The following is a 246644-nucleotide window of genomic DNA, read 5'->3' as shown; positions in this document are numbered from 1 at the left end:
GTGCTTGCATTCAGCTGCAATTAAGTCATAATGAATGTCCCAATAGTTTTCGTGAATGCACTACCTAAATCTATTGGCAGCCTATATCGCTCAAGTCTGGATCCGTGTATCTACCTTTCAGCTGCACTCAGGTATCTTACTGGCCCCTCAGCACTCCAAAATTAACTCACCATCTCACCTGACAACAATTAAAACCTGCTCTGGCGAGCCAGAGAGAGAAAAAATTGCCCAAAACTAAAAAGAAATGGGCAAACAAATGAAGGAGCTCAGGAAATTTCACCCCAAAATATGACTCCGTGGTATAAAGAGTATTTTGGATTACAGGCCCTTCCGCATTCAAAAAGCACTGTAGGGGGCTTTCCCTCTATCTGCGTAACCCTGGACTGACTGATCAAAAGATCAAAGGGGACAACTGACTTCTCTTCCTCTCCCAGTAACCTCTCCTGTATTGCAGGAAAGAGGATCAAGAATGCAACCAGACCTGGCTGAAATCATTTAAATATAATACCTATGCCTCAGGTTAATTTAATTTGCAAAGAGAATCATTTACAAGTCAATCTGTTTCCCCCATCTATTTGTCCTCCCTAGCACCATTTGTCACCTCTAAACAAAATTATCTGTATTCCTCATTTTCCCCCCTCCCCTAAAAGGCAGGTATAAAAATATCTGGGTCCCACTTGGATATTGAGGAAGCACTCTGTGATTCTCCTCATGCGCATGGTAAATAGAATGCACTGGCAGCTGCCTGTTCAAAATCAGAATCTGTCACTTGGGTTCTCTGATCCTTCCATGGGTTTAACAGGTTTCTGGCTTTCCATGTGTGGATGGAAAAACCCAAACTCCGAAATAATTTAAAGAGATTTATTCTGAGCCAAATTTGAGGACCATGCCCAAAGCCACACCCAAGAAGCCTTGAGCAAGTGGACTCGCTGTGGGCTGTGGTTGGGTTACAGTTTTGTTATATACATTTCAGGGAGACAGGGGTTACAGGTAAAGTCATAAATCAATACATGGAAGGCATACATAGGTTTGGCCCAAAAAGGCTGGACATCTTGAAGAAGGGGGCGGGTGGCTGGGGGGAGGCTTACAAGTCATAGGTGGGTTTAGGGATTCTTTAGTTTACAGTTGGCTGGAAGACTTAGGCTTTGTCTAAAAGACCAGGAGTCAGGGGAAAGGAATTAAGATAAGGGTCTTCTATCTTTCATGATGTTTCATGTGATGCTATACTGGAATCAGGTTGGGAAATAAACCACATTATATTGGGTTAACAAAACCTGTTTAATGAGATTTTATCATTTATAGGCATAAGTCACCACCAGTCCCCCTTAGAATTTTTTTGGGCAAAAGAAAAGATCAGAGTTCAGAACCCAAGGTCTTGGCTTAATAAACCACAACTGAGTGACTCTCATTTTGCAGCCACTTATTATTTAAGTTAACAACGTATTGGGAAGATTTAATGAGATACACATGCTTAGCGCAGTTCCTGTCATATAATGAGTGCTGGTAAGTGTGCTATCATAGTGATAATCATTCTGGCAACACAGGTAGTGTTGATAAGGAGCAGGACTGGAGGCTAAAGATCAAGTTTTCAGCTAAGGTTGAGAGCATCAGATTCAAGTTTTAGAAAAATGTTTTAAGCTGCAGGTAGCAAATAGTTTAGAGGGAGGCAGGACTGAAGACAGGATGACCGCACAGTGGAAGATATTATGGGAATCCAAGCAAGCCATAATGGAGGCAGAGCTAAGGTGATTGCAGCAGGGACGAAAAGAATTGTTAACATCTGAAAATGCTCAAGGACAGGCTATTAGCAGGGCTTGGAGACTTATTAAATAAACTTGCTAAGGTAATAGGTTAGTTGATGTGTCAGGCAATAGGGTAGTATTATGCTGATGCGGGTCTTCCGTGAGGGGTGGGGGTCTCAGGTGACTGCTGTGCCAAGTAATAGATGGGGGTTTTCCTTATCATAACTACAGGGATAGCCAACCTAAGGGCAAGATGATGGCTTTTCTTCCTCAACTCGACCTGCTTCTACTCTTAACCACCATGCTATCTGGTAGTATCTGCCATCTAGTGGTATTGCAGTATGGTTTTAATTTGCATTTCCCCATGACTAACAATGTTAGAGCATCTTTTCATGTATTTATTTGCCACCCACATATCTTTTTTGATAAAGTGTCTATTCAAATTGAGTCTCGTTTTATTTTATTTTTTTGAGACAAGGTCCCCTGATCTACAGTGCAGTGGTGCAATCAGAGCTCACTGCAACCTGCTTAAAACCCCCTCCAGCTGCCCAGGCCTTCAATGATAGAGCCAAATTCCTGCTCACAGCTTTCCAGGCCCTTAGTGATCAGTCTGTACTTATCTTTCCTGACTCCTTTCAGAACCCTCCTCTTCTCCCCTCAGCTACCCTTGTTCTCCTCCCATGGGACCTTGTTCTCTCACCCTAGGCCTTTTTTAAGACAGAAAGCTGCCACCACCAGGACCGCCCATACACACCCCTGCTTCCTGTCCCCAACCACCTCCTTCTCCCTCAGAACTCAGCTCCGGGTTAAGGTCCTTCGAAAAGCTTTCCCCAGCGCTCTGACACACACCAATCCTCATATTTTCATAGCTTCCTACGGGCCTGTCCCACAAGACTATTAAGCAGAACTGTCATTGCCTGGCTCCCCTGCTGACTTGGAGGAAGACCGTCTCATTCCTCTTCTCCTCTAGCACAGTAGCCACTCGATACATCCTGTTAAACGGAAAAAAAAAAAAAAAAAAAGCAAATAAATGAGTAGAGTAACAAACATTGCATATCAGTCTCTTCTTTTTTTTTTTTTGAGACAGAGTCTCACTCTGTTGCCCAGGCTAGAGTGAGTGCCGTGGCGTCAGCCTAGCTCACAGCAACCTCAAACTCCTGGGCTTAAGCGATCCTCCTGCCTCAGCCTCCCGAGTAGCTGGGACTACAGGCATGCACCACCATGCCCAGCTAATTTTTTTGTATATATATTTTTAGCTGTCCATATAATTTCTTTCTACTTTAAGTAGAGACGGGGTCTCGCTCTTGCTCAGGCTGGTCTCGAACTCCTGAGCTCAAACGATCCGCCCGCCTCGGCCTCCCAGAGTGCTAGGATTACACAGCACTTTTTTTTTTTTTAATTTTTTAAATTTTATTTTATAAAATAAAATTCTTTCTTAAATTTTATTTTTAACAGCTTGATTGAGGCATAATTGTACAATAAACTTCACATGTTTAAAGTATACAATTTGATGTTCTGACATATATAGATTCTGTGAAACCAAAGTCAAGACAGTGAACACATTCGGTGCCCTCGTGTGATCCCTTCTCCGGTCCTTCCCCACTCGGCCCATCGCCAGGCAGCCACCCATCTGCTTTCTGTCACTACAGTTTGTATTTTCTACATGTTTATATACATGCAATTATTCAGTTTGTGTTTTTTCGTCTCATTTCTTTCACTTGCCTTTCACTCTCAATTATTTTGAGATTCATCCATGTTGTTTTCTGCATCAATAGTTCACTCCTTTATATTGCTAAGTAGTGTTTCATTGTGTGTGTGTATATATATATATATATATATAAAACTGGTTTATCCATTTATCTGTTAATGGACATTTGTGTTCTTTCTTTTACTATTACAAATAAAGCTGTTATAAATATTTGAGTGCAAATCTTTGTATGGATATATGCTTTCTTTTCCTTTGGATAAATATAACACTTAGGAGTGGAATGGCTAGATCATGTGGTAGGTGTATGGTTAAGTACAAGTTTTTCCCCAAATGGTTGTATCATTTGACATTCCCACCATTATTAGTGTGTTAGAATTCCGTTGCTCCACATCCTTGCCAACACTTGTCTATCTTTCTCATTACAGCCATCCTAGTAGGCCTGACGTGGTTTTAATTCACATTTCTCCAATGACTAACAATGTTTGATCATTTTCTTATGTATTTATTTGCCATCCACACATATTTTTAGATAAAGTATCTATTCAAATTGTGTCTCATTTTATTTTACTTTTGTTAGGTTTAAAGAATTCACGCTCGCCAAACTTCCAACCAAACCTCCTATAGAACCCATCCGTCTCCCTTTCCTAGGGGTGTATTAGGCACACGGCCTTTGCCAGACCCCTAGGGAGATACAGGAATGAAATGCAAAAGGAGCGCTTACTTTCCTTACCCCTCCTGATTAGGACTAAGCTTATCCCTTCTGGCTGTTCCCTAGCGAGACAAAAGAATGGAATGCAACAGGGGAACTTACTTTCCTTATCCCTCAGAGTTGTTTGAAAAGTATTTACTCCTCCCAGAAAAACACTCTATAAAAACCCAAGGCTCCCCGCTTTTCTCTCCTGGATGCCTTTTTCAGCCTCCAACGTTCTGTACCCAGATGCTCAAAATAAACATTTTGCTAAACATGAGGCTTCATGTGTCTCTCTCCCTGCTCCCGACTTAACAATTTTATTTTTTGAGACAAGGTCTCACTCTGTCCCCCAGGCTAGAATGCAGTGTCTCAATCATAGCTCACAGCAACCTCAAACTCTTGGGCTCAAGCAATTTCCCTAGCTCAGCCTCCCCGAGTAGCTAGGACTCCAGGTGCTCAGGCAATTTTTAAACTTTTTATAGACACAGGGTCTGGCTATATTGTCCAGGCTGGTCTCAAACTCCTGGGGTTAAGCAATCCTCCCACCTCAGCCTCCCAAAGTGGTAGGATTACAGGTATGAGCCACCACACCCAACCCTTGTCTCATTTTAAATCCAAATTGTTGCATTTTTTTTTCATCTTTGTCCCAGCAAGGCTCTCCTGTCCACACGGCGAAGCCAGCGGGCCAAGCAGGGAGCTTGGGAGCCCCTCACATACACCCAGTGCCAGGCCACCAGCCAATGCTTCCCTTCCCTCACCCTAGACAGCCCCACCTGAGCTCCTCAGACACAGCAGGGGTCCACTTTTTTTTTCTTTTTTCTTTTCTTAGAGTATATAATGGTTAATTCTGTGTGTCAGCTGGACCAGGTTGTGAGGGACCCAGATATTTGGTGTAACATTCCTCTGGGTGCTTCCGTGAGGGCATTTCTGGATGAATTTAACATTTGAACCAAGCAGAGTGCCTTCCCTCCTGTGGGTAAACCTCATTCAATCGGCTGAAAGCTTGAATAGAAGAAAAAGGCTGCCTTTCCCGTGAGTAAGAGAGAATTCCTCCTGCCTGACTGACTTTGAACTTGCACACAGCTTTTTTCCTGCCTTGGAACTCGAAAAGAAACCCGGGCTCTTCCTGGGTCTGCAGTCTGTGGGCCTTCAAACTGGAACCACCCCACGGGCTGCCCTGGTTTCCCGTGTGCTGACTCACCCTGCAGATACCGGCACTTGCCAGCTTCCGGAATGTCGTGAGCCAATTTCTCATAGTAAATCTCTCCCCCCACCCCCCCATGCATACATACATGCTATAGATACCGTTTCTCTGAAGAACCCTGACTAACACAGGCCACTTCAACAAGGATTTGCAACATGCACGGTGCCCCTGCCCCCACCACGTTTTGCAGCGCGGGTAGCTAGAACCCCAGGTTTTAGAACAGACATGAAGGCTGCTGGTGAATGGGTGGGACCAGAACACAGAAGCTGTCTCAGGTATGAGGTGCTCCTTGACCTGGCCAAGTACTGCTACACGCTGCAGGGGCTGTTTCCCTCCCAGCCAGCCCTGCGGCTAATGGGGCATCACCTACGCCAGTGATCCAAGCCACCCTCCGGCGCTCTTGATGGAACCAATATTTATGGCTTGGACTTTTTTTTTTTTTTTAAGCCAGGCAAATTTAGCAGTGGGGGGTTGTATACCAATTTTAGTGACTCTAATGTGAATAAGTTCTGATAACCCACTACCATCAGACCAGCCAACTTGGACATGTTTTATATTTGCTAAAGCGTGTCCCATGGGGGTATATTGGGAACATGGAAACCTTGGCTATAATGTATAATAATGGCCATCAGAGAAAAGTATCCCCAACTAGCTCAGTTGTCAACAACTCTCTGTTGAGAATCTGTTAAGGGCAGACATTGTAGGAGAAACAAAAATGAGTAAGACTTGGTGCTTACCTTCATGGAGCTTTAATATGAATCTCAATAGTTTCAGAATATGCCTTATGCTACAAAATAAGTTCTGTCAAAGAGCAGAGCACGGTGGCTCTAAAGTCAAACTGTCCCACCACTTAATAGCTCTGTGAGCTTGATTAAGTGACTTAACCTCTCTGTGCTTCAGTGCCATTGGCTGTAAAACGAGATAACAAGAAGTACCGACTTCATAGGGGTGTGGTGAGGATTAAATGAATCAATGCACATAAACTTCTTAAAGCAAGGCCTGCAACATAGAAAACATTCAATCAATAGTAATAATAGTTATTATTTAAACTATCCACAAATATTATATCCCTGTATGGTCAAATTTTTATAAATTTAGCACAGGAAGTCCTCATCTCTTGGTTATTTCAGGAGTTGGAGTGTATCTTTACACAGAAACATTGTGATAGATGATGCTTCATTCCCAGGCCCTAAAACAAAAGGCTCCTTTAAGCCACGTTATCACTTAAGGCTTGCAGTTTACAGTTTAAAGACACATTTAAAGCCGTTCTGTGGTAATAGCAGAAAATAAAAGGGAACATTTCTGATAAAACCAGAACCAGTAGCTTTGTGTTTATCTTGAAAGTTGGCATTTGAAGAAAAATAGGGCAGATTCTAAAAGGATGAAGAGGAATATGGCAATTTGTGACAAGATGGAAAGAAACGTGAGTACTTGAAAGGTTTTAGAATTTGACACTCTAGTTTTTTTAGAAAGTCTGATTTCACTTTGGGACTTATCTGGCTCCCCCCACCCCCCGCCGCCCCCCGCCAGCCATTATTAGAAGTGGTTTTGCACCTGTACATGGAATTAAAAGACAGAGACAGAAGAGGACAAAAGGACATTATATATTTCTTAAAATGATGTGTATACATGTGGGAGAAAAAACTGTCCAGAATGGAATTAACTCCAAAGTCAGCAGTCCTGGACTTTCATACTTTCAACTATTGAATTTTTATTTATTTATTTATTTGTTTGTTTATTTATTTATTTAGAGACAGGGTCTCATTCTGTTGCCCAGTCTGGAGTACAGTGGCATGATCACAGCTCACTGCAAACTCCAACTCCTACTCCTGGGCTCAAGTGATCCTCCTGCCTCAGCCTCCCGAGTAGCTGGGACTACAGGTGTGCAACACCACACCTGGCTAATTTTTTCTTTTTTGTTGATATGGGGTTTCACTGTGTTGCTTAAGCTGGTCTTGAACTCCTGGGCTCAAGCCATCCTCCCACTTCGGCCTCCCAAAGTGCTGGGATTACAGGTGTGAGCTGCCACTCCCAGCCGGCAATTGCACTTTTATAACCTGTATATAGCAAACACTGGTACCCAGCAATACAGTATACAGTACAATGTCATTGTTTGGCATTGTTTGCCATTAATACTTTAGTCTGTTTTCCCTTATTTTAATTAAAAGAGGGGAGAAAATTTAAAAAATAAAAATAATATGTGACCACAGAAATAAAATACAATTGAGACAGAGATTACTCTCAGAGGAGCACATCCTAAGTCTCAGTCCAGTATCCACTGATCAACTGTGAAAGAAAAGAAGAAAATTAAAGAACAGGCCAGCTATTAGAAATATATATTTGAAAATTGCTAAATAAAATTAAGAATTTGATTATCCATTTTAGTTCTCTGGAAATGAAAATCCCCATAACATGTAAATTCATGTGTAGTATACAAATCCAGCCTTTTCACTTGATTTTCAGAAATGCCGTGCGTTTATTTGCACAAGAGTAAAGGCATGCTAGGTACAAAGCAAGAACTCACGCTGAGCCGAGTGGCTCCCCATATTGGCCACCAGGGGGCACTATTGGGCCATAACTGCCTGGCTATGGGGCCCTGCCAATGGGGGAGGGGCGTTTTCAATGTGGTTTGAGAAGGAAAAAGCAACCTGCTGTCTAATGCATTCAATTGGGTCTTTTACAAATTAGTATTTGTAATCCAAAGACTGCCAGAGATTCAGGGTGTAATTAAGTTTTTGCTGCATCACTAACACACATCGTATAAATGCTTTTCACTGTAGTCTTGGGGTTAATTGACTCTCACTTCTCCATTCTCAAGAGCCTGCAGAACTACTGCAGTTCTGACACAGCCCCAGTAGCTTGCCTCTGATGAAGTAGTTGATCTTATCTCTTTGAAATCGGAAACACCAGATCTAAGGAAGAATCTGACCTTAGGTTTTGATAAGTCTTTAAATTAGATAAACTTTTGCACTTACATTTATCTGAGTAAGTGTTATTTACGTGGAGACAGGGATGAGATTGTGGACTAAACCCAACTCCTCGTCAAGAAAACAGCCACCATCTAGCCCCACTGGGTTCCTAGGACTCTGCTTCCTTGAAGATACAGTGTTGCTGCATCCTGGCCGCAGGGCCCTCTTCTCTGGCGCTAATGCTGTCAAGAGTTTGCTCTTGCTGACAATCTGTCCTCGTGTTAGGATTTGTTTGGGTTTTGGTGGGGCGCAGGGGGTTGTTTTCTGCATTTTTTGTTTTATTATTTTTTTCTTTCTTTTTTCTGGGGACTTTTGTAGAGAGTCTGACACTCTGGTTTTTTGGTTTTTTTTTTTTTTTTTTTTTTGATGGCCTAAGTTACTCTAACCCATGGAAAGGACAGCTTGGGCTGCCGTGAGCAGTTGTGGCTGGCAAGCACAGCTGCTGCTGAAGCGGGTCTTCCCGGGAAGCAGATGCGACTGCAGATCTCACATTCCAGGGCCTGGTACGTCTCTCTCTGGTCCAAAAGCCATCCGTGGCCAACCACAGTGATTAAGTCCTGCACTGCCACACTCCCGAGAGATCGTAGTACAAAGGACAAAATGGCCATTCATTCAGTCATAATAAACAAATAGGGCACAGGGGTAACGATGGAGGCACATAGTTTAATAAAAAGAGTTCTTGGGTCATTGAGGTTATTTCAACAGATGGCAGCAGAATCTATTACACGTGGGCTTTATTGGTTGATTTCTCAGTGTGTACCGTATTTCCGAGTGCGGGGGATACACTTCCTGTAGTATCCCATATTTATTATACTACATTTTGTATCTTTTCTATCTATCTTTCTTTTTTTTTTTTTTTTTTTTGAGACAGAGTCTTGCTCTGTCGTCCAGGTTAGAGTACAGTGGCATCATCATAGCTCACCGCAACCTCAAACTCCCAGGCTCAAGCAATCTCCTGCCTCAGCCTCCCTCGCACCACCTCGCCTGGCTACTTTTTTCTATTTTTGGTAGAGATGGGGTCTTGCTGTTGCCCAGGCTGGTCTCGAACTCCTGAGCTCAAGTGATCCTCCCACCTCGGCCTCCCAGAGTGCGGGGATTACAGGCGTGAGCCACCACGCCTGGCCCCGTATATACTATAGTATGAATGTTCCTTATTTTGTTGTCACTCGTCACACTTTATGTAGGTCTCCCATGGTGTTCTTCTCCAGGTGGGTATGATTTTCCATGCCAGTGAAGAAGAAGGAAGATCACAGCATGGTATTAGGATAGGACAAACTACGCTGGTGTAAGAAACCCTGATATCTCAGTGGCTTAACACGATAAAGGTTTGTTTCTCATTCATGCTGACGTTCTTGGTCAGAGGGTTCACCAGAGCAGCTCTTCTCTAAGCAGCAAATTCAGGGATCAGGGCTTCTTCCACCCTGTGCATCTGCCCTCTTGGACCCTTCACTTCCAGCCACGCAGATGAAGAGAGAGCCTCGGAGACTGTGAGAGGTGTTTTACGCAAGGAGTGCTGGGAAATGTAGTCTTCATCTGTACTCGAAAATGAAATGGTTTGGTGAATACACAAAATTTTCTCTGCCACAATTATTAGTCATTATTTCTAACAAGAAAACTTTCTGTACATATCAATTTCATCTTTCCATTTCAACTCCAGTTTCTTGGATTCTATAAAATTTCTAAACAACAGGGAGAAATGGAATAAAACTTTCACATCCTTGTGACATTATCCAAAACATTTTAACCTACATAAGTACTTTAATCTATGTAAGATTTTCCAGAATATTCCTTCACCCAGAAGAATATTCTAATTATAGACCACTCTCCATAGATGGAACAACACTTAACCCTACTCCCTCTCCCCCCACACTCCCACCTTCCCATTTCAGCCCATGTTACAATTAGGACCTGTAGCCACTGGTAGGGTCGTTCTTCCCCATGGCCTCAAAACCTTAATTCCCCCATACACAGCAGAGAGCATTAAACTAGGGCAATGTTTCCAAACTTTTGGCAGATATCAATCTTTGCGATTCAGGAATGAGAGATCAGAATTTCCAGAAATTCTCTGGAATTCCAGAAACCATCAATTCTTCTTAAAATGCTGCAGAAATTCTTCCTATTCTTTATTATGAATAGGTAAAACAAATTTGCTTAATAATTAACAAATATTAAGTTTACAAGTATATACAAAGAGCTGTAGCCTATAGCAAATATACCAACAGTGAAAAAATATCGGTGACAGTTAGCAGGTAGTATTTGCATAATTTGACATACAGATCTCCTGGCAAAGTTAACAGCGCTACACGTGGAAATTGCCAATTTAAGAATTTATTTCTCGGAGGCCGAGGTGGGCGGATCCTTTGAGCTCAGGAGTTCGAGACCAGCCTGAGCAAGAGCGAGACCCCATCTCTACTAAAAATAGAAAGAAATTATATGGACAGCTAAAAATATATATAGAAAAAATTAGCCGGGCATGGTGGTGCATGCCTGTAGTCCTAGCTACTCGGGAGGCTGAGACAGGAGGATCGCTTGAGCTCAGGAGTTTGAGGTTGCTGTGAGCTAGGCTGACGCCACGGCACTCACTCTAGCCTGGGCAACAGAGTGAGACTCTGTCTCAAAAAAAAAAAAAAAAAAAAAAGAATTTATTTCTCTTTCCCAACTTGTTATTTCTTGAAATGCCACTTATTTGTGTAATATATATGATGCATATAAATGTGTTAATAGTGCTTATATGTGAAAGAAAGACTCACTGACTGCAGCAGATGGGGCCGTGAACACACACCTATAAAACATGGCAACATCTTCAAATGACACCGACTGATTAGATCAGGACGCTTCGCTCCTGAGTGTTCTTGTCCTGGTTTCAAGAATGTTGACATTTACCTTCAGCTCCCCAGCAAAACCTTCCCAGGGCAGCTGGAGAGGAATTCCAGTGTGGACACACTAAGCCACGGCAAGCACGACTAACTCCCTCACTAGGACTAGCAGTGATAACCTGTTTGCTAACTCGCTGTCATTGATTGCCAGGCTCCTGCCGGCTGTGGCTGGCCTTGGAAGAGTCCTTTGCCTTTAACCTTTCCCCAGTATTTACTAGTTCCTGTTTTCTTTGCAAGTCCTCCCAAACTCTGGCCAGGAGCGGTGGCTCACACCTAGAATCCTAGCACTCTGGGAGGCTGGGGTGGGAGGATCACTTGAGCCCAGGAGTTCGATACCAGCCAGAGCAAGCTCCATGTCTCTACTAAAAATAGAAAAATTAGCCAGGGGAAAAAAAAAGAAAAAAGAAAATTTAGCCGGGCTTGGTGGCTAATCGGGAGGCTGAGGCAGGAGGATCACTTGAGCCCAGGAGTTTGAGGTTCCTGTGAGCTGTGATCACGCTACTGCACTCTAGCTGGGGTGAGAGACTAAGAATCTGTCTCAAAAAAAAAAAGCACTACTCATGTTTGAGCACTTTCATTACATTGTTTCTTAATAATTGATGCTGAGAGCTAATTCACCCATCTTCACAGCCCAGAGAGGAATGCGTGGGGCGTAAGTCAGAGATGTGACGCAGAGAGCTTTCCAGTTTACAAAGTGCTTTCATGTACACATCCTCCAATGTAATCCTCATAGTTCTCTAAGAGAATAGGACCAGGTTCATTCTCATTACCTAGATGAAACCAAGATTCACGATAAAATGAGATCCAAGGAAATATCTACCCTTAACTGTTGATGAACTGAAACAGTATCTGGAGAGCCCAGTGTGGGTCAGAGATGTGGAAAGAAAGTGAGTATGATTAAAAAAAAAAACCCTGAATCTAATTTTACCCAAGTGACCAACTAAGTTAAATGAATCTTACAACTTCGTTAGGAAACCCAGCCCACTTTTGGACAACACGTAAAGGCACAGAGTAGCTGCATTTGTAGCTTCAAGTCTAGCAGCACTTTTCACTGTGTCCCTGTTGTGCTTGTTACCACAGTGCAGCTTTGCAACAGCTCAGGTTCAGCCACACAAAGTTGCCCTGTGACCATTATTTCAGCCTCCTGGGCTACCACCGAATTCCTACATAGCAGGTGCGTACAGTCCGGTCAACTCCCGTGGTGAGCAAACCAAAACGCAGCTGGGGTGATATTGGAATTGCCATTGGGAGGCGGTACAGTGTAGTGGTTGAGAGTTTGGGACACTAAACGCAACTTGAGTTCAAAATCTAGCTTCATTTTTAAGAGTGGTACAACCTGAACAATTTAGTTACCTTCTCTGTAATTCTGGCTCTTCAACTATAAGTAGATAAGTACCGGCACCAACTTCAGAGGTTGTTGTAAGGATTAAATCAGGCAAAAAGTTATCTGAAACAGCAATATGGAAGAGATGTTTATTATTACTGTCTACCAAATGTGTACATATGTATAAATGTAAATGCAAAGAAAATAATCTGCAAGGAAGCATACTAAAGTAGTAATCATGAGTATTCTAGGAAAGAAAGGTGAGACTTTGAGAGGAGTGGGTTGGAAATGATGAGAGACTTTTACAGTTTACTGTTATTTCTGAATTTTTATTTTTTACAATGAGTATTTATCAATGAATAATTTTTAAAGTGATGCATAGAAATGAATGGTCATTGCAGTTCTGTTAGAAAACATCACATCATATATTAAAAACACCTTCATTGGCCTGGCATGGTGGCTCACGCCTGTAATCCTAGCACTGTGGGAGGCCGAGGTGGGTGGATCGTTTGAGCTCAGGAGTTCAAGACCAGCCTAAGCAAGAGCGAGACCCCATCTCTACTAAAAATAGAAAGAAATTATATGGACAACTAAAAAAAAAAATATATATATATATATATAAAAATTAGCCGGGCATGGTGGCGCATGCCTGCAGCCCCAGCTACTTGGGAGGCTGAGGCAGGAGGATCACTTGAGCCCAGGAGTTTGAGGTTGCTGTGAGCTAGGCTGACGCCACGGCACTCTAGCCTGGGCAACAGAGTGAGACTCTGTCTCAAAAAAAAAAACCACCTTCATTTCATTGAGTAATACAGGTTTTGTATTTTCTAAAATAACCCTCAAATATCTAGAAAAAAGCATATTTCATAAAACTCATCTTAATTTTACCATAGGAAATTATTGCTCTAGCAAAATAACTAAAGCAATGCCATAGAAACCTGAGTAATGTCCTCCAATTGCATCATCTTAGAAATTTCATGTCATATAATCACAACAGAAGTTAATATACATAACACTGCCATATTTTATGGGCAATAGATAACAGTGCCATCTATTTTCATGACTGTGTTGCTGTAGAGATCAGTTATTGTCTTTAGGCTGCTGCAGTCATGCTACGTATATTTGTTTCCACTCCATAAATTTACATTCATGTGACCAAAGAAGTTCCAGACATGTGCTGTTGTCACTATTTCATCTGGGCCATGGCCATGAGTTGTTATGTAGAGCATGTGTCTATAGATGATAATAGAGCACTACAACAAAAATAAACTTTTTAAATTACAATTAAAAAGGAAGATTAAGGCGAGGTGCAGTGGTTCACACCTGTAATCCAGGTACTTTGGGAGGCCAAGGTAGTAGGATTCATTGAGGCCAGGAGTTCAAGACCAGCCTGGGCAACATAGGGAGACCTCATCTCTACAAAAAAATAAATAAATTAGCCAGGTGTGGTGGTGTGCACCTGTAGTCCCGGCTACTAGGGAGGCCAGGAGGATCGCTTGAGCCCAGGAGTTCAAAGCTACAATGAGCAATGATAATGCCACTGCACTCCAGCCTGGGCAACAGTGAGACCTCCTCTCAAAAAAAAAAAGAGGAAGTAGTTCTGTAAGTTCTGGTGTTTTGCTACATAGTAGGGGGACTATAGACAACTACAAGGTAATGTATAATATATCTCAAAATAGCTAGAAGGGAGAATTTTGTATGTTCCTATTACAAAAAAATGATAAATATTTGAGGTGATGAGTATGCTAATTACCCTGATTTGATCATTACACAATATGCATATATATAGCAAAACATCACATTGTACCCCAAATATTAATATGTATAATTATTATGTGTCAATTGAAAATAAAATTTTTTTTAAAACATACTATACTACTTGCTATGGACTGACTTGTGTCCCACCCCAGTTGAGGCCCTAACCCCCAATGTGATAGTTATTTGGAGCTATTTCTTTGGGAGGTGACTAGCTTTAGGTGAGGTCTTGAGGTTAGGATCCTGGTGAGGCGATTAGTGCCTTTGTAAGAAGAGACCGGAGAGCCTGTACTCTCTCTCCACCGTGCAGGTTCCCGGGAGAAAGACGGGGGACCGCAGCAGGACGGGGTCCTCAACAGGAGCTGCGTCAGTCAGCCCCTCGCTCTTCGCCTTCTAAAGCTCCGAATCTGTGAGAGGTGACATCTTTTGTTTAAGCCAAAAAAACTTTTTAATTTAGAGCCAATGTTCTGCCCACCAATCAAGAATTTGTTGTGACTTTTGTGATTAGTGTTTGGGAACAGTAGTAAGAATAATAACATAAGGGTTAGACACTTTCATCCTTCATCTCAAGAGCCTAAACGACATTAAGAAGCAAACTCTGGGAAGGAGAGGTGTGGCAGAGACGCTTCTGGAACTCCTTTTCCCACACGGACCTAATGACAGGAACGGGGGCCTGTGCCGGCGCATCCCCTGCATTCCCGGGTGCAGAGTGAAGCCACAGGGACCTGTGAAGGCCGGGGCCCCAGCTCTCCCGGCTGGTGAAATTGAGTTGAAGATGACTGAGGTATAGAGAGATCTTTTCAGTATGGTAAACCGTTTACATTCTCCCAAAGGAAATAAAGCCTTCTCCATAGGCTGGGAGTTGCAGCAGGGGGTTGGGAAGGTGGTTAAGAAGAGAGGAGAGCGAGAGTGCTAAGCAGAGAGGGGGACGCAACCCCAGGCGTGGTCTTTCCAGAACCCGCCAGAGGTGGAACATCTGCTATTACACGACATAACCACCAGGTGGCGCACGGAAAACATCAAGTTCAGACCCACGGGTGACAAGCTGGAGTTAAAAACCCATCGGCTCGCTGGGTTCACATCTGCAGCCAAATAGAATCATTAACGGGTTTATGACTCGGGTTTATACACCCTGGGGAACTGTGCAAAGCTTAGATAAGAGGGAATTAGAAGGGGCTTATAACAGGATTTGAGTTTGTGTTAGATGATTTGGGGAAGGAAGTGTTCAACAGAGTGAGGGTGCTCTAGATTGGGTGCTTTCAGAAGGTGGGGGCAATGTGACGATTGAGTATTTTAATAATTTTTTTCCTGGGAAGTGGCAGGAACCAAACTCAGCTAAAACTGTCGTTGATAAGGAAGCGGCAGTTGCTTATGTTAGCCAGGAGAGGGAGCTGTTTGGTCATTTCTGGAGTTCACACCGCGTGTTCTTGTTTTTGTGCTAAAGGCGTGATTACACACTGGTCTCTTTTTTTGTCTCGCTCCATCCCAGTCAAAGTGATCCCATTAGACATCGCTGTTCTGTGAAACGGTTGGTGTTTGGCAGGTGGACACCGTGCTCTGACTTGGTGCCAGGCTAGTTCCTGGCTGAGTTTCTTTTCCACATGATTTCTATCCACAGAGATACCAGCCACCAAAAGGAGCGTTTCCAGGAAGCCATCCTTTAGGAAAGGCGCGGTATAGTAGGTAGAATTCAAGCATGGCCTTAGATTGACCTGACTTTGCATCCCAGCTCTGCCACATTGGCTGTGTGACCTTGAGTAAGTTATTTAACTTCTCTGGACCTTAGTTTTCTCCCCTGTAAGACAGAGCTAAAAATAGCACCTACCTTTTATGGAAATTGGGAAAATGAGATGTGATAACATATATAGAACACTTAAAACAGTGCCTAGCACATGACGAGCATTTAACTTAGACTATCTACCCTTATCATCATTTGTTAGAGGTTGCATTCTCTTGGCAAGCCACAGTGCACTCTGGAAACCCATTCTAGGGGCTGAAAAATCAAACAATATTCAGTGTCTATGAAACTTCTACTGCTAGAAGTTCAGGAAGGGGCTGATGGATTGTTTTCCATTTCTGGTTTGTCAAATAAAAAAAAAAGATTTGGGGCTTACTAGGAGAGACTTATCCAAAAGGATTATTGCAGGCAGTGGGGAACTCTGGCAATAGGAGAATACTGCCACTATAAGGTCTGCAAGCTCTCAAGGGTTGGGTGAAAAGAGTTTTTCTGTGACAGAGGAGTAAACAAGGCTAGGATGAACCAGGCGTGGGAAAGGCGTGGGAAAGTGGGGTGGAAGTAACAAATCAGAGCAGATCAGAGAATGTTTGACCCCGAGGCCAGCCTATTCTCCGCAGGGGCTGCATGCTGTCTCAGGCCGAGGGTGGGCCAAAGTTCAGAAGCCCGGTGAAAGGAGGGAAGCTCTATCAAAGTTTGGTTGACAAGCATTTTGCTCCAATTGATTGGTGGGAACAAGCAGTTCAGCTAATCATTTGTGAGGCAAAGAAAGGGAATTTTAAGGGTCTGAGTCTGGTCTTCTCCTAGGTACACAAGAGGGGCATCTGTGAGTCTTAACCATCGGGAAGGGGGGGGGGTCTTTCCAGAACATGAAGGGGAGGGGGGAGGTTTCTTAAAGTTCATTGTCTACTGGGGTCAAATTTGACTTTATTAGGTTGCAAATTACACATTTCCTACTTCTCAAATTGTGGTATTTCAGATAAAGGATGAAATACAGGCTTTCATATGACCTGAGAGATTTCTGGGTCCTTATGTAGAGGGGCAGGACTGTATGGAAGAAGAGATAGGGAAAGAGACTCATTTATTTGTGGCTCCCTTGGCAAACTGTACCGTTTGGAGTACAGTTGCTTGGTACCATAACTTGTGTGGCTCTCTGACCTGTGAATGATCAATGAGAAATAAAACTTAAAATGAGGCACCATCAGCACAAACGCTGAAACCACACTCAATTCAAGCCATGCTGGTTCCCACAGCCACCGAGGGCCCACAGCTCTCTTTCCTGGAGCTTTGGCGGCGTCCCTGCCTTTGGCTGGCATTGCAATGCCGTGCACTGACACACTTCCGCTGCAGGGCTCTCTCTGCCTCCACGCACGTCTGAATGTTTTCCTGTGTTGCTTACTTGGCCTGTTGTGGAAGAATCCAAACAGCTCGCTGGTGCTGCAGGGCTTTCTATACCAGTCTGCACCTATAACATCGCCCCTCTCATTCTTTCCCCTCGTTTCCCTAGCCCTTTGTTCTGCAGTGACTCAACTTGAGGGCCACTAATTCATTCAGCAATAGAGCCGGGCAGTCTTGTCATTCCTGACACTTGCTGCATTTCCTGGAAGCCAGCCTGAATGTGGAGCAGACCCTGAGCGATGACGGCAAGGTCCTCAAGCCTGGCCCCAGCCCCCATGAACATCTTTGTTAAACAGATGTTCCTGCCAGGGTCTGAGCAGTCAAGCTTTGATTTACTATCCCTTTCGAGAGCCAAGGGAAGAAAGCTATCGAGTACAAGCAGATGATTTGAACTAATTCTGAGGATTTGAGAAAATACTCAAAATCCAGGTGGGGAGTGACGAGCCCCTGCCTGACAACTGCAACTGGGAAATGGGTGACGTTTGTCCCTGGGCCCCATTCACCCTCCCCGTCCTTCCCTTTTCCTCTTTCCCTAAGAGGAAAAGGAGCCTTCCTGCCACTTCAGGAGCCAGTGCCCTCTCCCCTTGTTAAAACCAAAACAAAAACTGCTGTTCTAAAGGAAACGATGTGAATCACAGAATCCTATAATAACTAGAAGGAACCTGAGTCAATTATCCAATCCAACTCCCTCATTTTGTAAAATACGCGTCACTCCGCATTTGGAAATCTAAATCTGGCCCGTTTTCTTTACATCTTGGAAGGTTCTAATTATGTATTTTCCTAGAGGTGGGAGAAACGAAGCTGCTTTTCATCAGTTGGTTTCCTTCCTTCCCCTGGAGGCTGCTTCTCCCAGTAGAGAAGGGTATTTTGTGGCTCCTCCAAGGAGAAGCAAGAAACCATTTAGAAACATCCTTGCGCCCAGTGTGCTGAAAGGCGTCTGAAGCAACGTGAATTGTGCATTTAAAGATAAGACTCTTAGAGAAGAGACTTGATTAAAGATGGGAGTGGGTGTGGACAGAGTATTTGGTCAAATAAGCTGACCTACTACTTTTAACTCATTTATGTCATTTATGTCTGCTGAGAATTCGTGAATAGGAGTAGGAGGGGGATGGCTGGGATGTGTTGATTTGCAACTGCAGCTCGGACAGAGTACTCCCATTTTGTTCGGAGGAGAATTCCCTTTCCCACTTTCAGTCCCTATACTCCAGATGAAGCCGACTCAGCTCCGGGAGTGGACCGTGCGACCTCGCCTGATCAATCACATTTTTATACCGCTGGCCACTGTGACTGGTTCAGACACGGCTCTAGATCCAAGCTGGTCCACTGGTCGAATCCCAAGTCTTGTGCTCCCCGGAACAATCTACCTTTATCCTTAAGAGGCTGTGAGGCTGTGAGGCTGTGAGGCTGGAGCCGCTACTTCAACCAACTACTTGGAGCGTGAGAATGGAACCAGCACACAGAGAAGAACAGACTCAGCCAAGAAACAGAGAAATCCATTTCTCCTTCACATCGTCTGAATCAGGCTTCTCCCACAACCAGTCCTCAATTCCAGGAGCCAATAAATTCCCATTCACCTTAATCCAATTGGAGTTAGTTTCCTGTCCCTGGGCACTCAGAATCCTACCTGAGAGAATCAACATGCTTCACACATAATAGGTGCTCAAAAAGTTTTTCGAATGAATTTCTGAATCTATTAATAGCATGTGTTTATCTTTAATGTACCACACACTTCAGCCTTTCTTGGTTCCTTGCTTCAAGTGAGTTCAAAAAGCTTCCTGTGTTTAATTTCAAAGTAGATAAAGGGTAGGTATTATTTTTTTTCTTTGAAGATGAGCAGAGCTTAAAGTAGGGGAACAAGAAGGAAGAACGAGGGAAACTAGAGTTGGTGAGGATAAGAAAACAAGTGGAAAGCTTCCAGAGTCAGGGGTCACCTACTCAGAAGAGAGGCAAAATTAAATTCCCTCCAAAAGTTTGGATATTATTGCTCTCCCTTACATGAAGAAATTCAGAACAGTACAGAGATAAGTCCTTCCAAGTCTTGCACCTTGAAAAGCAGAGAATCTAAGGGCACTACAAATGGCGTAAACTGGTTCAATCCTGTTGAAACTCTTGCCAGTGTTTGGGAAAAGAAATTTATCTTTTGATTGAGGTTTGAAATACTTATTATACTAGGTCACTATGGAAAAATTTAGTGGCTTACCTCAGGTTGAATATCCCTTATCCAAAATGCTTGAGACCAGAAGTGTTTCAGATTTTGGATTTTGGAATATTTACGTATACATAATGTGATATCTTAGGAATGGAATGGAGCCCCATTGAAACATGAAATTCATTTATATTTCATATACACCTTATACACATAGGCTGAAGGTGATTCTATTAATATATAACATTTTTAATAATTTTGTGCATGAAACAGTTTTTATTTTATTTTTCCTTATGGGCATGCTTGAGTGGGAGAATCTGAGTGTGTGAGGAAAAGATGTATGGCAGCTGAATGGGGCTTGGAGGATCCTTTTCCCCTTGGGGATGCTGAATAAACTGTGTATTGTGTTGCCTGCGTTTTGACTGCGACCTAGCCCATGAAGTCGGGTGTGGAATTTTCCTCTGTGGCATCATGTTGATGCCCAAAAGGTTTCAGAGTTTGAAGCATTTCGTACTTTGGATACTCAGCTATACAACTAATTTATTTTGCGTGCAGTTTTGTGAGCAAAGAATCTGGGAAGGGCTCTGCTAGACAGTTGGTCCGCCTAGCTTTCTTCTGTGGGGAGGTGAAGTCTGCATTGAGGTGGTAAGGTTCTGCCTGCCTTAAATTTTACCATTTATTATTTACTTATTTCCCTTAGAGACAGGGTCTCCCTCTGTCACTCAGGCTGCAGTGCAGTGGCATGATCACAGCTCACTGCAGCCTCCGACTCCTAGGCTCAAGCAATCAGGGATCCTCCCACCTCAGCCTCCTGAGTTGCTGGGATTACAGGCGTGCGCCACCACACCTGGCTTCCCTTTTTTGTTATAGCTTCACAAAAAATGAACATTTGAAGAAGAGAATTAAAGTTTTAATTGTTAGTGCTCAGTACTTGGCAGATACATGTACTCAGTAAGTACAGGGAAGGCAAAGGGGACCCACAATTCTCCCTAGAATTCACTCAGATTCCAAGAAATTTCCAGGTCAGAGGATCCACAAATATTCTTATTTATAATTAATAACCTGCTTTGACCCCTTATCTTTGGAATGCTGATTATATCATGGAAGCAATAATTACTATATTAGTCTTGTGATGTTCCTAAGACTGTTCATGGTATAAGACTGAAAAATGCTTTGAAAGCATTTATGTCACATAAACATAAGGTGATATTTTAATCTTTATGACAATGAATTCATCCTATCCAGGGTTTCTAAAATTGTCAGTGACAATTTGGCCTGGGAATTTATCCTAGAATACTCTGACGAGAACTAGATTAGGCTGGGCATGGTGGCTCACACCTGTAATCCTGGCACTCTGGGAGCTTGAGGTCAGGAGTTTGAGACCAGCCTCAGCAAGAGCAAGACCCAGTCTCTACTAAAAATAGAAAAAATTAGCCAGGCAACTAAAAATAGAAAAAATTAGCAGGCCATGGTGGTGTGCACCTGTAGTCCCAGCTACTCAGGAGACTGAGGCAGGAAGATGGCTTAAGCCCAGAAGTTTGAGGTTGCTGTGAGCTAGGCTGATACCAGAGCACGTTAGCTCAGGCAACAGAGCGAGACTCTGTCTCAAAAGACAAACCAAACCAAAAAACAAACAAACAAACAAAAACTAGATTAATTCTGGTCCCCCTCTTCACAGCCTAATGTTTGCCTTGGGACTCAGTGTTTCATAGGTAAAGAAGTGTGGGCCGGGCGCGGTGGCTCACGCCTGTAATCCTAGCACTCTGGGAGGCCTAGGCGGGTAGATCGTTTGAGTTCAGGAGTTCGAGACCAGCCTGAGCAAGAGTGAGACCCCATCTCTACTAAAAATAGAAATTATATGGACAGCTAAAAATATATATACAGAAAAAATTAGCTGGGCATGGTGGCGCATGCCTGTAGTCCCAGCTACTCGGGAGGCTGAGGCAGGAGGATTGCTTGAGCCCAGGAGTTTGAGGTTGCTGTGAGCTAGGCTGACGCCACGGCACTCTAACCTGGGCAACAGAGTGAGACTTTGTCTCAAAAAAAAAAAAAAAAAAGAAGTGTGGAGTCTCGAATAGCCTATGCTTACCAAACTGCAGGTGGAATTCCTAGAGTGGCACTGAACTTAACCAGCCTTCCTGGGACTATGACACTCAGAGTTGTGAGTGAACCGCCAACTCAATTAAAGCCAACCTTTGAACGGGCATTGCTTTCCAATATTACCCTAACTTGCCAGTCATTGCATTTTTTTTCAAGGGCTCTTTTGAAGAGTTATTAAGGAAGGTAAAAGTGCATAAAGGCCAAAGTCTTAAGAAAGTCTGATTAAATAATTGCAAAAACAAATTTTACAAAAACAGCCTATCTGTTTAGTGGGCATGACCACTAATTGTGTTTATATAGTTAATAATTATAGAAAATCTGAATGAGGGAAGGGTTTAGATTATGTCTTGTTAAATTATTTTTTTTCTTGGTACTCACTGGTTATAGCAAAAACATATATCCATTCCAACTTGTTTGCTTCATTATTTATTTATTTATTTAGAGTTGGGATCTCACTGTGTTGCCCAGGTTGGACTTGAACTCCCACTGCATCTGGCCTTGACCTGATAAATTATTTTGAGCTATTCTGATTTAGGCAATTGTCTTTTGGGAAGTTTAAAAAAATGGGGCATGGCTATCTGCTGATTGATAAATGCAATCATGGATGTTCTTAGAATTGTCAAAAGACAAAATTATAACAGATTTAGTTTAAAGATCTCAGTTGGCTTTATGTGCAATTCTAGAATCTCTAGAATCAGGCAACACATCATTCTATAAAACAGAGCAAGTGTTCCGAGGAGCAGAACAGTAGGGGTTGACTTTATGGAGAGAGAAGGGTAGAGAAAGCAGAAGCAAAGAACAAAGAGTGTATTAGTCGTATCAAAGCTCCTTTTTTTGTAAGTCAGAGATAAGAAGACAGAACAATAGAAAAATAACTGATAAGTTAACATCAAGTTACTTTCTACTACTTTTGTGTGTGTGTGTGTGTGTGTGTGTGTGTGTGTATAAGGATTAAAACAGAGGGAACTTCATTATCATGCTGATTGAGGATGGACACTGGTCCGTTTGGGAAATGGGCTCTCTCTCTCTCTCGCTTTCTGGGAAATTAGATGACCACTTAGTTTAGGTTTGGTGACTTGGAACTTTAGCACAGGTGATCCCATTTGATTTTTAGTCCTGTCTGTTGCAGCTTAGTCCAAACCAATGGGCTCCTATAATTTTTATTTAATAGAATTAACATTTCAGGGTGGTGTTTTATTTAATAAATGCTTACCTAGCAATGACTATGTGGCATTATCCTGTACTTTACAGACATTCACTAACTTAATTCTCAATAATGGTGGTTTTAAGTCACTAAGTTCTGGCATAATTTTTTTTTTTTTTTTTTTTTTTTTGAGACAGAGTCTCGCTCTGTTGCCCGGGCTAAAGTGCCATGGTGTCAGCCTAGCTCACAGCAACCTCAAACTCCTGGCTCAAGCAATACTCCTGCCTCAGCCTCCCGAGTAGCTGGGACTACAGGCATGCACCACCATGCCTGGCTAATTTTTTCTATATATATTTTTAGCTGTCCATATAATTTTTTTCTATTTTTAGTAGAGACAGGGTCTCATTCTTGCTCAGGCTGGTCTCGAAGTCCTGAGCTCAAATGATCCGCCCACCTCAGCCTCCCAGAGTGCTAGGATTACAGGTGTAAGCCACCACACCCAGCCTATTTTATTTTAATTTTCAGACACAGGGTCTGACTATATTGCCCAGGTCGGTCTCAAACTCCTGGTATCAAGCAATCCTCCTGCCTAGGTCTCCCAAAGTGCTGGGATTATAGGTGTAAGTCACCATGCCCAGCCTAGACTTATTATTTTCAATGAATAAATATTTTTAAATTTTTTTCAGTTCTATATCCTTTAATAGTTCATAAATGTGATGATTGGGTTGTCATGAGCCTGTGTGAGATGCGCCTCCCTCAAACCTTGTTATGCTGTCAGCACATTACCTGTCTGATGTGGAAAAAAAACTGCCTCAGCTCTAATTTCTAATACGTATGATAAGTATTACTATAACCCACATAAACAAAGTTCTCTGAAGTTCGCAATTGTTTCCAAGAATGTAAAGGGATTCTGAGACCAAAAAGTGTGAGGATTGCCAAACTAGGGTGACAGCGATGGAGTTGGCACAAAGTGGTCGGATATAACATCTATCTTGAATGTAGACCCCATTTCTGGGGGGTTAGATATTAATGGTTGCATTCATTCTTGGAAGAAAAGACTCATAAGTTTCATTTCTTTGTGAATGCCCCTGGACTTGTGGGTTTTTTTTTTGTTTTTGTTTCAAGGGCCCAGCCAGTGAACCTACCAGGATAGAGGGGGAAAAAACCCTTTTCCTCTCCTACAAAATCAATGAATAAAAATATAAAAATAAAAGATGTAAAAGATGATGATTATAGGTTATAAACTATGAAGTGAGAAAGTTAAAATGTAAGGAGATTTTTTTTTAAAAATGCAAATGAGAATTAAAAAGCTAAAAACATAATGGCAAAAAGTTACAAAAATATATACATGGATGAAGTTAAAGGATCATAGAAACTATTTTTTTTTTTTTTTTTTTGAGACAGAGTCTCACTCTGTTGCCCGGGCTAGAGTGAGTGCCGTGGCTTCAGCCTAGCTCACAGCAACCTCAAACTCCTGGGCTCAAGCGATCCTCCTGCCTCAGCCTCCCGAGTAGCTGGGACTACAGGCATGCACCACCATGCCCGGCTAATTTTTTGTATATATATATTTTAGTTGTCCATATAATTTCTTTCTATTTTTAGTAGAGACGGGGTCTCACTCTTGCTCAGGCTGGTCTCGAACTCCTGACCTCGAGCGATCCACCCGCCTCGGCCTCCCAGAATGCTAGGATTACAGGCGTGAGCCACCGCGCCCGGCCTATTTTTTTTTTTTAAATAAAAATTAAAAAGAAAGAAAAGAAGAATGACTTCTGGTTTGGGATCTAATCAAATGTGAACGGTGGTGCCTCAAGCTGAGATGGAGAGAACTGCATGAGTTGTAGCTTTGGCAGGTTTGGCAGAGAAAATAGAGAGTTCTATAGGGAAATTTAGATGTCTAGGCATTGAAAGATGATCTCATTTAATCCTCCCACCAGTCTCATGAAGTAGATATTATTATCATCGTCTTCATTTGACACATGAAATCACTGGGACTTAGAGTTTGCCTAGAACACAGGACAGACATGAACCTTGATCTGAAGCAGTCTCAGTCTGAAGTCCACGCTTCTCCCAATAGCCCCAATAAAGTCACCTAAACTTCCAAACAAGAGAAAATAATAAAAGGCTTTAGGCAAAAGTGATACTTAAAATATGTAACAACAAGCTTGGTACCCTGTGTGCGCTGTGGTTCTCATGAGTAGTCGCAGAAAGTTGTCTGTGGGATGGCAGCCTGGCAAACTGGGGAGACCAAGTGGGCATTTGCCTGCCAGGGGGCTGGCAGAGCTGCTCACCAGAGCCCAGCCCTGCTCTGGCCACGGGACAGAGAAATCAAGGGTTGAGTATGAGGACGTAGTGGGTAAGTTGAGGTTGGGAGTGCCAGGGTAGTAGCTAGATACCAACATTTTTATTTTTGTATTATCTTTGTATTTTTTGTTTATTTATTTATTTATTTATTTTTTGAGACAGTGTCTTGCTCTGTTGCTCAGGCTAGAGTCCCACGGTGTCAGCCTAGCTCACAGCAACCTCAAACTCCTGGGCTCAAGCAATCCTTCTGCCTCAGCCTCCCGAGCAGCTGGGACTACAGGCGTGCACCACCATGCCCGGCTAAGTTTTTCTATATATTTTTAGTTGTCCAGCTAATTTCTTTCTATTTTTAGTAGAGAAGGGGGTCTCACTCTTGGTCAGGCTGGTCTTGAACTCCTGACCTCGAGTGATCCTCCTGTCTTGGCCTCCCAGAGTGCTAGGATTACAGGCATGAGCCACTGTGCCCGGCCGATACCAACATTTTTAGAAGAATTTTAATAGTTTTACACTGAGTGGAACAGTAGCAGTGCAAACCAGTAGAAAGTCAGCCATGGCTTTTAGTCAAGATATTGCTCCTTCTTTCTGTTCAGAGAAGTTATTTTCCAAAGCAGAGAAGTCAGATTTCAGTTTTCCTCTGTTTCTTGTCCTACAAACAACCAGCTTGCTACGTTAGTCCCTGGGTAAAATCAACCAACCAATCTGCCAAACGTGGGAATGTGATATATAAGATAATTCATTTTAATGGAATTTCAACACAACGAAACAATTCAAGTGTTACATGGAAATAATTAAACTCAAAAATTCAGATTCCAGCTGGGCACAGTGGCTCACGCCTATAATCCTAGCACTCTAGGAGGCCAAGACAGGAGGATCACTCGAGGTCAGGAGTTTGAGACCAGCCTGAGCAAGAGTAAGACCCCGTGTCTACTAAAAATAGAAAGAAATGATCTGGACAGCTAAAAATATATAGAAAAAAATTAGCCAGGCATGGTGGTACATGCCTGTAGTCCCAGGTACTCAGGAGGCTGAGGCAGGAGGATCGCTTAAGCCCAGGAGTTTGAGGTTGCTGTGACCTAGGCTGACGCCACGGCACTCTGGCCCAGGCAACAGAGCAAGACTCTGTCTCAAAAAAAAAAAAATTCAGATTCCTGTAGAGTTCAATCTGAAAAATCTTGTATTACTGTTAAATATTATCTAAACTGTGTGTGCTCGCTTCAGCAGCACATATACTAAAATTGGAATGATACAGAGAAGATTAGCATGGCCCCTGTGCAAGGATGACATGAAAATTTATGAAGCATTCGATAAAAAATAAAAATAAATAAATAAACCATGTGACTATAACCAAAAGACTTTAAATATTACTGAGTATATATTATGTGATATTAAGGTGTTCATTTGTTCATTTTTTGTAGTTGTAACACTGGCATTATGATTATGCCTTGAAAAAAGTCTTAATCTCCTAGATATACATACTGCAGTATTTTCTGGTGAAATGATCTGATATCCAACAGCTGATTTAAATAATCTAGTGAGGAGGTGGGAGCAGTGGGGCTATAAATGAAATAGATTGGCCATATGTTGAAAAATGTTGAATCTGGGTAATAGATACTTAGGGGGTCATTATTCTAGTCTTTCTATTTTGTGTATCTTTGGAAATTTTCATAACAAAAAGTTTAAGAGTTCAATATTTATCCAACGTTTGGAGCCTATGGCGGCTGTTCAAAAACAGACACACAGGATACAAGATTGTAGATTGTTTTCTGTATTTCACTTGCTTTAGGGTTGTTTTTCTTTTCTTTTTCTTGCACAGAGGCCATGCTAATCTTCTCTGTATCATTCCAATTTTAGTATGTGTGCTGCCAATGCTAGCACTAGGGTTGTTTCTCTTGAAAAGATTTTGTGAAATTGTACATTTCAAGATGAATATAAAAAGTAGTGTGTATTTAACCATAGCCTCTTTTATAGTAGCTTCTGGGTGCCTCCTATCCACGTCCAATCACAGCAATGAGAGTAAATAATTCCCTCTAATTTGGCCTCAACACTCAACTAATGTCACATTAATTGCTACCTTTGTGTAGCTACTGCCTGCCTGTAGCTAGTGATAACATTTTAAAATACATTACAAAACAGATAATGTTTTAGTGTCTAAATGTAGATATCAGCTTAGTAAGCTCTCCATTTTTCAGTAACTTTTTTTAAGTTAAAAAATTTAAATTCTGTTGTCAACTTAGTTCTTTGTTATAATCCAGCCATATGCTGCCTTAGAGGGGTCTTCAGAACTCACTGTTTTACCCAAAAATGTTGAAAAGGTAGTCCCACAATATTTTAAAATTTCTAAAATTTCTAGCTATATATTATATAGTATATATCCCTAAGTAAGATATTCTTAAGATAAGATGGATTCCATTTCTTTTTTCTTTTTTTTGAGATAGGTTCTCCCTCTGTTCCTTGGCTGCTAGAGTATAGTTCAGGGATCATAGCTCACTGCAACCTCAAACTCCTGGGCACAAGCCAGCCTCCTGCCTCAGCCTCCTGAGTAGCTGGGACTACAGGCATGCACCACCATGCCTGGTTAATTTTCCTATTTTTTGTAGAGACAGGGTCTCACTGTGTTGCCCAGGCTGGTCTCAAACTCCTGAGCTCAAGTGATCCTCCCACCTCAGCCTCCCAATATGCCTGGATTACAGGCATGAGCCACTGCACCCAGACAAATGTGTTTAACTTCTTCAATCCTCTCAACCTGGTATTTACTGGTGCAAGAAAAAAAATTCGAATGTATAATTTGAACTACAGTTGACTCTTGAACAATGTGAGGGTTAGGGGAACCAAGCCCCTGTGAAGTTAAAAATTTGCATATTACTTTTGACTCCCTCAAAACTTAACTACTAATAGCCTACTGTTGATCACAAGCCTTATGGATAACATAAACTATTAGCACATATTGTGTACGTTATAAGTATTATGTATATAGCATTCTTACAATAAAGTAAGCTAGAGAAAATAAAATGTTATTAAGAAAATCATAAGGAAGAGAAAATATATTTACTCTTCATTAAGTAGAAGCGAATCATCATAAAGGTCTTCATCCTTATCATCTTGGAGATGGGTAGGCTGAGGAGGAAGAGGAAGAGGAGGTGTAGGTTTTGCTGACTCCCAGGGTGACAGAGGCAAAGAAAATCGGCATATGAGCAGAACTGTGCAGTTCAAACCTGTGTTGTTCAAGGGCCAACTGTATAACCTACCTTTGAAAATAAAATTTCACTTCTTTTTTTTTCAGATGGGAATCTTGCTCTGTTGCCCAGGCTGGACTCAAACTCCTGGGCTGAAGCAATCCTCCCACCTCAGCCTCTCGAGTTTCCGTTTCCAGGACTACAGGTTCATGCAAAATTTCACTTTTGAAAAATATGGTGGCCCCAATGTAAATTGAGGTTAAAGGTAATGCATACGTTAGCCAGATTTAGTCATTCTTCCATGTACATATACTTCAAAACATCATGCTGTACATGGTAAATGCATACAATTTTATCTGTCAGTTTAAAAAATAAAAAAAAATTAAATTGAGATTACACTTGTGTGTAGGGTCATTTATTTACAAATTGATCTCTTTGAAGAGCTCGGTGTTTTTTTAAGCCTCGAGTGGCAACAACTTTGTGAAGTGATAAAGAATTTCCTTATGCTTTAAGGACAGAGAAGCTAAATATAGGGAGATGAAGTTATTTTATCCATCTCAAACCTTGAAGAAATGAGAGTATAAATCTAAAAAGGTTGATTCATGTTCCTGGCTCTTCACTAGTAAGTAATGCTCTCTCCTACTCTTAGTTAATAACATGCATAGCCAAAATTAAGCCTCTTATGTTGCCTTGGATTCTGTTACTTTAAATAGGAACCCACCAGATTATAATTTTTACTTGTTTGAAGATTGTTGGAGTCTGGTAATAATTTTTTTTTTCCCTTCCAAAAAATCACAATGGGCAAGCTGGAAGTCAGAAACAATTATCCCCACAGTACAATTAAATTGGCTTTTCTCCCAGCATCTTTCTTGCCACCTTTAATTATTGTTTGAGTCTGAAGTTAAAGGAAATAGTCATAGGAGAAGAATTCTTAAGAGAGACATAGAAAGGAGAGTGAGTCCATAGTTTTTCTAAAACAGAATAGGTGCTTTGCAAATGTTTTCCAAAGACTATTATGTAAGCTCCTATTGCTCCCCAGAAATGATGCTTGGGGAGGGGAGTATAAGCTTGGAGGATGATGGCTGCTTAGGAAGGAGCTAAGGCAAATAAACATCCTCAAATTTCCCTCTAAGATTTCAAGCCTGATTCAATGATGGGATTATGGCTAAATTGCTAAACTTAAAATAATTGCCTCATGAATAGTCATATTGATTATGACTGAAAAGCACAGAGGATCTTTGTTCTATTTTTAGAATAGATGCATGCTCTTTGTTGAGGAAGCTGAGGGATGCATTTAATCCATCAATTTTCTGAAAGCATAAACTGTTGTGTGGTTGTGAGGAAAGAGAAAACAGTTTCTGACTTCTAGAAACTCTCAGCCACACAAATTGGGAAGAAAAGGTTAATGCTATGGTCTGAATATTTGTGTCTCCCCAAAATTCCTATGTTGAAATCCTAACCCCCAAGGCAATGGTATTAGGAAGTGGGGCCTTTAGCAGGTGACTAGGTTATGGAGCTGGCCCCTTTATGAACGAGATTACTGCCCTTCTAAAAGAGACCCCAGAGAGCTAGTTCTTTTCTTTCACCATGTGAGGAGGACACAGTGAGAAGGTGCCATCTATGAACCTGAAACTGGCCTTCACTAGACAGCGAATCTGTTGGTGCCTAGATCTTGGACCTCTCAGCCTCCAGACAATGAGAAATAAATTTCTGTTGTTTATAAGTCACCCAGTTTATGACATTTTGTCATAGCAGACTGAACAGACTAAAACAATGAATACACTTGAAATAATTAATAATGCAATACTAAACTGCGTGGGACCAATCACGAATGCCTCTGAATTCAAAGTGGGAGAGAATAGATGAATGAGAGTTCTCTGATTTAAAAAGGTGTTAGAAATTGTATGTGAAGTCTGGAACAGAGAACTCAGTTTCAAATTCTGGCAAGTGGCCAGGGTCTAAAGATGCCGAAACCAAAATATACCCAGATCATACTCTGGTTTCTCTTCAGAACGAACAAATCTTTTGCCTTTTAGTAAATATTTCCAAGGAGAGGAACAGTTATGAGTTGGTAACCAAATTTTTTGAGATCTTGCTCAGGCAAGGCTAAAAAAAAATATGTATACACACACACACACACACACACGCACACACACGCACACACACATATATATGTATACCCCAGATCAAGACTGGTAGTTTGTTTATTATTCAGCTATCCAATAGAATGTTTTCAACATTAAAGTTTTTAGATGAAATTGAGAAAGATTACAAATTTATAACATGAAATGAAGTTCATCGATGAATAGCCAAGTTAAATTTTTTGATGATTGAAAATTACACATCCTTCACTTCATTTCCATATTCATAGTTATTTATACTCTGGAGACTATTTTGGATGTGTGTGTGTGTGTAGCACTGTATACCTATAGGACTTTTATTCATTGTCATATCCCTAGAATATTACCTGGTGTATAGTAGGCATTAAATGAGAATTGTTGTGTAATGAATGAATTTTCATGCATATATGTATATATATGCACATATGAACATATGTATAGTCATTCAAATTAGTCTCAAGGATAAGTCATTATGATAGTCACAAGTTAGAGTTATTTATGTAAGAAAGAATAACCATGATTCACAATGTTGATCATATTTTCTCATAGAAACACACACATACTTTAAAAAGAAAGGTTTTGTTTTGTTTTGTTTTGTTTTTTCGGAGACAGAGTCTCGCTCTGTTGCCCGGGGTTGGGGTGCTGTGGCATCAGCGTAGCTCACAGCAACCTCAAACTCCTGGGCTTAAGCGATCCTCCTGCCTCAGCCTCCCGAGTAGCTGAGACTACAGGCATGCACCACCATGCCCGGCTAATTTTTTTTTTCGATATACATTTTTAGCTGTCCAGATCATTTCTTTCTATTTTTAGTAGAGATGAGGTCTTGCTCTTGCTCAGACTGATCTTGAACTCCTGACCTCAAGCGATCTTCCCGCCTCAGCCTCCCAGAGTGCTAGGATTACAGGCACAGGCGTGAGCCACCACGCCCTGCCAAAAGAAAGGTTTGAATTACAAAAAGCAATAGATGCCTGTTGTAAATTTTTAACAGTACAGAAATATGAAAAATAAAAGATGGAAGCCTTTCAGATGTTTTTATGCACAAACATATGTATATAGTTTATTTTTAACACAAAATTGGATCATACTATGTATTTTTCTTTTCTTGCTTTTTCCATTCAACCATATATTAGATTTTTTTCCACAAGTGTAATCTCATTCTTAGCATCATATAGATAATAATAGAATTTATTTAACCATTTTCTATTGATAGAAATAAGATTGTCTTCACTTTTTTAATATAATAAACAATATTTCAGGGAACATCACTGTATATATATTCACTTGTGTATTTCTGTAGGAGAAATTCTGAGAAGCAGAATTGATGAATAAGAGGGTAAGAGTATTCTAAATTTTTTTATTTCAGCTTATTATGGGGGAAGAGTATTCTAAATTTTGATAGAGAATCTACATTTTAATTGCTATTCTTACATTCTCAATTTTGATATAGTGAGAAGGAATCCAGCTAACCCAGGAAAATACCTTCTGCAGAAGACTGCTAAGAAGATTTCTTCCTCATCTCATGGGCTGGTTTCCAGGGTAGCCTACCTTAGTTGCCTAAAGCTCTAGTGCATATCATTGTCACATTCTTAAGAAGACATAACTCTGGGACATTTTCCAGAATATGGAATTATATATTTCTTTTTTTTTTAGATTTTTTTTTTTCAGATGGGGTATTGCTGTGTCGCCCAGGCTAGAGTATAATGGCTCATTCATAGCTTGCTGCAGCCTCCAACTCCTGGGCTCAAGTGATCCTCCTGCCTCAGCCTCCCAAGTATTTGGGCCTACAGGGGTGCACTACCACACCCAGCTAATATTTTTAAAACATTTTTTGTAGAAATGGGTCTTGCTATTCCTCTTGTAAGACCATCTTGAATACTACTACTCTCATACTATCTTATAGAATTCCTTGAGATTTAGTGGTCTCTGCCACTAAATAGCATATCATTTTTAAAATTTGTCATGTGGACTATACCACATTTTACTTTTTATTCTCTTTTTGATATTTTGATTATTTCTCAAAAATGTGTTTCTTCATACTAGACTATAAACTTCTGAAGAAGAGTGATCATACCTTAAATAGTTTCATATTCCCAAAGCATTAGCACAATGACTTACATATAGGAGATTCTTGATAATACCAGACTCATTGTGTACGGTAGTAAGAGCTTTATGCAAAATTGTGAGCCAGCTTTTTTGCTACAAAACTCTTATTGGCATTAACTAACCCTTTTTCTGAAACTATGATGATGGAATATAATTATTGATTTTTTCCAAATAACCTTTTGTTATGATAAGATTTTCCCAGAAAGCTAAAACCTTGGCAGAAGAAAATGTCAGTCAAGATTTCCTTTTGTTGGAATTGTGATAGTTTGGCATGTTTGTGCTATTTAGAGATTAAAGTATTAATAAATGGATTAATGCCTCCACTGCAAGGTCTCAATTCAGGCAAAAAATGCATAAGGAATGACAGAAGAATGTAAGGCAATGCTCTAAGTACCTGAGCAATGATCTTCTATCTCCAAAGGACTCTCTGGTAAAGTCTCAAGCGGAAGGCATGGCATGCTTGGGGTAGCTGAGCCCTGCCAGGGTCTGCTTCAAGAAGTGGAGGAGTGAGGGATTGACTGAGCACTGCTAACCTGGTGACACATGGTGACTCTAACTACTAGTAAAATGAAGTCTAATGAACGTTTTGGGTTCTGAATAGTTACATTAGCAACCAATCCCTTCTCCGTTTGTTGTGTGTATGTGTGGATGGCATGGTGGTGGCGAAGAATGGTTGTTGGCAAGCATTGTCTTAGCATGGGAAGAGGGATATGATCTCTCCTCTCAACACAATTTAAATATTTTAGAAGATTTATTTAAATAATTTTTGTTAACCTAGCTAATTTACTCCTGTCATTATTTTAGAGGAGAACATGCATGCCATTAATGATACATAGCTAGTTCTTGAATATCCTTTCAACTTTGTTTCATTACAGCTTAACGCAGAATATACCCACACAGTGCCATTCTGAAGTGACAATTAAAGAATCCAGATATTTTCAAATTAGTGTTTAATCTTGTAATGTGTAACTATTTCCTGCGAAGTTTTAGGAAAGATCTTAGGAATTTTGTCTATTTTGATAAGATTAATATAATTGCATGCATTCTGTTTGTTGGGGCTTCTATTTTTTATCTTAAAAACATTAATGCAGGGCTTACAGTCTCATAAATCAGTTACTGTTCAGATGAAAAAAAGTAACATGTCTTTTGGCTAGTGCAAACAGTAAATTAGTTTTCTATTGTGTTTTGTTCGATTAGCCTAGAACCTGACATTCTTCAAGAAGCTACTACCAAAGACAATCAGGAGAAACATATATACACCCAGCCACTTCTTTCCTTTCTAGTGAAATTGTTTCGTGCATTTCAGCACTCTCTATGTGGGGAAAAGCAATAATTGTATAACAGTAATTAACATGTGTTCATAAATATATTACAGATATTGGAGTTTATGAATTTTCCTAGTACCATCAATACTGTTACTACCTAGATAACCATCCCTCTTTCATTGCTGAATTAATAATTGAGGGGCTAGTTGGGGCCAGGGTTTTGCTAGATACTGGCAATGTGAAGAACCAGAGAGCACAACTCCTGCTCTGTGTTTGTAACCCAGCAAAGACGACGCAGAAAAATCATTAGGAGTGTTTTCAAGAAGTGCAGGGTGCAATAGGAGCTAAAGGTCAATTACCCAGGCTGCGGCTCACCGTGATTTCTTGATTCTTCTTACATTTCAAAATTGAAGAAAGAGAGAAAGTGAGGATATAAACTATATTACATGATGGTTGCATGCATACATATCTTCCAAGAAGTACATTATTCAGTCAAATAGTTGAGGTTCCCTCAGTCCACCTCTTTGGAAGGTTTGCTTGTGTGTCTACCAGTGGTGTTCACGAACGCTCTCCCCTCCAATACTGAAAGGAGAGAGCAGGAAGGGGTGTGGAAGGGATGGCCATATGGAGATGGAAGAGATTCAGTTTTCCATCTTTCAAAGGAAAAGGACCGGCTGGTGAGCTCCTTCTGAAGAGTGAAAGGTCAGAGTTGAGCAGGGTAAGAAAGCCATGCCCTTGTGAGGAGCAGAGTTCAGGGTCTAATTCCTGTTGCCTTATCAGCCTCCGACTGTACTTGTGGGGAGAGCCGATAACATCAAATGAGTACAGAGCTGCGGAACTGGAGCGCCCTGGCTACTTTACACTGACCTGGAAAATGTCAGGATAAATTTCAGAAGGGGCGGAGGGGGCGTTGGATATTACAGTCCTTTTAGAAGTCTCAAGACTTTGTGGATATTGAGTTGTGTTTGTTTCCCCTCACCGTTGACTCGTCACCAATTCACTGAGGAAGGATGGCTTGTGAATGGGAGGGTGAGGGCTGAGGGAAGGTTTCAAGGACTAGGATCTTAAAATGAGATAGGCACCTGCACATGTCACAGTCTAAAAGACGACGGTCCACACCAGTTGTGGGAAATGATCTCAGACATGCCGTTAATCTTCCCCAAAGCTTCATTTTTTGTTTTTCAATTACGATGGGCAACATCCGCTTTAGAAGACGGAATGCTACTCTAAGGCTAGCCCTCTTATCGGTTGGCCGGGGCTAGGAGGGGTGTGGAAGGGGTCGCCCCCAATGCCGCAGCCGGGGCTGGAGGGCACGAACGCGGCCCGCGCCCAGCTCTCCCTCAGAGGCCGCTGGGCGCGCGCGCACGGCCGAAGCGCGCGTCCCCGCCCCTCGCGAGCGCGCTGCCCCCCTTCGCCCCCGCCCCACGCGCGGGTCCCTGGCGCCCCCGCCCGCCCGGCGCTCCCACAGCCCGAGCGCCGCTCAGCTGACCCGCGGGCGCCAGACGCCGCGGCTCCCGGCTCTGGAGCGCAGCTGCGGCGGCGCGAGCCTCTCACGCCGACACTCCCCCTGCGCGCCCCTCCCCCACCGCGGCCGGGATCCGGACCAACTGGGCGCGAGCCCGCGGCCGCTTCCCCGGCGCCGAGCGAGGAGCCAGGCTGCGGTGGCGAGCGGTGGCTGCGCGGCCATGGGCTTGCCGGTGTTGCCGTAGGACGAGCGCGGAGACCGCAGCCGTAGCGGCGGCGGCAGCAGCCTCCGCAGCAGTCACCACAGAAGCCTTCCCGGGCGGCAGCGGCGGCCACAGGAGCAGCGCGGCCGGGATGAGCGGGAGCGGCGCGGCGCCCGGCCCGGGCTCGGGCTCCTCCCCGGCCGCCTGCCGCTTCGCGCACTACTTCGTGCTGTGCGGGATCGACGCGGACAGCGGGCTGGAGCCCGACGAGCTGGCTGGTAAGGCCGGGCTGCAGCGGCGCGGGGGATCCTCAGGGACGCGCGGGAGGCGGGGTGCGGGCTCCAGACAAAGTCAGCCCCTGGCGGTGCCTACCGCTGCCGCTCTTCCGCCGAACGGGCGCTCGGGCGGCGATTTAATGACATTGTTATTTATTCCGCGTGCAGGGCGCGCTGCTGATTCCGCGGGCGCCGAGCTGCCGGGGGCTTTCGCCTCCGGGGCGCTGGGTTATTAATAACGGGCGCGGGGGCAGGGGTGGGGGCGGCCCCGAGGGCACGGTCCTCGCACAGCACGCAGGCCCCTTGGCCCGCAGCTGCGCGCGGAGACGGCCAGTGACTCACTGGGCGCGCTGACTCCCCGGCCTTGCGGCGGTCTCCTGTATCCCACCCCTCTCCCTCTCCGCCCCGGCTGCGAAGTTTCGGCCCCGCGCGTGACGCGGCGCTCAGGCTGCTTCGCGAGAGGGGGTGTCGGAGGCCGCTCGGCTGCTGGCGGGGTTGGCGCCCTCGGAGGCGGTGGTGGCCGTGCGGGGCGAGCGCGGCGGGAGGGTAGCTGGACTTCATCCTTGACTGTTCCCGGTCTGCGATGACGATCGAGTCACCTTTTGGAATCCTGTCGATTTGGCAGTGTCACGGGAGCTGGCGGGGACCTTTGGACGCTCGGGACCCGGCACGACGCTTTGTTGACACTGCTTACACTGTTCCCGAGTTTAAGTAGTGGGATATTTTCACCTCAGTTTGGCGCACCGTGTGTTAGTGCCTGGGTTTTCTTGGAGGGGTATCGGTCCCTCCTCTTGACTCATTTGATGGCGCAGTGCAGGGTTGTGCTGGGGGACCGACGCTGGGAAAAGGGGCTGTTAAAGGGCTATGGTGGGCGGGGGGAAGTGCGCCGTGTGGAGAGGACGCCGGGGAGAAAAGACTGATTTCATTTTTCACGCCTATTTCTTTCTGTTTGCCTCCATGGGATCTGAATCTTGATGATGATGTTAAATGGGTGAGACAAGTGACATCTACCGCCTGAACTTTATCTGTGTCAGTGTTAAAACACTTAGGTTATAGCCTTTCAGAACAGCTTCCTCTGGACATGGGCTTCCTTATCGATTGCACCATTGTGGGTTTTTCTCTTTTCCTTTCAGGGCGGGGGGGGGGGGAGGAGGAGGGAACTGGGAAGAATGTATTAAATAATAAACAGTAGTAGACAAAACTTTCGCCTTAAAATACAGTATCTCTCAATCCACATCTTAGGTTAAGAGAGTATCTTTTTCTTAACTCAGTTTCACAGCAAGACATTTTCAACAAAAACTATAAGTCTAGTTTTAGTTAAAAAATATTTAGAAAGAGAGATAATAAAGTACCAGGTTTTTCTGTATGTATAATTATGTAATCATATTGTTTCTTCAACTGAGATTTCATCTGCATGTTAAGAATGGCTTTGCTAAGGGATGTGAAGTTATAAAAAAATATCTACAGAGATTTGGAGAGATTCTCTTGAGAGATCGGTGAAGGAATTATCTTATTTTTCTAGAATCCTTTCTTCCATAAACATCCTAAACATTTGTGGCACCCAGGGTCACTTGGCGGCCTTCTGTCAGTGGTGACTGATGAAAGGAAGAAGCCTGTATTTTTTTCTTTTCCATTTGCTTACTAAAGCCAAAACACCTTATAGGTGTGACCTGGGACTCTTTAGGGACAGTGCAAATGCCTTTAACAAAACTAAACAGTAAAAAATTATATGTTAATGCATTTTTTAGAAACAAACTATGGTGTCTCTTTTTGCAATACTGTGTGTCATTGTGGGTGATTGGAATTTCTGCTTCTCATAATACTTGATGTATTCAGGTAATGTATTTTGCCTGGTAATATTTTGGTATCATTCATTCATTCAGCAAATAGTTTTGAAAGCCACTATGTGAAGCCTGTGTTCCAGGCACTGGGAACATTCTAGTGTAAACAAATAATGACATACATCATCCCTTGGTATCCTTGGGAGATTGGTCCTAGGATCCTCTCCATACCCAAAATTCGAGATGTTTAAGTCCTTTATAAAATGGTATAGTATTTGCATATAATCTATGCACAGTCTTGTGTATGCTTTAAATCATCTCTGGATTAGTTTTAATAACTAATACATTGTAATGCTATGTAAATCGTAGTTATACTTTTTTTTTTGGAGACTGAGTCTGCTCTGTTGCTTGGGCTAGAGTGCCGTGGCATCAGCCTAGCTCACAGCAACCTCTAGTTCCTGGGCTCACGTGATCCTCCTGCCTCGGCCTCCAGAATAGCTGGGACTATAGGTGCACACCACCACACCTGGCTAATTTTTTCTGTTTTTAGTTGACTGGGTAATTTCTTTCTATTTTTAGTGGAGATGGGGTCTTGCTCTTGCGGAGGCTGGTCCTGAACTCCTAACCTCAAGCGATCCTCCTGCCTCAGCCTCCTAGAGTGGTAGGATTACAGGTGTGAGCCACCATGGCCAGCCAGTTATATTCTTTTGTTTAGAGAATAATGACAAGAAAACTTCTGTATAACTTCAGTACAGATGAAACCATCATAGGCCTAACTACCTTTTCCATCTGCAGTTGATTGAATCTGTGGATTTGAACCCATGGATGCAGAGGGCCAACTGTGTATTGTTTGTCAGATGTTAATAAGTGCTATGAGGAAAAATAAAGAGAGAAATGGGGTTAGGAGAATGCCAACAGGGTATTGGCGTGGTGGGGATGTGATTTAAAATAAGATGGTTAGAGAAGGGCCTGCGATGAAGGTGACATGTGAATAGAGCCCCGAAGGAGGTGACGGAGCAAGCCATATGGATTGGCTGGGGGAATGGCATTGCAGGCAGAGGAAACAGCAAGTGCAGAGACTCTGAGGTGGGAAAGTGCCTAGTTTGTGCAGGTAACAGCAAGGAAGCCAGTGTGGCTGGAGCTGAGGGAAGGGGAGATAGTAGATAAGATCAAAGAGAAAGGGCTGGGGAGATTGTGTAGGGAATCATAGGCCTTTGTTAGGCTTTTACTCTGAGATTGGAAAGCTCTGGGAGGTTTTGAGCAGAGCAATAATAAGATCTCATGTACTTTCTAAAAGGATTTGTGGCTGCCGTGTTGAGTAGACTATCAGGGGCAAAGGTAGAGGCAGGAGACTAATTAGGCTCTTTCATTATTTGAGGTGAGATATGTTGGTGGCTTGGTGAAGTGTCAGGAAGGAGTCAGATATATCTTGACGTTAGAGCCAACAGGACTTGCTGATGAAATGTGTGAATATGTATGAATTCTATGAATGTGGTAGTTATATTCAAAGAAAGTGATCAAAGATGATTCCAATATTTTTGGGCTGAACAAATAAGCTTCTCTGTTTATTAAAATAGGAAGATTGATGGAGAAGCAGGCTGAGAGATTAGTTCAGTTTTGGACATGTTAGTTTTGAAGTGCCCATTAGACATTCAGATGGTGATGACAAGTAGATAAGTCATCTCTCAGGGAGAGATCTGGACTGTAGATATAAGTTTAAAGCCATGAAATTAGTTGAAATCACCTAGGGAGTGAGTATAGATAGAAAAGAGGATTCAGTCCTGGGAGCACTCCAATGTGCAGAGGTAGGGAGAATGAGGAGGAAACAACCAAGAAGATTAAGGAGTATGGATAGTGACAAGGGAGGAACACAGGAGCATGTAATGTCGTGTTCCCAACTAACAATCTTCTGGACTATTTCCATAGAGCTACATTTGGGGATCAGGAAACTGTGTTAGGCAAATTAGTCAGAAGGTTGTTTCTATTTTGCTACATAAATTTCAGAGCTAATGATAGTTAAGTTTCTATTTTGCTTTTCTGGAACTGATCTTTTTTTTTTTTTGTTTTGAGACAGAGTCTCACTTTGTTGCCCAGGCTAGAGTGCCGTGGTGTTAGCCTAGCTCACAGTAACCTCCAACTCCTGGGCTCAAGCGATCTTCCTGCCTCAGCCTCCGAAGTAGCTGGGACTACAGGCACGTGCCACCGTGCCCCGCTAATTTTCTCTATATATTTTTAGTTGTTCAGCTAACTTCTTTCTATTTTTAGTAGAGACAGGGTCTTGCTGTTGCGCAGGCTGGTCTCGAACTCCTGAGCTCAAACGATCCTCCCTCCTCAGCCTCCCAGAGTGCTAGGAATACAGGCGTGAGCCACTGTGCCTGGCCTCGAACTGATCTATTTTATCCCACTTTCTTAACAGGATGTCACCCTGCCTGTAGAAGGTCTTAATTGACTTCTATTAAACAGAAATTTTACCAATTGGCTTTATAGACTTTTTCTTAACATATGCATGTTCCTAGAATTCACCCTCTGCTACTGGTGGGATATTGAAATCAAATTAAAAATACATACCATATGATGAAGTAATAATTAAATAGACAAGACCTTATAAAAGTTATCAAGGCTTCAGATGGTTTTTAGATACTCCTCCCAGTAAAACTCAACTTTAACAACAATGGAAAAGACTACTTTCATCGCAAATAAATAGATCTATTAATAGCTGAAAATAATTTAAATATATAAATAAAAATATATTTTAAAATGGAAGACTTAGAAATTTTATGGGGAATGTTCACATGTATATAATGATATGTTGGTATTATAATACCTATTGTCCTTTCTCTGCCACATCTTAGCTGTTGTGCTGCTTCTCACCGTATATTTTCAGGATGTACTTTGTTCATAAACAAAAATGCCCTTTAAATGTTAAAGCTGGAATGTGTACATTTCCATTAAATGTTAAAGATAAGGAAAAGGTTTCAAAACTATTCTTTTAACCAGGTGTGGTGCTGCCTACGTGTAGTCTCAGCTACCACAGAGGATGGGGTGGGAGATCCCTGGAGCTTAGGAGGTCAAGGCTGCAGTGAGCTATGATATACCATTGCACTCCAGCCTGGGTGACAGAGTGAGACCCTGTCCCTAAAAAACAAACAAAAGAAGAAAGAAGGTATAAATGGAAGTAAATAATGCAATTAGTTAATGTGAAGGAAGAGCAGACATCATTTTGAAATTTTCTTTTTCTTTCTTTTTTTTTTTTGAGACAGTGTCTTACTCTGTTGCCTTGGGTAGAGTGCAGTGGTGTCATCACAGTTCACCGCAACCTCAAACTCCTGAACTCAAGAAATCCTCCTGCCTCAGCCTCCCGAGTAACTGGGACTATAGGTGTGCACCACCACACCTGGCTAATTTTTTCTATTTTTTGTAGAGATAGGGTCTCGTTCTTGCTCGGGCTGGTCTGGAACTCCTTTTTTTTTTTTTTTTTTTTGGAGACAGAGTCTCACTTTGTTGCCTGGGCTAGAGTGCCATGGCATCAGCCTCGCTCACAGCAACCTCCAACTCTTGGGCTCAAGCGATCCTCCTGCCTCAGCCTCCCGAGTAGCTGGGACTACAGGCATGCACCACCATGCCCGGCTAATTTTTTTTTGATATATGTTTTTAGCTGTCCATATAATTTCTTTCTATTTTTAGTAGAGACGGGGTCTCGCTCTTGCTCAGGCTGGTCTCGAACTCCTGAGCTCAAACAATCCACCTGCCTCGGCCTCCCAGAGTGCTAGGATTACAGGCGTGAGCCACTGCGCCCGGCCTGGTCTGGAACTCTTTTTTTTTTTTTTTTTTTTTGAGACAGAGTCTCACTCTGTTGCCCAGGCTAGAGTGAGTGCCGTGGCGTCAGCCTAGCTCACAGCAACCTCAAACTCCTGAGCTCAAGCGATCCTCCTGTCTCAGCCTCCCGAGTAGCTGGGACTACAGGCATGCACCACCATGCCCGGCTAATTTTTTCTATATATATTTTTTAGGTGTCCATATAATTTCTTTCTATTTTTAGTAGAGATGGGGTCTCGCTCTTGCTCAGGCTGGTCTCGAACTCCTGAGCTCAAACGATCCGCCCACCTCGGCCTCCCAGAGTGCTAGGATTACAGGCGTGAGCCACAGCGCCCGGCCATGGTCTGGAACTCTTGACCTCAAGCCATCCTTCTGCCTCAGCCTCCCAGAGTGCTAGGATTACAAGCATGAGCCATCTCGTCCAGCCTGAAATTTTGTTTTATGGTTCTCATTCCTTTAAGACCTAGCAATAGGAATACACATAGCTTGATTTACAGCAGTGAATCTTTTGGGCAGTGGAAAAATGAAAGGCATGATTACGCCTTTATTTAAGTAACATAAGCATACAAGCCCCCCAAGAGGGAAGGGACTTTGCCTCTCTCTCTCAGAGTGTCTTATACACAATACATAGTGTTTAATAAATGAATGAATATAAGTTTACATATGAGTCTCCCAATTTTGTGATGACCAGAATGTCCTCAAAGTGTTCTCATGGTGGCCTGGATTCAGTCCTGCTAATGGTTGTTGAAGTCTGATAGATAAGGTCTCTGCCACAGATCTTTGTTTAGATCTCTTGGTGTCTCTAGCTATTTTTAGCTTTGGTTGTATTGGGTGTGCTTTCTAGAAGAGCTTAGAAGCAGTGGAAGCTATGATCTAAATCTGTGGTCCTCAACCCTCTGGCGCGGACCCCTATGGGAACCAGGCCACACAGCAGGAGGTGAGCAGTGGGGTGAGTGAGTAAAGCTTCGTCTGTATTTACAGCCACTCCGCATCGCTCACATCACCACATAAGTTCTGCCTCCTGTCAGATCAGCAGAGGCATTACATTCTTGTAGTAGCATGAACCCTACTGTAAACTTCGAATGCCAGGGATCTAGGTTGCATACTCCTTATGAGAATCTAACACCTGATGATCTGAGGTGGAGCTGAGGCAGTGATGCTAGTGCTGGGGAGCGGCTGCAAATATAGATTATCATTAGCATAGATTATCATTGTATTGACTGTACAATAAATGTAATGCGCTTGAATCATCCCAAAATGCAGGCCTCCCTTCCCCACCCCCCGTCCATGTAAAATTGTCTTTCATGAAACCCGTCCCTGGTGCCAAAAGGTTTAAGGACCACTGGTCTAAATTCAAATATGTATAAAATTTAGTTGAGACTGAGTGTCATGCCATAATAGTTCTGGAAAGGACCTTAGAGAAGAAACTGAGGCTGAGAGATTCAGGGCCCTCTCAGATCACATTTGACCAGCAGTAGACACACCTGGCTAGTGCATAGTGGTTCTAGTACACTATGCCTCATAGTTATTTAAGTTGAGAAACAGATGAAGTTGACTTAAATTCAGCAAGCATTTCAGGCTTACCCTTATTCCAGACTGAATGCCATAGTCAAGAGTATGCTAAAGTATGTCTTTTAAAAATAATAGCCAGGTGTACAGGCTTGGGTGGGGTAGGAGCTCCCTACCATGACATGACCACCATGGTAGTGTGTCAGTTGGTTAGCTTTGTTGACATCTTTGGCCTGCAGTAGATTATTGGGGTTTTGGAAGGTCTGGCCTGGTACCTGGGGAGCTGAGGAAGGAGTAATAACAAGGATTAGCTTCCATTCTAATAAGGTCAAAGAAGACTCCAGGTCTAGTTGCTATGGTATAGTGATAATTTGATTTTGAAAATCTACTGGAAATAAAACTCTTTATGGTAAAATTGGCCCAATAGTGAGTACAGCTAGATTTCCCTGTGATAGATAACCCCAGGGCTCTGACATATGCTCCATTTTGTTAATGCAGGACACAGCAGCATAGAGAATGAGAAGCCCAAAGAAGGGAGGAGAGAGGGACATAGTGTCTTTGCGGATGGAGAAGACAGTAAGAGAAAGGGGAAGAAATGGGGACAGGGGAAGAGAAAGGAGGCTTAAGGAGTGCAAGTTCTATCTGCTGCTGAGGTGTTAAGACAGACTATTCTATTAATAAAATTCCTGAGCATATCCTTCTGCTTGTATTTCCACTGCTGGTCACAGACGCTCTTGGGGTAATAAAAGTAAATGTCTAGATATCAGACTGAGGTGGGGGGTGGGGGGTGGGATGGGTGTATGCCTACATGATGAGTGCGTTGAGCACCGTCTGGGGAATGGCCACGCTTGAAGGTGCTGACCCAGGGAGATGGGGGGTGGGGAGAGGGGATGGGGGTATAACTACATGATGAGTGCGATGCACAGTGTCTGGGGAATGGGTACGCTTGGAGCTCTGACTTGGGGGGATGGGTGGTACATGGGCAACGTATGTAACCTGAACTTTTGTACCCCCATAATAAGCTGAAATTAAAAAAAAAAAGTAAATGTCTAGAATACAATGCGTTGTTAGTCATAATTTCCATAAAGCTCCATATGGAAGAAAACATTTTCTTCTTCTACAATTTACTGGAGGGCGGAGATAGTTCCTGTGTAAGGTGCTTTAGGAAACATGTGCCATATGCCCAGATCCTTAACATTTTTGTTTTATAATGACCTAAATTTGGTTTTGGTAAGGCCATAACTAGCTATTATATTTTGGACTATTTAATGTTAAATGATTACAGTGTGCCAGGTTGTGGAATATACATATAGGGTACAGCCATTCTGTAAAAATCTACAGTGAGATAGTAATAATAAAATAACATTTATACCATGCTTTCCCCATGCTAGACACTGTGCTAAACGCTTTATAGTCATTACCTCATTCCATGCTGACAACACACCTTAGGAGGTATGCACTGTTTTCCCTCTATTATAGATGAGGAAACTGATGCTAGAGAGTTTAAGTACTTCATTTAGGTTCATACAGTAAGTGAGAAACCTGGATTGAAAGTCTGTCTGACATAAACCATCCATGCTCATAACTACTATATTTGCTGCTTCCTTAATAACATATTCTGTATCATACAGATTGTAAAATCTACCAGTATACAGATCCCAAATGGGTAACCTTATAGTTCAAACAAGATTATATTTTATCTCCTCTATATAGGAAAGATATTAAAGGATATACTACTGGTCAGCCCTTTATGACCTAGCCTAATCTCTTCTGTGGCCAGAACTCTCTTGTATGCATTCCTTTCCTCATTCGTCAAAAAGTTAGAAGAGTATATATCTGATGTTACCTTTGTTTTTATCAATGAATATTTATAAAGATAAGATGATACTATATAAATATAAGGCTTTTACACATAAAAATACCAGTTTCAACTTTTTTTTTTTTTAAAGAGATGAGATTTTGCTCTGTCACCTGGGCTGGAGTGCAATGGCTCAGTTATAGCTCACTGCAGCCTCAAACTCCTGGGCTCAAGCAATCCTCCTGCAACCTCCCAAGTAGCTGGGACTACAGGTGCACACCACCACAGCTAGCTAATTTTTTTCCTATTTTTTGTAGAGACAGGGTCTCACTATGTTACTCAGGCTGGTCTTGACCTCCTGGCCTCAAGTAATCCTACCAGCTCGGCCTCTGAAAGTGCTGGGGTTACAGGTGTGAGCCACCATACCCAGCCTACACTTTCAACTTTTTTTTTTTTTTTTTTGAAACAGGGTCTCTCTCTCTCTGTCTCCCAGGCTAGAGTGCAGTGGTGTTATCATAGCTCACTGCAACCTCGAACTCCTAGGCTCAAGGGATCCTTCTGCTTCAGCCTCCTGAATAGCTAGGACTACTGACGTGTGCCACAATGCCAGGCTAGTTTTTTTCTATTTTTAGTAGAGATGGGGTCTCTGCTCTTGCTCAGGCTGGCACACTTTCAATGCTTTTTTTTTTTAAAGAAATTCTATGCTTTTCTTACTGGGTTTTATCTTTTTTTTTTTTTTTTTAAAGCATGAGTAGTTTCTTGTCCTTCAGTAAGGTTATTGTTTTTAAAAGGAATGTGTGTGATTGCTTGTGAAACTATGGCTGGCAGGGCAGTGAGTATAGTAATTAGAGCTGATGTACAGTCAGAAGCTGAGATTCCAGTCCTGGCCTGTCACTGATGACAACTGTGGGCATCAGTGTTCTCATCTGTCTTGAAAGGGGTTAAGTGAGATAAATGAGTTCTCAACATACCACCTCTGGAGCCTGAAATTATTTTGGAGTAAAAAAAAAAACAACCCCAAATTTATCTGCTTTAAAAATATTAATCCTCAATGCCATAGAACAAAAGACCTGATATATACCACGTATAATTGGCCCTCTGTATCCATGAGTTCTGCATTCAGGGATTCAACCAATGTCAGATTGAAAATACAGTATTCCAGAAAAAAAAAAAAAAAGAGTGGTTGTATATGTACTGAACACATACAGACTTTTTATTCTTGTCATGCCCTAACCAGCGGTCCCCAACCTTCTTGGCACCAGCGACAGGTTTCATAGAAGACAATTTTCCACTGTCAGAGGTTGAGGTGGGAGGGGTGAGGGGGATGCAGGTGGAGCTCAGGCAGTGATGCAAGAAGCCACTTGGCCTTGCGTGCCCTTACCCACCACTGTTCACCTCCTGCTGTGCTGCATTCCCCCTTCCCCCTAGCCCCCTTCTTAAGTTTCATGAAAGACAATTTTTCGGGGGTGGGGTGGGGGCCAGTGGAGTTCTATAGCCCAGTCTTTTTTTTTTTTCTTTTTTTTTTTTTGAGACAGAGTCTCACTCTGTTGCCCAGGCTAGAATGCCGTGGCGTCAGCCTAGGTCACAGCAACCTCAAACACCTGGGCTCAAGCAATCCTACTGTATGCGCCACCATGCCTGGCTAATTTTTTTTTTTCTATATACATTTTTAGTTGTCTGGCTAATTTGTTTCTATTTTTAGTAGGGGGGGGTCTCCCTCTTGCTCAGGCTGGCCTTGAACTCCTGAGCTCAAATGATCCGCCTGCCTCGTCCTTCCAGAGTGCTAGGATTACAGGTGTGAGCCACCGCGCCGGCCCTGCAGCCCAGTCTTAACAGGTGTCTGCGGCCCGGAAGTTGGAGACCACAGCCCTAAACAATATAGCATAACAACTATTTATAATATGTAGCACTTACATTTTATTAGGTATTATCAGTAGTCTAGAGATGATTTAAAGTATACCAGAGAATTAATCATCTTTTTGAAATGCTAATATCAACTCATGGATTCCCAGTTATTATCTACATGGACTTTTAGGGACTCAGGGGCCCTTGTCTGAAATTACCGTACTAGATAATCTTTAGATTGTTATTCTATGTATGATACTGCCAGTTCTCCCCATAATAGCCGGTGAGATCTTAGAATAATTTTTTTCTACTTAAGATTCTCCAGTAGCTTCCTCTGTATTTTGAATAAGATTCAAAGCTCTTCATAATTTGATCTCTGCTTACTTTTCTAACATTTTCTGACTGGATCACTTTTTCCAGCTATGTTGGTTTTCTTGCAGATCCTTAACATAGAAAGCTGTTTTTTGTCTCATGGCCTGTTCATCTTCACACCATCCAATAGAAATATAATGTGAGACACATGTGTAATTTTAAGTTTTCTAGTAGCCGCATTAGAAAAGATAGAAACAGGTGATATTGATTTTAATGATTTTTTTCCTTATTAAATATTCAAAATCCAGTGTGTTTTATACTTATAGCATATCTCAATTTGGACTAGGCTCATTTCAAGTGTTTAATGGCTGCTTAAGGCTAGTGGCTATCCTTTTGGACAGTGCAGCACTAGATCTTTGCAAGGCTGGCTTTTCTCATCATTGAGGTCTCTGCACAAGTATTACCTCCTGAGAGAGGCCTTCCCAGGTCACCCTCCCTTCCCTGCCTCACTGTTGTTGATTACCCTGCTTTATTTTCCTCATAGCACTTGTTAGTACCTGACAATGTGACCCTGGGTAGAGTGCAGTGGTGTCATTGTAGCTCACTGCAACCTCAAACTCCTGGGCTCAAGTGATCCTCCTGCCTCAGACTCCCGAGTAGCTGGGACTACTGCTGTGCACCACCACACCTGGCTAATTTTTTCCTGTTTTTCGTAGAGAGGGGGTATTGTTCTTGCTCAGGCTGGTCTGGAGCTCCTGATCTCAAACAGTTCTCCCGCCTTAGCCTTCCAGAGTGCTAGGATTACAGGCATGGGCTGCTGCTCCCGGCCATTTATTTACTTTTTAGTGTCAGACTTTCCCATTAGATTGTTGGCTTCTAGAAAGCAGGACCTTTGTCTCTCTTGTTTATTATTGTATATCCAGTGACTAAAATAGTGCCTGACTCAGAGTAGGGACTCAAATAGATTGAGTAATTGAATAAGATAATTTGATATGGACAGAAATACCACTTTTCCTTTTGTTACTGACAATAAAAGTTAGTATATTTGGTTTATGTGTGGGTTTAAACCCCAAAATGGAAGCTAGAATTTCTTTAAAAATGAGAAGTTTGAGATTGATGAAAAAGCAAGAGAATGGGTAAATGGTTCGTTTTTTTCAAAAAAGGTATATATCAGCTTTGTGGAGAGCTAATAAAATTTCTTTTGTCCATAAAATTTATTAGCCTATTCCATTCCTCTTGAAATAAGGTATGGCTGGGCATAGTGGCACACACCTGTATACCAGCAACTTGGGCGGCTTCGGTGGGAGGATTGCTTGAGTCCAGGAGTTCGAGACCAGCTTGGGCAACATAATGAGAGCCCATCTCAAAAAAAAAAAAAAAAAAAAAAGAGTGAGAAGGTATAGTAAATAAAATTAACCTTTTTTTTTTTTTTAAATCTCCTGTATGCAAATAAGCATGCAGGTACCAGCAAGGCTTTTTTTTTTTTTTTTGTAGCAAACAGCATGTCTTATTTATTAATAAACTAGTGCCAAGCAATGAGTACACAAATAGTGGGTAGTCCTTACGAAATTTCAGAAAGTGGTTGTATTAAATACTAAACAGAGCTTGTAGCTTCATTTGTGGGTTTAGAGGAATATCTTAGGAAACTGCATTTGCAGATTCCTTCTTCATGGGCACCCACATCAGTTTTGGGCATGGTCCAGCCAGGACAGTTTTCTCTGTTTCTATAAAGCTCTAATCCGTTATATATTTTTTCCATTTACATGTTGTCTTTATTGTGCATTATAATGTTCTGTTCTGCCTAAGGCTTGGCTTTTTAAGATGGCATCATCTAATGTCCTCTTGGCCAGAGATTCCAAAAATTTTCAGTATGAGACTGTCTTTCCCCACTGCCTTTCAGACAAAATGCAGGGATGGCTGGCTGAGCATGAGGAGGTAAGAACTGAGAATTCTAGGAATGGAAGTGTTTTATTTGCTGCTGAGACAGCACATCACAAGGATAGAAGAGCAAGGAGCATTTGCTTTCTCAGACATCCTGCACCTTTCCCAAGAATCCATAACTTTTACTAACTTTAATCTAAATTAAATATTGTAACTATTTAATATTTTTACTAATGTGGACTTATGGAGTACCTTTTATTTTTGTATTGTAAACTTATATATGTCACTGGTACAGAAAGCTGATTTTGAAATAATGCTGTCTTCAAATGACTTTCAGAGATAGGTGCTAGCATTACTGTCAGAAATAATCCTAGGAAATCACCCTTATACTATAAAGCTGTGAAAATAACTAACATTTATCAGGTATGAACTGTGATTTGTGATTTATGAACATTAATTCTCACAATAACTTGAAGGTGTTACTTTCCTCATTTTACAGATGAGGAGGCTGAGGTTTAGTGTATTGTTGCCCAAGTCAGAGAGACAGTAAAGGCCATAGCTGGGATTCTATCCCAGGCTGTCTAGCACCAAAGTAGCCTTTTTCCTTTACGCTCTGCTGCCCCTCCAAGTCCTTCAGACCAGCTGTCCTCAACTGCTGAGTGGTGACACATTAATGGGCCTGCTATTTATGAGCTAGCTCAGAAGAATTATTAACAATAGGAGACATACTGAGGTTGTAAATGATACATACTTTAAAATTTACGTGGTATAGATTCAAGGTCTTCCCTCTAATGATGTCATTTTCACTCAGTTCCATTCCTATGTGCTTTTATTGGATGGGAGAGAAAGAAGTGGCATTATATGCATCATACCAGTAATTACGCATAGCCCAATACATAATGGGAAATGTGGTGGGTTTTTTTTTTTTTTTTTTTTTGATAGTCTTGCTTTGTTGCCCAGGCTGGAGTGCAGTGCTGTGATCATAATTCGTTGCATCCTCAAACTCCTGGGCTCAAGCGATCCTCCTGCCTCCCAGAGTGCTGCTGCCACAGTGCCCAGCCCTATTTTTTTTTTTTTTGGATGCTATGTTTCCACATATTCACAAAGGTTCTTAGGAATATCACTGCAAAAGTAGTCTATTTTCTTTTCTTCCTTCTAGTCTTCTAAAATATTTTGTGCATTATCTGAGGACACCATGGGAGTGTGTTTCTCAACACTTAAGCTGAGCTAGGTTGTTTCTAGATACTTTTCTCAATTACAAAATGTGACAGTGTTTTGGAAAGAGCTTTTAAACTATACAGTGCAATAAAAAAATGAGATGGAATTATAATTTTAGGATTGTAGAATCTTTTAAGTTCTACCCTGCGGTGAGAACTAAAGTGCTGAATCCTTAAATATAGTTATGGACCTCTAGATTTTAAACTGTGAAACCAAGTTTAAAGATATTTTTAGGTAGTGTGTTTAGATCCCAGAGGCCTTCTGGTGAAAATCCACCTGTTCTGCATAATTTTCTCTTGCCCATGTCTCTTATCCAGATTTCTCTGCTTTGCAGATTGTTTTCTTGCTCCTTCCCTGTCTTGCTCTTTTCTAGTACAACACACTCTCATTTATTTAACACAGGGAATTATCCTATAGTTTGAGAAAACATTAGTGTAGAAGTGGTATGTAAATTAAGTAAGTTTCTCATAGTGTTAGTTCCTCAGCACAGCTTGGCACAATTGCTCATAGCCCATGCTTTTGCACTTTTCCCCCCAATCCCTTCTTCAGAGATCACCTTTATTTTCACTTTAGTCCTCACGAAGCTACCTCCTATTGCTCTTTTTTGGCTGTTCATTTTCTATAAAAACCTGTGGAAGAAGAAATATTCTTTTGGCAAAATGTTTCTTTTCCTTCTCTTGTAGTCCTTTAAGAAAACAGGAACAGTCTGTTAGACTAACAATATTCTTTCTATATATTAAATCTATATCAATTTTTTTCTTTTTGTTGTAGATGTGGACTAAAATAGCAAGAAGGAATTGTTTCCTCTGGGCAGATGAGACATGAATTGTTTTGGGGGTGGGTAGTGGATGGGCGTAACATACTCTTGTATAATTCCCTGACGTGGAAGTCCTCCCTTGTCCTAAGAATCAGCACCAACATATGAGTTGAGAATTCTCATGGAATTCCATGAGAGCGAGATGTTGACTTTAATGAGAAGAGTTAGAGCAGTAAGAATTTAGGGGTGGTTATAGGTTTAAAACTTGTCGATGATTCACTTTTAGGACAACCGTATTTTTTATTTTCTAGGTTAATTTGTCTTCACTTTAAGTTTAACCCTAACTTTTAAGGAAATTTAAATGGCTGGGGTAACAAGATAACAGATTGTTTAAAACTGTTTTCCATCTCCTGTCTCAAGTGTATTCTTTTTCTTAATAAATAAACTTTTGTCTGGATTTCAGAATATTCTGGCTAAGCTCCAGGGAAATGAGCTTTTGTACTTCATTTGTTTTGTGCCATTATTCATGAGAAAAATGACTGTGATTTCACAGTTTATTAAAACACAGGCCTTGGTACCACTGAGGTGATTATGCCAAAATAGATTATTTTGTTTGGTTCTCACTCCTGTCTGGCAGTGCTTATTTTTTCACTGGCAGCCGTAGGTACAATCTGATTTTAATTAAATACTTGAAAGCTGTTTGTAAAATTTTGTATATTCTTCACAGTGAAGGACTGACAGGCCTCATTTACTGTGAATTACTTGTAAACCATCTTGTCCCTGGTAGAAAGGCCCCATGGGGGTAGAATTAAAGTATTGGGTGTCTGAAGAGTGGAAGTTAGTAGGAAACAAAAAATTTAAAACCATACCTGTTATTCCAAAATCTACCCTCATCCCCTACCTTTTTTTTAAGATGAGGAATCGCTCTGACACCCAGGCTGGAGTGGAGTGACACGATTATAGTTCACGGCAGCATCCAATTCCTGGGCTCAAGTGATCCTGCCACAGGCTCGAGCCACCATGCCTGGTCATAATTCATTTTTACTGATTTCATTGATGCCTCTCTCACCCGCTCTCCCACTTGGAACACAAAACTTGTGGTTAGAGTACAAGAAATGGTACAGAGATATCTAGACAAATGTCCTGTAAACTCAAAGGTCCCACAGATTTAATTGCTCACTGGAGAAGTCATGGAGTCATTTTAAAGTTTCCTTCACAAATGTTGAGCCTACTTCCTGAAAGTTTAACAAAATTACATTCACTCTTCCCTAGAATGAAATCTCTTCTAAGCAGGAGTAAAAATTTAGCCTTTTCTGAATGTGGATATAAGATCATGAAGTAGAAATTACCTGTTGAATCATTATGGAGCAGAGACCTTAACATGAAATGTCTGTTGACATGTATGCATATTTAGTATTTATTTCTGTACTTTATTGAACTCTATTGAATAGGTCAGGTAACAGCTTTTATCTGAAAGTCAGTCTTTGAGGGACAACGGAAGCACTGGTATATGTGTGTGACAGAGAGATTGTTGTTTTGTTTCTTTTTCCAAATATGAGAGAAAGAAGTAACTTTAACTTCTTAAATTCCTTGCTCTTAAAAATAAATTATTTCATAATATTCAAATTTGCCTTGGGACTTAAAGGAAAGTGTAAATGGTTGCATTATGTTAGTAAATACAACTAAATAGTTTTTGAATGTCTCTGAAATAATGAGATACAGTTTTCTCTCAAGTGTGGGAACTATTTTGCACCCTGTTCCCCTGTTCCCCGACCTCTGCCCTTTCACCCTGCTGCTTTGTGACAAGATTATAGATAGGCCTTTGAGCTTTTCTCTAGTCTACTCAGGTTTCCTTACACAGCACATCAGGCTTTAAGCTTTCTTAAAAGATGTTCTTAGTCCTCATTAGTATAGTGGTAAGATAATAGTGGAATAAATAAATTAATAAACTAATTTAGAAATTTACTTTATTTAAAAAAAACAAAGAACAAACAAAAAAAAGATGTTCTCAGAATTGAACACCCAAATTTTATTGTGGGAATGAATTTTGTATATATTTTTTCTCTAAAAAGTCTTTTTTTTCTTCTTTAATATTTTCCTGTCCAAAATATCTATTTAATTATATTTCCATTAATAGTAACTAACTTTTTTTGTGTGTGTATGACTAAATACGTGTTTTTTTGGAATAAAATGTTTTGGAAATTTTTATAAAGTTGCTTACATAGGGAGAGGCTACCAATTAGAACTTTCTAGGATAAGGAAGCCCAAGAGAGATTCAACTATTCCCTATTCATTGTCTTTTTAAGTACGAGAAGTTAAAATCTGGATTCAGAGGGTGTCTGTCATACAAGAGCAGCAAATTGAATATTTTCAGAGAGAATCAGCACTTTAACCATCCTATAATGAATTAGGTAACACTTTTTAAACACCTTATCAGATCCTGAAATAGAGTAGGAATGAAAACAGGCACAAAGAAAAGGAGATGAATTCATTCAGTTTGACTTCTTGTTAGTAGCTCGTATAAGAGTTTTTTGGGAACGAGAGTAAAATTAGTGACAAAAATAAGGGTTTGAGGATTCTCTATGTACTTTATTGTTTTGCATCCTATCTTCAAGTTTATCCAGAAAACTTGAAGCATTTGCTCTGTTTCAGACATTTTAATGGGACTTTCTGAGGAAGGTCTGTTTTATACACTGTCAGAAAGATTTATAATAATGAAGCTTTAGGACTTTGGTTTACATGACACTTTTTTACTACTCACCAGGAATGAGGATAAATAAAATGATTGGTTTGAAATAATAAGACATTATAAGTGCTTAAAAAAAAAAACAAAACTGTGGCTTTTAAATTATCAAAGTAATATATGCCCAGTTTTTTAAAACTGGAGAATACAGGATTGTGTAAAGAAAATAAGAATCATCTGTTATTCCACAGGGGCAGAATTTAAAAAAAAACCAGAAGTTCTGATTTCTGGTGGTTAAATGAGCTGAGCAATAGTCTGAAAAACCCAGTAAGATTTTCGTTTTGGTTCAAGTCATTGCCACTTATTTAGTATGTGACATATGTAAAGACCTCAGTAGATAGTTGATTGAAACAGTGAATGGACTGGACAAGGTGGCTCAAGCCTGTAATTCCAGCATTTTGAGAGGCTGAGGCAAGAGGATCAATTGAGTCCAGGAGTTCAAAGTTGCAGTGAACTGTGATCACGCCACTGCATTCCAGCCTGGGTGACAGAGCAAGACCTCATTTTAAAAAAAGGTGTGTGTGTGTGGGTGGATTTTGGAATAACAGATGTGGTTTTAAATTTTTTGTTTCCTACTAACTTTTAGAGACCCTGTCTCAAAAAAAAAAAAAAAAAAGTGAATGGATAAATAAAATGGAGTTGTCTATTTCAGGTGTTTACTTTTAGAGATAGAAATTAAATTCTTAATACTTGCAACACTTTTTTTTTTTTTTTTGCCAAAATCCTATATCAGTAATTAAAATGAGATGGGAAAAGATTAGCTTTGAATCTCAGGAGTTTAATGCTAAAATAGTCTATTTAAAAATTTTTTTCTATTATGGAAAAGAAAAGGGAAATCACTAGTGACGTAAGATGGGAGGACAGGGGAAGCTAGTAAGCAGGAGAGGCAATCCTGGAACAAGATAAACTCCTAATCTCTATCTTACTGGGAATCTGATTTATTTGTTGTGCCATAGAAGAATGGAAATATATTTAGATGGTATAAGAAACCTCTGATGTCTTATAGATATCTCCCTGCAGGTTGCTGGGAGAGAATAATATTAATATTTTAGGGAGGCTGAATCTTGAAGTACCAGTAGACTTGACACTTGTCCCTCACAGCTCTCTTCCTGTCTCTCATGGTAAGGGCTATGTAAACATTTCAGGATCAGTGCTGGCAGTAGCTGCCGAGAATTCAGAGAATGCCTGCAGTTTCCCTTTTCATGCAGCAGAATAATAAGGCCAGGGACAATCTTTTGATTGTCTTGCTATGTTTTGGCTGTTGGTGCTTTTAAAATTTCCAGACCATGTTGCTCTGAGGAAGTTAAGATTTCTGACCGCCTCTGTAAATGACTTTCCTCCTGAAACATACTTACCATGAGTTTCAAATGTTTAAACCAAACAAACAAAGGACCTTAAGATACCAAAGAAAAGGAATATTTATCATAGTAATTAGAAAACTGAGGCAAAGACAGATGTGCATTTTTCATTTTCTTTAAACCTATCAATTTACTGAACATGAATGTGATTTTTGTTAGTAAGGGCAGTGCCTTCTAAACTTTTTTTGAGAAAATGAAACAAAACTTTTAGAAAAAAACATTTAGAAAAAAGCCTTATCTAGAGAGGTGGTATTTGCATTTTTTTTTTTTTTGGTGTTTTTAAATTATATTTTAGGGTGAGTAGAACTGAGGTGAATTTTAGTTGTTTCTAAAAAGTGCTGTGACTGACATTGGCTCTGTAAAAATTTTTTGGAGACTACAACACAGTCACAAAAGAATGTCAGGGGCAAACCATGGAGAAGAGGGGTCTATTTATGTCTAGATCTCTACTCCTACTTTTTGTTTCCAGAACCAGATGTATATATTACATATTTAAAAGAGGTATCTAGACTAGCCTGCTTTAAACATTTCACAGAGTGAGAGATGACGTGGGAAGAGGGGTTGAATCAGCTTTTGGACGATTTTTCTATCAGAGTGCTTGTGGTTATAGGTCAAAGAGGACCTAGGAAATTTGGTTGATTCACATAATATAAAAGAGTTTTTTGGGAGAGTGATGTGTTCAGGTGTAATTTGAACAGGGCTCCAGCTCCATTTCACTGCAGCTCTTAGGCTTTACCTTTACCCAGTGTTGACTTCTCCTTAGGGTGGCTTCCCTAATGGTGATGAAATGGCCTCAGGAGTTTAGGCTTCACATGCCTTCCCTGGAAGAGATTTAACTTTCCTCTTCCCCCTACACCTTGTCATGAAGCAAAAGTCTGAATCTCTCCTGTGGCCCATCCTTGAACAAATCAGTGTGGCAAAGTAAGATAGGATTAAACTGATTGCTTAGAGACTAGTTTGGAATAAAAACCACACAGCTGCTTCACAATGGAAGAGGGAGGGAAGTGGCTGCTGGGAAGCAATCCCAATACAGGTTGAGTAATCCCTTATCTGAAGTCATGGGGCCAGAAGTTTTTTGGATTTTAGATTTTTTTCAGATTTTGGAATAGTTGCATATACATATTGAAGTATCATGGGTATGGGGCCCAAGTCTAAAAATGAAATTCATTTGTTTTGTATCTACCTTGTTCATTACCTGGAGGTAATTTTATACAGTATTTTCAATAATTTTTTGCACCTGTCACATGAGATCAGATGTGGAATTTTCTACTTTTTGGGGTCATGTTGGTGCTCAAAAAATTTCAGATTTTGGACCATTTCATATTTTGGATTTTTGGATTAGGTATGCTCAACCTGTGTTCCCTACTCTAATTGAATGCTAGACTATGAAGAGGGCCTTTTCTTTGAAAGGCAGAAAAGAGCCCCTGAAAGGTTTTTAACAGGGGAATGGCACTCTGGATGAAAGGCATAGAATGAAATATTAAACGGGGAAGAGACTTCAAGTGGGAAACCAATTTGGAGTCTGTTCAATAAGACAAATTAGAGGGGAAGGGTCTCAATTAGAATAGTAGCAGTGAGAGTAAAGAAGGTGGGGATGGATAGGAGATAGGATAGACAAGTAAATTGAATTTGGTGACTTTATTGTATGTTGGATGTGTCAGCCTAAATAACAAACAGAGATAGCCTCTCTAAAGGACAATAATTTTTATTTAGGAATAGGGCATTGCAGTGGGAGTACGTGTACTATAGTAAAACTATATGCTCCTTAACATTTTGGAGTTTGTATAGCATATACCTATCAATAACCAGTTTGAATGTCTGCAAGTGCTTGCACTGGGTTCTAGCCATTCTTACGTAGCATGTTGTGGTCATCTCGTACTACTCTAGAATAATGTATTCCAATTAGCTAAATGGAAGAATCTGGTGTTGAACTACCTGCTGTTGATAATGTATGTATAGGGCTTACTGTGGAGCCAGGCAAGATGCAGTTGCACAATACGTATTAGCTTCATTATCATAATTGATTTGGATTAAACCTTAGACACTTTGATAAGGTTTAAGGGATTCCTGGAACTCTCCTTTAGACATTCAAAAACATTCTAGGTGTTCTAGGTGTTATTTCCTTTTCTTTTTTTTTTTTTTACTGACAGCTAATTTTATTCGTTATTTTAAAAACAGATAACACATTCATGTGGTACCAATTCTTGGAAGATACAAAAAGATTATGTTAAAAAACACATCTCGGCCAGGCGCGGTGGCTCATGCCTATAATCCTAGCACTCTGGGAGGCCGAGGCGGAAGGGTCGTTTGAGCTCAGGAGTTTGAGACCAGCCTGAGCAAGAGCGAGACCCCGTCTCTACTAAAAATAGAAAGAAATTATCTGGACAGTTAAAAATATATATAGAAAAAATTAGCCGGGCATGGTGGCTCATGCCTGTAGTCCCAGCTACTGGGGAGGTTGAGGCAGGAGGATTGCTTGAGCCCAGGAGTTTGAGGTTGCTGTGAGCTAGGCTGATGCCACGGCACTCTAGCCCGGGCAACAGAGCGAGACTCTGTCTCAAAAAAAAAAAAAAAAAAAAAAAAAAATATATATATATATATATATATATATATATGATCTCATCCCTCTCCCCAGCCATCTAGTTCTTTTCTCCAGAGACAGTCACTTTCTTATGTATGTTTTCAGAGGTAATCTCTGTGTTCTATGACATGTTTCTTATTAATCTTTGAGTATATACCTAACTTTGAACTTTGATATATTTCTCTTTTACTGTGTTATTACTTTTTAATCTCACGTGATTTAATAACAATAGTAAAGGTATTGTTTGAATTATGTACATATTACTTTATTTTATTTTTTAGAGATGAGGTCTTACTATGTTTAGGCTAGAGTATAATAGCTTTTCACAGGTGTGAGCATAGCCCACTCCAGCCTCAAACCCCTGGGCTCAAGCAATCCTGCTGCTTCAGCCTCCCAAGTAGCTGGGACTGCAGGCTCATGTCACCACATCTGGCTTTGAATTATATTTTTTATTGTTTATAAGTGAGTCAGATACAGTCCCTAGTTTGCAGTTGGCAGTCATGTTCAGAGATGTTAAGTGAATTGCCTAAATTTGCATTGCTAGTGGTAGAATTAGAACCAGAACACAGATTCTTCTGGGTCCAGATCCAGGGTCCTTTCACTACGGAGGACAGTTTCAGAGGAACTTAACCATTCTCATGTGTAAAGAGGTGTAAAAGAGTCCACCTCTTTAATCTGATAGAAAGGGCATTTTTACTTAAAAGGAACAATAATAAACCTAATACACATTAACCTACATTACATTCTAAATGAAAACAGGACTAACTTTGGGCCCTTTTACGCATGAGAATTGCAGATTTTGTTGGTTGCCCATCTGCTTTAGGAATAAATTATCTGCATGTAATTCACCAGAGGCATCCACATAAGCAAGATTGCATAATGGGACTCAACAATAAAAGTGTAAAAGGACTCAACAGATGTAATCCTTTCTTTTAATGGATACAATAGTTGAAAATCATCCACAATTATAACTTGCACATGTTGTATTAATAAAAGTTTTTCTTAGGCTGGGCATAGTGGCTCACACCTATAATCTTAGAACTTTGGTAAGCAAAGATGGGAGGATTACTTGAGGCCAGGAGTTCAAGACCTGTCTCTACAAAAAATAAAAAAATTAGCTGAGTGTGGTGGCTTATACCTGTAGTCCTATCTGCTAGGGAGGCTGAAATAGGAGGATTACTTGAGCCAGGAGTTTGAGGTTGCAGGGAGCTATGATGATGCCACTGCACTCTAGCCTGAGTGACAAAGGGAGACCCTGTCTCAAAAAAAAAAAAAAAAAAAAGTTTTCCTTTAAAGAAATACTTTATTTGCTAAAGCAGAAGACATTTTTTTATTTAATTAACCCCTTTTTTGCGTAAGATATATTTCTACAATGTGGCATCAACTTGACTTTATAGTGTCTCACTATGCTAAGTAGAAGTTTTGATGGATTATGGTAGGACATTATCCAGTATGGAGTATGTTTTTCTTTGTTTAGAAAAAATTTTTAAAATTCATTATTCTAGAAAATTTCAAACATGTACAAAAGAAGAGAGAATAGTATAGTGAATAACCATGTGCCCATCAACTAATTATCAATTCACTGCCAATATTACTTCATTTTCACCCTCCCCCTCCTTAGTCCACTATAGAATTGTATTGGAACAGATTAATATTATTTCATCCGTAATATTTTAGAATGTGTCTCTAAAGATAAGGATTCTTTTATACACACTGTTAAAAAATGTGTTTTGATTTTCTGTTTAATCATCAGACGCCAGTTGCAGTTGTCCCTTGGGATCTGCAGGGGATTGGTTTCAGAACCCTCCCTCAGATACCAAAATCCACAGATGTTCAAGTACCTTATATTAAATAGCATAGGGGCTGGGTACAGTGACTCATGTCTATAATCCTAGCACTTTGGGAGGGGGAGGTGGGAGGATTGCTTGAGACCAGGAGCTCAAGGCTGTAGTGAACTATGATTGGATACTGCATTCCAGCCTGGGCCTGGATGACACAGTGAGACCTTGTCTCTGAAAAAAGAAGAAACAAATCTTATGTATGCTTTAAAAAAAAATTTTTTTTTTTTCTTTGAGACAGAGTCTCATTCTGTTGCCCAGGCTAGAGTGCCATGGCATCAGCCTAGCTCACAGCAACCTCAAACTCCTGGGCTGAAGCAATCCTTCTGCCTCAGCCTCCCAAGTAGCTGGGACTACAGGCATGTGCCACCACGCCGGGCTAATTTTTTCTATATGTATTTTTAGCTGTCCAGATAATTTCTTTCTATTTTTAGTAGAGACGGGGTCTCGCTCTTGCTCAGGCTGGTCTCGGACTCCTGACCTCGAGCGATCCTCCCACCTCGGCCTCCCAGAGTGCTGGGATTACAGGCGTGAGCCACCGCACCTGGCCTAAAAATTTTTTTTTAATTTTTAAGTATTATAGGTACATAATATTTGTATATATTTATAGGGTACATGTGGTGTTTTAACGCAGGCATACAATGTGTATTAATCAAATCAGGGCAATTGGGGTATCCATCACCTCAGGCATTCATCATTACTTTGTGATAGCCACATTCCAATTTCATTCTTTTAGTTATTTTAAAGTATACTCTAACTTATTATTGGTTACAATCACTTTGTTGTGCTATCAAATATTGCTCATTCTATCTAACTATATTTTTGTACACATTAACCATCCCCGCTTTATTTCCCCCCTCCTGCTATCATTACCAGCCTCTGGTAACCATCATTCTACACTGTCTCCAGGAGATCAGTTAGCTCTCTTACATATGAGTGAGAACATGCAAGATTTGTCTTTCTGTGCTTAGTTTATCTCACTTAATATATATATAGTTCTCTAGTTCCATCCATGTTGTTTCAAATGTCAGGATCTCATTCTTTTTTGTGGTTATATAATATTCTGTTGTATATATGTACCACAATTTCTTTATCCATTCATCCATTTACAGACACTTAGGTTGATCCCAAATCTTGGCTATTGTGAATAGTGCTGCAATAAACACAGGAGTGCAGATATCTTTTTGATATAGTGATTTTCCTTCTTTTGGATATATGCCTAGCAGTGGGATTGCTGGGTCATGTGGTAGTTCTATTTTTAGTTTTTTGAGGAACTTCCATACTGTTCTCCATAGTGGTTGTACTAATTTACATTCCCACTAACAGTGTACAAGGGTTTCCCTTTCTCTATATCCTTGCCGGCATTCATTATTGCCTGTTTTTTTGATAAAAGCCATTTTAACTGGGGTGAGATGATATCTCATTGTAGTTTTGATTTGCATTTCTCTGATGACTAATGATGTTGAGCATTTTTTTCGTATACCTGTTGGCTATTTGTATGTCTTCTTTTGATAAATATCTATTCAGATCCTTTGCCCATTTTTTAATCGTATTATTGGCTTTTTTCCTATTGAGTTGTTGGAATGCCTTATATATTCCAGTTACTGATCCCTTGTCACATGGGTAGTTTGCAAATATTTTCTCCCATTCTGTGAGTTGTCTCTTCGCTTTGTTGATTGTTTCCTTTGCTATCCTGAAGGTTTTTAGCTTGATGTGATCCCATTTGTCCAATTTTGCTTTGGTTGCCTGTGCTTTGGGAATATTAAGAAGTCCTTGCACAGACGTTACACATGCTTTTAAGATTTTTAAGGTTGTATTGACATACACTTTTTGAGGAAGCAACCAGTTATTAAAAGTGTCAATGTTATTTCAGCTTTTAATTTAGAAATCCAGGACATTCTTTCTTTTAACACCTTTGTTATAAACAAGCCTGTCAATAAGACTACTTGATTGTATTAGTTAACAATTGCTTCAGAACAAATTACTCCAAAATTTAGCACTAAACAAGCATTATTATCTCACATAGTTTCTGAGGGTAGCTACCCAGAGTAGCTTAGCTGGGTAGTTCTAGCTCAGTGTCTCATGAAATTGCAGTCACTTCCTGCCTGACTTTGGCTGAAGAATCTGCTTCCAAGCTCACTTATGTGGCAGGTCTCAGTTCCTCACCACTTAGGCCTCTCCGTAGGCTGCTTGTATGTCCTAATGACGTGGCTGCTGGCTCACCCCAGAGCAAGTGATCTGAGAGAGAGAGAGAGAAAGGCGGAGAGTGCAGGGGGCTTATGACAGACACTGAAGTTTTTTATAACCTAATTTCAGAAGTAACATTTCATCATTTCTGCTTTATGCTTTTGGTCACCCAGACCAACCCTGGTATATAGTCAGAGGGAACCATGCAAGGTTGTGAATACCAGGAAGCAGGCATCATTGAAATTCATCTCGGAGGCTACCACACTGATTTTGGCAATGTTAAAGCTTTTAAGCCTCTGACTTATAATCTTCAGCAGTGGTTTTAAATATAGTATACCAAAGCTATAGTAGTGGGCAGGATTTTGATGCAATCTCTGTTGAAAGAAATAATGTGGATCTACTATCTTTAGAATTGCAGTATGACAGAGCTTGAGAGTATGGGTTCTGAAGCCAGACTGCCTTGGGAAAGCTACTCAAATTCTCTTTATCTAATAATAGTAGTACCTTACCTCCTCTTGGGATTGTTGTAAGGGTTAAATGCTTGTCAAATACTTAGAACAGTGCCTGGCATATAGTAAATGCTCAAATATTATTTTATTGTTAATAGAACATGAGAATACAAGTGAACTCAGTTGCTTTTGTATCTAAAATATAGGTTATAACTGCGGTCTCCAACCCCCAGACTGTGGCCCAGTACTGGTCTGTGACCTGTTAGGACATGGGCTGCGTATCATCGCCTGAGCTCCACATCTCCGACCCCGCAATACCCCTGTCCGTTGGTTGTCTTCCATGAAACTGGTCCCTGGTGCCAAAAAGGTTGGGGACCGCTGGGTAAGAATGTTGGAAAATGAGGCTAGGGAGGTAGGCAGGGACCAGTGTGTTCTGGGAAGAATGAATTGTCATCTGTCATTGCTAAGCTGAATTGATTTTTATTTATACTGTTGCTAACCCTTGGCAATTAGCATTTATTTTAAGCCACTTTGTTTAAAAAAGAATGGTTAGATTTTTATAGCACTTCCTTTGTCTGTTTTTGCTTCGGTAATAACACCTGTATTCTCATCCTTCCGAATCAGCTCTGCAGGGCACACAGGTGTTCTTTTCTTTTCTTTTAGAACGGTCCCACTTGAAAGAGAAGTAATGGTGGTATTGCTCTTCAAAAAGGAAAAAAGAATGAAAGAGGAGGGTGGTAGTAGAAGGGAACTGAAAAGTGCTTGATAAATTATGTAAGGAAGCATTTGGCTTTGGTCAGAAATTTAGTTGTTAGCCAGCTGCAGGCGAACCCATCTGGCACACTTTTTCATTATTCTTTTGAAATATTCATGGGCTCCAACAGTTCCTGCCTTGTTTCCATTAGATCCTCACATAGTCTCATCTCCCAGTAGCCTGTCTGGAGTTGCAGTGTGTTATTCTTGTTTTGTTTCCTTGTTGCTGAGGATGTAATCAATAAAGAGCAGGCACTCAAGGAAAAGTTTGGACACCCAAATTCTCTTGCAAAATAAGCTGTGGAGCAAATTAAATAATGCAGTTTTTGAGGAGAACAAACAATGGCTAAGGTAATCACTATAGTTTATTACGGTTTAATATACCTATAGTACTTTAAACAGCTCTAGAGGGGAAGGGCATGCCTCTAATCCTTGCTTGGGTGAGGCAAAGACATAGTATGTAACCAAAATGTTTGTACCCTCATAATATCCTGAAATTAAAAAAAGATAATAATATTTAAAAAAAAAGCTCTACATTATGAATCTCTTCTAATCATCAAACAGTACCTTTCATTTTCATTAAAGAAATTTTATTTTTGATTTAGAGAACATATGATTAAAAGTAAATTTACTTTTTTTATTTACAAAAGGCATTTGCATATTTCTTATTAATTTCTAAGAGATCTCTTGAAATCATTTAGGATGTATATCAAGAGAGATCATAAATAAATTCTTTTATTTTTAAAAATTAACTTCAGATCATTGATTCTAGGCTTACTATCTAGCATTGAAAAAAAGTTTCTGAAAATTGGCCTTATAAACTCCTTTCAAAGCTCATGAGACTCTTTTATACAGACTAGTAACTTGGGATTCACTTAGTTATTCCTACTTTTGTTTTAAGAAGAAACTTTGCCACTTTGCCTTCACAGTTAAAGTATGATCTTGCATTACTCCCTGTTTGGCATGGGAAGGGAACCTTCAGATTTTTTTTCAAAGGAGGTTAGCAGCTGGAGTTCATAATAACTGCTGAGATTTTACACAGTTGAGTGATGGATTTTAAAAACAGAGTGGAGTCAGTCTTTTGTTTTTTGTAGGTTAACATTTTGATGGCAGTGTTAAAAAATATGGGCTTTTTGTGTCACAAATTTATATGATATGGATTTTCATGTTTAATTTTCCTTTGGCTTTTCTTCTTTTAGCTTTGACTCTTTTATATGCTCTGGCTTTGCAAGATGAAGACACATTATGGCTTTATGGGGGTCAGTGCTTCCCAGAAACCTGGCTGCTTTTGATGGGTCAGTAGGACCCATTGGCTGCCTTTTAAACAAAGGATTTGTAGGCTTTGCAGGCTGTCCATCTGTCTCACAAAGCTTGGTGCATTTAATGTGCAAAAGGAAGTTTTATTTAGGGGCAGAAGGAAGCCTTTTCTGCATAAGTATTTAGAATTTGTAAAAACAAAAACAGTTTCTAGATAAATATTTAAAATGTTATTTCATTTTATATAAGTCGCCTGATTTTGTTCCCATGTGTTAGGAAGAAATGAGTTGGATAGATTTAGAAGTCTTGTTACTGAAGTAATTAAATTGAAGTTATTACAGAGCAGCTTTTTTATACTAGAAAGGAAGAGGCTGAAAATTAGTAATTAGTTTCTTTTATTATTGTATTCATTTTATTTTTCTTGTAAAACTTCTGTCATTGCACAGATCATATGGAACTACAAACCATTTATTTATTTAAAATTAAATTTGTCCGTTGGAGAGTAATTCTGTAGTATAAAATGTGTGCATCTTTACCTGTGGGTATTTGATTGCCATTTTTATTTGTCAGGTAGACTTTTGGGTAATAATGAGGTAGGGATGGCTAGGTGTATTAATATGATTTCTAAGCTGCCTTCTAGACTTGAAGCTGCTTGAGGGAAATATTAAATAGTTTAGCATACTAGTCAAGAGCTTGGGTCCTAGAGATTAAAGTGCCTGAGATTAAATCCCAGCTCTGCCATTTGGTAGTTTTGTGTCCTAAACTTTTGGAGCCTTAGTTTATCATCTCTAAAACAGGGTTGTATTTAACTCAAAGTTGCTGGGTTGATGAGTGAAATAATGTCCAGTATCTGGGTACATAGGAAGAACTCAATAAATGTAACCTATTGTTCATATGTATAATCCTTATAATCCTTCAGCACCTAGTACAGTAGTGCTGTGAACATAATAGATGCCCACTGCACATTTGTTGAATGCATTATGTGGCTTAAATTTAAGGCACCACACCCGGCTAATTTCTGTATTTTTTGTAGAGATGGGGGTAGGGGTGGGGGGAGGTCTCACTTGTGCTCAGGCTGGTCTCGAACTCCTGAGCTCAAGTGATACTGCCCCCTCAGCCTCCCAGGATGCTAGGATTACAGGCATGAACCGCCATGCCTGTCCTGATTTGCTATGCTTTAACTTGTGGGCTTTCCCCCCTGAGACTCTTAAATGAGTATGCCACAGCTGTTTATCTGTGACTCAGATAGGGCCTCTGAGTCTGTATCCCTTCTAGTGACTGATCTCTTTTCTTCATCCCTAGCATATAGAATTTTCTTTTCAAAGCCCTAAACATAACTGGGGTCTTGACAAATGGTTTCAGCTATTCTCCTGTTCCATTTTCTTGTGGGAATATACCCTCTGATTCTAGTACTTTCTTCCACAGTCTTTGGTAGATGAGATCGGTTCTCTAAGGGTAGGTTATTCTTTTTCAGGGGGAATGGGGCTGGTTGCAATATTAAATAGGGTGGCAGGGTAGCCCTCACTGAGAGGTGATCTTTGAACAAAGACTTAAGGAAGTAAGGGAGTTACCAAGTGGATATTTGGGATGAGTGTGCCAAAGAGAACATCAGAGCAGAGGCCCTCAGGGGGGCCGTGGTAGTTAGCTGGTGAGTTCAAGAAACCCCAAGGAGCCTGGAAAATGAACAAGGGGAAAGATTAATAGGGGAGGTCACAGGAAGCCAGTTCATGAAGGCCTTATATTATTGAAAGGACTTTGGTTTTTGCTCTAAGAGAGATGGGGGAGCAATTGTAGGATTTGAACAGAGTAGAAACCTCTGACTTAGTTTTAAAAGCATCATTCTGGCAGCTATATTAAGACTAAATTGTAGAGATTCAAGGAGATCTGTTAGGAAGCTTACAGTAATTTAGGTAAGAGATAATGGTGGCTCAGACCAGATAGTAGCAGTGGAAGTGGTGAGATGTGGTCAATTTCTGGATACATTTGGAGTTTGAAGCAATAGCATTTCTTTACCAGACAGGTGGAGTATGTGAGAAAGGGAAAAATCAAGGATGACTCCAAAGGTTTTGAACTTTAGCAAGTTGAAAAATAGAGTTGTCAGCCAGGTGTGGTGGCTCATGCCTTTAATACTAGCACTCTGGGAGGCCAAGGCAAGAAGAGCGCTTGAGGTCAGGAATTCAAGACCAGCCTGAGCAAGAGTGAGACCCTGTCTCTATCAAAAATAGAAAAAATTAGCTGTGCGTGGTGGCATGTGCCTATAGCCCCAGCTTCTCAGGAGGCTGAGGCAGAAGGATCACTTGAGCCCGAGAGTTTGAGGTTGCAGTGAGCTATGGTGACATCACTGCACTCTACCTGGGGTGACAGAGTGAGACTCTGTCTCCAAAAAAAAATAAAAGAAAAGAAAAATAGGGTTTCCATTAACTTAAGTGAAGGCTATGAGTTGCATAGGTTGGAGGAGGGGTGGCATAGATCAGGAGTTCATTTTTGGACATCCTGAGTTTGAGATGCCTATAAGGTAGCCTTGTCAAGTAGGCAGTTAGATGTATGGATCTGGAATTAAGAGAAAAGACTGAGCTGGCATTATAAATTATGGATGTGAGAATTTAAATTCTTGAGTCTAGATAAGATCATCAAGGGAGAGAATGTAGGTAAAGAAGAGGAAGAAGGCCAATGATAGTTCATGGATGCTGTAATAATATTAAGACTGTATCAGAAAGCCTGTTTAAAACATTTTAGGGGTGTAGCTAAAGTGAGGTACCAGGAAAAAAAATTTTGGGGGAAAAATTACTAAGTACTTCTTTTTTAAGTAATGGAGACTAGAACAGTAAAGAGGGATGGCCATAGAACTCAGAGTATCTTTTTTCTTCCCTTACAAAATTCTTAAAATTTTCCATTTGGTGATAAACTCAAGGTCAGAGTGAACACACAACTGACCCTTTAGCTAATGGATTAATGCCTGATTTTATTCCTTTCACTAATTCATTGAAGTTCTTAAATCCTTCATTTTTTAAACTTCAAGTATATAATTGCTAAATTGATATTAATAAGTACTGTCAGATTCTTACATTTCTGTTACATTTTCATTAAGTTAAACAGTGAAACAAAATATAGGCAAAATATCCTTACTGCTGATTATATATTAATGCTGTAAATTCTGAAAATGACTAGCTATCAGACATAGTAGAATTTTAAAATTTATCTTGGGTTTTACTCTTTGCCTAGAGATAATTCCAAAATATTTGTGTTTTAGCTACTTTATGTGCTTAAGCAGTACATCATAATGAATGATAGAAGATACTGGTTTAGCTGATGGAAAATCTTTGCTGATACTTCCTACTAGATTAATGGAGCTGATTTTGAACTACAATATGGCTTAGAAGACAAATGCCCTCCTTTCTTCTTCCATTCTGTGTTCCCAGTTCTTAAGCTTGTCTTTGAATTTGATTCGTTGAGGGGAAAATAACTTAGGGAGAGAGTAGCTTAATTTGCCATTAGTTCCTCTACTAATATAGTGAAGACTGATTATTTTTCCTTACTCTCTAATAAGGATTACCCATCAATACTAGGATGGTAGAAAGTTTGCTTTTCACTTTTCATCTGGGATTAAAACTTGTTTCAAAGGACATTCACTAGTGAATTAAGGTGTATTTGATGGAATGACTTCTATTTTGAAGGGACAACTATATTTTCTTTCCTTACAGCTAATTTTCGTATTGTAAAGATAATGCTTCAACAGTACTGAATAAATGTCAGACAGAGGTATCACTCCAAGTGAGGGGATGAAATGGTGATAGTTGGCATTTGTTAATAAAAATCAATATCTGGTTATACTCATGAGTTTTCTAGTTTTAAGAACCACAGGATTTTAAATACTAAAATAAACTTTGAATTGCTAAGTGGATGCATAGTCAGTTCTTAGTCATGAGATTGATTTGTGTTTCGGTTCTACTACTGTGATTAAGCCAATCCTTTAACAGCCGTCCCCAACCTTTTCAGCACCAGGGACTGTTTTTATGGAAGACAGTTTTTCTACAGACCAGGGGTGGTGGGGTGCAGAGCTTAGGTGGTTATGTGAGGCCCGTTTCTTAATAGACCATGGACTGCTAGCTGGCCAAGGTGCTGGGGTTGGAGACTGCAGCTTTAGGAGGAGGGAAGCAAAGGGGAGTTGATTCAGAGTTTTGTACAAAATATGTTTTATTCATCAGTATGAATATTTTGCCTCTTTCATTTATGAAGTAATGGGTTTGGAGAAGTATTAATATTAATAAAATGCTCAATTTTATTTGCATAGGTCAGAATAAACCTTGTATTAAGTTTGTCGTACCTGGATACAAACTAAAAAATTAGAAATAGAGTTATTTTCAATCTCACACCTAAATACTAGGAAAATTTTTCAGTTGAACCCTGGAGGTTTACATATTTCTAAAGATCAAAGAGCTGGGAATCACTTTTCTTATTTTGCTGTTCTTTCAGTTGCACTGCAGTAATCTTTGATGAGAAAACCAAGAACTCGTGTCACAGTGAAAAGTCACCAGTGCAATTGCCTCTGTTCCAGCCCAGGAAAAAGAAAAAAAGGAGGCTTGAGGACTCTGATCTGTATTGGTGCATCACATCCGAGGGCTGTCTGGTAAGTATCTGGCCATTGTTAATATATTTTTCATATTACATGGCTGGGTACTTTCTGGACAGCCCTCATATTTATAAGGAAATTTAGAACAGCCCTTTATAAGGAATTGCTGAAAAGAACAATAAAACTTTGTGGTCTGTGATATACTTCCATATTAATTTAGAATGGACTCAGTGTCAGACACAAGTGAGATTGACAGTATAAAAAAGGAGAAAAAATAGAATGGGCTCAGTGTCTGTATGACTAGAGCTAAGTTACCAGGATAGTGAACTTCTAAGACTAGTCAATGCAGTTGGTATTGTTTGGGGTTGGGAGACTTAAGAGCAGCCTCCCCTCTGCACTGTTTTTGATGTGACTAAGGGAGTTTAGCATTTCTCTGATTTTAACTGGTTGCAGATTGTTCCCACTCTTTCTTTTACTCTCTCCTTTCTCCTACTCTCCAAAAGACCTAAAGTGTAGCAATCAGGTGGGCAGGGTTTTTTTTTTTTTTTTTTTTGAGACAGAGTCTTGCTTTGTTGCCCGGGCTAGAGTGAGTGCCATGGCATCAGCCTAGCTCACAGCAACCTCAAACTCCTGGGCTTAAGCGATCCTACTGCCTCAGCCTCCCGAGTAGCTGGAACTACAGGCATGCGCCACCATGCCTGGCTAATTTTTTTTTTCTATATATATTTTAGTTGTCCAGATAATTTCTTTCTATTTTTAGTAGAGACGGGGTCTCGCTCTTGCTCAGGCAGCTTCGAACTCCTGACTTCGAGCAATCCATCCACCTCAGCCTCCCAGAGTGCTAGGATTACAGGCATGAGCACCTGGCCCCTAGTGGGAAAATCTTAGCATAGATTTTTAATTATTTCTTTAGGTCACATTCCGAAGGAGAATTGCTGGTCAAGAGGCATGCATATTTCATTTTTTAATACATATTGCCAATTTATTCACCTACCAGTATTCTTGAATATTACTGGTTTGACATTTTTTACTGTCTGCCACACCCAGCCAATGGTGTATTTTGTTAAGAAACAGATCTCACTGAAAGACCCAGAATCTCTTTATTCTGTAAACAATAGTTTTCTTAATACTGTTCCGCAGCCAAGAGTGGTGGCTCATGCCTGTAATCCCAGTACTTTGGGAGGCTGAAGTGGGAGGATCATTTGAGGCCAGAAGTTCTAGACCAGCCTGGGCAACATAGTGAGACCCTGTCTCTGCAAAATATAAAAAAATTAGCCAGGTGTGGTGCCATACACCTGTAGTCCTAGCTGCTCAGGAGGCTGATGTGTGGGGATTGATTGAGTCCAGGAGATCAAGGATGCAGTGAGCTGTGATTGTGCCACTGCAGTATATCCTGGGTGGCAAAGGAGACCCTGTCTCAAAAAAAATTTTTTTTGCAAGGCTTCTGGAATTCTGAATGGCTTCTTAGGGAAACCCATAGGACCAAAGAAAGTAATAATCTTCTAAAGAGTACATAGATATCACAATTAAAATAATAACATTTGCCTTTTAAAATAATTTAAAAAATCTTAATCTTAGGTTTTATTCACAATTTTTTTTTTTTAAAAAATCATGATTCCTGTTCTTAGAATTAAGGGGAAAAAGACAGCACCTTTTTGCCATAGCAAAAAGACTTGGTTGCCCATGTAGTGGCATTCACCTCTAGTCCTAGGGACTTGGGAGTCTGAGGCAGGAGGATCCCTTAAGGCCAGGAGGTTGGGAACAGCTTGGACAACATAGTGAGACCCTGTCTCTAAAAAAATGAAAAACAGTAGCCAGGCATGGTGGTGTGCACCTGAAGTCCCTGCAACTTGGAAGGCTGAGACGAGTTAGATGTCATTGCTGATGGGAGCAGATGATACACTTTATCTCTCATTTCTGAACTTACAGAAGTCACAATTAAAAAATAATTTTGGTTTTCAGTACCGTGTTTATTGAGTCTATGCTAAAAGGATCAAGTTTTCAGCTGTACCAAATAATACAGTCACTGCATAAGAAGACTATAGTTCTGATCTTTGAAAAATACATAGCCATTAATTAATTAAATTGGTCCCCTGAATGAACACTTGCTGAAAATGTCTGTTATTTTACCCAAAGAAGGAAGAGGTTTAATTAATTTACAGATTCTGCTCCAGCACATAATACAGTATTTGAGAAAATGTCAGGCTCTCATGAGTTAAAAAAAATTATCATATGGGAAATTCACTTACTTGTTAGTTGAACTGATTTCCGAAAGGATGTGAAAGTCCAAGGTGTTTGGGTGTATGTTTGAAAATTTCTTGTGATGTAGTCAAGTTTTTCAAGAGGCAGTATGTCTTGTGAGGAGAGAAAAAACCTTGGTCTTAGATAACTCTGGGTTTTAGTTTTGGTGGGAGAGTTGCTTAACATGTTTTGGTCTTGAATTTCTCAGCTGAGGGGAGTAGACTCAACCCAGGATTGGCAAACTTTAATGAGCATACCAGTCACCTGGGGATCTTGTGCAACTGTAGAGACTGATTCAGAGGTCTAGGCTGGGCCTGAGTGAGACTCTGCACTTCCGACAAGCTCCTCGGTGATGACAGTGCTGCTGCTCCAAGTATCACAACTTGAATAGCAAGGAATTAGATGACATCTGTGTTTCCTTCTAGCTCTAAAAGTCAGATTCTAATTTCAACTATGTTAGACATTAAGTTTAGTTTCTTAAAATTTTTTAATGTTTAATTTTAAATATTTTTAATATCTTAAATTTTAGTGAAAGACATCAATTGTCTTTACAAATTTTAATTTTGCTAGCCAGAAATTTTCATCTGATCATGTCTAAAGTTTGTTTTAAAATATTTCAGTGCTAGCTCCTAACCTTAAAAAGTCAGAGGGGAATAGATAAAACAAGAATGATAAAATACTGATAATTGTTGAAGCTGGGTAATGGGTACATAGGGGTTCATTTTACTTTTCCCTTATTCTCTGGCTTTAGGTTTATGTTTAAAAATGTACATTAAAAAAACAAAAAAGGAAAATAAATGTGAATCTGCCAGGGTCACACACAGGCATAGGTTCCTCAGTACTATCTCATCTGATAGGAAACGACATGGCAGTGATCTGAGAGAAACTGTCTGGAGGGAAAAAGCATAATGGTAAATGAAGCACATTTGCTGGAAAGAGAGAAGCTCTGAGCTGCCATTCCCCATGTGTGAGTGCCAGGCTCTTTGTTTCTGTTAAACATTGCAAATATGTCTGTGCCAATTAAACTTGAATGTTAGTATGATATTTTTGGAAATTCACTTTGCAGACTGTAAACTCAAAATAGATTTTTGGGGCCAGGCGTGGTGGCTCATGCCTGTAGCCCCAGCACTTTGGGAGGCTGAGGCCAGGAGGATCACTTGAGCCCAGGAGTTTGAGTGTACAGTGAACTATGATCATGCCACTGCACTTAAGGCCTGGGAAACAGAGCAAAACCCTGTTTCTTAGAAATAATTAATTAAGTAAAATTTTGATTGCTATTGTTGAATGTATCAAATATTATCATATTTTTATGGAACAAAGAAACTTAAAATCGTATACAAGAAGTATACATTCAGCAAATATTTTTCACTATTCCATGAGTCCATTTGATGTGGGGTGATAATGTTGCTTTTAAATCCAGAGTAATTTTATACTCTGTGAAATAAAAACTTTATTCTCACTAAAGTATGTCTTATTGAGGGAGCAGTTAAACAAATTTAATGGAGAAAGAATACAACTGAGAGCTTTGTTTTGGTAAGGATTTTGGAAAATGATTAAAAATTGGTAATAGAATGAAACCCTGTTTGGGAAATAATATTTTGATATGAAGAAAATAAATATGCTTTCATATAAAGTTAACTTATCTAGATTAGTTATTATTTGGGTCACATATATAGTTTCTAATTTGAGAATAATTTTTTAAAATCACAAATAATGTCAGGTTATTAAAACTAGAAAACAAAAAATAAAAGTAGTGTGGAAGTGCAAACCCTAGCCATTATTAGTAATGTTAACCATTGTTAATATTTCACTGTGTTGTTTTTCAATTTTTAATGTGCTTTTATATAGTTTTTCTTCTTATATATCCTATTATCCTGATTTTTCACTGAACATTATAAAATACGCATTTTTCATTAGACATCCTATTCATTATTATAAACATTTCAAAGGCTGTATGGTATTATATTCCGGGTATGCCTTAATTTGCTTAGCATTGTTTTGTCACTTAAAATTTTTCATTGTTAAAAAGCATGTTGAAGTGGACATCTTTTTTGCGTATGAGTTTTTTAGTTTATTTGATCCTTTTTCATAGGATAAAATCCCAGGGATAGTAGGCTCTGATAAGGACTTTTTAGTTTATTCTGAATGAAGCCTTTGTGTGTGTTGAGAGGGGGTGTCTAAAAATTGGCTACACAGTTTGCTTGTTTGATAAGGATCCAGACAAGCATCTCCCTTCCCATTGTATTTATGCTTTTGACTTTTTGAAGAAACCAGGTTATTTGCCCTGTAGAATGTCCCATATGTTGGATTTTTTTCTGTTTACCATCTCTTGTTTCTCTATTTCCTTGATTTCTTATCAACTTTCCTCCAAAGACTTAATTAGATTTAGGTTCAATATTGTTTTAGTAAGACTATTTTATTAGTGTTGCTATATAATTCATAGTGCATCCTATCAAGAGGTGCATAATGTCTGGTTGTTTCAAGCTTCAGATATTCTTTGCCTTTTGAGTTTTGGTGGTTTTCTTTTCTGATACTATACTATAGGTGTGAGCCACCATGCCCAGCTGGTGGTTTTCTTTTTGATGCGTGGAAGATTTAAATTTTTTGTAGTTGAATTAATATTTTCATTTTTCTCTTATTGCTGATTTATTTGTTTATTTTTATTATTATTAGAGATAGGGTCTCACTCTGTTGCCCAGGCTGGAGTACGGTGGCATGATTATAGCTCACTGCAGCCTCCAACTCCTGGACTCAAGGGATTCTCCTGCCTCAGCCTCCCGAGTAGCTGGGACTACATGTGGTGCCACCATGCCCGGCTGTTTTTTATTGTTTTTTGTAGAGACAGGATTTTCCGTGCTGGTCTTGAACTCCCAGCCTCAAACCATTCTCCCGTCTTGGCCTCCCAAAGTGCTGGAATTACAAGCATGAACCACCTTGCCTAGCTTCATTGCTGTTTTAGTTTAACTCTGTTCATATTCACAGATTCGATAGTTATTGATAATATCTTCTAAAATATTTTTATGATTTGACTTTTAAAAATGTATTTTTAATTATATGTTAAAGTTACATATGGTTACATATTAAGTGAATATAAATTATTTTTTATATGTTGTTTGTATCTTACGTATAGAGAGTAGATAGAGGTATATCTGGAATTTGTTTTGGTGTAAGGTGAGGCTCTGAGTAGATTATTTTTCAAAAACTAGCCACATGCCCCAGTCCTTACTTATTAAATAAACATTCCCTTTCTTGCTGTTTTCCTATTATCTTTTATTACATGATAAATACTTACACATACTAGTGTCTATGGGCTTTCTCATTTTTTTCCCACCAACTTGTTTATTTCTGATGTTATACTTTCTTTCATTGTCATAACATAACAACACAGTTTCTGATAGGACTAGCTTGTTAACTAATTTCTGACCTTTTTCAAAATTTATAGCACAGTGTGTTTGTTCTTTAACCTCCCTAATAGCCTAGTAATTTTTTTCAGATAAAATTTTATAAGCTATATACCTTATAAAGTAAACTTTGAAACGGTATCTATGCCAAGAAGCAGAAGACATAAGTTACTTTTATAAAAAGTCACTCACACCTTGGTATGAGCTACTGTGAAAGAAGCAAGCTAATGATCTGGAATATAAGGAATAATACCATCCATTACATCACCTTACTCTTAACATTTTCTATTGCAAAATGTGCGGAAACTTTATATAGCAGTTTAGCATCTTTATGAACCACAGTTTGTATTAAATCATTGAAGTATTGTGTACCAAAAGATCTTTTTTGGCCCACAACAAATTTTTTTTCAATATTTTTTAAAAAGGTGATTGTACTCCTCATCTAGAATGAATCTAGCTCTCATATCAGAGAAGAGTACAGTTTTCCCTCAGTGTCTGGTGGTAGCAGTGTGTTGGTTCCGGGACCTCTCTCAGATGCCAAAATCCATGGACACTAAAGTCTCTTATATGAAATGGTGTCATACTTGTATGTAACTAAGCACATCCTCTCATATACTTTAAGTCATCTCTAGATTACTTGTAATACCTAATAACAGTGTAAATGTTGTATAAATAGTTGTTAAAATGTATTTTTTATTTGTGTTATGTTTTATTGTAATGTTATTTTTTATTGGTTTTTTCCTTCGAATTTTTTTTATTTTTTTATTTTTTGAGACAGAGTCTCACTCTGTTGCCCGGGCTAGAGTGCCGTGGCGTCAGCTTCGCTCGCAGCAACCTCAAACTCCTGGGCTCAAGTGATCCTCCTGCCTCGGCCTCCTGAGTAGCTGAGACTAGAAACATGAGCCACCATGCCTGCCTAATTTTTTCTATATATTTTTAGTTGTTCAGATAATTTCTTTCTATTTTTTTAGTAGAGACGGGGTCTCGCTCTCATTCAGGTTGGTCTCAAACTCCTGAGCTCAAACGATCTGCTTGCCTCGGCCTCCCAGAGTGCTAGGATTACAGGCGTGAGCCACCTTGCCCAGATTTCTTCGAATATTTTTGAAGTTTGTCAGATCCAGAGATGTGGAACATGTGGATATGGAGGCCCAACTGTAATAGGAGGGTAAATGTAAGCATTTATATTTTGACAATATTTAATAATTACTGTAAGCTTATTTTACATGTCATTTCTTTTTTTTTTTTTTTTGAGACAGAGTCTCGCTTTGTTGCCCGGGCTAGAGTGAGTGCCGTGGCGTCAGCCTAGCTCACAGCAACCTCAGACTCCTGGGCTTAAGCAATCCTACTGCCTCAGCCTCCCGAGTAGCTGGGACTACAGGCATGTGCCACCATGCCCGGCTAATTTTTTCTATATATATTTTAGTTGGCCAGATAATTTATTTCTATTTTTAGTAGAGACGGGGTCTTGCTCTTGCTCAGGCTGGTCTCGAACTCCTGACCTTGAGCGATCCACCTGCCTCGGCCTCCCAGAGTGTTAGGATTACAGGCGTGAGCCACCGCGCCCGGCCATGTCATTTCTTTAACTAGGTCATAAGGATGATTAGCCAATGATTTGTGGAAACTCTAAGTCTCTGAACTTTAGGAAGGAAAAGTCCAAGTCAGTGAAATAAGCCTCAGAAAACTGGTGCTAAAAATTGTGACTTGTTAAAATCAGAGTCCTGTTTGTAATGGCAGAACCCAGAACATGATCCTAGATCTTCTGGTCCTATAGTAACCTTTTCTCTCATTGTATAAAATAATAATTAGTCAGTGAAATAATTCTCAATGTATCTAAGGTGGAATATGCTGTCTTTCACTTCAGACTTGATCCTCTTCCAGTGTTCCCTTATTTTAAATAAGTTAGTACCACAATCTAACTAGTTGCTAAAGCCAGACACCTAGAAGTCATCCTGAATACTTCATTCTTCCCCATTTCCCATATCTAATTTTATCCTCAAGTACCACCAGTTTTATCTCGTATATAGATCTCAAATCCATCCACTTCTCTTCATCATTCTCCCATCTCCATAGCTCACTACTGCATAACCACTCATTTTCTCCCAGTCCATTCTAACCATCCTCTCATCTGTTCTCCATACTTCTACCAGAATGATCTTTTCAAAATGGGAATTCAACTCCCCCCCACCCACCGTCTCTTCTACCCCACTTAAAACCACTTCAGTGATTTTTCCATTGCCGTTATATTGAAATCTGCTCTAGCCTAAACATGTTAGCAAGCCCTGCCCACCCTTCTAGCCTTGAACTTCACCTTCCTCCCTGTCTTTGCACTCTAAGACACATTGGGCTTATTTAGATTTTTGGAATGCTCCTTACTTACTTCTTCCCCCTAATCTTTGCATAGTTATTCTTTAAATCCTGATTCAAGCATCTCTCACTCAGGGAAGCCTTCTCTGACATCCCAGAGTGGTCCATGCCACTTCTTTATTTTAATTAGCATTAATCGAACTGTATTTCTTTCCTTCAGAGAGTTATGTCACTTTATAGCTATATGTTCATAATTGTAATCCTTTGGTTAATGTCAGCCTTCTCCCCAAACTGGAAATTCATAAGAGCAGGCATCTGTTTCTTATCCTCTGTTGTATTTTTCCCCCCTCTATTGTATTTACAGTACACAGCACAGTGAGTGGCTCCATAAACATTAACCAAATGAGTGAAATAATTCTGTCAAGACTGGGTGAAGACCTTCATGTCTACAAATGAGTATCTTTCTATTCTGCTTTCTTAAGAATAGTTCCAGGTTGTCTATTACAGTGAGTAGCATGGATATATGAGGTCACTTTCTGCTGGGAGAGGTCAAGGCAGTTGCAGGGTCTATCTAATATTTAAGTGAGTTTTGAACTGAATGGGAGTCTTAAATTAATTAATTTTTTAAATTTAATTTAATTTTATTTTTTGAGACAGAGTTTCACTCTGTTGCTCAGGCTAGAGTGCTGTGGCATCAGCCTAGCTCACAGCAACCTCAAACTCCTGGGCTCAAGCAATCCTCCTGCCTCAGCCTCCCGAGTAGCTGGGACTACAGGCATGTGCCACCATGCCCGGCTAATTTTTTCTGTATATATTTTTAGTTGTCCAGATCATTTCTTTCTATTTTTAGTAGAGACGGGGTCTTGCTCTTGCTCAGGCTAGTCTCAAACTCTTAACCTCGAGCTATCCTCCCGCCTTGGCCTCCCAGAGTGCTAGGATTACAGGCATGAGCCACTGCGCCCGGTCTTGAAGTTTATTTTGATGAAGGAATTAAACTTGACAAAGGTAAAAAGCCTAAAAGATTACAAAATGGGGTTCAACCTTGAGGTCAATCGTTTGACATTCATCAGTTAACTAATATTTGGGAGACTACTACTATGTGCCAGGTACTTGCCAGTGTACAATAGTAAACAAAATAAAGGGTCTGTGCTCTCTTGGAGCTCAGGAGTCTAGTAGGATTGATTACTACTTATGTGCTCTGCTGAGCACCTGGTAATGCATTTTAATTACCATTAAAGGTACAATATCATTATTCCTATTTCACGTAAGAGATTAAGAAGCTTACAGTCTTGCAGTTAGAGACAAAGCCAGAGCTTTTGAGTATTATGTTATGTTTCTGCAGTAGAGCCTTAGAAATCTACTGGGACAGATTTAATGCCCTATTACCACTAAGGTCATTTGTTAAAAGCTTTTAAAAACAAAAAACTGTTAACTAGTGGCTCCTCTTTCAGCAGTGGTATTGGGTGGGGGTTAAAAATAGTTTTTGAATAGGTAACACGTATGTGATTAAATTTCAAAACTGTGTCTTTTGTGAGTTTGGTTATATGTGTCTTGAAGATCTCTATCATATATTTGGGGTTCTCTGGGCTTCATGGATCTGCATGTTCATTTCTCTCTTCAGATTTGGGAAAATTTCTTTAAATAAATTTTCTTCCCCTTTCTCTACTCTTTCTGGAATACCTCAGATGCATACATTGGTTCTCTTGACAGTATCTCATAATTCCCATAGGCTTTTTTCTCTCGTTTTTGTTCCTCTGTGTAATTTCAAATGACCCTGTCTTCATGTTCACTGATTTTTTTTCTTTAATATGCTGTTGAAACTCTCTGTGGAATTTTCCAATTTAGTTCTTGTATTCTGTAGCTCCAGAATTTTGTTCCTTTTAATGATTTCTATCTCTTTTTTGGACTTCTTATTTTGCTCATGTATTGTTTTCCTGATTTCATTTAGTTCTCTATATTCTCTTGTAGCTCACTGAGCTTCTTTAATAAGATTATTCTGAATTCTTTGTCAGTCCATAAATCTCCATTTCTTTAGGGTTGGTTATTGGTGCTTTGTTTTGTTCCTTTGGTGGTGTTATGTTTCCCTGATTGTTCATAATTCTGGTGGCCAGGCCTTGGTGTCTGTATGTTTGAATAAGTAGGCACTTACTCTCTAGTCTTTACAGTCTGGCTTCAGCAGAGGAAACCCTTCACCTGTCAGCTCATCCAGAGATTCTGGGCACACCATGTAGTGTGATCCATGGGCAGACTAGCCTGCCACCTGGGTCTGTAGCAGTGGGCCTGGAGCCTGTATGTGGGGGCCAGCCTGAAGCCTAGGTCCACAAGTGCTTGAGCCTGAGTTACAGTATAAGTCCTTAGGCCTGGAGTTTGAAGCTAGGGGGGACTTCCTGCCATGGGTTTCACTGAAGTGGAGTCCAAGGCAAATCTGGTTCTCACTTCACTCTCCTCTCCCCACGCAAAAGGTATCTGAGCTGTGCCAGCTGAGGTTAGTGGAGGGGTGATGTGGGTAATGCGAACCTGTCCTTCCTGCCCTCTTCAGTGCATCTTTTATTCCTTTGCTACACTGAGGTGTTATAATCTCCTCTCACTTGATTTCCTTAGCTCTTGTGAAGGTATTTTTTTGTGTGTGTTGATAGTTGTTCAAATTGATGTCCCTCTGAGGTGCGGAACTCTGGAGCATCCTGTTCCACCACCTGGCTGACCCTGAATAAACTATCTTGGTGTCACACAGGGCAGTCAGACATCTGAGGTCCTGATAGAAGCAGTGTTCTCATTCAGGGGAAGGCATCTGAAAACTGCAGACTGTCCACCTACTACTGTTTCCTCTCTTCAGATAGGTGAAGGATTCCCTGCTTTCAGGTTACACTGAAGTTGCATCTGCTGAAATCCACAGCTGGCCCCTTAGCACATGTTCAGAGCTCCACAGATTGCACCAGCCTGAGCAGAGGCCAAAGGGGAAAGGAGGTTTTATGCATTCTTATTATAATTTAAATGCCTTTTTTAGATCCGTGGAATAAAATAGGAGATGAACCTTGACTGATTACTAGAAACAGGAGGAATTAGCTCATATACTCTGGTTAACTTTGACAGCAGCAACTTAAACTTAAGGTCTTAGGCTTGGGTTCCTCTGAGGCTTAAAGCATTCAGAAGTATAAGGAAATTCTTTGGAGCCTGTTCTTGTTAGAGATTCTCATGATGTCTAAACATGGCTTTAACTTGACAAATTTCCCTTCTTATCTTCATTCAGTGTAATTACTTTTAAAGGGTATGAAAATGTGTATTCTATTTTTAAAATTCAGTATTTTTTTCAATGCTGACATATTCAACTTGTGGTTTATTTTGATTTTCAGGTCTTTAGTAATGTTAATTCAAACCTGAGAGTTTTAAACTATGTTGGGATAATGGGTCCCATTGAGAACATAATAAAATGTTTCAAGCCTTCTTTCTAGAAAAATGTATTCATATTCAAAATATTGTATACAATTTCAAGCTTTTCACAGATATCCTGAAACTTACTCATATATTGTTTTTAAAAAATGTTTCTCCTGTTTAGGTGTGTTACTAGTATATTTCCATTTAGTTAATGTGTCCAATTGTATTCAATTTCATTTAAATTGAACATAGTGCTATGGTGTTTAATTTGCCTAACACAAAGTTTCTAGATCCTCTGTCTGGAAGGATTAATAAAATAGAGGAGGGATCAGTTGTGCAAAGGAGTTTTAGGGGGGATGCAGAATTTAAAGCAATGGCCACTGATATGGCAAATACAGTAGTTTTTATCACTGTCTTTTAAAAACATAAGAGATTCTTAATAAAAATTGACATGATTTTGTATTGGGCATTTTTAAACTCATTGACAGCCACACTAGAAAAAAAAATTTTTTCCCTAGGGCCACGATGTTTTATTAAAACAAAATGATCCTTTCTAATTTGTTATTTTTTTATTATTTTCTGTACGTGAGTTGTATGCAATGCAATCCACATTTTTAGAATTAAATTGTAAATATTAATTGTAACAATAAGACCATCAACAAGATTTTCATGAACCAACTGCAGGGTTTTGCTTCATAAGGCCCCAGGGTCAAAACTAGCCCGAGTTAAATACAACTCACATGGCAGTCAGTATGTTAAAGAGTATTTTCTTGAGTGATAGTTGTTGAATTCTTTTTGTAGGACTTGGAGTGCTTGTGTGTAGAATGCTTAAGTGGAGTCTTGCTTCTAAGTCCCCTATCCCAGGGATTCTGAACCTACCATCTGACTAGCTGTGCATATGTTTTAAAACTGGGGAGAACCAGAAAATCTCCCAAGACATTTCAGTAGTCTGGGCTTCTTTCAGTGGATATCCAGTTTCCTTAAAGAAATGCTAGGTTATCCAACCTTAGGATGACTGAGGTTATAAAATTTTCTCTAGTTCTTTTCTGCCCTGATGTCAGGCATCTTGTAATTTTATAAGTTATTGTCGCCATCTTGTCCAATATCATGTCTTAAATATGATACGATATTAGCATTCTACTGATGAGTCCTGTATGTATATCTCTAGCCCAGATCTTTCTCCTGAAATCCAGACTTAAATATCTAACTGTTGTCTTAGCAACTCCAGTTTGAATTGGCATCTCAAAACCAATATGTTAAAAACTGGATTCCTGGCCAGGCACGGTGGCTCATGTCTGTAATCCTAGCACTCTGAGAGGCTGAGGCAGGAGGATCGCTTGAGACCAGAAATTCGAGACTAGCCTCAGCAAGAGTGAGACCCTGTCTTTACTAAAAATAGAAAAAATTAGCCAGGTGTGGTGGCATGCACCTATAGGCCCAGCTACTTGGGAGAAGGATCACTTGAGCCCAGGAGTTTGAGGTTGCTGTGAGCTAGGCTGACACCATGGCACTCTAGCCCGGGCAACAGAGTGAGACTGTGTCTCAAAACCAACCAACTAACCAACCTGGATTTCTGTTACTTCCTCTAAAAAGTAGTCTTCCTTTTCTCAGTTGTTTATCTCTCAAAAGCCTTGGAGTCATTCTTTATTCCTCTCTTTCTGTCAATACTTCATGTTTAGTCTGTTAGTGTTGTTGCTTCAACCTTTAAAATATGTTTAGAATTCAGCTATATCTCACTATCTCCACTGCTACCACCTTGGTCAGAGCTACTTTCATCTCTTAGCAGATTAAATATTAGGTCCTAATCCTTGAAACCTAAATGTTACCTTATTTGGAAAAAAATGTCTTTGCATATGTGATTCAGGATCTTGAGATGAGGAGAATATCCTGGTTGGCCCTAAATGCTATCACATGCCGCCTTGTAAAAGGGAAGCAGAGGGAGATCTGACACACACGCAGAGGAGGAAGTGATGTGAAAACAGAGGCAGAGGGTGAAGTGATGCAGCTGTAAGCCAAGGCATGCCTGCAGCCACCAGAACCTGGAAGAAGCAAGGAATGACTTTTCCTCTAGAGCCTCTGGAGGGTGTGTGGCCTTGCTGACACATTGATTTCAGCCCAGTGATACTGTTCTCTGACTTTTGGCCTCCAGGACTATGAAAGAATAAACTTCTGTCGTTGTAAGCCACACAGTTTGTGGTAATTTGTTACAGCAGCCATAGAAAACTAATGCTCATCCCTGTTGAGGATTTCAGTCAAGGTTGTTCATCGTGTTTGGTTGTTATGGCTCTTTTAATCTAAAATAGTCCCCCTCACTTTTTTTTTGTTTTTTTATGACATTGACTATTTTTTAAAAGAGTCTAAGACTGTTGTCTAGCAGAATATTCCACATTCTGGAATTACCTGATTGTTTCCTCATGATTAGTTTCAAGTGAAACATTTTTTTGGCAACACTACAGTATAGGTAATATTGCGTAAAGCATATTTTTTAACATAACTGCCAGAGTGATTCTTTTAGAACATTAAGTCAGAACATACTACTCCTCTGCTCAAAAGTCTCCAGTGGCTTCCCATTTTTTTCAGAGGAAAAACCAGAACCCTCATGTGCTCTGACCCTTGTAACCTCAGTGTATCCTACTTTGCCTTGCTTCACAGTAGAGAGTCTGCTTCATAACACAACTTTGGATTTGCAGAAGAATTCCAAAGACAGTACATAGTTCCTGCTTACCCTTCACCCAGTTTCTCCCAATGTTAATATTTCACATAACCATTATACAGTTATCAAAACTAAGAAATGAGGAAGCATATGTTCCTGGCTTGTGGTTGGGACCCCTGTTTCCCAGCCTGCCAGAATAGCCACCACAGGCTGTAAATCCTTTATGAAAAATAAAGTTCTCCTTTTCTAAATTAAAACAAATAAAAAAAAACCCTAAGAAATTAACATTGAAATAATACTATTAACTAAACTATAGGCTTTATTTGTATTTCACTAATTTTTCCACTGATATCCTTTTTCTGTTCCACTGTAGAATCCAGGACATGATATTGCATTTAGTTAGTTGCCCCTAAGCTGTGGAAAGACTCCTTCTCCAAAGATTGCCAACCTTCCCCAGAAATACTACCCTGTGTCAATTATTACAAAATATTGTAACTTGTGCATTATTTGATCAAGTGACTATTTCTAAGGGAAAGAAAGATGGCAAAACTTAGGAGCACTAGAATATGTCACCCACAGGATATTATTGAACTTTAAATAAGAAGATCATAAGATTTGACGTGTTTTCTGGGTCAGATGCAAAGTATCTCTAGTCTGTTCTCTTCTGCCATCAGAGCTTCCCAATCCCATCTCTGTTATTTGAAGAGGTAAATCCTTTAGAATGACTCTTAACCATTGTGACTTTTTCATGGATAAATATATTTAATGGCTAAATGTATTTAATTTCATTCATATTATCTCCTTATATCACTCTTTGAGAGTAATTAATTTTGTAGTACTATAAAAATGGTATTAAGTACCTGCCCTGTATAATACACTGCATTAAGTCTTGTGAAGAGTGATGTAAAGAAGTTTTTTACTAGCTTGCTATATCTAACATAGGTAATGTATAACTAATAGACTGTGATAGCAAGTGATTCGACAGCACAGGGGAGATTATTAATGTTGACTGGGGGAGGTGAAAAATGGAGAAAAGATCACATTTAAACTTACACTTAAAGGATTCATAGAATTTTTTAAAACAGCTTTATTGAGATATAGTTCACATAGACATATCAGATGCACTGTTTAAAGCAAACAATTCAGTGTTTTCTTCTTCTTTTTTATATGCTCTACTCTGACTGGAATTCGTTTTTAGTGTATTCACAGAGGTGTGCAACCATCACCACAGTCACTTTTCGAACATTTTCATCATCCTCAGAAGAAACCCCATACCTGTGTTCACTCTCCATTCTCCCCTCCCCTCAGCCCCTGGCAACAAATCTACTTCATATCTCTATAGATTTGGCTAGTCTGAATGTTTAATATAAATGGAGTTGTAACTATTTGACTTCTTTAACTTAGCATAATATTTTCAGGGTTCATCCATGTTGTAGCACATATCAGTACTACTTCATTCTATTTATTGCTAAATATTATTCCATTTTATGGAGATACCATTTTATTTTTTCATTCATCAATTGATGGACATTTAGGTTGTTTCTACTTTTTGGCTATTATGAATACTGCTATGGACATTCATATACAGATTTTTGTGTGGACATATGTTTTCAATAATCTTGGGTATATACCTAGGAGTGGAATTGCTGGATGATATGATAACTCTATGTTTGACAACTTGAAGAATTATCCAGCTGTTTTTTTTTTTTTTTTTTTTTTTTTTTGAGACAGAGTCTTGTTCTGTTGCCCGGGCTAAAGTGCCATGGTGTCAGCTTAGATTACAACATCATCAAACTCCTGGGCTCAAGCGATCCTCCTGCCGCAGCCTCCTGAGTAGCTGGGACTATAGACGCACACCACAATGCCCAGATAATTTTTCTATTTTTAGTAGAGATGGGGTCTCGTTCTTGCTGAGGCTGGTCTCGAACTCCTGACCTCAAGCGATCCTCCCGCCTCGGGCTCCCAGAGTGCTAGGATTATGGGTGTGATCCTAGTTTGAGTTGAGATCCAAGTTTGAGACCAGCCTGAGCAAGAGTGAGACCCTGTCTCTACCAATAATAGAAAAAATCAGCCAGGCGAGGTGGCGCAAGCCTGTAGTCCCAGATACTTGGGAGGCTGAGGCAGGAGGATCGCTTGAGCCCAGGAGTTTGAAGTTGTGGTGAGCTATGATGACGCTACTGCACTATAGCCCAGGTGACAGAGAGAGACTCTGTCTCAAAAACAAAACAAAACACGACAACAGCAAAAGAATTTTAATAGATGAAGAAAGAAGAAGGGTAGGTAGCAAAAGAATAGGAACAAGGCCTGAGAAATGGTGAGAGAATCAGTAAAACTAGAGAGTAGGGTCCCCACAGGAAAGGAGTAAGAGAGGATGATGGAAAACTGGGTCTCTAAGTTTATTTTTTGATGTGTCAAGTCACACTGTCCTCTGCTTATCTTAAGCTTACATTGCTCAAATTTCAAGACTGTTCCTTCTTTTGTAAATGTCAGTATTGTAGCTAGCTCATTCAATTGATTCATTGAACCTTAAATAAATAATTATTGAGGGCCTATTTCATTTCAGGAGTTCTAGGCCCTGTTAGTGAGAGGGGCAGATCATTGAGCAAAGCCAGACAAAGTCCTTTCTTTTCACAGCACTTATTCTCTAGTGGGGATGATTTTGTACCAATAAAAAACTGTATTACTGAAGGCTTCCTTTATCCCAGCATGTCAGTGTTTGGTAAATAAATCCAGGTCTACTTTGTTCATACTACTGATGATTTTATCGGCTTGTGTCATAGCCCTTTTTTAGCTTTCACCTTTTCAGACTTACACTTTAATCACTTCTCACATAGCAACAGCCTGAAAACCCTCTTTGCATTCTTGTTTCTCTCTTCTGAGACTATTGCAGTTGACATCTTTTTTTCTACTGTAGTCTGTACTAATTAATACAAAGTGTGATAAACTGTAAAGAAAAGGTACATGCATATTTTAAACATATTTTCTTAAAACATACATATGTGGGCTTCATCAATCTTTTGTTTTAGGACCAAGACTTTTTCTTTGAATAAGGATTTGCTGATTAATTTTTTGTGGTCTTTCTTACATAAACCCCATAAATAATGGATCAGCTATGATTTTTTGTTTCAATTTCCTTAAAGTGAAGTGAGAATTTAAAGCCATTTCAAAGAGTGAGTGTAAAATCTTCTAGATTTTTATGATTTCCTATCCTAATCCTTTGTCTTCCTGCATCTAATTGTACAGCAGTTTTATTATTTTAGCAGCTTGCCCATATACATATTCAGCTTCATTTTCATAGAAATTACAGCTCTTTCAATCATATTTCATAGGTTTATTTAAATTTAATTAAATCATGAATTCAACAGTGTGTACAACTGCATAAACTGGTTGAGAATGGCTCTTGGGAAGCAAATTCAAGTAAAAGTGGAAGTGCTATTGGCCATGAGCATATTTGGCCTCCTTTAGACAGTAGCCATTATGTTTTACACGGGAAACAGAGAGCATTAGTTCAATCCACATTGTCAGTTAAGGAGAGATTGGTCAGGGAAGTTTCTATGTATTCCCAGTTAAGTACTTGTCCTCTGTGTTCTCCTAGCACATTGCAGATACCTCTTGGATGACACTTATTTCACTAGTCTAATTGTTTTCCTTGTTTGCCTTCCTTATGGGATTCCATAGTTTTTGAGAGCAGGAGTAAACTCTTTTGTTGTATTCCTAGTTCTTAGTCTATATTTCATATATAATTATGTATTCACTTTAAAAATGAATTGACTATAAGCTCAATATAACTTAGTAATATGACTAATTTGTCAAAAATAAAAATGTTTAGTATGACTCCTAGGCTGCATTAGTTGTATGTTGTGTTCAGAATAATTACACTGCATTGTGTTGAACTAAGGTGACAGATTTTAAGATGCACATTGATTAACTGGATAACATCCCTTAAAACATTAATTCTATGAGATAGAAACTGTGTTTTATTTACTGCTGTATCTCTAGTGCTACAGTGTAGAGTATTAATGCTTGGCCGACAATAGGTGCTCAATGAATTTTTTTAATTACTGAATTTGGGGAATGTAGAATAGGATGGTGAAAGTTCTGTACAGTTTGTTAAGAAATGGTAAAATGGATAGGATGTGCTTCCTTAGAACAGTAAATTAGTGAGTATATCAACCAATTTTGAAAATTTGAGGTCTGGTCGTGCAGAAGAGAATGTGGACCTCAGGAACACAGATTGCATTTTAAGATTTTTTTTCCTAATAATTAAGATTGTTGAAAAAAAAAACCATATTCATAAGGTCACTGGAACAGAAAGAAGTTAAATGATTTATGTTAGGGATAATGAATTTTTGTAATGAGATGTGAAATTGCTCTAGACAAGACTCTAAATTCACCCTAATGTAGTCCCCATGAACAGTAATCTCTTGCTTTAATCTTGCATAGCATTAATATTCTTTATCAGTCATTTGTCATAAAAGTTATAGCTTTAAGGAGAAGTAAAAATGATTTTTACTTCTACTTTCCACCTAGTTTGCAAGTTTGGTAAAAAACAGATACTGTGTCTTATTGCAGTAAAAAAAAATGTTTTTTTAAGTGACATTTTTGTAGTCCAGAAATTCTGTTGGATTGGCATTTGATAAATAAGATATATTCTGAAAAATCTCAATTGTCTGCTTCATTCGCTAGTTGTACAGATTGTTGTGCAAATTAAACTGGCATCAGATTGCTGATAGTACAGTAATTCTGTTGAATTTGCTGAATGTAGTAGTCATTACACTTCTGCATATATTAAATATAATTATTGAATAAATTCTGTGAGATAGTACTATATAAGTTTGGATTTGGGGATCTTCACTGCTTTATATTTCTCATAGCACTTGGCAGAATGTCTTATTCATGTAAGCTATTAAATAAATATTTGTTAAAAGGTTGAAAAATCTGAGTCCCTAAAAAGCCAATCACTCTTAGAGGAATTATTTTTTTGTTTTACAGAAAGTTCATAAACCAAAAGTATTTTGATTCAAATATCAAGGTTATTGAACTACCTTGTTGATTTGTTCTTGTTGTATCTACAGAGCTTAATGTTTTATTCATTTACCCCAGATTTATGATACATAGCCATAAAAATAATTTTTCTCTGTCTTCTAAAAAACTTGCTATGTACATACGCTGCTTTCTTCAGATAGGGTTCTTTTTCTTAATCCTTAAAGACATATCTTACATCATGTTTTAATCTGTAAACCCATTAGAAGTAAAAAACGGTGATATATAAAGGCCTTTTTTTAAAAAACATTGTGGTTATAAATCAGACAGTAAAATGCACACATCTGAAGTATACGGTTCAATGAATTCTGACAAGTATTTATGTACCTGTATAGTCAACATCCAAGAACATTTCTGTCACCCTATAGATTTTCTTCCTTCTCTGTCTACCCAAGCAACCATTGTTCTGATATCTGTTACCATAGATTAGTTCTTGAACTTGCTATGGAATCTTTTGTTTCTTTGGCTCAACGAAGATGAATCTCTAAAATTCATCCATGTTGTATCAGTAGTTCATTCCTTTTTATTGCTGAGTTCTTTTGAATAAACATAGTATAATTTGCGTATCTATTTGCCTGTTGATGAACATTTGAGTTGTTTCCAGTTTTTTGCTGTTGTGAATAAAGCTGCCATTCCTGTACAAATCTTTTTGTATATATATGCTTTCCTAGCAGTAGAATTATAAGTGTATGGGTAGGTACATGTTTAACTTCTATAAAAAACTGCCCAGAATGACAGGGGTGGGGAAAGGAAATAAAATAATAATAAGAAAAAGAAAGAAACTGCCCAGCAGTTTTCTAAAGTGTTTTCACCATTTTATACTCCTACCAACAATATATGAGTTTCAGTTGGTCCACATCCTCACCAGCACTTGATATTGTAAGTCTTCATAATTTTGATCATTCCAGTGGGTATGAGGTGATGTTCCATTTAGTTTTAATTTGTATTTTACCTAATAACTAATGATCTTGAGCACATTTTCATTTATTTATCGGCTGTCTGTATATATCATATATATTCTCTTGTTCAGAGTTTTCATCCATTTTTTAAAAACATAGATTATCTTTTTTATTGATTTATAGGAATTCTATAAATACTATGGTGATAAACCTTTTGTCAGATATAAGGATCTTTGGTGATTTTTTTTTTTTTTTTTTTTTTCTGTTTGAGACAAGAGTCTTACTCTGCTGTCTGGGCTGAAGTGACATGGCGTCAGCTTAACTTATAGCAACCTCAAACTCCTGGGCTCAAGCAATCCTTCTGCCTCAGCTTCCAGAGTAGCTGGGACTACAGGCATGTGCCACCATGCCTGGCTAATTTTTTCCATGTATTTTTAGTTAGGCTACTAATTTCTTTCTATTTTTAGTAGAGATGGGGTCTTGCTCTTGCTCAGGCTGGTCTTGAACTCCTGAGCTCGAATGATCCTCCCGCCTTGGCCTCCCAGAGTGCCAGGATTATAGGCATGAGCCACTGCGCCCGGCTGGACCTTTGGTGTTGAAAGTTATAAAAAAGCTCAATTTAGAAGTGTGAATATTCTTTGGGGATCAAAGTGATTGGTCAGTTTATTACTGGCAGAAATACAATTCCATTTCTAAATCTAGGGTTCTTGAAGAAAATTGGTTAGGGCATGCGGGGGGATATATCAATTATCTATTGCTGTGTAACTGACTACCCCAAACATAGTGGATTAAATCATCAATGAAATGAGAATTTCTTTGAGTCCTCTGGGTGGTCTAGGGAGTTCTGCCTCACATAGTGTCAGCTGAGGTCACTAATGTGGCTGGATGTCCAGAATGGCTTCTCTCACTTGACTTGGTGACTGTAATGACTGGGGGCCAGGTGGGCCTCTACCCACTTCTTCATGTCATCTCATTATTCAGTAGGTTGGCCCAAACTTCTTTATGATAGCTGGATTCTAAGATAGAAACAACAGGAGCTGCCAAGACTCTTAAGGGCTAGACTTAGGACTATTACATTGACATTTCTGCCATATTCTCCTGATTAAAGCAAGACACAGGGCCAGCCCAGTGGGAGGGAAATAGACTCCTCCTGATGGAAGAAGTGGCACATGCATGCAGGGAAGGGAAGAATTGTTGGCAGTCATTTTTTGAGACATTTTACTGCAAGGGAGTAAATTAGTTTCCTAATAAAAGATAATTTCATTAAAATTAGGATAATTTATAAATTTTTTATGTTTACTGCTATGCATTCTTCCAACTTTCTTCTTATTCCATGCACTAGTTTATCCCTTACCACTTGAGTTCTACCAGTATTTCTAAGACATGACTCAAAATTGTTGAGATTAAAAGCAGAGGCTCACTAGTTTTCACTTAGAAGACAAGAAGGCTCACTGAGATATTACAGGTGTTAATTAGGATTCATTTCCTTTAATATGCTAGAAAGAATGCTGTGATACCACTTTACTGATGAACAAAATAAGCTTAATCACATCCTAGAAGCTAAGTATTCTGACATTATAATCTTTTCTCTCAGAGCCCATCACAGCAGTCTTAGGATTCAAGATCTATTCCTGGGCAATGTTATAGAACCAAGTGTGTCATATACACACAAATGAAGGAAAATATAATGACTTTGATAATCCTGCAGTATTTTTCTTGTCATTAACTTTTTTTTTAGTTTTAAAAATTGAAGCAGAATCCATATAACAAAGTTAATAACCATTTTAAAGTGTACAATTTAGTGGCATTTAGTATATTCATAGTGTTGTACAACTCATATAATTTTTAAAGGAAATGTTCATTTTCAGGAAAACAAAGAACAATAAAATTATGGCAAAACAGACTTATAAGATGGCCAAACATTCATTCAGAAATAACATTTTTTTGGTGGAATGGTATAAGAGATATGCTGCCTTACACTGGGGCCACTGCATTCCCACTTAAATGCCAGGGTTGGGTTAGCAGTGGGATGGCCTAAGCAACCCTGGTCTCACCTGTTGGCTCTCTAAATCTTGCAGAATTGCAAAAATAGATCAGATTTATCTTCCCTTCCCTTTCGTTCTAAGGATGGTAAGCATCCTGAGGGAATCTCCCAAATTGGTCCCCTATAACAGGGCTTGGGAGTTTCACGGAACCACTCCAAACCTGAGAACAACACACAAGTTGCTAAGGCCACCCAGAATAAAACTGGAAGTTGCAGCTTGCATGCAAGCCCCATTCCCTCCCTGCTTAAAAAAAGGGAAAGGTATTTAGATGTTTTTTGTCATAGATACTTTACTGGGATCAGGTGAGAACTAAACCAACGCAGTAAGGTGTTGGAGACTTACAGGCTTTTAAAAAAAAAAATTGCTATACCCATCCTCAACACCTTCAATAGTCTCAAGAATGAACTGCCACCTTTCTTGACTTAAAAAGGTGTGGAGGAGGGGGGAGACATCTGTGAGGAAGTAAAAAATAGTCTGTTCACAAGAACCGATCATTGTTCCAACATCTATCTAAATGATTAGAATGGGTATAGAATGAAATAGAAGCAAAGTTAAAGAGAAAAATAACTTCCTTAGTTAGTAGTAGCCCAGTGATTTTTTTTTTTTTTTAAACAAGGTAACAGAAAAGCGGCACTGATGATTACGGCACATACTAAGAATACTAGTTTTTAAATTTTGAACCAGTCACAACCTTTATGTTATTTCCCTCATCTATGAAATTGGGATCTGCCCAGCTCTCAAAGAGAGGTGTATACATTTAAGACTGCATAGTACAGCAAATTTCAGTTTCTAATATGGCCGTGCTTTCCTAAGAAATTTCCAAAGATCTAATTTTAGCCTTACTGCACAATGTGATAAGATGCTCTAAATGGAAGTTTACAGGAATACATCTAACTTTTCCTCATGGGAAATCGGGAACATTTCATTGAGAATGTAACGCTGCACTGGGAGCAGATGTTTGCTAAATGGGCAAGGATTGAGGGGAAGATGTCTTAAACTGAGGGAAAAATATTTGTAAAGGCAGAAGTGGGTGGGAATATGACAGCAAGTAATTTACTATCACTAACATGGGAGAGAAGACTCATGCCTGTAATCCTAGCACTCTGGGAGGCTGAGGTGGGAGGATTGCTTGAGCGCAGGAGTTCGAGATCAGCCTGAGCAAGAGCGAGACCCTGTTTCTACTAAAAATAGAAAAAATTAGCCGGGTGTGGTAGTGTGCACCTGTAATCCAGCTACTCAAGAGGCTGAAGCAGGAGGATCCCTTGAGCCCAGGAGTTTGAGGTTGCTGTGAGCTAGGCTTATGCCACGGCACTGTAGCCTGGGCCACAGAGTGAGACTGTCTAAAAAAAAAAAAAAGGGGTGGGGGGAGAGACGAGGAAGGTTAGTAAATGGAACTGAAGAGGGGCCAAATATAAGTTTTATGTTACAAACTAAGGAATTTGGATTTTTATCCAGCCATAAAGAGCCACTGAAGGATTTTAGGCACAGAATTGTAATGATCAGACTAGCATATAACCACAGTGTGGAGGCTGGTTGATAGGGAGACCAGATAGGAGTCTACTGGAATAATCTGGACAAGAGATGATGAGTACCTAAAGCAGGGCATGAGGATGGAGAGGCAGATAGCATCACAGATGATTATGTAAATGGGCTAAGGGCAGAAGGAGGAAGCAAGAATTATTCACTCGATTAATGGCTTGGATGGTGGTGGTCTTTACTGACACAGGATATACAGGAGTAGAAAAGGCATTGGGAAGAAAAACCCCCACATTTCTTGTTTTACGTAGGCATCTTGTACAGGATAGTGTAATAAAAATGGAACTATTTTTTAAATTTAACTGAAAAATAATAAACTGATTTTCTAATTATCATTTTACTTAACTCTATACAATTCAGTCTCCAAAAATAAGTATTGATAGAGTGTTTAATACTAAAATGAATGTCTGACATCTGCACATCCTGCAGGCTATACAGTGGAGTTCTAATGATTTATCTCTGAATTTACTACACATAATGTTGATATAACCTTCCCTCTTGTTTTTCACACTGAATTTATTCAACTAGTGTTATTTCCCTTGGCATCTTTGTATCCAGGCAATCCCTTATGATGAATTGAAAGAGAAACTAACTTCAGCAATCTAAGGCTATAATGCTCAATATGGGAGTCACTTAGCCACACGTAGCTATTAAGAACTTGAAACTTACTATTTTTTTGTAGTTGGGGTTGGGGGCTCGCTATGTTGGTCAGGCTGCTGGCCTCCAGTGATCCTCCCAAAGTGCTAGAATTACAGGTAAGAGGCCGCTGCACCCAGCTACCCAGCTAAGCACTCAAAACTTGACTAGTTCTAAATGCGGTATGTTAAACTCATTGGATTTCAAAGACTTAATATTCTCACTAAAATTTTTGTATATTAATTACATGTTGAAGCAATATTTTGAATGCATTGGGTTAAATAATTACAATTAAATTTTCCTTTTTTTAACTGTATTTTAAATGTGGCTATGAGATAATTTTAAATCATATATGGCTCACATTATTTTTTTTTCTTTGCTGACTAAGTTTATTTCAGATCAGTAATCTGCCTTTTATGCTAGCTGTTTGATTAGCAGTTATTGCATTTTAATTCATTATAAGTGTCTGGAAACTGCAATAATACTAAATTTTTTTTTAATTTTTTTTTTTTGAGACAGAGTCTCACTCTGTTGCCCAGGCTAGAGTGAGTGCCATGGCATCAGTCTAGCTCACAGCAACCTCAAACTCCTGGGCTTAAGCGATCTTACCGCCTCAGCCTCCCGAGTAGCTGGGACTACAGGCATGCGCCACCATGCCCGGCTAATTTTTTCTATATATATTTTAGTTGACCAGATAATTTCTTTCTATTTTTAGTAGAGACGGGGTCTTGCTCTTGCTCAGGCTGGTCTCGAACTCCTGACCTTGAGCCATTCACCCGCCTCGGCCTCCCAGAGTGCTAGGACTACAGGCGTGAGCCACCGCGCCCGGCCAATAATACAATATTGTTTTTCCTATTTTGGAAACAAGGTTAAAATAGGGCTATAGGACCTTATAGTTGATTTTATTAGGAAGAACCGTAACACAGACTATCTTTAGGAAACTGAATTCTGGAGATGATATCATAATTGATTTTGAAATCTGTAAGTTGGATAATGTTTATTAACTCTTCTGCAAATAAATTATTTCTGCAGTGAAGGTTCCCAAGCTGGATAAGATTGGGCTAGAGGAAAAGTTTATTTGAAAAACATTTTATGAGACTTTTCATGTGTTGTTTAAACACTATAAAAATTTTTTGCCATGTTCCAATTGACAAAGGTCAAGAAATGCCTGCATAGGTAACAAACACACCTAGCAAACAGGGCATGGTCGCTATATCAAAAAGTCTGTCTGCTAATCAGTACAGGGTTTCTTTTTAAGGTTACAAAAATGTTCTAAAATTGAATGGCGGTGATTGCACCAATTCTGTGAATAAATGAAAAACAACTAAATTGTATACTTTAAAAGGGTGAGTCTTAGCATATGTAAAATATATCTCAGTAAAGCTATTATTAAAAAACTCAGTCTGCACATGCACATCTGTTGCAGTTACTGACTTACTGGTCATTTAATGAGAATTATGTGAGCAGATACACAAAAAGCAAACATATGTTCAAGAATTACTGTGATCAGACAAAAATGGACTGTCCTTTTTTGACTTCTGTACCAGCTCCATAGATCTGGTGGTATTTAGGGAACCCCACTAGCCTCCTTTGGTGTGGGTATTTGTGAAGTTTTAAACTAGGTAATGGGATAGAAAGATTGAGTGCATTTTATTCTCATTCAAGTTCTAGTATACAGTGAATGTGATACACTGAAAGGTATAAACGGAATCCAGCAGGTGAGTAGAAAGAAAACACTCCAGTATTGATCACTTGATGTTGAGGAATTTATCCTTTAACAAAGTTTTTAGACAGAGTTATTAATGTCTGCTCAGAGTCTTGTTAGGCAAGTCTTATGTTTCTTGTACCTCAGGTTCATCCTATAGAACATCATGCTCTCTAACTCACAAGATACCCAAAGAAAAGTCATGAAGTGTTTTCAACTTTAGAGAGTAACAAATTCATTTCCTTCCCATTTGCAACCATCTGAAGTTAGTAGCATTTCCTGGCTAGTCACCAAGCACTCAGAGAAAGAAATTCAGCAAGCTTGGTGCATCTCTTTTCTCCCAATATTCCCTTTACAAGTCATTTCTGTGCCAAAGCACAGAAAGGAAGCTGGGTCCCAGTTTTACTCTCATGAACAGAACTCCACATAGATTTTTACACAGCTGCTGCATTTGTCTTAATCCCTTTTCTGAAGAGCCTCCTTACTTTGGCCTTGCTCTAGGGCTGCTTTCAGCAACCTTTCTGACACAGGTTTAATGCTCATTAGTCCCAAAACAATTCTAGGGCAGGACTCCCTGCCAGCATAAAGAATGAACAAAACTGGTGTGCATACAGGCCAGCTGCAGTAGCTGCAGCTAGAGTCTGTCAAAGGAGGACCATTTTATTGTTTACCAAGATGAGGTTAAATTAGCACAGCACAAAGCAAAAAGGATTTGAAAAAACTAGAAAACTAAATATGCTAGTTCAGTATGATGCAGTGAGTGTGGAAATCAGATGATTTTAAGTTAGTTTGAGAAGGGAAGATAATATACGGTACTAAAAAAGCTTGATTAAAAGCCACTTGAAAGATTTGCTTGGTAACAATCCTAGTAAAAAATGACATATTTGAGTAGTGCTTCAAAGCTCACATATTAGATTTGAGAAAAGTCATTTTGCCCATATGTATTGAGTATATGCCTCATGCTTAGCTTTGGGCCTGGACAAGGGTACAGGGGTGCACATTTGACAGTGGAAGACACCATCTTTGAGACTGGGTTTCTAGAGACTTTAATTCAAGTTATAGCTCTGTCTTTAACTCTCAATTTAGGCAAATCATACAACTGAGCATCCATGTCCTCCTAATGTAAAGTAACAGAGGGGAGAGAGATGGACTGCATAATCTCTTGAAGATTATTCAAGTCTAACATTTTATGAATTATTCATTTATGCAATGTTATTTTCTAAGACATTTGAATCAGATTTTATGTGTTCATAGAGCAATCTCTGATAGTGGAACTTCCAGTCTACATGAGGAGGTAAAATGAACTGTGTAATTAAAGAACCTAAATGTAAGAGGTCTCTGACTTCCAAAGCTTCAGTTTACAAGGCTACCTTAACCCTACCTTGCTTTTCTTGGCACTGCTCCCACTGCAGAGCCTGCCCACAGATCCTTTCTTGGGTACTCTGGCTTCTCACCACAACAGTGCCAGGCTTAGTTGAAGGAAAGAAGGCCCCTCTGTAACCTTAACAGGCAGAGTATATAGCTGCGGGTAAGAAGAGTATGGAAGGAACAAGGTTTTCGAAATACAGAGAAGAGCGTATGATTGAGAAAGGCTCAGTGAAGGGTAAACTCTGTAGTGATGATCCCTGAAGTCTCTTTGGACTTCTTAGACTCCCAAGGCCTCTGTGCTTCATCTCCCAGCCATTCATCAGCTCTGGATTGGAACTTCTGAATTTTGATCTCTGTCCTTCTCTCTCCTCTGCCTTTCCCAGATCCCAATCTTGGGTCATTAAAAGCACCCCTACTGGTTTAGGGTTAGGGAAACAAGGAAGAGTTGCTCACCTTACAACATTATTCCTAGGGAAATGAATTCTTTTACAGACCAACCTCCAAATAACAACCATTAGTAAAACTAAGGCTGTTAACCTAAACTGAAGCTTGTGTGGCTCAAGAGAGATCCTTCCTTTTATTAACTCATATTTCTGTGCACCTCTCATTCAGTACTGTGCTATACTTTTCATTGTCATCTAAGATGGTTTTTACCTTATGTTTCAAGACAAAAGCAGCAAAAGCCAATATAGAATTAGGATATAGAGCAGTGTATTTAGGGTGTTAACTACTCATAGTCCACTTTAGGCTCAGGCTGGAGGAATGATAAAATGTTAACATTTGTTGAATTTAGGCAGAAGATATCTACATACCGGTGTTCATTCTGTTCTACTTTTCTGTATGTTTGAAATGCTTTTTAATTACAAAAGGAAAAATAAACTGTCTTAAAGCTGAGCAGCACAAAAAACAAGGGAGAGAAATAATATACAAGTCAGATAGTCAGCTCTTGAATAGGCTGGTGTTAATGGCAATTAGTTACTCTATCAAAGTTTTTTGTGGGGTTTTTTTCTGTGTGTGTATTTGTTTTTGTTTTTGTTTGGAGACGGAGTCTCCCTCTGTTGCCCAGGCTAGAGTGCCATGGCATCAGCCTAGCTCACTGAAACCTCAAACTCCTGGGCTCAAGCGATCTTCCTGCGTAGCTGGAACTACAGGCACACACCACCATGTCTAGCTGGGTTTTCTATTTTTAGTAGAGATGGGGTCTTTCTCAGGCTGGTCTTGAACTCCTGAGCTCAAGCAATCCTCCCACCTCGGCCTCCCAGAGTGCTAGGATTACAGGTGTGAGCCACCGTGCCCTGCCTCTATCAGAGTTTTGAAGCAGCACATTATAATAGTGTATTTTTCCACAACCAAATAAACTGAAAAGAGACTAAGATAATCCATAATGAAAGATCAAATGCAGTGAGAAAGTAGAAAAAATAAATCACAGGCCAAAGCTTCTTCATGGCTTGGGCTTATTTTAGGTGTGATGTGCATGGAATATGCTGTGTATCATTAGAGCAAATAAATGTAAATGAATGACATATTTTAGTCACTATCAAAAGGAGCAAGTTCAGGAATCCTGCACAAGAAACAAGGGTAACCCGTACACCTAGTTTTCACACCCATACATCTTCATGAAAAATAAGTGTAAGCATATTTTTTTGAAAGAGTAGCTTTAATGCTATATTTAAATTCTTTAGAAATATATGGTAAAGCCTCTCCTTTGTGATATAATTGTCTCTGTTCAACAGTTGAGTTTTTGCCATTTCAAGAATTTCTTCTGTAAGCACTGAAGGAAGAACCATTACTGATAATTTTTCTATATTCCTAATATGCTTGGCTAAGCTCATAGCAAGAACTGAATATATTTGTTGGTTCGCAGTACAGAAGTTTGAAGTCTATTCACTGCCAGTAATATTGTGTTGTTAGTGAGTATGTAAGTTTAATCTTTGTGCAAAAAGTATTTCTATGTCACATAGTTTTTCTAAATCACAATCTACTTTTTAATTATTTGTATAATAATTGAACAAAGTTCAGGTTCAGCCGGGCGCTGTGTTTCACGCCTGTAATCCTAGCACTCTGGGAGGCCGAGGCGGAAGGATTGCTTGAGGTCAGGAGTTCCAGACCAGCCTGAGCAAGAGCGAGACCCCGTCTCTACTGAAAATAGAAAGAAATTATTTGGACAGCTAAAAAATATATATATAGAAAAAATTAGCCGGGCATGGTGGCGCATGCCTGTAGTCCCAGCTACTCGGGAGGCTGAGGCAGTAGGATCGCTGGAGCCCAGGAGTTTGAGGTTGCTGTGAGCTACGCAGATGCCATGGCACTCTAGCCCGGGCAACAGAGTGAGACTCTGTCTCAAAAAAAAAAATAAATAAATAAATCTAATTTGGAACCTTAATTTAAAAAAAAAAAGTTGAGGTTCATTGGTTTTTTTATTCATTCATTCATACAAAATGGAAAGTCATTTAGAAATTATACTGAAAGGATTTGACTTACTATATTCTCTCACAGAAGTACAATTTAATAAACATTTATGGCAATAAATTTACCCACCATTTAAGTATAGCTACAAAATTGTAATTATATAAAATAGTCTTGTAGGAGCACATAATTAACAATGTAGCTTCCCTGTTTATTTCTTAGATATTTCTGTATCATATTGTGAAAGAAACAAATATTGCTACAATAATAATAATGATAATCTAAATTTATAATTTTAGTAGAATTATAATTGCAAATCTTAAATTTTTGTTAAATTACCTTTTGTAGTACTATAAAACTATTATTCTAGAACTTGTACAGACAAGATAAAAATCTTTACACAAAGTCAGTGGCAATCCCATGTTCTTTCAACTAGCCCATGTTCAAAATTATTCATTTATAGTCATGTGTCACTTAACAATGGGGATATGTTCTGAGAGATTTGTCATTAGGCAGTTTCATTGTGTGAACATCATAGAATGTACTTACACAAACTTAAATGGTATAGCTTAATATTAATACATGCCCAGGCTATATAGTGTAGCCTACTGCTTCTAGGCTCCAAACTTGTACAGCATGTTACTGTGCTGAATACTATAGGCTGGCCAAGTGTGGTGGCTCACTCCTATAATCCCAGCATTTTTGGAGGCCAAGATGGGAGGATCACTTGAGGCCAGTAGTTCAGGACCAGCATGGGCAACACAGCAAGAAAAATTGTCTCTAAAGAAAAATTTAAAAATTTAGCCAAGTGTGGTGGCACATGCCTGTAGTACCAGCTACTCAAGTGACTGAAGTGGGAGGATTGCTTGAGCCCAGGAATTCAAGGCTGCAGTGAGTTATGATGACACCACTGTATTTAAGCCTGGGTGACAGAGAAAGACCCTGTCTCTAAAAAATAAATAAAAATATAAATGAATGCATGAATGAATATGCTAGGCAGTTGTAACACAATGGTATTTTTGTTTCTAAACATAGGAAAGGTACAGTAAAAATGACAAAAAATGGTACACCTTTGTAGGGAGGGCACTTAGAATGAATGAAGCTTGCATGATTGGAAGTTGCTCCAAGTGAGTCTATGAGTGAATGTGAAGGCCTAGGATATTACTGTATACTACTATAGATTTTATAAATACTGTACATTTATGTGAGACTAAATTTATAAAAAATCTTTTTTCAATAATAAATTAACCTTAGCATATTATAGCTTTTTTTCCTTTTTTAAACTTTTTAATTTTTTTAGTTTTTTTGACTCTTTTGTAATAAGACTTAGCTTAAAACACAAATACAGGCCAGGCCTGGTGACTCATGCCTGTAATACCACCACTTTTGGAGGCCAAGGTGGGAGGATTCCTTGAGGCCAGGAATTCAAGACCAGCCTGGACAATGTAGCGAGACCCCATCTCTACAAAAAAAATAAAATTAGCTGGGCATGGTGGCACCTGCTTATAGTCCTAGGTACTTAGGAAGTTGAGATGGGAGGATCGCTTGAGCTCAGGAGTTGGAGGCTGTAGTAAACTATGATTGCACCACTGTACTCCAGCCTGGGTGACAGAGTAAGACCCTGTCTCTAAAAAATTAATTAAAAATTAAAAACTATTAAGAAACACAAATACACTGTATAGCTGTACAGAAATATTTTCTTTCTTTCTTTTTTTTTTTTTTTTTTTTTTTTGGAGACAGAATCTCACTCTGTTGCCCAGGCTAGAGTGCCATGGCATCAGCCTAGCTTACAGCAACCTCAAACTCCTGGGCTCAAGCGATCCTACTGCCTCAGCCCCCCAAGTAGCTGGAACTACCAGCATGCGCCACCATGCCTGGCTAATTTTTTCTATATATTTTTAGTTGTCCAGCTAATTTTTTTCTATTTTTTTAGTAGAGACGGGGTCTCGCTCTTGCTCAGGCTGGTCTCGAACTCCTGAGCTCAAATGATCCGCCTGCCTCGGCTTCCCAGAGTGCTAGGATTACAGGCATGAGCCACCGGGCCTGGCCAAAATATTTTCTTTATATCCTCATTCTATAAGCTTTTTTCTATTTTTAAAATTTTAATTTTTTTTTTTACTCTTAAAAGCTTTTTGGTTGAAAACTAAGACACATACACACATATTAGCCTAGGCCTATACAGAGTCAGCATCATTAATATCACTGTCTTCTACCTCCACATCTCATCCCACTGAAAGGTCTTGGGGCAGTAACAGGAATTGAGCTGTCATCTCCTATGATTGCAATGCCTTCTTCTGGAATGCCTCCTGAAGGACCTGCCTGAGGCTATTTTACAGTTAACTTTTTTTTTTTGAGTATGTTCTAAAATATTGATAAAAAGTATAGTAGATACATAAGCCAGTAAGTAACATAGTCATTTATTATCAAGTATTGTGTATTATACATAACTGTACTTCCTACACTTTTATGTGCAGTAGGTTTGTTTACACCAACATCACCACAAATACATGAGTAGTGTTTTACACTTTGATGTTAGGACAATTATGAAGTCATCAGGCCATAGGAATTTTTCAGCTCCGTTATAATCTTATGGGTCCACCATTGTGTTTGTGGTCTGTCATTGACCGAAATGTTTTAATGTGGCCCATGACAGTAGTTGTCTTACAAAAGAGGGAGAGGGAATCCTTATCTTTTAGGAAGACATATTGAAATATTTACTTCCTGTCCTCTGGAGCTAGGCCTGTACTTACTAAACTTATCAATGACCTATTTTTTTTTATTGTTAATGACTTTTTAAAATTTTTATATAGAGAACTGTGCACACATACAGAAGTAGAATAGTACAATTCCCTTTTGTCTTAAATGTATTAAATAGTTTACATCCAAATATGATGATTCTGTGAATAAACCAAGTTGCTTAATACCTTTTTTGTTCATAAACAAAAGTGACTTAATATAAAACAAATGCTGCATAAAGTTACTAATTGTGAAAAGCAGGATTGCACAGAGCTTTGTGGAAATTATGAAGTAAGATTACATTTTCCAAGTAGATAAATATCTTTTTATAAAAATATTTCGAGTATAATGGGAAGGCTTTTAAAAAAAAAGATATTAGAGTAGAAACTAAGGCCTCCATAAAGCTGCTTCAGTTTGGACAACTTGAATCATAAAGTTCATGAGAGGGCTGGGCACAGTGGTTCAAGTGGCTCAATCCCAACATTTTGGAAGGCCAAGGCAGGAGGCTCACTTGAACTCAGGAGTTGGAGACCAGCCTGGGTGACATAGTGAGACCCCATCTTTACCAGAAAAAAAAAGTTCATGAGAAATTAAATTATGAGAGTACAGGTTTAGGTAAGAAAATGGGGCAAGGCAAACCCCATTCGTGAGCTGCAGAAGTAACTTATCTTCTGAGTGCTGCTGAAAGAACATAGTGAAAATAGACTGTGACCCTAGGGAAAGGAAATATTTTTCTTCTTTAAAATACCTTCCTAAATAATAAAACTTAAATTATTTAGGATTTGAAAGGTTTCAGACTATTCAAAATTAAAAATTCTGAGAAGTACAAGAATTCTACAAAAGTGTGTGCTCACAGTTCTTGTCTCCTCCATCTGGGATGGATGAGATTCATGAAATATTTAGAAATGTGGCAGTATGGAGTGAAGTTACTTGCATTGAGTTTAACCTACTTTGGAACGATATATGTACACAAAACTTAATCAAACCAGGAGCTAATAATTCTATAAAAATAGACTTGGCATCTTTTCTCCAAAGATTGCAACAGAGATGCTGCAAACCACATCTCCCATTGCCTTTCCAGGTTGAGAACTGAGGAATTTGTAGAAGTAGGCTGCTAGAGCGGAGGGGAAAGGAGTCGTCATAATATGAGGCAAACGCTGAAAATATTTTATTAGAAGGAACCAATACATCACAAACTATTTTTATAAAGGGTTTAAAATTTTTTATTTATAAACTTGTATTATCAACTTTATCTTATTTCTGAATATTTAGTTAAGAAGTAAAAACATGTTATCCTGTGAGGGGCTTAGAAGCAATGACACTCCAGTAGAAATAAGCACACCTGGCACCCAGGCCTTCATTTCTAATACCATCCTCCAGTTAATGGAACAGGGGATCCTTGGAGAAATGACTGATTTCTAGAAATGGGGCAGGAAATATATAAGATGAGCCTGGAACATTTTATACTGCCAGAAATTAAGGAAGTACTAAAAAATATATATATATATAAAACGTACAACACTTAGATGGGGGCGTGTCAAAGGGACCAGGAGCCAAATTAATGGGTTCTCAATGGCTAAAACTGAAACAATTTGAGCAAGAAAATAAACATATATTGAATATACCTTTCAATATACTTTCAAAATATAAAATGAATATCCATGAGTCCATACTGGTATAAATAGATGATCAGATAAATTAATAAATTGGGGAGAAGAGAAAAATCTCCCTTACAGAAGAATGCCATATAATTTATGTAGATTCTCCATCCTCAAGGAGGTGAAGTATAACTCTACACTTCTTAAATGTGGGCCAGGTATAGTCACTTCCATCTAAAGATTACAGTATAGAAAAAGAAAGAAAAAAAGAGGAACTTTACAGTGGAGAACCTGAAAAACACTTTGTCAGCCAGGTAGGTGATCAAGGTTAACATCAACAGTGATAAGTGATGTTGATAGCACATATCCTTGATATGATGCAGTGAAAATGGCCCTTTGCCATTTGGGGGTGGTCTTCCTCCCCTCAAACCCATAAGCCCTGTCTAATCATGAGAAAAACATCAAATAAATCCCAGTTGAGGGACATTCTACAAAATACCTGACCAATATTCCTCAGAACGATCAGTGTCATCTAAAACAAGGAACATCTGAGAAACTGTCACAACCAAGGAGAAGGAGGCATGACTACTAAATGTATTAATAATATGGTATCATGGATGAGATTATGGAACAAAAAAAGGACGTTAGGTAAAAACTCAGAAAATTTGAATGAAGTTTGGACTTCCATTAATAATAATGTGCCAATACTGATTTATTAATTGTAATGAATGTACTATACTAATGTTAGATGTTACTAATAGGAGAAACTGGTTACAGAGCATATGTGAACTCTTTGTTCTATTTTTCAAATTTTTCTGTAACTCTAAAATCATTCTAAAAACTAAATTTACTTAAAAAAAAAGCCATGAAATACAGGATTCAAAACCAAAGATAATAAAATTCTGACCATATGACACCATCATGGACATCAGATGCAATAATTATATCGTTATGTTTTAATAAGGTAGGCATCAGATTTTATTTTACAAGTCAACACTAATTTTTAAAGAAAGAAAATAGGCTATTTTTATCCCTTAAATTTTAGTTTATATAGTCAAGGTTTTGAAATGAATCATTTTCACAGCTACCAGTACTTTAAATAAGTCTTACAAATTCTGGAGTATGTAATTCAGACATAAGAGTATAATTTCCATTCATCTGTCCACTTATTCAACAGACATTATTGAGCATATGTGCCAGGCACAGTATTAAGTAGGTGTAGAGGATATAATGACGAATAATACTTAAAGAGCTCAAAGTCTAAAGGGGGAGAGAGAATTTAACAGTGTTGATGCAATATGGTAACTAGATAGCAATATGCATAGCAATTATGAGAACAGAGTTCCAAGAACTTCACAGTTCTATCTCCTTAAAAAAAAAGACATCATATTCACACATCGTATGCCAACCAAGAAAGGAAGTGAAATGCTTTATCCTGAACCTTGCCGTCATGAAAAATTTTTATGTTAACACATCGGCTAATACATGTTTAGTACAATGTTTGTATGATAGTGTTTCATTTAAAAATTAAGTTTATGGAACTTTTTAAATGTTGAAACATAAAAATGATCTGTTCTAATTTGTAGATTTTATAGTATTATGGAAGAAACCCTCTTCCTGTACAGGTCAAGAAAGGTTTCCCTGAGGAGGTTGCTTCTAAGTAGACTCTTAAAGATGTTTAGGAGCCCAGTAGGCAGACAAGCAGGGAGGGGTATGGTAGGCAGAATTCTAGAAATGTCCCCAAGGATTTGTGTCTCCTGGGTACTTATTCAGAGAGCAGTCTAGGTTCTGCTGTGGAGGAATGTTACAGATGTAATTAAGGTTACTAACTAGCTGACTCTAAAATAGGGAGAGTTGCTTGGATTATCCTGGTGTGCCCAGTGTAATCACATGAGCAGAAAAACTCAGGTGCTAAAGAAGAGAAAGCAGAAGAGAGCCAGGCACAGTGGCTCATGCCTGTATTGCCAGTGACTCAGGAGGCTGAGGCTAGAGGATCACTTGAGCCCAGGAGTTTGAGGCTGCAGTGCACTGATCCCACCACTGGGATCCCAGTCTGGGCAACAGAGTGAGACGCTGTCTCTGGAGGAAAAAAAAAGGAAAGAAAGGAAGAGGAAATAAAAGAGATATGGCAGAAAGGAAGTTGGAGAGATTTCAAGTATGACAAGAGTTTGATCTAAGATGTAGGGGACCACATGCAAGGACCAGAGAGAGGCCTTAGGTGCTAAGGGCAGGGGCAGCTGACTGACAGCTAGCAAGGAGACAGGGACCTTAGCCCTACCACTACAAGGAACTGAATTTTGCCAATAACCTGAATGAGCTTAGGAGTGGATTCTTTCCCAGAGTCTCCAGAAAGGAGTGCAGCCTACCAACAGGATGGTTTCAGTATCGTCAGACCTGGAGCAAAGGAATCAGCTGAACCATGGAAAGTGTGGAATAATGTGGGTATTTTAAGCTGCTCAATTGTGGGGACAATAGAAAGCTAATACATGGAGAAGACACTTCTAACACAAGAAGCCTAACAAGGACATGGTACTTAAAGGGAACTGCAAGTCTTTTGGCATGGCTAAAGAGCCAGGTGTGTGGAGGGCATACGGGAGCCTCAGAAATTGAAGCTGGAAAAGTAGGTCAGAGAACAGTCATTTATTTTGCTCACAGGTCTGCAACTGGGCAGAGTGTGGTGGGGATGTTTTATCTCTGCTTCATGTGGTATCAGCTCAGTGGCTTGACCAGGGGTCCCTAATTAAGGAGACACACTTCTAAGGTGGCTCACTTCCATGGTAGACAAACTGTTGCTCACTTTCAGCTAGGAGCTGTGCGATAGAGGCCTCAGTTCTTTTCCTTATGGGCTTTCTCACAGCATTCTGGCTATGCCACACGAGCATGGGTCCCCAGAAAACAAGGTAGAAATGCAGGACATTTTTTATGACCTAGCCTTGGAAGCCACATAGTATCACTTCTTTTGTGCTCTTTCTTTGAGGCAGTCACAAAGGCCCTTCTAGATTTAAGGGCAGGAGACATGGATTTCAACTCCTGATGGAATTTTGTTTTATTTTTTTTTATTTCAGCATATTATGGGGGTACAAAAGTTTAGGTTATGTATATTGCCCTTGCCCCCCCTCCCCACCCAAATCAAAGCTTCAAGTGTGTCCATCCCCTAGACAGTGCGCATCACACTCATTATGTATGTATATACCCATCCCCTCTCCTGATGGAATTTTAGAAGAGCAGGTGGGACAGGAGATATTGTTTTGACTGTCTTTGGAAGATACAATCTGCTGTTCTGTTATCTCCCAATAGACTAGAATGGTGCATTAGTTCATCAAGCTCTGTAAATACTTGCTGAATGAGTAAATGAATGGATGAAATGAGTGAATTAGAAGGGGAATACAATGTATTGCAGGGAGACTGGTTAGTTAAAAGGCTGTAGCAATATCTGAGGCTGACTTGAGGCTCAGAATTAAGAAAGTACTAGTGAAAATGGAAAGTAAAGGCTGATTTGAAGAGATACTAAGAAGATACAAATTGTAAAATTTAATAACCATTTTCATATGGAAGGAAAAATGAGGGACACCCAGGTGAGGGTGGGGAGAAATCTAGAATATAAATCTGGACATCTAGAATGATTCTCAGTCAGTCAACTATACCAGTTATGTACCAGATAATAATCTAAGTGCTAGAGCAAAAATAGTGAATCTGTATCTTTTTTTTTTTTTTTTTTTAAGAGATAGGGTCTTGCTGTGTCACCCAGGCTAAGTGCAGTGGCATGATCATAGCTCGGTGTAACGTTGACCTCCTGAGCCCAAGTGATCCTCCTGCCTCAGTCTCCTGAGTAACTGAGACTACAGGCTCATGCTACCACATCCGGATTTTTTATTTTATTTTATTTTTTTAGTAGAGATGGGGCATGTTCTATGATGAGGTGTTGAACTCCTGGTCTTAAGTGAGCCTCCTGCCTCGGCCTCCTAAAGTTCTGGGATTACAGGTGTGAGCCACTGTGCCTGGCCTATCTCCCTCTTGATGGAAATATTTTTAGTGTTACATTAACTCCTCTTCAGGGATGAATAAGCAGATAGTAATAACTTAGATGGCTACATGAATTGTGGCACTGTCAACAGAGGAAAAGCTTTGAGGGAAAAGATGAACTCAGCTGTAGAAGTGTTGAAATTGAGGCTGATGGTAGTGGGACAGCAAGTGGAGATTCTTGGTGAGTAGTAAAAATCATGAATTGGAACTCAGGGCTAAAAATCATCTTGAGGATTTTCTTTTATGTTTTTCTGATGGAAGGAGGAAGGAAGACTTTGCTTTTCCCATAGAAAAGAGGAAAATTCTGCTTTCCTCACCCTATTTTTTTCCTTTGTTGTTTTGTTTTATGTTGATTTTGAAAACCTCAGAAAGTGGTTAAAATGGCATTCCCCCACCACCACCAAAGATGACTTCACTTTTTTCTTTCTTAAAAAAAAATATCTATCTATCTATCTATATTAGTAGATTTGGTAGTCACAGTCTCTTGTAGAACTGGGAAGGTCTGTCATCATCTAGGTCACTTTGTCTTCCTGATTTATGTGAATCAGGATTTCAGGACTGCAGAACCACAGTATCATTTTAAAACCTGTATCTTTTAGCTTTCACTGAACATGTTAAGGGAGAGCCTTGAAGGCCTTTGGATAAAATGGCACACTCTGAGATACTGATTCTGCTTAGCAAAGAATTGTATCAACTGAGCGATTCTAGCTACCAACAGCTTCAGGTAATTGTTGGAGTAATGATGCTTCTGTTTTATTCTTACAGGAAGATTCTCTTTCCCAGTGAATCTTACTAACATTTTTTGCCCTGTTTGCTCACATTAGAATAATTTCATAGACCATGAAGTAGGATGTAATGTAATGTTTTATATTCGTAAAACAAATTATATCCCCTTCCTCACCTTGTAATTTATATGTTTTCTTTAGAGAACTTTGTTGATTTCTTAGGTAGGATTTTTTTTAAGTGGGTAAGAGGAAGAAAGTGGTATTGTGTAAGTCAGTTGCTGTCCCTATGTAAGCTAAACTGAGTTATTTGTATTTTTGACTCCTTATAACTTTTGTTTTGGTGAGCGTATTGGCAGCAAAAAGTAATTAATGGAAATGGAGGGAGAGATCTACTGTAGCTCTGAGCAAATGACTGATGAGTGCTTGAGTCATGCAGCTGGAATGTTTCAGTTTGAATCATCTTAGAACTCTTGCTTTGAGGCATTACTTGTCAGCTATAAATATTTTAATAGTAAATGACTTTTCTTTTGTTCCTGAAGGCAAGGGTGGATCTCTTGGTGTTGCTTTAGCAAAGAATATGTTCTGTAGTAATAGGGAAGATTTGGAAGATTTGTGTTATATTGTATAATAAAATATAACATGAGTAATAATAATAACCTACTTTCCCAGAAATATATTGGATAAATAACTCTCGTACAAGGTAGATATTTAATAATAATGTGTTTTTAATTTAGTAATAAAATAATCTGTATTTTGTATATGAGGAAACCTTTGCTAAAAGGAATTATAATTTACCCTAGGCCACTGGACCAGCATAGTTGGCCAGCTAGAACCTTGTTTTCTTGGCTATAATTATTATTTGAAAATCATGTAGATATTCTTCAGAATAATAAAAATCATTTACTAAGCACTGTTGACCACATGGCACTTATTTGATTATTAATCTAAAAATTATGGACCCTTTCCTCTTAGAATTTCATGATATTGGTTATATAATACTTAATGATTTTTAAAAGTTTTTTTCTTATATTTTATTAGAAAAGAGACAGTATGACAAACATGGGTTAGGAGCAAAGACCTTGTTTATTCCTCATTATCAGGGAACTCTAGATCCTGGATTCATTGCTAAAGTTATTTTTGCAAGTAAATAATCTACTGTTGTGGTTCTATGAGTGACTATAGCCTGCACAGTGCCTAACACTGTAGTGTAAAAAAGAATTTGTCTGATCTTTGTCCTGGGTTCCTGAACTTCTAGAACCCTTGGAATTTCTGAGTGATGGGAGTGTTATGTTGATCAGGTGACTAATGATGGGCCCCTGGATAGCTTCAGGGTAGGAGCTGTCTCCAGAAGGACTAACCATGTGGTTGGGACTTTGTACCAGCCTGGCATCTGGAGAGGGGAGGGAGTTGGAGGTAAAGCTCAGTCATGTGGCCAGTAATTTAATCAGCTGTGCCTATGTGATGAAGCCCCAGTAAAAACTCTGGACACTGGAACTTCCAGTGGAAGTTCCTTGTTGGTGAACACATTGATGAATGTGTGGGGGGGGGGGGGAGGTGACACACCTTATTTCCTCAAGAAGAAGGCATGGAAGCTCTACACTTTAGATCTTGTGTGTGTGTCTGTTCATTTGGCTGGTCATTCTGATTTGTGTCCTTTGTAATAAAACTGTAATTTTAAGTATAGCACTTTCCTGAGTTCTATGAGTTTTAGTGAATCAGCAAACCTGAGGGGTTGTGGAAACCCTCATTTATAGCCAGTCTGTCAGAAGTGTGAGTAGCCTGGGGACCCCCAAAGTGTGACTGGTGTCTGAAATAGGGCAGTCTTATTGGAGATCCTGCTCTTTAACTTGTGGGGTGTGTGCTAACTCTGGGTGGTTAGTGAAAGAATAGAATTGCAGTGCACCCCGTTGGAATTGAAACACTGTAACTATTAATATATTGTATACTTATGGTTTTCAGTGAATAAATTCCAGTAATTGAAGTTTATTGTTAGCTAAATACAGCATGGCTCTTTAAATTTGATGTAATCAGGAGGAAAGATGCTGTGAATTTCTTAAAAATTCAAAACTTGCTGAATTGATGTTGATGTAGTCTTACTAAAATATTAATTAAACTTTTAAGATTACCAGGATTTAATTTTCTTTATTGCTGAATATTCCTCAGTAGGATCAATGGGTTTGCAGGGATCCTTTCAGGTTCTTTTGCTTGATTCCTTTCACGACCATCAGCCTAGACCTGCAAGTTGGCTCATTGAATTTGGAAGTTGTGTGTTTAGAAAGATTAACAGGCTCATAGTGAGTTAGAACCTGTGGTCTTGGTAAGTAGCTTAGTGTAGTGGGTACACGGCTTCTTCTATGAAAGGTAGAGAGCATCCATGAAACATGGGTGAATACTGTCCTATATCTGAAGAACTATACCTATTATGTATTTGAACACGTAACAAGCAATGTAGAGTGTTACCAGTACAGCAGTCCCCAACCTTTTTGGCACCAGCAACTGGTTTCATGGAAGACAGTTTTTCCACTGACAGGTGGTGAGTCCGGGGCGAGGTGGTGGTGGGGGGTGGTGTTGGAGAGGGTGCGGAGCTCAGGCAGTGATGCACATGTGACCCGGTTCCTAACAGGCAGAGAACGGGTACTGGGCTGTGGCCTGGGGATTGGGGACTGCAGCAGTAGAAGGCACAATATAGTCAGGGATTAGTATTATTGTCAGAAGGCCAAAACTAACATAAAAACTTGGGCTAATATAGAAACACATAAATAGCTAACTGCTATAATAACAACCCCAAAGTTCAATGGCTTGAGATAATGAGTTTATTTTTCATTCACATTTAGTCCAATGTAGGCCAAGGGGGGAAGGACTGTACTTTACAGAGACATTTAGTGACCCAACTTTCTTCCATTTTGTAACATTCCATCATGTAAGGCCTCATTTGCCTTTTGTTCATAGATAGCAGAGCAAGGATTGTGTGCCTCATCCTGGAAGTGACACACAGCGCTTCTGCTCACGTTTCATTGGCAGGAACTAGTCATTTGAGCCCTACGCAGAAGCAAGCTTAATTTAAAATATGTAGACTTCTGTGGTTATTTGTCAGGGACAGTAGGCTAGGGAAATATTGTGAGACTTGGCCTTGTTTTGTGGAGAAAGACCTTAGTCAGAACAGGCTGTGATGGAAGTGGATAGTGAGGGAGGGAACTAACTTGCTGGGGTCCTTGGAATGGGAAGGTTTGGGGAAGGGAGTGAGTGAAAAAGTATGTAACAGTGCTGCTCAGGCTGAAAAGTAGCTCCAACGTTCACAAATCTCACAAATCTCTCTTTACTTGCAACTCCATGGACAGGCTGTAGAAACCTGTATCAGTGGTGTGGAGCTGGGGGTGGGGTCCCTACTTCCAGTGCCAATTGAGAAGAAGCATGAAGCTACCAAAAGGCCAGATCTCTCTGTTCACATACTGAGAAGAGATGTATTCTTGGCATTCTACCGTCATCTGCAAACATAGTAGCAGACCCTTTATACTATGACATGTTTCAGATATTTTATGAGGGTTGAGAAATTTTTGGAGTTCAGTCTTTCCAGAACTGCCCATGTACGTTCTAGTATGTTAAGTAAAAAACTTAGCCACATTTCTTTTTTATTTATACATTATCTTTTTAAATATATATGCTATAAAGTAGACTATGAAATCCAAATTTTATCTAATGGTGATTCACAGTATAGCTTTGCATAAAGCAGATGTACTTATTTTGCTGGAAATTTTCTGAATTATTTAAACTATAGTTAATTGGGCTTTTAACTTGGAGGCAAAGATAAAATAATTGAACATCTAAATCTATTAAAATTATTTTTGCCTATGTACAATTATCTGTACAACTGGTTGAAGTAAATTGACCTGGAAAGTCTTTTGTGTTTATTTTCATGTCTCAGTTTTCTCTGATAAAACCAGAAACTAGGGCTATATGAAGTAATTGGAACTATTGGTAAATACTTGTGGAGATAACTTGAACATAGCCAAGAGTTTCCATATTAATCAGGGCAGCATATAGGCTTAAGATAGAAGCTGGGCAGAATTGTTAGACCTCTCCTACTACTGTCCTCTAATGGTAGTTGTCATTCCTGTAAACTAGAAAGGAAAAATACCTGTAGTATATGTTTCATGAATGAGATCTACTTCTCGAATTCTTTCATGCTAGTCCCAGTTATCCCAATTGTTTGTCTCCCAGAAGTATGCAGTATTCTGTATGTCTCTGGAGGCATATACTGTGTGCCCACTAAAACACCCTCAGCCAGGGACCTTGCATATTGGACGTTTGTCTGTTTGGAGATCTCTTTTGGGCCATCTATCCATGAGAGTGGACGTCAGTTCACAGCCCTGGCTGTCCCTAGAGATCCAAATAACTACTTTGATGATTTCAGGGTGCCCTTAGATACTTGTGAATTGTTTATGCCTCCAGTTCAGGAATTCTATAAGCAATTTTCCCAACCCTTTGTTTTTGTTGTTGTTTTTGTGGGGTGAGGGCATGAAAAGTTTCTGCAAACCTTGCTTGGGATATAGAACTCTCACAATACCTATATGTAGATAGCCCCCCAAAATAGAAGCTTAGCCATTGTTATTATCCTGGTATCATTCAGACTTGGGGGTCTGCATAGAAGGTTTTCTGACCATTGGTACCTGACATTATCATTATTTGACTTTTTAAAGGAAAAACTCTGCCATCTCTTTAAAGATGTCTAAAAGTTATAGACATCTGGGTAACCAGTAAGAGACATTCAGTAGTTATGGGTTTTTTTTTTAATTTATTTATTTTTTTTAATTTTAAATTTATTTATTTTAGAGACAGGGTCTCACTCTGTTGCCCAGGCTGGAGTGCAGTGGTGCAATCATAGCTCCCTATCGCCTTAAACTCCTGACATCTAGAAGTTTTAACACCCTTCAAAGCTGCTCAGTTACAGAGCTCTATTGTGAATTTATTATCAGCCTGTACCCTTACAGTTGTAAACTTTCCTCCAAGCATTGACACTTCATAGTTAACAGTGCTGAAGATAATTTAATAGGATCTCAGTACAGAGCAAATTTCAGCTTGTATTTTCATAGAGAAACATGATTTACAAAAGGTAGATTACTTATAAGATGGAATATAATATATGTGTATGTATTTACCTTAAATATTAGAATGTAGTTTTTAAGATATACTTGTTTTCTTAGAGCAATTTTAGATTTACAGAAAAATTGAGATTGATAGAGTTCTCATGTACCCTCTTTCTCCCAACACACACAGTTTCCCCTATCATGAACATCTTATAATAGTATGGTACATTTGTTATTATACAATTAATGAATCAGTATTGATACATTATTGTTACCTAAAGTCTGTACTGTATTCAGATTTGCTTGGTCTTGGTGCCCGTTTTCTGTTGAGGGATCCCATCTATGTCAGTTGTCGTGTCTCTGTAGGCTCTTCTTGGCTATGGCAGTTTCTCATACTTTTTTTGTTTCTGATGTCCTTGACAGTTGTGACAAATACTTATTAGGTATATATGATAGATTGCTCCTCTTGGAATTCGATGTTTTTCTCCTGATGATTCTATAATAAGACTATGTTTAACTTTGTAAGAAATTACCAAACTGTCTTCCAAAGTAGATGTACCATTTCGCATTCCCATCAGTGAGAGTTCTTGTCATTTCACATCCTTATCAGCATTTGATATAGTCAGTTTTTTGTACTTCAGCCATTCTAATAGGTACACAGTGGTTGAGATGTAATTTTTAAAGTTGATAATTTAGTCTTACTGTCATACTTTACTGATTGAGCATTCCTAATCCAAAAATCTGAAATCCCAAATGCTACAAAATCCAAAACTTTTTGAGCACCGACATTATGCCCAGTGTTTCAGATTTCAGATTTTCAGATTAGGAATTTTAAGATTTCAGAGTATACCTGTAAGTATAATGCAAATATTTCAAAGTCTGGAAAAATTTGAAATCTGAAACACTCGGGTCACATTTTGGATAAGGGGGATACTCAACCTGTGTTATACCTATCTATAGAAATATTAGCTTTCTGCTGATACTTCTTTTCAAACTAGCATCAAGATAAGAATATGTGTGCCTTTTCCCATGCAAATAACTGTTACAGATGTTTAATATCCTTTATTTCATTAAAATTACCTATTCTCTTTGCTTTCTTATTACTAATGGCTTATAAGCTACATTCCATGGGCATTAAGCTACACTCTATTGGTGTTAATGTCTTCTGTTTAATTGCTTTTGTTTAATTTTTTATTATCATTTTCCATTCTTCAAGGTCATGTTTTGCTTTTTTGTTTGTTTTTGTTTCTTTGTTCATAAAGCTTTTTTGTTTCTGTTACATATGTAGTTTTGTACCAATGGCTAGAAGCAGATCGTCATGGCAAGAGCCAAGATGCTGCAAATACGACTTCAGGTAAAAATAAAAATTTAAAAAAAGGATGGAGTGTTAGAAATCATTATTTTAATTCACCCCACGCCCATTATAAATGTGTCTTTATTCAGTTTTGTTTGGACAAACTTAGCGGTATTATTTTGTATTTCTGTTCTCTTGTCCGTATCTTAACTTTCATAAAGACTTAATTTGCTTCAGGCCTTGAAAAAATGTGTTCACTAGTCTTTAAGCTCTCTTGGCAGATATTTTCTGTTTTCTTAGGAGGAAAGGCTTAATTGCAGCTTAAATTTAGTAGAAGGTTATTTAGCAGTATTACTTGGAGTTAAATTGATATGTAGTTGTAGCAGGAATATTCTAAATAATTGGTTCTTCTCCCATTTTCCTTCAAAATAATATTTGCCAAGACAGCTGTATAAGTAGAAATGATCCTTTTTCTTCTTCTTCTCCTTTTTTTTGGCAGTCTAATAAGAGATGGTGATGGTGGTGATGGTGATGGTAATGGTGATGGTGGTGGTGGTGGTGGTGGTCCTGGTAGTTTTTTCTTTTGTTAGGTTTGTGTTACTATTCTGTAGGCTTTTTTTGATTTTGTAAAATTCTTTCTCTCTGGAGGTGGTTTCCTTTTCTCTCTTGTTGATTCCTTACTCCTCAAGAGAGTATGATATGCCTTAGTTAACAGAACAATTATATTGAGAATGGTACTGTCATGACTTTTCTGATTTATCTGCTGTCCCATTAATAACTTGGTATATGAATAAAGATGTTACTATTTTAACCATAAGCACACAACAATTCACGAAAAGGTAAGTATTGCAAAGAGTTGTATCATGGGTTATGCGCTGTTTCTTCTGCTCCTGCAGTAGTTCATATTTTATTTACATTTATAGATGATAAAAACAAGCATTTCTGGTATTTGAGGGTGGATGAGGGAGGAAGTTTCTTGATGTCTGTCTAGTATCTGAGGATACCCTGCTGCTATGTCAGTAGCACATTCAGCAATATGGACTTTTAGAACCAGGAGGGAATTTTTATTTTGTTTTGTTTTTCCTTGGACCTTAAGTGAAGTGAAATACAAACTTTTGTTAAAAAATGAAAAAGTAAATAATCTAAAATTCTTAATGTTTACATGAAAATCTAGTATCAGCTTAAAGACACCATTTATCCTTCTTGAAGTCAACAGTTCTGAACTTTGGATCTGTTCTTCAGCCATATTGGCTGTCAAGGACAGTTTCACATTTCTCCCTTGACTTTTTGATATTTACATATCCTAGAATCTTGGCGCAAAAATTGATAAACTCTCCTTAGGGACACCTTTGACAGTTTCTCATCTAGAGGTGAAAGGTCTCAACTGTTAATAGATGCAAGTGTGTGGGGTAGAAAGAGAGAGATGGAGTACTTGCCTCAATAAGTCAGAGGAATCTAAAGGAAAATGATCATCAGCCAAGGACTTCAGTTAGAAACAGTAGCTTAGTTGCCTCAGCAAATATGTTTAAATTATGTGTTCTTATTCAAAAAAGTTGTGCATATTTTATACTGCAGTCTCCAGCAAGATTTTAGAGTGTGACTTTTTCCTCCTTCTGTGATCTGTTAACTTTTGCACTCAGAGGGTTTTAGTATCTTATCTTTTCATATTTTCACCCCAAATGGAAACTGAGTCTAATTAGATTTCAAAATATGACTCATAAATCAGATTGCTTTGTGATATTTTAATTGTACAAATATTGGTAAGTGGCATTTATCTTTTGCTGTAACAGCTAGTATTTTGCACTTAATTAGAACTTTAAAAGTAGAAAAACACAGAAGACAATGAAATTGCTAAAAGATCTTCTAATTCCTTGATCCCAGCTTTCTGACATTGGGAATTTAAGATCCATCCACATTAAAATATATTATGAAACTAAAGCATTTGGAGATAACAGGTCTTACGGGAATTAATTTGGTCAAGAAAATAATGAACTGATCTGACAGCTATTGTTGAATTTTCTTATTATTAATATAATAAAGTATAGCCTACTTTTATCTTTCCAAAATTTTGACAGGTAACACATTTGGCTTATAATAGCTCATTTGTTTTAAAAGGTTAGTGTGTTTAATGTGTTCTGCCTACTAAACTAGACAGCTCAGCAATGATGTTTCTAATTCTTTAATTCTGTTACTTAAGAACCTGGATATGCAATCACACTTATCAGAGATTTTTGAGGAAACTCAAGCAAAATTGCCTCCTTTGAGCACTGTAGCATTGAGTCTGTGTATAACATTTCAGAATCATAAAAAGTATGATTTAACTTAATTCAAGATGTTTCTTTGGTTAATTAAATGTTTTCATGTATGTGTGTATATATATATATTTTTTTTTATTTTATTTTATTTATTTTTTTTTTTTGAGACAGAGTCTCACTCTGTTGCCCGGGCTAGAGTGCCATGGCGTCAACCTAGCTCACAGCAACCTCAAACTCCTGGGCTCAAGCGATCCTCCTGCCTCAGCCTCCCGAGTAGCTGGGACTACAGGCATGTGCCACCATGCCCGGCTAATTTTTTCTATATATATTTTTAGCTGTCCATATAATTTCTTTCTATTTTTAGTAGAGACAAGGTCTCGCTCTTGCTCAAGCTGGTCTCGAACTCCTGAGCTCAAACGATGCGCCCACCTTGGCCTCCCAGAGTGCTAGGATTACAGGCCTCAGCCACCGTGCCTGGCCCATATATTTTTTATTATAACATATTGAAATGAGGACAATAATTAGGTTACAGTAACAATTATATTATCATATCTTATTTTTAAGTATCAATTATCTAGCCAAAATTTTAAAATTCAGATTCTGAAGCTTTTTTTTTTTTTTCCGAGACAGAGTCTCACTCTCTTGCCTGGGCTAGAGTGCTGTGGCCTCAGCCTAGCTCACAGCAGCCTCAAACTCCTGGGCTCAAGCAATCCTTCTGCCTCAGCCTCCCGAGTAGCTGGGACTACAGGCATGTGCCACCGTGCCTGGGTAATTTTTTCTATGTATTTTTAGTTGTCCAGCTAATTTCTTTCTATTTTTAGTAGAGACGAGGTCTCACTCTTGCTCAGGCTGGTCTCGAACTCCTGAGCTCAAATGATCCACCTGCCTTGGCCTCGCAGAGTGCTAGGATTACAGGCTGGAGCCACCACGCCTGGCCCAGATTCTGAAGTTTTAACTGCAGATCTCTTATTAAGTTTTTTAGCTGTCCATTGGGAATTTTACAACTTAGACTATTAGAGGTAGAAATTGAATCAGATTTCTTTATTTTTTTTTTATTTTTTATTTTTTTCCCTAATCCATTTCTTTCTCCATTTTTTTAATTTTTATTTTTTTTCAGATTTCTATATTATCAATCAATATATCTATAAAATAAATATAAAACTATGACATGCTTTTGAAAAAGTTCTAGATATTAACTAAGTATTAATTATTTGTTGTAGGTGAAAATTTTGACCAGAGTCCTTTGAGAAGAACATTCAAATCCAAAGTTCTCGCCCACTATCCTCAGAATATAGAATGGAACCCTTTTGATCAAGATGCAGTGAACATGGTATGTGTTTTTCTTTTCCTCTTCATTCTCTCTTTAGCCTTTTATATTAAGAAGATAGTGACTCTATTTTGAATCTCAATATTATTTCATTTATCCTTTAAGCAATTTCATAAGAAATATTAATTTAATATTGTCTTCATTTTACAGATGTGGAAACTGAAGCTCACAGAAATTAAGTTACTTACCCAGGGTTCCCACAGCTAATAAGTGTAGACAGTAGACCTTCCAAACCTGTTTTAGTTTCCTACCATTAAGCTGAGTTGGGGATTTGTGTCAATACATAGAAGCTTTGGTAAACAGGGATTACTTTGTTTGCCTGAGAGGAGCCTGATGGAAAGAGCCTGGTGACAGTTTTCATATTTCAAGGGATCTTGTATTATAGGCTTGTAATTTGTCATTTTCACAAACAATATAAAGATGGAAAGAAACTTAAATATGTTATTTAAACATGAGTAGGAATTTGTTTATAAGGAATCTGAATTAATGTAATGAGTTACCAGTGGTGATTACAAGTCTTTTTTACAGATTCTTAGAAATTAAGTAGGGCCTAGTTTTTAGATTATTTAGGAAGTGTTCTTAGAAGCTTGGATAGTATTTTAGATCTCCATCTACTCTGTGATTACGTAATTCACAAAGGGAACAAATCAGAGATCAGGCATGATAGATACAGAAATGATTAAAGGTGAACTGTGACACTGTGATAGGTGTAGCTCTTTTTGAATATTTTAAAGGTAGTATCAAAAGACAAAAAAGACTCCATTATGACCTGATAATCTAAGGGAAACAAATTAATATTTAGTAGATACCGGCTTGGTACTTTATGTATGTTATTTTACATACATGTTTGCATGTACCCAGTGAGAACTCTTATTCATATTTCCCAGAAGTTGAGTAATTTACCCAAAGTTATCCAATGAGGCTCAGAAGTTAAATCCAGATCATTTTTACTCTCTTGCTCGCTTTGTCCCACCTGCCATACTGTGTCCCCAAAAGAAAAACCATATAACTTAGTTTTGATCTGCACCAGAAATGATATGGGTCACACTGGACCCTTTGTGATATTTCTATATCACAGTAAACCCTTCCCAGTCTGGGCTTGCTCCAGGGAAGGGATAGCATGGTGCTTTTTGTAAGGACAGATGCCTAAAGCACTTGGCACTTTGACTTCGATTCTTTACAGAGCACAATGTGGTTATTTTACTAAACTGTTACTTAATACCAAAATAATCAGAGATGCCACTTTGCTGTAAGTTAATACTGTGGATGTCTAGCATCATCTTTGGTGAAGATGGTACTATAGATATGAAGTAGAACACAACTGTTAGTTATCTTTATGAGACCTGGAAGAGCCTAGAAAAGCATTTGACTAAAATAGTAAACAAACAGCGTACAAAAAATAATTCCTCAGCTGCTTATGTAGCAAATTAGAAAGGTATTAAGGAAAACAGTGTTTAAATGAAGCAATGGAAAAATGGATAAGAATGTGAATAGATTATAATACTTAGTCGTCTTAAATTAGTAAGATATTTCGAAGTATAAATTACTCTGTGAGAAATCAGAATGGTGTCCAAAACTATGTTCTGAATACAATATGAATTCAAAGTCATTTGGAACTAAATGCCACATTTGATGTACTTTCTTTCTTTTAATCATTAGAATGAGTTAATAGTAAGATATCCATGATGGATTTTCCCTGTATCTGTAAAACATTCATCTTTAAAGCAATTATCAGCTTCCTTGATCTGTCTTTGATAATTTCTTTATCCCTTGCCTCTGAGGTTATTTTATGTAAGTGGCAAAAGTTTCCCTCTGAAGAATAAATGCAGAGGCTTGTGTTTTGATGGTTGAATACCACGTAGCATTTTTTATTGCTGCAAATCTAAAAGGATTTGCTTGCACTCTGAAAAGCATCCCATTAAACTAGTCTGCATTTGGGTCATAGATTTACTGCCCTTAATTTCCTCTGTGATTTATTAGTAAGTGCATTTGTATGAAGCTATAATTTATTCCTACCTAAAAGTATAAAGCTTTGCTTTGCCTTTAGCAAAAATCCCACTCCAATGAGTCATCACTTTCTGTAATATCAGTCATTCCTCTAACAAGCAAAAATGGTGCTTTGAATAAAGGTCATTAATTTTATATATAAATTAAGTACCCAAAGAAATTAACTTTGTTAAATAAAAAGTACCATGTATGTGAATGCAGTACAAATAAAATAGAAAATAAATAGAAGAGACAAATGAAATTATTTCTGAATTAATTGCTTGTTATGTCTTGTTTGCTGATTCAGAGATTTTTATGGAAAAATGGAAGTGTAAACAGAAAGAACAATACAATAAACAGTCATATACTAATCACTCAGAACTAACATATGTAAATATTGATATATCTGCTTCCAATCTGTACCTTTTGTTTTAAATGAAACAAAGTATCACAAACAGAGCTGAAGGTTCCCTGCTCCACTTTCAGATCTGTTCAAGGTAATCTACACATTGGCTTCCATGACTGTTTATATAATATTTTAATACATATGCCTTATTCTTTCTCCAACCCCCAGAAATAGGGCCTCATTCTCTCACCCAGGCTGGAGTGCAGTGGCACAATCATAGTTCACTGCAGCCTTTAATTCCTAAGCTTAAGCAATCCTCCTGCCTCAGCCTCCCAAGAAGCTAGGACTACAGTTGTACACACCACACCTGACTAATTTTTCTTATTCTTTGTAGAGATGGGGTCTTCCTGTGTTGCCCAGTCTGGTCTTGAACTCCTAGGCTCAAGCAACCTTTCTACCTTACTTCCCAACGTGCTGGGATTACAGGCATGATATACCATGCCCAGCCAAGATCATCTTCTTAAGAATGTATTGTACTTAGGAATTCTTAGGAAGAAAACATGGTCAATATCTTTTTAAGCAAGTTATATGAATTATAAAGATCCTATCTTGTATATGTGTCCTAAATGAAACATCTGATATATGGTATTTCAGGTAATTAAAAAGTAATAACTAACTATTATAAAGCTCTTAATTTACAATTTACTGTTTACTTTGATCACAAGGAAGGGTAGAGTGGAATGATGAGCAAAGAGTAAAGGGTAAAAGTTTGGCTGAAGAAACTTTCCAGATGCTCATCTTGCAAGATTCAAAGGAAAAAGGGCTATATATACTTTTTGCAGATTTAGCAAGTACTTGAATTTGAAATGGATAACCCCAAATTGCATTCATAGGTTTGACATTAGAATGAAAGTAAGCCCTCATTTTGAGTCAAGTTTAAATTCATGTCTCACAATAGAATCATAGGAATGGTGGCTGGGTGTGGTGGCTTAAATTCATGTCTCACAATAGAATCATGAAATGATAGCTGAGCATGGTGGCGCCTGCCTGTAGTCTTAGCCACTTGGGAGGCTGAGGAGGAGGATCACTTGAAGCCAGAAGTTTGAGGTTGCAGTGAGCTGTGATCACACCAGACAGAGTGAGACCCTATCTCTTAAAAAAGAAAAAGAAAAAGAATCATAGGAATCTAATCCAGCCATTTTGCTGGGAGAGCCTATCTGTTTCCTTAACATTGCAGCTAGAATATTTCATCGGCATCTCAAACTCAACACATCTGAAACTGAATTGGTCAGTGAATGTTACAACTATTCACCTAGTTGTCTGGCCAAAGATCTGTACATCATACTTGAAAGGTTCTCATTTTCTTGCCCTCTCCCATATGCAATCTAGTATCTATCTACTTCTGTCTGTTTCCACACACCCATGCTGCTCCAAGCCATGAAGATCTCTTAACGTGGACTTCTGCAGGTAACTGTCTAACAGGCTTTCTGCTCTTATCCATTCCATTCTTCACACTGTAGCTTCTGCTTATGGTGTTGCTTCTATCTAGAAAGCTCTTCCACTTCTCCTTTACCTAGTGAAATATTACTGATCCTCCAGATTTCACTTTAAACATTAGTTCCTCAGAGAAGCCACCCCTAGCGATTACCTTCCACCACCCTCCCAACGCTCAGTCAGCTCCCCGTAGGTTCTCTTAGCACCTTGTATCTGTTTTGTAGCACCTATCCCATTTGCAATGAAATAATTATGTATTAAAAGCTAGTAGTCAACTATGTATCTCCTGCTATAATGTAAGCACCATGAGGACAGGAACAGTTTCTCTTATTCATTGCTATATCCCTAGGATTTGCACATAGTAGACCCTCAGATTACTGAATAAATGAAGGAATGTTTATTGCTTATAATACTTCTGTTTCTGTCCTTGTCTATTTAGGTGCCACCTCCACTGCAAAACCATCTCTTAAGCACAAGTAGTTAAGCACTCTTTCTTTTCTTTTCCTATGACATCTTGAACATACTCCATAGCAACGCTGATCACATTATCTTGTAACTATTGGTTTACATGTTTGTCTTTCCTACTAGACTGTGAGCTCCCTGAAGGAAGGGATTGTTTTCATATTTGTCTTTTGACTTGCCAAGATCTAATGTAATATGTAGGATAAAATAAATGCTCATAAAAGGAAGGAAGATAGAAAAGAAATGCAAACTGACAAACTCTTTGAGAGTTTTCTGAATAATTTCTCTTTTTCAGTCATGCATTACTTAAGAAAAGGGATACATTCTGAAAATTGCATTGTTAGGTGACTTTATCATTATGCAAACATCACAGAGTGTACCTAACACAAACCTGGATGGTATAGCCTACTGTGCACCTAGGCTACATGGTATAGCCTATTGCTCTGGCCATCATCTTACATGCAGTCCATTATTGGCCGAAACGTGGTTATGTGGCGAATGAATGTATTTGTTCGATAAGAGAAAGGCTATGGGAGTCATAGGCTATAGAATACAGGAAAAGGAATTATTAGAATTTTAGCCAAACTGCCTGAAAGAGTCCAGAGAGATAAGAATATTTGATTACTTAAACTGGAAGAGGTACATAGATGGCACTGTGAGCTTACCTTGGCTAAAGTAATCTGGTTACCAGTGGTAATCTGATCAGCAATGACAACTCAAATTTTTAGTTGTTCTATTGTGGGAAGGTGGGATAGGGAGGGGATATTGTTAGTGGATAGCAATGTTATGGGATAATAAGGATATTTAACACCATGGTAAGCAGATCTTGATTTATATCTCAGTCTGAGAAATAAAGTATAATATCTTGTAGTTCCTGACATAACAACAATTCTGTCTTTTAAATATGGAAAGACAATAGCATTTTGCAATTCATGGTTTCATAATAGATTAGAAATATAATTCTTACTTTTTTTGATTTGTAGGAAGAGGATTTAAGAAAAATTCTTACATCTGTTATCTGTAGCATAAAAAGTCATTCTTCACTTGAGCACAACTTTTGGCAAGCTTTTCCTGTAAATGTTTGAATGTGTGCTCAAGAAAGCTACAAACCTTAGGGGAATATTTGGCAGCTGTTCAAAAACAGTTGAGCTGTGATTTTCGTGGTTTATGATGACAGGAAAGCCTATCAATTAAATTAAATCTTTATGTTGATTTTGGAGGTCACTATGTTTCTGTATTGCATACTTGATGGAAAAAGAGAACTACAGACTGGATCAAGAGAGGAACTAAATCTGTCCGTTTACACCCAGGTGTTATTTTTGTTTGTTTTCTTGATTATTCATTTATTCATTCAGCAAATACTTATGTACCATGTACTATGCTAAACAAATTTGAGCTTAGCCTGGAGCAAGAGTAATTCAAATCATCCCTTCTGCAATCTTTATTGACTACAGTAAATGTGTCAGATAGTTTTCATTGATACTATCAGCAGGGCAACTCATTGACTTTTTGTTATGATGAAATCAACCTTAATTTGAAGGTGGAGTTATGAAAAGATCCTGGCACAGCCTCCTGTTATACAGTTATTCCCAAGACTAGGAATAAGTATTTTTTTCCCCTAGCGAATCCAAGTATTTGTGGGTTTTACCTAGGTTTGTATCTTATTCTATCCAAATATACATAGTAATTTAATTCTTGTCGACATATATAAAAGAATTAAGTAAATCTACTAAGTAAATCTTAGTTCTTTGCAGGTTTCATATTTGGTAATGTGAAATACGAAGACATTTTAGCTGCATACTAATGCTGAGCTTCTTAAGTTTTTTTTAATCCTTGTCACCATCTATTGTGGCCCCAAATGGTATATTGTTCCATGTGTGGAACTCTTGAACGTTTAAGGTTATTGAAGTATGGTACTAGTCCTTGAGTAGCTTGCAATCTAGAGATGAAACAGAATTATGGAATACTAGTAATGTGTATCTGTATATAACGTACATATGTATACAATGGTGCAAGGCTTCAATTGCTTCCCCACACAATAAAGACTATTTAGAGGAGTGAGATTTTAATGGCCAATAAAGGATGAGGAGGACATTATCTTTTATGGAAAGGTAGCAGAAGAGCTCTCTAAGGTAGTATCTATGCAGAGACTTAAGGGAAGTAAGAGAGTGTTTCAGTTATCTGTTGCTGCACGACAGTTTATCCCTGTATCATGTAGTGGCTTAAAACAGGTATTGGCAATTTTTTTCATAAAGAACCAGATAGCAAATAGTTGATGTATTGTGGGGCTTACAGTTTTCTGCCACAGTTCTCAGCTTTGCTATTGTAGTGCAGAAGCATCCACAGACAGTGCATAAATGGATGGGTGTGACTGTGTTCCAGTGAAACTTTATTTACAAATATAAGTGGCAGATTTTATTTAACCTAAGGGCTTATCTTAGTCTGTTCCTGCCTGCTGCTAAAACAAAATACCTGAGACTGGGTAACTTACAAAGTACAGAAATTCTTTCTCCCAGTTCTGGAGGCTGAAAGTACAAGATCAAGGCACTGGGAGGTTCTCTGCCTACCTAGTCTCGGCTTCAGAGTTGGCACCTAGTTGCTGTGTCCTTCAGAGGGGTAGAATGCTGTGTCCTCACATAACAGAAGGAACAGAAGGGGAGAAAAGGTACTAGCGTGCTCCCTTCAACCTCTTTTATAAGAGCACTAGTCCTTTCAGGAGGTGAGCTCTCATGATTTAATCACTCCCCCAAAGACCCCCACCTCTTAATACCATCACCCAGGGGTTTAAGTCCCAACATATGAATTTTGGAGGGACACATACATTTAAACCTTAGGAGGGGTGTAGTTTGCTGACCCTTGATTTAAAGCAACAAAATCATTACTTTGCTTACAAATCTGCAATTTTGGTAGATTTTGGTGGGCAGCCCCTCTGTTCTACTCAGTGTCAGTTTGGGCAGTTGAAAGGCTGAGGACTGGAATCATCCGAAAGTTCACTCATAGGTCTGTCTCCTGGTCTAGGAATATAGCTGGGGCTCCCTCTATATGGTCTGTCCAGCATGGCAACTTCGGGTTAGCCAAACTTTTTTTTTTTTTTTTTTTTTTAGACAGAGTCTCACTCTGTTGCCCAGGCTAGAGTGAGTGCCGTGGCGTCAGCCTAGCTCACAGCAACCTCAAACTCCTGGGCTCAAGCGATCCTCCTGTCTCAGCCTCCCAAGTAGCTGGGACTACAGGCATGCACCACCATGCCCGGCTAATTTTTTCTATATATATTTTTAGCTGTCCATATAATTTCTTTCTATTTTTAGTAGAGATGGGGTCTCGCTCTTGCTCAGGCTGGTCTCGAACTCCTGAGCTCAAACAATCCGCCCACCTCGGCCTCCCAGAGAGCTAGGATTACAGGCGTGAGCCACCGCGCCCGGCCCAAACTTTTTATATTTTCAGGGCTCCTAAGGTGTATGGCCAGAGAGAGAGAGGGAGATAGAAGCCATATTGCCCTTTTTAGCCTAGCCTCAAAAGTCACTCAGTGTTACTTGTCATTGGTATTGCATTTTACTTGACTAGGCCAGGGGTGGGCAAACATGGCCCCCAGGCCAAATCTGTCCAACTGCCTGTTTTTATAAATAAAATTTGATTGGAACAAAGTCCGTATATGTGTTGTCAGTGGCTACTTTCATGCTACTGTAGTAGGCCTGAGTAGTTGTGACAAAGACTGTATGGCCTCCAGAGCCTTATTATCTGGCTCTTTACAGAAAAAGTTTGCCAATCCCTGGTATAGGCGCTCTCAGCAGGCCACCTAGGTGCAAGGATTGGTAGGTAGACTCCACCTCTTAGTGTAGAGAAGTGGCAAAGTTCTGGAAGAGCATGTGAAACTAGAAATATTATTGGAGCCATTTTTAGAAAATACAGTCTGGGCCAGGCATGATGGCTTACACTTGTAATCCTAGCACTTTGGGAGGCCAAGGCGAAAAGATTGCTTGAGGCCAGGAGTTTGAGACCAGCCTGGACAAAATAGTAAGGCCTTGTCTCTACAAAAAATAAAAACATTACCCAGGTGTGGTGATGTGCCTATAGACCTAGCTACTTGGGAGGCTGAGGCAGGAGGATCGCTTGAACCCAGGAGTTTGAGGTTGCAGTGAGCTATGATGATGCCACTGCACTCTAGCTGGGGCAGCGGAGTGAGACTCTGTCTCAAAAAAAAAAAAAAAAAGAAAGAAAGAAAGAAAATACAGTCTGCTGTAGGAAATGTGCAGATGTGACTACCTAGGAGAAGACAATTGCTAGGAGAGCAAATAGCAAATTTTGACAGGTGCATGCTAAGGTGTGTTCACAGAACAGCAATGTGCCATTGTTGCTGGAGAAGAGTAGGTAAGATAAAGAGTAGTGTAAGATGAGGGCAGAGAGGTTGCTGGGGCCAAGTCATGCAAGGCCATGTAGACCATTAAAGGGACTTAGGCTTTTAGTGTGATGGGAGGCCATTAGAGAGTTTTCAGAAGAGTAACAAGATCTCACTTATATTTTTTTAAGGATCATGTTGGCTGCTATGTGGAGAATAGATTACAAGGGGCAAGAGCAAAAGCAGAAAGACTGGTTAGCAGGATGTTACAGTCATCCAGGCAAAAGAAGAGGGTGGCTTAAAGTGGTAAGAGGAAAGATAGAAGCAATTTGTGAAGGAAAATATTTTTGAAGGTAGAACTGATAATATTTGCTGATGGATTGGACAGTGAGAGTGAGAAAAGAGAGAAGTCAAAGATGACTCCAAGGTTTCTGTCCTGGCCAAACTAGATGGATGGAGTTATAGGGAAGACTGAAATAGGGAGAAACAAATTTGGAGGAAGAAATCAGGACTTCAGTTTGGGACATGGTAAATTTACACATCTTTGTGGGAATGTCAAGTAGTTATTCAGTTACAAACAAGTCAAGTTCTTGAGATAGTAAATTTGGTAGTTGACAAGAGTATTTAAAATCACAGAAAAAATTGCTCAGGAAATTAGCTTGGATAGAAAAGAGAGCCAAAATGTGGTGGTATAATCTGATGACATGACTTCAAAGCCATAGATTTTTAGGGTGAAGGGAAGGACCGTGGTCTGAGTGGCTCTGAGGACAGTCAGGACATCCACCCACCTGCATGCTCAATGAGAATTTTGTTGCACTAATCCTGTCTCACCATCAAGAGTTTGTTTTTACACAGTGGGAACCCAGAAATCTTAGAACCATACTCTACAACATAAATGAAAGTGGAATGTGCATCGGGGAAGGAGGGGCACTGGCCCTCTCAGCTTCCTCCTCGGGTCTCTCACTCCTTCCAGGGCCCTGAGCATTCCCATTCCTGCTCTCTCCTTGGAACCTCTTTGAAAACCACTCACCTTCAGTGCTTGAATATAGATGTGCTAAGAGGTACATCTAATTCTGTCCTTCTGCTAAAAACCTTTCAGAGGCTTCTTACTGTCCTTAGACTTCTAACATGGCTCACTAAGGCCCTTCCTGCGCTGCCCCCTAATTACTTCTTGCTTTCTCTCACCCCCTCCCTGCATTCTGTGCCCCACCCACCCTGGCCTTGTTTCAGTTCCCCAAACCCTCACGTTCTTTCTTCCGGGCTTTTGCACATGTTGTCCTGTCTAGGCTCTTCTTTATCTTACTAACACCTGTACTCATCCTCAGGTTTCAGTTTGGACTTCATTTTTTCTTGGTAGTCCCCTTTTCTAATTTACGTCCTCCTGCTCTATGTTTTTTCCACAGCAGCCCTTATGTACCTTATCATAGTCCTTTTCTTTATAGTTTATAGTTTTTTAATCATCTGTCATCCTTATTGGACTGGAAGCGCCATAGGAGCAGGGACCTTGTCTGTCTTTCTCACCGACGTATCACTGTCATAGGGCCTAGCTCATAAGAGTACTTTTAAGCCTTTTTTGATGGTTTAAATGAAAGACATGTAACTTTTAAGGTGAATTGTGTTTTCTTGGTAATGTGGGGATTTGGGAGACTGTCTAAATTTTGCACTAGATCAGTTATTAAATCTGCAAAAAAAATAGAAAAACATAATGTAATAACATGGTTAAATTATTTCTATGCAAAAAGCTTATTGCAATACAAATGTAGAAAGAAATATATAAATATGAATACTGATTATGTTAGGATGGTTGAAATGTATTGTTTTCGTTAATGTTTCAAATTATAATTTGTTTTATTTCTTTTATATAAAATGTTTTAAATAATTAATTTTAATTTCTTGTACATTTTAATCATTTTAAATTTAGCAGCATCTTTAACTTTTCTGGTAATTTTATTCCCAAGCTTGATTCAATCCTGGGTAGTTCCCAAGACCTAAAGCATAATCTCTACTGGAAATAAGCTAAAACATCTTGTTTCTATGCTTCTGTTTTAGTAAATTAAAAGCTTTACATTTTCAAAGTTTATTTAAGATAAAGTATCATATTGTTCAAAATAGCAATACTGTTGTTTTAATAATCTTTGTTTAACTTTTTTTCATATATTACATAAGCCTTCTCCTATTTCCCCGATCCTCGGAAACACTATCATTATTGCTATAAAAGTAGTACTTAAGTATTAAATATTTGTAAAGTGTCTTTGCAAATGACTTGAAATGTCTTCAAGTCATTACTGTAGCAACTTGTAGATAAAGGAACTGAGGCTCAGAGATGTTACATAGCTTGCTGAAGGTCACAGCTTGGTTCAAGGTTTACTCTGGAACTAAATCAAAGATCTTCTTGTTTGTAACTCCCCCTACATGTAATACCACGCAGTAAAGAATTTTTCCTTATGTATATATTTCTTTTAAGAATAATATTATCTACATGTACATGAGGAACTTACAATGTATTTCTAATTTAAGACTATTGCTGATATTAAATCTGGATAAAACCTATCCTTTTGAGTCTGGTTATGTTAAAAAACAAACTTTTTTTCTGGTTTGATGTTATTAGTATACTGTGTTTTCATGCTTTTTTCCCCCTTCCTCCACAGTTGTGCATGCCTAAAGGGCTGTCTTTCAGAACACAAACTGACAATAAAGACCCTCAGTTCCACTCATTTATAATTACCAGGGAAGATGGTTCTCGCACCTACGGTTTTGTTCTCACTTTTTATGAAGAAGTTACAAGTAAGCAAATCTGCACAGCAATGCAGACTCTATACCAGATGCACAACGCTGAGCATTACAGCAGCGTGTATGCTTCATCCTCCTGCAGCATGGACTCACTGGCAAGCAGTATTGATGAGGGAGATACAACTTCCCTTTTGAAACTCCAGCGATACAACTCCTACGATATCAGCAGAGACACCTTGTACGTTTCCAAAAGTATATGCTTGATCACACCGCTACCTTTCATGCAGGCCTGCAAGAAATTCCTCATCCAGCTTTACAAGGCAGTTACCTCACAGCAGCCACCACCCTTGCCACTTGAGAGCTATATCCATAATATTCTTTATGAGGTACCCCTTCCACCTCCAGGGAGATCACTGAAATTTTATGGTGTTTATGAACCTGTCATCTGCCAGAGGCCTGGGCCCAATGAACTCCCACTTTCTGATTATCCCCTTCGAGAGGCATTTGAGCTCCTGGGATTAGAGAACCTGGTACAGGTGTTTACCTGTGTTCTTTTGGAGATGCAGATCCTTCTCTACTCACAAGGTAGGTCTTCCTTGGATTTTAAGTTTTCCAAAAACAAGTACTTATGCTCCCAACTACTGTATTTTCATGGAGTATATTACTAGCACAAAATAAATAATGGTTACGGTCTTTCCTGTTTTGTGCAAAAGGAGCAGGTATGAGTGGGACCAAAGGCTGAAACAATGCTTCTCTTTGAAGTGGTATCGACTGCAGAGAGAAACAAGAAGGAATACAAAAGTGTTAACTTGACTAATTTGAGTATATGTATTTTTTAATGGAAATGGCCCTTTTTTCCTGATAATATATAATCATCATAAGAAATTTTATTTCTTTTCATAATGAGAGTGAAAGAATCCTGTTACTACCAGAAACGTGTAGACTTCCCATTCTTTACAGATTAGTAGAGGTTCACATCAAAACTCAGCTGACATTGTAAAGGATAAATGCGGTTGTTAACTCTGCAGCTTCCTGAGGCAATCACTTTGGGTCTTTGCCTGTGGGAGCGTTTTACATGAGCGAGAGAGAGCAGGTGAGCAGGCATGAGACAGATGTGACTTTCCCAGGTCTAACAGTTCTGCCAGAGTTGTGTGTGTGTGTGTGTGTGTGTGTATGTGTGGTTTTTTGGTTTTTTTGTTTTTTTTTAATCTCAGAAGGAAGTTATCTTTGTGGTATCTTTTATTTAAAGTTCTTCCATCTAACACAAACTTAGGAAACTAAGAAACTAGGGTTTTATTTTACCAGTACATTTACAATGATTAATGTTGAGCCTAGACTAGGATACTGGTTCTCATCTGAATATGAATTTATAGGAGAAATAGAGATGCTGTGTCTTAATGGGTAGTGGATTGAAGGAAATTATAAGATGGTACCTGTGCATTGATGGATTCTTTGAAAAAATGTGGCAAAAATATTTGGGTTAGCATTTTGCTAACTTGTGTTTAGGCTGGCAGAATTGTAGTGCAATCTCCTGATTGCTGCCGTCAAGCTTATTTTACCACTTTCCTTTTTTTATTTTTCTATTTTAAATTATAAGCCAGGCTGAGCCAAGTAGGCTATATTTGTACTTCCCCATCTTGTGTGTATGTTGACACTATTTGTGTGTTGACAGCCCTTCACGAGGTTGTATTTTCTTCAGTTTATCCTACATAATGTTCTCTGATAATACGTTCCAGTGTCTCACTTTTGTTGTCAGGAAGTTATTCTCTAATGGCCAATCTAAATTCTTTCCTTTCCTCTTTCACTCACTTTTTTAGTGCTCATCATTACTTGTAGATCATTTCTGTATCTGAAAAATTTTACTTTAAGTAATTCTCTTCCTTTTTTTTTTTTTTTTTTTTTTGAGATAGGGTCTTGCTCTGTTACCCAGGCTGTAAGTGCAGGAGCTCGCTGCAACCTCAAAATTCTGGGCTCAAGCGATCCTCCTACCTCAGCCTCCCCAGTAGCTGGGACTACAAGCACATGCCACCACATCCATCTAACCTTTCTGTTTTTTGTAGAGATGGGGTCTCATACTATGTTGCTCTGGCTGGTCTTGAACACCTGGGCTCAAGCTATTCTCCTACCTTGGCCTTCCAGAGTGCTAGGGTTACAGCCATGAGCCAGCATGCCCAGCCTTTCTCTTTTGTTTCTTACTTTTTCCTGAAAGCGGTCAGGGTTGGAGATTGTCTAGAAGGGGCAGAGGCTTGGAGTGTAATACTCTCAGGTATTTTGCCCCATCAGAAAAAAAGATTTTTTTTTTTTTTTTGAGACAGAGTCTCACTCTGTTGCCCAGGGTAGAGTGCCGTTGACATCAGCCTAGCTCACAGCAACCTCAAACTCGTGGGCTTAAGCGATCCTCCTGCCTCAGCCTCCTGAGTAGCTGGGACTACAGGCATGCGCCACCATGCCTGGCTAATTTTTTTTTATATATATATTTTTAGTTGTCCAGCTAATTTCTTTCTATTTTTTTAGTAGAGACTGGGTCTCGCTCTTGCTCAAGCTGGTCTCAAACTCCTGAGCTCAAACGATCTGCCTGCCTCGGCCTCCCAGAGTGCTAGGATTACAGGCGTGGGCCACTGCACCTGGCCAGAAAAAGGAATTTTAGATTCTAGACTTAAAAGAGATCTTAAAGGCTATTTAGTTAAATTTCCTAATGTTCTGCCTAGAGAAGCAGTTTGGGTTAGAAAGAATATTGGGGTTTTGTTTTTGTTTTTTTTTAGTTTTTAGAAATGTGGTCTTGCTATATTAACCAAACTGGAGTGTGGTAGCTGTTTACAGGTGTGATCATAGCCTTGAACTCCTGGGCTTAAAGTGATCCTCCTGTCTCAACTTCCCAAGTAGCTGGGACTACAGGCATGCACCGCCTCACCTGGCTTGGAATGTTGGTTTTTGAAGTCATAGCAATCATGATTTCAAATCTTTGCTCTGTCATTTACTAACTGTAACCATGGGCAAGTTACATAAATTTCCTGAGAGTCAGTTTTCTCATCTCTCTAAGGATAACAGTTTCAGAGTCCCCCCTCCGCTGATTCATTGTGAAGGTGAAATAAGAAGACCTGTACAAAATACTTAAGTGTATAATTGGCACTGGCTCAATTATAGCTGATGCCATTGTAGTTACTGTTCATTTTATTAGTTTCATGTAACTCTTTATAAATTATGATTGAGTTGTGAAGGTTCAACAAACACTGCATTTAACCTATAACTTTTTAAAATTAAATAGTCAAGATATTTCTTCCACAGTTGAGAAGCTAATAAATGTTCTTTTATATTGTGTGCCACGCTTTTTTTAGAAGAGAGAAAAAAAACCTTCCATTATCACACTTCCTCTTTTAAATAGCACTTTATGTCTCACTGCTTGTCTGCTCGTGATCTGTTCTGAGCTCTCATCTTTTTTCTCTGTTTGTTGAGAAGTTTTAGTTGATTAATATCTGCTGATTTATTTCAATTTCAAATGAAAAAGAATAAGCATTTATGGACATGAGTATTTTATGGACATCTGAATATTTTTTTGGTAACTTGCTCTTACGCTGAGAAGAACAGTGTAAATCCTGAGATTAAAGAACTTGATTTTAAAAAAAGAAAATTTAAAGCGTCACACACACACACACACACATAGAAGTGCCATACAGTAAGTTTATAACCATTTACTAAAATCACTCTCTGCCAGGAATTGTACTACAAAAATGTATCATACATTTTGAGTCTTTTCCCTACATTTAATCCTCTCAACAGTGAATTAGTATTGTTATATGCTGTATAGGTTTTATCAGGGAGGAAATTGAGGCTCAAGGAAGCTAAGTAATTTGCCCAAGATCATACAGCTAGTAAGTACCACTAAGAATTAGGCTTGGATCAGTCTTTTTCCAGAGTACTTAACCACCATGTCAACTGTATTGGACACTGCATTTAACCTTTCTTTATCTGTCTCAATATTTATTTTTAAATTCTTAACTTGCACAGTAGGTCTGCTGTAAAGGTATCATGCTAAATGATTGTGAAGTATAAAATGAAAGCTCTGTTTAAATGCAGATTTTAACGTTGACAGTGTCTCTCCCATTAGAGAAAGACATTTAAATGAATGAAATGAGTCATTATGTTGATTTGTACTCTGGTGCTCTCCTTCATTCCTCCTGACTCAGTGTTGGCAGGTTTCAATAACATCAGATTCTTCATTTCTTATTCACTGATAAAGCTATGCTATAAATTTAAAAACATTGCAAGTGCTGAACAATTACCGTGAAAACCCAAAGTGAATCAAAGTAGATTCAGTGATGAAAATGTCCTTCTAAACTGATTTGAAATTCTGGTCCACAGCCCATTTAAACAGATTCAGTCTGTTATTTAGAGAATGTGTACATCACAGTCACTTTGCAGTGATAACTGGCTAGAAATTTTAGGTAGAGAATACACCCAGGAGGTAAAGGCTTTTCTAGGACTCCAGATCAGAAAAGAGCACTTTATTCTACAGCCTAGAAATACCTGGAGGAGGACAATGGGAAGATCAGAGTATGACTCTCTTTTCAGAGGAATAGTGGCGGAATAAAAGACAAGGGAATTTAAACACCACTGTCTAACTTTGATACCAATAATTAAAGTCTCAGGAATGTGTTTGGGCACTGCATGACTGTGTGCCTTTGCAGTGCTCCTCTGCCCTCCCTCTTCTGTTCTTTTCCTCCCTCTTGTAAGTTGTGTGTGAATTAACCTAATCAGAAAATGGAAGCTCCTTGAAGTTGGGGGTCTTCTATTCACAAATTGCTAGTCATGCTCAAGCGGACATCATAGTTTATAGGTTATAGAGTTTATAAATCATAAAACCATACCTGATATTTTGATGGCAGAAAGTGGGTTCCCATGACCCAGATCCTAAAAGCAGTAGAATTTGACCAGCTTTGGCCAATATTTTTATAATGTTAGCTTTCCTTTGTGATAAGCAGAATCTTATATTATTTTAAAAATTATTCATGATACTTTTAAAATGGTAAGGTAGACCTTATTTGGGACTGTCGAGATAGTTGTATGGAACCTACCTGACATGAGCATACCTTTAATGGTCCTCATTTCCATTGCCTGTCTACCTGACCATATGGCTAGCCTGTTGGCTTCTGCCCATGAGTCAGTAAAAACCCAAACATAGGAGCTTTTGCCATTGTTCAGTTCTCCCATCACTGCTAGAAAAACAACATGCAAGTCAGCCCACTGAGCTGATCTGTTTTTACCTTCTTCTATTAGAGTGGTGCCTTCCAAACAGGATGTTACCCATTCACCTTGGCACTGCCATCCATAAACCTAACAGTTCTTTGTTGGCCAGTTGAGAGGTTGTTTATAGGGCATTGCCCAAGTGACAATAGAATCTAGTAGCTTCTCACCCAGTTCCAAAGTCAGTCCTAGGGGAAAAGAGGCTCCCTGCTTGTGAGAGTCTCCTCCTTGCATTCCTCTGGTAATAAGACCCAGCATAAGCCATTTCCATTTCATTATGGAATGCTTCTGGCTACTGCCATCTATCTACCATTAGTGTTTTTCTAACATCATCCAAGGGATTAGGGATATTTTGAGTTTCAAGATTATTTTATGTCCTTAAGTCATAGGGACACTTTAAATTAATATCTGATAGCAAGTACTAATTGCCCCTCAAATGGAAATTCTCTAGTCCAGTACCCCAGTAATTGTCACTGGGAGGCACTCACAGGCTTTTGACATAAGCTTAGTCTGTGCTCCACACAGGGCTATTGTACAGAGAATTTGTACCAGCACTCCAGCTTCTGCTCTATACTGTGTAGGCTCCAGCAATCTTACTCATTCCCATTTAGCATGTCCAATTAATTTTGCTAGAAGGGTGGATTTGCATGCTTTCTGTTTTATAGTACTGGGTAGGGGAACTGTTCGCTAGTCAAATATAATAAGATCCATTCCCATAAAACATTTAGATAAAGCCTGTTTAAACATTCCAGGTTCATTCAAACTTCCACCTTAATCGTATCAACCTTAACATTTTTATGTTCTATCATTCCAATTGTAGCCTGTGTGAAGACTTCACCAGCAGATTTTGGTACCACAGTGCATGAGGCTCCTGTGTAAAGGAGTCCCAGAAACTTCTCCACCGTGATCACTGGTGTGTATTGGGTTTTGGGTCCCCAGCAAGGTGTCAAGCCAAGGGACTCTGGCCCTTTTGTCAGCCTTTATCTCTATTAATCTGCCTGACAGTTGTCCCAAGTGATTCCAGGTCATGTTTCTTATTATAATCTTTGCCTTTCTGCAATTTTAAATTTCTCCATATTGGGGAAAATACAGTGGACTTGTTTGGGCCCTTTAATATTAGGAAGCCATCAAGGGGTCCCTGTAAGTCAAACAACCTTTGAGAGTGCTTTATTAAGACCTTTGGGCTGGGCACAGTAACTCGTGCCTATAATCTTAGTAATCCTAGCACTTTGGGAGGATCACTTGAGGCCAGGAATTCAAGACCGGCCTGTACAATATATCAAGACCCCATCTCTAAAAAAAAAAAAAATTTTTTTAATTAGCTGGGCATGGTCACATATGCTTATAGTCCAGCTACTTGGGAGGCTGAGGCAGGATGACGACTTGAGCTCAGGAGTTGGAGGTTAAAGTGAGCTATGATCGCATCACTGCATCCCAGTCTGGGCAACAGAGGGAGGGAGACCCTGTCTCAAAAAAAAATTGTTTTTTGTTCAGTCTCATCAATGTGTGTTTTATTTGCCCCATTTTTTTAATAACCACTAAAAAATTTCCACCCTGCTGAGACAAGTCCCTTGAATCTTCTCTCAGCATCTCCACGTTTTTTTATTAATTAATATAATGTTTTTATTAGCATCTATAAGATGAGAGGAAACAAATTGATAAGGCTTCTCAGACTGTTTGATTTTGCAGCAGTGAAGTTACATTAAGTGCTCATGTAAAAGAAGCCTCTTTAACCACAGCATTTGACCTGGGTAACAGGCATATGCAGTGGGTGAATATCCCAGTTATCATAAAGCCCATCCCACATGGCTTGTGTACAAAGCACATCAGCTGCTTCATCTGGGGTGTTCCATTTGGCATTGATAGGAGGAATCGGGCAGTTTCCCTCTTCGGGGTAAACAGACCTTACAGTAGTTTTTATCTAGTCCTTAAGGCTAGCAGTACCCTTAGAAATAACCTCCTGTGGGCTGGACACAGTGGCTCATGGCTGTAATCCTAGCACTCTGGGAGGATCACTTGAGTTCAGGAGTTCAAGAGCAGCCTGAGCGAGAACAAGACCTCATCTCTACCAAAAATAGGAAAATTAGCCAGGAGTGGTGGCTAGCGCTTGTAGTCCCAGCTACTCGGGAGGCTAAAGTAGGAGGATCCCTTGAACCCAGGTGTTTGAGGTTGCAGTGAGCTGCAATGACGCCACTGCACTCTACCCAGAGTGACAGAGTGGGACTGTCTGGAAAAAAAAAAAAAAAAAGGAAATTGAACCTCCCCTCGCTTCATATTAAGAAAAAAAAGAAAGAAAGAAAAATTTTAAAAAGAAGAAAATACCTCCTGTGTGTCTGGGTCATATACAGCCATCTAGGATTGTTCCATAGTGAGCTGTGGGTCCTGTGTCAACCCAAGCATGTTCTTCCACTCTGCAGCATTTAAAAATAAAGATACTGCCCCTAAATTTGTTATTCTAGTAAAGATTCTTCAGGAAGCTAATGATAGTTATCTACAAAATGAGACAACTTTACACTGCATCCCTGGTTTCTGTAGTTTCTTGGTTTTGCCCTTTCCGTATGTGGACCTACTTTTTGGTGACCAGAGGTCCTAGGAATACTCTTTGTTGTTTCCACATAATTTTTCCCTTTGGAGGTGGCTTTGAGGTTAGTGGTCAAGGTCAGACCAGCTGAAATGTGAGCTTGGTCCAGCATCAAGGGTCTGACCTAGCACTCTCTTTTAATTTCATTTTAGTTCCTACATATAACAATAAGCAAGGGATTTTATATTTTACTTGTTTTTTAATTGGTTTGCATTTCCTTGTGTATCCAGTGAACCAATTCCTAGGGTGTTGGGTCCATCTTTAAATTTCTTTGTAACTTTTACCTTTAGTAACTGATCCCAGCACAGCTGCTGCTCCATACCATGAGTGACCATGTGGCCACCCATGAATCAAAAGTTCCTCATTCCCCACCCTTTTCATCTTTCTTCCCAAACTGTGTTTCCATGAGCCTGAGCCATTATAGCAAATCCCACATTTTCTGGCACCAAGTGAGAAGTGTTTTCTGACTCTTTCCTTCTCAACACCTACCAGTTCTGATACCAACTGGATGCCCAACAGTTCAATTCAATTCTGCCACTACCCAGAGTTAATGTCAGACTCCACAGGTTTAAGAATTAAATCCCACAAAACTTCACTCACTTCTGGTGCCAGCCACAAATGTGATATCCAGACTACCCACATTTCTTCCTGGCTGACTACAAATTCAGGGGTTCCCCAACACACCCCTACCCCTTAGGTTTGTTAAGTTGCTAGAATGTTTCACAGAACTGTTAACTGGTTTACTATTAAGGGTACAACTCAGGAACAGCCAAATGGAAGAGATGTATTATAGAGGCTGTGGGAGTGGGGTGCAGAGCTTCTATGCCTGCTTTGAGTGCACCACTTTCCCAGTACCTCAATGTGTTCAGCAGCCTGGAAGTTCCTCTGTTTATTTCTCTATTTTCTCTAGGAATATTTTTTGTAAGCATTCAATTTATCTGCATACAGTCTCAATAATACTTTTTTTCTTGACCTCTGCTATATCTGTACTTTTGTCCTTCTTTTCATTCCTATTTATTTGTACCTTCTTTCTCTCTTTTTCTTCAATTATTTTTACCCAGAATGTGTCAGTTTTCTTTTTAAAGAACCAGCTTTTACTTTCATTGGTATTATATCTTTGCTTTATTAATGTCTTTTTTTTTTTGTCTTTATTATTCTTTTCTTTCTACTTCCTTTGGGCTCATTAAACCTTTCTCTTTCTCCTCCCACCTTAAGCATTTGAATCCTATGATAGCTGAGCCCACAAGTTTTAATATTTGGTATTTTCATTATCATTCAGATCTAGAAATTTTTAAATGTTGATTTATTTTGGCCATTTGTCTTGCTTTTCTCCCTCTCTTTTTTCCTTTTTCTGCATTTATTGAAAATTTTTTCTCATTGTAGTCTTTTCAGTTAGTTTAGATGTTATATGCTCTGTTTCTCTTTCTTAATGGTAAATTTTGAGATTTTAACATGAACACTTAGTCCTTTTTTTTCTTTTTTTTTGGAGAAGGAAAGAGAAGTTTATTACTTTGCCGGCAAAGGAGGAGGATGGAGACTCCTGTCTGAAATGCTGTCATCCTAATAATAAGCAGAAATACAGAGCTTTTAAAGGGAGGCCATTCAGACAATTGGTGTTCAACTACAGTTGATGATTCTGATCTGTCCCATCTCCAGGAAAGAAAACACTTAGTCTTATGTTAATAAAAATCTTTAAAATACAAACATTATAAAATGCTTTAACTCCAGTCACCCCTGTTATGGCTTACTTGTTATGGTTGTTCAGAATTTTAATAATCTCTCAACTTAGACATTTTTATTTTATATGCTTGGTTTTATTTAAATTTACCCACAGTTACCATTTTTTGAAAGTTCACATTTCATTTCATATCTTAGATATTTCTTCTTGAATCAGTCTCCTTCTTCCTAAAGTGTACCCTTAGAAGTTCCTTTCCTGAGGTGGATTTCTCTATTAGATTTTGTTCATCTGAAAATGTTTTTATTTTGAACAATAGTTTCATTGGATGTTAAATTATAAATTAAAAGTTTTTTTCTCTGTTAGTACTCAAAGGGTAATATCCTTCTATTTTCTGGTGTCCAGTGTGGCTATTGAGAAGTCAGCTATCATGATCACTCTTGTCATTCATTGGCCAGAAATCTGTATTTTGACTCTGGTTATAAGTAAGATTTTCTGTCTGTCTTTGGTGGTCCTTTATTTTGACTGTGTTTTGTCTGAACAAGGCTTTCTTTATTTGTCCTGCTTCTGATTCATTGTGTTTCCTGAAATCTAAGAGTTAATGTACTTTACCAATTTTGGGAAAATCTCGGCTATCTTTCTTAACATTGCTTCCAGTGGTCCCAACTTCTCTGGGACTCTGCTTAGTGTCTCTGGGCCTGCTGGGCTGTCTGCCCAGCCCTCTGGCCCTGAAGGTGTGGTAGCCCACTCCTGGAGGAGCTGTTTGCCCAAGGTGGGCCCTTGTGGACCTTATGCCAGGCCGGGTCTGAAGCCAGTTGTAGTTCAGGAGGCCTGAGCTGGTAATGGTGGCCAAACTACTGAGTGAGAAGAAGCAGGGGCTGCAGGAGACTGAGCAGTTACAGAATGGTGAGAATGAAGATTTAAGGAAATTTGCAGAGAGTGAAATAACTTTGTGTCAAAAAGAAACAACTCAGTTGAAGCATCAGATTATTTTACTTTTGGTTCCCTCAGAAGAAATGGATGAAAACAGTTTGATCCTAGAGGTGGCCTTAGACGTGCATCTGCCAGCATTGGGGGTTCAGAAGGCTATAAGCACATGAAATTGGAAGGAGGTGTGCACAGGGTACAAATAGTGCCAAGGACAGAGAAGCAAGGCAGCATCCATCCTAGAACCATGACTGCAGCAATATTATCCCAGCCTACTGAGATTAATCCAGTGAATAATCCTAGAGATTTGGGAATTGACACTAAGTGAGCCCGTGGAGCCAGGGGACAGCATATAAATACCATGGACAGTGCTGTCTGGATAAATTCATCTTTCAGCAGGAAGAAGAGAAAGGATTAGAAGGAAAAGGAGCATTCCTGATAATAAATAAAGATTTTTCTATTAAAACATTAATTCTCATAACACTCTAAATCAATATTGCTTCCATCCATTTTTTTCTTTTTTTATCCTTCTGAAACTCTAATTAAACATGTTAATCTTTCTTGCTCAATCTTCCATGCCACTTAACCTCTTTTTCTATCTCATTATCTGTGTACTGCATTCTGAGTGATTTTTCCACTTCTGTCTCCCAGTTTATTCTCTTTTTACCTGTGTTTAATCTGTCATTAGCCTTTTCTTTGGCGTTTTTGATCACAATAAAGTTTATTACAAAAACAGACAAGCACATATAGGTTGGCTGACTCTGGTGACATGGTGTGGCAGCTTCACATTGGTGTCATACTCACAGAGGGCAGGGGTCAAGTCCCCCATAATTAGAGTACTTACAGTCTTTGCTCTTGCCTCAGGAGGTGCCAGAGGCTGTGGCCTTCATTTTGTGGTGCTGTGGGGCATTGTTGGCAATATGTCAGATGAATTTCTATGCAGCTAGGGAGATGAGCCAAATTATGCATGGATCTGAGACCTCAAAGCCAGCATGGTTCAGGTAATAACCAGGCACTGCATCCAGGATCATAGGTGTGTAATCATCCTACTGCACCAGGAAGTCCACCAGAGGTCTACCAGACACCACCAGCTTCACATCTCCTTTGGCAGTGTTTGGCAGGGCATAAACCTTGCTAGACACGGTGCCTGTCCTAAGCCACCATGGTTCCCATGCCACCAACCACAGCTCCAGACCTGGACCCCTCTGCTGATAGTATTCTCCCTGGTGGTGCTGGTGGATAATGTGGCAGGGGCTGAAACTTGGTGTCTTTGCCAGAGCCCCTGTTAGGTAAATCTTTGACAGTATAATTCATTGTATGACATAGTCGAGTGTAATTTTTTTAATGTCTGAAAAGTTGTATTTTACATGCCTTAGATGTTAACATATTAATTTCTCAACACATTTATTGGCCACTCACCGTGTGGTAGGCCCTATGTTGAATGTTAAAAATATTGGGTTAAAAATACAGCCATTGCTCTCTAGGAAGTGATGGTTTATTAGGGAAAAGAGACACGCAAACAGATAATTATAATAGAATTGAAATGGTTTTCATGAGATGAATAATTGCTGTAATGGAAATAAAGATAGGATACTATTGAAGCATGTGGATGGGACTCTAGTGATGATAAGTGTTAGGGAAGGCTTTCCAGAGAACAGTTGCCTGAGGAGTAAGTGGAACTTAGCTAGGCAGTGTAAGGGAAAGGGACATGTGAAAACGTATCCCATTCAGTACAAGAACTGCAAGCAGTGATGTGACTGTAGATGGGGTGGTGATAAGGAATGAGGCAGACAAGGGCCGAATTATGAGGAGCCTTGTATGCCCCACTGAAACTTGTCTTAATATTTAAATAATTCTGTGACACATTCATCACTTTGAGTATCAATGGAAAAAAAAAAGAGTTTCCCAAAATACTTAAATTTTTTTTAAAACATACTTACAGAAGAAAACTTTACCTTTTATTTCTTGGTTCAATTAGAAAGAATTGTCTTGTTTCTGCTAAGTAATTTCATTATTAAAAAGTGTGATATTTCAACCAGTCTTGAAGAGAATATATAACTGGAAGAAAAGGTGTGGAACACCCACAACAAATGGGTGGAATTATGGTAAAGGAAAAATAAACCATGTACAGCAAACAGTCTTTCAGTGTCTAGTAGAAGAGGGAAAAATGTGTAATTTTTTTTTTCATTTCCCACAGTGGTGTTTTCCATGACCAAAGCAAGAAAATAGCCCAAGTAGAAAGTTTTGTATTTTCTACGAGATTGAACATTTTCCCCACCCACAGTAAAGAAAGTAGCCAATCTGCTAGGGATTTGATTTGACTGCTTAAAACCCTGTGCCTTTCAGCCTAGGTCCAATCAAGAGGCAGAGAAACCACAGTAATTTAAACAGAGCAATGTAATATGAAATGTTACTAAGCTGTAATAGAAGAGTAACTATAAAGACATAAAGAAAATGCTGAAGGATAGTCAAGAAAGGATGAACTTGGAAGAGGGGATCTATTTCCCAAGGCTGGGATTCACACCTCATTGAAGAAATTGTGGTTGCAAAGTATGGAGATCAGTGAGTTATGTGGGTGAGAGCTGGTCCTCGGTCACCAGCAGCAAGCAGAAAACAAACCTCTGAGGCACAAGTGAGCTTCAGCTAGTGAGTGGGCCCGCAGAAGTCAGGGCACCGCTGTATGAGTCCGAATGCACAGTGTCTGTGTTGAGAGGGCTATGGGAAGGTGGACATTGGGCTACTTTGCTGAGGGACGGTTGACTCTGGGCATGTGGCTGGGGCAGTGTACCACTGGATGTTCTCACATATCCCCGCCACTGATCAACAGTGTAACAGTAGCACAAACAAGCAGAACACCAGGCTGCTGCACACTGGAACCAGGAAGAGAAGCCCTCTCTCCTGCAGTGTCTCTTGATTGCCCTCTCCTGGCAAAGCTTAACATTGTGCTCACTGTAAAAGAAAATACACTGAGTGGATTTGGAGCTGAGTGGCAATACCTAGCACAGGATTTGGCTGCTTAAAACCCTGAGCCTTTCACCTGTGTCTGACTTATAATTGAGAAAGAAAAAAGCAGACCCTGATGTGTAGGAACTGATCTGGCTCTCATAGAATAATGTTACTGTTACTGCAGATTGATCTGATGTTTGCAACTAAGCCATGTTCTCTCATAGGATATAACATCACAAGAACATCAAGCAAGATCACTGTGCAACCCACGAAAATCCAAACCTCCTCTCCTCTCATGAAATTAGTAACTGCTACTTCCTAACCAATTACAGCTTTATTCCCACTTTAGTCTACCCTCCCTATAAATCAGATTTACTGAGATACTCAGTCATAGAATTGCCTTGATTTCTGACAGCTCCCAATCCAAAGCAAGTCTTCATTTACTTAGACTTCCTAAAATTATCCATCCAAAGCCCAAATCCTGTAGTAGTTTCTTTCTTCACTGAAACATGTTACAGTTCCCCAAAGTGTGCTCTCTCCCTCTCTGCAATGAGTAATATACCCAACCAGTTAAGTATAGGTGTGCTCCTAGGGTTTTTTGACTGAAGGGGATTGACAGAATAAATGATTAATATTTATTAACCAAGTGAATCTTCTCCTTTTCCTTAAAAAAAAATTATTCCTAAGTAAGGCATTTCAAAGTTCAAGGTGGGCAAGGGATTAGAGAAAGAATATACCTCTACATTAAATTATTTAAGGGCTATTAAGTAGTTACTGTTGTCTCATTTAATGTTGTAAAAAAGATAATTCTATTTAAAAAACTATATTTTAATTTTAGCATTTTTGTGGGTTTTTTTTTTTTTTTTTTTTTTTTAAGAAGCTAGCTGAATTAGAAATGTTTACTTCTTTTTAGGAAGTGATTGTCTTAGAAAACTAATCTTTAATTAACAGTACCTCTCCCCCAAAACCCTGATAATAGTTTATGGAACTATTTTTGTGACAATAAAACTCCATAAAAACCCATAGTAAAACTAATAACAATTTTCAAAAGTTAGCAAATACAGACAGGAGCAGTCAAGTTATCTTTGTAATAGCTCACCTGCAGAGGACATACTGTACATTTTTAATATGATCAAATCACAAAATATTTAAATGAAGTCAATATGAAGTTATATTTTTTCTTCTCAGTTTTCAGTAGACTCTGTTCTCAAACTTCAGGAGTGACATGTGGAATACATCTTCCTGGTGGAACAACACTGAATTTTTTCATTCTTTGGTCACTTCCAGAAAGCTGTGGAAGCTTCCTGAGCATCTTTTCCTACCCTGAAGGGCCTTGGGACATCTGTAATATATTTTATTGTTAAGATCATTACTTTTTTAGTTGGGTGTACCTGTTGTCCCAGCTACTCAGAAGGCCAAGGCAGGAGGATCACCTAAGCCCAGGAATTCCAGGCTGTAATAGACCATGATTGAACCTGTGAACAGGAACCGCACTCTAACCTGGGCAACATACAGTGGATCCTGTTTCTAAAAAAAAAAAAATTTACATTTTAATATGGAAGGCCTAAAATGTTAAAATGTGATTTTCATTTCTAAGAGTTCTAATCCCTATAAGGTCTACTAATGCATAGTTAGAATGAGTCACTTGGTAACAATTCTCTGCATGATGAATAATAACCATGGCTTAGTGAATGGATATTTGGATTTTTCTTATAATGTGCCTGGGCATGCACATAATTAACTGAATATATTCATATAGGGATTCATATAGACTCTCCCAAGAAATGTAATTTTTCAGTGAACAGTTTCTTGTTTGAGTAGTTACGATTTTCTCCTACTGAAAAATTAGTGGTTCTTTAATCTCATTAGATAAAAATCTAAGCATGTCTATTTAAGTTATGGATATCCAACAAAATTATATATTCTTATCCTACTAATTCATTTATTTATTCAAAAATATTATTTGAGCCTTTATTATATGCCAGATACTATGCCAAATACTGAGGTTACAAAAATAAAAAAGACCTCAATCCTTGGTTGAAATGGAGGGCACAGAGTAGACTCTAAGGACACTTTGGATTTGGTCTTTTTATAGTTAGTTATCAGTCTGTCTTCCTACTCTTGATTTTTTTGTTTGTTTGTTTGTATTTTGTTAGAATTCTGTTGAACATTAGAGGAGAACAATGTAACATTTAGTAACATCAGTAAATTTTAGTCAGCCCTGGCTATTAACTAGGCCCTGTGCTTTATGGGCAAAATCAGAGAAAATGGATACCACTCTGCCCTGAGGGAACCCACAGTGGAGGAGAGACAGTACCATGGGCCGAGTGCCGTGATGGAATCGTGTGATAGTGCAGAACGGCAGTTCTGACAAGAGCCCAGTTACTAGGAGCCATCCAACAGACTCCAGAGGTTTCAGTCAGGTTCCTGTGCCCACCCCAATCCCTGTGATAAAAGACCCTCATATCCTACAGTTCATACATCTCTGCCTGATACTAGGAGAATTGTAGGTAACTGATTATCTGATCTCCTTCGACTGCTACCCACTCTCCGCCACAGAGAGTAACAGTTGTCTCAGCCCAGCTTCTGTGGGTCTCAGCTGAAGCTCTGTGTGTGTGTGTCCCCACCCCAGGCAACCAGGTCAGCTCTTTGTGCTCATATCACTGACCCCCTACCCTTCAGGCCACCTGGTATTTGTTTTAGAAGTTTCCTGTAAACAATTTTTCGCCTAAAATTTGAGCCTTAATAGTGAAATAAGGAAAATTTTAAGTACACTTGGGCTGTGGATAGCTGATGATTCATTACCAGAATCCCATTAGAAAGTATTAAAGGCATTTAAAAATTATAGGCTGGGAGCAGTGGCTCATGCCTGTAATAGCACTCTGGGAGGCTGAGGCAGGAGGATCGTTTGAGTTCAGGAGTTTGAGACCAGCCTGAGCGAGAGTGAGACCCCATCTCTACTAAAAATAGAAAGAAATTAGCTGGGCAACTAAAAATATATAGAAAAAATTAGCCGGGCATGGTGGTGCATGCCTGTAATTCCAGCTACTCAGGAGGCTGAGGCAGGAGGATTGCTTGAGCCCAGTAGTTTGAGGTTGCTGTGAGCTAGGCTGATGCCACGGCACTCTAGGCTGGACAACAGAGTAAGACCCTGTCTCAACAACAAAAAAAAATTATAAAATGAGGCTGGGTGTGGTGGCTCATACCTGTAATCTCAGCACTTTGGGAGGCCAAGGTGGGAGGATCTTGAGCCCAGGAGTTCAAAACCAACCTGGACAACATAGCAAGATCCCATCTCTACAAAAAAAAAAATACAAAAATTAGCTGGACATGGTGGCCTACACCTGTAGTCCCAGCTACTTGGAAGGCTGAGGCAGGAGGATTGTTTGAGCCCAGGAATTTGAGGTTACAGTGAGCTATGACTGGACCACTGTATTCCAGCCTAGGTGACAGAGTGAGACCCTGTCTCAATAAATAAATAAATAACAAAATGACACAAAAAATTTTAAATGGAAAACATTCTTTTTGTGCTTATTCAAGTGTTCTTTCAGTTGATGTAAACCAAGTAACATCTGATCATTTTCCTTAAACTTTTTAAAAATATTCCCCCAAAGTCTTCCTCAGATTTTACTGTATTTGTACACAATGAATTCTGTAAACAGATTATTACAAGCCTATAATCCCTTATCTTCAATTCTCAAATCCAAAAAATACTGAAAATCAAATCTGTTTTTGTAATTCATTCGTCAATGAAACTAGACCTGAACCAAGGTGACCCTATTCATATTCTTTGATTATCTGTCCTACAGAGACACTCAAATGGTTTGCTATAGAAATATTAATGTATTTGATTATAGGGTACTGCTCTAGACAGTTCATACATGTGGTATATGTACCATATTACTTTTCTAAATTAAAAAATCTGAATTCTAAAAGCATGGCTGCCTCCAAAGGTTTAAATAAGGATTGTTAAAAAAAAAAAAAGGATTGTAGACATATGTAAGTATTAACATAAAGCATCCATGGCAGAATTATTTAAAAGACCACTTTAATGTTGTAGATAGTTTTTAGTTTTGATAAATTAGTTCATGTAAATAAAACACAATGAAAAAAACAATCTTTAATTTTCCGGTAACTCACTTTATCCCTAGATGTGATAGTTCTGCAGTTAGGGGTTACATATAGGAAGTATGACTGTGAATGCATATGTTTGATTTCTTGTACCCACAAAATGAGGGCTAAAATAAATATAGTCAGCTAACCAAAGGCTATAGCCATGATCATATATACTGTACAAGAAAAAAAGCCTCTGAATTGGAGATTTTATAAGTGTGCATGTATATAAAACTGATCAATAGCAATACACTGTATCTTGCACATTTTCGATGGGATAAGTGCCAAGAGCAACTTTATTAGTTCTTTATTCCTCCATACTTTAAGGGAATGTAAATTCACGTACCAGTGATTTTAAGAAGTGAAGAGTGTGATGATGTTTCCCACCTACCCACAGCCCCTTAAAACCATTCAAATGAAACTATTTAAGTCTCTAATTATGGTAGAATAGAACTGACCTATTTTCTGCATGATCATAAACATTTATTTTTAACACAAAACTTTTTTTCCTTGAAATTGATATTTTCAAGCTTATTGTAGTGATTGTTTTTACTTGGACTCTTCCCCTCCGTTTTTCCTTGTTCTGTGCAGATTATCAACGCCTGATGACTGTGGCGGAAGGCATCACCACACTTTTGTTCCCATTTCAATGGCAGCATGTTTATGTACCCATCCTCCCTGCTTCTCTGCTACATTTTCTTGATGCTCCTGTCCCTTATCTGATGGGCCTTCAGTCAAAAGAAGGAACTGACCGTTCTAAACTAGAACTTCCTCAAGAGGTAAAACTTAAAACGAATGATGAAGCATTTGCTGTTTGTTGATTTAGGTCAAGGCTACTTTTGTTAGATAGCATTGTCTTTGTCCAACTTGTGTCTCTTTGACTCCCCTCACTCCCCCAAGTAGAGAGCCTGGGCCAAAGAACGCTGAGTGTGACTCCTAATGGTCACTACCACATAGTCATTAATGAAACATTGTTCAAAACAGGACAATGGCAGATTTTCACAACTATACGTTTGTAAAGATGGAATAATAGTAGCATGATCTTTGCTTTATTATTGTAATAACATTTCATTTCTTTTCATCATGTTATAAATTTTGTTTTTAAGTAGTACAGCTCATTTTTTAACATCCTTTAAAATCATTATATTAATTGAGGTGAATTTGATTTTTGACTTCTATCAAATGAAAAGCAACATCTTTCAACAAGCTAGTTATAATGGAAAATATCAAATACTTTAGTATTCTGTGTTTTCAGACATAAGGCCAGTTATCAACCTGTTCTAAATATCAACTTGACTTGGTGGTTGAGATGAAAATTCTAACCCCTTGCTTTTATGACTCCTTAAGGTTACTATACTTTTGGTGTCTTGTATTTTCGAATGTTATTTAGGAAGAAAATAAACAAGAGTTTTTGAAAACATTTTGAATGTAATTTTTATATTTATGTATGTATGTACGAATGAGGTGGGGTCTCATTTGCCTGGGCCAGAGTGCAGTGGCGGGATCATAGCTTACTGCAATCTCTAATACCTGGGCTCAAGCAATCCTCCTGCCTCAGTCTCCTGTGTTGCTGGAACTATAGGCATGTGCCACCATGCCCAGATAATTTTCCTAGTTTTTTTGTAGAGATGAGTCTCACTGTTGTTCAGGCTGATCTTAAACTCCTGGCTTCAAGCAATCCTCCCATCTCGGCCTCCCAAAGTACTAGGATTACAGGTGTGAGTCACCACACCTGGCCTCTAATTTTTAACTATTTTTAATGGTACTCAGAATTAGAATATAAAAGCCTTCGAAATGAAATATTGATGAGAGTGCTACGGCCTATTAAAAAAACCTAAAATGGTTAATTATATTATATTACTAGATATTAGCACTTTTCTTAATAAAATTTCTCATGCTGAGCTTCACTCTTTTTTTTTTTTTTTTTTGTCACCTGGGCTAGAGTGCAGTGGCATCATGATAGTTCACTGCAACCTCAAACTCCTGGGCTCAAGCAATCCTCCTGCAGCCTCCCGAGTAGCTGGGACTACAGCTACTGGCTAACTTTTCTATTATTTTGTAGAGATGGGGTCTCGCCATGTTGCTATGTTGCTGAGTCTGGTCTCAAACTGGCCTCAAGCAGTTGTCCTACCATAGCCTCCCAAAGCGGTAGGATTATAGGTGTAAGCCACGGTGACCAGCCCCTGAGCTTCACTTTTATTTGTTCTTATTTCCCATAGAGATTCTCATTTTAATAAGTGTATTTAAAATAACACACTAAGCCACGGTCATTTTTACCAGGTAATGATTTCTGTCTGTAATCATCTATTGCTTACTTCTAATGACTGTTTCCCCAACAAAATTAACATTTTTGTTTAGGAAAAAATAGCTAGATACAGATCATATAAAATATACATGCAAGCTGATGTGTTCTTTTTGGGCATATGCATGTTTTCTGCATTTTCCTCCCTATTTTACCTCTTTATTCTTTGAATTTTCTTCTTTTCTCTTTTATTAAATTGATCTAGTATTTTATTGGCTCAAAGAAGTAAATCCTTTAACTCTCCAAGGAAAAAGAAGTAGACTAGACAAATCCATTTTGTTTTGAAAGCTTAAACAATGACATGTTTTAGTTTCTTGTTGAATATGTTATCTATTTTTTGTGTTAATCAAGTGATATAAAATAGTTCATTTAGATGTATGACTATTGTCTTTCCATTTTTGCATAAGTATTATAATGTTGAGAAATTCTTAAATGCCACCTTGAAATATATGTATTTAGGAAATTTTTCTGTCTCTGTGTATATCCTCTAATTCTAAAGATAAACTTAAGGATTCTAAAAGCTCTTGCAGTAATGTCTGTGATTTTTCTGATTTTTTTCAGTGATGAGTTCAGCACTGCACTGTTTAATAAATACACATACTCTTCTATTTATAGAGTAGAATATGAACTAACCTGAATCGGCTGTGAAAAAATAGCACTGCCTCTGTGTAAAAACTATAAATTAGTGCATCGTTGTTTTAGAAGAAAAGGGAAACAGTATAACACTTCACTCTGGTATCATTTTATAATGAGATGAAATAATCTGCTTCATGTCATTTTTTGGAGGAAGTGGATATGAAAAGCATTTAAGGCCGGGCGGGTTGCTTATGCCTGTAATCCTAGCACTCTGGAAGGCCGAGGCGGGAGGATCGCTCGAGGTCAGGAGTTCGAGAACAGTCTGAGCAAGAGCGAGACCCCGTCTCTACTAAAAAATAGAAAGAAATTAACCAGACAACTAAAACTATATAGAAAAAATTAGCGGGCATGGTGGCGCATGCCTGTAGTCCCAGCTACTTGGGAGTCTGAGGCAGTAGGATTGCTTGAGCCCAGGAGTTTGAGGTTGCTGTGAGCTAGGCTGACGCCACGGCACTCTAGCCCAGGGAACAGAATGAGACTCTGTCTCAAAAGAAAAAAAAACATTTAAAAAAATGGCTTAGGCCGGGCGCGGTGGCTCACGCCTGTAATCCTAGCACTCTGGGAGGCCGAGGTGGGCGGATCGTTTGAGCTCAGGAGTTCGAGACCAGCCTGAGCAAGAGCGAGACCCCATCTCTACTAAAAATAGAAAGAAATTATATGGACAGCTAAAAATATATATAGAAAAAATTAGCCGGGCATGGTGGCGCATGCCTGTAGTCCCAGCTACTCGGGAGGCTGAGACAGGAGAATCGCTTGAGCTGAGGAGTCTGAGGTTGCTGTGAGCTAGGCTGATGCCACGGCACTCACTCTAGCCTGGGCAACAAAGTGAGACTCTGTCTCAAAAAAAAAAAAAAAAAAAAAAAAAATGGCTTAAATGTACTCACTCGTAATATACTTCCCTTTCTCTTTCCTTGAAAACTGTAAAATAAAATAATGGCTAAAAATAGTGACAAGTCTTCTAAAAATAATTATGAAAATGACAAGTTTGTGAAACGATTATTTTAAGAAGGTATGATTTTGGTTGTTACAGACAGCTAATGTAACTACATAGACTTATAATTAACCACCCACTCACTATCCCCATGATTCCAAAATGATAAAGCCACGAGTAGCCATTTGTAATGCTGCTTTTTAGGGAGTGGATTAGTAAGAATGAGGGTGGCAGGACATGGCACTGAAGAATAATTGCATAGAGTGGTACCTCACTTGCTACGATTCTTACTCATCTGTACAGGAGTGGACAAAAAAGAGAAAAACTGAAACAGAACTGCTTTTGCCACTTTTTGTCATATCTTGCCCTGCAATTCTGAGGGAATAGTTTAAATGTTCTCCTCTGGCTTACCCTCACACTGGCATAACTTAAGACACTAGATCATCACTGAACATGAAGAGAGCTGCCTTAGACTCATATTCCTGGATACTTGCTGCTCCTGCCTACAGTTTTGGGATTTCCCCAAAATGGCTATCTCCTCAGAGCCTATTCTTTCATTACCAATTGTCTTATACACCATTTGTATAGTATGCAATGGGACATACCAAGATAAAAATAAGAGGTGATTTCTGCTTTCCAAAAAAGTCATTTACAAACATCAATAACACAGGTTTAAAAAAATAAAAGTAGTGAATGAACAGAGGGTATACAGGGACTATATAGAGGAGATCAGAATGCCATTTAGGGTAGGGATAAAGGAAGGCTTCATGACAGAAGAGATAATGAAGCCCTTGTTCTCTTGTTTTGATAGAACTTTTGTTTTTTTTAATTGGAAGTAATTACATATTGTGAAGGCTTATGGGCAGTGTTGAATGGTAGAAGTACTTAGTCCTAAAACAATGTCAGATTGAGGTGTTGAGTAAATTTGTTATCATGTATGTAATACTTGAGCTCTTGTGATACAATTTTTAAAATTCAGTGGTGTTAGGCCGGGCGTGGTGGCTCATGCCTGTAATCCTAGCACTCTGGGAGGCCAAGGCAGGAGGATCACTTGAGGGTCAGGAGTTTGAGACCAGCCTAAGCAAGAGCAAGACCCCATTTCTTCAAAAAATAGACAACTTAGTGGGGTGTGGTGGTGCACACCTGTTGTCCCAGCTACCCTAGAGGCTGAGGCAGGAGGATCCCTTGAGCCTAGGAGTTGGAGGTTGCAATAAGCTATGATGACACCATTGCACTCTGGCCCAGTGACAGACAGACTCCGTCTCATAAAAAAGAAAAACAAATTCGATGGTATTAAAAGTGAGGAAGCAACTTATCAGAACGCCCTATCGTACAGAGTTCTTCTTTGTTTTAGAGAAAGGACTTTTTGGTTTTCTTTAGTAAATTTGCATAATACAAGTTTGTATATCCTGTTTCTGCTTTGTGGTAATCAAAGCCCCAACTTGAACCCTTCTAAGCAGGTACAGGAGAGTATGAGAGACTTTTGTGGGATCATAGAGACAGACCAGTAGCTGTGGTTCTGGAACTCCCACCTTGCAATATACTGGCAGCTCAGCAATGATTTCATGAGCATAACAAGCTTTAAAATTTCAGAAAATGTATCATTTTCTTTTTTCATGGGAGGAGGAAAGGGATAGAAAAGGATAACAAAAGTCATTAATGAAGGGGACAGTACAAAATCTAAGTGCTGGGAGATTACTGGTTAGCATTTATATTAGAAAGTTAGTCAATTTTTTTCTTCCATTTTTAAAGATAATGAATTATCCATTTGAATTATGATGTCCTACTTTCTCCCATTAAACCTTGCAATGTATCTTGAGACTGAAGACACATATAAAGGTATGAATTTAAAGAAAGCTGTAGACAGCACTACTGTCTTCAGCAAGAGGTGACTTTTCAGCTCTTAAGTTTATTTAGAGAAAGTTACTGACAACAGAGATGAGGAAAAACGGGGGTGGTGGGGGGGGGGTGGTGGGGGGGGGGGGTATGCCATAGGTTGCCAGACTGAGGATACATGTCAGGAACAGGTGCCAAGAAGTCAGCCAATTTCTTGGGCCTCAATTTCATCATCTGCAGAATTAAAGGGCTGGATTCAAAGATTGTGTCAGGCTGTAGGAATCATGGTTGATTATTTGACTTTGGGAGGAAATCTTGAGTTTTTATTGAGCTTAATTTGTAACTTCACTATACTTCTGGCTCATTGCCATCTGACATGAAGAGTAGGGATCAAAAGAGAGAAAAAACCACCTTTGCTTTCACCTTTCACCTTGCCTTGCCATTCCGGATCAGAGGGACAGTATGACTGCTCTCCTTGGTGACCTGGGAGTGGGGGAGACAGGGAGAGAAACACGGGGTTTCTAGGAGCACAGTCTTCTTTTTCGCTGACAACCTAGTTCTGATTGAGAGAATATGGACGGTAAAGGTAAAGTACCGTTTGGAGTCTACTGGAATCAGATACCTGAGGGAAAATGAGAATTTTATGCAGATGCTTGGCCTCTTGAATTTTCTATATGTACTTGAAAAATATTTAAAAGTCTTTCTCTTCAAAATAAATTTCAAATCTGGAGTGTAAGCAAACTGAAAAAAAAATTTGCTCTGATTTCTGTTACCTCTTTTTCTCAACTCAAAAATATCTTCTGAGACAACTCTTAATTATTCAAGGGTTAATCATTTGTATTTATCGAAGCACTTGCCTTCAGCACCTCTCTCTGCCTCCTGCTTTTTGTCTAGTGACCTCTTAAATGGTTTTGCTGTTCAGGAGGTGTAGCTAATTTGAGGTAAAGTAAAAATTTGTGGATTATCTGTGAATTGGATTAATCTTTGCCGATTTCATCCTATTTTGGGGTACTACAGCTGCTAATTTTTAACAATTATTGTGAATTCCAAATTACATATTTTGTTAGAGCAGTGGAATGGCAAAGAAGGTTCAGGCTCATTGAGTGAGCATTATACCATAAACAGTATCATCTATTATGCGTTCCTAAGTGGGCACCCTTATCCTCTTAGGAATGCCTAATGAATGCCAAGTATTAGAGAATCATGTTCAGATGATAATAAATTGCTGAGACCCAGAGAAAATTATTTATATATATTAAATATGGTATAAAATATTCACATAAGGTAAAATGCTGGCAAAAGAAATTATTTTTAAAGAGTAAAAAATTCTGAACTTTGAGAAGGTCAACATAAAAGGCAGTGAAATCTATGATTTTGTTTGTAATAGTTGGCAGGAATATTTTAGAACATAAAATTCCTTTATTTTAAGCCTTTGTATTTCTTTTTTCTTTCAGGCTAATTTGTGTTTCGTGGATATTGACAACCATTTTATTGAGTTGCCTGAAGAATTTCCACAGTTCCCCAATAAAGTAGATTTTATCCAGGAGCTGTCTGAAGTTCTTCTTCAATTTGGGATCCCTCCTGAGGGCAACCTACATTGCAGTGAGAGTGCCACCAAACTGAAGAATCTAGTCCTGAAAGACTTGGTTAATGACAAAAAGAATGGCAATGTCTCTACTAATAGCATCAGCATGTATGAGTTACTGAAGGGCAATGAAACCATAGCACGTCTGCAGGCTCTGGCCAAACGGACGGGTGTGGCTGTGGAAAAAATGGATCTCCCTGCTTCTCTGGGTGAAAAAGACAAGGATTTAAAACTGCAATGTGAAGAGGCAGAACTAAGGGACTACCAGCTCAATGTGCAGCTCCGAGAGGTCTTTGCTAACCGCTTTACACAGATGTTTGCAGATTATGAAGCATTTGTGATTCAAACTGCCCAGGACATGGAATCCTGGCTGACCAACCGGGAACAAATGCAGAACTTTGACAAAGTAAAAAGAATCAGAGTTTCCCTTTTTATGATGGTTAATGGGCTACATTATTGATTTTGTTAATCTTTTTTAAACAAAGAGTTTTCTTCTCTTCCTTCGCATTAAGAACTTTTCTTTACCAGTATTTTATACTAGATAAGATAATTTCACAAGAAAACAAATGAACTAGCTTATTAAGCTGGTCATTAAATTGCATATTGTCTATAACCTCATTTTAAAATTTTCTGTATTTTGATGCTTCAATTATAGAAACTGTTAAATTTCACAGGTTTTTCAAATCTGTTGACACTGACCTTGTAAGGGTTATATTTACTTTTATTTTATGATCAAGTCCAGTTAAATGAGAGGCCTATTCCTTTTCTAAAAAATCCTTATTCAGGCCGGGCGCGGTGGCTCACGCCTGTAATCCTAGCACTCTGGGAGGCCGAGGTGGGCGGATCGTTTGAGCTCAGGAGTTCGAGACCAGCCTGAGCAAGAGCGAGACCCCACCTCTACTAAAAATAGAAAGAAATTATATGGACAGCTAAAAATATATATAGAAAAAATTAGCCGGGCATGGTGGCGCATGCCTGTAGTCCCAGCTACTCGGGAGGCTGAGACAGGAGGATCGCTTGAGCCCAGGAGTTTGAGGTTGCTGTGAGCTAGGCTGACGCCACGGCACTCTAGCCCGGGCAACAGAGTGAGACTCTGTCTCAAAAAAAAAAAAATCCTTATTCATTTACTTAGTCTTCATTCTATAAGGAAGTCACAACTTGTCCATGTAAAGGTAACAGTTTAGTTTCAAAAGCCAAATTTTGATCTCATTCTAGGATCAAAAGAGAAAAAGAGTAACGAAATTAGGTTTTATGACTGTAAGTCTAAGACTCTCTTCCAAAGTTTTTGGAAAGAGAAGACAGAAGATGACACCAGCTTTAGCTTCTTTTTGAAGTTTACTGTATTCTTCTGCCAGATTTTCTTCACGTATTCCCCTAGATCTTTTTTTCAAACAAAAGCACTTAGGGATGGATGTACCTTAACTTTTTTAGGTTACCAGGGTACAGTTTAGTCCCCTGCCTCTGTGCTTGCCGAGACATAACACTGCTGTTGGAATGAATCATGGCTTTTGCTAAGTGCCATCTTCGTGTCATGAAAGGCCTCCCAAAGGGGCTGATGCACTTCAAGGGACTAATCTACAATCTTGGAACATCTGACAAATAGTAGTAATTAAAAATCTGTGTAAAGGTGCATAGTATAAAAGATAATTTATGATTTCGTCAGAATTTTTTTCTGTTGGAGGATAACATACTATGTTGAACACTTAAGTTCTGATATATTATACTTTATGTTTGAGAAAACTTCTTTAATATTAAGAAGGCTTAACTCCTCTAAATGTGTTCCTGTTCTTAGGTTCCCTTCTCATTAAGCTTAACCATTCTCCACACTTTTTCCTATCCAGCTTGGAAGTCTGTGCACATCCATGGTTTATCCCCAGGGCAGTTCAAATTCTTATTTAAATCAAGCCCTGATATTTTCTTCCTCCTTAATCTTTATGTAGCTTCAAACTATAAATGGAATTCTTTTTATATAACCCCTAAAGAAATGGAAGTTTAACGTTGGATTCCGAAAGCTTATTATCATCTCATTTATCATTAGGAATATTTGTAGGACATACTGGTCCTACAAGCCAAGTCTTTGTTGACCTTAAATGTTGTAGTCCTTGAGGGTCTGAACATCAAAAGCCAGATATTTGGCCCATTTTAAAAAAACAAGGCCATTTATCTATAAAAAGTAAAATTAATGTTCACCTATAAAATGCCTTTTGAGGAGTTGAACTGATTTCTAGAGATGACTGTGAATCTTTTCTCTGGTTATGTGGATTTATGTATAAACATCTGTGCTGTGGAAGTACTTAAATTCAGCAAGTGGGTTTCTGTAAGGAAGTTTTAAAAGGCCTCCTAAATTTCAGAATGAAAGATAAATATGGGCCACATGTAGTTGCTCACACCTATAATCCTGGCACTTTGGGAGGCCAAGGCAGGAGGATTGCTTGAGGCCAGGAATTTGAGACCAGGCTGAGCAAGAGTGAGACCCCGTCTCTACAAAAAATAGAAAAATTAGCCAGGCGTGGTGGTGTACACCTATAGTCCCAACTACTAGGGAGGCTGAGGCAGGAGGATCACTTGAGCCCAGGAGTTTGAGATTGCAATGAACTATGATGATGCCACTGCACACCAGCCTAGGCAACAGAGCAAGACTCTGTCTCAAAAAAAAAAAAAAAAAAAGAATGAAAGATAAATATGCTAGGAAGAAGCTGATGAGTATTAGAAAGGTAACTTCATATCAGAACTTACTCTTCTATCTTTCCCCTTCTGGCTTCTTCCGTATTGCATCTGTTCAAAAGAATGAAAAACAAAATCAACCCAGCAACCAAAAGAGTAATTCACTTCTAAATTTCAGCTAGAAGTTGAGACTAGCATTCCTATATACACATAGACCTGAAGAACAACAGAAAAATTGAACACTTTGGATTAGGAACTGATTATAATGTACTGAACCCCCCATTTCATGCATCAGACAAGCTTACAACAAGATGTACAACTTGTACATTTGCCCCAAAGGATTGCTTCTGATGGTTTTTGAGGCAGTGTTTTTTTGTTTTTGTTTTGTTTTGTTTTTTGAAATAGGGTCTCTCTATGTTGCCCAGGCTGGTCTTGAACTCCTGGGCTCAAGCAATCCTCCCACCTCAACTTCCTGAATAACTGGGACTACAGGCACTCACCACCACACCCAGCTTCCAGGCAATGCTTTTTTTAGTTGCTAAGGCCCAGACTGTTGGGTCAGCGCAGGCCTGGAAGGAGTTTGATCTTGAGTTAACACTCATACAGCCTAGAAAAATGTCCACTTGAAGAACAAAAAGATTTCACCCATAAGCACAAATTCCATGTTGTAGTTTTTAAGGTTATTGCTAATGTATATATCATTACTGTATCAGTTAATCATCTCCCCGTGTTATGGCTTAGGGGTACATTGCATAGGCTAGGAATAGAGATCAGAAGAAATTACAGCTCACTGGAGAAAGGGATCAAAATGGTAAGTGAAGTGGGTGATTGACGATTGTATAGCAACTTACCTACCGTCTTTCATTAATGATGCCCTCTTCTCTACTTAATGGTCACAAGGATCAGAATGTAAGTCAGTTCTGTAAGGTAAGATCAGTGCTCAAGACCTAAGTGACCTAAATTCTATGAATTTAGAAGAATAAAGGAGTAGATTTTTAAGGATTTTTGCATTTCAAGTGTCAGTTTTGTATGTTACAAGGTTTAAAAAGAATGACCTTAGCAACATAATTTTCAGGCTTATCATGTAATACTGAAATGGTCTCTTTGCACTAATGATTTCCTAATTATCTCATTACAGGCTTCCTTTCTGTCTGACCAGCCTGAGCCTTACCTGCCATTTCTTTCACGCTTCATTGAAACACAGATGTTTGCCACCTTTATTGATAATAAAATTATGTCTCAGTGGGAAGAGAAAGATCCTTTGCTTCGGGTCTTTGACTCTCGGATTGATAAGATGAGGCTGTATAATGTAAGGGCACCCACCCTGCGGACATCTATATATCAGAAATGTAGCACTTTAAAAGAAGCAGGTACGTTTGCCATGCCTTTTAAAATTAAAATTCATGATCATTTATTTTCACATATTGTTGGCCTTATATGCCACAAAATTAATTTTCAGTTTTAGACTTCATGGCTAATCCTGGTGCTGTATAGCAAGAAGTGCTTAATACAATTTTCTCTCTTTTTCTGTAAGTCCCCATTCCTAGCTGACATTCCTCTTCCCTTAGTCAGAAAAGGAAAAGCAATAATAAATTGAATCAACTATAACTAGAAGTTTGCTATGTTTTTTGTTTTATTCTCTTTATTGCCTTAATGAAAAAATGTTTATTTCTATCTTGCCACTATGTTTCCTTTTTACTTCTCCCTTTTTTCTTTATCCAAGAAAAGGGGTAGTAATTTAAAATATTAGCACATCTGAGGTGCTTCTTAATTTATGTAACTAAAACAGTATATTTACTTTAGTAGTGCCGTTAATTATAATGGCTTCACTTATTGAAATTAACTCTCTGGATTCTTGCATTCGAATTAGAGGTTCCCCCATCTCTGACACCAGTTTTTCCTTTGGTCAGAGAATTATGAATCTTGGCCAGTCTGTGTCAGAGTATAATATAGTTCTTTAAATAATCACATTAATAGCCAACATTGACACAGTACTATGTGCCAGTCCTTATATACCAGGTGTTTTTCATGCATTTTTGCATTTGCTTTTAACGAGAGAAAAGAGGCACACTTATTTTTATTTTTTTTTATTACTGTCTTCCTCTTAACAGTTGAGAATACTGAGAGGTTAAGTAACTTGCCTATCGTTGCATAGCTAGTGATTGGAAGCCTTAATACCGTGTTAGCTGTTCCATTCAATAAAGAAATATGTAAAATGTACCAGTATGTACATAATTTTATACATTTGTATATAAAATGTATCACAATTTTATACATTTATGCCTGGTTCCTAACCCATTCTTTCCCAAATAGACAGATACCTATTACCTGTGTGCCTCTTCCTTTTATTCCTTTTCCTTCAAATGTAGGAGCTATTTGAGAGCAACTTTTCCACCAGAAAAAAAGGAAGCATCAAATGTGGAGCTTCTTTGCTCTGCCTTGCTTGCTTGCTTGCTTGCCTTTCCTACTTTACTTAAATAGATCAAAGTCAGGAGTGGTGATGCTGTAGTTTTAGCATATTTAAGGAAGGAAGTATGTAAATGATACCTTTTATGTAGCAGTAGAGGTCTCTGAAACTTCACCCTGTTGTATTCCCCAGTATAAGGGTAGAGCCCCTTCGGGAAGTGGCAATTACCTCTGTGTTTCTGGAAATTGAGGAGGTAGAATAAACGAAATTGTTTGTGTTTATTCAGAGAATAATATGACTTCTAGTGCTTTAATAGCCTTGTGAATAGTATAATGCCTTGTTGGGAAATTTTCATTTCTCCCTTCCTGACAGAATTTTTTAAATGGAGCTAAACACTGGTTCCTTAATTTGTGTGCTTCCTGAAAGTCTTTCCAATTAGATAGATTTCCTTTCAGCCTCTGAGAGAGTTTGGTACTCCCACAGTCATCACAGATATTATATAATACTCTTTTGAAAACGTACCATTGTGGATTGAAAATATATGAAAATGAGATTAGGCTAAAGCACTAGTCTTCCAGGAACTTAATTTACCAAGAATTTTTTTAAAAAGAGAAAAGGAGGTAGCTGACTGTGGCTATGTCTGCCCATCACAAATGATGCAGGTATTTCTTTTAACAGATAAATTTGTCTTCTCCCACAAAAAAAGCTATAGAGATTGGAGTATTGACAATGTTGGATTTTTATTGTATATTGTTTTTTTCTTTTGTTGTGCTTTTGTTTTTGTTTTACCTCTAACCAAGAAGAATTTTGATTTACAGGTGAACTCTTTAGGCACAGGCTATCTGCTGTTGATATTGTGGCACCAGAACCTCACGATTTCTGTGCAGAAAGACAAGTTGATAGTAATACAGTTTTCTTTTTCCTTACCAATCACGACAGATGAATATTGGCACAAACCCTTGAAAATCTAACAGTAGACCCCTGACCTTTCAAAGCAGGCATTTAATAATTTCTGAATGTTCAGTAGTCACTGGTGGTATAATCACTGAAAAATAGCATTGTATTGTGCTCCTTGTGGCAGTTTTCAGTATGAACCCTGGAGTGAATCGTGATTTTTGTTTCTAAAAAACTTCTCAAGTAAAGGAGAACAACTCAATATTAGATGAATTTCTCTGTCATTTTAAATTCAATGGAAAAACTAAAGCTACACTTCCTTTTTTTTTCTCCCCTTTCATGAAGATAGAAGCATCCATTGGCAGAGATGGAATTTTGTGGTATTTCATGGAATATAAAATTGGCAGGGACTTCAGAGAATTCATGCCATGAATCTAGGCATTATTTCACCTAAACCATCCATTAATTATGTTTTATAAATATTGCGCAGCATAGAAAGTATAGAGTTGTGGAAAGCCTGTGGGCATTGTTAAAAGTTAAATATCATTTCACATTAAAATATGACATCCTTTTGCCATGCATATTTTGCCCAGCATAGAACATATGGACTGTGTTTCAAGAGAAGTTACAAGTTACACATTAAAAATATAATGAAATTCAAGAGGGTTTTGGATAAATTCATATGAGTTATGAGGGAACATTAGGAACACTTAAAGTTTATATCTAAAATTTGAAGTTTAAGTCATAGAGAGCAGTAGTAACTTCCATAAAGCATCCCTTAGTGCTACTTACTATCAATCACAAATAAGTGGCTTTCCATTTTATAATCTGACGTAAAAATGGCATTAAGCATGTTCTTTTTTTTTTTTTTTTTTTGAGTCAAAGTCTCACTCTGTTGCCCGGGCTAGAGTGCCGTGGCGTCAGCATAGCTCACAGCAACCTCAAACTCCTAGGCTAAAGCAATCATCCTGCCTCAGCCTCCCGAGTAGCTGGGACTACAGGCATGTGCCACCTATGCCCAGCTAATTTTTTTCTATATATTTTTAGTTGTTTGGGTAATTGATTTCTATTTTTTTAGTAGTAGAGACGGGGTCTCACTGTTGCTCAGGCTGGTCTCGAACTCCTGAGCCCAAACGATCTGCCCACCTTGGCCTCCTAAGTGCTAGGATTACAGGCGTGAGCCACTGCGCCTGGCCTAAGCATGTTCTTTTCACAAGAGTAGAGAACCCGGACAGACACCTCCTCTCCAGAAAAGCTTTAGAATGTGTATGGGGAATAACCAGCACACTACTCAATCTACTAGTATTAAAAAGGGGCAAAATAAACTGACTCTGTGAAATATTTACAAAGGTACCTCTTCTAAGTCAAAAGATTAGCAGCTTGTATTTATCACAAAAGCACAATTATTGCTTGTTCTTTTTTTAGTAATCTCTATGCAAAGGATTGGAGACTTAGTCTTTCTTTTCAAATATTGTATTTTCTCTTGACCATCCAGTTGACAAAAACATTTTGGGTTTTTTTTTTTTCAGGCGAGAAATATTAATAGATCATTATTTCTTGGATCTTTGAGACATCTCCAACATCCCTTACTTTAAGTGGTTTTAAAATAGAAATGTTGAGTAATCTTTTTAACTTTGACCTATTTTATTCTTGAAGAGGCCAGTGTCTTATCCTCTGGACATTTTCTAAATGCCTGCTTATTTGACTTCTTTGACTTTTCTCTGTATTACCCTCTAGATCTAATAAACACTCCTTAATGACTCCTACTAATGGGAATGTGACTTGCTAAAAATGAGGCAATAAACTTAACACAGTTCCTTGTTTTACAGATGGAGAACCATGAATATTTAATAGGTCTTTGCACAAGGAAATAAAACAATAAGACTATTGTGCTTGCTTCTTCCTTCCCTTTACATTGTCTTTCAGCTGAAGAAAAATATTTTGTCATCATTTTCTTTAATGTTGTTTTTTTTTCTTTTTCTTTTTGAGACAGAGTCTCACTCCTTCGCCCAGGGTAGAATGCAGCAGTGTCATCATAGCTCACTGCAACTGCCAGCTCCTGGGCTCAAGAAATCCTCCTACCTCAGCCTCCTGAGTAGCTGGGACTACAGGCATGCCACTATGCATGGCTAATTTTTTTCTATTTTTGGTAGAGATGGCGTCTCGCTCTTGCTCAGGCTGGTCTTTAACCCTGACTTCAAGTGATCCTCTCACCTCAGCCTCCCAGAGTGCTAGGATTATAGGCATGAGCCACTGCACCCAGCCTAATGTTGTACTTAAAACCATATTTTCATGTAAGAATATTCCCACTTAAGGGAAACTATAAATATTGAATTATGGATGTTTTTCAACCCTGCTGCCCTGCTTTTGACAAAGGCAGAAGAAGATACCATGAAAATTAATCATCCAATGTTTACCCAAAATTAACCTTTTTTATACTTACATTATACTGATTTCTGAAGAGTCTTTGTAAAAATCTATATCAGAGTGTCAGAGTGACTGAGTTCTCTGTAAGTGTGAGTGGAGGAAGCATGATTTTTGAAGATTTAGCAATTAAATGTCTCTAATTTGTTACAAATTTAATTTATAGCCCAATCAATTGAGCAGAGACTAATGAAAATGGATCACACTGCAATCCACCCCCATCTACTTGATATGAAAATTGGTCAAGGTAAATATGAGCAAGGGTTCTTTCCAAAGTTACAGTCCGACGTCTTGGCAACCGGACCAACCAATAACAAGTAAGCATGTTCTTCACTTGAGTCGTTGGTTGAAGGAATGAATGAAGGGTGGGGTGCTCTGCAATTCTGTTGTGCAATGCTTAACCTAAACATCTTATCTGTCTGATTACTTTTTTCAAGACTGCATTAATACATTTGAATGAGTGTTTCACTTTTAATTTAAAAAAAAAATTTCAGAGTCTGGAGATTTTTTTTTTCTTTTTCAAGTAAAGTACATTTGGGAATAGTCATACTTTAAATGGCCCTGTTTAAATATAATGCTAATCCTGTTGCCACCCGACTGGGTTTTTTTTTTTTTTTTTGAGACAGGGTCTCACTCTTGCTCAGGCTGATCTCAAACTCCTGGGCTCAAGCTATCCTCCTGCCTCCGCCTCCCAAAGTGCTACGATTGCAGGCATGAAGCTGAGGCTAGGTTTTTTAAAGGATGGTTTCATGGGGAGGGGCTAGGGAATTGGTACTGCTGATTGGGTTGGGGTGAAATCATGGGGATGTAAAAATTACCATGTTGCACTGAGGCAGTTCCTGGGTGGGGGTCATACGACTAGTTGAGTCAGTTCCTTGGTATGGGCCACTGGCCTGGTTGGGTTAGTTGGTCCAGTTAGATATCTCAAAGACAAGGCCTGGGTTTCATGATGGTAATGTTATCTATGAGAGCAATTAAGAAAGCTGTGAATCTTATGACCATCAGTTGTGTGACTCCTGAGTAGCAAGCAATTATAGGAAAGCAAACTAGGGAACAATGGTTGGTTATTTTTTTAACTGTGCATATACTTTTGCAGAATTAAGGCCCCTACCACAGTTCCTACCTTGCGGCCCTTTATTTTATGAAGGGCAGTTTTAATCCTATCTAATGGAATTTAGAAAAATTACACTTTTACTATCCGTATTAGTTTCCTAGGGCTGCTGTAGTTTATACTAAAGTCTTGGGGAGGAAGTTTATTAGAATTTGATATGCTGCTTACAAGACAGAAGCCAATAACTAATGACTGAATTTTTTTTTTTTTCTTTGAGACAGAGTCTTGCTCTGTTGCTTGGGCTAGAGTGCTGTGGCGTCAACCTAGCTCGCTGCAACCTCAAACTCCTGGGCTCAAGTGATCCTCTTGCCTCAGCCCCCCAAGTAGCCGGAACTACAGGCACTCACCACCACGTCTGGCTAATTTTTTCTATTTTTAGTAGAGACCCGGTCTCACTCTTGTTCAGGCTGGTCTTAAACTCCTAACCTTAAGCAATCCACCCTCATTGGCCTCCAAGAGTGCTAGAGTTACAGGTGTGAGCCACCATGCCTGGCCTTAATGACTGAAATTTTTATCTTACTTACCTTAGTTTTTGGGGTTTCATCCTCTAGTAAAAGAGCTATAGCTGCTTGTAAAGACTGAACTTAAAAATGTGCAAAGACATGTTGATGCTTATGAGGGTTCAAACTTCCCACGTCATGATTCTAGTTACAGTATCCTATTTTTCAGAAGTGGATGAGAATTATGAGAATTTTCCATCAGAACAGATTAGTCATTATTTTTTTCTTATAAAGTAACCTAATTGTTTGAATCACTTTTATCTGGGTAGACTATTAGTTTAACAGTTTTTATTTCTCTTTGATAGCACTAGATTGCTCATTCGTTCATTTGGCAAATCTTTATGAAACTCCTACGATGGGTGAGGATGGTCCTGTTCACCAGGAGTTTAGCAATGAACAAAACAACAAGAATCTCTGCTTTTAAGTGCAAAGAGACAATAAAAAAGTAATATGTAAAATAAGTAACGTGTCAGATAATGATAAGGGTTATGAAAAAATTCTTGGACAAAGTCTTAAAGGTGAGAGGATTTATCCCATTAGAAATACCAAGGTAGTTGAAAATTGCTGGAGTTTTAAAGTAGAAAGAGTGATCAGCAGTACTAAATGTAGAAGAGAGCACAAGCTAAGGATTGAATAATGGCCGTTGACTTTGGCATTTAGGGGTTTCAATGGCTTTGTCAAGGGCATTTTCAGAAGAAGGACTTATTTGAGATAAACTGAAGATCCAAAGGTAAATAAGTAGAAGGCTTACATCAAAATGCTTTTAAGAATTTTTACATGAGAGGAGTGAAGAAAGAGATTTATGCGTCACTATAGAGGGCCAAGAAGGAGGCCAGCATGCTTGTAAGCTGAAGGGATTCAGTTGAGAGAGAAAAATTGGCAATATAGCAAAGGAGGTGACTAATGAGCAAGTTGAAAAAGCAAAGACAGAATTGGTCAAGCATGCGAGTAGGGCCAGGCACACCTGTAATCCTAGCACTTTGGGAGGCTAAATCACTTGAGCCCAAGAGTTCAAGAACAGCCTGGGCAACATAGTGAGACCCCATGTCTACAAAAAAATTTAAAAACTAGCCAGGTGTGGTGGTCTATGCCCGTAGTCCCAGCTGTTCAGGAGACTGAGGCAGAAGGATCACTTGAACCCAAGAGTTCAAGGCTGCAGTGAGCTATGATCGTGCCACTGCACCCTAGTCTGGGTGACAGAGAGAGACCCTGTCTAAAATAAAACAATAGAAAATTTTTTAAAAAGAATGGAGGTGGAAGAAATAGTTTTGAGCTCTGGCTAATATATTTTATATTTTGAGATGAAAAGAAAGATAAAGATGTCTGTGTGTATGCCTCATTTAAGTAGAGGGCAGGAAGTAGGAGGCAAGAATAGGTCATCAGTTGAGCAGTGATACTTGAGGGGGGGTCTTTGAGGAGGGTGAGGAAGAGTTGATAAAGGGCAGGTAAGTGACTCGTGGGCAGTCATGAGGGAAATCAGGAATTACTTTACAGGGTATGAAAGCAAGGAAGGGAGAGGGTGGTCTTCATCTAGGCAGATAAGGCAGGAGGGAGAAGATCATTACAGGGGAGAAGGTGCTAGTATGGGAGTACTTTAGTGGTTTTGCACTGGATTTAGGGTCAGAGCAGAAAGAGAACATGTGAGGGGTCCTAAGTGAGAGTCAAGGCATGGGAGAGCCAGTGTAATGGGGGCATGGGGGTCAATGCATAAGATGGTTGCATTCAGGGTTTCTAAGGTCGAAGAGTTCTGGATGTTCACTAGATTTAGTGTGATGTCCTGGTCATGGCTGAAGTAGAGTGGAGGTCAAGTTATTGCATTTCAGGGAACCCCAGAATTATATGGCTAAATTGTCTGTGTAGTCTTCATATTTTCCTTAGCAGGGAAGAAAACTGCACCAGGTTTTTAATTCTTCACTAAATGAAGATTATAGAGATAAAGGAGTGATTAGGGATGATAATCTGGGTGGTCTGAGTTTTATACACTAATCTGGAGCCTGTATAGGTGACGAGGCTGGCTATAAAAGGACTTTTGAATTGAGGGAAACATCAGCATTTCTTTAAGCCCCTCATATCACCTAGGGCAGATCTCTGGGTCTAGAGCACAAAACAACTGATAAATATAAGCTATCCTTTCACAGAAACACAGTCATAAAATTTTAGAGCCAAAAGGAATCACAGTGGTCATCAAGTCCAACCCTTAGGCTTTACAGATGAGGACTCACTCTTATTAGTTTGAATCTTAAGTTTGGAAAGCTGTTCCTTAAAAAGTTCAAAATTTCAAGCCAGGTGTAATGGCACATACCTGTAGTCTCAGCTGCTTGGGAGGCTGGGGTGGGAGGATCACTTGAGCCCAGGAATTGGAGGCTGCAGTGAGCTGTGATCATGCCTATGAATAGTCACTGCAACTCTAGCCTGGGTAACATAGCAAGACCTCATCTCTTAAAAAAAAAAAATTTTTTTTTTAAAGTTGGAAACTTCATACATTTCTATTGTTCTTTTAGGGCACGAGAATTAAGTAAATTATGGATTTTGGAAATAATCTCCTTTGTGTTAAAAAATGCTCATCCATAATATTTACTTTGAGCAAGTCAAGGCATCCCTATTACATGTCTAATATAATCATGTACTAACTCGATCAAGATCTGACTTGTTATATATACAGATACCTAAAGTGTATTGATACTGTGCCTTTTTTAACCTCAGTTTTTAAAAAAAAAAGTACTGATTTTGGTGATAGCTGCACATATCTGTGAATATACTAAAAACTGTTGGTTTGTATGCCATAATTGGGTGAATTGTATGGTATTTTAATTATATCTTTTTTTTTTTTTTTTTTTTTTTTGAGACAGAGTCTCGCTCTGTTGCCCGGGCTAGAGTGAGTGCCGTGGCGTCAGCCTAGCTCACAGCAACCTCAAACTCCTGGGCTTAAGCGATCCTACTGCCTCAGCCTCCCGAGTAGCTGGGACTACAGGCATGCGCCACCATGCCCGGCTAATTTTTTCTATATATATTTTTAGTTGTCCATATAATTTCTTTCTATTTTTAGTAGAGACGGGGTCTCGCTCTTGCTCAGGCTGGTCTCGAACTCCTGACCTCGAGCTATCCACCCGCCTCGGCCTCCCAGAGTGCTAGGATTACAGGCGTGAGCCACCACGCCCGGCCTATTTTAATTATATCTTAATAAAGCTGTTATATATTTTAAAAAGAATTGATTGAAAAATAGATATTGTCAGTCCTTTGTGTCAAACAGTTAATCCTTTCTATTTTAAAGACAAGAACCACATTTTTTTCTTATTTGATTGTTTGTTCCAGTCGCTGGGTAAGTCGGAGTGCCACCGCACAGCGCAGGAAAGAACGCCTTCGCCAGCATTCCGAGCACGTGGGGCTGGACAACGACTTGAGGGAGGTATGTGGGCCGCCTTCCTGGGTGCCTTGAAGCAAGAGCCATGAACTAGGCTTGTTTAACCCAGCAGATGTCATTGCCTAGGTTCTTTTGTGGCCTTTTAAAAAATGGTTCGATTATATTTTAAAATATTAATCCTTTTGTACTGGCTTATAGCAAAAAACACCTTTTTTTCCATTTTTATAATTTCCATGCTTCTAAAATAAGGCTCTAAAACAAGTCTTTCTCTGTACTACATCACGTAACGGCTAAGTTTAGGATAAATTGCTAGTCAATATGTCTCCTGTAGGGAGAAAAACTTATACAAGAAACATAGACATTTCTAAGTTTCAGGCATAATTTAATTATAGTAAGGAAAGACGTATTTGCCTATGCTTTCTTCTTGGCTTGCTCACACCATTTTTAAAAGTGTTTTTAAACTATTTTTAAATTAAGTTCCTTATGCTTTATTTATACTCTTTGAAAATAAAATCATGATTATACAAATAAATAATTATGAATAAGTTTTTATTATTTCTTTTGATCAAAAAAACCATGGTGTCGTGGGTTATCAGAACTTACTAGCATTAGTGTTACTAAAATTGGTGTACAACCTCCCACTGCTAAATTTGGCTAAAAAAAAAAAAACACACAGAAGACTTGTTAACTATTTTCTAAACTCAAATGTATAGAGATAAAGCAGAAAACGTCATTCCAAACATTTATTGTTTTTTGTTAATGTGTTCATACATGTTAATATATGATTTTAACTGTTTTCTTAAGAACTGAAGCATCACCTGTTCAGTGCTTTTCTTTTGCTACCGTATTCTCTCCCCCTCCCTTTTGCTGTGATATTATCATATGCATGCTTGTTCTGCTTGTCTCTTTCTCCCTGTCCTTTTCTTTTTGCTTTTCTGTCATTGGCACTTCTCCATCCTCTTAGCCTTCCCGGGAACTTTTGGTCTGTCAGAACTCCATGGCATTCTGGGAGTGGGATCAGGGTCTACCTCCTCCTGCACGACTTCCTAAAAAATCCTTCTCTGAGTGCTGCCTGGTATGTTCTTTGCCTGAAAGTGCCTTACCAGATGCTCCTCAATCTTGCCTTTGTTGTTACTTGAGTGATACACATGTGTGAGCGCACACAGCACCTAGCTCTAGAATGCCTCACATCACCTCGTGATGGGGACTCAGCCTCTCCGTTTTGCTCTCTGCTTCCTTTTGTGTTTGGTGTCTTTTTGTGACGGTGTGCGATAACGCGAGTGATTCTATGGTGTTGACATATAAAACTGATCATTCACATCTCTAATCAGTGGTATTTTTTTTTTGTGCCAGATAGCAAATTGCTTTTCTTCCAAAGAGGAAATATACTAAATATACAAACTCCCCTTTATTTAAGCGTTTTCCAGAAGTGCAGAAGTGATTCCATTTCAAACCGTTTTTTCTTTTTCTGGATTATATCTCCATGGCATTTTAATTTATTCTTCCTGGTCTATATTTTATGTGATCAGAAAATCCAGTCATCAACATAGACTCTTAGTGTTAAGAGGAACTTTGGAGGTCATCATGTCCAATTTGACATGATTTAACTGAAGTCCGAGAGACTTGCCCAGAGTTAAAAGGCACACAGAGGCACACACAAAGGCAGAGCTAGGCCTGTAGCCCAGGACTCCTGACTTCCAGGCCAGTACTCCTCCCACGTACCCTCCTTGCCAACTCACACTAACCGATTTTCACTCGAGGGCACAAGTAATTGAGGACGCTTATATTTTTCCCCCTATTATATCAGATTAGCTTAAATTTATTTAATTTTACAATGGTCTTATTCACAAGTTGAACATCAGTTAAGGGATAGGGTACTTATTAGGAAATTCAGGGAAAGCCTGTTTTCAAGAGCAGTTAGTTCAGTGTTTATTGAATAATAGGATATATTTTCTTATGTAGTTCCTAGTAGTTTGTTGCTTTTGTCTTTGACAGAAATAAAGATGAGCATAGCAGTAATCTGAGAAGAAATCTGGGGTTGCTTCCCTCTGTAGAGAAATGACTTTATTATAAAAAACATTCCTTGTGAAAGGTGTCTCTTTTTTCTCTATTTTTTTGTCTTAAAATACATCTTTTCCCCCAGCTGCCATTTTTATCATCACTTGTTTACTTTAAAGGCTTTGCTCTGTTTCTGCAACATGCAGAGGCAGCCTCTCTTCCTGCTGTGAAGAGATGTCTCTTGCTACTTCCTGTATCCTTTCTGGGTGTGCCCATGGGATGTTGCTGGTTCCCTGTCTCCAACAGAGATGCTCAGGAGACTTTGCACATGGCCCTGTGGGGTCCACTGTTGGCTGATGACTGTACCCACCCAATATGTGCTGGGTGCTTGATAAATATGGTCACTCTAAGGACAGCCCCCATCTAGCTTGTTTTCATTTATATAAAACAGCACATAAACTTTAAACAGTGTTTTGTTTTTAATCCAGTTATTAACTTTTAAAAAGTTATTCAAGCTGGGTATGGTGTTATGCACCTGTAGTCTCAGCTACTTGAAAGGCTGAGGTGGGAGAATCACTTGAGCCCAGGAGTTTGAGACCAGCCTGGGCAACATAGTGAGACCCCCATCTCAAAAAAAAAAAAAGTTACTCTTATTCATGTATTTCAGAAAAAAGAGAAATGACAATGGTTTCTTCCCAGCCTCTTGCCTATCCACATACCTTACTCCTTTTATTCTTGCCAGTGTATTTCTTCCTAAGCTAAGTTTGATACTTACGTCTTCTGGAGAACTGAGTCTTATAGTGGTTCTACATTTGCACAAGTCCTAAAGATGGAAGAGTTGAGGCTAGGGGAAAAGGAGTCCTTTAATGACTCTTTAATCCTTTAAAGAGTCCTTTAACTGTCTAACAGTTAACATTTTTTTCACTAACCTTTTATCTCTAGTATTTACTATTCCGGATAACATTAGTACAACCTGAAACAACAGGAAATGCAAATATTATAATTTTTATATAGAGTCCCTGCCCTGTCTCTCAGGTTGATTTCTCTGAAACTGCTTTCATTTCCTATATTTATTTGAAAACTAACCTTCAGAATGTTTCTATAAACCTGTTACATTCAACTTCCCTATTAATAATAGTTGTCTCTCATTCTTTCTTTTCCCTTCCTTCTGTGACCCTCTTAAAATATTTGAAGCAAAAAGTATACATAAGTGCTGTGGGAACTAAATGCCTGCAGAGTGTTTTTAAATCTTTCCTTAAAATTATTGGACTGGAGGCCAGATACGGTAGCTCACACCTGTAATCCTAGCACTCTGGGAGGCTGAGGCGGGTGGATCGTTTGAGCTCAGGAGCTCGAGACCAGCCTGAGCAACAGCGAGACCCTGTCTCTACTAAAAATAGAAAGAAATTAGCTGAGCAACTAAAAATATATAGAGAAAAAATTAACCAGGCATGGTGGCACATGCCTGTAATCCCAGCTACTCGGGAGGCTGAGGCAGGAGGATTGCTTGAGCCCAGGAGTTTGAGGTTGCTGTGAGCTAGACTGTTGCCACGGCACTCTAGCCCGGGCAACAGAGTGAGACTCTGTCTCAAAAAAAAAAAAGAAAGAAAGAAAAATTATTGGACTGGAAAAGAAACAGATTATTTTGTTAACATTGCCTTTCATCATGAAGGTTAGAAAGTAGCAGGTAAATTGATCAATTGAATTCCTAATCAGTGGGAATTTTTTTATTTGTACCAGATTTAGCAGATTACTATTCTTCTAAAGGGGAACTATATTAAATGTACAAACTCCCCTTTATTTAAAGAATGCGAAGGGTTTTACAAATCTTTTCTTACAATACCAAGTGTTCCTCCTAAGATAGTGAGGATAGATTTCACATATGTGCCCGTGGGAGGATGTGCTGGCTTGCAATCTCAGTGTCTCACTCTCTCTCTCTCCCTCTCACAAGCACACACACATTCACACACACCCAAAATTGCTAGTTTTACTATATAATTTAGAGCAGTTACTATCTAAATATGGTCCTAAGACACTTGGACTTTTTGGGAATTCTGCCCTCTGATCCTGATGTAAACAAAAGGTATCTAGACAGACGTTTACAGGTAACATAGAAAGAAGAGAAAACACGTGTCTTGTACTATTCACGTGTAGTGATTTTTTTTTTAAGTGGAAATTCACTGACCAAAGCTCAGGAACATTGGAGTAGGTTTCTGTGGTACCTCAGAGTTGCCACAGACTCTGAAAGTAACAGTACGGTCCTACTTTCTCTTGATTATGGAATGAGGCAAGGGAGGGCTTTAGCCAACATGTCACAGAAAGAAGAGGCCTCCTGCATTTGGAGCACATCATGCTGTTCAGAGTGATCTTATGGCCTTTTTATGAGGTAGGTGGGCATGTTTTATGCCCATTTAGCAAATAAGCTGAGATGCACAAACAGTTGTTATGCCTCAGGTCATAAAATTGTTACAACCAGATTCTAGCCCTCCTGATTTTACTGTTATGACTTGGTTATAGAACACAGGGTTAGGTTGGAGAGCACTGCCCAAGAGGCTAGAGGTATGTTCAGTTTCTTGCTGCATGGGGAAAGGAATGGAGGAGACCAGTGACCTGGGGCAACTGGGCTCCTGTAGAGCCTTGGATTTATAATCCAGACACCTAAATGTTTTCATCCCAGCCACAATCCTGGCTAATCACTACCTTGGGTATTTCCAATACAAAGACCAACCTAATCGAAACTTCTTCTCATTTTGAATGAGTTTTAACCTGATGGGGTTTCTGTCACCCTCTTTTTCACAGGCATTAACAGGTTGTGGGGGGAGTGCAGGTGTCCTCTGCCTTTTGGTGCACTAAAACTTTAATTGCTGTTACACATATACACTTATGGCCTTTTTTGCATCTTGTTTGTTCCTGCACATGTTTGTGTAAGTTAAGATCAGAAGGATATCTAATGTTTATGCATTAAAAATACTCTTTAATTTTTAGAAATATATGCAAGAGGCACGAAGTTTAGGAAAAAACCTGAGGCAACCCAAATTGTCAGACCTGTCTCCTGCAGTGATTGCACAGACCAACTGGAAATTTGTGGAAGGCTTATTAAAAGAATGTAGAATGAAGGTATGTATTGCTCACTGATGCCAGAGAGCGTGCATTCATGTTTACACCATGTGTGAGGCTAAGATGAGCCAGGTCAACCCCTGTTTGAGCCTGTAACTTTCCTGCAAGAAAACATACACTGTGACATAGATCTCATGTGCTCTTTACTGAGGTATTGAACCTCCATGGGTTCTCCATTGCCCATGGAATCAGTGACATGAGAGCCCTGCATGGTTTTTTTCACCTTCTCAGCCATGGCTGTCCTCCTCTCTAACATGGACAGACGTGTTAAACCACCCATAGGTTGTGTCAGGAATGTTGTCATCTTATGTGAATGACAACACCTTTTTTGTGTCTGTGTAAATACCTGTGTACAACCTTATCTGTACCATACATGTGTTTGTATACCCGTAAGGAAAAAGACCGTAGCTGTGTTGTAGGTTTGTATATATTGCACACCAAGTCTACTCTCAGAAATCTGTGTTTGTCAGTGATAGCAGTATAAATTGACAAAACTCAAAACATCATTTTAGCCAATAATTTCATTCATTTTTTGACAGTCATTTCTTAGATACCTTCTTCTCTACATGTTCAATAAATGCACTATTTTCAGCATCGGTATATAGTGGTGAATCAGACAGATAAGAAACTAGAGGAACTACCTAAAAGAACTAGATCCTGGCCAGGGATGGTGGTTCATGCCTGTAATCCTAGCACTCTGGGAGGACAAGGCAGGAGGATCGTTTGAACTCAGGAGTTCAAGACCAGCCTGAGGAAGAACAAGACCCCGTCTCTACTGAAAATAGAAAGAAATTAGCCAGGCCACTAAAAATAGAAAAAATTAGCTGGGTGTTGTGGTGCATGCCTGTAGTCCCAGCTACTCAGGAGGCTGAGGCAGGAGGATGGCTTCAGACCAGCAGTTTGAGGTTGCTGTGAGCTAGGCTGTTGCCACGGCGCTTTAGCCTGGGCAACAGAGTGAGACTGTGTCTCAAAAAAAAAAAAAAAAAAAGAACTAGATCCTCTGTCACATTTTATAAGCACTGCTAAGACTGATGCAAATTATCTTACATGAAAGTCATTTCCATTTTTTTTTGTGCATACTCTTGAGAAAAGAAGAAATAAAAAAGGAAGGGAAACAAGAGTCCTGGTTCACTCACAAATTAGAGTTCTCAAAAAACTTAGAGCTGCTCATTTATATTATGGTTTTTACCTAAGTGCCATCAAACTAAGCATAGGGGGATGCTTTATAAATAGTATATTATTTTCTCTTTGGTCATCCTCCATTTCTCTCACAAAATAGTAAACTGTAGATGATATTACTCCAGTTAGTTGACCACAGAGATTAAGAAGATATTTTTCCCAAAGTGATTAAAAATACACAATTAGAAGTATAGTGAAGAGAAGCCAGTTCTCCTATTCCAGTAATTGACTTGTTGGGTTTTGATTTCACTGCTGGGTTAACTTATGACCACATGTGACATTTTCAGACAAAACGCATGCTGGTGGAAAAGATGGGACATGAAGCAGTGGAACTGGGCCATGGAGAAGCAAACATCACTGGCTTGGAGGAGAACACCTTGATCGCCAGTCTCTGTGACCTACTGGAGAGGATATGGAGCCATGGCTTGCAGGTCAAGCAGGTAACAGTCTCAGGAGGTCCTGGTGACATGGCCAGTTAGGAGCCGTGTTAAGAAGTGTAACAAGGAGCAAAAGATGTCAAAAAATGATGTGTTCCTTTGTCACAGTATAACTAGAAATCTTCCACATTCATTGCAGAGACTGCATCCCCATTAAATGCAGAGACTGAGATTCCATTAAATGTCTGCTTTGGCATTCGCCAGGAAAAACTTCCCCTAGCCAGAATTAATAGTTCTATGTTAAGTTATTCAGGGTGGAAAAATTCAAATGCTCTCTTTACTTTTGTCTGTTTAGTCTCCCTCTCTGATATTTTCCTGATGTGTGCATGTTTCTTTTCTCTTTCTCCTCTCATCCCAATTTTTCCCCTCATCTCCACTCTATATATCTAAACATATTTTTCATATGGATGTACACAAATACCTTTTGTGCTGCTGGAGCCTTTTAATTCCATGGTTACTTAATGTGGCCAGTGTAGACAGCCCTAATTACATACAAATAAGTAAGGCCTGAGCAGACATTTCTGTGCCTGCCCTTCTTACCTTCTGCTTAGCTGCTTCTCTTCCCCTGGTTCTTGCCACCCTTCTCAATGAGGCAAAGGATGACCTTCATAACACGTGGAGTGAGATGCTCAGAATGTCACACAGCTTGGAATGGATGAGCTTGTGACACCAAACTTCTAAATGGCTATTTAATGTGAATGATTTTGATGAGAAATTATTTTTTGATTAATTATTTCTTTTAAAATGAACATTTTATGTACCTTGTACTTTCAGGGAAAGTCAGCTTTGTGGTCACATCTAATTCAATTTCAAGACAGAGAAGAGAAGCAAGAGCACCTTGCAGAATCACCAGGTGAGAGATCATTGGTTTGATTGTTTCTATAAAACTGGCAGCATTGGACATTAAGGAGAATCATTACTGTATGGCCATACTGTATCAATACTTGTCTTGATCTCTTTCTCTCTGAAGCTAAAACTTATGCCATCTCACCAGTAATGGGGTAATATAGAAGGAGCAATATTATTTACTAGCTGTGAGGCCTGAGAAAAGTCATTTGACCTTTCTGATCTCCTGCTTCCTCATCTGTAAGATAGGGAGAATAATATTAGCTACGCCAAAGCTGTCGTGTTGATCAAATAAGGTAACGTGAAAATCCCCAATGAATCGTAAAGGATCATACAAGTATTCTTTACTCTCACCAGTATTAGGGTGTAGTGTATAGTGATTATTTTCTTTAAAAAAAAAGTTTTATGACATCATTAATGATCTTTCAGGGAAAAATATGTATATATTTCTCAGTCTTTAGGATTTTTGAATTTTTCAGTTTATAGAAAATGTATGTTAGAAATGTCTAACACTTTTTTAATTAAATTAGAATTATGTAGGGTTACTTAAGCTAAATATTCTACCTAATATGTATTTTTCACAAGGAGCTTGCTTTTCTTTATGTAAAATAACCATCTATTTCACAAAAAGTAGAAGTAACACAGTGGGAAGCTAATAGAGATAAAATGTATTATATTGGATCAGCCATTTGGGAACCTTTTCTAAAATTATGGATCATTTTAGACATTCAGAAATGTAAAAAAAAGTAATATTTTTAAGAACTCATAAGCCAACCACCAGCTTAAGAAATAGTGGCTGGACATGTTGGTGCACACCTGTTGTCTCAGCTACTTGGAAGGCTAAGGCAGGAGGATCCCTTGAGCCTAGGAGTTCAAGGTGGCAGTGAGCTATAATTGTGCCTGTGAATAGCCACTGCACTCCCTCCTAAGGAACCCAGTGAGACCCCCATCTCTAAACTAATAATAACAAAAAAATAAAATAAGTAATGCATTGCAAACATGATTGAATTAGGATGTATTCATCCCTAATTCCTTTTCCCTCACTGCCCCTAGAGGACAACATTACCCTAAATGTGGGGTTTATTGTTGGAAACCTAATTTCTAAATTTATGTAATCAGACAGCTGGGAATATGAGTTTGATGCTACATTGCCCTGGAGCTCCTCTAACCAGAATGTCAAGGTTCTGCTGTCCCAGCCTGTGACTATATTTACAGATTCAGATCAAGTTTAAAAGCATTCTCTAGTGTCTATCTCTTCTGCCCCTTTTTCTCTTAAAAAAGTAAAAATGCATTGGCATATGCCCCAAAACTGTCTCTAACAGAAAATATAGCTGTTCAGATCATAAGACCATAACCAAGGCAGCTTACTCTAATTAGGAAAAAATAAATTCCTAGGAAGAAATAGCCATTTGTAGGGTGAAATGTTGGAAAGCCAAGCTCAGTTAAGGCACAGAGGTGAAAACTTTCAGCTCTTGTTCCAAATGAGGCATGTGAGTTGTCTAGCACTTTAGTCAAATTTTTTTTTTAAGAGACGGTGTCTCACTCTGTTGCCCAGGCTGGAGTACAGTGGCACAATCATAGCTCACTCTAGCCTTGAACTCCTGGGCTCAAGCAATCCTCCTGCCTCAGCCTCCCGAGTAGCCAGGACTACGGCATGCACCACCACGATTGGTTTGTCCAGCAGTTACAATGGGCAACTGCTGGGCAACACCAGCAGTTTTCATGGCTGTGGCTGTTCAAATGTTGAATGGTTCATTCAGAGACCAGAGTCCTGGCTGTTTACAGTGGCCTTCAGTCAATTGTGGCACCAGCAAAACTCTGAAGTCAAAGCTAAGAAATATAAAATGTGTCAAAGTTACTCTCTGTGCTGCACTGGCAAATGGAGATGAAGGGCCAGTGATGTAAGAGTGAACAAAGTTAGATATTTTACTGATCATAAATAAGATTAAGCCACATAGCTTTTGAAATCAAAGTTTATTGTCTGGAGGGGTGGATTTTATAAACATTGTTCTAATACTACTGGTGATTCAGCCCAGGAAGTTAAGACTTAAAAATATGAGAGTGTGAAATATGTATAAAAACATCAGTTTAAAAAAGAAATATTTCATTCTTGAGAAACAATACAGTGTTCTAATTATGCAAAAATTAGCAGTTTTAAATCTGGATTTTTTTTCTCAAAAGTGCTTTTTGTTTGCCAGTTATTAAGCTTTCTAAATAATGGTAGTGAACAGTCTGCATTGTCATACTAAGGATAGATCCTTAGAGATTCACAGCAGGTTGAAACACTATTCTTACTTACTAGCATCGAGCCACTGTGAGACTCGATCATAGATAATTACCATCCTTCAGAAGCAGCACTAAACAGGAATCAGAGACATTTTGAGGGTTGCAGAGGAATGGAAAGGGGCTATCATGGCAAGAGGACCATAATGTGTAGACTGTATTAATTTGACCTAGTGGTCCCTGCGCCTAGTAGTTTGAAGTTCTTGTTTCTGAGAAAGAAGCTCAGAATGCAACTGGTCCTAGAACAAAGACTGTTATTGATGTATCACCCAAAAGTTTCAATCTTTAAAAATGTTGGTGAGTTCCTAAACCTTGCCCCCTCAGACAAGCCTCAGACAAGGTTCTACTACTAAACTGTAAATGGATTTTTAAATCATTTGGCAAGGGGTGGGCATAGAGCAGAGAAGGTGTGGAAATGCTGCTTTTAAATGGTTATTCTGGATCTAGGGGGAGTTTTGAGTCACTCTTCAATCATCCTGTCTTCTTCAGAAATTTTCTTTTAATTACTTAGCTACCTATAGACTGTATATGGTTCTGTAAAAATAATATATACAGTCTCTGCCCTCCACAAACTTGCTGTCTGTGCAATGGCATTGATTCAGGCAGATATACAAAGGGAATTCCTGTAGCCAAGTATTAAATACATGAATCTTGCCAGGCATGGTGGCTCACACCTGTAATTCTAGCATTCTGGGAAGCTGAGGCAGGAGGATTGCTTGATGCCCAGGAGTCTGAGACCAGCCTGAGCAAGAGCGAGACCCATCTCTACAAAAAAACTAGAAAAATTAGCCAGGTGTGGTGGTGTGCACCTATAGTCCAAGCTACTCAGGAGGCTGAGGCAGGAGGATCACTTGAGCCTAGGAGTTTGAGGTTGCAGTGAGGTATGATGATGCCACTGTACTTTAGCCCAGGTAACAGAGCAAGACCCTATCTCAGAAAAGAAAAAGAAAAATTTATGAATCTTTACATTGAAGGAGAAAGTGTCCTATTGCATTTTGAGTATTTCAAATTAAGAAATAGTAATGGAAGTATACATTTAAATAGCTTGTAAAAGTCTCTTCTGGCTGGAGTAGACATCATGGAAACCTTCTTAGATTTTTATTATAGATCTCTAGATAAAAGCTATGGCTTCATTTCTTAACCCCTAATCTGCCTTCTACTCACAAGCTTCTGAACTCTTCTTTCCAAAGTCAGTAATAAACTATCATATTAGTTTTTTAGGTCTGTTGTAATGATGTGCCATAAACTGAATGGCTTAAACAACAGAAATTTATTGTCTCATTTCTGGAAGATAGAAATCCAAAATCAAGATATTGGCTGGGTTAGAGCCTTCTGAGGACTGTGAGAAAGAACCTGTTTCACTCCTATCTCCTAGCTTCTGATAGTTTCAGGCATTCCTTGGGTGGTAGATGGCATTCTCCCTCTGTCTTCACATTGTCTTTCCTCTCTGTCCAAATTTCCCATTTATATACAAGGCCACCAGTAACATTGGTTAGGGCCCATTCTAACGACCCCCATCTTGATCATATGCAAAGACCCTGTTTCCATGTAAGGTCATCACATTTAGAGGTACTGATAAGGGTTAAGACTTCAACGTCTTTGTAGGGTCACAGTTCAAACCACAACATCTACTATTGGCCTAATTCTGTGTCATCATCCACCTATTACATTAGCAGATTATTCCCAAATCTCCTTCTCCAGCCCTAGTTTCTAGGCATCCAGAGATGGATGTAGGAACTCAGCACATGTTAAAACAAACTCATTATCTCAGCACCTCTCCCTGCTGTGCCTGTCAGGCTTTCTCTGTTCTCTTTCTTATTTAATGGCATCAGCACCCTCCTCTCAGTCAAGACAGAAGCCACAAGTCATCTGTAATGAGTGGAAAGCCCTCTGGACACAACACCAAAACACTCTGTTTCTTATAAATTTATATGATTGGGCAGGTTTTTTAACCTCTTTGAGCCTCAGTTTCTTCATTTGCAAAATTAAGATTAAAAAAAATTCAAAGGATAATTCTAATTAGTTGTAATAGTATATATTAAAATAGTTTAAAACAGTATTTAATATTGGTGGGTTTTCTTGCTACTAGAATGAATAACTAGAAAGTGACTGGTCCTTGTGGCCAAAATTTACACACATTGCATTATTTGCTAGGTGGGCTTTTATGATTCATTTTAAATTTCTAAATACAGCCCCAGATTAACTAGAAAGCAAATAGCTAATTTACTGTATTAATAAAGTAGCAACATTTAGGAAAAAGAATTTGAGCTTTTCTATTGTCTTTAAAGTTTGTTCTTATCAGCAATTTCAAAGTATTTATTTATAGAATGTGAACCATGTAGATTATTTTCTAATACTTTGCTGATATTTTTCTACATAGTTGCCCTTGGACCAGAAAGAAGAAAATCTGACTCAGGAGTTGTATTGCCAACACTCAGGGTCTCTCTTATCCAAGACATGAGGTATTTGTTACATATGTTAGCATATGGTAATAACTTTGAAGTATTTTATGGCTTTCACCTAAATTGCTCAAATAATTATGGTTATGTGTATTTTTTGCTTATGTATTCTGAAGAAAGAACTTTTTATGATTTTGTTTATTTTACTTTTATACTGTTATATTATTTTCTGACATTAAGTCCAAAGGGAAGAAGCTGAGAAGAATTTTAAAGTATCTCTCAACTATTTTATAACTTCTTTTGTTCAGTTTTTTAAAACTACCTTAAATACCTGCTGCCACAGATACAGACCAAAAAATCTGCAAATAATGGCAGGTTACTTAGCGGAAAAATTACTATCAGGTAGATTTAGATTGAAGTGAATACAAGTCTGAGAATTATCACTTCCAGTTACTGGTCTTAGAAATCTTTAGAAAGCACCAAGATATCTAAAATCGATTTATCCTTCTCCAAGCTCTATGCGAAAAAAAAAAAAAAATTTAAATAAATAAATAAAATTGATTTATTGATTGAGGAAGGCAGAGGCTTTTTTCTTTTAAATATTTTAGGTACAGTGCTTATTCAACTCTTACAAAGTATAACTCTTATGAGTGGCAGCATAGTATAGTGCTAACACATCCTGGCTTCACCACTTACTGTGTGACCTTAGGCAATTTTCATAACTTCTCTGTGCCTCAGTTTTCCCATCTCTCATATAGATTAGAAACAGTACCTATCTCATAGGATTGTTCTGAGAATCAAATGAGTTAGTCCATGTCAAAAGTTTAAAGAAATACTTGGTTCATACTAAGAGTTCACTGAATGGTGGTTGTCATTTGAATCAATTTATATCTTAAATGTCAGTATTCTTTGGTAGATGAACGTTGTTGTCCTTATATGATTTATAATTCCCTTTGATGGTGAACATAAGAAGGATACTTACAAGTATGAGGAGAAAATAATCCTAGTTTTCTTAAGAGAAACGTAAACCCACATGTGCTCTGCAGTGATTTCACAGTGGCCATCGTGTTAAGGTTGTGGTTGTTGAAAGCTTTGCATCTGTGACCTCAAGTCAAACTTCTGAAACCTAATTAGGAGATGGTCACATCACATAAGGCTACCCTACTCCTTTCAATTTCTTACTTAATTGCTTTTATCTACTTCATGTTGGTTTTGGGGGAGGAGCAAGGTCTTGCTCAGATTTACTCTCCTCACTTGGTAAGAGGCAGTATAACACGTTGGTTAAGACCTTGGGCTTCTTGAGAGTATCTTAAAAGAACAACAACAAAGGGAAAAGACTTTGGACTTCAGAACCAGCCTGCAAGGGTTTGTATTTCAGCTCTGCTGCTCACTAGCTCTGTAGCTTGTGGCAATTTCTTACAGTCTCAGTTTTATCACCTGTAAATAGGGATAATAACATTGCTTCTCTCAAAATGTTGATGTAAAGATTCAATGAGTTAATAAATGTAAAACACCCAAAACAGGCCTGAAATATATGTATGTTTACTAACACCTGCATACTGCATGAGTTATACGTATGTCTATGTTTATTTCTGTTTGTCTTTATATGTGTGTATATATATTCTTATATGTACATACACACACACATATATCTTAAACCATGAGTTTATGATGACATCTCTGATTCCAGTTCAATACCACAGGGATCATGCTAGCCTTCACCCTTTCCTTACTTGTAATTTCCTTCTCCAGTCATGAGAAACATGCCTCTCATTAGCTATAACATATTTACTTATTTGTGCAGCCCTAGTGTAGACATAAAGTCATTTTTGGATTGCTAACCCATACCACTGTGAGAAATAAGTTTACTTTAGAGCACAGTGTTTGTGTGCAGCTCTAGTTTCCTTTATTGTTAGCCTTTCAGTGTCTAGTCAAAATACTGTTTTCTGTAACATAGAATTCTTTTTTTTTATCCATTCCCTTCATTGTGGTTACATTATTCATTTGTAGTGTAGTTAGGTTTTTTTGTTAGTTTGTATTTGAGTTTTGTTTCCCTCCACATCCTGATTGCTCTTTTGTTTTTCCTAAATTTATATACAATAAAATTTACTCTTTGTTGGTGTGTAGTTCTGTGGATTTTACAAACACACAATCGTGATATAGAGCAGTTCTATCACCCCAACAAGTCCCTGTACTACTTCCTTTTAATCATCTTCTCTCCCAGTTCCTACCCATGACAATCACTGGTTTATTTCCAAGCTCTTTGCACTGTGAGGGCCTAGAAGTCGTGTTACCCCAGTGACAATGAGTACACCTAACACCCATATATTGGTTTCTCTGTCTCTAATGAAAGGAATCAGGGCTCGCTAGAGAAGTGGATGATTCCAGGGCTGAGGTAAGAAAAACACAGGATGAGCCATGCGTATCTTGTGGTGTTAGAAAGTAGGGAAGTACTCAGAAAATCATAACATCATGTCGAAAGGACACAGGAACCAACCTGAAAAAGCTGCCAGTGGCCAAAGCTGGAACAATTTGAGCAACAAAAGAAACAAGGATAGAATTGGAGCATAACTCATAGAATAAAATAAATATCCATGAGTCCATTCCAATATTAAAAAAAATTAATTTCTTTGACACTATTTTCTCAAAATAAATAAATAAATGAGAGGAATGGGACAGCTCCTTTTTACCAAGGTGCTCCAATTAATAAATGTAGAGGAATGAAGTAGAAAAATAGTAGTTGAAAGTTTAAGGTAAACCCAGGATATTTACATAGTCTCAAAGTGTCTCTCCCAAGAATTTATTTACTACACAGAGAAAAATAGGCCGGCGCAGTGGCTTACCCCTGTAATCCTAGCACTTTGGTAGGCTAAGGCAGGAGGATTGCTTGAGGCCAGCAGTTCCAGACCAGCCTGGCAACACAGAGAGACCCTGTTTCTACAAAAAAAAATTTTTTTAAACTTAGGCATCATCGCACACGCCTGTAGTCCCAAACTAGTTGAAGGATAGAGCAGGAGGATTGCTTTGCGCCCGGGAGTTTGAGGTTGCAGTGAACTGAGATCACGCCAGTGCACTCTGGCTCTGGCAACAGAGTGAGACCCTCTCTCCAAAAAAATGAAAAAGAAAAGAAAAATAGTAACTTAATAGTGGAGAAACCCAGCAGACACCACCCTAACCAAATGATCAAGGTTAACATTTCTAGTAATAAGACAAATCAATATCATGCACCCCTGACATGAACACTGAAAAGAGTACATCACTTCTGCAATATTATTGTTATAAATGCATAACCTCAATCTAACCAAGCCTGGCACGGTGGTGCACAGCTGTAGTCCCAACTAACTCTGGAGGCTGAGGGGGGAGGATTTGCTTGAGCCCAGGAGTTTGAATCCAGCCTGGGCAATATAAGGAAACCTCATCTCAAAGAAAAAAAAAAAAAAAATTGACCAGTACTCTTCAAAAGTTTCAAGGTCATGAAAGACAAGGAAAGGCTGAGGAACTGTTACAGGTTGGAGGAGAGTAAGGAGATGACAGTCCAATGCAATGTGAGATCCTGGATTAAATCCTGGAACAGAAAAAAGACACAAGGGGGAAAACTGGTAAAGTCAGTCTAGTTTGGTTAATAATATTATACCAATGTTATCTTAGTTTGGTTATGCAAGATTTTTTTTTTTTTTTTTTAGACAGAGTCTCATTCTTTTGTCCTGGCTAGAGTGCCATGGCGTCAGCCTAGCTAACAGCAACCTCAAATTCCTGGGCTCAAGCAATACTCCTGCCTCAGCCTCCCGAGTAGCTGGGACTACAGGCATGCGCCACCATGCCTGGCTGATTTTTCTATATATATTTTTAGCTGTCCATATAATTTCTTCCTATTTTTAGTAGAGATGGGGTCTCGCTCTTGCTCAGGCTGGTCTCAAACTCCTGAGCTCAAACAATCCGCCTGCCTCGGCCTCCCAGAGTGCTAGGATTACAGGCGTGAGCTACCGTGCCTGGCCTATGCAAGATATTAACATAGCACTCTAGCCCAGGAGTTTGAGGTTGCAGTGAACTGTGATGGCACCACTGCATTCTACCCAGGGCAACAGAGCAAGACTCTTGTCTCAAAAAAAAAAAAAAAAAAAAAAACACCCAAAATAATATTCCAAATTTGGTTTTTTCCAACTTGGACAATTATAGAAAACTTATCTTCTAAAGATGAGGAAATCTACCTCTCTGAGTCCATGTTCTCTCTTGGGTACATGCTTCTCTTGGTACCTCCTGTCTTCCTAAGTTTAAGGCAAAGGCACTGGCAGTGTAGACACTTTGAATCCTCCTGATTGTTGAGAGTCTTGGCACCATGTTTCTTAGCAGCTGGCATGAGTCCAAGACAGACATATCAAAAAACTAGTATCTTTCATAGTATCTCAATCCCCAAGAGCTCCCAAGGCCTTCATAAGTGCTAAGTATCACCAAACCATCAGTAATATTAATGGAATGATTTTTTTTTTTTGCTCTAAAGAGAAAGACTGGGGACAGCAAATAATTGTACACATTATCTACACATAAAAGAGGAGCGTCATAACAGTGTTACCATTATAAGCAATTTCTTTCCAGAGGAACAGTGCACATACCATGTAGCTGTTCAGACAGACTTTTGTGCTTAACAACAAAACGTAATTAATGATGAGGGGCATAGTAGAACATTATATGACCTAAGAGATTTGTGAGTACTATGATCCAAGGACAAATACTCTGAACATTAACTGAATGAACAGGATGTCTGAGTAAATCCTAGGAATATTTTGTTTTATATTTTTATAAATAACATATGCACATGTGCTTATGAGCATCTGGCTTTATTTGACACTAAAATTAAGTTGTCATGATTGACTTTTATATTCCTGGGAAGGAATATTTTGAAGAATATTATGACTGCACAGCATGTGAACTTAAAGATGGCTAATTTCTTAATTTCTCTAATAAACATTATTAGGTGTCACTGGTGATTCAGTGAAATAAGCACCAGTTTTGGACTCAGGAAATGTGGATTCAGATTGAGGTGCTGCCATTCCCTGAGTCAGAAACATTTGGCTTTAGGGAATAGAAGCCCACTCAAACTAGCTTCAACAAAAAGGAGGTTTTATTGGAGTGTGTAAGGATGTTTTCTAGAATCCAAGAACGGGAGCTTTGGCTAGATTGGAAGCACCCTTGTCACAGGCTGCTTTCTCTGTTTCACTAGAAACAAATCATCTCTGCTTCTCCCTCCACACCTGCTGCATCTTCCCTCCTCCCTTTTCTTCCCTCCCTTTCCTGCTTTATTGTACACATGATCACCCAAGCCCTGGCTTTAACATCATTTCTTATTTTAAGCATTCAACAAAAACTAACTTGTTTTCCAACGTTCAAAACTCCAATTTCTGAGAGAAAATGTGGTGGGTTCCACTTAAATCAGGCAGGTGCTTCTTATACAGTCTATTCTACCTGAGGGACTGGAGTGTGGGTCTTGTGCTTTGAGATCAGGATATCTGGAGGTTTTTCTTCTGGATTTATGGAAGAGGAGCTTCTCTGAGACTGTGAGTGCCAGGAAGAAGTGATTGGTAGAAAAGGGTTGGCATCTTTAGAGTAATATCTATTCTCTCTGTGACCTTGGGTGGGTCACTTAGCCTCAGTGAGTCTCAGTTTTCTCATCTTTAAAGTGAACACATAAGGGCCGGGCGCGGTGGCTCACGCCTGTAATCCTAGCACTCTGGGAGGCCGAGGTGGGCGGATCGTTTGAGCTCAGGAGTTCGAGACCAGCCTGAGCAAGAGCGAGACCCCATCTCTACTAAAAATAGAAAGAAATTATATGGACAGCTAAAAAATATATATAGAAAAAATTAGCCGGGCATGGTGGCGCATGCCTGTAGTCCCAGCTACTCGGGAGGCTGAGACAGGAGGATTGCTTGAGCCCAGGAGTTTGAGGTTGCTGTGAGCTAGGCTGAGGCCACGGCACTCACTCTAGCCTGGGCAACAGAGTGAGACTCTGTCTCAAAAAAAAAATAAATAAATAAATAAAAAAATAAAGTGAACACATAAGGAAGCCACGTATTCCTGTAGTCCCAGCTACTCAGGAGGCTGAGGCAGGAGGATCACTGGAGTTTGAGCCAGGAGTTCAAGGCTGCAGAGTGCTAGATCGCACCTGTGACTAGCTAGCTACTGCACCCCAGCCTAGCCAACCATAGCAAGACCCCATCTCTAAAAAAATTTTTTTTAATTAAAAAAAGTAAAATGATGATCTCTCTCTCACCAGTTATTGTGACAGTCAGATTGTCATAGAATTTTTTCTAAATTAGTAAGCTTTGTACTAGGGTTAGAAACCAATCAAGTAATTATTTAAACTATGTTATAAATGGATTTTTGTAAATTAACAGGATCTATTTTGGAAGTAATACTTTTGCAGTATTATACTCAATGCCATAATTATAATACCTATAAAAATTGTCTCAATTAAAAACAGATTCAAATGGTATAACTGTACAACAAATTTTTAATGGGTTTGGATTAAAGTTTAGTGTCATAGAATGTATACATTGTCTTTTAACATAAAATTAGATACAGATTTACAAAACAACAGAATTGTTGAGTGCCTGTTAGATGCTAGGCCCTGTAGGTTGCAAGGAAGCTTTGGTCTCTTTGTCCTTGGGGAGTTTATGTCAGGCTGAGAACAACATATGCCAAAAGAAAATGATAAAAGTAGTTGGTGGTGTATGCTAAGTAGGAAATTGGATTGTAGAAATTCGTAGATTGGAGAAGTCATTGAAGGCTGTTGTGGTCAAGGAAAGTTTTCTAGGAGAAGTTAGGAGTTTAAAGATGAGTAGAATCAAATAGGGGAGCTGGAAGAGAGTAAGTGCATCAGGTAATGGTATGCAAAGCCTTGTAAAACAGATGTCCTGGAATGGTATATTTTTTTAATAAGAAGATAATGTTGGAAATATATGTTGAGATCAAGAGATAGTAGGACTTGAATGCCAGCCTGAGCAGTTCAGGCTATATTCTTTGAGCTTTTGGAGGTTCTTTAACATTGGGATGTTGCTTAATGAAATGGTGTCCAAAAAAATTTTAAAAAGGTTCTTTAACAAAGGAATTTTAGGCAGATTCATTTCCCTAGTGCCAGTAATTCTGGTGGGCTTGGGGGAAGAGTCCAGCAGCCTCATCTCCCAACTCCCATGTCCCTTCCAAAAAAAAAACCTAATAGAAATACTTTTGTGATGGGAATGCTGATTACCACCTAAAATAGGTTTTACTTTATATATTTCAATCTTTCCTATTTTCCTTAAACACAGATTTTTTTTCAAATTATAGTTATTTTCTACTTTGTCATTCTTCACTTACCACGTCTGCAGATACTTAAGGCCAGATAAAACTAATTTCACTAGATTTTGATAATGTAGAGTAGGAAGAATACTTAGGGAAAGATAATATAACACAAATACTTATCAAGCCTCATAGATTCATTTTCAGTTTATACACTTTGTTTCAACTTCGTATTCCTGAATCATGTAAGTTCTAACCTGGCACTTCACTCACGGGGGTTCTTTGTAAGTACTGCTGAACTTTAAGTGGTAAATCCTGAGTACTTGCCCTTGTTACTGTCAGTCAGCTGTGTCATCATTTAAGTAATATCTGTAGAGCTGAGGAACAGCCAGTGCTGTTTAAGAGGCTAATACTGGAAGTGCCAGCTTGGGTTGCCAAATGCCCCACCACTGCTACCGCCCCCAGTAACAACCAGGTTCCAAGAGGAGCCCTACTTGATACCAGCTTTCTTCATTTTGTGACCACATGTGATGGTATTATCCCTTAAAAAAATGAGTCTGTCATGAATTCTGAGGAAAATTCCTAGAGGTGAAGTGAGATTGTCTAAGCCCCACAAAAATGGCAACAGAATGTTCTTTTATCTCCTCATTCTGACTTGTTTTTAAGCCACTTTTTTAGTGTCTCTGTGTAATGTGATATGCTTTTGTATCTTGTTTATTATGTGTGTTTGATCATACATCAGCACTGAGTGTTGAAGACGTACATCTTCAGATTCAGAGATCAAGAGAGAGGAAAAAAGAAAGAATATGTGTGTGTGTTGCAGTGAGGATATTTCTTATTCTGAATGCTTAGAATCAGCAGAGAAAAGAGTTTGTTGCAGTATTTATTACAGCCAGGGTGCATCATTCTGGACATTAAAAAAAAAAAAAAATCAAAGGAAGGAATGATGGTTCACAGTAACAAAGACTTCAGTGACTCACTGTAGTGGTTTTATAATTTGCCCTGTCCCTTAGGCTTGCCCTCCCTGCCTGATCCTCCTTTCCCCCAGAAAGGGAATCATTTAGGAACATAGATTCAGTCCCTGTGGGTACTGTATTGACTTACACAAAATACTAATATATGCATAAATGTAACACTCAATTGAAATTTGGCCCTAGAATTTTTTTTGTATGACCACACAGTTTTTCAAGTCTTTCAAATTTTAGGATTATTAATGTAGTATGGCTTGTCTTCTTTAATGCCAAAGAAAGTAAGATTTCATATTTTCTATATGTTGTCTAGTGCAACTTGAAAAATAATTCAGTAGATTAAAGTTGTGGCAGATATTTAAACTATAGAGAAATTATTTTGAATAAAAACTTGAATATTCAGCCTGTTTTACTACTTTTGTTTTCTTGAGGATCAGGAATAAACAAGTGCCCATTAATAGGTATTTCTGAGTCTGCAACAAGGATATAATAAAGCCTGAACGAGTGAATAAGTATTAAATGCTTTATCTTACGATGTTGTTCGTGTGCTTGTGTTGTAATCGTAATTCTGATGTAAGACTAAATTCATGATTCAGATGGAACCTTTGAAGGTTTAATCAGCATAAGTTGTATATTACCCATTGTTTCCTCTAAGTATAAAAGAACTCTATTCTGTGTCTAGTACTGTTAACTCTTTAGTTCTTTTCTAGTTCTGGGTTGTCCGTAGGATCTGCATCTTTGCTGTTGCCACTGTTTTTTAGGCATATTCAAAACATGAGTGAGATCAAGACTGATGTCGGAAGAGCTCGGGCATGGATCAGATTGTCTCTAGAAAAGAAGCTCTTGTCCCAGCATCTCAAACAGTTGCTCTCTAACCAACCACTCACCAAGTAAGATATTGCCTTTTGATACTTTTTTGCTTCTATGACCTGTGTGCTTGCAAACCAAAGTGCAGAAGCTGACAAACTGGCTTCTGTACCACGAAGTGCTGACTCCTGTGCACACGCATTCTTTTCTAACAGGCATGTGCTTCAGAAATTCTGTCTTGACATAATGCGTGCTAATTTCTGGGAGGACACACCAAATTTCATAGCCAAAGGCCAGATTGCTCTGCTATACTCAGAAAAAAAAAAAAAAAATAGTCCACACAAGCTGACAGTAACATCCAAAAGATAAGTTGAACTTACATAAACCTTATCTCATATTGTAAAAATCACAACAAAACAGAGTAGCATAGCAAAAAAGAGGTGGGGATGGAGGCGTCCACAATAAAGCGCTGCTTCTGAGAGTCTTGCCAATACTTACATCCACTAGTTTAGAGCCAGGAAACCAATCAAGTGCATGTCAGTTAATTGTTAACTTTTTTGGTAATTTCCCATTACTCTATCAAGAAATCCTTTTGTACAAAATACATTGCCCTTATATGTACATTAATGCTAATTTGAAGGCTACTGATTTTGAGTTCTCAGAAGCAAAGGTATGCAGAGAATTCAACAAAGACCTCAAGCATGACAGTTTATTAGAATCCCCTCCTGGTAACTCAGTGCTTTTTGTAGTTTTGCATTTGTACATAATCACCTTTGGATTACTTACCCCTGGAGCATTTCAGGATGAGTCTTAGTGTCCAAAGAGTAGGTTTGATAAGGAATGCAGTATGATGTATAGCCTGTGAACCTGACCTCCTTCTCTTAAAACTGACTTTTTTCACCCCAGTTGTAAAAGTCACTCATACCCATTGTGACCAAAGCACAAAGAAGAAAATGATAATCATTTATAATCCTCTCTAAAGAAGAATACTAAGTATTTTGTGTTTTCTTCTATGCATGTTCTCTTAGTTAAGATTATACTGTATTTGTAATTTAGTACCCTTTTTTATAGCTGAACAGTGTATCAGACATTTCACTTCACTATATTATAAGAGTTTAAACTCTGAAGTCTCAATGCCTGTCATCAGATACTGCCTTTACTATTAATATTTACCATTTGAATGGCCTTGGACAAGATAATTAACTTCTCAATATTTCTATTTCCCCCATCTATAAAATGATGATGTTAATAGACTTACCTCATAGAGTGGTCATGAGCATTAAATATATTAATACCTATAAAACACTTGGAAAAATGTTTAAATGTAAGTGCTTAATAAAATCTTTGCTCTCATTTCATATTGCATCTTTAGAACTAAGTCCCGAAAGTTAAACTAATGAGTCAAGGGGTATATCTGGTTTAAAATTGTTACCAGGCCAGGTGCTAGCCTGTAACTACAGCGCTTTGGGAGGCTGAAGCAGGAGGATCACTTGAGCCCAGTAGTTCAAAACTACAGTGAGCTATAATCATTCCATTGCACTACAACCTGGGGAACAGAGCGAGACCCTCTCTCAAAAAAAAAAAAAAAAGAATTATTACCAATAATGCTTTCCTGAACTTTTGAGTCTCACTAGTTGTGAGAATTCATTGCCTCCTTGTCAACATTGGTCATCACTTTAGTTTGATAGATAAAATGGATTCATAGGGACAGAGTTTCTCTAACTACTATAATAGTTAGGTTAAAAATGTTTTTGAGGCCGGGTGAGGTGGCTCACACCTGTAATCCTAGCACTCTGGGAGGCCGAGACAGAAGGATTGATTGAGCTCAGGAATTTGAGGCCAGCCTGAGCAAGAGCAAGACCCCATCTCTACAAAACATAGAAAGATTAGCTGGGCATGGTGGCACATGGATGTAGTCCCACCTATTCTGGAGGCTGAGGCAGGAGGATCGCTTGAGCCCAGGAGTTTGAGGTTTCAGTGAGCTATGATGATGCTACTGCACTCTAGCTGGGGTGACAGAGTGAGACTGTCTCAAAAAAAAAAAAAGTTTTTGAATTGTCTATTTTTTCAAGATTAAATTTTCTACTCATTGTTTCTCTAAAAGAAAGTGTTTATTTTTAAACAAGACATAATGAAAAAAAATTTAAATACAAAAAAAGACATAATGAAAAATATATCACTGTCTTGTGTTTGTTTTTCCCTTTCCTAGGAAGCTTTATAAGCGTTATGCTTTTCTACGTTGTGAAGAAGAAAGAGAGCAATTTCTTTACCATCTTCTTTCTCTCAATGCTGTGGACTATTTCTGCTTCACCAGTGTGTTCACCACTATCAGTAAGTCTAGAGAATTGACTGTTAGGTGAAGAGTTGCTGAGGTGACTAATAGAATAAAAGCACTTGTATTTTTAAAAGTGAGATATACCATAGTACAGGTAAACACTGTGACACACCCCCAGATCTCCATTTAGGAATGAAGGATATTCCCCGGCTGCTGGGAGTGCTGCCTGAAGCCCTCGATTGTCAGTCTATGAGGAGAACCTCACTAAAGAAAACTATCTTACCGGAGGTGATCCCTTGTGCCAGGGCAGCCAGCATCCTGTGACTGAACAAAGGGCTATTCCAGGGCTCCCCAAAGGGTCAGCTGAGGACTTCATTGAGACAGCATCGCAGCTCAACATTTCCCCAACCAGTCCTGCTTTCGTCCTCACATGTTGATCCTAGGAGCAGTATCGTGCATGCTGATTTCTGACTCAGCCTGTTTGCCAAGAAACCCAGTCTGTAATAGAAAATGTTACCTATCATAGATATGAAAAGGAATATTTTATTAAATAAATGTCCTAATATCTTAACCGAAACACATAAATTCAAAGAGTCAGTATATGATAATAATAAACTTATATAAATAGACATCATTGAACTTTGGGAGGAAATGCTGATTGGAGATGTATTTTTGATAGAAAGCTGAATTATAGCATTTATTCTATCTACCATTAGTAATTCTTATTTGTAGTGCGTACCCTTCCCTACTTTGGAGAATTTTACTTATGTCAGTTAGGAATTGTGTTCACCTATAAGTATCAGAAACTTGAAAACCAGTAGTTTAAACAGCTCAGTAATTTCATTTTTCTTACATAATAAGAAGTCTCAAGGTAGACAGTGTGCAGTGCTGTCACAGACCCAGGCTTGTCCCTTTCCTCCTAGGCATCCCTCTGTGTGCTCATCACCTCATGGTCTCAAGCCATCTTCCAGCAGGAAGAAGGAAGGAATGCTAAGGAGGAAGGGGCAGAATTTGTGCTAGAAAAACATAATTTTTCAAAATATCCCAGTAAACATCACTAACATTTCACTGGCCAGGATTGTGTAGGTTTTGGCTTTCCAGTCTCTGGTAGAAGTAGACAAGGAAAAAGGGAGTTGGAATGGGTATTGGACCAACTTACAGTATCTGTCAAGCTGCTACTAATTTATTAGGTTACTGCAGGCATAAGAATCTAAGATGTTATATATAGTTTTAAAAGAGAAGAAATAGCAGCAGAGGTTATTAGGATTCCTAAGACCCTCCTTATATTTGTAGATTTCTCATCATCTGAGTAACTGTTTCAATTTGAGGAATTCTTCATGAAAAGTTTTTTTGAATTTAATAATATTGCTTTTTTAATGCTCAAACTATGGAATCACTGGTGTGCATCTGTGGGCCCTTTGCAGCCACAGAACTGCTGACCCTAAACAGGCCCTTTTCTGCAGCTTTTCTAATCTTATCAGTGCAAGCAATGAGAGAAGCCTCTGGCACCCAAAATAAAGTCTTAATGCTGACCTCTTCTGCTTTCAGTTTCAAAAACCATTTGATTCTGATGATTACTAAACCATGAAAGTGTGGCCTTTCCTGTAACATTTTCCTTTCCTTTAGCCAAAATAAAAGGATAGAAAGGAAGGTTATTTACCTAACATAAAGAAAGTCATTTTTGCAAAATTAGAGAAACCATTTATCCCATTCGTTTTCCTCCTCTAAGAGCACACTGAACCATGAGCTCATATTGTAAGGCTATATCTGGGCGCCTTGTCCAGTAAATGTTTTTCGTCTTATGTGTAGATCTTTCAAGGAGGGATTCTGACAACCCCTCTTGTGACTGAATGAGCAGAAATCCCAAGGATACCAACAGAAAATATTGATTCTACCCTACTAAAAAAAGTATTCATTCTACCCTACTGTACCTTGTCCAGTAGGATTTCTTATTATGTAAGAAAAATGAAATTACTAAGCTGTTTAAACTACTCGTTTTCAAGTTTCTGATATTTGCAGCTGAACACAGGTCCTAAGTGATATAAGTCAATGTTTTTCATCTTACACGTAGATCTTTCAAGGAGGGCTTCTAACATCCCCTCTTGTGACCAAATGAGCAGAAATCCCATGGATACCAACGAAAAGTATTGATCCTACTCTATTTAAAAAATAAAATAAAATATAGCTCTGATGGACAAAATGTGCTAATATATTTAAACCAGCCGCATTTTTTTAAAAGAAAACGGAGAACATAATTTATAACTGTCTTGTGCAAAGGACAGTGATAGGACAGTGACACCTAGTGGTTTGCCTTTGGAAAAGCCTGGAGAAGGGAAAGGTTTCACACAGATCTCGCTGCACATCTTGACTCTTTCCCTGGGGCCCTCTTAATAGCTTTCCAAGTTGTGGTTTGTAGACTTGGTGGTATGTCCAGAAATTATTTATTATTCTTGGCGTTGCATATTGTACTCTAAACCTGTGATGGGAAAGCTGTGAAGTGCTGCGTGTTAAAGCACTGGTCCCTAATTTTTTGGCACTGGGGACCAGTTTCATGGAAGACAGATTTTCCACCATGAGGGAGGTGAGGAGGCGGAGTTCAGGCGGTGATGCAAACAGTGGGGTGGCTGTAAATACAGATGAAGTTTCATGGAAGACAACTTTTCCACTAGGTGAGGCTGGGGAGCTCTGCAGCCTGGTCTCTGAGGATTGGGGACTGCAGCTTTAAAGCATTGCCCAAGAATATCAGCAACAACAGGATACTGTCCAAGAAGTCATCCTCCCCTCTTTTCCTATGAAACCACATCAGTATCAGTAACCATGTTCATTTGTACTTGATTTTGGTACAAAATTAAATTTTTAAAAAATTAAGCAGTGAAAACACTACAGTATAGTCTGTGTTCGTGTCCTCAGGTATTCTGGTGCTAATGCTTGAGATTGTTTATAAATTTAATGGTGATATATATGTCATATGTACCCAATGATGTATATGCTATGGAAACCACCACCACAAGTATTGGGACTTGTGGTTTATGAACCAGACCTATCTTTCTAGACAGGAAGAGGTTACAATCTTATCTTTCTGTGTTAGTACATCTTAGTAGATCATAAAAAGCAAATTATCGGTGAACACCAACAGTGTTCTTAATATATGTTTTGTTATCAAGAGAATTTTATTGTAATTTTTCACTAATTTCTGTATTTTTCTTTTAGTGATTCCATATAGATCAGTGATTATCCCAATCAAAAAACTGAGCAATGCAATCATCACATCAAATCCTTGGATCTGTGTATCAGGAGAGCTGGGAGACACGGGAGTAATGCAGATTCCCAAAAACCTCCTCGAAATGACTTTTGAGGTAGGCTCAGCTAATACTTTCCTCACCAGAAAGTGTCATATGTAGTTCTACAGAAGGATTCCAGTTTTTATTTTTCATTTTTCCTTAAAGCAAATAAAATAAAAGAACACTCAAGCATGCAGGATCATTTTTGTGATTATATGCCTGAAGTTGTCTTAAGCAGCTTATACTAATTTGTTTTGTGTTTTCAGTATTGCTGTTTTCATTGTTAAGCTCTATTTTTCACTTGTAATGGTGTGCTTTGTGGCTTTACCCAGTCCTATCCCATGATTCCCAGAACCTAGCATAGGGCCTGCCAAGCAGAGAACATTGAAATAAATATTTTCCCCACGGTGGTTCTCCTCCCTACTGTAAAATGCTCCCTGCTGGAACCTGGCCATCCTTTGGCAAATGTACAAGAGAGCTGATTTTAGACCACATGGTGACATTTATAGGGTGATTATATAAAATTGCCTCTCAATATTATAGTCAGTTTTCAGGTCTTACCTGGAGAAGTAGTTGCATATGTCTGAGCCCACATGCAGGTGATCCTGGCATTCAGGAAGAAGACAAATACCTCCTCATGTTTTAGGAGGGAAGTAGTACTAACTGAATGTTCCATTCTCATGTTCCTTGGGGTCTAGGAATAGCAGTTTCTACTTAGAGTCATAATACCCCCCAAGAGCCTGTTTTGACTTTATCCATGCAGTGGACTCACAGCCTTCTCGATATAAAAGATTAAAACCGGCCGGGCACGGTGGCTCACGCCTGTAATCCTAGCACTCTGGGAGGCCGAGGTGGGTGGATAGCTTGAGGTCAGGAGTTCGAGACCAGCCTGAGCAAGAGCGAGACCCCGTCTCTACTAAAAATAGAAAGAAATTATCTGGCCAACTAAAATATATAGAAAAAATTAGCCGGGCATGGTGGCGCATGCCTGTAGTCCCAGCTACCGGGAGGCTGAGGCAGGAGCATCGCTTAAGCCCAGGAGTTTGAGGTTGCTCTGAGCTAGGCTGACACCACGGCACTCACTCTAGCCTGGGCAACAGAGCAAGACTCTGTCTCAAAAAAAAAAAAAAAAAAAGTAAAAAAAAAAACCCTTGGCTTTTCTTCCCCTACCAATTATGGAACATAAACTACATTATATTGGCCAGGTGCGGTGGCTCACACCTGTAATCCTGGCACTCTGGGAGGCCGAGGCTTGAGCTCAGGAGTTTGAGACCAGCCTGAGCAAGAGCGAGACCCTGTCTCTACTAAAAATAGAAAAAATTAGCCGGGCATGGTGGCACATGCCTGTAGTCCCAGCTACTCGGGAGGCCGAGAGGCAGGTGGATTGCTTGAGCCCAGGAGTTTGAGGTTGCTGTGAGCTAGACTGACACCACGGCACTCTGGTCTGGGCAACAGAGTGAGAGTCTGTCTCAAAAAAACCAAAACAAAACAAACTATAAGTCCCATCACTGCTTTTTCTAAGCTCTCTCTCTGTCTCTCACATCTGCCTACTTCTTTCCATCTCTGCTACACAACTAATTCAAGATGCCATCCCTCAGCTGGATCACTGTGATGCCTTCTCACTGAGATACAAAGAAGTAAAGTACTTTAAGAACTCACAGCTCTGGGCCGGGCGCGGTGGCTCACGCCTGTAATCCTAGCACTCTGGGAGGCCGAGGTGGGCGGATCGTTTGAGCTCAGGAGTTCGAGACCAGCCTGAGCAAGAGCGAGACCCCATCTCTACTAAAAATAGAAAGAAATTATATGGACAGCTAAAAATATATATAGAAAAAATTAGCCGGGCATGGTGGTGCATGCCTGTAGTCCCAGCTACTCAGGAGGCTGAGACAGGAGGATCCCTTGAGCTCAGGAGTTTGAGGTTGCTGTGAGCTAGGCTGACGCCACGGCACTCACTTTAGCCTGGGCAACAAAGTGAGACTCTGTCTCAAAAAAAAAAAAAAAAAAAAGAACTCACAGCTCTGATTTTCCCATCCGGCACATAGTTAGTTGGGGTCTGTGATCTTTTCATTATCAGGTTTTAAAAGCCAGAATTTAATTAACATTCATTTTTACTATTTCTGTTATCATTGCTTTATTTTGTACTTGTCCACAAAGGGCCAGTTAAGGACGTTGATAATTATGCCTTTATTACAATAGTTTCAAAAACTTCTAGAAGATAAGGTTTAAAGTCAGCTCTGCCTTAGTATTTTATTAGAAACAGAAAAACATCAGCGTGTGATTTTTCAAATCGATAGTTGTTTTCCTGACCTCTCTATAGCTGAATCTAAATAGCATCCTTTTCCTACTTCTTGAAATTCTTCTCATTCTTCAAGGCACAAATCACAGTTTCACTGATGGTTCTGGGTTTCCTAAAGTAGAAGTAACTGTTCCTTCCCCAGCATTCTTCTAGCACTTACTAATATTTCCAGTCTAGCACCTGTGCAGTCTACCTCATGTGGTAGTTAATGTCCATATGTCTCCTGTCTCATTATTTGGGAACCCCCTGAGAGCAAGGAATGAACATGTAAATATGTTTTTGTAGTGCATAGCTGAGTACATTTTGCAGGGTGGGTCTCTGCAGTTGTTAAATTAGATGGAACCAAAGTGCCCCTACGAAAGCTGAGAGGTAGCAGGATGGGATCGGTTACTGAATAACCTAAGGTCCTGTCCCTACAGTGCCAGAACTTGGGGAAGCTGACCACTGTTCAGATTGGTCACGATAACTCAGGACTGTTAGCCAAATGGCTAGTGGATTGTGTCATGGTCAGAAATGAAATCACAGGACATACATACAGGTAAGTAAATGGCCTTGGGAGCTCAGAATTCTTTGTTTTGAGACTTTTCAGACAAGAAAAGGTTTAAGAGTCTGGGCACCATGGCTCACGCCTATAATCCCAGCACTTTGGGAAGCTGAGGTACCCCTGAGCTAAGGAGTCCAAGGCTGCAGTGAGCTCTGATCACACCAACCTAGGTGACAGAGCAAGACCCTGTCTCTTTAAAAAAAAAAAAAAGTTTAAGAAATTATTTTCTTACTAAAGCTCTTCTACTGCCTTCTGAATTTTAGTTTGGTTTTTTGGGGTTTATTTTGTTTTGTTTTTGTTTAAATAATACAAAATTGCCCCCAAAAATAGTTTAAAAAAAAACAGATGGCATTTGCTGCTAATGCTTAGTCCGTAAGTGTTGAAAAGATCGGTATAATTCTCAGAAGAAAAGAGAAAGGAAGCCTAAAATAATTTCAGTAAGATGGAAAGACTTAGACTCTACTAGTTATAGCCAGCACTACTCTCTGGGAACATTTTCCTCTTTTCTTCTGTGGTTTAACTCCTACATTAATATCTAATTTGAAAATATTCTTCCTAAACTAACCAGATAATTTTAATACAGATTAAGTGTAAGAAAATATTAAAGAATTATGAAGGGAGTGATAATGATTTGTGGCTATCTAGGAGAATGTCCTTGCATTTTAGAGATTCAAAATGAAGTGTTTTTGGCCAGGCGTGCTGGCTCACACCTGTAATCCTAGCACTCTGGGAGGCCGAGGCGGGTGGATCGCTCGAGGTCAGGAGTTCGAGACCAGCCTGAGCAAGAGCGAGACCCCCGTCTCTACTAAAAATAAAAAGAAATTATCTGGACAACTAAAATATATATAGAAAAAATTAGCCGGGCATGGTGGCGCATACCTGTCATCCCAGCTACTCGGGAGGCTGAGGCAGTAGGATCACTTGGGCCCAGGAGTTTGAGGTTGCTGTGAGCTAGGCTGACACCACGGCACTCACTCTAGCCTGGGCAACAAAGCAAGACTTTGTCTCAAAAAAAAAAGGAAGTGTTTTTAGAGATGAAGTGTTCTAATGTCATAATTTAAAATACTTCAATAAAAATGAAGCACATGACAAAATGTTAAGTGTCTAAGTGATAAGAAAGAATATGGGTGTCTAATATACTGTTCTCCATTTTTCTGTATTTTGAAATTTTTCATAAGTAACCCACAGACGTTAAAATGATGGGCTTCCCCATGGTGCCATCTTTAAAAGTCTGATTGAAACTAGTAAAAACAAATTGGTGATTCAGAAGTTTTTTCTGCCCTACCAGATTCCCATGTGGGAGATGGCTGGGGAAAGGCATTGATGACGGGAGCCTCGAGAGAATTCTTATTGGAGAACTGATGACGACAGCGTCGGATGAGGACCTGGTAAAGCAGTGTAGGACTCCACCGCAGCAGAAATCACCCACTGTGGCCAGGAGATTGAGCATCACGTCACTGACAGGAAAAACTACTAGTAAGTAGTTGATTTTGTATTTTCCAGTGTGCCTCAAATGTTGCAGGCTTCATGTGACCACTTCACAGATAACAGTTGCATTAATGAATTGTGTTAAGGAGATTTAAAAAAGAAGAAAGTTGAGGAAAATTAATTTGGGAGAAGGGACATTAAAAATGGGGAGGAAAAAAACAAGGACGAGGAGGGAGGGAGTAAAGGGGAAAAAATAAAGTTAAGACATTAACAATCAAAAACCTAAAGAATTTAGATGTTAAAATCTAATTTAAAAAAACAGTCCTGCATGCTGTTTTAAGTAAGCTGTGGCAATATGAATAAATATTTTACCTGAAACTGAACGAAGGAATAAAACAGTCATATATTACAGTACTCCTAGATAGCTATATCTGGCTTTCTGGTGCCTCTTATTCTAAGAGATTAAAATTTCCTTCTATCTCTTCCCCCCCAGATTTCTTCCTATAGGAATGATGAAACAAAATGCTATAAAGGAATGAGTTTTATGGATGGGATACTATGTTTGCATACACCATCTTCAGTAGTACAATAAACTTCTAACTTACACTAATATGGACTTTAGTAGACTGAATAATGTCTCCCAAGAATATAAAATCCTAATCCCTAGGATCTGTAAATGTTGCCTTATTTGAAAAAAGGATCTTTGTAGTTGTGTTAAGGATCTCCAGATATGGAGATTATCCTGGATTATCCAGGTGGGCCCTAAATGCAGTCACATGTATTCTTATAAGAGGGAGGCAGAGGAAAGTTAGACACATACACAGAGGTAAAGGCAATGTAAAGACAGAGGCAGAAATTGGAGTGATACATCCTCAAACCAAGGAATGCCAGTTGCCGCCAGAAGCTGAAAGAGGCAAGGAAGAGGTTCTTCCCTAGAGCCTCCAGGGAGCACAGCCCTGCTAACACCTTGATTTTTGCCCAGTGATACTGAATTCTGGCTTCTGGCCTCCAGAACTGTGAGAGAATAAATTTCTTTTGTTTTGTCCGGGCGTGGTAGCGCATGCCTATAATCCTAGCACTCTGGGATCATGTGCTAACAAATGGACATGATGATACACTAACTACTGGGATGATACAGTCTAAAAATCTGCCTTGTTATTGCTCAAATTAAATTCCCTTGATACATAATTCCGTTCTGTATTCAGAAGTAAATTTCACACCACACACCCACTAGAATGTCTAAAATTAAAAAGACTGATAATACTAATTATTGGTAAAGACATGGAGCAGTGGAAAGCTCATACATTGCTAGTGGGAATGCAAAATGAAAAACAAGTTTGTCATTTATAAAGATATGTATACTTACCATACCCTTGGCCCGACAATCTCACTCCTAGATATTTACCCAAGAGAAATGAATACATATATCTACACAAAGACTTGTACACAGGTGTTCGTAGCAGCTTCATTCATAATAGCCAAAAATGGAAACAACTGCAATATCCATTAACTGGTGACTGGATAAACAGATTGTGGTATATCTTATTCAGTGGAATATGATTCAGCAACACACGAAAATGAACTACTGTTGCATCTAACAACATGAATGAATACCACAAGCATTATGTTAAGTGAAGGAAACCAGAAAGAAAAGACTGCATATTGTATGATTCTATTTATATTAAATTCTAGAGAAGGAATGTAAAAATAATAGAAAGAAGAACAGTGGTTGCCAGGAGATGAAAGCTGGGGACGGGGACTGACTAAAATGGGGCATAAGGGAACTTTTGGGGATGATAGAAATTTTCTGTGTCATGATTGTGGTGGTGATTACATGCTTATACATTTGTCAAAGCTCATCAAATTGCATACTTAAAATTGGTGACTTTTATTATATGGTGAATTTTAATTATGCTGATTTAAAATTAAAAAGTAGATTTCAGCTAATTCATCTAAATTATTGCAACTTCTGAATCAGTCCAGTTTCATAGGGGATTACTGTTTTGAGAGGCCTTTATAGCCCACATTTTTGGTCATACTTTCTTTTCTCACTGAATAAGCAGAGGATTGGTTGATTGATTGATTGATTGATTTTTGAGACAGTCTCACCCTGTCACCCAGTCTAGAGTGCCATGGCATCAGCCTAGCTTACAGCAACCTCTAACTCCTGGGCTCAAGCGATCCTCCTGCCTCTCAGCCTCCCGAGTAGCTGGGACTACAGGCATGTGCCACCATGCCCGGCTAATTTTTTACATTTTCAGTAGAGACGTGTGTGCCACAGTGGCCTAGCCTACAAGCAGAAAATTTTAAATAACTCAAGACTCAGAGATGTGACCTCTGCCTAAGCCAACCAGTGTATTCCACTCCCCTGGCCATAAAGGATCATTTCAAGAATTAAAAAAAAAAAAAAAAGACTCAGAGATAGGCCAAGCTTAGGAGCTCACACCGGTAATCCTAGCACTCTGAAAGTCTGAGGCAGGAGGATCGCTTGAACCCAGGAGTTTGAGGTTGCTGTGAGCTAGGATGATGCCATGGCACTCTAGCCCAGGCAACACAGAGACTCTTTCTCAAAAAAAAAAAAAAAAAAAAGAGAGAGAAAAAGAAAAACAATTAGTCTGGCAACTAAAAATAGAAAAAAAATAGCCGGGCATGGTGGCACACGCCTGTAGTCCCAGCTACTAGAGAGGCTGAGGCAGGAAGATCGCTTGAGCCCAGGAGTTTGAGGTTGCTGTGAGCTGCAGTGATGCCACTGTACTCTAGCCCAGGCAATAGAGCAAGACTCTGTCTCCAAAAGAAATCCACCAAAATATATACTTTTTCTATTGTTACTTCTGACCCTGGAGGATAAAATGTTTACCACCTTTTTTTTTTTAAATCATTCTTGGGATTTGGTGTGCAAAGCGGTTTAGGTCACATTCAGGCACCCCACCAACCTGTCCCTCAGGACAGCAGCCTAGATTAACAAGTGCTGGCTAGAAGGAAGCAGTGCTGAGAGAGACTGACTAGCCAGGAAGAGAGGGAGTTCTGGGCTTCAGGCTGGGGTGCCACAGGGTACCTGGCATCTTCCCCTCATTTTAAACACAACAGCAAAATGTCAGACCCCAGGTTAGCAACTCAGAGCTTCACAAGCCTTGTTCTATGGCCACTAGGGGCCCAAGGTAGGTAGCATAAGGGAACATCTAAGGAGTGATGTTGGGCTTCTCCCCAACCTCACTTTCATATCTGGGTCTTGCTAACTTTGTGACAGGCACCATGCCAGGTGATTGATACCTATATCTCATTCAGTTTTCCCACTGAGGTGTGCATTTTCCCTATTTTCAGTTGAGGAAACTCAAACGCAGAGGAAGTTAGACATTGGCTAGAGTTATAGATTGCAAGTGGTAATACTGGGATGTGAATCTAGGGCTCTCTTGGATTCTTTTCCATTGTGCCAAGATGCCTCCCACTTGGCCAAACTGGCCAGAGGCAAGTTTCACGGAACTCCTGGCAAAGTCAGCCTGCTCTGCTGATGTGTTTTCTGTCTCGGTGGACACAGTTGATATCCCCTAGTACATTGGTTTATTTTTCTTAAGTGAGAATGCGGCCACTGTTCATTATTTTTGCAGAACCCAACGCTGGGCAGATCCAAGAAGGAATTGGAGAAGCTGTGAACAATATTGTGAAACATTTTCACAAACCTGAAAAAGAGGTATTACGGACTATAAAACTGAATTTTTAAAGATGCTTTTGTATGTAATACATGAGACAATATGACGTGCTTTAATTTTCATTTGTGAGCTGTTTCCTAATGACTGTAAAAACATGCTTCATATAGCTCCCCTCAGGACGTGCTTCTCTAGTGTTTTTCTTAGACATAGATGCTGCAGATTTTTCATTGTCCCTGTGTATTATGCTCCACAGAGAGGGAGCCTCACGGTGCTGCTCTGTGGAGAAAATGGCCTGGTTGCAGCACTTGAGCAGGTTTTCCACCACGGGTTTAGATCCGCCCGCATCTTTCACAAGAATGTCTTCATCTGGGACTTCATAGGTAAATAAAGCAGATGTATATTATTATACAGTCATTGAAATGTTTCTTACAGAACTCAAAGACCCAGGAATTTGAGTGAATAAAGGTTAATGATAAGGGATCTGTTTTTAAAAATAAGTATCAGGCCAGGTGCGGTGGCTCATGCCTATAATCCTGACACTTTCAGAGGCCGATGCGGGAGGATCACTTTGAGGCCAGGAGTTCAAGACCAGCCTGAGCTAAAGTATAGCAAGAGCCTGTCGCTTCAAAAAACAGAAAAATTTGCAGAGCATGGTGGCTTGTGCCTATAGTCGCAGCTACTCAGGAGGCTGAGACAGGAGGATTGCTTGAACCAGGAATTTGAGGTTGCAGTGATCTATGATGACGCCACTGCACTCAACCCTGGGCAACAGAGCAAGATTCTGTCTCAGAAAAAAACAAATATTAAAAAATATATATTAAATAAGCACTATCTTTGTTTTTTATTCACTCAACAAATTTTATTTTATTTTATTTTATTTATTTATTTATTTTTTTGAGACAGGGTCTTGCTTTGTTGCCCGGGCTAGAGTGAGTGCCGTGGCATCAGCCTAGCTCACAGCAACCTCAAACTCCTGGGCTCAAGCGATGCTCCTGCCTCAGCCTCCCGAGTAGCTGGGACTACAGGCATGCGCCACCATGCCCGGCTAATTTTTTCTATATTATTTTTAGTTGGCCAGGTAATTTCTTTCTATTTTTAGTAGAGATGGGGTGGGGGGGGTGTCTCGCTCTTGCTCAGGCTGGTCTCGAACTCCTGACCTCAAGCGATCCGCCTGCCTTGGCCTCCCAGAGTACTAGGATTACAGGCGTGAGCCACCGCGCCCAGCCTCACTCAACAAATATTTACAGCGTATGCAGTATTCCAAACAGTATTCTAGATGCTCAAGATCAGTAAACAAAACAGACAGAAATGCCTATGGTTGACAAACCTATTTTCTGGTGTGGGTGGGGGAACAAAAAATACATGAAGATATAATAAATATGTAATTCATATGATAGAAATATGTTAGAAATGTGATCATTGATCTGGAAAAAAAATAGAGCAATGTAAAAAGAAATGGAGTGGGGAGTGAGTGCTCTTTTAAGTGGGGTGGTTTTAGGCTCCACTGAATGTCAAGGTGACATTCAAGCACAGACCTTAAGGAGGTAAGGAAGTGAGCCGTGTGGCTATCTGGGAGAAGGGAGGGCACTCCAGTCTGAGAGAGCTGCCAGTACCGAGGCCCCAAGGTGAAAGCATGCCTGGCCTCTTCATGGAACCACAGGAGACCAGTGTGACTGGAGCAGAGTGAGGGAGAGAGAGAATAGAGATGGAGGGAAAGGGTCGGTCTAGTGCCAGGGCCATGTTGTGTAGAACCTTCTAGGTCATTGAAAGTTCTTTGACTTTTATCCTGAATGAATTATGAAGCCATTGAGCCTGAGGAATAACATGATGTAATTTATTTTTTAAAAGATTTCTCTAGCTCTATGTTGTTCAATTTAGTAACCACTAGCCACACATAGCTATTTAAATTTAAATTTATTTAACTTAAATCAAATTTAGAATTCACTTCCATAGTCACAGTGGCCACATTTCAAGTGCTCAGTAGCTGCCTGTGGCTAGTGGCTACCAAACTGGACCTTGTGGCTAGAGAACATTTCCATCAGCACAGAAAGCTCTACTTGAGTGTGCTTCTCTAGCCTGCTAAGCTTGTAATCTTTCTTTTGGTATGCAGCTCTTCTAGAATTCCCAGTTTCTTTAAAAAGGCAATTAATCATTTTGTGTTTTGTAAATAAGACCTAGATAAAGTAGTTGATTTTGTCTAATTCAGAATTTTTAGGCAAAGAAAGGAAAGTTGACAGAACTAGGCCCCCAGGACTGATTATTTTTTTTCTTCTGGAATGCCTAAAATCTTATTGCCCCTGCCTCCTCTGTTTTATGCATATATACAACTCTATTCCTCAGATTTACTTATTCTGGTGTTGCAAAGTGTTAGCCAGCCATTCTATTAATATAACTAGAACAGAGAGTGCCATCTCTGTGGCTAACATGTCATTGCTAGTTACTTCTAGAAGTTTCCAGTCTTAACAGAAAGTTCTATTTTTCTTTTCTTTTTTGTCAATTTCCATTTCATGAAGGTATTTTAAAGGGAATAAACTTTCCAGCCTTCTGGAATGCAGTCTAAATTAGAAAATAAATTACTGGGAGCATATTGGTCTACCATGAAACATGGACTCTGGAATTCATTCTGAAATCAATGATAAACCAATGATTTTGGCTTCAGGACTGGTTATAATACAAAGCATCGTTAGTGTTTCCAGAATAAATTAAGTGATGAATCTTTACATATGAAGTGTTGATAAGTATTGTGATGTGATTCTGGCTTCCTTCCCCAGAGAGAGCAGTTGCTTATTTTGAAACAACTGACCAGATTCTAGACAACGAAGATGATGTCCTTATTCAAAAATCATCCTGCAAAACCTTCTGCCACTATGTAAATGCTATTAATACTGCACCCAGGAACATTGGGAAGGATGGCAAATTCCAGATTTTAGTTTGCCTCGGAACACGGTACAAAGCCAGTTTCTTACTTTCTCTGTCTTTGTTACATGTTGAACAGGAGTCCAAAAGAGGTTATACCAGATTACACCCCTTGCAGAGCTCTCCCTGGGTTTCTTTCATTCTAAGTTTTATTATAAGACTACTACTTTTTGGGTGCTTATTATGTATTGGACAGTGTTCTAAGTATTTTACCTATATTATCTCATTTAATCTTCCTGTCACTTCACTACCACCACTACGTGGGGTAGCAGTTGCTTTCCCCATTTTATAGATGAGAAAATAGTTGAAATAAGATAATTTAGCAAACTTTCCCAAGGTCATACCCAGTCCTACTCCAGAGCCCAGCTCTCAATCATTACTCTGTACTGGCTCCCAAAGGTAGATAGGTAGGTAATAGGAAGGTTGGTAGATAATTAGTCACACCAACATATGCACTTGTATGTATTTACCATGTAGACCTTGTATAGTGTATATATACCACCAACCATATTGCTTTAAATTTAATAACAATTAATAGATTCTTGCTATATAAATGTCACCTTCTATTTAAGACTATTTTCTACTCCTTTGTTTTTAAAAAAAGTTACATAGGAGCTATAAGTCCATTAATCTTAAAGCAGCTCTTAGCATTGTAGGAAATGAAACATATAGACATTTAGAAGTTGTTTTTTAAGTTACCCGTTTACTATTTGTTTTTTTCTAAACCTTGAGATCCGCAAACTGAGATTCAGGATGGCCTGGTCGGGGATGCTCAATAAGGATGTCTTAGGTACTGAGCAATAGATTCCTAATGTCAGAGTTTGATCAGGAAACATTGAAGATGTGAGATTTTGTCATCCTGAAACAGCTGGTTTACAGAACTGAGTTCTGCATTTCTTCTTAATAAAAGGGGCCCAATTTTAGCTGTGCTTTTGAAGTTCCTTTTGAACATGATCCTTATCTCCTTTTGTCTCTATACTGTTCTGATTTATTAGACCACTGCAAAACTTCTTCTGGTTTATACAATCTACTTAATATTTTTCTGCTTTGATTTTATTCCTTACCTTATTATGTTGTATAAGTAAAAAAAAAAAAAATGCAAATCCCTACTATTTAATGTAGTCTTTCTTCTAAAAGGTCAGTATACTCTGGCATGCCTTGCCATAGACTAATGCTCCTGTAAAAAAAAGACATAGAAAATGACATTCTGCTCTTTTTAAAGGTGGTAAAATCAGAATAGAGAATGCCTTTAATGTGTATAAACTTTCTAATATACTTCTAGAATGTAATGGGTTTTCTCATTAGCTTTACACTGTCTCATTGCTGTCTTTTCACCAGTAAATATCCAACTTCTTGGCTTTGGTTGCCTCTCTCCTGACCTCATAGGCAGATTTTGGGCCACCCAGCCCCACACCTTCCCAGTTGAACAGGGCTCTGTGTGCATTGTTCTGCAAGTGAGGCCAGCAGTGCTCAGGACTTGTTTCTGTTTGGGTCTGTAGGGACCGCCTGCTCCCACAGTGGATCCCGTTGCTAGCCGAGTGCCCCGCCATTACTCGAATGTATGAGGAGAGCGCCCTCCTGCGAGACCGCATGACCGTCAACTCCCTCATCCGGATTCTGCAGACCATTCAGGATTTCACCATAGTCTTAGAAGGATCACTCATCAAAGGAGTGGATGTGTAACCCAGCTGGCTAGAAACTCTCAGTCCAAACCTTGCTCCTGGACCTTCCCCAACTATGGGAACCGATTTGGGCTTGTCTGACAGTAGAGCGTCACCATGCGGGGGCAGCCCACCTTACGCCCCAATTTGAACAGTCCTCACTCTACAGACAAGGCAAAATGTTGTATTGTAGTTCATTTGAACCAGAATTTAGTATAAAATAGAGTATTTTCATGTGTTAGATGTCTGTAAATATGCTATCTTCTTTAAGAAATTATATTACTCTAATAAGATGCTTTTTTCTTAGATTGAATATTCCTGTGACTTAAAATAAGTAGCTTAAAAATGCTGGGGTTGTGGGGGAAGAGTGGTGCTAGTCAGGAAGAAGCCAGTAAACATGTAAATACAGTACAACCCAGTCGGGCTTTTTTTTTCTTCCAGGTGTCACAAAGGAACCCAGAATGCATTGTTACGTGTAGCCATCCACCCTGGTGTCCGATCCTTTGTATCATGAATGTATACAGCTTTACCTACTGTATGGGTAGTCCTCACTAGGATCTTTTAAGTTACAAGCTGTTTTATACATTTGAATTGTGAGTCACTTTTCCAGTCTTTTGGAAAAAATTTTCAGTCGGCACAAGATGAAGATATAATTCAAGTATTTTAAATCCTAGACCCCAGGAGCTTGGCTGAACTAGAAAGAGAACACACAAAGCCCTGAGAAGTGTGTTAAATTGTGGGATTATAACTTCTTTACACTTTGGAAAGATTAGCCTAGACTAACTTCATTCTTGGCATTTTTATTTTTGTTATTTGAGGTACTTTGGGGAAATGTGAATGTCAAAGTGTTAGACTCATAGTCATAAGAACTGCAAACAGCAATTTGATTCTGTACTTTTAATTTGGCCACCTAAACTCTGCAGTGGTCTTTACCTCTTCAGGATAACCAGGAGCCCTGTCTCTGTGAGGGTCCAGTGCCCCCCATGCGTGCCCATCCCCCCTCAGGAAATGGAAGGAATGTCTGAGGAGGAGGAGGGCTCTGGGTGGCTTGGAATGTTTTTGTGAAAGTATTTGTTGACCATGATAATGCAAATAACAGAAGGAAAGAGAAAGAATGAACCCTTTCTGGGCGTTTCAGAGGAAGCTTTATGTTCCTTTGTAAGGAGGGGTAATAATGTAAAACAACTGACCCAGGGAAGTTAAAAGCCACTGCAGCAGAGACTGACAAAGTGGAAGCAAAGCAAGAGGCAACAATTTTTAAAGACCAAAAGTTGTGAGTAACTTTCCAGTTTGATATTTTATAAAGAAGTTAAGTAAATGTAGTGTTAGCTAGTTACCTGAAGTCTTCATCTTCTGGTAGGTCTTGTAACTCTAATTAGGCATTTGCACATTGTTAGCAGCAAAGTTGCCTCAGCAGAGCTCCGGGTTTTTTTTCTCAGTTGTGGCTGAGAAGCAAAGCTCTGGCCTCTCACAATCCTTGTGCGGTCTGAGGGTCCTGGGCTTTAGCCAACAGTGTTGTTTCCCTTATTTCCTGGAGGAAGAAACTAATGAAACAAGTGCCTCACTCCCTCTATCAAACACTGTATTCAGCCAAGAAACAGCCCCTTTTAACATGTGACTTCGTACTTGAGGAAAAGGGGAGCTGATGGCTACATTTAGAAACCCATAGAAATGGTTTAAAAAGATGATTCTGGGTGACCTGGATAGACCAGACATTTGTTTGCCTAAAGCTAAAGTGTGTCTGCAGTGGTGTGGCTGTTCCAGGGACATTGTCAGTCTGTCATGGCAGACAGCCAGAACTCGTGTCACACTGGGCCCCTGCCACAAACTATAGAGTGGTTCAGCCCAGGATTTCGTTCTTCCTTCTTGTTATCTTTTCCATAAGGTCATGCTTCTGATATGGGCAACCAGAGAGATTACTTAGGTTAGCATCCTAGAATTGCCTCATCTAGTCCAGCCTTCTCACTTTATAGATGGGAACACGTAAGGATCAGAGAGATTAAATTCTTACCCTTACCCCACAGCTGGTCATTGACAACACAGGGTCTAGAATTTATGGGGTTTTTATTATACCAGGCTGCATGAGACTGACCTAGGCATTCTTTCTACTGTTGGATCTTTATTCATCCATCTATATAGGCAGGAAATAAGGATTAATATTCATTTTAACACATTGCTCTCAAGTTATTGGAAATTACATCTGTTGTAAAAACTGGGAGCAAAGTTGGATTTGAGGCCTGTGAATAAAACCATTACTTGAAAAGTAATGCAAAAAAAAAAAAGACACCTCGGAACTGACACATCCTCTCGGATGCTGGGCCCCAGTGACGCCACCATGCTCTGAACACCTGGGGCCCTCCTTGCGAGCTGCTTGTGTGGCCTACACCCCATTCTTCTGAATACTCCCAATGGTGGTAAATCTTGGCCTTTCAGAATATATTTAATATTTGGAAACAACATTCCTTAGGATCCAAATTTAATGACTAAAAAGGATGCTTAAGCTGAGTGTAAAGTCATGTAAGAAGTGCTATTATAAAGAAATAAGGCTTCGTTCTAATGTATCTTATAATCGTCTCTGAGTCGATACCAAAATACTGAGAACACAACAGTAGCAGAATGCTTAGAATAAACATATGTAGCCTTTTAAGCTGACTTTTGGAAGGACCATACCCACATAGAAGTATCCTTTCTGCTATGGTAATTTTTAAAATTGATATATTGCCTTAGAATCACACCTCAAAGTTGAAGCAAATAAAAATCAAAATTTTAATTTCTTTTACTCCAAATAACTTAAAAGGAAATGCCTGGGACCATACTTAGTATTTTCGCTTAATAATAGCTTGAGAAAAAACTTGTTTTAAAATTTTATTGCCTTTTTTTTTTTTTTCCCTCCTTGAGACAAGGTCTCACTCTGTTGCATGGGCTGGAGGGCAGCAGCAGCTCACAGCAACAGCAACAGCTCACAGCAACCTCAAATTCCTGGGCTCCAGCGATCCTCCTGCCTCAGCCTCCCAAGTAGCTGGGACTACAGGCACATGCCATCACGCCTGGCTAATTTTTCTATTTTTTGTAGAGATGGGGTCTCACAATGTTGCCCAGGCTGGTCTTGGACTCCTAGCCTCCAGCAGTCCTCTCCCCTTGACCTCCGAGAGGGCTAGGATTATAGGCGTGAGTGAGCCAGTGTGCCTGGCCCCAAGTGTTTTTCATATGTCCTGAAATCCCTAATCTCAGCCTTTGTGAACACAGTGGCATTATACCAGTATTGGTATCACGTGTGAGATCCGTGCCCTGCTCAGGAGTCATTAGCACCTTAAAAATGAGACTCAATGTGAAGTAGTAAAATGGAGTTCTAGGTGGGAAAAGGCTGCTACGGAGCACAAACATAAATACTCCCCACCCTACTTCCCACTGGGAATGAGAATTTGATATAGGAAACCTAAAACTTGGAAAAGTTTGGATTTCCCTTTAAAATTTATTTTAAATGTTTCACACATTTTTCTACCTTTTTAAACCCTGTGTTAATTGCTTTAACATGGCTTTTTAAGAAAGAATCATTTTCATGAACTTCTGTCACACTATGTTAGTGATATAGGGGAAATACTGAATTGCTCTTATTTTCTTTTTTGGCAGTAAAGCACTGTTGTATGTAAATTAAGTGAAAAAGAAAGGTTAAGACTATACATAACATTTCCAGTGTGGCACATCTGATGAAATTTTTCTTAATTAAAAAAAAAAGGCTATACATCACAGCTATGTGTGGTATATGTTGACAGCCCTAAGATATTTTGAAACATGAGGCAACAGACGAGGACCTCAGATCCCCAGGGAAATATTTCTTGGACAGCACTGGGAGTGTAGCTCTTCATAGTGAAATACCTTCTTTCTGCTAAGAATTACGATTTTTTCAATAGATTTTTCGTTTAAGAACTGTGAGTATTTTCTGTGATGTTTACAGAAACTAGTTATCCTTTTCACTATGTTGAGAGGACAGTCTGAACTTTAGCTATTTATATTTCAGTATTAACTCACCTTCACTGAGAGTCTCGAGCCCTTCTCTACTTTTATAAAGTGAATCGTATTTCCAAGTCATCTGTGTCTCTTGAAGTCTCTGTTTCTTATATAAGTATTTATTACATTACCATTTAGCATAAACAGGAGACAGAAAAGAATAATAAACTACTAGGTCCCTTATTCCTGTTAAAATATACTTATAAATCTCTTGAATCAGCTGAATTCCAAGCTTTTTAGAGAGGTTGCTAATGTAGTATGATCGAAAGAATCAAAGGAGAACTTCATTCTCCAAAATTTTATTAGAGCTGCTCACCCTCTCAAGGACAAGATAAAGATTGGCTTCAGAAAGGTATCACATTAAGCTACAGTGAGAAAAATTCATCAATAAAATTTCTACCCATTTGAAGGGATCCAGGGTATCCTTGGGTTATATAGGAGGGAATCATGCCTGGTCCAATTACTTGAATGTACTTGTGTGGATCCAGTCTTTATTCTGAACACCAAATCTTGTTGACAGTAGAGAGGTATAGTGAGGAGTTTCTGTTGTCAATCAAATGAGGGTGTGAAACATAGAAAAAATCCTCTGTGTTACACTTGAACCATGTATAAATGTATGTTGTGTATCATTTTTAAAAGTTGGCATTTCTGCATTTAAATTATATTGTTTTTCTTTGTATTGTTAACAAAATGCATCAGAACTGGATTTTTTTCTCATCTGAACACAATATAAAATTTAAAATGTATTATGATATGAAGCACTTTAACATACATATCAGACAAACTGACGTGGGTTTTTCAGGTTTTGGAGTACATTTAAATAAGACTTTTCATGCTTTGTTCTTTACAAATAAAACTGTGGGGTTGATACTTTGTTTATGCTTCATTATTGTAGACTCTTGATACTGAGTGTTTCACAGAGCAAGAGACTTCAGAAAGCAGAGAGATCAAACTAAAACCATTATGTAGTAAAAATATAACCTGCTAGGGAACTGGTTCTCCAGAAGGGGTGAAAAAATTGAATGCTACCTCACACCATACAGAAAAATCAACTCTTGGTAGCTTAACAACCTAAACATTGGCTGGGCACAGCAGCTCATGCCTACAATGCTAGCACTTTAGGAGGCCAGGGTAGGAGGATCAATTAAGGTCAGCAGTTTGAGACCAGCCTGAGCATCATGGTGAGACCCCCATGTCTATAAAAAAAATAAACAAATTAGCCAGGCATGGTGGTGTGTCCCTGTAATCCCAGCTACTCAGGAGGCTGAGGCAGGATCACCTGAGCCCAGGAATTTGAGATTACAGTGAGGTATGATGACACCACTGCACTCTAGCCTGGGCAACAGAGTAAGAGCCTGTCTGAAAAATAAAAACAAAACAAACAAATGAAAAAAAAAAAAAAAACAACTATCATCCAGGGCTCCAGGCCATGAGAAACAAACAAACAAAAAACCCTAAATGTGAAAGGCAAAACAGAAAAAAAAATATGGACTATATGAACTTGGAAACTTTTTTTTTTTTTAATTTCAATTTTTCTTGAGGCACCATACCTGTAATGGAAACTTTCTTAAACAAGACACTTAAAACCAACTATAAAGGATAAGTGTGGGCCAGGTGCGGTGGTTCACACCTGTAATCGTAGCACTCTGGGAGGCCGAGGCAGGAGGATCGCTCGAGGTCAGGAGTTCGAGACCAACCTGAGCAAAAGCAAGACCCCCGTCTCTACTAAAAAATAGAAAGAAATTAACCAGACAACTAAAAATACTTAGAAAAACTTAGCTGGGCATGGTGGCGCTTGCCTGTAGTCCCAGCTACTGGGGAGCCTGAGGCAGGAGGATCGCTTGAGCCCAGGAGTTTGAGGTTGCTGTGAGCTAGGCTGACTCCATGGCACTCTAGTCAGGCAACAGAGTGAGACTCTATCTCAAAAAAAACAAGAATGTGATAAATTTATCTTAAAATTAAGAATTTCTCACTGGGTGTGGTGGCTCTCGCCTGTAATCCCAGCGACGGGAGGCTGAGGTGGCAGGATCACTTGAAGCCAGGACTTCAAGAGCAGCCAGGGCAAGACAGCAAGACCCCATCTCTAGAGAAAAATTTCAAAAATTAGCCAAGTGTGGTGGCACATGCCTGTAGTCCCAGCTACTTAAGTGACTGAAGCAGGTGGATCACTTGAGCCCAGGAATTCAAGGTTGTGTGCGGTGAGCTATGATGACACCACTGCACTCTGGCCTGGACAACAGAGCGAGACCCTGTCTCTAAAAAGAGAAAAAAAATTCTGGTCATCAAACTACACCATTAAAAGAGAAAAACACAAGCTACAGACTAAGCAAATATATTTTCAATCCATAAACTATGATCAGTATGTAATTTGAAAATAATTGGGTCCATAGTAAAAATAGAAGGCAGAGATTCATTGATTCAGCAAAAGAACATGGATTGATTACCTACTACGTGTTAAGCATTGCTTTAGGTTATGGGCATATAGCAGTTTAATAATGCACATCAAATTTCTGCTCTCATGGAGTTTATGTTCTAATGGAGGAGTTGCATAATAAACATGATAAATAATACTTATAGTAGTTAGATAATAATAAGTAATAAGAGCAAAGAAGAGGGATTGAAAGTATGATTGGGGCTGCAGGGAGACAGATTGCAATTATGAATGGATTAGCCCGGGAAGCCCTCACTGAAAATGGAGTTGCCTTTAACTGAAATTGGAAAAGGTGTAAGAGAAACAAGTTTGTGGGAGGAGCATCAAGAGCTTGCTTTTGGTGACATGAGATTGAAATGCTTTTGAGATGTCTGTTAGACATCCAAATAGAGATATTGAGTAAGCAGTTGCACTGTGGATTGGAAGTTCAGGGGAGAATAATGATGGATTTGTCAGGGTCCAATCAAGAGACAGAAGCCACACAACAATTTGAACAGGGGTAGTTTAATGTAAAGAATTATGTATTAGAGTTCTCCAGAGACAGAACCAACGAGAGAGAGAGAGAGAGAGAGAGAGAGAAATTTATTTTAAGGAATTGGTACATACAATTGTAGAGGCTTGAGGGGTCCAAAATCTGCATGGTAGGCCATCAGGTTGGAGACCCAGGGAAGAGTTGCAGTTGGAGTCCAAAGGCAGTCTGCTGGCAGAATTTCTTCTTGCTAGGTTGCTGGGGAGTGGGGAATCACTCTTTGTTATAGTGAGGCCTTAGCTAATCAGATGAGGCCCACCCACATTATGGAGGATAATCTGCTTTCCTGAAAGTCCACCGATTTAAATGTTAATCTCATCCAAAAAACACCTTCATAGTAACATCCAGAAAAATGTTTAACCACATACCTGGGCACCCTGGCCCAGCCAAGTTGGCATGTAAGATTAACTATCACAACAAGAAATTGGGATAATGGCAGATTTGCTGCCAAGCAATTTTTTAAAATGTGAAGGATAGAAGAATAGCATACATAGAGAGAGCCCCTCTCCTCCGGGTTGAGCCAGACCATTAGGGCACAACCAAGGCCTGCTGGAGGGCAAAGAAGTTTACTGAGATGCTGCACCAGTGGGACTTGTTTGGAATCCGCCCTCAGGTGCTGAGGAAGCATCCATGAGGAGTGACAGGCCCCAGAACTTGCTGGGAAGCCACCGGGGTGCTGTCAGGAAAGCCATCTGTGCAGAGGTGCCACACGAGAACTCAATGCAGGTCGTCCAGGGGGGTGCTGGCTGAGGCTGGCTGCTGAGTGTATGAGAGCCGGGAGCTATGTGCTGCAGGAGTCTGCAGAGAGGAACATTCCAGAACCAGGCGGAGAAGCTCCTCCCCCTCCAGTGCCTCTCCAGTGCATTCTGCTGACACAGCAGACACATTTACAACAAGGTAGCTCCAGTATCGCTGAGCAGGCAATGAGGGGTAGGTACGAAGCTGAGAGGCAATAAATTGATAACTGCCAAGAATAGTGTAGTTCTTAGAGTCAGTTAAGAAGGAAGCAAGGGAGGAAAAAGTGGGGAAATACCAGAGATGATGAGGCGATAAGGCAAATGTCTCCAAACTTTGTGAGGCAGTGGTTTAGGTCAGAGCAGACATCGTCTGCCGTGTTTATTTTAACTTGGTCCAGATGTACAGTAGTTCCACTTTATCCACGGTTTCACTTTCCAGTTTCAGGTACCCACAGACAACCAAGGTCCGAAAATATTAAATGGAAAATTCCAGAAATAATTCATAAGTTTTAAATTGCACGCTGCTCTGTGAAATGAAATCTCGTGCTGTCCTTCTCTGTCCCACCTGCGACATGACTATCCCTTTGTCCCAGCCTGTTTACACTGCACATACCTAGTCACTTAGTAGCCATGTAGGTTATCCCACCAACGGTCGTGGTATCACAGGGCTGGTGTTTTACCGAATCGCTCCAAAGTATGGGAGTAGTGATGCAGGCGTGTTGTTACAATTGTTCTATTTTATTATTAGTTGCTATAGTTAATCTCTTACTGTGCCTAATTTATAAGTCAAACTTTACTATTGGTATGCATTATAGGAAAAAATATAGTACTATATATATATATATATATATAGGGTTCAGTACTGTCTGAGGTTTCAGGCATCCATTGGGCATCTTGAAACATATGCCCCATGGATAAGGGAGACTATTGTACACAGTGTTCATCACTACCTTTTAAAATATTGATTGACTGCAGTTAATAAGCTTGAGAGGCTTTTGCCATCTCAGGGAAAGAAGACCACAGAGGTAGCAATGGAAGTGGTAAAAAGTGTTTGGTGCTGGGTATATTCTGAGGCTAGAGCCAGAGAATTTCCTGGTGGATTGAATGTGGGGGGTAAGTGCAAGAAAAGTCAAGATTGACTGCAAGGACTTTGGCCTGAACAGCTGGAAGGATACAGCTAGAAGTGCCATTAACTGTGAAGGGTAAGCATGTGGGAAAACAGGTTTTGGAGATAATCAGTTCTGCAGTGGACATGTCCAGTTTCAAATACTGATGAGATCTTACCAAGTGGAGACGGAGAACAGGAAAGTGAATGAGTCTGGATTTGGGGAGCAGTATCTGGACTTCACATATAAATTTGGAAGTTGCCAGCATATATAGATGGAATGGAATGTCATGAAACTGATGTTAAATCATGTATTCATGAGAACATAGAGTGAGTTATTAAATAATGTCCTGAAACATTGATTTTAATTTTGCCATATGGATGTGGCATGATTTATTTGTCTGACATTTAGATTACTCCCAACTTTTCACTATTCCTAACAAATTATAATGAACAAACATCCTTGCTTTGTGGGGAATTACCATTTTTATAGGCCAAAGGCAAATGTTGACAACTCCTTATGATTCAACCTAATTTTTTTTTTTTTTTTGGAGCCTCTCCCAAGAAGACTTGAGCAAGTGGACTCCCAACCTAATATTTTTGATAATTCTTTTGATTCTTTATCCTGACATGCACTATATTTTGATTAAAATACATGCTGTCACCTAGATGGAGCAATTAATCTGAGCTGCAAAGCCTAAAAAATAAGTCACTTTAATTAGAGCTGGCATATGGGTGAGATGTTCCCTATTCTCCAATATAATATAATACTGAGGTCTATCATTTATTTATCCATAACCTGTGTTCTTAAATGCCCCAAAACTTTTCCCGGATTTCTTTCTTACACCCTATTAAAAATAACAGAGGCCAGGTATGGTGGCTCACACCTGTAATCCCAGCACTTTGGGAGGCTGAAGCAGGAGGATCACGTGAGCCCAGGAATTCAAAGTTGCAGTGAGCTATGACTATACAACTGCGCTCTATCCTGGGTGCAGAGTAAAAAAAAAAAAAAACAGAGCTTCAAAATACATGGGAAAAAACCTGATGGTATCAATGAGAAATAGACAAATCCTTAATTATGGTGTTTCAGCATCCCTTTCTCAACAATAGAGTAAATGGAAAATCACTAGAGAAAATTTGAACAACACAATCAACCAACTTGATCAAATTGACATTTCTAGAATACTCTATCCAACAACAGCAGAAGGCATATCTTTCCAAGTGCACAAAGATCAATTACCAAGATTGATCATATTTTGGGCCATAAAACAAGTCTCAATAAATGTGAAAGGATTCAAGACAGGCAAAGTATGCTTTCTGGCCATGATGGAATTAAATTAGAAATCAATAGCAAATATTTCTGGAAAATCTCCAATGTTTAGAAATTAGAAATACACATGGGTCAAAATATTAATCAAAAGTGAAATGAGAAATTATTTTGAACTGAAGGAAAGTACGTCAAAATTTGTGGGATGAATCTAAAGTAGCTCATAAAGGGACATTAATACAAAAGCATTGAACACCTATGTTAGGAAAAAAAATTGCCTCAAATCAACTTAAAGAGCTTCCACCTTAAGAAACTAGAAGACAGAAAATGATAAAGAGTAAAGCATAAATCAATGAAATGGAAAACAAAAACAGAAGAGAAAATCAATGAAAACACAAAGTGGTTCTTTGTGAAGATCAGTAATCATACCAAAATCAGACACAGACATTACAAGAAAAGAAAAATACAGACCAATAATCCTCATGAATATACATACAAAATTTCTTAAATGTTAGTAATTCAAATCCAGTGATAAATAAAAATGATATTTAACGACATCACTGGGGTTTATCAAGGAATGGAAAGTTGGTTTAAAAACATTTGAAAATTAAGCAATATAATTGACCACATTAAATTAAAGAGCTAAAAAATAGGTTGGACATGGTGGCTCATGCCTGTAATCCTAGCACTTTGAGAGGCCAAGGCAGGAGGCTCACTTGAGCCCGGAAGTTCAAGTGATCGAGGCCAGCCTGAGCAACATAGTGAGACTCCATCTCAAAAAAAATTTTTTTTAATGGCTAAAATTGAAAAGACTGATCATACGATGTTAGTGAGGATATAGAACAAGAATCATCAGATAGATACTGCTGGTGGGAATGTAAAATGTTAAAACCACTTTGGAAAACAGTTTAGCGGTTTCTTAAAGTTAAACATACACATTGGGGAGGCCTCGTGGCACAACCGCAGCGCATCTGACTCCACTCAGAAGGTTGCATGTTCAAACATAACACCTACCGTATGATCCAGCCATTTACTCCTAGATAATTAATTACCAAAGAGAACTAAAAGCATACGTCTATACAAATACTTGCACATAAATGTTCATCACAGTTTTATTTGTAATAGCCAAAAAACTGAAGTCAACCCAAGTATTGTGGAAACCACAAGAGGGTTTCAGTCTAGATCCAGTTATTGAGACAACTGTTGAGACAACCAGGGCTGCCAAGGAAGAAAGGAATTTTTAATAGGATAGATGTCTTGCCAGGAGAACAGGAGAAGCTGCCTTAAATCTGGCTCTCCAACTAAGGGACATCATGGGCTTTTAAAGGAGGGGCCATGTGCCCTGGGGCAGGTTGTGGTGTATCTCACAGGGGGCTATTGCACTAGGGGCTGGTTGTGGGGGGTAGTGAATCTTGGAGTCAGGAAGTCTGACCAGGGGCATTCAGGATCTCAACTCCTTTGTTTCATAGAAAATCCATCCTGTGGTGGCTCAAGCCTATAATCCCAGCACTTTGTGAGGCCAAGGTGGGAGGGTCACTTGAGGCCAGGAGTCCATCATTTCTGGGAAACAACTCAAAGGGTCCAGTCTAGGGAGAGGATTATAAAAAAACATATAGGGGTTCATGGAGCCGGTTACAGTAGCATCAGCAGAGGAGTAGATAAATTGTGGTAAGTCCATACAACGGAATACTGCTCAGCAATAAAAAGGAATAAACTAATAATATATGCAGTGACATAGATAAATCTCAAAATAATTATTCTGAGTAAAATAAAGCCAGGCAACAAAACAAATACATCCTATAGGATTCCATTTGTAATCAAGCAAAAAATGCAAGCTAATCTACTGTGACAGAAAACAAATCAGTTATTACCCGGGATGGGGGCTGGTGGCTGGGATGACAAAGAGGCACAAGGAAACCATGGTAGTGACAGATATATTCATTATCTTGATGGTGGTGATGGTTTCATGGGTGTGTACTCATGTCAAACTCAGCAAATTGTATACTTTAAATATGTGCAGTATATTAAATCTCAATTCTTCAATAAAGTTTTTTAAAAAACTTTAAATTAATATAATTAAAATTAGATCTAATTAAAAAGTTGAGAATATACATGTTGTAATTAAAATAAAAGGGAAAACCTAATAACTTCCATTTACCAATCATTTCCTTCTACCTCATTCTAGGGGCTTCTTAGTACCATCTACAGGCACTTAAGGCAACTTAAAATGTTGTACAGTCCGTGCCAAAGGCTGGAAGTAGGTCAGGTGAATATAGACAAACCCCAACAAATGCCCAGTGTGAAGATTACATGTGACACTTACACACCCCTTCTAAGAAAGAAAACTTACACTTGCATCTTTGCCTCTAAACTCCTCCCCTCAAAATTCTTGCCTAGCTGTGTCCATTGATCCTAAACTGTTATAGCATGATCCTACTCAATCCTAACCAAGGCCCCCCACCACTGAAAGACCTGCCTTAGACCAGTCTTCAAAAGCTCAGTAAATATCCAGATTTTTTCCTTCCCCCTCTGACAGGCTACTAGGACTCAGCTAAGGAAATGCTTTTCCTTATCAGGCCAAGCAATAAACAGATTGTTCCGATGATAATTCAGAAAGCCAGCATTAAAGTTATTGAGCATTCTTATTTCATCTTCTGAATTATTGTTGTAATTCATCTTTGTCCATCTTTTCTTTTCTTTCTTTCTTTCTTTCTTTTTTTTTTTTTAGAGACAGGTCTGCCTGTGTTGCCCAGACTGGTCTCCTGAACTCCTGAGCTCAAGCGATCCTCCTGCCCCAGCCTCCCTGAGTAGCTGGGACTACAGGCACGTGCCACCTCGCTCAGCATGTTGGGTTTTGATTTTTAGTTCAAAAACATTTTTAAGTTATTAATTCTTACCTGCTTTTATGGGATGTAAGTATTTTCTCATTTTCCTTTTAATTTTTGGTGTTTTTGTTGTACAGAAATTTTTAGGTTTTGGTTATTTAAATTCATTTTCCATTCCTTTTTTTTTTTTTTTTTTCTGTAATGTCACAGTTGAGGAAACAGCTCCCAGCACCATACTGCCCGGGGTTAAAATTTCTGCTGCTGGCCGGGCGTGGTGGCTCACGCCTGTAATCCTAGCACTCTGGGAGGCCGAGGTGGGCGGATCGTTTGAGCTCAGGAGTTCGAGACCAGCCTGAGCAAGAGCGAGACCCCATCTCTACTAAAAAAATAGAAAGAAATTATATGGACAGCTAAAAATATATATAGAAAAAATTAGCCGGGCATGGTGGTGCATGCCTGTAGTCCCAGCTACTCGGGAGGCTGAGACAGGAGGATCGCTTGAGCCCAGGAGTCTGAGGTTGCTGTGAGCTAGGCTGACGCCACGGCACTCACTCTAGCCTGGGCAACAGAGTGAGACTCTGTCTCAAAAAAAAAAAAAAAAAAAAAAAAAAATTTCTGCTGCTTACTAGCCGAAGCCTTTGGATTCATCACTTACATTTTTGTAAACCCTGTTTTCTCCTCTTATTTTTTGTCATTCTCATGGCGCCATTGGCACAAAAGGTGCATTTTTGACTGTTTTGTTTACTGCTGTATCCCCAGTTCCGGGAGGGGCGCCTGATACACAGTAGGCGGTGGATAAATATTTACTAAATGAATGAATGTACAAAGCCAGAATAATCATCTTACCTCAGAAGGTTGTTACAAGAATTAACTAATCCTCATATATTTTAGTTTAGAACAACGTCTGGCACACTGTAAGAACACAAAAATGTTAGCGCCCCCCCCCATCCTGCCTCCACGCGGAATCTTACCTCTCTCCCCTCCCACCCCACTCCCAGTTCCTTGTCATCCCCTCCCCCGACACAGGCTTTGCACCATTGCTCCTCCTTTATCACACGCACTTGTCTCAGAAATTCTTAACCTTTGGGCAGCTATGAATCCCTTTGAGAATCCGAGGAAAGCCGAGAACACTCTCCCCAGGTAAATGCACCTATGCACACGCATACACACTTTTATGTGCAATTTCAGGGAGCCTAGAGAGCCCTGACACTAAACTTTTCCGATCCCTGCGTTAAATGTACATTAACGTAAAAGACTCCTTATTGCTTCTGAGCAGCAGACCTCAACAGGTCACAGGAAATTCGCAGAGCAGAGCTTTACTGCAGCGGTCAGAGTCCAAACTGGGCGTCCCCAATCTGAGCTCCTCTGACATGCAAATTGTTCCTCCGGGACTGCGGTTCCCCGGCCGGTTCCCCAGCCGACCCTTCACCCTAATGGGGGAAGGGCGGTTACCAAATGGAAGCCGAGCGCCGCAGTAGATTCTAAGATCATTCATAAACTTCTGCAGCCCTGCTCACCTATGTGCTTGTGATTTATCTCCTCTCGGTCTCCCAGTAGGTGGTCAACAAACCCTACCTTAATGACCTGTGCTCCCGGTTCTGCCCCAGGAAAGTGGGGTAAAATGGGAGACGGGCCTCCTGCCGTTTGAGAAAAAGAGGAAGACCCGCCTAGTGTAAAGGTGGCAACTACCCTATCACTTCCCGTAAGTTCTGTAACCTGCCTGAGCCTCTGTTTTGCCATTAGAAGAATGGGAATAGCAAAACAGACCTCATACTTTTGTTACAAGGAAGTGAAAGCCGGGAAACAGTAAATCGCCTGCTTGTATAATGCATTGCACCTAGCCAGCACCCAATAATTGTTAGTTGCTACCTAGTATTAAGTAGCCCCTGGAAGGACAGACGTGTCTGCTTGCCAGCGCTAGCTGTGAGCCTGGGGTCTGCTCAGAGGGACAAGAGCAGAGTGTAGGGAGCTGCCTGCGACCCAGCTGATAAGGAAAACCCCCATCTATTACTTGGCACAGCAGCCACCTGAGACCCCCATCCCTCACGGAAGACCCGCATCAGCATAATATTAACCTATCACCTGGCCCATCAACTAATCTATTACCTGGTTCATCAGCATAACACTAAACCTATCACCTGGTGCATCAGCATAACACTAAACCTATCACCTGGCGCATCAGCATAACACTAAACCTATTACCTGGTGCATCAACATAATTACCTGGCAGGCATTAGTCATCCGAGACCCTCACCCCTTGGATCACCCCAACTTAAAAAAAGTGGGAAAAATTGGGTAGACGGGGCTCAGAATTTGGTGGCGAGACCCCTCTGGGCCCAAGGGCGAATAAACCTTGATTCTCCGACTCTCCGTGTGCTGCTCAGTTTGTCCTCGGGACCACCTGCTGTAACGCTTGCTGTGACACGGCCTGTGGGGTATCCCCCTGCCCGCCACTCATGGGCCTATTTGTCTTCTCATACTTTCACTCTGCTTCGCTCTAGGCGGCCCCTTACATTTTTTTGTGTCCAAGAACCCTCCAGACCTTCCAGAGCTTCCCAGTCCCTCTCCCTTTAACTGGGGTTCAGACTCCCTTATCTATAGACTGTTCCATCATAGAGTCAAAAATTAGGTGACTCAGAGGACCTGAAAGATTGGTCCAGCCCTCTCTTTTTTTATTCTGATCAGAAACAGTCCCAGAGGTAATGTGATTTGCCCAAAGTCGTGCAACTTCTTGGAACTAGAAACCAATCTGAAGACTTCCAAGTTGATGTTCTTTCTGCTGTTACCAGGTTACAGAGCTTTAGGATCTGCTTTTTTTTTTTTTTTTTTTGAGACAGGGTCTCGCTCTGTCGCCCCATCTAGAGTGGAGTGGGGTCATCATAGCTCACTGCAACCTCAAACTCCTGGCCTCAAGTGATTCTCCTGCCTCAGCCTCCTGAGTAGCTGGGACTACAGGTGCATGCCACCACGCCCCACACCCAGCTAATTTTTTTTTTTGTAGAGATGGGGGTGGGGGGGATGTCTCTCTCTTGCTTGGGCTGGTCTAGAACTCCTGACCTCAAGCGATCCTCCCACCTCAGCCTCCCAGAGTGCTAGGATTACAAGTGTGAGCCACTGTGCCTGGCCCAGGATCTGCTTTTGAAAGGAAAAGAGAGGTTGCACTGGAGAGCGTTTGAAGGAAAAATTATTTGAGTTTGGTAACTTTTGGCGGGGGGAGGAGAGGTTGAGAGAGTGATAATGTGTGTCACCCACCTCCCTAAATTAATGTGAACAATTTTAAATTGCTTTAGGAAATCACGAATTTTAGTGACTTCATCTTCCAAGGGGACTGGGAACTTACCTGCTTTGTTTACTCAGCCAGTAGCCTAATGCAGAGTAGGTACTTAATGAATACTTGTCGCATGGATGACTGCATGACTGGAGCTCCCCATTCCATCTTAGAGATACATGAGGATTTGTGGAGCCCAGCCCCACCTGGGAGGTACATAAGTCCTTTCCAGTTTTTCTCAATTATGGCTCTGCAGTGAATGTCCTTTGTTCCTAAAACCTTGACTGCACCTCCTGAGTATTTCCTTAGGATATTTTCCTAGAACTGGGATTACCGGGTTGAAGAGTATGCACATATTTAAGGCTCTGATGCAGACCCCTCCAGCAGTACAAAAGTGAGTCAGCTTCCCAGCGTGCGGGCATTATCTGGCTTAATTTGAATTTTTTATTTTTTTGCCCTCTTGATAAAACAAAAATGATTTCCCATTTTATCTGCATCTCTTTGGGGACTCATTAAATCAAGATTGGACTAATTTTGAGGAAACAGTCTAAGGAGTCCAGAGAAATCCTGCATGGGGCAGAAGACCAATGAAACTAGGCACATCTGCCCAGTGAGGTGACACCAAAGGGCATCTATCCTTTGGTGTGGTTTGACCTTAACATGAAAATGTGAACTAAAATAAAATTTTAAGACTCCCCCCCGCCCCCCACCGGCTGACTAAATGGACCCCCTCGTGGCCAAAGGAATATCCTAAAACTCAATTGCCAGCCAGGAGGAGGGGTGTCAGACATGCCTCATCATGCCCCCCTCCCTTCTTGGGGACATCCTTTGTAACCCATTAACAGGCCTGAGGGTATGCAAGACAAACCTGCAGGTCCTCAATTTACACAACAAATCTTATGTCTGGTGGCTTATCTCTGATAAACAGCTCCTAATGTTAAAACATTCCAAGCCTTTAGACAAAGCTTCATGTCTTTAACCAATTATAAACCAAAGAATTGTTAAACTCACCTATAACCTGTAAGCCCCCCCACTCCTTCGAAATGGCCCACCTTTTCCCGCCAAACCAATGTATGCCTCCCACGTATTGATTTATGACTTTCCCTGTAACCCCTGTCTCCCTGAAATGTGTAAAACCAAACTGTGACCCAGCCACAGCGAGTCCACTTGCTCAAGGCCTCTTGGGCGTGGCTCCGGGTCATGGTCCTCAAATTTGGCTCAGAATAAATCTCTTTAAAATTATTTTACAGAGTTTGGCTTTTTTTTCCATTGACAAAAGCATCTGAGCCTCGTTGGGAAGGCTGCCCCCGAGCAAGGGCTGCGGGGGAGGAGCTGTGACGGGCCAGTTTCCCTGTGTTTGCTTTCGTTGCCCGACGGAGAGTACATTTTCTTAAACAAATGGAAAACCTGTATACTTATCTTCAAAACTACAAGGAAACAGAGAACTGAGAAAACTATTTAAACTCAAAGTCATGGCGGGGGGGGGGGGGGGGGGGGAGGGGCAACCAGAGAACTTTGCAGGATATTTCCAGGAGGTGGCAGACAGGTCCCTGGGGGTCTGCCTGCCAGCCTGGAGAGGGGGGAGTGAGCAAGAGGCCTGTGGAAAGCTCTAGAGACTTTGGTTGTGGAGCTTATATGGCCAGGGATCCCCGAGGACCTGGAAGGGGCTTTTAATTGACTTTTGAGATTCAAAGTTAATTTCCAGCAACAAAGAGGAGCGGTAAGGAAATGGAGGCAGTCGTGCAACTCAGGCTGGAAAACTGCTCTCGGTGTAGTTGTGGTGATAAGGAAAACCCCCATCTATTACTTGGCACAGCAGCCACCTGAGACCCCCACCCCTCACGGAAGACCCGCATCAGCATAATACTAACCTATCACCTGGCCCATCAACTAATCTATTACCTGGCGCATCAACTAACCTATTATCTGGCAGGCATTAGTCACCTGAGACCCCCCACCCCGGACCACCCCAACTTAAAAAAAGTGGGAAAAACTGGGTAGACGGGGCTCAGAATTTGGTGGCGAGACCCCTCTGAGCCCGCCGGCAGAATAAACCTTGATTCTCCGACTCTCTGTGTGCCGCTCTGTTTGTCCTTGGGACCACTCGCTGTAACACTTGCTGTAACAGTGGCTTGTTCTTGGAAAAGAGGGTGGTGGTCAGCTGGGGGCTTTACTTGGCCATAAAACAATGAAGACTTCTCACCCCTTCAGAGCCGGGAGCTGTGCCCCTCGTCACTTACCCACCGGGTTCTTGTACAAACCACACCCTGGAAGATGGCGATTTGCCAATGTTTACAGACAGTTCTATTTATTACTTTAGCTCTCATTTACTCTCAACTCGATTTATAGTCCAAATTAAAGTAGTCATCAGCATTTTTTTGAAAATAAACACCCAGCCTGTGTTTTATAGTTGCTGTTTTTTTAAGCTTTGTGGGGAGTTTTTTTCTTGATTGCTTTAAATTTCCTGTTAAAGTTTTAAACTTAACAATTGGCTTCTAACAGCTTAGAAATCTATCGAGGTTTTTTGCCACTTTATTTCTACTAAAAGGGCCAATAATATAATATAGTATATAAACCAGGTGGTTCTTAGAGGTGTCAAAATCCTCTGAGGTGATGGATATGCTGATTACCTCAATTTGATCATTACACATTGTATGCCTATATGGTAATATCACATTCCATCACACTCTACCCCATAAATATGTACAATTATTATGTGTCAATTAAAAGTAATAATAAAAGCCAAAAGAAAAGAAAAAGAAAAAAATTTTAAAACCTTGTCACACTTCAAAATCACTTGGCATTTAAAAAAAAAAATACAGTTTTCCCTGCCTCCACCTTCAGAGACTAATTTTATAGGGCTGGGGCCTACCTGGAATCTGTATTTTAAAAAGCCTCCCAGGTGATTCCCAAGTTGCTGCTACAAAGACGGACTTTGGGGAACTTAATGGTCTAAACGCCTGCGCAGGCCGGGCGAGGGGGCTCAGGCCCGCAATCCCCCCACTCCGGGAGGCCCAGGTGGGAGGATGGCTTGAGGTCAGGAGTTGGAGGCTGCAGTGAGTTGTGATCACACCACTGCACTCCTGCCTGGGTGACAGAGACAGACCTTGTCTCTAAAAATAAACAACAAATGCTTACCCAGATTTTGTTTATTTCTTAATGGAGCTCAGAAATGGCAGTTTTAACTTCTAAAATATTAAGTCATGCTTTGCATTTCTGGAAAATATTCCTTCACTCTCCCTTATCGCCCCCCTCCCGCACCCCACCCCCACCACCATGGGCGTCAATTCTCTGATCCCCTTTCAATCCTCACCTGACCTGTGGTGCTGTCGCTGCCACTGCCCCCATGGCCTCTCCTGGTTTCCCATGATTCCTGGCTTTCCTCTCTCCTCTCTGGCAACATATGGTGGGCTTTCTTTTGTGAATGACAATTAGCAAGACTTTCTTCTTTTACGGTCTTTCAAAGCTGGCGTAGCTGTTCAAGGTGTCCCAGAACCTGCAGGAAGCTGTCCCTGGGCCGCATTGTCTACTCCCATGATTGCATCTGGGAGCTTAGGAGTCTCTCACTGCTTCTCTGAGCTCTGTAGACCCCCCCGCATTTCACCTACCTACTAAATATTTACTCTTGGATGTCCCACAGAGCGCCTCAAACTCAGTATTTCTCAACTATTAAGTTCCTATCCATGTTTTCCTCTGCGCTGCATGTCTCAGAAGATGGCTTTACCCAGTTACCCCAGCCAAAAACCTGGAGGCAACTGATTTGTTCATCTAAAGCCACTTTTCTTTTTCTTTCTTTCTTTCTTTTTTTTTTTTTTTTTGGAAATAGAGTCTCACTCTGTTGCCCAGACTAGAGTGCAGTGGCGTCAGCCTCGCTCACAGCAACCTCAAACTCCTGGGCTCAAGCGATCCTCCTGCCTCAGCCTCACCAGTAGCTGGGACTACAGGCATGCGCCACCATGCCCGCTAATTTTTTCTATATATTTTTAGTTGTCCAGCTAATTTCTTTCTATTTTTAGTAGAGATGGGGTCTCGTTCTTGCTCAGGCTGGTCTCGAACTCCTGACCTCAAGCAATCCTCCCGCCTCGGCCTCCCAGAGTGCTAGGATTACAGGCGTGAGCCACCATGCCCTGCCTAAAGCCACTTTTTTAGGTGCTGGGGATACCAGAGTTTATATTCTAGGGGAGGAAGACAGACAATGAGCAGTCATTTGCTCAGTCTAATGGACCCCAGCTCTTTAACAGCACTGCTCACTCTGTCCCTCCAGGCACCCCTGTGGTTCACACTCCCCTGGCTGGCCTGCCTCTGCTCACAGACGCCCTCCAATCCGCCCTCCAATCCGTTCTCCCCATAGCAAATCTTCAATTTTAGCCTTCAGCTTTAGGTTCCCCATGCTTCCAAAGTCTAGCTTCACAAACCTGGGTTGAAAGATCTCCCACCTTCTTGGCCCCGCTGGCCTCTCCACACACATCTTTACCCATCTGAACCTCTCTCTGCTCAGCCACACTGAATTGCAGCTGCCACTCCCTGCCCTGCCCGTCCCCAGCTCCCTCCTTCCCCTCCCGCTGGGCTAACTCTTGTCATTCTTCAGGTCTCCTGTGACATGCAGCCTCTAAGATGGCCCCCAGTGACCTCATGATACATAGTCCTGGTATTCGTGCCCCTGTGTAATCCCTTTCCCTTGAGTGAGCTGGATTTACTGATTCAATTCTGAATAATAGAACATTGCAGAAGTGATGAGATGTCACTTCTGAGATTAGGTTATATAAAGACTGTCGCCTCTTTCTAGGGGCTCTTTCTCACTTGCTTGCTCTGCAGAAAGTCAGCCGCCAGGTTGTGACCTACCCTGTGGGGAGGGCCCGAGAGGACAGAGGGAGGCCTCTGGACACAGCCCCAAGAGGAGCTGAATCCTGCCAGCACTGAGTGAGGGAGCTTAGAACCGGGTCCTCCACTCTTGACCCTTCAGATGAGATGGCAGCCCCGGCTGCAACCTCAGGAAAGACCTTGGGCCAGGAAGCACCCGCTAAGCCACACCCTTATTCCTGACCCCTCAAAATTGTGAGATAATAAACATTTGTTGTTTTAGGCTGCTACGCTTCGGGGTAATTCATTACCCAGCAATAGATAACAAACACCACCTCTGGATCCCTGCCTGCCTCCACACCAAATCCAGTGCCCTTCAGAGCTCTAGAGCCAATGGCGTTTCTATCCGTCATCCCAGCCGTCATTCCTTAGTGTTACTATGAGGGATTTGTCCATATCTCTGCCCCCAAATGGTAGGCTCCATAGGGAAAAGAAGGAAGGAAGAGAAGGAAGTCACCACTTTCTCTCTCAGGACTCTGAATCCCTGTTCTGCTACTGGCTACAGTGGGTTGCCCAAAGCGAGGCTGCAACTGCAAGATTCAGCCCAGCTAGAACCAAATCTCTACTGCTGCCACCTCCCTCCTTCCTCCTCCCTCCTCCCTCTACCTCTCCTGTGTTCACAGCCCCCACACACGCCCTGGAGCACGCAGCAAGCATGCACGCGCACACACGCAGAAAGACACCAGGCCCACAGCCTCCCTTTGCTCCCGAGGGGGCTGGGTGGAGTCCTCGCTCCTTTCACACGTACCCTCGGGCCACGCTTTTGTGGCTTTTCTGAATGAAAGGTGGGGATGAGGGTGGGGGGGACACAGTCCCTGCCTTTGAACTGCCCAGTTCCTCCACCTTTATTTGCAGCCAACCATTGAGTCCCTGCAAAAACAAAACAAAGAAACCAAAAAACTAAAAACCAAGCCTTTAGTTTTCTGGAGACCCAGCCCACAGGCCGTCCACTATCTCTGCCCAAACCCTGAGGTCTGAAGAAGGTGCCACCTCTGGGTTCCCGGAAGGCCCCTGGGCACGTTCCTCCTGCAGGTCACAGCTGCCCTGTGGGCTCTGGTTCGCTCTCCTGTGTGTCCTCCTGGTGGCCTTTCTGTCACCCTGTTCTTGCTGTCCTCCACAGTGGTGGCCCTGGGTCCTCACCACCACGGAGGCAACTTTCCCAGTGTCCTCCCCACCAATGAGTCTGTTGTGCCCAAGCAGGGGGAGTGACCGTCTGAGAGACACACCTCTGCCTACTGAGGCAAAACGAAGCTAAATAACACTGCACCCTGCCGTGCCTGCTTCTGCCCTCTCCACCTATTCCCCCTCTCAGCAGTTTTGCTCTTGGCTCTGCCTCCTGCAATTGCTTTCTGCTCAGCTGCCCACTGTTGCTAAGCAGGCTGTGCATGCCCATCAGCTGTGCCGCGACACGTAGCAGTGGACGGTGGGGAGGACCTGGCTCGGAGGGTGGGAGAGCTGTTTTAATCTGAGCCCTGCCGTTTATGACACTTGGCCCCGGCTTAGTGACCTGATCATCCTAAGCCCCATCCTCCGGGGCTGCTGATAAGCCGTTTCCCAGAATAGTTCTGAGATGAAATGAAATCAAATCACAGATATTATTAATACAACACGTGGCATGTAGTAAGTGTTCAATAAATGCTTCCTCCCAGGTGTTTTAAAAAGACTTCAACAATCCTTCTAATTTTCCATTGGAATTACATACATAAAGCAAAAGAAGATTTTGATGTCTAGCTGACAAAGTGCCACATGCCGTTTTTTGTTTGTTTTGGGGTGGAGAAGGAGGAGGTTGGGGGTGATAGGAGGAGACTACTGTTTTATTGGTTTTTAATCTGACCCTTTTACCCCTGTTGTTCCGAGTTAATGCTGTGGAAACCAGCTGCTCAAATGCCAGAGGAATGGATGTGCCTGAACCTGCCACTGACTCCCAGGTGGTAGGGTGTTTTTCATGTTTGTATTAAGATCTCTGTGTCTCTGCGCTGGCCCTGCCGCAGATGAAAGGGAAGTGCCCAGGTCGCCGGGAGCCCGCTTTTGTGCGACAGCTAACACGCTGCATAGGTTCTGCCATTACCAGCAGATGGACGGGTTTGTAGGACCCACATACCTCATTTCATTTCCAGATCTACAAACACTTGTCTTCATCAATTAAGTGCACCCAAGTTTCTTTTCATTGCCCAGACTGGACGCTGTAGGCAGAATATCAGATAGTGGGTTTCAGTGGTCTTTCAAAATCAGTCACGTTTATGGTCTAGCGTATGCTAGTGCCTGACTCAAAGCATCATCAGAAGAGAAGCCAAACACATTATGTTGAGATTTTGAGGAATTTAAATCACCCAAAGACGTTTCTATAGCCACAGAAAATCCATTATTACAATTTTTCAACTTTTTCTCAACAATGCGAAAAATTACCCTAGTTCTGTAAACCAAGGTTTAATCAAGAGAAAATTAAAATTTGAGTTCTGAAGTCTCCCCATTCTAACTCCTTGATAACATAAACAGGAAGAAGAAGTATAAAAGGCTATTTTGACCATGGGAGAGGTGATTTGACATTGTATATAAGCAAAGTCAGCACTTCAAATAATACTCCAAAGGGGCTTCGACTTTCAGCCAGTCTCCGACAACGATGTCTGAACTTGCCCTCCACCACAGCCATTTAGAGCTGTTTGCCATTTTAAATGATAAATACTAGGCATCACTTATAATTGGCATGGCACTTAAAGAAAGGAAAATAGAGTTGTCAGAGAAGGAGGCTGGTTGGGTTTGAATGGTTGCTCAGCCAGGATTGGGTTACTTTATTTGGGTCATAAGGCCCAAGTTCTCAGCTTTGGAGATCCTCAAACCCCCTATTTTGCTAAGGCAGCTGAGGTGACCACCTAGACTCACAGTGGGAGCTAAAAGTAACCAAACTCCTAAGAGACTGATGTGCAAGCCAGCTGCCAGTTTGTAGTTTTACAGTAAGAGGACAGATGGTCAGCACAGTCTCCCATATGGGAATAGGCGTGAGGCAGTGGGAAGGCAGAAGTTAAACTAGGATGATAGAAGTCAGACACCAGCAATGCTAAGTCCAGGATCTTAGAAGCTGAGAAGACCTTTATCATTGGGATGGTGAAAATTCAGGTTGCAAAACAGTATGTACACTATCACCCCAGCTTTACTTAGAGGTAATAAGCCTGGAAAAACATATATAATAATGAGAACAATAGTTATAATCTCTGGGTGATGGCATTAGGAACAATTTTTCATTTATCCCTACTTTAAAAATAATTTCCACAAAATAATAATGAGCTCCGGTTGAGTAAGAAAATAAAGGATAAGTTAAATGTCCAACATTAGCGACTTTGTTAAATAAATCATGAAAGTCTACGTGGAATGCTATGCTGTCATTAAAAATCGTGTTGTAGAAGAGTTTTTAATGCTTGGGGAAGTAACCGTTAGTATTTATTAGGTATTTATTACATGTTAGCCACTATTCTGAGTGCTTTATGTCTTAATTCATTTCATCCTTATATTATACTAAGTGTACAAAGTAGGTGAGAACACTGGGGTTGGGAAATGCTAAGAAACTTGCCCAAGGTCAACAGCTGATCCCAAGGTCAGTTTCCTTTTGTGTAAAATGAGTTCCCTTTCTGAGGTTAGCTCATCAGGTTGAGATGAGAATTAAAGGAGATAATGAACGTGAAGAAAATAATCCAGTGTCCAGAACCAAGGTCAGCAAATTTCAGCCCATGGGCCAAATCCAGCCCCACCACCTGTTTTCCTATGGCCCATGAGCTAAGAGTGGTTTTTACATTTATAAATAGTTGAGAAAAAAAATAATATTTTGTGATATATAAACATGATACAAAATTCAAATCTGTGTTCATAAATAAAGGTTTATTGGGACGCTTCCACGCTCGTGCATTTATATATCGTCTGTGGGTGCTTTTCTGCCACAATGGCTGGGATGAGTTGCAATAGTGAGTAAAACTATTTACTGCAAGGCTTAAAATATTTACTACCTGACCCTTTACGGGAAAAGTTTGACAAAAGCCCCAACTGAGGCTGGGCACTGTTTATAGTAGTGCTACGAAGCAGGCCTTTTATTAATCAGTTAAAGTAGCCAACACTAACTTTGCCCACACTCCAAAACCTTCCTTAGGTGCCCAATTGCCCTCCTTAACCTGTTCCCTTTCACAATTGTGTCTTATCTCGAAAGAAAGCAGGTAGGACGTTTATATTTTAAAGTGCACACTGTGTCTCACATGTTCATGTTTACAGATATATTTTATTGATATTTACCTTCCATAGCAGTCCTAGGATAGTGGTATTACCACGCTAGTTTTACAGATGAGGAAACTGAGGCTGCTAAAATTTAATTAATTTGTTGAAGAAGTATACAGGTTAGGAAGCAGCAGCAGTAGTAGTGTTCTGGAGTGTGTTCAGTAAGTATTCTCCCCCTACACGCTGCCTCCCTGCCCCTCCCTCTCTTGCTGTTTCACCTGCTTTGTTTATTCTATATGATTCTTGGTCACGTCCTGTTTGGGCTGGGTACCCCGATCCCATAAGAAATCAAACATCAATCTTATATCTATCAACACAGGTAGCTAATTTTCTTTGGTCGACTACAGTGTCCTAATGGGCGAATGCTAACCTCAGTTACCCATTTGACTCCTCAGTACCATTTTAATCCCAGTATACTTTAACCCTAATTCTTCTGGAGCCTCCACTGCCAGCTTCACTGTGTATTTCAAAGGAGGGGCTCTACTGAGGGACAGTCACAGGAGGAAGAGAGCCCAATGGCAGGTTGAGGGGAATTTCTGTTTGGACGAGTGTGACTCCATTAAACTCACACTCTGTAGACTTTCACCTTTCCAAAGGGCACTCTTGTAATCCTCTATGTGTTCATTTTCACAAAGTGGAAAGTGTTTTTTCCTTTGTACGTTTGCAATTGAGTGCCTCATGCTGGCTGGTAATGACAGCTCAGAGCGAAGTGACCAGAGGTGATGTTCATTTCAATGACGGCAGCATTTCTTTATGCCAAGCTTAGTAATAAACCTTGGTGCTGTTTTCTTCTCCTTTCTCTTATTTCAGTTCCATCTTTTCCCTTCTTGGCATATTTAGTGTCTCCTGCATGAGCCCATCCCCACGTGGCCACTCGGAACCCAGGCAGGCCAAGAGGAGGAGAGCGTGGGGTCCACTTGCTGGCCCAGGCTTTGAAGCAACATTGTCTGATAACTATGCTTGCAGGAAGTACGCAAAATGCCTCTCTGCGCCCAGAGATTTCACAGAGCTTTAAAGACCCAAAGTAGTCTTACGCAGTTGTTGCTTTCCTGGAATAGTAAGTTTTAAATAGCAAATTACTGTAAAGAAACCCATTAGGAAAGGCATTATTTTACCTCCCTTTCTGTCATTGTCATGATAGAGGATTCAATCACGTTTAATTTATTCAGCCAGGTGCCAGTGGAAGCTGCTTCGTTTGTTTGGCTTTGTTTTCACGAAATCCCTGGTCACTTGTGTTCTGAGCATCAGTGAGCTAATCCTGCCCCTCTGTCAGATCCATGGGAGACAAAGGCCACTAACGCAGAGTCCCCACAATGAGAACCGGCAGAGAATCTATTAATGTGTCAGTTGCCTGTGAATTATGGCCGAGATATTTGCCCAACATATGGCACAAGGTTATCACGTTGTAAAAGCAACTCATTTGAAGCAAAGCGTCCACGCACACAAACAGATGCTCATAACTACTTAGTGGTACAGAAAAAATTATGCCCAAGGACAAGTATTCTTGGGAATTTGAAGCAATCACTAAATAACAGTAGAGTTAATCTGTCGAGAGTATTTTACTTTCTGTAGGATAAAAATAAATTAAAGATAAAATAGAAAATCAGAGCAGGCCTTAGGGATAAAGTGGGAAAACAGCCGTGTTTAGTTCAGTTAGGAGCAAGGGGCAGGGTCCACAGGCAGGAAAGAGTGATGCTACGACCCGAATCCATTTGATCCGTGGATAGGAACAAGGTGATGTCATGGAGACAGGTGACATCTGGCTTTCTGCTAGACACCCCCAGAAAGGCCCAGGAAGATTCACAATCTTAAATTAATTAGCAGCAAAGTTAACAGAACTTGGACACTGACTCGCTAACAAAGCTCAAAGATAAGAATGTATAAAGCAGAATGCCAAATTATTCATTTCCATTGAGAAGCATAAGGGTCCAATTTACCAGGTTTGGAGTCAGTGTAATCAAAGAATTCTCTTCCTGTTAGTGAGGGAGTAGGGCCATGCCACAGCGATGTGTCCCTGCGTTGGCCAAAGCTAAAGGTCTGTGCCTCGGGGGGCCGTGGTGGCTGGAAGAAGGAGGAGAGAAATGAGCGCAGCAGGGCAGACACGACGGTGGTGGCATCGGCTTCTCCTTCCAGGCGCATGAACTCCATTCTGAAGCCCACAGGGAATGAGGTACAGTCAGAACCTGGGGGGAGATTTCATGAGAAACTATATGTAATTCTGAGCCCAGGAGACAAACGGCCCTTCAGACTTCAGAAAGGGGCGGAGTATTAGTTTTCTAGGGCTGCTGGGACAAAGTGCCACTAACTGGGTGGCTTTAAACAACAGAAGTCTGTTTATTCTCTCAGAATTCTGGAGGCTGGAAGTCTGAAATCGAAGTATCAGCAGGGCTGGGTCCTCCTGAGGGCACTGGCTTCTGGTGACAGTCGGCGGTCCAGCGTCCCTTGGCCTGGAGATGCATCGCTCCAATGGCTGCCTCCATCTTCACATGGCGTCCCCTGTGTGTCTTTCTGTGTCTCCTCGCCTCTTAAAAGGACACCAGTCATATTACATTAAAGGCTCACACTACTGCAATGGAACCTCATCTTAACTAATTACACCTGCAATGACCTTATTTCCAAATAAGGTCACATTCTGAGGTACTGGTGGTTAGGACATATCTTTTTTGCCCACAAAGGCAGCCTCATTATTTCTGCAAACACTATGTACAGTGGTCATGTACTAACGTTGCTTCAAACTCTTTCTTCCCTTCTGGTAGTGCACCTCCTTCCTGCCTTCCTATGGGAGACACTTCCTCACCCTTCCCAACCTTCGCGTCCACACCCGCGGCCACACGGGACTGAGATGGAACCCAGGTTGGGCACGTGACTGGTCGATGAATGACCTGCCCTCAGATTTTTCTAAGTAGAGCCGGTGGAGGAGCTTTTTCCTGTCTGGGATGCGGGACTTGGACGTGAAACCCTGGGACTGCTGCAGCCATGTCCCCAGATACATGAAGCGAAGTCGTCTGAAGTAAGAGAAGACGAAGCCCACAGGAAGAGAGGAGCTGAGAGACAGAGCGCAAAAGCCAGACAGCCCGGGGGTTCCTGCTCCCGGCTTTCCCCAAGGCCCTGCGCTGGCTCTTTCAGGGTTATGAGAACTAATCAGGCCTCCTTTGTGCTTGAAGTAGTTTGAGTTAGGTTCTTGGAAGAGAAAGAGTCCTGGGAGACAGGTGTAGCATAGTTAAGACAAAGGAGACACAGCAGTAAGTGGGTCCAGGAGGGCTTGACCATTTGGGAAGGGCCTGCGGGGAGCCCCTGGGGAAGGAAAACATCCTTCCAGAGGAGTAGAGGGGCTGGGTGGAGAAGTGGACCCTGAGAAATACTTGGGGATCCTTCGGGGGCTGAGGTGTGTGGCTCCGTAGGGAGGCACCAAATCAGGAGTTTCGGTGTTAAAGCTCAGCTGGACCCAGGGATGCCCCTGTGGCACCCGAGGCTATTTGAATTAAAAATGAGAAGGCAAATTATCAAAAGACTGGTTGGTGAGCCTGGGATCCTGGCAAGGGTGAGCTGTACACGCTGACTTAAATATTTACTGGCATCGGGCTCTGAGGTCTAGTTTCACAGTAGAATATCACCATCAGGAGGACATGAATTTATTCACCATTCAACAAGTATTTATTAAGGACCTACTGTGTCCCAGGCACTTTGGTGAGCATGGGTGGGTGTGTTGTGGTACACAAAAGACATGTGATTTCCGAGGTGGGAGGATCGTTTGAGCTCAGGAGTTCGAGACCAGCCTGAACAAGAGCGAGACCCCGTCTCTACTAAAGATAGAAAGAAATTAGCTGGACAACTAAAACTATATAGAAAAATTAGCTGGGCATGGTGGTGCATGCCTGTAGTCCCAGCTACTCGGGAGGCTGAGGCAGGAGGATCGCTTGAGCCCAGGAGTTTGAGGTTGCTGTGAGCTAGGCTGATGCCACGGCACTCTAGCCTGGGCAACAGAGTGAGGCTCTGTCTCGAAAAAAAAAAAAAAAAAAAAGACGTGATTTCTGCTCCCATGGAGCTGTCAGTCTGTGAGGAAAAAAGATATTGAACAAACAAATATGCAAACATAAATGTGTAATTACAAATTGTAGTAAATATTATGAAGGACAAGTTATGAGAAGGAATGGTAAAGGAGGACCCAGTTTAGATTGGAAGGTTAAGAAAGGCCTCTCTGAGGAAAGAACATGGAGATTTGAAGGTGAGTGGAAGTCAGCCAGGCAACTAGTGTGTGGGAGAGTAGAAGTAAGGAAGGCAAGAGGAGGGAAGATTCCATACAAAGGAAATAGCCTATGCAAAGGCCCTGTGGTCAGAAAGAGCTGGGCTCTAAATGAAAGAGAAGTGTGGCTGGAGTATGGTTAGGGAGAGAAGAGAATGGCTTGAAAAGAGCCTAGAGAGATGGGCCAAGGCCCTATGTAAGAATTCTAGATTCTCAGGGTTCGGTTCCCCAATGGAAAAATAAAAAAAACAAAAAAACAAAAAAAGATCCTAGATTCTATCCCAAGTGCAATGGAAAGCCACTTAAAAAGTTTTAATTAATGCTCAAATTATCTTTTAAAAAAGAGAATTAGGCCAGATGTGGTGGCTCACACCTGTAATCCTAGCACTTTGAGAGGCCGAGGCAGGAGAATCATTTGAGGCCAGGAGTTTAGGTTGCAGTGAACTATGATGACACCACTGCACTCCTGCCCAGGCAACAGAGTGAGACCCTGTCTCAAAACAAATGACCAAAAACAAGAAAGAGAATTAACTGAAAAAGGACAAGAGAGACCAGTTATGAGTTTATATATACTAGTTTAGAGGAGAGAAGATGATAGTTTGGACCAGGTGATGGCAGAGAGGTATGGATTTGAGATACATGTCAGAGGTAGAACTGATGACAGGAGACATTGTGTGGATGTGGTAGGTGGCAGAGAAGGAGATGTCAAGAATGGCTCCCAGGTTACGGCTTGAGCTTCTGGAAGTTGGTAGTGCCATTAATTGGGTGGAGAAATAATGGAGAAGGATGTTTCATAAGGGCAAGGAAGATCAAAGACTGTTTCAGTTTTGACATGTTAGGTATGGGATGCCTGTGGGCCTTCCAAGTGGAGATAGTAAATACTAGTTGGATATACGTGTCTCATATGATATATGAAAGACCTGGGTTGATGGTTTGAATCTGTGAATCACTGGGGAAAAAAATGGGAATGGATGAAGAGAGTATAGAACGAGAAAGGAGCCCAGGGACTGAGATCAGGGGAAGGCATTACATCGAGTTGCTGGGTACAATTGCTGACAAGTCCAGTATGATGAGCATGGAAGAATGTTTATTGGCTTTGGCAAACAGAAGCGATTTTCATGGCCCTATCAAGAGCTTCCTCCATGCAGTGGTGGGGGAACTGTAAAACAGGAAAAAGAGCAGGAGTGACTCCATGACAGGCTGGACCTCCTGGAATAGGCCTAAATTTCAGTTTCCCCGATGCGGGTCCTCCCCTTCCCCGAAATGTCGCTGATAACAACTAAAAGGTCCCGAGACTTGGAACCAACCAATCAGGAGCCAACACGATCAGCCACTGTTGAAGGAGCAAATGAACTAAGGGAGGGAGGGGGATGGTGTGCCCAGCGTATGTAACCTACTGAAAAGTATAAAAGCTTAGTTTTTACCCCAGGGCGGGGTCCTGGTTCGTAGAGAGGCCACTGCATTGGTGCTCTGAGCCTTGGACCCTAGCTCGAGCTAGCCAATAAACTCCTTTGTCTTTTGCAGCCTCAGTGACTCTGCCTCTCTGTTCCTGGGGCCGAGGGGAACCGGTTCTAACAGAACCACCATCTTGTGAGTGGCCTGAGTTCATTGCTTGGGAATCTTTCACAGATCAACTGTTACTCCACGTTATTCAGCTCATGTCCTCACAAGTTCGGGTGAGACTGAGAAACAGTCTGGTTCCTGTGGACAATCGGACTGGAATCGTGTGTTTATTAACTGCAATTAGCCAGGAACAGGCTGATATGATTACTCTTCTTGTTCCAGCACACAGGGGGAGGTAAAATAAAAGTTTCCCCACAACTATATTTCTGAGAACAGTGTTTAAAATTTGGATGAGATCGTGGCTATGAAATCCCCTTGGATATGGTAAAGCTGCATTGCTGTGTGATGTGTTAGTGCTGGTATTGTAAAGGAACTAGCATCTGTATTTTCCGGAGCTTGGGACCTTGTGAGCCATAACCCCATCTCCTGCTAGGGTGCTGTGCCCACCTACGTCCCCCAGCTGCAGCCAGTGCTCCGGTTATCGAATGGCCCGTCTCTCTCCCACCACACTAAGAATATTAAAAATGGAACATGGACAATGTCCTTTGGAAATTGTAAGGACAGTTCAGAAGCCCATGTTGATTCTCCCTTGTTTGTACTAAGTAAAAAATGAATTGGTGGGTGTGGGGCTCACGCCTGTGATCCCAGCACCCCGGGAGGCAGAGGCGGGAGGATCTCTGGAAGCCAGGAGTTTGAGACCAGCCTGAGCAAGAGCGAGACCCCCATCTCTGCAAAAATTAGAAAAATTAGCTGGGTGTAGTGGCACGCACCTGTAGTCCCAGCCACTTGGGAGGCTGAGACAGGAGGATTGCTTGAGTTTGAGGTTGCAGTGAGCTAGGAAGATGCCACTGTACTCTAGCCGGAGTGACAGAGCAAGACTCTGTCTCAAAAAAAAAAAAAAAAAAAAAGATTGGAGAATGTCTACTAAGATTAAGCTGTCTGACTCCTCCACACACATTTAATAATAGACAAGCTGAGCAGAGGCATCCCTTCCTCAGGAAATTACTCGGTTTAAACTAAGTAGGGAAAATGCTGGTTTGTAATGCAGCTTAATCAAACCTGCTACTTGCTGATTCACAAGGACCCGGATCCAAGCCTACTTCCATCACTTACTAGCTGTGAGACCGGGGGTGTGTTATTCATTTCTCTCAAGCTCATTTTGCTCAGTGATAAAAGAGTATGATGATCATAATACTTAGCTCCCAGGGATGGTGTGAGGTAAAGAGATTAAAAGAGATCAAGTGGATAAAGTGCTTGGGAATGGAGGCCACTAGCAAACATTAGCTCCTTCCCTCCCTGCCCCCTACCTTAGCTGTAGGTCTGCAGCTGAAATGTAGCACAGTTGGTCACAGGACCCCGGAGGAAGGTGTAAGGGAAGCAAGTGAGGGTTTTGGGGAGAGGATGAAGGGATGCGCTGAGGAGCTGTGGGTGTATTTGAGGCTTGGTACCCCAGGGGCTACAGAAATTGGTTTGCACGTTTAGTAAGATTTAGACTGGAGGCTATAAAGCTTGTGTCACCAGTCATTTCTGACAAATTAAAGAAAGTCTGTCATGTTGGCTTCTAAGCTCAAGGTTTCAATTCACCTTGGAAGGGTAGAATGCATTTTGCAGCTAGACTCACTGGTCCTGGTCTCTTTCCTGAGCACATGTGCTTTTCACTTCTCAGAACCAGTTTATCCAGACTAAAAACCAACGCCTGCTGTTGTTGGCTTGTCTAGAGAAAACAAAGCCATTAATGATAGTTAACATATTAATTACAGAAAGTGCTTCTTTAAGTTTCTGTTGGCAACAAGTTTCCAGTCTAACAGAGTAAGTGAAGTGCATCCAGACTCAATTTAAAATCTTGCCAGGCGGGGTTTTTAATCTTCATGCTTCAGGTTTTCGTTATTACAGTTGCCAAAATGCCAAGCTTATAATTTACAAGTCGTACCCATGTGTCACTTAGAAGGAAACCCAAACCTAAAAATAAAAATGAAACTCGGGAAAACACCAACCCAGATAAATAAATCTTATGTCAAATGTAGAAAGCTTATAACCTGTGCTCAAGGTTACACTAATTGCTTAAATTTCAATTGATTAAAGCAAGTGCATTAACCAGTCAGCGGGTCACTGCCCGGAGGAAGGTGGTAATTCTCTCCTGTTTCAGAAAATTTTTTCACATTGTTTCTTGCTCTTTTTTCTTCTCCTATCAGTGGTCTTTCCATCTCCTTTAGGGATATAACCATCCTGGAGAGACTGCTTATTCATTTCTTGGGCAACAGACGGCCCTATCTATAACAGGCAGGGTAATGCTTCCATTGGGATTACTTTTACCTAAAGTATCACACCGGTAGGGCCAAGCTTACTGGTGATCCCTCTGCAGACCTTTGTAGCATTGCCACACATTGCATCCCTGACCCCAACCAGCAGTTAGAAATGTGTGTGCAATTGTCAAAGGTAGGACAAGGCCAGAATGTGAATGGATAATTGCAAAACATTGCCGCTAAGCCTAAAACCTTGCACCCTCCACATCCAGCAAATCACCAAATCCTGCTAATGTGTTCTTAAATTTTTTTGGTGGGCATGATTAATTCTTCCTTTCCCTTGTGTGATGGTTATTTATTTATTTATTTATTTTTGAGACAGAGTCTCACTCTGTTGCCCAGGCTAGAGTGCCGTGGTGTCAGCCTGGCTCACAGCAACCTCAAACTTCTGGGCTCAAGCAATCCTACTGCCTCAGCCTTCCGAGTAGCTGGGACTACAGGCATGCACCACCATGCCTGGCTAATTATATATATATATACATTTTTTTTTTTTGGTCCAGCTAATTTCTTTCTATTTTTTTAGTGGAGACGGGGGTCTCGCTCTTGCTTAGGCTGGTCTCAAACTCTTGAGCTCAAATGATCTGCCCGCCTCAGCCTCCCAGAGTGCTAGGATTACAGGCGTGAGCCCGGCCAATGATGGTTATTTTTATATGTCAACTTGGCTAGGCTGTAGTACCCTTTCTAATCAAACACTAATCCAGGTGTTTCTGTGACGGTATTTTGTAGCTTTGGTTTACTTTAAGTAAAGGATATTACCAAAGATAATGTGGGTGAGTCAGTTGAAAGTGTAGGTGTAGAAGACTTTTCCTCTCTCAGATTCAGTGTCTGGGGGCTGCAAATTAAACTCACAAAAGACACATTAAGGGGAGAAAAATTAGCCAGGGGTGGTGGCATATGCTTGTACTCCCAGCTAGTTGGGAGGCTGAGGCAGGAGGATTGCTTGAGCCCGGGAGTTCAAGGCTGCAGTGAGCTATGATCACACCACTGTACTCTAGCCCCGGTAACAGAGCGAGACCCTGTCTCAAAAAAAAAAAAAAAAAAAAAAAGAAGGAACAAAAGAACAGTTCACTTAGCTTTGCGCAGTGGCAGTATCATAGCCAAGGAGGTTTATGCGAGGCTTGATTATTGCTAATTGAAAACTTTTCCCAATACCCCACCGTGACGACTTGCAATATAGTCAGCATTGGCAATTTTTGATAGTCCCTATGGGGACTGAGTTAAAAACAAAACAAAACAGTTCACTAGTGCAATGTCATACACATGGGAGATCTCAGTGATGAGTAATTCAAACGGGTGGCTAGAATTTGGGGCTCATATATCATCTAATAGGTGAATGGAGGGAGAGAAAGGCAATTATGGGAAAACAAATGAGTTTTTGGAAAGATAAATGGGATTTCAGGAGAACAAACAAGAGATTAAAAGGTTTGTGATAATGTTTGTCTATACAGGCATAAGTGGTCTTTCCATTTCCTTCAGGGATATAACTGTCCTGGAGAAGAAAGCTGGGGGAGGTTTTATTCAATTTGGGGGAGGTTTCCTTCTGGGTGTAGACTTATTTCTCAGAAGTTGCTTTTAGTCAGATAAGCGTAGCTCCAAGAAGGCCTTCTTCAGTGTCTGTTGAATCTCAAATGTCTTCAACTTAAAATAATCTTTATACCAACTCTGGGTTCTGAGTGAGTCCTCACAAAAGACTTTAAGATCAAAAACTAAGGTTTCCCAGAGAAGTAATTCTTCCTCAGGATCGCAGTATCAGGCTGGGTCCAGTGGCTCACGCCTGTCATCCCAGCACATTGGGAGGCCGAGGCAGGAGGATTGCTGGAGGCCAGGAGTTTGAGGCCAGCCTGGGCAACATAGTGAGACCCCATCTCTACAAAAAATAGAAAAAATTAGCTGGGGATGGTGATGCACACCTATAGTCCCAGCTGCACAGGAGACTGAGTCAGGATTGCTTGAGCCCAGGAGGTGGAGGCTGCAATGAGCTATGATCGTGCCACTGCACTCCAGCCTGGGCAACAGAGTGAGACCCCATCTCTAAATAAATAAACAGATAAATAATTAATAAAAACACTGTAGTATCAGCTCCTGCCTAAATCCTGAGTTTCTGTTTTACTGGGCTCCCCTATAAATTTCAGACTTGTAAGACTTTATGATCACCTGAGCCAATCCCTAAAATAAATCTCTCATGATATATATATAGATACACATAATATCTATAATATGTTTTCCTATTGGTTCTGTTTCTCTGGAAAACCCTGAAAGATACACATTTCCACTACCCTGAATCCAGAACCTCATAGTCTGATATATTGATCTTCCTGTTTAAAGTATTTCCCTGCTTGAAACAATCTTATAAATCAACTCTAAGTTCCTCTTCCTTTGGTTGCTCCCCGAAGCCTGTAGGACACAACCCAACTCATTAGGGAGGCAATCTAGGCACTTGGCAATTTGGCACAACCAACCGATTTAGCCTAGTTGTCCATCACTATCTGTTGTTCTAGCAAATTAGTCTCCTAGTTCCCCCAGCCTGCTGTGAGCATTGACATCTCCTGATCTGGATTTCTTATTTAATTTCCGCATCCACTCATCGTTTTTTTTTTTTTTTTTTTTGAGACAGAGTCTTACTGGGTCGTCCAGGCTAGAGTGCCGTGGCATCAGCCTAGCTCACAGCAACCTCAAACTCCTGGGCTGAAGTGATCCTCCTGCCTCAGCCTTCCTAATAGCTGGGGTTACAGGCGAGAGCCACCATGCCTGGCTAATTTTTTGTTTCTATTTTTAGTTTCCGGGCTAATTTTTTTCTATTTTTAGTAGAGACCGGGTCTCGCTCTTGCTCAGGCTGGTCTCAAACTCCTGAGCTCAAGCAATCCACCCACCTCGGCCTCCCAGAGTGCTAGGATTACAGGCGTGAGCCACCGTGCCCGGCCTCACTCATCCTTGCTTCTACATGTTCTATTTTTCCTCTAAGGTCTAACTTTTCTGACAAGTCTTCTTTTACTGCCTGCATTAGTCTCCTGGTTTCTGCTATAACAAATTACCATATATTCAGTGGCTTAAAACAACACAAATTGATTCTCTTACGGTTCTGGAGGTCAGAAGACCCCAAAATCCATTTCACTGAGCTAATGTCAAGGTGTTAGCAGGGCTAGCCCTTTCTTTCTTTCTCTTTTTTTTAGGGCTGGCCCTTTCTAAAGACCCAGAGGGGAAGTCCATTAACTGTCTTTTTCAGATTCTAGTGGCCACCTGTATTCCTTGGCTTGTGGCCCCTTCATCTATCTTCAAAGTGCATCACTCCAATCTCTGTTTCCATTGTTTCCTCACACGACCTTCTCTTTCTCCTGTAGTAAAATCTCCCTCTGCCTCTCTCTTATAAAGACACTTGTGAGGACATTGAGGGCCCATCCAGATAGTTCAGGATAATCTCCCTATCTCAGAATCCTTCATTTAATCACGCCCTCAAAGTCCCCTTTGCCACATAAAGTAACATTCAGAGGTTCTGTGCATTAGGATATCTTTGGAAGCCATTATGTAGCCTACCACATTGCCCTATTCTTCTCACTTCCTTAACTCCAACAGCATGGCTGATTGTTTAAACCAGGCTCTAACTTCCTTCATTCCTTTGTATTCATGTCCTCTCTCCCACCTATCCAGTAATCTACCGACTCTGGAACTCCTGAATCCTGCCAGGGTGGAAAAACTTGCCAACTACTAATTGTCACCTGCTTCAAATGGTATGTTGGGGTATTTTGTCATAGCAGCCTGAAGGGACGAAGATACCACTACATATTGTTTTTACCAGGGCCTGACTTTATCAGTCTCGCTCTCTCTCTCTGCCTCCAATTTCTTCCTCTCACTGACTCTCTCCATTCTTTCAACAACTATTTATTGAGTACCTACGATGTGGCATAAAATACAACCCGGTGTCCAAGCCTATGAAGGTACTTAAGTTATTCACACACTAAAACAGAACAAACACACAAACAAAAAACTTCAAAAACTGGATCTTTCATCCCTCTCTAGCTTCTATTCTCTCTCATTCCCTTCTGCCAATTCAGATCTGATCATCAGTTTTCTCACTCTCGGTTCATGTGACCACCATACAAATTAGAAACACGGCAATTATTCTAGACTTCTTGCCCTCCTTCAATATGCATTTAGTCAAGAACCAAGTCCTTGTTCTTTTCCCTCCTTAAAAACTTCCCAAGTCTGTCCTCTTTTCTTCATCCTTAATGATCGTTAATGACATTTTGCCTAAATTATAAGGATATGATTTTAAGCGATCTGCCTGCCTCCAGTTTTATTCATTTATTTATTTATTTAGAGACAGAGTCTCGTTCGGTCACCCTGGCTAGAGTGCCGTGGTGTCAGCCTAGCTCACAGCAACCTCAAACTCCTGGGCTCAAGCAATCCTCCTGCCTCAGCCTCCTGAGTAACTGGGACTATAGGCGCTTGCCACCATGCCCAGCTAATTTTTTCTATTTTTAGTGGAGATGGGGGTCTCACTCTTACTCAGGCTTGTCTTGAACTCCTGCCCTCAAGTGATCCTCCTGCCTCAGCCTCTCAGAGTGCTAGGATTACAGGCATGAGCCATTGGGCCTGGACAGAAAATATTAATGATTATTATTGTGAACATTATAAAAACAACTCAAGCATATACCCTAGTAATTGTGGGTCAGCTCTATTATCCCTGTTAATAAGACCAGACCATTTCAGGTCAAATCTATACAACCTCTTTGGTGAAATTTCCAGTGAGATTTCTTATTCTGATATTTAAATTTCTTTTTCCTTTATTTATTTATTTATTATTTTTTTATATTTTTGAGACAGGGTCTCACTCTGTTGTCCAGGCTAGTGTGCAGTGGCATCCTCCTAGCTCACAGCAACCTCAAACTCCTGGGCTCAAGCAATCCTCCCGCCTCAGCCTCCCGAGTTGCTGGGACTACAGGCATGCGCCACCATGCCCAGCTAATGAGATTTCTTATTCTGATATTTAATATAAAAGATTGATTGGGAAAAGAGAAGCATCAGCTAGTCCTACACACATACAGATTTTTGTTCTTATTGTAAAAGTGTCTGGCTACCAGGCAGAGATATCACCAAAAATGACTCCCTGAATAGGCAATTCCTCAGGTAAGGAATCCCACACTTGAAGGTGCATATGTGGTCAGTCCTGTTCAACCACATTCCTGCCATGGTACCCTTAAGCCCCCTTCCCCATCCCAGATCAATTCATTCTTTTTCAAAGCACTGCCAGCACAACCCAGTCCTCTTTTGCTATCTTCCAAGTCTGGGATAATTTGGAGGTGCCAAGGGAAACTCTTTATTTTTCCAATACATCATAAACATTTTTAAGCAGATGTGATCTGGATAAAATTAGGGTGACCTTCAAAAAAGAAAAAGAAAGAGCTAAGCCACCATGAAAGGGCAGCTTCTAGCCTAAGGGAATGACCAGATGAGCCTGTTCTTATTTCTCAAGGCTGTTTCTATGTTAACATCTCAGGTGTGTTTGAGCACAACTTTGACTCACTTTTAATCCTTACAGTCCACCCTATAGCTCCCCACAGCTTAAGCCACTTGATCCTCAAGGTGTCCCTGGTACCCAAATACCCAAACACTTGGATTTTCTTCTAGTAATGGCAGTTCTGGGGTTTTTTTGTTGGCTTTTTTTTGTTTGTTTTTGAGATAAGCTCCCACTCTGTGACCCAGGATAGAGTGCAGTGGTGTCATCATAGCTCATTGCAACCTTGAACTCCTGGGCTCCAGTGATCTTCCTGCCTCAGCCTCCCAAATAGCTGGGAATACAGGACCACACCTGGCTCACCACCACACCTGGCTAATTTTCTATTAGGGGTCTCCCTCTTGCTCAGGGTGACCCCAAACTCTTGGCCTCAAGTGATCCTCCTGCCTTGGCCTCCCAAAGTGGTAGGACTACAGGCTTGAGTCACAGGCCCTGGCCCCTGCAGGGTTTAGATATGCAGATAACCAGCCACCAATAGCAGATACTCTGATTCCTCTGGTCTGTGGCATAAAAGTTTTTTAAAAGTTCACAGGTGCCAGGCATGATGGCTCATGCTTGTAATCCCAGTGCTTTGGAAGGCAGAGGCGTAGGATCTCTTTAGGCCAGGAGTTCAAGACCAGCCTGGGCAACATAGTGAGCCTTGCACACTCCCCACCGCAACCACCCCCATCTCTACAAAAAATAAAAAAAAAATTAGCTGGGTGGTGGCACGCACCTGCGGTCCCAGCTACTCAGGAGGCTGAGGACAGAGGATAGCTTAAGCCCAGGAGTTTGAGGCTGCAGTGAGCTGTGATCTTGCCACTGCACTCCAGCCTGGTGACAAAAAGAGATCCTCTCTTTAAAAAAAAAAAAAAAAAAAAAAAAAAATTCACAGGTGATTTTTATGCCCTCCAAGGATTGAAATTATTAGAGTTGACTCTCATTCTCATAAAGAGACATGAAGCTATACACAGATAACTGAAATATAAAGTAGAAATTAATATGTGCTTTAAGAGTCTGACAACGTGTTAGAGTTAGAAGGAGGAAAATATTACTTCCTGTTTGAGAGATCAGGGCAAAGTCCGTGGAGTAAAGTGGAATGAATACAGAATGAACCAGGTCAAGAGACACATCTATCTCACCTCCACCACTAAATTATGACACATGCCTAAGCTTCTTAACAGAGGAGGCCCATTTTTCATATGTCAACAAGGAAGACTGGTAACTATGTCAGAGGATTATTGTGAAGATTTTAAACAATGAAGGGAGATAAAACACGTGGGAGTGCACAGCATAACGCTGGATCCAGAGCTGGCAATCAATAAATGATGGTTATGTCTGAAGCTGAGCTGGTGTTTCAGCCAGGCCTTGAAGGATGGGTAGGATTTAAAAATTCAAAGATGAGGGGAAGGGAATTCCAGGTAGAGGAAAGAAAGAAGAACTTTAATGGTTTCCTTGGTTTTATATCTATTTATATAACTAGGTACTATTTATATGAGCAGGTATCACACAAGGTACTTTAGAAGCTTTAAAGCCAAACCAGATGTGACTCTTAGGTTCAAGAAGCTAACAGTGGCTAATGCCTGTAATCCTAGCAATCTGGGAGGCCGAGGCAGGAGGATCGCTTGAGGTCAGGAGTTTGAGACCAGCCTGAGCAAGAGCGAGACCCCATCTCTACTAAAAATAGAAAAAAATTAGCCGGTAGACTAAAAATAGAAACAAGAAAGTAGCCTAGGCCAGGCGCGGTGGCTCACGCCTGTAATTCTAGCACTCTGGGAGGCCGAGGTGGGCGGATCGTTTGAGCTCAGGAGTTCGAAACCAGCCTGAGCAAGAGCGAGACCCCATCTCTACTAAAAATAGAAAGAAATTATATGGACAGCTAAAAATATATATAGAAAAAATTAGCCGGGCATGGTGGTGC

General features: G+C 39.8%; 1 protein-coding gene, 4 non-coding genes and 2 pseudogenes across 6 annotated transcripts; 6 read left to right on the top strand and 1 right to left on the bottom strand.

Annotated features, from left to right (window-relative positions):
* Positions 1-23481: 23481 nt before the first annotated feature.
* On the top strand, positions 23482-23585 carry LOC138397801 (small nucleolar RNA U13). The gene has a single exon (XR_011235905.1). It is a non-coding gene; the product is annotated as a small nucleolar RNA U13 (small nucleolar RNA).
* Positions 23586-26295: 2710 nt separating this feature from the next.
* On the top strand, positions 26296-26402 carry LOC138397690 (U6 spliceosomal RNA). The gene has a single exon (XR_011235821.1). It is a non-coding gene; the product is annotated as a U6 spliceosomal RNA (small nuclear RNA).
* Positions 26403-26871: 469 nt separating this feature from the next.
* LOC138397734 (U6 spliceosomal RNA) lies at positions 26872-26965 on the bottom strand (annotated as a pseudogene).
* A 3289-nt stretch (positions 26966-30254) lies between these two features.
* Positions 30255-30370, top strand: LOC138397652 (U5 spliceosomal RNA). Its single transcript, XR_011235786.1, has one exon. It is a non-coding gene; the product is annotated as a U5 spliceosomal RNA (small nuclear RNA).
* Positions 30371-35305: 4935 nt separating this feature from the next.
* Positions 35306-208771, top strand: DENND5B (DENN domain containing 5B). Of its 2 annotated transcripts, XM_069491734.1 has the most exons (22): positions 35306-35696; positions 113410-113475; positions 116891-117000; positions 128267-128933; positions 146423-146610; positions 152991-153527; positions 156924-157155; positions 161677-161827; positions 166434-166527; positions 171466-171597; positions 173064-173216; positions 173988-174066; positions 178723-178804; positions 187743-187871; positions 189998-190119; positions 193274-193419; positions 196060-196178; positions 197473-197660; positions 201218-201300; positions 201513-201639; positions 204031-204205; positions 205675-208771. In XM_069491734.1, the coding sequence occupies exons 1-22, from the start codon at positions 35570-35572 to the stop codon at positions 205856-205858; spliced, it is 3891 nt and encodes a 1296-aa protein (XP_069347835.1). In that variant the 5' UTR covers positions 35306-35569; the 3' UTR covers positions 205859-208771. The 2 variants fall into 2 exon arrangements, with proteins under 2 accessions (XP_069347835.1, XP_069347836.1); XM_069491735.1 differs by lacking the exon at positions 113410-113475.
* Positions 135395-139190, top strand: LOC138396712 (peptide chain release factor 1-like, mitochondrial pseudogene; annotated as a pseudogene).
* A 31532-nt stretch (positions 208772-240303) lies between the features above and the next one.
* Positions 240304-240444, top strand: LOC138397636 (U4 spliceosomal RNA). The gene has a single exon (XR_011235780.1). It is a non-coding gene; the product is annotated as a U4 spliceosomal RNA (small nuclear RNA).
* Positions 240445-246644: the final 6200 nt, after the last annotated feature.

Source organism: Eulemur rufifrons, chromosome 16, assembly GCF_041146395.1.
Source record: "Eulemur rufifrons isolate Redbay chromosome 16, OSU_ERuf_1, whole genome shotgun sequence".
Classification (NCBI taxonomy): Eukaryota; Metazoa; Chordata; class Mammalia; order Primates; family Lemuridae; genus Eulemur; species Eulemur rufifrons.
Note: the sequence above shows the minus strand (reverse complement) of the source record. Positions and strands in the feature narration are given on the sequence as shown.

Coding starts and splice junctions, on each gene's coding strand:
- DENND5B (XM_069491734.1), top strand. CDS start 35,570: ATGAGCGGGAGCGGCGCGGCGCCCGGCCCGGGCTCGGGCTCCTCCCCG. Junction 117,001..128,266: donor ATCAAGATGCAGTGAACATG/GTATGTGTTTTT, acceptor CTTCCTCCACAG/TTGTGCATGCCTAAAGGGCT. Junction 153,528..156,923: donor AAATGCAGAACTTTGACAAA/GTAAAAAGAATC, acceptor ATCTCATTACAG/GCTTCCTTTCTGTCTGACCA.